Genomic DNA, 263,573 nt, shown 5'->3' with positions numbered 1-263,573 from the left:
TTCCTGCTTTTGGCCCCAGGTGATGAGGGCTTCGAAAACCATAGGCATGGACTGTTCATACAAGGTCTGGCTCTTGTTCAGGTCGAGTCCACAGCTTCTAGCTGAGCAGATACCTAAAGAACTGAGGACTACTTGGTCCCTGAATTCCAATTTGTAGTTCACACCTCTGCCCCCAGTAGCCTCAGGTATATCTATGGCTGGCAAGCAGTTTTAAAAAGTTTGCTACTTGGGTAAGGTCTACCATTTTTTCTTCTAAGCTTCCCCCTCCCCTTTCCAATTCTTTCCTTGAGAGTTTTTATTTCATTTTAAATTTCTTTGTTCATTTCTTTTAGGTATTCTTGTAATCCTTGTGGAAAGTCCATTTCTTTGTCATTCGCACCTCACTGTCCCGTTGTGACAGTGTTACTTTCTTCTTTTTGAAGATTTGAAATGATTTGGGATACTGGTCAGTCTTGTCTTTGATTTACTCATCTCTCCAGCTTTAGTTCCTGTACTGGGTTTTTGGGCTAGGGTTCATACATTCTTGGCACACAGTAGATACTTAAATGCTTGTTGACTTTTTGGAACCTTAGGACATAGAACCTTGCAGGTTATACATTTCTTTGGTTGTCTCTGATCATGGTCAAAGGCTACTCTGACAGTGCTGGCTACTTTCCTATTACTCTTGGTCTTCTGGCTAAACTTCTTTTATAGTTCTGTAGTGGAAGAGGTCTATGCTTCAGTTTCTCACTGGATTTCTTGGTCATTATTGGGTCTGGTGTGAACTTCAGGCTTTTGTTGGAGTAGGAATGCAGTAGCTAAGCAGCCAACTCAGCGAGAGTAGTAATAAATAGTAAGAATGACAAGGATGACAGGGTAACTCAAGTGATATCAAGTGATAAATACACCCAAGGGCACTGAGCCAGGGCCAGGAATGGCAACTAAGATGAGTCCTATCTTTCACTTCTCATTGTGATGAGATGGACAGAAAGGGGGAAAAATTAACACCAAGAGCAGAAGTAAGGAAGCATTTTCTTTTGGAGAAAACTTTGGAATTAGTTCTATGCTTTGATATAAAGAATAATTTCCCTGTGTGGGTCTTTTTAGTAATGCAGAAGCCAAATATTCCCTATGGACTCTGGGACATGGAATGAAAAGTGCATTCTGAGAAGACAGAGACTTTCAGTGGTGGGAAAACAATCAAGGTCTTAGAGTGGTCCAAGTCTAACAACTAAACAAACATGAATTTTTGCTTAAAAAGTCAGACATGCTGAGCAATTTGCTGGCTGTGGGTCACTAGACTATTACCATTCTCTCAATGAAAGCATCCTTTGTGGAGCAGACGAGCAATGGGCAACACCCTGCAAACATGGTGCAGACACAGAAATGGCAAACATTCTGCAAATTGGATATAGTTACTATTTTTTATATAATTAATTTTTTTTAGCTTTCACGTTCACTTCCATAAGATTCTGAGTTTTGTATTTTCTCCTCCGCTCTCTCTTCCTCCCTCCCCAAGATGGCATGCAATCTGATATAGACTCTCCTTATACATTCATATTAAACCTATTTTCACATTAGTCATGATGTAAAAGAAGAATTAGAAATAATGGGAGGAACCACGAGGAAGAAGAAATCAAACAAAACGACAAAAGAAAAGGAGAGCAAATAGTCTGCTTCCATCTGCATTCAGACTCCGTAATTCTCTCTCTGGATGTGGATGGCATTTTCCATCATGAGTCTTTTGGAGTCGTCTTAGATCCTTGCATTGCTAAGACGAGCTAAGTCTATCAAAGCTGGTCCTTGCACAATGTGGCTGTTACTCTATACAATGTTCTCTTGGTTTTGCTCAATTCACTCTTCATCAGTTCATGCAAGTCTTTCCAGGTTTTTCTGAAGTCCATCTGCTCCTCATTTCTTATAGCACAATAGCATTCCATTACATTCATATACCACAACTTGTTCAGCCATTCCCCAATTGATGGACATCCCCTCAATTTCCAATTCTTTGCCACCACAAAAAGAGCTGCTATAAATATATATATATATATATATACATACATATATATATTTTGGAGAAGGGAAGGCAGGGCAATTGGGGTTAAGCGACTTGCCCAAGGTCACACAGCTAATAAGTGTGTCAAATGTCTGTGGTCAAATTTGAACTCAAGTCCTCCTGACTCCAGGGCCTCCTAGCTGTCCCAAGCTGCCATAAATATTTTTGTACCTGTGATTCCTTTTCCCTTTTTTTTATGATTTCTTTGGGATACAGACCTAGAAGTGGTATTGCTGGGTCAAAGGGTATGCACAATTTTATAGCCCTTTGTGCATAGTTCCAAATTACTCTCCAGAATGGTGGGATCAGTTCACAACTCCACCAACAATGCATTAGTGTTCCAATTTTCCCACATCTTCTCCAATATTTATCGTTTTCCTGTTTTGTAATGTTAGCCAATTTGATAGGTATGATGTGGTACCTTAGAATTGTTTTGATTTGCATTTCTCTAGTCCATAGTATTTTAGAGCACTTTTAAAAATATGACTATAGATAGCTTTAATTTCTTCCTCTGAAAACCACCTGTTCATATCCTTTGACCATTTGCATATAGTTACTACTGAGATCAGGAGAAGGGAGCCATCTAAAATCACTGAAGCCCTACAGCTGAGCTCAGGGTCCACTTACTTTTGAGCCTTGTTGAGCATTAGGGCTATGCAGACACCTTATGGTAGTGAGAGTTCACCATATCTAGGTGCCTTCAGAACCACCACTCTGGCCATCTCTCTGCCATGCTTCTGTGTTCTGCTCTCTACCTTTAACCTTGGTACTTCAATACTTCTTGTGACCCTGGGTTCCTGGCTGGGGAGAGATCATATTATCTAGGTGACCCCCGACCCATCACAGCTGCATTGTAGTCTTCTTGTAATACCTTCCTCCTTCCTGCCTTCTCTCTCTCTTCTTCTTCCTCCTCCTCTTTTTCTTCCTCCTCCTCCTTCTCCTTCTTCTCCTCTTTCTACTTCTCAGTTCACCTAGACCAGGTCTAGTTCCAATAAAGTTTAAGAATCACAACTTCCCAACTATAGAACCAAAATGGCTTATCTTGTAAAATAAGCAGTGGGTCAAATGGCTGTGCCTTTGATTAGTTGTATCAGCCATGCATAATTTGGCTGAAGCAGCTCCTGATTATGTAGAACTGAAGGCCTGAAAAATACCATTACGCATTATCTCATTTGATCCTCACAATTCTGTGAGGTGCATATTTCCTTTAAATCCATTTAATACAGGAGAAAATAAATTGAGAGAGACTAAGTGGTTTTGCTTCTTAGGGTCACAGAGAAAGTTGTTTGAGGCAGGGTTTGAAAACAGGCCTTCTTGACTTAGGTTGGGCTTAGAATCAGGAAGATTCATCTTCATGAGTTCAAATCTGCCTCAGACACTTACTAGCTGTGTGACCCTGGGAAAGTCCCTTAACCTTGTTTGCCTCAGTTCCTCATTTGTAAAATGGGCTGGAAAAGGAAACTGCAAAGCTGTCTGTTGGCCAAGAAAACCCCAAATGGAATCACAAAGAATTGGGCATGACTAGACAACCACCACAACAATTTCTTGACTTAAGTAATTTGTTTTTTTATGGACATTGTCTCTTATAGTATAACCTCAAATAAAAGGTTACTACGCAAACAGCGATATAGATGACAATAATTCATCTATGAAAACATAAGGGGAGTAACAAACTCTTAAACAGCAATTTTTTCCAAATTTATTAATTTATTTTTAGTTTTCAACATTCACTTCCGTAAGCTTTAAATTTTCTCCTCCTCTCTCCCCTAAACAGTAATTTTTTTAAAATTTTTAAAATTTTTTTATTTTTATTTTTTTCCCTAAACAGTAATTTTTAAAAAATGTCTGCACCTTAACATATAACTTAAAAGGGGAGGGCAGTGGCATTTACTTCTTATTCAGGGTGATGGGAGGATGGCATAGTAAAGGGTTTGGACTTGGTACAGAATAAATATGCATCTCATTTTGCTGGCTGTCTTTTATTTATTTATTTTTTTGAGGGGGGAAGGCAGGGCAATTGGGGTTAAGTGACTTGCCCAAGGTCACACAGCTAGTAAGTGTGTCAAGTGTCTGAGGCTGCATTTGAACTCAGGTCTTCCTGACTCACTGTGCCACCTAGCTGCCCCTTGCTGGCTGTCTATTTTTTTTTTTTGAGGAAAGATAAAACTTTATTCAATAATCAAGATCTCCTTCACATTCATTGCCTCTTACTGACAAGATTTCTAATATTCCTGCCAAATCCTACTTACCTCAAGTAACAGTCATTGTTAGGCACAAAGTTTTCAGATTTCACTTAATGTCAATTTTTACAAAACTGAGTTTACTGCTATAAGCAGTTACTACAACTAAAAGATCTGTGGAATAGTTTTCACCTATTAATTTACGGCAAGTCATCTTTTACTTAAATAAAAGATTAGAAATATTTTTGGTTTTAATATAAATTTCCATCTGAGAATAAATGGCCTGGCACTATATATGTTTAAGTAATATCACTGAAAGTACTGGCACAATTATTGCAAAAAATAAGGAGGTTTATTAGAATGTTCATATGGGATTCTACATTATTACAGATTTCTTTGGTACAGTATACTTACTGTAGTTGCAATCACATCATTTCTTGTTAGCTGTAGCTAAATGCAGCTTCATTTCACCCACTCTAATTGCCAGGATTTAAAATTTCAGCAGTTGTTAATTCTGTGTACGATATAATGTAGCACAATAATCACTATAACAGACCAATGACAACCAATGCAGATTTTCACTAGAAAATGATATAAAAAATAAGCTTATATGAAGATTTTCTTATCTTTATAAATCAGTATTAGTAGTACCTAATTTTGAAACTTGTAAAAAAAATTTTTAAAGTTAAAAGAGATGAATTGTATGGGTAAGGGGAGACAACTGTAGAAAATTAGTTAAATCCAATGTTTGAATTCCTAACAGTCTATATACTATATTAACAATGAAGCAGCTTCAAAAAAGGGGAGGAAACAGCTTGAAACAAATGGAAAGGAAATGGATACCACTTTAAGGGACTAAGAACTGATTTTCAATCAATAAGCTATTACAAATGTTTATATAACAAAAAGGTTCCAATATAAACTAACAGTAACCCTTATTTTTATATCCAAAGGGCTAGGAAAACCTTGACTTTATAAACAAGACAAAATTCCTAAGACAAGTTATAAAAACATTTCTGCTTCTTTAGTCCAAGAAGCAATAACCATTCAAACAATTTTGTAAAAAGGCAAAGTATTCATCAAATAGAAACAACCACTCATTAAGTATATAGATACAACACAATCTTAGAGAACCTTTAAAAAATACAAACATTTATTGTTCCTGGGCAGTAGTCACTTTTTCAAAGTGAAATATACTGACTAGTTAGTTATTTTACTTAGTCAAAATTTAAAAGATCCCAAATGAGTTGGCAGCTTAAGAAACTGTAAACAATCTGGCTACTTTTTAAGAAAACTGTTTAAACAGGGAGTGGGGAGAGAGGGAAGAAGTGTAGGAAAAAACCTCAAAATCAGGTTCCTATATTGGAACTCTTGTACCCAAAGCTTCAACTTGAATATGTCTTTGGCTAAGGTTTAAGCCACCACTAGAAAGGCTGGGAGGGAGGGTCAGCCTTCTTGGTACTGCCCCTATTACTTTGGGAATGGCTGATACAAAGTTAGCTTTCTGATCAAGAACATCTCAAAGCTTGAGGAAAAAAGAAGAAATGCTTTTTCACCCATCCAGCCACAATGGTGGAATCTCAGCTGTCATCTCCTCATTATAACCCCACCCCCACCCCCCATGAGACTTTCAGAATTAAGAGGATCCTTGCCCGGTAAAACTTGAAAGCTCTCTGTGTGACCCCCAAGCATGACCGTCATTATAAGCCCGCCACCAGAGGAGGCCCCCTCCCCCGGGTCACTGGCGCAAGGCCCGTCGCTCAAAGGCGCCGGGAATGGGGGAGGGGGTGGGGGACGCGGGTTTTTCTCAAGGTTCGGGAAGTGCGCCGGAGTGGGAAGGTCGGAGGTGACGGGTCGGAGGATACAGGTCCAGGCCTGCCAGGATGACCAGCGCGTCCCTCCGAATGGAGCGGAACAACCAGAATTCCCAGAAACGCCGAGCGCAGGACCACGGCGCCTGCGCAGAACTCTGAAGACTCTGTAGCCGGGTCGGGAGGTCCTGGCGCTCGTCTCTATGATCAGCGGGGTCCGCTCTCAGGAGCTGAACCCAGGGGAGGCTCGGCCGGGGTTGGAGCTGCGGCTGCGCGGGGCGCTCACCCAGCTGTAGAGCGCAGAGCCATCCCATCTCAGTGCCTTCAGCACTACTAACTGGGCTAGAGGCTTGTGTTAAAGTTTCCAGCTGTCCGTGGAGCTTGGGAAAAGAGTTAGAGCTGGAAGGGACCCTAGAGGCCATCTAGTTCAGCCCCCTCATTTAAAAAAAAATTAAGTTTTTTTTTCCCAACGGACAAAAATCTGTTTTATTTCCTTCCCCCTCCCCATTGGAATAAAAGAAAAATAAATATGCAAAAAATATTAGTGCATCAATTTCCAATGTCCAAAAAATGTCTCATTCTGCAACCTGAGTCCCTTATATTTCTTTCAGGTGAGTACCATGCTTTATCATCGGTCCTCTGGAGGTTAGTCATTGTCCAACTCCCTCATTTTAAAGATCAGGAAACTGAGGCTGAGATAAGGTGAAATGGGCTTGCCCAGGTCACAGAGATGAGTCTGTGCCTGAACCTCGTTGCAAAATCAGGTCCTCTGACTTAGGCACAATTTTCTTTCTACTACAAATTATCCCCTGGGGAAGTATAGATTAGGCTCATTTTACATGCAGTGGTGGTGGAGTTCATTGGGAAGCCTCTGATCAGCTGACTTCCTGCCCCTGGAAATTCATGAAATGTCATTAGATGGGGGAAGTAACATAGACAATGAGGTGTTGAAGTATAATAAAGTGGAAAGGTAAGGTTACACTACATGTGAAATTCTCAGATCAAAAATTCCAGTCAGCCACTAAATAACCAAAGATAGGCCTTTAAAAAGTAGGCCACTGACTCTAGAAAGCAGTTGAGTTGAGGCGAGAGACAGCTTTGAAAACTTACATGACTTTATGAATGAAGAAGAGAGATAGCCTTGGAAGTAAGGAATTGAGCTAAAGAGAGGAACGACCAGAAAGCCCATCTGAATGACCAACATGGATGCTGCACCAAGGAGCAACATGAAGATACTATGAAAAGGGACATTGGGTCTATGGTGCCAGAGCTCCGAGTGGCCTTGGACACATTTCCAAAACGCATTCTTTCCTACTAACATCTTCTAAGTGTATGTTCATCCTTTCCTATAATGTGGTGTGTGTTTGTGAGAGAGCATACACCAGGTTTATAGAACGTTTTGTAACTATCCTGCCATCCATGCCTCTCAGTATGCTTTTGCTTTAAACTAATTATGTCTACTGACTGACTATTAAAGATAAGCATAGCAATGGAGGCTTTTGAGCTATAGGTTAGAGAGAGTGGGTTCATAGAGTACCTTGAACCTGGGAGTAGTTTTGTGTTTGGATGAATGGGAGCTGAGAGGATGACAGTTCCATAGATAGAAAAACAGAAATAAGAAGTTGGGAGGGGATAGCTTTTTTGGAGAAGATGGTGAATTTGGGACAAATTGAGTTTTAGATGTCAGTAGGACATATGATAAGAGATGCAAAAGGGAGATTAAGGATGAAAATACAGATATGGGAGTCAGTTTGGTGGAGGTAATACTTGAATCCATGGGAAACATGAATTCACTCATGGAGAGTATATAGAGAAAAAATTTGTGTATGTATGTGTATGTGACGGACCTCTTTGGCCTTCTGGTGAAGCCTATGGACCCCTTCTCAGAATGTTTCTAAATGCATAAAAGATACAAAATTAGAAAGGAAAATAATATTGAAATAGTTATCAAAATGTTTTTAAAAAAAGGTTCATGGACCCCAGGTTAAGAACCCTGGTACAGAAAATGAAGGCCCAGGACAGACTTGTGGAACAACCACTCTTAGGAAGTAGAAGCATACCTTCCTTCTAAAAAGCAAGCAAGCAGCATCATGGGGAGAAAATATCTAGGAAGAGGGGGTGATTAACAGGGCTGATGCTACAAAAAAGTTGATGAGAAGGCTTGAGAAAAATGCTATTGAATTTATTAATTAAGGAGTGATCTTGGAAAGAAGTTTCTGTAGAGTGGATGGATAAGGCAGTGGATGAGGTGTTAAAGATAGACTATGATTAGAGAAGGGCATTTCAGAGTTCAAAATCTTGAAGGTGGAATAGTCTTGGTGGATAGTGAGGTCTAATGTAGTTGGAAGTGGAGATGGAGGTGGTGCGAGTTGATGAGCTGAGAGGCCAGCATTTTAGGGCTGCCAACATGAATGTGAAGTCACCCAGGCTAAAGGAGTAGTTGAGGTGGAGAAGATGACTGTGAATCAGGTACCGCCCTCATTGAGAGAGGATGAAGAGACTTGAAGATTGTTAGAATACAGATACGGATAAGGAATAATGATGAAAAGGAAGAACCACAAAGTAGAAGGTGCCGAGTGATGATGGCAAAGGTAAGGCTTGTACCCTGGACTAAGGTGCTGAAAAGCAAGTGTGCACTTTTCTATGTGAGGGATGGGTATGAGAAGTGTCGATTAACTGTTGATGTCTTCTCTAGAAAGCCGTATTTCTGTCCATGCCAGAAAATGAGAGGAAGAGATCTTGAGTGGAGAATTCCTTAGAACAGGGGTTCCAGGTTCTAGCCCAGGGAAGGGGAGGGCAGAAGGGAATGGTAAGATGGAAGGCTGCTCTGGATATGGATGAATGAGAAAGGATAGCAAGAGGCAGCAGTTTTTGACTGGGCATTGACAGCTTTGAATCACGGGGGTTAGAGGATCAGGAGGTAAGACTTTGTTGGCCAGAAGGAACAGAAAGTCTGTAGAGGCTTGTGGCCACACTGGCCTCTAGGTTCTGATTACATTGTTAGTGTGAAGGAAACTTTGCTGTTGCTGTTTTCTAGCTGATTGTAGAAGGCTTCTGACAGCTAGGGAGGGGCCGAAGGGAAGGAGGCTTCAACTGATGGCAGCCAAGCCGCTGGTTCTTGGTGGTGGCACAGGTTCAGGCTTCATATAAAGCTTGTCTATACAACAGCTTGATTAAGGTCAGGCTCCCCTGGCCTATGTACACACAGAAAAAGAGGATGAAGAATGATGTGGAACTGGATGAGGGATGGAGAGGAGGAAGTGGGAAGCAGGAGACAGGACCCAAGATTGGGACCTGACAGAAGGAAGGATTATTTGGAGACAGGTTTCCAGATGTGTGTAGCTGAGACAAGGCCCCAACCTTTGTTTTCACTTCTTTCACTGATGACATGACAGATCAGGCTGGAAAGAGTAAGACCATGTAGAGTATTTTTATTTTAAAATCAATTACAATAAGTTACAACATTTAGTAAAAAGCAGGAGGGTTTCTGGCCGTAGCTGAGGAGGCAGAAGTAAGAAGCCAAGGACACCAAGGGGTGGCATCCCTCTCTGGGGAAAGACCATGGAGGGCCCTACACTGAAGACTTTTTTTCCTGCCTTCCAAAACTTTCTCACATGGGTACCTTTTGTAGTGGGCTAAACCAGAGCACAGCCTTTTCCCTCCCTCCCTCCCTCTCCATGCCTGGCTCTGGAGGAAGGGGAACAGAAGTTCCGTGGTCTGTCCCCTTCCTTCCAGGTGAGGGAGAGCACCAAGTCTTAGCCAGTCACTGAAGAGCTTAGGAGGAGCCTGTGTAAGCTGGAACGACACAGCCCCTGCTCAGAACCCATTTCAGCTCTCTGCAGAACTTCCTTCTCCCCTAGAGGGGCCTACAGGGCAGGGATTCCTTTTGTAGTAGGCTTAGCTCCCAGCAGCCCCAGAGAAGCAACCTCTTTGGATGTTGTTCTGGAAGCTGCTGAAGCATGTTGTCTCTGGGCGTCCATACCACATATTGGGAGGGACTCTCCTTTCAGGGCATGTTATTAGGTAGGCACTGAACAGTGATTCACTTTTAAGCAAACGTAAATGACTAAAATAAGATATACCAAGAAAGATCTGGTGCTTTTAAAAATGTTAATAGTGAAAGAAATGAAATGGATAATAATGAAAGCAGCAGTAATTATGTCCCCCAGTCTGGAGGCCTGCTTTAAAAAATTTCCTTTCCACCTTCCCTCCAGGCTTCAACCTCAGTGAGCTCTGCCCTCCCTACAGAGCAACCTGAAGGGATCGATGATTTTAGCACCTAACTCACATATGAAGGGTTAAAACCAAAACCTATCTCCTGGCAAAAGGCTAAGTGATAGTACAACCAGAGCTGTACCTGTAGGTCACTGAAACCAGGAACTGCAGACTGAGGCAGTAACCTGTAGCATAGGGACAAATGGGAGTCTGCCTTCAGAGGCCAGTGCCCTGTAGGAATTTCCATAGTGTGGTGGCTTAGAGGCAGGTGGCCAAGGGAGGGGACAGTTTCCTACTAAGCTTCATCCTCTGTGCAAAATCACCCAGGAACCTGTGAAGGCAGGGTATAGAGAGGGCAGCTGCACCCCAAACGAACACTGCTTTAATAATAACTCCTGAAAATTATACAAGCAGGGGCAGACATGCATAATTTGCTGTGTGGTTCTCTGAGCCTTGGGCAACAGGAGTTTCTGATAGCAGTAAAGATTACAGCAGTTTTACTTCTCCATGCCCCAAATAATTTTGGTCAGAGAAGTAAGGTGTCTATATTGATTAGCCACTTGGGAAAAGCCCTCCCTTTTCAATTATGCCTGTCACTGATGTGGTAGAGAATTCTGGGCTTGTTTGTTAAAATAAGAAAAGATTCTCCCACCTTGCTCCACAATGGTCCAATTCTCACCCATTTACCTTCTAAAACCTTACTGTTCGCTCACGTGAGGGTCAGCCTGAAATGGAGGAAAGTTCATAGTCACTGGATGAGCTAAACTGCCTTTCCACCTTCTTCTGATCCTTGATCTTCAGGCCAATATCCACCTTTTTTTCAAAGAAGTTCACCAGTGCAGTCTCTGTAAGTATGGAAGCCAAGATCTGCTCAAAGGATATGGACCAATCAGTATCAATGGTGCTGCCATACCTGGAGGCAGGACTGCCTGCTTCACCCCCCACCAGCACGGTATCATCAGCAATGTCTTCACACTGCAGGGAGCTGGTGCTCACCATGGAATAGGAAGACATAGACATGTCGTCTTTGGTTTCATCATCGGACAACAGCTGGGAGGGAGAGCCTTGCCCTTCTCCTCGCCCTTCCTCACTTACAAGCTGGTTTTCCCGCAGTGTCTTTCCAGACTGTGTGTCTCCCCCAGCTTTATGTTCTGGGTCCACGGGGGAATGCTGCTCCCCAGCTGAGCTCTGTCTGTGTTCTGATGGGAGAGACTCTTCCTCACTTGTCAAGTCCTGCTCATTGCCCTCTGGCTTTTTGTGGGGCCGGCTGGAGAATTTCTTGCCCACTTCTCCAATGCGGAGAAGGAGGCTGGCCACAGTGGCGATGGCATGATACAGCTCCTGTTCTACTGGGTCCTCGCTGAACATATTATAAAGGGTCTTGCACAATTCAATAAACTGTTCCTTTTATGCAGGGGAAGATAAAAGAAGAGACCCTGGGTCAGAGAATGAAACAGCAACAAGCTCAATGCTGTCACTTTGGTAAACCTTAAAGTATCAGAAAGGTGTGAGCTATCATTAGTATTAGAATTACATAGCCTTGCCAAGTTAAGTAAGGACAGAGAACTCAGTAAAGGTAATATGTATTTTTTTTGGACTGGACCTGTTATTTAATTGCTATAGAGAACTCCTACTGAGTAAATTCCTTATGCCAATGCAGACTGTTGTCTGCTCTGCGAATTGGGACCTTAAGAAAATTATCTGGGACCACCGAGGGGTAAAGTGACTTGCTCAGGGTTATAGGAACCCAGGTCTTCCTCCTTCTGAGGTCAGCTTTCCATCTATTATGCCACATTATCTCTCTGTAGAAAATGGAAAATGCTGTTCTTAATTATAGGATGACCACAATAATGTAAACAATCCTGAAAGACTTCAGCACTCTGATCAATGCACTGACCAGCTGTGACTTCAGAGCACCGATGAGGACAAGGAAACCTCTCATCAGAGATCTGGGTGGATTGCAGGTGTGGAACAAGGCTCGCGTTGTCACTGTCAGATGTGCCCATATTTTGCTCTGCTTTTTTGTTACATGGGAGGTCATGGGGGGCACTATCTATGACAGGAGCATGGGGACTAGGGAGTGTGGAGTTCCTGGGAAGTGACAGTGATCTAAAAATTAAAGAGCATCAAACAAACATTAAAAAAAAGAGAATATTGCTCTTTAAAGATATGGACATCAAAGTATGTGTGCCCTATCTATCAAAGCAGGCAACCAAGGCAACCACACTGGTGGAAAAAACCCACTTAGCTGGTCCTGGCTGCCAACATCACTCACTCTTGGGATCTCAGCAGAGCCATCAGAGAGAGAGGGTAGGAGAAAAGAGACGCCTGCTGTGGTATCATTAGCATACTGTATGAATACCGGTATTTCAGATTCTGGATCTCTGTTACTTAAGAAGGAAACCTTAAAACCTTTCTGTAGTGCAGAGGGCTAATGCTTGTGGCTGTTTTTGTGTCTTAGGATTGATTTGAGCAGTAAGACTCATGATGACTCCACATTAGGAAACATGTGATTGTTGTTGGTCTGGCCCAAGAGGGTGAAAATGATGCCTCCCTGGCAGGCATTTCAAGCTGTCTAGCCTGGTTCTATGCCAAAACTGTCCTGTAACAGCCGGGCTGGAACAGGGGGTAGAATGGCAGCTTAGGAGGGTCTTAAAAGGCAGGAGAACAAAAAGAAACATTCCCATGCCCTCAGAGAAACCTTTCACTTTCATTCCTTCCATTTCCAACACCTGCTAGCCAAGAGTAATCCATACCACGGTGTAAGTGTCATGATAAAGTCACAGGAATGCAATAACCCCTTAGGAAGACCCCAGGCAATCAGGGCCATTATTTAATTGGCACCAGAAGAGCCTTAAAAGCTATAAACAGAAGAAGGGGATAGCCTGCCTTCTGCTTCCCCAAGAGGTATCCACTTAGCAAAGGCAGTAAAATTTTGTTTGGGGTGGGAGGGAGAGGAGAGGAAAGAGAAGAGTGGGTACACAGGTTGTTGTACTTGAGGGTTCCACATTTAAAACTATACCATAACATATTCCTAAGGAATAAGTGAAAAGTATACCCTGGAATAATTAGTATTAGAAAGGAATGTGACTTAGAAGGCCAGAGTTACGTCTGGAACACAGTATGGAACACTCAATCTAGTGGCAGGGAGGCCAGAAGACCTCAGTTTGGAAAAGGTATGGGAGGAAAACCACATGGCTCGATAGGGGCATGGTGAGTTACTAAATGTTAGGACATTTAATCTCATCTGGCATTTTCCCAAGAACTTCAGAGGCTTTTCACTATAGGATGGTAGGGTTAGATAAGGCTATTTAGTCTGACCAGGCCAGCTAGTACAAGCCCCTCATTTCACCGAGCAAGGAACTGAGCCCATGAAGATCATGGTAACCTCAGACCTCCAAAGAGACAACTACCGTCCTTCTTAATCAAAAAGCCTGTCTTAAACGTGTACTCTGTCTCTTCTACTTCTTCTTTGACTTTCATACCTGGCTCATTTTGGGAAGATCCTTAATAGTTTCTTTCTTGGACTCTTTCTCACTGGCCCACATCTGAAGGTAGTACCTGTAGTCTGGGGAGTTGGCCCCCTTCTCTTCTGCAAAGAAAGGAAAAAACAGACAAGCCAGAGCTTCCATAGGATACAAAAATTACTTCCATGGTAAACTGAAGGAACTCTAAAAATTATCATAGGCTGGAAGCTAAGCAAGGTCCATTTAACAGGGAGAGGCCTATACGTCAGGACTCAAAAAGGTCTAGTACTTTCCACGTGTCTTTCAATTGTGTCTTTTTTTCACTTATTACTGGGAGGACAATAGGGTACAAGGAAAGGTGAGAGTGTGTGTGAGAGTGTGTGCATGAGAGGGAAATGTACCTATCACACTGGTATTAATAGGTCATATGTGACAATATTCTACATTACCTCTTTTATCTTTGAAGTCTCCACTTCCACTTCCTTCTTTTTCTTCAGGAGATGCAGCTTCTAAGCAACCAGAAAGAAGACAGTCACAGAATATATTTCTACCATTAAGATAGAAAATGAGAAATCTGAAATTTATTTTAGAAAATTATTTCTGGAAAATTTATTTTCAGAAAAACTTATTTTTGAAAATTATTTGAAAGTTTAGTTCAGTATTCTTCTTGCAGAACTGGACCCATTTTGTTAACTCTGTATTTCCCCTACTTCACCCTTTGTAATTTCCATTGTATCCCTACCTCTCCTTGCCACCATCTTTCTTCTTTTGTCCTTATGCCCAACCTTAGGAAGAACTCCCGAAGCTCAGGGAAAATATTACTTCTGCAAAAGGTTCTCAGGAGAAAGAAAATCATGCTATACTTGCATATGTGAAGGACCAAAGAGGCCATGGGATGACATGGTCTCAGGCGGGAAATGGGCTTCCTAGGAAAACCAACGCTCTGTTGGTAAGGCTGAAGCTCAAGGAAATTTCACCTGCCAATTCAACCTGCATGAATATCCTGACTGATACAGCTACACAGCAATAAAGGCTTGTTGAATGGCTGGCAGTGCAGCCAAAATACTGGACTCAGAGTCCAAGCACCTGAGTGTCCACCTCAGTTCTACTTACTAGCTATGTGACCACTGGCAAGTCATCCGACTTCTTTATAAAACGTGGGGGTAGACAAGATGATCTCTAAGGTCCCTTCCAGCTTCAGCCTCCTTCTAGTCTATGGCTTAGCACATGTGTCTGGTATTAAAGTTTCAGGTTTCTGAGGCAATTTATTTCCTTAAGTCTGTGCCAGGAGCAGACTGTGGCTAGCAAAAGCTAACTCTGAGAACTAGTACTAAACTGGATAAATGCAGGCCAACCAAATATTCTACCCCTGTTGACTTGGCTAAGACAGTGGTACAGGAAGGGAGAGCAAGTAGTGGGCTTCTCTTCTCCCTCTACTAGTTGAAAATGATGTGAAAAAGACTGCTCTAGTCTGTCTACTTAGGATGGCCTTTCAAACTCAAAATTCATATTTAAGCAAATCATTCAAATCAGGTGTGTCCCAATGTCATGCAAGCTGCCTTGTTATTTTACCAGTCAATCTGTGTGGCTGCTGGCTGCCATAAATAACAATCTTAAGTATCCCTAGCAGCTAGCACAGCAGAATACAGTAGGTGCTAATAAATGCTTGTTGAACTGAAGTAAAGAGTGTTTTACCATTTCCAATTATTCCACCCCATTTCCCTATGAGACCACATCATTATATCCACTTTGCAGATGGGAAAATTAGGGTGTTAAAGGTTACTTTCTATTGCCTTTGGCAATAAAGTGTGTATTAAGAGTTTATAGCTCCTCACTTCTGAATCCAGCTTAATCTCACTAGGCCACATTTCCTCTCTCACCATGCATCAGAAAGGCTCAAGCACCAAGAACATTACATGCTAGATAGATGGGCCATGGAAAACTCTGATGTGATAAACCTACAGGAAAGACTGACAATGATAATGTTTCTTTAGGGATTTGTGTTCTTAGCACGAGGAGGCAGCACTCTGCCTGGGACTGACCTGGAGTCTCACAGTGCAGGAAGAGATCCAGGTCTGAGACAAAAGGAGATACTGAAGCGTCCAGGAGGGAAGAGAGGGGATGGAAGGAAGAAGAAAAATTCAGGGAATACACAGAGACACCGAAGAATCCGAAGTTAAGAAAACAGGAATAGAAATGCCAATGAGCTTCTTATGCAAACCACTGAAGCAGGAAAGGCCGGTTTTGCCTACAGTGCATCTTTCTGGAGTCTCCTGACAACATATGGGCATGTGCCCTGGCAAGTAGCTCCTCCTAGTGGGGAGGCTTGTTTTCATAGGAAAGTTCCTTATTCCCCAGGGAGGGGGACAATGCAGGTAGCAGCAGCACCCAAGGCCTGACAGGCTGATGGGGAGCCTTGCCTCCCTCTGAGGGATAGAACTGATGAAAACATCTCACATGCCACTCAGAGCCCAACTAAGGCCCGTGACTTGGCCCTTTTCTGCTTTCCTTACCTTCCGCTGAGAGGTCTTCTGGGAAGTAGTGTGCCGCCTCCAGAGCTGACTCCGCTTCCTCTGTGCTCAGGGCTGGGCAGAAAGAGCAAGACAAGGGGGGAAGGAGAGAGGGAAGAATGGAGCAGTCACCTCAGCACTCCTGTTTCTATGGTTATCATGGTCATTTTCAACACCATCAATTAAGAAACTGAACTGAGAAAACACATCCTGGCATGGTCTTCTAGCAGCTTACAAGAGGAGAGGAAAGGCTGAGCTCCTCCCTTATCTTCCTCATGACAAGGAGAAGACCACTGTGGCTAGTCTTGAACCACCTCAAAACAAAAGAACCAATGAACAAAGAGGTGGCCTTTCTCCTTGCCAGGGAAGTCCTTACCTACTTGTGCCTTGGATCCCATCCCCTCCTTTCTCCTCTGGAAGCCTGTCATATTCATCTTCTGACTTCCTGCTATAATCTGCAACTTTTGCTATGCTTCCTTTCCCTGCTGTGTGTATCCTTCCTCTTGGAGCCAAATTCCTAGAAAAAAGCTGTCTATGTTTGTTGCCTCCAATTCCTCATCTTCCACTTCTCACGTGCTCCCCACCTGCTTCTGAGCCTGATGCTTGACCGTACCTATTCTCTCTGAGGTCGCCAATGATCTCCCAACTGCCAAACCCTGTGGCCTTTTTACTGTCCTCATTCTTCTGAACTTCTCTGTACCTTATGACCCTGCTTACCCACCTGATCTCCTGCAGCCTAATTATGACTCTACCCCCTTTGCTTTCATGCCGCTGCTCTCCCTTGATCCTCTTGTCTGACCACACCTTCTCCATCTCTTTTGCAGGATCATCCCCATATTCCACACCCTAAGAATGGGTGCTTCCTGAGGCTCTGCCCGGGGTACTCCAGTCTGTGTGATCTCATCAGCTTTCAGGGGTCAATTATTATTGTTATGCAGATAACTCCCAAGTGTACATATCTAATCCTACTACCTTATTGCCTGTCTGATACCTCTACCTGAATGTCCTACTGACAGAACTTGCAATCTTTCCCTTACACCTACCTCTCCTAGCTTCTCTGACTCTTTGGCAGACAACGCTATTCTTCCACTTGCCCAGGATCCCGACCTTGGGATCTTCCTTGACTCTCCTCCCCCACAGAACCAATAGGCTGCCATGTCTTACTGACTCTCCCTCCACAAGGAGCACCAGGCTCCTCTTCTCCACTTCCCACAGCATCTTCTTCAGGCCCTCATCATAGCAAGCCTGCATTACTGCTACAGGCTCCTAATGAACTTCCCTGCCTCCAGCGTTTCCCCTTTGTCAAGGACAGGGCTGGCTATACCACTGCCCTCCCCAAGATCCTCCAGCAGCTCTGTAGTGGCTCTAGAATAAAACACAAACCGCCTAGCTTCACATATACAGACCTTTACCTTCCAGCTCTAGGCCACCTTTGTATTATTTGTATAATTTGTATAATTTGATTATTTCTCACATACTCAGTTTCCTAGACTCATAATCAATGTCTGCTAAACTGTATCATTAAATTGAAGTTATGCACAATTCTGTAAGGTAGGCAATGCAAGTATTATCACCCGAATCTTACAGTTCAGGCATCTGAGGCTCAGCGAGGGGAAGTGACTCATTTAGGGTTACAGAGCTAATGAATGACAGAACCGGGAGTGGCTTCCAAGTCTTCTTACTACAAATCCAGGCTCTTTTCAGTATACCATGTTGCCTTATGATGTATTACATTGCAACAAGGTTGTCAGAGTCACGGTGGACAGGAAGGGATTTAAGACTGGTGTCATCAACATTCTAAGTGGTGACAAACAGCTATGCAGTCCCCTCCCTTTTAAATTTATGTTTAAATAAACTGGGGAGTGTATGTATTAGCTCGCTTAAGAAGAACCTGAAGGTAGTCTGAGCCAGCTGAAAAGGTTTGTGGTGGCTGTAGGAGGAAGCACTGGGGGTACAGACTGACTGCCCAGCACAGGGACAGTCTCATCCAGATGGACTCTACAGTGAATGCGACATTCAAAGAGTGGCCTGAGACCTAGGACAGCAAAAAGCACACCCTTTCACAGAACCTCACCTGGCCTACAAGACAGCCAAAGTACTTCAACACAAAACTCACTTCTCCCTCGAAGCTAGTCTGTCTTCACTGTCATTTCACAATTCACTGCCTCAAAGATGGGGGATGCCCTGGGCCCTCCAGACCATGGAGACTTTCTTCCCTGCCTGGGATCTTATGAGGCTGCTGAATAGAGCTAAATGAATTCTTGTCTAGGAAGAAAGTTGCTTTGTGCCTCCTCCTCTTGCACCAATGTGAAACAGATCTGAAGGCCCTTTTCTTTACTGTATTTTTTTTTTGAGGGGGGAAGGCAGGGCAATTGGGGTTAAGTGACTTGCCCATGGTCACACAACTAGTAAGTGTGTCAAGCGTCTGAGGTCACATTTGAACTCAGGTCCTCCTGACTCCAGGGCCAATGCTCTACTCACTGCACCACATAGCTGCCCCGTTTTCTTTACATTCCAACGTTCTAGCCACCTTGCAATTACAGGCTCTCGAAACATTCAGTAGGGCCTCAAGCAGAGAGCTACAAGGCACTTAGAAAAAACTTAGCATGGGCTCTCATAGCAGGGGCCTCCATTTGGGTAGAAGTAAGCACGGAGTTCTCCTACCTGGAGGAAGATGTAGCTTGTAAAGAACCTTAAGCTTCTCTGTTAGGTCTCCATGATACATTCCACCTATTTAGAAAAGGAAGGTGATGTTATCCCGATTAATTGAGAGACATCATCAGGCAGAATTCAGAAAAGCACAATAGGGTGCAGCCATCATTTCAAGGAAGCGTGTCTGGTGGCAGGATTCTCTATCCTGCCTTGTCCTCTACCAGCTCCCGTGAGATTTAGCTGGCCAGCCCAGGGCACTCTGGGCTTCTTGAGAGACTAGTAACTATTCAAGTACAAGGTGGCAGCCTCATTAGCATTATTCCCACACTCTCTCACTGGGGCCTGAACGAAGAACCTTGGTGGAACGTGCAGAACCAGTGGAGAACCTAGTTTCCATTCCTAGCAATTGTTACTAACTCACCACTCTCTTTTCTACGCTTCATTTTCAACCATGTAACAAGAAATTTAGACAAAATAAGGATTCTTACCAGCTCTGTGATTTATTACATATTAACAGATCTGGGAGAGCAAGTAAGCCCTAAAGACACTTACTCATCCCCGTCACAAACTCCTTGAAGTTGATGAGAGAGTCCTTGTTTTCATCCAGAAGTCTGAACATCCGTCCGGCCAGCACTGGAGTGTGAGAGCCACAGGCCCAGGGGGTCAGGCCGACAAAGAGTTCCCTGAACTGGTTCCCATCGATTCTGTACTGCTCCAGATAGGGGAGGCTCTGGTCCCTGCGAATGGCTGCCATGCGGTTATTTCCCCAGTAACAGCTCATCAGGTATTTGGCCTACGAGTAGAAGGAGGGGTTTACTGAACTGAAATCTTTGTACTGCTTCAGAGCACAGACTCTTAACCTTTTTTGTACCATGGGCCCCTCTGGCAGTCTGCTGAAACTTACGGACCCATTCTTGAAAAGTTTTTAAAAACATAAAATAAAATACATACATTACAAAGAAAACCAATTATGCTGAAATATAGTTATCAAAATGTGTATTAAAAAAACCCCAAGTTCATGGACCCCAGGACCCCTGGGGATCTAGGGACAAAAACAAATATCTGAGCTAAATGTCATCCTTGTTTACCCCTATATTGTCTTAGTATAGTCACTTTTGTCTGGCTGTAGGCAGACAGTTAAAGGAAAGCAGTGGGAATAGGGAGGTAGGAGAAGAGAGCTAAGGAATTACTAAGGTTCATCAAATTTAGGCTCATGTATAACATGAAGTGAACTAAAGTAGAAAGATGTGCAGTAAATGGACAGCTGGCCAGGGCACCTGATGACCAGCAGGAATCCTCTAAGAGAATCTTTCCTTTTGCAGAAGGCCTCTCAGCTGCTCTACTTTGTGAAAGTAGATTTGATGAAGAAAACCAGGAAAATTCACTTTCAGAGTCCACAAGGATGGAATATGCAATGTCCATTCCAGAATCCTACCTTAAACACCATGTAAAGTTCTTCTAACTCTTCCATGGAAAAGCCAATGTCACTAGATATAGCTCGGACCTTGAGGTAAAGAGGAGAATGAATTTATTGAGCTTAAAGTGGGCAGAATCATATGGTTCTAAAATGGTAAAAATGAAAACCTTTTAGAAAATACAAGACATTTTCATCCCCAGATGCGGGTATAACGTAAGAGGGATGTGTCTGTGTGTGTGTAGGAAAGACAGATGTGGATTAATACCTGGGTAGGAAATCTAAGTATATGGCAGAGCCAAATGAAACAGACATCTCCAACGGACTTTCACATCAAAGTATGGTAAATGAAACGAAAATGGCTAGAAGCTTCTTGTATCCCTCTTCAAAAAGGGGAGGTTGGGTCCCCAAAGCTAACAAAGCAATATGTTTTAAATCAGAATTTCCTAATTCTTTCTATGTTACCTCCAAGAATGAAAAAATGTTGAGACACGAATGACTGACTACTCACAGAGTAACCCCTCACCACAGCACGTACAGAAAACAGGTAGTGGTCTCCTCTACTGCTCTCAAGCCCAAAGAAGGATGACAGCAGTATCAAAGACTACAAGTGCTCGTCACAGTTCCTTCAGAAGGCAGGCCTGTACCTGCTCACCCCAACAGAGTGGTAGAAACCAAACTCAAGTTTACTGCTCTGTGAAGAGGCACAGTTGTTTCTGGCCTCAGTCTGGCAACTGAGGTCATTTGGAAATGCCAATAATTGGCCCAGCTTATTAGCCATCCGGTTGTGAACTAATCAGAGCTAAATCATCAGTGGTGATTCCAGTGATCAGCAGTTCCCTCTACCTGAGCAGAGAACACTCTAGGAAAATTCTAGAAAGGCAGAATTCCTAAAAACAACATCAGCAAAGGTGAAAACTTCTGCATGAAATCTGAGGTTCCACATACCACACTCCTTTTTGCTGTGTCCTCCAAGGACTGGATGACTTTCAGTCTTTGCTTAAACCGCATTTGTTCAATGTCATCTCCTCTTAAACTGCTATATTTCTAGAAAAGGAAAAAAAGTCAATTAAATACCTCCAGATAAAAGCATGTCAGGACCCGTATGCCAACATCCAAGTCAGTTAATCAGGGTGCATGTACAACTGCTAAATAAAGTCAAACCTAGAGTGATTCCTGACCTCATAAGATGTTTTCAAGAGTTCAAAAATATCGATTTCGGGAGGAGGCTCATCCCCACTGGTAAGTAAGGCGTGTAGGTGTGGGATAGGGGGAGAAACACTTTGCTTATTCACCACATTATCCAGGTATCTGTGATTAAGAAGGAGGAAAACATTTATCAGTTTAGAAAACAGTGAGTGAGAATAAGAAGTAGGCAAAATCAAATAGAAAAAGCTCCTTTGGGGGCCTGTCTTTGGCTACTCACTTATTTTTCATATATGCTCATGAAACGTACGCGTTCAAGGAGACTACTGGGAGCCCTTCACTGGGTTGGAGACATCTTCCTTCTGAGTCAGAGAATTCCAATGCTTCATGATACTCTTAGAAATTTAAGATGCAACAAATAGTCTGTAACTCTAGTTTAGCTCCATTTGCCCTAAAAGGAAATCCCTTAGTCTGATTTCCTTGTTCAACCTTTTGGCTCAAGGAACCCTGGCTGCTTTGTCTCTGTGATGACAAAGGTAGGGATGATATACACAACTTGGACAGAGGCCACCTATCTGCACTCAACTTGGAAGCAAACAGCAATCCAGAAGTAAATTGCCACTTCTGGCAAGGCCAGCAAGGACTTAACAAGGCCTTAGCAAGACTCAAGACTTGGTTGCTGGGAGACGGTGACACACACTACTGGACGCAGCTGGAAGGCGTCATGCAACTGTGCCAAGTCCACTACAAACTTACGTCATTTAATCTTAACCATGCCCTCCCTGCAGCAAAGCCATCTTTTTACTCTACCAAGTGTTCACTCTGCTCTCAAAAGTAGCTGTCCCAAACCCTCTGTTCTCCCCTCAAACCTCACACTTGAGGCCTGGCCTCATACTTTTATTGTGAAAGAAGCCATTTGCCACCAGTGCCCTCTTCTTTCACTGACTCTATACCCTTGATACAATCATCTATTCTCTTCTCCTTCTTCCAACCCCTGATAAAGAGGAGGCCCATTTCCTTGCCAAGATCAGTACCTTTACACATCCTTTGAATCTCCTCTTTTCCTTCCTTCACCAGCCGACTGCCCCCACAATCTTTCTTTGCCCCACTCTTCAACCTTTCCCGATCTGCTTTTTTTCCTGTCATTTACAAACATACCCAAGTCCCTTCTTTAAAGAAAAAAAAAACACAAACAACTCACTTGGCCCCTCCATCCTCTTAGGCTCTGTTCATTGCCAAAGAGCTGGAAAAAGCTATCAATACTCCTTGCTTCTACTTCCTTTCCTCCCACCCACTTTTTTTTAACTCATTCCAGCCTGGCTTTCAACATCAGTGCTCAATTGACACCACTCTTTCCAGAGTTACCAAGGATTTCTTGATTGTTAAATCTAATGGAATCTTCTCAATCCTCATCCTACTCGACCTCTTTGTGGCATCTGACACTACTGGCTCTCTTCTCCTGGAAAGCATTTCCTTCCTGGGTCGTCATGATGCTGCTCTCTTTCCCCCTCCTCTCTGCTGCCAAGGTGGTTTTCCAAAAGCACAAGTCTAACCAGGTCACCTTTGCCCCCTCTATAAATTCCAGTGTCAAATATAAAGTCCTCTTGCGGCTTTTAAATCTCTTTATAACCTAGCTTCCTTCTACCTTTCCAGCCCTGCCTCCCTGCTGTTCCTCACATATATTCCATCCCCTCACTTGATGCCTTTTCCTTGGCCATGCCTGGAATATTCTCCCTCCTCACCTCCATCTCCTGGCTTCCTTCAAGCCTCAACTCAAATCTCACCTTCAGCAAGAGTCCTTTAACAGTCCTGCTCTTACTGCCCCAGCTGCTAGTGTCTTCCTTCGGGGCTCACTTTCTACTTACACTTATACCTCACACATACAATTTTTGTGCATGTTGTCTCTCCCATTAGAACATGAGACTCTTGAGGGGAGGGATTATCTTTTTGCCTTTCTTGGTATTCCCACTGTATAGTGCAGTGAATGGCACAAATTAAATGCTTGTTGACTGACCTGTCTGCTTATTTTCAGGTTCCTTTGCTGAAGGAAATCATCCTTCACATCCTGCCCCCTTACTATGGTTGTAGCCCAAGGATCTACCGTGGGACTTCTCTTCTTTCGCTATATACTCCTGGTTACCTCACCAGCTCTCATGGATTTAATACTAATACCATTTCTATAGATCTATATATCCAAGGAAATTTGAGGTTTCACATACCATATTCCTTTTCACTCCAAGGACTGGATGACTTTTAGTCTTTGCTAATTTCTCTCCTGAGCCCTAATAGATATTTCAACTGGATGTCTCATAGGCACCTCAAACTCATCATGTCTAAAACATGACTTGTTATCTTTCCTCTAAATTCATCCCTTTTCCAAACTATCCCATTACTCTCAAGGCAGTACCATCCTTCCATTCACCCAGGGTAACCACCTCATTGTCACACTTAACTCTTCACTCTCCCTTACTCCATATATCTCCCCTCACCCAGGTGCTGTTTCACTGAGGAGCTGGAGAGTCAAGCTGGAATAGTATCTAGATGAAGAAGAGTGGCTGGTGCTCCCTCCTGCCCCTCCTCTCTACTTCCTACTGCTGCCACCTAATATACCAGGTAGTCAAGGTTCTCCACAAACTGATGCTACCCATGTCTGATCATTTCCCCTGTACATGATATGTGCCGTCCCAACTAGATTACTCTCTGCCCCATCTCCCCAATAGGCCTTACCTTCTCCCATTTTTGGCCTTTGCTCTTGCTATTCCTCATGCTTGGAATGTCCTCCATCTCCCTCTGCAACCTTTAACTCCCTGTCCATCCAGGAAACCTTCCCTGGTTCCCCCACCAGTAATGACCTTCCCCTTTTGACCTCACATAGCATTTTATCTACACTTCCCTTATTATGTGATACTAAGTATTTGTTATTTACTTTTTGGTCTTTACCCCTCCCGTCAGCTACACAAAGGCAGGGACTGTGCCTTGCCTAAACCCTGCATCCTCCTTACTGCCTGGTTTGTGTTCTGCACAGTAGATACTTAATCAATGTTTGCTGAACGAATGACTGAGGCTGGACAAGGCTATGTTACCCTAAAAGATACTCCTCTTGCCCAATGGTTTGCTCTCATAATAGCAGCCTACTTGGGCAAGTGTGGGGCCTAAGGAGTATCAGAAAACAACTTAAAGAACCATAAAGTGTTACAGATGAAAGAGCTGTCAGAGATCATCTAGTCCACCCCACTTAATTTTGTCCTGCCATCAAGCAGTTATCATAGTATCATTATTTAGAAGGATCAATGAACAAAACATATCAACCTACTGGCCATGTCTGAAAATGTGCATTCTCTGCACGCCTATGAGGAGGGCAGCATGCTTCATAAGACTGATGGGCTAGTCAAATGATAGGGGAACCGTGAATCACCTGCCCAGAACTGTCATGGCTTCACCTTCGTCACTGCAATTCAACAGCTGCTCCATGTTGGCATCCAGGATGGCCAAGGAGACCTGCAAAATGAGCTTGATCCCCTCGTAGAAGAAACAGTCGACGATGACCACGGCGCTTTCAAAAGGCATGACGCTGAGGAAGAGAGTAAGAAACCAGGAGAGGGAGATGGTGGAAATAACCCCTAGGTCCTGCATCTTCTCCGAGAGCTGGGGCAAGAATTCCCTTGTGAGCTCTTCAAAGATGCCTTGGTCCACAAGCGCACCTGAAGGGGAAGAAGAGGAAGCTTTCGGTGAGCCAGGGTATCCTTCATCTTCTCTGTGACCTGGGTTACGGCTGTTCTTACCCTGGCACAGATTTTTAGCCAAATCATTTATAACTTATTATAATGGAATAAAAGCCCACTAGTTTGGGGCCCCTTTACTACAATCCCTGATTGACAGTAACAGAAAAATGGCTTCCTTCCTTGCCCATACTCTTTTCTTTCTTTGGTACAAACACTCATCTTCTCCTAAAACTCTAAAAGAGAAAAGAAGATAACAATTCAGTCCCTAGTGGCACCTGGGCGGTGCAGTGGCTAGAGCACCGGGCCTGGAGTCCAAAGTTCACACCTGGTCTCAGACACTAGCTGTGTGACCCTGAGCAAGTCACTTCACTTCTGCTTGCCTCAGTTTCCTCATCTTTGAACACCTGCCTTCCAGGGTCATTTTCGGAATGTCCAATGTAAGAATTCAGTTTTTAGGCTGGTGGAAACTTAGACCTCATTAGTCCCTAGTTCTAAAAAGTGGAGTTTGTATGTGACCACTTTCATCAACAGCTGCTTACATGAGGGGCTAACTAAGGGTACTCTGTGTCTATCCGGAATTCTGTTAGGTACTTTGGAGGGGGATTCCATCACTAGTGTCTTCCTTTGATGCCTCACTGTAGTACGGAGGACACCCTGGGTTTTCAGGGGCTCGGCTAGCGGATTTAAGCTCGGGCAGGATCTATTACCCGGGAAAGGCTTCGAGGATGGGTGTGATGACAAACTGTCTGTCACCCAAGGACCAGCTGAGTTAAGTTCCGAGACCGGCCACAGGGTGATGAATTGTTCCACCACAGAAACTCCTGAAGGCTAAGTCCGAGAGGAGTGTGATCTATAGGGGGAACTCCAACGCCGGTGAAATCAGAGCTCTTTAAAGCACTATAATATGGATGGAGGGATTGCTACAATGGGCACCCTGACATCTGTATGAGGTTTCTGTGGTTTTCAGCATTCTTCTTCTTCTAGGAGCCCACGAGAAAAGCAGGGCAGAGATTAATGTCCCCGTTCGATGGATAAAGATACTGAAGCTCAAAGAGGTGAATAATTTGTGGATGAATAGCTGGCCAGAAAGTTTCAGAAGCAGAATTAGAATTCAGATCTAAATCCTTTGGCTCTTATTATTCATAACATGTTGTCTCTCAAAGTAAACCTCTTTTGTCCCAATAATGTCTTTCCTTTTAAGATACTTGTGCTTTCCTTCTTGTTCAGTAACAAGATAGCTTGACTCCCCGAGTCTCAGGGACAGTTTTGGGCCAACTCACCTACCACCCTGGTGTTGTAGTAGTCGGGCAGCATCCTCTCACAGAGCGCCACCAGCAGCCAGAAAGCCTCTTCCTCATTGCCGTACAGAAGCAGCACGGACGTCACAATGTTCATAGCCTGTGAACCATCCGGCCATGACAGACGCGAGAAGGCACAGAAAACAAACAACATTGGAAACTGGGAGCTCCTATTTCAAGCCACTGGCTGTATCAGTCCATCCTCAGCAGGGAAAGCAAGGCCACTCTGCCCCAAGACCTGGCTCAGGATTGAATACACAACGGGCCCTTCATGTTTGTGGAAGCAAATGAGAAACCTCCATTTACTATTTACTATGACTAAAGACACTCAGTCCAAACCAGAAACGTGTGAAAGATAAAACTCTAATATGAGGGACAAGAGCAATCACTAGAATTTGTTTTTCTATTCCTTCTCTGTATTGGGACACACCCAATCCTGTCTAAATCTTGTCGGGGGCTGCCTGCTTCCACGAACTTTGGCACTAACTACATAGATGCCCTGGAGTCTTTCTAGGTCTAGCCATCCCTGCTGTCAAACTGGTGGTGTCTAACCTGGCAGTACCCAATTGTTGGGTTTCGGAAAGCATATGCAGTTAGCACTCTCCGGAGGGCAGCGATACCCATTGCGTTCTGGAAGGCTGGATGTTCAGGCATGGAACGGTGCAGATCTCTCTCAATTTCCTCGGCGGCAAGACTTTGCTTGCCCATGGATTTCTCCACTAGCTCAGCATAGTATCCAGGGTGGGTCACCATCTCATTCCAGGCTCCTGCAGTAGAATACACACAGCACTCGCTGACATTCTCAGAAGAGTTTATGCCTAGGGGTTCAATAAAACTCTAGGCTGGAGAGTTTACAGAAAATAAGAGATTGGGGGATCAATTTCAAGTAAAGGCAAAGTTCCATTTCACTCTGTAGCATCTACTTTATTAGGTTCCAGACCTCCAAGAGCTACTAAGACTTAAGCAATAAAGAGCAGTGAGGAATGCAGGCCCACCACATGAACCTGGTGTACGAGGCGGCCTTCTCCCTAATCCATTTCACATTCCAGTGGAGTTACCTTGTAGCAGAAAGCAGATGTTCTGCCTTAAAGGACTCCCTGAGAGGAAGGGAACTCCAGTGGTGTGGCAGTGGTGAGAGAGCAGCTCACCTGAGAACAGGAGCCAGAGTTCTCCACGGAGGCTCTCAGGGATCCCCTTTAAGACCAGCTCCCGGGTCTTTGCTGTACGATACATGCACATGCCACGTCCATACTCAAAGAAGTGAATATTCCAAGATTCTTCTTTCATCTTCTCCTTTGCCTTAGAAAAAAGAGTGTTGTTTGTAATTGTGAACTCCAGACAGCTTATGTAAACATGCCAGGCCAAAGCTATATACACAGAAAACCTCTTTCATCGCTAAATAAATCACCCATGAAACACTGACCATCTCTCTCAAATTGCAAAACCCTTATAGTCAAAAAATATAAGTGCTTAGCAAGCTGAAAGGAGACATTGACTTCAACTCCTTATGACTTATGGCGAATTAATGAGAAGTACAATAGCCCTGAGACTGTCTCTTTCTGTTATATCATGTCCACTGAAATAAACTGGTTTCCATTTATTTCCCAGAGACTTTTTCTTCACACCTCCAACCAGAGGACAATTCTGCCTAATTTTCAGTCTCTGGTTTGGGTGGGTACATCAGGGCCTTGTGGGTTTTGGTAGAGAAATGCTAGTGGCACAGGGGGGAAGGAGCCCACACATGTGCCTGTGCCCAGTGATATTATTGGCTTCTTCCTCTCTTGAGAATCCAACATTCATTCAAACTTTGGATCTCTTAATCATAATAGAGAAAGTCTTACCCCCTTGGGTCCAAGAAACTCTGTGGATGAGTTTTTCTGAAAAAGTTTGAGAAGTCCATGAGAAGCAGTTGGAGCCTCCTCCAAGAAGGAGGTGAGTTGACTGCTGAGGGTGGAGGATGGGCTAGCAAGCAGATCACTGCTCTCCTGAGGAAAAGAAAAAGCAGGTTAAAATGGTTTCCCAATTTATCTGTTAGCCTGATTGCATTGGCTAGTCAAAGACTTCATTCTCCAAGGGCCAGACACTGATAGTGTACCCTTCACTTTTTAAATCTTATTTTTTTATTCTAAAATCAAACATAAATTAAAAAGGCATTTCTGTATACACAGAATCAAAAAAGAAGGTTCTCTATGCAACTACTGATCTATTTCATACTGCTTGTTATTTTTTAAAAAACATAATAAATTCTACATATTACTTTCTTATGAACATCCTTTTCTTTGTACTTAATATTTTTTTTAAAAATGAAATTTTATTTTAAGATTCTCATTTTTTTCCTCTCCCTTCCTCCCATTTAAGAAAGCAAGAAAAACAAAACCTCTGTTACAAAATGTAGAGTCAAGCAAAACAAATTCCTGCTTTGATCATCCTCGACCCTTAAAAACTGTCTCAATTTATAGCCCACTGGCTCTCTGTCAGGAGGTGAGTAGCATGTTCCATCTTGAGTACTCTGGCTTTGTGGTTGGTCATTGTATTTATCAGAGTTCTCAAATTTTTCCAAGTTGTCTTGTCTTTACACTATAGCTATTGTATAACTTGTTCTCCTGGTTCTGCTCACTTCACTTTGCATCAGTTCATACAAGTCTTCCCAGGTTTCTCTGAAACCAATTTTAATAATGTTTTAATAGCCTTTTTTGGGGATCTTACTTTTGTTAACATTCCATTCCTCAACTCCCCCTCATGCCAAATGAAAGAAATAAAGAAAAACAATCTCACAACAAATTAGGGTAGTCATGTTTATAGGGGCCATATTTTAAAAATATAAATCTTTCTGAGCCACGTGTCCATCACCTGTTAGGAGATGGATAACATTTCACCACATGTCCTCCAGAGATATAGGTTGGTCACTGCTTTGATTAGAGGTCTTAATTCTTTCAAAGTTGTTTTTCTTCACAATGTTGTCTTCTTTATATAAACTGTTCTTCTGTTTCTGCTCATTTCACTCTGCCTCAATTCATAGTAGCCACAATACTCTGAAATTGTCTCTTTTGTCATTTCTTCTGGTGCAATAGTATTCCATTCCACTCATATATTGTTCAGCCATTCCCCAAATGCCTATCTTTTTAACAGGCAATCTAATGCATTTCCACAGATTCTAGTTTCTTTTCTTTTTTCTCCTTGTAATCTTCCCTTCCAGATCGTGAAGTTTGTTCTGCTTTCAGCTATCTGCTCCTTGATATTATCTTACCTCTTAACATCTCCTTCTTGTCCCCCCTCATTTCCCTTTTAGTTTTATGTGTTTCTGTACCAAACTCTTTGTGTGTCTGTAATATGTGTTCAATCCTTCTTTGCCTGTTTCAGATAAAAGTGAGGTTTATATGACAGCCACTCTCCCACCCCTTCCTCCATATTTGCACATTTTTGTTAAGTACAGCTATGAAAAATAACAAGTTCCATCTACTTTTCTCCTTTTCACACTAGTGTATTCTTCTTTTTCACTTGATGTGTAGAAAATATCATGAACAAAAGAGAAATAGTAGAGTCAGAAGAGTATCCTGGACTGAGAGCACAAAGTACATATTGAAGATTATGGAAGATAAAGTTGGAATGAGGCCCCTTGATGGAGGTACCTTCAATGCCTTTGAATGATTTAGAATTTGACAAACAGGTGAGGAGTGGAGAACCATTTTTTGACTAAGGGCCAGCGATCTTCAGAAAAAAAAAATGAAGGCCCCATACAGTTTAAAAAGCAACTTATCTAAGGTATGATTTTTAAGGAGAGAAAAAAGTGAAAAGTTCAACTTTCCTGCTTCTTAAATTAAGAACAGTGAAAATAAGAACTTTATTCAATAACTATGAAAAATTTCTTTTAATACATGTCAAATGTTCCTTCCATCTCACCTCCCCTGGTGTTGGATCCGTGACTCCAGCCTTCTCTCTGCTGCCAGCACGTGGCTTCTTAGCTGATGTTTTCTGAAGGAAATCGGAGATTCTCTGGACCAAAAAATCCCGGTCCTTCAGATTGGCAAACAAGAAGGTCATTTTACTTTTGGTGCTAATAGACAGTGGGCTTGGTAACACGCTGGAGCTGTCAGCTTTTTCAACCACTGTCACCTGCAAAAAAAGAGGCATTTGTTCCATGATTCTCCCTTGAGCTACGACAGAAGCCAAACATACCCAAGAACTGACTATTAAAGACACATGTACGTGATCAGGAGTTTCCGAGTCTCCCCTTTTCTCAAAATAGATTAAACTTGGAAGCTGTCTTCTTGCATGAAATTTCCCCTGAGAAGCAAGTCCATGTTGAAGACTATATCTCAGAGGCAACCAAGGTGTGGCCCCATCGATGTTTCCACACCTGAAGACAGGAAACTAGATGGGTTCTTATTCCATTTGACTGTTCCCCATGCCTGGAATGTTCTCCATCTTTATTTCTGTCTCTTAGAATCCCTGGCCTCCTTTAAGACTAAGTGTCAAGTGCAACCTTCTACAGGAGGCCTTGCCTTGTTCCCTCAGCAGCTAATTCCTTCCCTTTTGAGCTAATTTTCTATATATTCAGTGTTTATTTTGGTTATCTCTACACATTTTTGTTTTCCTCAACAGAAGACAAGTTGCTTGAGGGTAGGGACTTTTCTTTCTCTTTTCTATTTCTAGCACATAGCACAATGCCTGGCACATGGACAGTGCTTAATAAATGCTTTTAATTCATGTTGAGGCTTGCAGAAACCAGTCTCATTTATTTATATTTGCAAAAGAATCAAAAGATTCCCATGTCTAACTAGTGCATGTTTTAAACAAAATTTATCTTTTTTCTGCTATAAACTGGAATAAAAGTCAAGTCTTATTGCCATTATTTATGAATAGTTACTGGGGTAGATAAGTGGCACAGTGGATAGAGTGCCAGGCCTGGAGACAGAAAGACCTGAGTCCAAATCTGGCTACAGACACTAGCTGTGTGACTCTGGGCAAGTCACTTAACCCTGTTTGCCTCAGTTTCCTCATCTGGAAGATGAGCTGGAGAAGGAAAGGTCAAACCGCTCCAGTATCTTTGTCAATAAAACCGCCCAAAGGGGTCACAAAGTCAGACACAACTGAAACAACTAAACAAGAAATGAATAGTTACTACAATATTTTGCATTTAAGTAGTAACTTGTAGTCAAAGCTCTCCAGGGGCTTCCTATACAATTAATGACTTGCAAGTCTTGTTGGGCCCTTGAAGTTACTATCCCAAATCTTGCTCTAAAACTCTCAATTACTGTGATGTCTTGAAACAGAGCCCAGGACCAGAGGATTAGTTGGTGTGTCTCTTTTTTATGGTCTAATCTCTCAGACACAGAACAGTTGTTCTTGTCCTTCACAATGGGTCCTCCTGAAAGTCATGGAATTATCATCCAACAGGAAAAGAAAGTCCTTGATACACGGTGAACTGCTGAAACCCATGAAATGATCTGATCCCCTGACCCAAGTGATGCTCCCTGGGGCGTATTCCACACAGTATGACTAACAGCAAACATCGTATGGCAATTAAAAGACTATCTCCTGTCATTTCCAAAAAAAGACCTTTACAAGTTCTTCCCACCCAACATGTTTTCTTCTTCCATTGCCCTACATGAACCTCCAAATGCCACCTAGAACTATAAAGGCCAGATAGATTTAACTACATTTGATAGATGAGACAGAAAGAAGTCAAGTAAGGGCCAAAGTAGTTAGTCAGAAAGAGAACTCAAGTCTCTCAACTCCTAAACAAATGCTCTTTCCACCATCTTGGCTACCACCATAATAATGTGATTGCTGACCTTGAATATTAATACTCAAACTGAAATAATTCTTCACCTCTCTCAGTGGTATTATGAGATAACAAGCCTCTTCTTCTTTACTGGCAAAGCAAATATAATTGTTGGAGATGAACATCTGGCCAGGGATATGCATCTTATTGAATGGGGTCCATAAGGTACAGTCAGTGTGTCCGTCCAGCCGTTCATCCTTTGGCAACCGGAAAGTTGCCCGGTAGCATTCATTTTTGGCCCTGGCATCCAGATCTCTGAAAGCAGAAGAGAGAAACCAAAGTACATGGGCCAAGTGTTAGCAATGATGTTATGTTCAGTTTAAGTAGTATCACCTAGTAGGAGCTATACTGTATCCATCTGCAGCAGGGGGCAACATGAACTGCCATTTGTCTGATTGGGACAAATACAATTCATATGTATAAGTGAGAAGACTGGAACTTTAATCTCTTATTCGGGTTAAAAAGTAACTTTAAAAAATTATTTTTTTTAGGAGACCCATTTTCCTTGGGAATAAAGAGTGAAAGGAAGGGGGAACCCTACTCCTAATTAAGATAATTGGCACATATCTCCTGCCTTCCTTATAGTGTTCGAATTTTGGACACTTCTCTTGGCAGATCAATATGGATGGATAGTCCTGCATCCCGAAGGCTAGCTCTTTTCTGGAATTTGGAAGGTTCAAACTTTGACAAGCCCTATTATAATCATGAAGTCTAAAATCAGAGATCTTCAGTGAGTTGTGACCCAAAGGTCCATGGTTTAGATCTATACACATCATCATATTCCAAACTGCAACAGGAGCACTCTCAGATCTGTAGCTCAATGTGGGAAAAGGACTAGAGAGGGTGGCAAAACCTGAGCTTCTGTGGAGCTCTGCTTCAGGGCTGAGTGGTCCTGATCGGTGAATTAGTAAATGCAAACTCACCTAACCCACCATATCTTGCTGGCCTCAAACCATGCATTTCATTCCATGTGGCCAACCCTTGTACATCTTGTCCCATTTGCCTGACGCACCCACACATACTGATCCTTCTTCCCCTCTACCTTTCCACTTCTTGCTCTAGAACAGTAATTAAATCAATTTTATGGCTAGAAAGAGCCATAAACAGACTGCTTTATGGATCTGCTTGTTATCCCTGTAATTCCCCAGATCAAAGTTCCCATCCCTGACCACCATTCCTTAATATGTGTTGTGTTCCTCATTACCATATGAGGTCCTTGAAGGCAGGGACTGGCTCACTTTTGTATTTGTATCCCAGTGCCTAGCAAAATGCGTGGCACATGGTAGGTAATCAATAGATGCTTTTACTTTTTTTCTTTCTTTCTTTTTTTTGAGGGAACACACTGACAAGGCAAGGAATTGGGGTTAAATGATTTGCCCAAGGTCACACAGCTAGTAGGTGTGAAGTGTCTGAGGCTGGATTTGAACTCAGGTCCTCCTGACTCCAGGGCCTGTGCTCTATTCACTGAGCCACCTAGTTGCCCCAATAAATGCTTTTTCATTCATTCATCCAGAACAATACAGGAAGAGTCCCACACACAACTATAAATTGGATTAGGACAATGACTGCGCTGAGCCTCCAAGCCTCCAATTGCTTTGCATCATTTATCTGTTTCTCTTAAGTGAAAAGAGACATACCTTTTTAAGGCTGAGATGTTTTTAAGAGGCCTAACAGGCTTGGGGAGGGACTTGTCCTCCAGGAAGCCTTCATTGTCCAGCAGTTGCCGCATGGCAATATTGGCCAATTGCTCCATAAGCTTGAAGGTCTCATTGATGTTGAGGAACATGGAGAAGTACAGCTCCTTGTCCCTGGTGTTAACTTTGATGCACTCAGGGAATAGCAGGGTGGCATTCTTCTCCAACTCAGTTACATCCACCCACTGGACCACCAAGGTTACTGAGAACCACCAAACAAAGAAACACCAATTCAAACAGCTTTGAGAGACAAAGTAAAAAAATCAACAGAAGAAATAAGTGACAGTGTGACTCAAGAATGGCTCACAATATGGAGTCACTGAATGTGAACTGAAGCCCTGGCAAGGGAAGAACTCAAAATCCCTACTCCGTGGTGTGTGGCTTCTTTGGGCTAGATCAGGCTCCTGGACCATAAAAGCTTACCTTCTTTGCCCAAAAGGAAGGAGTAGAAACAAAGGTGGTTGACAGTCAGGTACAGCCATCCCTGCCTGGGCACTCGTCCTTTCCAGTAGCTGCAGGAATAGTAATTGACCAGCTTCTCTACTTCGGGCATTCCAAACTGTTTTCGCATCTTTAGTTCTGCCTCTTTGAATTTTCCTGGATCCTCATCTCCTTGAGGCTGCAGATTCTTATTTTCTTCAGCAATGATGCCCTGGAGTGGAGAACAGAGAATGGAGATGAGGACTCCTATGTAAGATGAATAAGGAAAAAGGCAAGAGGAACCATTTAGGTTCCTAAAACAATAAAGGAATTAAGAAAGGAAATTTAATTTAGAATTTATGATTAAGAAACGTTAAGTGCAATGATCTGCCAACAGGAAGGATGCTCATTGACCAAATGAAAGAATTAGATAGAGGATGTTAGCAAAACCAAAGTGACACTAATAATTCAAGCTAAAGTCAATCCAGAGCTAATAGCCTCCCAGGTTGCTTGGAAGCCCAGAACACACATCCTTTTTATTGCTACTAATGATACCAGGATCACCCTGCTGTCTCCTTCACTGCTCCCTAGCTCCATTTTTAATAAAGAAAGGCAGAAGGGATAACCTATTAGGAGGATCCTAATCCTGTCTCCTGATCTTTTTCCATCCCTTAAGGTGAGTGTTCCACAAAGTGCGGTCTTTAGCCCTCTTCTCTTTCTACAGCCCCTCCCTTAGTGATCTTATCAATTTCCACGGCTATTAATTATGTAGATGATTCTAAAATCTTTATCTCCAGCCCCACACTTAGACTGTCTATAGGGCCTATCCATCCGGATGTCCTGTTAGTAGGTCAAAATGGACATGTTTAAAATCAAGCCAGCAATCTTTTCTTCTAAAGTGGCTTTCCCTCATGATTTCACTATTTCTGACTATGGTAACATCATTCATCCAAGCTACTATGTTTTCAAAACTTTGGAGTAATATCTTTGACTCTTCCCTCTAGTCACTATCCACTTAGTTGCCAAATCCTGTTGACTTCATCTCTAGAAAATGTCTCTTTTTTCTTCTCTGTTTCCACTGTTACCAATCCCAAACTGAGCTTCATTATCACCTGCCTGGATTATCACAATATTCTCTTGGCTGGTCTCTTCACCTCCACTCCTCCCCCCACCCCCAATTCTACTACCAGAATCACCTTCCTCATGCACAGTCTAGCCATGTCACTGCTCAAAAATCTTCTGTGTCTCTAGCATCCACCAAATTTCTTTGCATTAAATTCAAGGGCCTCTATAATTTGGCAAAGCCTAAGCTCTCCTATTCCCTGCTGTGTATTCTATTTTTGAGCCAAATTAAACTATTCTACACCCCTTGAACAGCAATTTCTTTACCCTTTGCTCATGCTGCTCCCTATGCCTGAAATGTCCTCTTCTTCTTTTTCGTACCTACTGAATTCTTGGATATTCTTTAAAGCCACAATCAAATGCCACATTCTACCAGGAAAATTTCCCTGAGTGGTCAGCAATGAAAATTTCCTCCTGACGGTCACAAAGCATTTCAGTACCTCTCTAATGTGCTTATGTACTATTGTGTATTGCAATTATTTATGTATGTCCCATCTTCCACCAGGTTTAAGTTCCATGAGAGCAGGAGCTCTCTTATATTTAAACTCTGAATCTCCTCATAGCTCCCAGAATAGCTTTCTGTAGACAGAAAGAGCTTAAATGTTTATTGATTTTGTGAGTGAACTGATCAAGTCATGCACTGCTGCCCTGGGGCCTTCTCTAGGCACTCAGCCACAAGGAAGATAGTTGGATATAACCTGACTTCTCTAGGAGAAGGAAGCTAAGAAAACTAGTGTGCCTCACTAAGAATTATGGGCTAGTGGTTTCATTTTACATTGATCCAACAAAGCTGGACCCTAAAAAATAAAAATTCTGTCAAGCAAAAGTGATATTTGTTACTTTAAGAAGTTGGTTCTAAAATATGAAAATTGGGAGCCTGCTACCATACTAGGGTAGCTAATGAAGAATCTTGAGCAACTTGAGACAGAACACTTTTTTACACACCTTGAGCTTCAAAGGTTGGGGAATAGAGGAAGAAGAAGCTGGATGAATAGAATCTGATGGCTCTCCCTAGCCCTGAGTTACAAGTGATACCACTAGATCCATCTGCTGCTCTGAGCCTCTCCAGATCCAGGGCTTCCCCACCTACCTGTCCCTATTGCAGCTGTTGTTTGAACTTACTCAATGTATAATAGTTTAAAAAAGTATTGTGTTCAAATGAATAGTCATTTGTTATAATTAGGTAAACTATGCAGATTTCAGTCATCTTTTTTCTACCTAAATATGGCTGAAGTGAATAAAACATGCAGTAATTCAATGGGAAACTAGAAATGAGAAGGATGGTAAATTTCACTAGGTTTCCTTAATAACCAAAAGTTGTTTGCCCAGAAAAAAACAGTCAAAAGTATCCACATTCCACATCCAGTATCCTGAGAAGGTTAAAAATAAAGGAGATCAGATAAACAGAACTAAGAAGGATGTCACATGGAAGCAGATTTCAATTAACTAAAAAGAAGAAATTTCTAATGACCAAGATGTCCAACAATGAAATGGCTGTCTTAAGAGACAGTAAGCTCCCCAGGACTGGGGTTTGCCACTAAAGTTATATGACTCGCTGTCACAGAAGTGGCAGAGTAGGTGGGTGGAGGTCTGCAAGCACACAATGATGCTAAGCAAGTGTTCCTTACGTGTATCTTGCCCTTGACAAAGGTAGTGATATCTTCTTCATTCTCAAAGATGGACAACGTCTGTAGCAAGTTAGTTTCCAGCCATTCCCAATGTTTTGTTATCTCCTTACGGGAAGAACCTAGGTGGTTTGGGGAAGTAAAAAAAGAAAAAAAAACCCATCAACACATCAATCTTTTAAGCTCATTTGAAGAGGAAAATTAGGAACCATTTCCCATTCCAAAAATTAAGGCAGAAGTCTCTGTACATACAAGTGATAAGAAGCCTTAGGAAATACACATTAAACTGAGGACAGTTAAAAGGTAAAATGTAATGCTCATAGGGCTGTGGAAAAATAAGCACACTCTTATTCTGCTAGTGAAGTTATGAAATGATACAATCTTTTTGGAAAACAAAATGGCATTATACAATAAGAACTACCAAGTTCTCTGATTTAGTGATTCCACTATAAGGGCTATGTCCTAAAGATGCCATTGACAGGGGAAAAAAATGCTTCTGTACATAAATATCCATAGCAATAATCATAAGAACAAAAACAAAAAAAAACCCATGTCAGATGATTGGGAAACTGCCATACTACAGTATATAACAAATTCTATTTAATTAGAAGAACACTTATTAAGCACCCACTATGTACAAGGTACCTGAGGACACCACTAAAATTGTTCCTTTCATCAAGGAGTTTGTGTTCTGTTGGAGGATACCATATGACAAAAACAGTAGCTGATATTTTAATATACAAAACTGAGAAGGCAGATTGGAGCGTTTGTGAAGGGCCTTCAATGTCAGGCTAGAGTTTTTGTTTTAACTGGACCCAATAGGGAGTCACTAGGGATTTTTGAGCAGGGGAATGACAGAGTCAGATCTGAGTCTCAAGAAAATTATTTTGGCAGCTGTTTGCAGGACGGATTGGAGAAGGGAGAGAATGGAAAAGGGGAGACCAATGGGGAGATTACTGACATAATCTAGAGGTGATGATGACTTGAACTAGGGATATGGCCATGTGTGTAGAGAGAAGGAGATGAACTTGAGCGATACTATGAAAGGGAAAAGGCAAGTTTAGCGTCATCTGAATAGAGATGATAATTGAGCCCAGAGGAATGACCAAGAAAGATAACAAGATAGTCCAGGACAGAGACATGAGGAAATACACATTTAAAGGATGGGAGCTGAACAATGAATTGCTAAAGGTAACTGAAAAGGAGGTCAGATAGGTGGGAGAGAAGTCAAGGGGGAAAGTATTTGGTAGGAAGAAAGAGAAGACAATTTGAGAGGACAGCAGTATCAAATGAAGGTGTCCCCCCACCTTTTTTTTTTGGGCAGGGCAATTGGGGTTAAGTGACTTGCCCAAGGTCACACAGCTAGTACATGTGTCAAGTATCTGAGGCCAGATTTGAACTCAGGTCCTCCTGACTCCAGGGCCGATGCTCTACTCACTGTGCCACTTAGCTGCTCACCCCCCCACCTTTTTAAACAACACAGGACACCTTAGTATATCTGTAGACAACAGGGAAGGATCCAGTGGAAAGGAAGAAACTGAAGAAGAGATCAAGGGCACAAGTAGAGGAGTCAATCTGGAAAATAAGGAGTGGGAAAAAAGGAGGAGAGGGTGAAGATGTAGGGGGCTTTTGATGTACAGGGTAAGGGAGAAGAGGGAAGTTATGACGGAATGGCCAATTTTTCTCCATAAAGTGAAGTCATGTATAGAAGCTGGGGGGAAGGAAGGACCATGGGGGATTTGAAAAGATTTGGAGCAGCTGCTGCAATGACAAGGAAAGTCAATCAGGGAAGAATAGAAGGTGTGCCTTACAGGTGTGAGAGCTCAGTGGAGACTAGACATTATGAGTTTAGAGAGGACTCAAATGGCTACTGAGTGCTGCTTTCCAGCAGCCTTTAGCAGCACTGGAATGGAAGCAGGGAAGGTGGGGCTCCCAGGATTGACAACTAGCTGGTATGAATGATGGCAAGAAAAGTGTGCAAGAGATTCAAGGACAGAGGATGGTTCATGGTTTAACTGGTCAACTTTAAGACCAAGACTTTGCAAAGAAAGTGAGATCAAAGCAGCAGTGACGACCTAGGAGAAAAGAGGACGCAAGGACTATAAATCACAGCCGAACTGGTCAGAATAGAGTAAAAGATGTCAACAGGTATATGTTTGATAAGAAGAGAAGATGAGCTACACAAGAATTGACAGGGGGATGATGTCCTGAGGTTACTCAGGAGACAATATGCAAGGCCTCCAGCAAATTGGGTGAAGAACATAGGGGAAAACAGGAACAAGAGTTGAACAGGATGGGCAAGCAAATATATATTGTGATCTGCATAGTTGGGAAAGCATCCAAATTGAGGAGGTCACATATCTATTTGAGTGCAAGAAAAACCATTAATGATAAGACAGTCTTCAGCAGAAAGAGGATCTAGATTATATGTGAATTACACTCTCCTAGAATTACTACCTGGATTTTTTGTTTCTAGACATTTCACCTGGAACTGCCAGCTCAACAGCAGGTTGGACCTGGTTTGGCCCAGCCCCTACCATCTCCTCTGGATCAGAGGGTTTTGATCTAACTTTGATCTGCCTTAATGCAGATGAGTTTGGCTGGCATTGCTTCCAGGATACTTGGTTTCTATTTCCACTCCCCAGTTTTCACCTAAGCTTTAAGGAACACTGTAAGTGCTAACAGACCGAGCCTTATTTTAACACCTCCCTTTTTGCCTTGCCTCAGGACTTCTGCCCTATCCCTGATTCTCTGCCAGACCAAGCGAGTCCCAGAGAGACTTGGGCCAGTGTTGGAAGTCAGAAAGAGGGTGTGTGTGTGTGTGTGTGTGTGTGTGTGTGTGTGTGTGTGTGTGTTGGGAGGTTGGTTTCGTCACTGTGATTGGGAAAGATATATCCCTGGCATATCAAGTCAGAACTCAGAAAGTCTTCTCCCAAAGGAACTTATATATTGTGGGTTCTAGAGGACAATTAACATAGTGGACATTCTGGGTAAAGAGGCTTTTGTGGACTGAATTGGAAACCTAACCACCACATTACATCTGTTTCTATAGGTGAAAAAAACTTCTTGAGTTACAAACACCCAACTGATAGACAGACTTCTGGGATACTGTGGAGGTTTCTGATCCAAATGTCTTACTGTAGATGAGCTTGGCTTCCAGGGTACTTATTTCCTAAGGAACATTGTACCAAGACCCCCTTTCTGGACCTTGGGGTAAAGTCCAGTGCTAGTCTCTTTTTTTGGACCCTTCTTTGCCAAAAGGGCCAGAGCCCTGATTCCGTACCTTGGGCTTTGAAGCTTAGGCTGTTACTCAGCTAACGCTAAAGAAACCATGATGCTTCACAGTTATACATGACTCTATCAGATGTAAGCCCTGGCATGCTATGCCTAAACCACAGGTTCTCTACCTCATTTCCCATGAAAGGCTTGGGGTTACTCCCTATGAGAGGGCAAAAGAAAAATGTAAGGAACAGCAGTGAAGAAAGGAAGTGGTTAGAACAAGAACTCTAAAAATACCAAAGCCCACTTCTCCTGGACAGCATCAAAATCTCAAGGAGGTTACTGAACCTGATGGCTCTGGGTGCCTGCATTTGCTGAGACTGGAAGACAGTCACATGTTCTGGGGTACATTCTTGCTAGGAGAAGCTCAAAATGTCTGAAATTCTTGTTGAGAGCAGCCCTGGGTTCAACTTCCCTGATAAAGGATGTCACTGTCCCTCCATTTTTTTGGCGCCTGGACTTGAGAAAATTGGCACGTAAATGTTCAGGTCCCTCTCTGAGCTATGCCCGATGCAAGTTTTGATGAGGTGAGAAAAGCAGAAGCACGAGGACCTACCACAGGCAACGGCCCAGTAGATCTGAGAGTCCTGGGTCTGGTGAAGGATTCGATAAGGGGCAACTCTGGCACTGGAATCCAAGACAACATCCAGTGTTCCCACGAGAAGACCTGGGAAATGAAGCAGAGAGAAATGTGACTGGGGATTTAATTGGTCAATGTCCCTGCTCCAGCTACATCAAATGCTGCTACAGATGGCCTGATTTCATGGGCTGAAAGAACAGGAAGGATCAAATGAGATAACATGTACTAAGGCACTCTGTGAACTACAAACTGCTGTACAAATATACATTAATTACTACCTGTCCCGTGGCCCAGGTAATCAGGACAAATAGCCGTCATTTTCTATTTCAAAGTCTCAAAGGAGGGCCATTCTTCTTTAGCTTCTTTCAGGTTTCATTTCAATGTAACTGAACCCCTGGAGCCAGGAAAATCTTCCTTTTGTAGAAAATGGTAAGGTCCTCCTGGACCCTTCCAACCTTTTCGGTCTTTTTACACTTTACTCCCCTCCACACCCTCTACGATCTACACTGGCCTCCTTGCTCTTCCACACATACAACACCCCATCTCCCAACTCTACGTCTTCTCTAGCTACCCCTAGGTCTGCAATGCCCTTGCTCCTCACCTCTGTCTCCTGGTTTCCCTTAAGACTCGGCTCAAATCCCACCTTCTGCAGGAGGCTTTTCCTGGTTGCCCCTGCTGCTAGTTCCTTCCCTCTGAGATTCCCTTCCATTTATACTATCTATATCTGGTAAGTATGTAGCTACTTGCATGTTGTCTCCCTAACAGAATGTGAACTCTCTGAGGGCAGGGGCTGTGTTTTTGCCCCATTTTTGTATCTTCATTTAGCACAGTGCCTGACACATTGTAAGTGTTTGACTTAGGTACAGCTCAAATGACTGACATCCACTGTTTCTCATTCTGTACAACTCTCACTTATATTTAGAGACATAAGGCACCTTCTAGCCCTTTCTAAATGACTCCTATTCCTCTAAACTTTTTTCCCAAATACCAAAAAAATTCCCAAATCAACCCTTCTGACATCAAAATCACTTTCCAATTATTCTGTGTACCCTCGTTTTTTTTTTTCTTGGAGGGGGGAAAGCAAGGCAATTGGGGTTGACTTGCCCAAGGTCACACAGCTAGTACATGTGTCAAGTGTCTGAGGCCACATTCGAACTTGGGTCCTCTTGACTCCAGGGCTGGTGCTCTACTCAATACACCACCTAGCTTGCCCCTCCCTACAACCACTTTATCCCTTCTATCACTATAGACCTTTCCCTTGTACTGAAGTACAAGACAAACAAAACAAGTCAACATATTGCTGATATTTGATGATAAATACTTTATTTCCCAGTTACAGTCCATTTCTCTGCTGAGAAGAAGGAAGCATGCTTCCCTGTAAGAAGACCAATATTTCTTTTTGTTATATTTCTGTACTTATCTATTTAAAATTTGGTGACTTCATAAAGGTACAAGTAGCCAGTTTTTCCCAACCATGCTTCAAACACAAATTAGCGTAGTGATAATTTATTATTCTAGCACTTACCTAGGACCTGAGTTTGGGTTTCTACAGAAATTAATTTTCTAGATTACCAAGTCTTATTCCTTTAATTGTCCAAACTTGCTTTACTTTAAACATTATGGATAGAAATGTTCTAAAATGCAGGAAATATATCCTTGCTTTCTTAAACAGAGAATATTGAGCACAACCTTTGAAGAGTACACAATGATTTATGTATAATTTTGCATAAAAATTAGTCCTTTCTCAATGACTAAGGGTTATCATCATGAATGCCAATGACTATGCTGTAACTGTAATGAAATCATTCCCCCGAGGACTACTGAAGTGTATGGAGCTTTCTGCTATGCCAAATGGCTTTGGACTGTGTTGAGCTGTCTTTTTCTGTCTCTTCCTGGCTATCAGCTATCTCTTCTCACTGTTACATATCACCACAGTCTTTGTGCTCCCACTAGCTACTATTCTCACACCATGTAAGCATTCATTCACTACTTTAAGAGCCTAGTGCACTGAGAGTACTCTGTTGGGTATGGGACACAGTTTAGATAAAATATACCTCTGCCTTCATAGCCTAGTATGGGGAAAAGGCACAGGCAACTGTAATATGTAATATGATCTAAATTCATCAAAGAGCTGAAAAACAAAATACCACGAGGTGTTAAAAGGTCATTATGAACAAAGAAGGAAGACTTCTGGGAGGAATCAGGCTTTCAATAAAGGTCATGCAGGAATATGATGACAAGAGCGCATCCAGGATAAAGATATTGGAGGAGGAAGGCCAGATGGTTCATCTGAGTGAGGCACAAAGTACATGATGCTGATCTGAAGGTCTTTGCTTATTTCTGGCTGGGGGTATATTTCATATATTTGAGAATTCTAGATGTCTGACCTCTGGAAAAGTGGGAGTGTTAAATGTACTGTGTTTCTCACTATATAACCACTTTATAGAGTCATAACCTCTTCTCTCTAGTCTTCATTTGTTATATCTATAATTGACTAGTCTTCCCTTTTCCTGTAATACTGGCATGGAAGCATGTACTGCTTACACAACCAGGATGAATAATGAATCCTGTGAAGTGGTCGTATTATTTGAATGTGAATGTTCAAAGTTATAATTATATATAAAATATGGTCACTGGTTCCAGCCCAATGGAAATATACAATGAAAATTTCAATGTGACCACTTCATTGGACTTAATATTCATAGTGACTGGGACCTAGCTGTATTACCTTAACTTCTAAAGGCTCCCAAAGCACTTCTGAGATACCCATCAGCATTCACTTCATTATTTAATTCTCTAACAAATCATTTCTTAGGCACTTGTGTATTAGGGAAAGTTTAGCTAAGACCTAGTTGTATGAGAGGACAAATTGTTAAAAACTGTACAAGAGAGATTGAAGCAAAGAGCTATGTGAGATTCAAGGTCATCACCAACAACTAACTGGATGAGTAGAGATGATTGGAGCACTTTCCCACTCTCTCTCCACCTCCAATGTACCCCAATGTACAGGGCACTGGAAAAAGCGGTTCAACAAAACTCAATCCCTTTAGCCTGGAACTAGAAATTCACTGGTCTAACATTCCAACCAACTGATTTTGAACCAAAAGTTTAGCAGGAGCTAAAGTCAAACAAATCGGTAGAGAGAATTTCAGGGAGTGGAATGCAATTAGCTGGTCTGAAATCTGCCTAGGTTCTGGAGCTAACACTTCAATATTTCCAGGGACTAGCCCCGAATTTTCACAAAGTTCAAGTTCCTCCCCTGATTCTCATTACCAGGCTAAGCCTTCGGGGCGGATGGTACTGGCGGATACCCTTGACATCAGCTGACTAAGAGGAAGAGACAGAAAACTATAAAAAATTTCCATCGGGAATGTACCTGGGGCATCACATAGCCCAGGAACCTCCGCTCCTCTCTAGATCCAGGGGGCACCCAGCCTTTTTATGGGGGGAGGGTTATAGCCACAAAACCGGAAACAAACAGGGGGGTCTGGTTGTATCCCAGGACCAGGAGGGGAGAGGAAATCCTGGGTCACAGTGGTATCAAAGGCAGAGCTCGGGGAGAGGAGTCTGGAGGCCTCGGTTTGGGGCTGTCTGCGGCCAGGACCTGCTTGCGCTAAGTGCCCTCTCCGGGGCTCAGTTTCCCCATCAGTACAACCAGCAGGATGCACACACAGCACGATCTCTAAGCAAGTTTGCAGCCCTCGATTCTGCCGGGGCGGTATGGGGAGTACAGCGAGGGCAGCCCCCCTTTTCCGAAGGATCCAGGGACCCCGCACCAGCCTCACCCCCTCCAGCTGCCCCAGCGGGTCGCCAGATGTTGCCGGGCCCCGCCCCCTCCCAGCACCCCTCCAGGCCTCTGGTCCTCGCCCCTCCCCCCATCCCTGGAGGCCCCCTGACCCCTCCTCGGCCGGTGCGTCCCCGGCCCAGGGCGTCCCCGGCCCAGGGCTTCCCCTTCCGCCGCCCAGCTGCCCCGGCCCTCACCCGTGAGGCCGCCGCCCTTGCCGTGGCCGCGGCGCCGCTGCAGCAGGAAGAAGGGGTTGGCGCGCTCCGTCACCCACAGCGCATTCGCCACCAGCACCTCCTCCGGGCTCAGCCACATCCTGCCAGCCCGGAGCCCCACGGGCTCCCCGAAGCAGCAGGAGCCGTCGGGCTCGGGCCGGGCCCAGCTCCCCAAGAAAGCGGAAGCGGAGCGGGAGGGAGCACAGGAAAGAGCGCGGGAGCGAGCGCGACGGAGAGCGAGCGAGAGTGCGAGCGAGCGAGCGAGGGCGAGCGCAGCAGAGCGGAGCCCGGCGGGGAGGGCCACCGGAGCCCGGGGCCCAGCGCCCGCACAGCGCCCCCTGGCGGCCCCCCGAGGCGCCCCAGCCCCAGCGAGCCGGGCCGGCCCCGCAGCCCGGACCCCGCAGCCCGGGCCTCGCTAACTGTGCCAGCTCTTCCCTCCCGCCCGCCCCCGGGCTCTCCCCCACTCCCCTTTCTCCCCTTCCCTTCCCCTCCTTCTTCCTCCATCCCCTCTTACCTCTTCTCTTCCCCCGTCCCTGTGCCCCTTCTCTTCTTTCCCCTCCCTCCCTTCTCTTCTTCCTTCTCCCCTCCCCCTTTAACCCCTTCCCCCGCTTCGCCTCCCCCTCCCTTGTCTCCCCTTTTCCCTCCTTTCTCTTTTCTCTCCTTCTTTCCACGTTCTACCTTTCCCCAGTTCCTCCCCCTTCCCCCTTCTCTGGCTCCTGTTCTCCTCCCTCCTCTTTCCCCTCCTTCTCTTCTCTTTTTCCTTCTTCCCTTCCCCTCCCTTCTTTTCCCCTTCCCCTCCTCCTTTACCCCCTCCCCCGCTTCCCCTCTCCCTTCCTTGTCTCCCCTCTTCCCTCCATTCTCCTTCCTCTTCTCTCTCCTTTCTACATTCCACCTTTCCCCAGCTCCTCCCCCTTCACCCTTCTCTGGCTCCTGTTCTCCCTCCTCTTTCCCCTCCTTCCATTCTTCTCTCTTTCCCCTCCCTCCTTTTCCCCCTTCCCCTCTCCCTCCCTTGTCTCCCCTCCTTTCTCCTTCCTCTTCTCTCTCCTTTCCACATTCTACCTTTTCCCAGCTCCTCCCCGTTCCCCCTCCTTTGTCTCCTATCCTCCCTCCCTTTCCTCCCTCTTCCCTCACCAGGTCAGGGAACAGTGAGTGCATAGACAGCTTGTGCTCCCAGATAGATGTGTCTGAGGGGGGTGAGATCTTGGGGTCCTTCCCTGGGCTCTGAGCTTTGCCTTCCACAATGAAATTCCACTGGATTCAACACACATTTATTAAGCACCTACTGTGTACAGGGTGCTATGCTTTATCTGTGAATGCAGGGATGAAAAATAGCACTTCCCAAGAAATTTACAGCCTATTAGGAGCCTTCGTGTTGTATAGACAAATGTGTATGATGGGGGAAAAGAGAGATCAGACAACATGCTCTAGGAAAGCTGAAATGAGAGGAGATCACTTTTAGCTGGAAGGAGATCAGGGAAGATTTCTTTGAAGAAAATTGACCTCAGCAGGGTCTTGAAGAAAGAGGATCTCAACTATACCTTGCATATAGGAGGTGGTTGATGAACTGTTTGTTGAATTAAAGAGTTTGTAAGGAGAGGGTGAGTTCTAGGAATGCATAAAAGTAGCCTACCTTTCCAGGGTTATTATATCATTCCACTTCTTCCACTTGAGGCCTTATTGTTCCTTATTTACAACATTTCATCTCCTGTTGTTCGATTAAGCTAAGTTAGGTTCAGATTTGGATTCGCATTGGCAAAAAGGCACACTCCCCACAGAATATAGTTTTTGTTGAAAGACGGGAAATACTCTAACAAACACAGTTAACACAACAAAGACAAAGACACAGATGACATAGATTCATCACCTCCTGGGGGAACTCCAGCACTTGATCCTCTCAAAGCTGAGGGGATCCTGATTTACATAGCTCAGCTTGATCAAGGCCCCAGAAAGGAAGGTGGTTCCCAGGCGAAGTGTCCTTCCCGTGGATGAGATCCCAATGTAAGTGCCCCACGTGGTGACTTTTATAAGGAGCTGAACAAAGAAAGTTTTTCCCGCCAGAGAGGGGAGACTGCTTACTGTCCTGGATGTTCTCCCCCAGAGAGGGTAGCCACTCCCCTTGGGAGGGGAAGATCCTGTCAGTCATTTTGCTTTTTGAGAACTGGCTAGGTCCTCAAAAAGCATCTTCAGAAATATTTCCTCTCCTTTGTTCGAGAGTGTATTCAATTTTTTGTTTAGGCCTATCAGTCAGAGAGGAATGTCTGAGAGGTGCAGTCTCAGAGAGGGGCTTCTCAGTCTCCTAGTTGGAAAGGAATGTCTGATTCTTTATTGCAAGCCATAGAGTTTAAAGATCTTGCAGGAGCTGGGGGATGGGAGAACCGGGCCTATAGGTAATATGGAGGATCTTTTATAATGATTTGTCATTCATTCGGCCCTAAGGTCTGACATATTTTAAGTGTAGGCTGTGAAAACTTCAGGTATCATTTTGGTATACATTTGTTTCATTCGACAGAGCATGTAACAATTACATAGACACAAAATTACAGGTACTACAACGAAGACTTGACTAAATGTGAGGCCTCTAGTAATTTGCCGGTAACTATATGAGTTGGTATTCGATGTTCCTTGAACGCTCTTTGATTATTTCTCAATAGTTGCTTAAGCTCTAAAGAGGAAATGGGTAGAAGGTAAAGACAAAGGTTAGGGTACCCAAGAAAGAGTTACATCATCTACTTGGTCTGGAGAAAAGTAAAAATCATCTTTCTTTTTATACAGTCCTGGCTGTCATCTGATTGACTAGAATTCAGGCACATACCATTGGCTCTGGTCTTAGCAACTCCCCTTAGGGCTCCAAGTCTCTCTCAAACTAGCGAACTAGTTTGCTAACTAGCCTGGGGCCTCACATCTAATTAGTAAAAGGGTGTGGGCCTGTCTCTAATCAGACTTCCCTTTGTTGGCCCCACCTGAAGCCTATTCAATGGGGGGGACTGGGCGGGTGGGAGATCTTTCACTTACTAATTGGCTTCACAACATTTCCAAATGGATATTCCATAGGCAGGGATGTACTGGCAAATGTTTAACAACTGACTCTCTCAAAAAAATGTATGTACAACGCACCTTTAAGTTTAATCAGCATTATCAATATTTTCTCCATCACTTTCTTTTAAAAAAATTTTTTCTGCTTAATAAAATTTTATTTTTTCCAATTACATGTAAAGATAGTTTTCAACATTCACTTTTATAAGATTTTGAGTTCCAAGTTTTTTTCTCCCTCCCTCCCCTTCCCCAAGATGGCAAGCAATCTGATACAGGTTATACATGTACAATCATATTAAATATATTTCCACCTTAGTCATGTTGTGAAAGAAGAATCAGAACAAAAGGGAAAAACCACAAGAGAGAAAAAAAAGAGAAAAAATAGTATGCTTAGATTTTTATTCAGATGCCATAGTTCTTTCTCTGGATGTGGATAGCATTTTCCATCATGAATCTTTTGGAATTGTCTTAGATCATTTTATTACTAAGAATAGCTAAGTCCATCAAAGTTGTTCATCGCACAATGTTGCTGATAGTGTGTACAGCGTTCTCCTGGTTCTGCTCACTTCGCTCAGCATCAGTTCACATAAGTCTTTCCAGGTTTTTCTGAAATCTGTCTGCTCATTATTTCTTATAGCACAATAGTATTCCATTACATTCATATACCACAACTTGTTCAGTCATTCCCCAGTTGATGGACATCCTCTCCATTTCTAATTCTTTGCCACCACAAAAAGAGCTGCTATAAATATTTTTGTACGTGTGGGTCATTTTCTGTTTTTTATGATCTCTTTGGGATATAGACCTAATAGTGGCATTGCTTCTCCGTCACTTTCTTAAGTCTAGGCAATCAATAAAACAACAATTTAAGTCCTGATTTGTAGCATTTGCCAATTTTTGAGGTATAAATGTTCACACTGAAAATTTAACAATTGGCTCTGGCAAACTGGTTTAAGCTGGCTCCCTACCATAAGCACCTCAAACTCAAGATGTCTAAAATAGAACTAGACACCCAGGTTTGCAACCTCAGAATCAACTTGAACAGGTTGCTTCCCACTGTATCTAAACAAGTGCCAAAGCTTGTTGATTTTGCCTTCAAGACATCTCTCAAATTCGTAGTCTTCTTTCCATTTGTATGGTAACCCCATAGATCAATCTGTCCTCACCTCTCACCCAGATTGTTTGATAGCCTCCTTATGGTCCCCCTGACCTCCAGTCTCTGCCCTTTTATATCTTTCCTCCACACACAACTACCTCAGGGACTGGTCTGACCATGTCCTTCTTCTGTTCAAGAATTTTAGTGGCTCCTTATTGCTGCTGTGGTAAACTATATTTGGTATTTAAAGTCCTTCACAATCTGACTTCAGGGTGATTTCATATAATTTTCCCCTCAGGCACTCTGTGTGCTGGACAGATTGGCCTCCTGACTGTCCTCAGCACATGGCATTCCATCCTCTGGCCTCAGTGCCTTCCCTCAGGCCTTTCCCCCATGCCTGGAATGCTGCTCTTCCTCCTTACCTCGACCCCTTGGAATCTCTAAATTACCCTAGGATTTAGCTCAAGTGCCACTTCTTACAAGAGGCTTTTCCTGATTCTTCCCCCCATTACTTTATTTTGCATGTACATGTCAGTGTACATGCTATTTCCCTCCAGTAGAACATAAGCCTCTCAAAGGCAAAGATACATTTCATTTTTGTCTTTGTATTCTTGGTGCTTAGCACAGTGCCTGGTGCCTAGCTATCATTTAACAAATGACTGTGGAATTGAACATTATAAATTAGTTTGGTAATTGGCCAAATGGCAGCTCTCTACCCTTGATAAGTTCAAGCCCACTCACCTGCAGTACCAGTCTTGGGTTTGTGGATGGCCCAGGATGGCTATCATTGTTTTCAGGATATCTAGAGAAATTCTGTGTTGAGTATTGGGCAGGAAAAGGGCAGCCTTTGGATTCAGCTCTCCTCTTACGTGGGCACAACTCCTCCTCCAATCAGAAAATACTTGGTTGAATTCCTTAGTCCTTTGGTGGGTACAAACATAGTTTTCTCCTCATTAAACCCATCCTTTTCTGAGCTATTTAATTCAGTTCTTACAGTCTATTTACAGTGGACAAACAGATTTTCTTGGAACCCACTTGACTGACTCTTCATGCTGTTTTTCCTCTTTGTCTCTAGGGGGTTCAGTTAATTCCTTAATGATAAGAATAGGTGGTTGTGTCGTATTATCTTTTCAGGACCCTAGATGATCCCTAGGGCTATTTTGCGAATGGGCAACTCTTTCGATCTTTCAACTACTTAGTCCAATGGGCAACTCTTTCGATCTTTCAACCACTTAGTATAAGAGAGTCGTCTAGTTATTAGATATCTTGTATTTCTGTATTAAGAATTTTGAAATAAAGAAACTATCATTGTTCTTATTACAGAAGGTTTCACTTTAAAATAAACATAGCATTAGATATGATTGGCTTAAAAAAGTCCCAAATCCAAACCAACCTTCCAAAACCATTAAATGATGATACAAGGTCATACTTGAACTTGAAGGAAACTAGGTATTCTGAGAGTTGGAGGTGAGGATGGGATGTGTTTCAGGCATGGAAGACAGACAACATGAGGAGAGGAGGGATGGAGACAGAATATTGTGTCTGAGTAAGAAGACCAGTTTGGTTGGATTGTTGAGTGCACGAAAGACTACAGAGTATCTCCCAAGATTCTGTCCTAGGCCCTCTTCTTTTTCCGCTCAATACTATTTAACTTGGTGATTCCATCAGTTCCTATGGATTCAATTATCTTCTCTATGCTGATGATTCCCAGATGTATACATCCAGCCCTTGTTTCTCTTCTGAGCTATAGTCATACAATACCAACTGTCTTTTGGACATCTTGAACTCGACATCCTATAGGCATCTTAATTTTAATGCATTCAAAACAGAATTTATTAGCTCTCCTTCTATACAGTCTTTTCTCTCCAATGTCCCTGTTGTTGTTTTGGGCATTGCTAGTCACCAGGCTTACAACCTTGGTATGTCATCCTTGACTTCTGACATTTCCTTATCAAAAGAGCCAATCAGTTATTAAATCTTGTTTTTTTTTGGTGTTTTGTTTTTAAAATTCCACACCTCTAACCTAGACTATTGCAATAGTTTTTTTTTTTATTGTTCTCCATGCCTCAAGTATCTCTTCACTTCAGTCTGCTGCCAGTGATTTTCCCAAAGTTCAGGTCTGACTATGCCACCCCTCTATTCCATAAGCTTCAGTGGCTCCCTATTATCTCCAGGATCAAATATAAAATCCCTCTCTTTGTAATTTAAAGCTCTTTATAACTGATCCCCTTCTGGCCTTCCCAACCTTTTTACACTTTAGTCCAAAAACATACTCTATGATCCATCTACATTGGCTTTGCTGTTCCTAGAAGACAGCACATCATCTTTCCTCAATATGCCTTTTGCACTGGCTGGGGCAGTCCTCCATACCAGGAGGGCCCTCTCTCTTCACTTCTGCCTCTTAGTTTCACTAGCTTCCTTCAAGTCTCAGCTCAAATCCCACGTTCTGCAAGAGTCTTTTCTCAATCTCTTTCCCCTCAGCACCTTCCCCTCTGAGATTAACTTCCATCTACTTTGCATATATCTTTTTATGTACCTAGTTATTTACTTGTCTCCCCTGTTAGAATGGGAGCTCCTTGAGGGCAGGGACTGTGTTTTTGCCTTTCTTCACATCCCTGGCACTTCGTCCAGTACCTGGCACATAGAAAGCATTTAATAAATACTTGTTGATTGACTGACTAAAAGGATTGGAAAGGTAGGTTAGGACCAGCTTGTGAAAAGTTTTGAATGCTGTGATAGGTAATTACTAGAGTTGATTTAGTAGGAGTGATGTGGTCAGATCTATGCTCAAGGTTGTTGTTTGTCCTTTGTTCTTGAAGAGGACTATGACATCAGGGAGGTGATGTCATGACACGCAAGTGAATTGGATTTAAGTGAGGCAGGGCTATGCAAAGTCACCAGCCTCACTTTCTTCTCCTGAGCTCTCTGGTTCCAGGCCGACAGGAGATGGCCCCCTGTGCTTAAGGGTGGTACTTTGGCAACAGTGGAAGGAGAGATTGCTGTGGGGAGAGACTTGAGGCACGGAGACCAATGAGGAAGCCATCATTACAGTCCAGGCAAGAGATGATGAGGGCCTAAATTGGGGGGCAGCTGTGTGAGGAGAAATAAAGGAATCTGTTTAAGAGAAGTTGTAGAGGAAGGAAACAGGTATTTATCAAGTGCCTACTATGTGCCAGGGAAATATATTTTATCTGATCCTTATAAGCAACTTTGGGAGGTAGGTACTATTATTATCTCTATTTTGCAGTTGAGGAAACTGAGGTAAACAGAAGTCAAGTGACTTGTCCAGGGTCATATCTTCAGTAAGGATCTGAGGTCATATTTGAACTCAGATCTTCCTGTCTCCAGGCCCAGTGCTACATACGCTGTGCTACCTTTCTGTTTCTAGAGATAGAGGGAGAGATAGAAACAGCAAGATTTGTCAGCTGATTAAAGGTGTTGGGTGAGGAAGAGCAAGGGGAATCCAGGTTCATAACCCTGAATTTGCCAATCTGTGTGATTGGAAGAATGGTGGTGTTCTCTCCAGAAACAAGGAAACTTGGAAAAGGGATTGGTTAGTGGATAAAGATGTGTTTTGTTTTTGTCATTTTGAATTTGAGAGGCTTATAGGACATCCAATTCAAAATGTCCAATAGGTAGTTAGAGATGAGGGAATGGAGCTCGGGAGAGAGACTAAATTGCAGACCACGGAGGGATTGATGTCGACATCTCAGAGTCAACCAAATAGAGGCAATATTTAAACCCATGGGAGCTGATGAGATCATTGAGTGAAAAAGTAGAGAGAGAGAAGAGGGTACTGGATTGAGTGCTGGAGTACACCCAAGTTAGGGGGTGGCATATGGATGATGAGAGAGTAAAGGAACCAGAGAAGGCATGGTTAGACAGGTAGGAGAACCAAGAGAGAGCAGTGTCTCAGAAACTCAGAGAAAGTCTTCAGGAGAAGAGATTAGTCGAGAGTGACAAATACTGCAGAAAAGTCAAGAAGGATGAGGATGGAGAAAAGACTGGAATTTGACAATGAGAAGAGCATTGGTAAAGTTGGAGATTAAGTTTCAGTTGGGTGATAGGGTCAGAAGCCAGACTGCAGAGGTTTGAGATGTGAGTGAGAAGAGAGGCAGTGAAGGCAATGAGTATGGGGGTGGTAGAATAAGATTCCATTTAATTGATAATATTGTAAATTGGCTAGCATGTGGGAATTTGTTTTGCCAGACTATGTAGTTATGTGTTCAGTTTTGTTTTATGTTATTTTAAAAAATTTTCTCAATATGGGAGGGAGTAGGAGAGAGATTAAAATTTTAGAATGCTTTGTTAACTAAAAAATTAAAATAAATAATTATGAATTATATGGGCTGTTTCTAGTGCTTTGCTATTACAAGTAAAGCCACTATGAATATTATTATACACATGGGTAATTATCTCTCCTCTTATTAATAAGATACTTAGGGTGCTGTTTCAGATGTGGGATGACTGGGGTCAAAGGGCATGATCTGCTTTTTTTTTAAAAACTCATCCGATATTGTCCTATTGTTTTCTGTGTTTTATTTTTAGCGGCAAAGTGTTATGTTTTTTACATTCATTTTAAAATTTTGAGTTCCAAATTCTTTCTGTCCCTCATTCCCTTCTCCCATTTATTGAGAAGACAAACAATATGATACTCATTATACATGTGAAGTCATGCAAGACATTTCCATATTATCCATGTTGTAAAAAAAAGCAGCAAGGAAATAAAGTGAAAAAAAAAACCCAATATGCTTAAGTCAATACTCAGAGTTCATCAATTCTTTCTGTAGGATAGGACTTTTCATGATGTATCCTTTGGAGCTGTTTGAGATCATTGTAGCAAAGTCTTTTCACATTTGATCATCGTTGCAATATTGCTGTTACTATGTATAATGTTTTGCTTACTTCATTTTGCATCAGTTCATGTAAGTCTTCTCAAGTTTTTCTGAAACCATCCTGCTTGTCATTTCTTATTGCATAATAGCAATTCCATCACAATCATATACCACAACTTGTTCAGCCATTCTCCAATTGATGGGCAGCCTCTCAATTTCCAATTCTTTGCTACCACAAAAAAGATACATATTTTTACACATATGAATTTTTCCCTTCCTTTTGATCTTTTTAGGATATAGACCTAGTAGTAGTATTGCTGAGTCAAAAGGCATGTACAGTTTTATATATAAAACTTTGAGTACATATATATGTATACGTATACATTTATACACATATACATATACATATACATACATGCACATCTATATATATAGGCTTTGAGTACAGCTCCAAATTGTTCTCCAGAATGGTCAGACCAGTTCACAACTCCACCAACAGCGCTTTAGTGTCTCTGCTATTCCACATCCCCTCCAGCATTTGTCATTTTCCTTTTCTGTCATGTTAGTTAATCTGATAGTAGTGAGGTGGTACCTCAGAGTTGTTTTAATTTGTATTTCTCTATTAGTGATGGAGACCATTTTTTATATGACTGTTGATAATTTTAATTTCTTCTTCTGAAAACTGCCTGTTCATGTTTCTTGACTATTTGTCAGTTGGGAAAAGGATATTATTTCTATAAACTTAGCTCAGTTCCCTATGTATTTGAGAAATGAAGCCTTTATCAGAGAAACTTGCTGTAATTCTCTCCTTCTCCTCCCCCTCCATTTTCTGCTTTCTTTTTAATTTTGACTGCATTGATTTTGTTTGTACAAACCTTTTTATTTCATGTAATTGAAACGATCCATTTTACCTTCCCTGATCCTCTCTGTCTTTTTTTGTTCAGTCATTTTTCAGTCATATCCAACTTTTTGTGACTCCATTTGGGATTTTCTTGGCAAAAATACCGGAGTGGGTTGCTATTTCCTTCTCCAGCTCATTTTACAGATGAGGGACTGAGGCAAACAGGGGTAAGTGACTTGCCTAGGGTCACGTAGCTAGTAAGCATCTGAGGAGCTGAGGACTAGAGGATTTCAATTTGAGTTCTTACTTGTGTGGTCTTGGACAAAGTGCTCTGGACTTAACTCTCCACATTTTTAAAGCAATGAGGTGGGTGAGCTCCAAGATCCCTACCAGCTCTAAATACTATGATTTGATGACCAGTTAGTAACTTTGTGTCAATTTCTTATAGATTTTGAGAATCTACTTTTTAGTATAAATATTAGTTACATTTTCTCAATCTTTTCTATCTTTTTATTCTCCATGCGTTACTTTTTGTTATGCAAAAACCTTTTATCATTCTTTTCTCCACAACTGAGGTAAATAGTCATAAATCAAAGATAGAGAGCTGGGAGGGACCTATGAGATATCTATTTTTAGCCTGCCATCTTCCGATGAGGAAACAGGCCCAGAGACTTGCCCAAACTCATGTTGCTAGTGTCAGGGGTGAGGTTTTAACCCAGGTCCTCTGACTTTCTTATCTTTCTTGATCATTGTCTTCTTCCCAACTTTTGCCCTTATACTAGGGCACATCTACATTCACATTGATGCTTCTTTTGATTCCCTAACCTCTCAATTCCTCAGCCTCCTTAAATCCCATCATCTGCTCCTTGACTCTACCTTAGCCACACAGAGGAATGGTCATATAACGGATCTCACAGATGTGCCACTTCCTTAAAATTAGAGACTTTGCCAATCCTCTATCTGATTGTAATTTCCCTCTGCCTCACTCTTTCTAAACCTATCCTTCACCCTCATATGGATGTCTAATCCCTCCAGTCTCTCAGTACTTTCTCAGGCTGTTAGCGCTGCTCTGACTTCACTTTCCTTCCTTTCCCATTTCAACCCTATAGTTATCCATTTCAACTCTACACCACCCTCTGCTTTCAGATCTCTAGCTCTCTTGGCATCGCTTGCCAAACCTTGGCCCTGGATTGCTTCCTCAATCCACCTTCTCTACTTCTACTCACAGTCTGCTGCATAGAGCTTGAGGATTCAATACAATTATGGTGATTGGGCACATTATAAACTCCTGTTGTCCGCTTGTGAAAGGGTACTTACTGCAGCCAGGCAGTCCTTTAATCGTCCTGAAATGATTCCTTAGCTTATGTTTCAAAGAAGCTCTTACAAACCTTCCCTCTTCAAGCCTCCCCACTTCCCTCTCCCCTTTTACTCAGCTGAGGACTTTGCCTCTTCCTTTACTGAGAAAACTGAGGTCTCAAAGAGATCAAAGATGACAAGGACCTGAGAGAGGGAGAGGAGTAGCAGACCTGATCTCCCACCTGGCCTCCAGGGTCTATGAACTGCCTTGGTTTATTTTATCTCTTTTCCTACCTATTCTTTCCTACATGCACATCGGGAGATGAAGCCTTTGTAGCAGCTTTTTGAAGGTCAGAAGAGCCATCAGAACCTGGAATGGGTGACAGAGACCATTGCATCCAGTGGCCTTGAGGAGCAGTCCACTGACTTATCAGCTAACACACTGAGCCCTGGAAGGAGCCACTATAGCTGAGCAAGGAAGTGACTCATCCACTGCCAATGCCGTGTTCCAAAGTGAACTTGGTGGGGAGTTTTCCAAGTGAGAAAAGGATCCCAGAACCAGGAGCTGTGGGGTACCCTTCAGCACCATGTGCTCTCTACACATTTGTCTCACTAGTAAGATACTTTAAATCTGACCCCACAAACCAGCTTAACTCTGATTTAGGGGATTAAAAAATAATCTGTACCTTTCTGTACCTTTTCAATAAATACAACTTTTTAAATGCTAATGGATACCAGCTGGTCTGTTGATATGGGGAAGATGACAGTGGATGGAGGCTCATGAGCAACAATAATAAAAACCCCAACTCTTTAAGGTCACCCCTAGACAGGGGTGGGGAACCTGTGGCCTCGAGGCCACATGTGGCCCTTTAGGTCTGCAAGTACCTACCTTTGACTGAATCCAAACTTCACAGAACAAATCCCCTGAATAAAAGGATTTGTCTGGTAAAATTTGGACTCAGTTGCACCCAAGGACCTAGAAGGTCACATGTGGCCTCAAGGCCTAGAACCTTGAAGGGAGAAATAATCAACTGCCCTCTGGGGACCCAACCTTCTAGGGAGAGTAGAGGTTAGAGGTCTAAGCCCACTGGAGGCTGCCACACACAGGAATCTGCCTGACCCGGAGAATAGGACAAAGACCCAGACTATACATCTGGGCCCAACCTTGTGCAGCTAAATAACTGACTTGGGGGCTCTTGTACTCTGAATTTCCACATCCCTTTGAGGAATTAGTGTCAGAACATAGAAATTCAGTATTCTCACCCTTTTCTCCCCTTGATCTTTCTTGATTCCTTTTCTCTCACCCCTAGTATTTTTTTGTCTGCAAATCGTGCAGCACCCTGCCCCGCCCCCCTCCACTGCGGTAAATGGAAGCCACTTCAATCGAGGAATGTTGATATGGTCCGCTTTGATGGTGAGAGGCAAACTATGCTGTTTTCTCCCTTAGGAGGCAGCAGCAGCAGTCAAGCCCTCTGTCTTGCCACAGCAGCTTCCCACCTGTTTGTTTCTCCTCTAAGTCAGACCAGGTGGCAGCCAGACCGGTTTCCCATGCCTGGAATGCTGGCCAGGGCTTACGTGTGGGCTTAGAGTCTTGTGATGGGGGGGGGGGCGGAAAGAAGCTTGCTTAAGGAAAGAATCTCTTTCCAAGCCACTCACATTTATTTCCTAACCCTCCCTTTGAGCTGCAGTTTACAAATTGACTTCAGGGTCCCCTGGCTAGAGATTAACTTTGCTGTGTCTCTTATTTGTACATTTGTAACTTCTTTATGAGCGAGCCCTGCCCTGCCTAGTCTATGCCACCTTCTCTCTCCCATTAGTCCAAAGGCGTGTCTGTCCTTTCAGTCTAGACCTCCAGTGGCACACTGCGGCTGACTTTTACCTACACCCTCGCTTGCTGTATTTCAGTGATTGCCCTTGTTTTCTGAGCAGAGTCTCTTTGAGGGCTCAACTTCTTATTGCTTGTCTATAAGTTCAAATGCATAGCCCATCCTCTTCCAAGTTCCACCCTTCCTTCTCCTTCTCCCTTTACATTCACATTCTTGGGTTATAGTGCCAAGAGCTGACCCACGTGTGGAGGAAATGACACCTATGTTTTCCAAGACTCTCACCAACCCATATGCTGAGAGCATGGTATCTTTAGCTTCATGGTAACCTGGTCAGTGTTGTAAACTCTTCTCCCATCTCCAGTCTCTCATTCACAAAATTCACTTAACTCCAGGCAAGCTTTGGCTTTCTTCTTCTTTCTCCTCCTCCTCCTCTTCCTCCTCCTCCTCCTCCTCCTCTTCCTCATCCTCCTTTTCCTCCTCCTTCTCCTCTTCCTCCTCCTCTTCTGGATTTGAGATTTCGTTGGTATAGGTAAATTCCCAGGAGGGAACTCCCTTTCCCAATGAAGCTCTGCAAATGCTCTTAGGGAGTTCCTTGGGGGCACTGAGAGGTTAAGTGAGAGATCCTAGATTGAGAGCTAGAAGGGACCTCAGAGAGAATTGAGGCCACTGTCCTCCTTTAACATATGAGCCTGAGGCCCAGGGACGTTAAGTGACTTGCCCAAGGACTCAGGGAGTGGGGTCCGAACACTGGTCCTCTGACTCCAGGCTGGTGCTTTCCCCACCATACTGCAGTCTCCACTACAGATAGTATTGGTGTAGAGATGATTATTGAATCCGGGTCCATGGGGTCAAGAAGAATCGAACACAACTGAACACTACTTTGGGTCAGCTAAGTGGTGCAGTGGATAAAGTGCCAGGCCTGGAGACAGGAAGACCTGAGTTCAAACCTGGCCTCAAATACTTATTAGCTGTGTGACCCTGAGCAAGTCATTTAACTGTTTGCCTCAGTTTCCTTACCTGTAAAATGATCTGGAGAAGGAAATGGCAAACCACTCTAGGATCTTTGCCAAGAAAATCCAAAATGGGGCCATGAAGAATTGAAAATGACTGAAATGACTGATCAACAACAAAAGAAGAACGCTCTCATCCGTCCACAGTTGCATTTGTTTTATATTGGCGTATAAAGGTCTGGGGTAGCTACTCAGGGTGCAATCTCTGAATGTGCCACCAGATGGCACTCCGAACCTAGGCTAGTCTGGAGCTCGTCCTCTACACAGGCAGTAGCAGGACCGGTAGGTCAATTCCTTTGAGCAGGCGTGGACAGGACCTACCTTTGGCTCCTCGGGGATTCAGGCTGGGTTGGTACAGCGACGGTCCGCAGCTTGAATAGGGAGCAGATTGTTAAATTTTCAGTGTGAGCACGTGGTAAGTCAGCAAATGCTACAAATTAGGGCTTGACTGTTTTGACGAAAGCGGTGCAGAAAATGTTCATAATGCAGATTAAATTTAGAAGGGGACCCCCCCCGCCCCCTAGCCAAGTCGTTCATCATTTACCAGCACCTTCCTGTTACGCCCACGGAAACGAATTCGTTCGTGGTATTAATCTATACTTCTTTGTCTCCATCCTATTCCGCATTTTTAGTGATCTGAAAGGATTATTAGCTCATATGTAGACTACAGTACATTTGCTGAATGAAAAGGAAGTCTAGGATTAAGACTAAGGGTTTCTATCTTTAGCTCCTCTCACCTCTCTTCTCCTGGTTTTCAAATGCTCTTAAAATTATCCATATTATTTTATTTTTAAAATACATTTTTATTTAGTTAAATATTACTCAATTACATTTAAAATAATTTTAGCGTTTGTAAAATTTTGAGTTCCAAATTCTTTCCCTGCCTCCTGCCCCTCCCCATCCTTGCGAAGGCAAGCAATTTGATATGATTATACTTGTGAAGCCATGCGCATCTTTTCTGAAAGACATTCCCTAGCACTCGCTCTCAGAGTGTCTCGGGGAAAAGAGAGCTCCCTGCTTCTGGCTGGCGAGCTAAACAGAAACCCTCCAGTCCCAAGCTTCAGTGGGTTAGTCACCGGGGGTGCTGACGTCAGGGACGATATCTGACATTTTCTCTCAGAGGGTAGTGCTGGTGCCTGGGCAGGAGTGGCTCCCATCAGACTGAAAGGACCACATCATTGCTCCCAGTTCAAGTGAAACCCCCCTGGAGTTTGAGTCCTCTTCAGTCTCTGGCATCATCCTCTTGGTTGAAGCATAGAGTGATGTCATTTTGGAGAACGAAGGACAGCCACCAACCAACCAAAGCATGGAGATTTTCATCTGTGTACACGCGATGTTCTCTTGCTCAGTGCACTTTAAGTTCCTTAAGGTCATAGACTATTTCGTTTTCATCTTCCTGTCTACAGTGCCTGGTATAGAGTAGGTGCTTAATTAACGTGTGCTGAGTTGTATTCTTTCACTGATAAATTCAAGAAAGCAGGCTGACTCTACTTTTTGTCCCCTTGTCCCAGCTTGAGGACACAAAGAAGAGGATGAGGATAGAGACAATTACTGAACCAACCCCAAATTGTTTGCTTTTAGGTTTGGAACTCAGAGGCCCATTCAATCTCAGGACTGGGAGGTTGCCAAATTCTCTTTCTTCCTCACTCCCCAGTTACTTCTTCTCTCTCTCCTTCACTGAATTATTTTCATTCTTCTCCCCCTAAACTATGCTTAGGCTTTCTTCTCTCTCTGCCCTGTCTGCTTCCAAGATCTCATGCACTTCAACTATCACCTGTGGGCAGATGACTTCCAGATCCATAATCCTAGCTACAACCTCCAGTTCTTTTCTTCCAACTCCCTGCCACTCATCTTGCACATAGTTGGGGCTTAATAAATGTTGGTTAAGCTCTAAGAATTCTACCTTCAGGTCCCACTGGGAACTCCAACTAAACACGTTGAAAATTGAGCTTCTCATCCCTCAAGACTCAGCCTTCCTCTCCATTTTCCTGTCTCTGTCAATAAGAACAACACATCAAAAATTATATTGATGAATTGTAATTCATCAGTCATTCAAACCTCGAGCATACTGTCTATTAAATCCCCTGAAATGTGCTATCCCTGAAAACAACATGCAAGAGTAACCATGACTAATGATATAGGCAATCATATTTTATTAGATTTCCAGCTGTTACAAGAAAGGATGGGTGTCAAAGAAATCATAAAAAAGGGGAAAGGTCCTACATGTTCAAAAGTATTTGTAGCAGCTCTTTCTGTGATGGCAAAGAACTGGAAACTGAGGGGATGGTCATTAATTGGGGAATAGCTGAACAAGTTGTGGTACATGATTGTGATGGAATGCTATTGTGTTACAAGAAATGAGGAACAGGTTGATTTCAGAAAAACCTGGAAAGACATACATGAACTGATGCAAAGGGAAATGAGCAGAACCAGAAGACCATTGTACCTAGTAATTAGCAACATTATACAATGATCAACTATGACTGATTTAATTCTTCTCAGTAACAATGATCCAAGACAATTTGAAAAAAATCATGATGGCAAATGCTATCCACATCCAAAGAACTGTTGCAGTCTGAATACACATTCAAGCATACTATTTTCACTTTATTTTTTGTACTTTTTTCCTTTTACAAATTGTAATTATTTTGCAAATTGTTTCTTTTTTCACAACGTTTCTAGTATGGAAGTAGGTTTTACATGATTACACATATATGACCTATATCAAATTACCATTTTAGGATAGGGAGGAGGGGAGAAAATTTGGAACTCAAAATTTTATAAAAAATGAATGTTAAAGTTGTTTTTTACATTTAATGGAAAAATAAAACACTATTAAAAAAAGAAAGGATGAGTGTGTGCTTCATCAGCTCATACCAATGTTGTCTAGTGGACAGTCTGGTCCATTGGAGAGGGTGATAAATTTGACTTGAATCCTTGATTTGCCGCCTGGGTGAACTTGGCTAAAAGCTTCTCTCTAAGCCTCAGTTTTCTTATCTGTAAAATGAGGGAGTTGGACTAGATGATCTTTTGAAGCACCTTTCAGCTTTAAGTCTGTAATCCTATATTTTAAAATCTGTTTTGTTGCTATTTATTTTCAGACTTGTAATCATTGTGTGTATATATCTTGGACAGACACAAATGGACAGTGTACTGGGCCCAGAATTAAACAGAGAGATTAGGACTGGGCTGTCTTTGGGAAACTGCTAGAGCTTTTAGTGACTCTAAGCTTCTCCCTGAAATAAAAGTCCATGTTTCTAATAGCAATATTTCTTTCAGGGGAGAGGCAAGAGAATAAAGAGCTATCCTTGGAGCCAGGAAGAGCTGGGTTCAAGTTCATTCTCTGTGACACCTTCTGTGTGACCCTGGGCAAGTCACTTAACATCTCTGTGCCCCAGTTAACTCTGTAAGATTAAAAGTTGCAAAGAGGGTGCTGACTTGGATTGGTAGAGGGGGTTTCCTCATTTGGGAGTTTCCTCTGTCAAGGCCCTATCACAGTGTAACAGGGGTTGATTGATCAATTGAGTGTCCCCGGTAAACTTCCCTAAAGGATAACAAGGAGATGAGGGGCAAGTGCCCATGGACATGCCACTGTTGCTCCATGCTAAATACTGGTGTGGCCCTTCATGGTAGTCATTTCATTTTTCTTCATACATCTAAGGGTGGCATGTAGGGTTTTTTCTTTTTTCTTTTTTCATTTTATTGCACCCTGCTTCATTGCATTTCACGGATATTACATTTTTTCTTTACAAATTGAAGGTTTGTGGCAACCCTGCATTGAGCAAGTCTAGCTTGTTCCATCTTTCTAACAGCAGGGGCTCACATCATATCTCTGTGGCACATTTTGGTAATTCTCACAATGTTTCAAACTTTTTCATTATTATCATATCTGTTATGGTGATCTGTGACCAGTGATCTTTGATGTTACTATCATAATTGTTTTGGGGCATGGGGTTTTTTTCAATGCAATTCTAGACTATTTCTATTCATGAGCTGCTAAAGACAAAAGGATAATGTCTTGGTTTTTTGTTTTAAATGACCTGCAAGAAGATGTTTCAGGTCTTCCTATGGAAGAACAATTTAGGAGATTACAGGAAGAAAGAACGTGTAAAGTTTGTATGGACAAAGAAGTTTCTACTGTATTTATTCCTTATGGTCATCTGGTAGTATGCAAAGAATGTGCTCCTTTTCTAAGAAAATGCCTTATTTGCAGGGGTAGAATCAAAGGTACAGTTCATACATTTCTTTCATGAAAAGAACCCATACATCCAAATTTGCATGGAACAGACTTCAAAATGGTCAGTCATGAGCCACTGAAGCCTTTTGGAAGAAAGGAAAGTGTTGTAAGGCTTTTTAGTAGCAAATTAATGTACAATTCTGCCTTGGTATCAGTTACTTGATTTTCTTAAAGTACATGGTGCTCGTATACTATAATCATGATTCTTTGAAAGTTTGTGTGTATATGTTTGTGCGCATGTTTTGTGTTGGAAGAACAGGATATGATACTATGTGCTGGAAAGTATAAAGATAGCTTATAGGCATGCTGCTATTATGCAGCATTTTTGCATTCTTGAACTTGGTTATTTTACTGGAAGCTTTGAATACTATGTAAGTGGGAACAGATGTGGGAACCAGGAGCCCCAAAATTTGTCATAACTATGGTGCCACTTCTTTTGGAATGCTTTTTACAATTTTCTTGTAAAATAGAGACTGTCTGAGGTGATTAGCTGAGGTGAAAAATTTCCCTAATAGGAGGAGCAGATTAATAGCATAATATCTAAAAGATAGACTTAATGTAAATGTTTTGACTCAGTTGAATCTATATATATACACGTATATGTATATATGTGTGTGTATATATGGATGTACATATGTATATATATAAAATATATTCAGTGTGACGGTTTCCTGTCTTTAAAGAGATTTCAGACAACATCTCATTTTTCTCAAAACTTCTAAAAATGAATATCTGAATTTAGGCCAGCTAAGATTAGAAAGTAGCTTTTTGCATTATAATAATATGATTTACAAAAGGGTTTCTTTAGTGATCTGTAGTGTATGTAACGTGATTCTATTTCAGGAGCGTAGCTATTGTATGTGTTCGTTGTAAAAAACTAAATAATGCTGCTATGGTGGAATGATAATACCACATTCTTTATAAGCTAAATTATATTTGTTTTGTGAAACTTAAGTAATAATGTCTCTTTTTATAATGTGTGTCTATTGTAATTATTTGCTTTCTGTATTCTTTGTACTGTTCATAGCTTTAATAAATGTTTGCATATGATGCCGTGTGGTGTGAAGATATCTACAACTATCTGGTTGCCATCTTTGTGTTTTCCCCAGTGCCTTGCACATCGAAGTCACTCAATAAATTTTTGTTAATTAAAGAATGAACAAAGACAATGAGAAAAAAATAAATGACACGCAAAATATGTTTATTCATCAACCAAAAACCCCCAAACATCTATTGCACCTTGATTCATCATGTAAATTGGCAATTTTAAAAGAGTAGGAATAAATACCTTTGTGGCACACCACCTGTGTGACCTTGAGAGAGTCACTTAAGGGCCCTTGGCTTCGGCTTCCTCAGCTGTAAATTGAGAAACTTGAAGTAGACGTCCTCTGAAATCCTTTCTAACTCTAGGTTTATGATTGCTATGATCTATGATGGTATGTTCTCCCCCAAGAAGCTGGAATTTCAACATTTTTTCCTGATATTCTTGAGGTTTTCCTTATGTTAGGAATAACAAGGTGCCACAGAGGTTCATCTGTGCAGGGGCATACCTTACACGCTTTACGTGAATTAACAAACTGTGCATAAGAAAATGAAAACGGTTCTGTGAATGATAGAAAGTATCCTTCAGATGCAAGGCAGCCTTTGGGCTCCTGTACTAATTAGGTTTGTCTTTATCCTTTGTGGCCTTACAATTATTAAACAGCATAACCCTGAGGTTTGTTTTGTAAGGAGTTAGGGGGATATCCAGATCCATTCACTGGCAAAGTGGGAACTCCTGGGTGCAAACTACCTGCCCAGACTCCGGCTGTTTTTAACTCCCAATGTTCGTTGCTTGGGTCACTGAAAAGCTCAATGACTTAACTCTTGGTCCCCAGCCGTGCTAAAGGCAGCATTTGAACTCCAGCCTTCTTCCTGACTCAGAATGTTTCCCTGTCTCTGTCATCTGTGCCGCCACTCAGACCCAAAGTTAAGGGAAAGAAAATAAATGTTGCTGGAAAAAGGCATTCTAGGTAGTCATTTGGCTTCAGGGCAAATACAAACTCTGTTTCCTTAATGTTTGCCAAGGAGAGGCAGTGGTATAAGGGGGTAGAGTCAGTGGTGGAATTCAAATGAATTAAGACCCGGAGAACCCCAGCCGAGGCGCTGCCCCTGCCGCTGACATGGAAGGTGCAGGTCCCGCCCCCACTAACAACTGATTCGGGGAACTAAATCTAAAATTGGGTACCCATTCTACCAAAAAGGTGTGAACCGACTGAATCCCACCACTGGTCAGTGTGAGTCTTGGAGACAGTAAGCTCTGAGTTCAAATCCCACTTTTGAAGCTATGTGACCCCTGGTCAAGTAATTTAAACCTCCTAGCGTCCCAGGCAACTGTAAGACTGTGAGTGGCAGAAAAGGTGCCAGTCCACATGGGTAGAGGAAGCTTTCTTACCAGGATTTCAGTATAATAATGAAATCAAGGTCTGGACCCCTCAAAAAATAATAAAAAATTCTTAACATTAGTCAGTTAGTTAGATGTGCAGTATGTTTCACAGTGCCTGCTCTCCACATTGTGATGTTACTTGTTCTTATGGTATCCCGTCTTGGCTCATGGCTAGCCTGGAGGTTTTCTATTTTTCTGCGTTAACAGTTGTATTACCTCCTCTCAGCGACCTTCCGTTTGACCAAAGGGAGGTCAGAGGCCTTTTGGACCATCCTGGAGCACCAGGAGGGGAAATTCTGAGATGGAAAGTGAGGAAGGAAGACTAGGAATTGCAGTGCCTTCGGTTTTCCCTGCATTCGCTGTACACTTCTGGCCGGCTGAGGATGTCATAGCAATTTCTGGCTTCATAATTTAAATTTTCTTATTTATCTATGCTCTGGTGACGCTGAACTTGTTGACAAGAAGGGAAACATTCCTTAAAACACTATAGAAATGTGAGCCATTTTGATTAAATTCCTTGAGGACAAAAAGTCACTCCAGTGATGCTGGTGGGTTTGTATGCCACCTCTTACACTTATTACCTGTGTGACCTTGTACAAGTCTTTTAACCTCCTGGAGCCTCAGTTCCTTCATCTGTAAAAGGCGGGGCATTAGATTAGCTGGCATCTGAGGTCACAAAATCATAGATCTAGAACTAGAAAGGACCTCAGAGGTCATCTAGTCCACCATCTCACCATTTTGTAGATAAGGAACCTGAGGTAAAATTGATTAAACAGCTTTGCCTATGGGGTCATACAGGAAGTAAGGATTTGAACCTGGGTCCTCTGACCTCAACCCAGAGCTCTTTTCTACCGTACAATCCCTTTTCAATCAGGGCATTTTGGAGTCTAGCACTTTTAGCTTTGGGTTGCCTGTTTTCTCTCCTCAATCTTTCATCTTAAGATAAAAGAAACTCAGCATGCTACTTCAGTTTGGCATTCTTGGTTGTCTGATCTTTTATTGTTTTGTCATCCTTTGGAACTTTGTTCTCACTAACCGGGTCTGCTGGCTCTTTCAAAAAAAGTCCAGGTCCCTGCCTAGTACAACCCACATCTCCTTTTTCTGTGGAAGAACTGTACTCCTGGGAAGCAAGGACCCTTTGGCCCCTGGCATCTTTTTCAGAGGATTTTTAAGATCTGAAGTTTGTATCCGCCTGAAGATGAATAGCTCTGACCGTGTTCTTCGGGGCTTCCGACGTTTCCTCCTGCTTTTGCCCTTTCTTACTCTTCTAGACAAGTACCAGTTTGGTGTGGTTCTTTCTTTGAAACCCCAGTGATAACTGAGTATCCTCAGGCTGTCAAAAAGGTATGCAGCTGCCTTTTTGAAGCAAGAAATTAATAACAGTGATAACTGCATTTTGTATGGCACTCTAAGATTTGCAAAATACTTTACATACATTATTTCATTTGATTCTTACAACAATTCTTTAGGTCAATCTCTGTTTTATGATTGAGTAAATTGAGGCTCGGAGAATTTAAATGTCTTACCAAGGTTCATACTGCTAGGAAGTGACTCAGGAAGAATTTGAACTAAGCCCTTCCTGACTTGAAGGCCCATCATCTATTCACTACCACCCCACCCCACCTCCACCCCCACCCTGGCCACTGCCTCTCTGTATTTTCCTGTCCAGGTGGATAGAAGGTCAGCTTTGGAGTCAAGACCTACCTCAGAAATATGCTAGTTGTGTGCTGGTAGAAAATAAACTTAATTTCTGAGTGTCTCTGGCAACAACTTGAGACTGCAGAGGTGGAGGATATTTCCAGACCGGGAGTTCCTAAAATAAGTGGAACCATAGGCCCAGATTCCACCTTCCACCCCTCCAATCTCCTGATCCAAATAATAACTGGTATCCTTTGCTGTTTAATTGAGGTACAATTATGTCTGAAAAGCTGAATAGCCCGGCTTGGGAATACAAATGCAGATGGTAATGTTCATTTGTAGTTGGCCTATTTCCTCAAGGATTGTAATAATGATAAGTAGCATATATAAAGCACCCTAAGGTTTGCAAAGTACTTTACAAATATTGTATTTGATCCTCACAACTGCTGGTATCATCTACGTATTATGGCTGGGGAAACTGAGGCAGGCAGAAGTTAAATGACGGGTTATACAACTAGTAAATGTCTGAGGCCAGATTTGAATTCAGGTTTTCCTAATTCCAGGTCCAATGCTCTATCTGTTGAGTCACCTAGCTATGAGGACTAAGGCCTGGAGAAACTTCTGCTTGTGTCTCAGCAGGGCTCTGTATCTACTTGTCATTCAAACTTTGACAGGTTGAGGGACCCTTCCATCACTTCTATAAACATCAGGTTGGATGGGCACCAAGAGGGAGGGAGAAGAGAGGAGGTCTGAGCCAACACTCCCCCATCCCTCCTCTCCTCATTGTCCCAGCCCAGGGAGCAGGTTGGCCCCACTAGCAGCAGGAGTTAAGGGATTTGCCACAACTGCTTCCTCCTCCGTGGGGTTCACCTAATGATCCACAGCCAGGTTAAAGATGGAATGGATTTCCAGCTATGCCCACTTTCATATGGAACCCTTAAGTCATCTGGTTCAACCCCTTGCTTTACAGATGAGGAAAATGAGGCTCAAAGGGGTTGAATGACTTGTCCAAGGTTACACAGGTAGTAAGAGGAAGAACCACTTCCTTTAACTTAAAAAAACAAAATGTTCTTTCCATCATACCAAGTTCCCTCCTCTAACATATATACACACATATATATGTATATCCATATATGTACATTTATATGTATATAAGTATATGTGTGTATGTGTATATATATATTATATACACACACATACACACACACACACCCTCTTACCAAATGCATTCCTGGGCAGGGAACCCTGAGCAGCTAGGTGGTGCAGGGCAGCTTGGTGGTGCCAGAGTGCACAGAGCACTGGGCCTTGGGTCAGGAAGATTTACCTTCTTGCGTTCGAATCTGGCTTCAGACACTTACTAGCTGTGTGACCTGGGCAAGTCCCTTAACCCTGTTTGCCTCAGTTTCCTCATCTGTTAAATGAGCTGGAGAAAGAAATAGCAACGCCCCCCCAGTATCTTTGCCAAGACAACCCCAAATGGGACCCAAAGAGTTCAGTTTTCCAGAATGAACAACAGGGAACCATGTCTCATCTGAACTGAAGGAAAATTAGAATTTTTCACATCAGAACCAGGGAACATGGGAGAAGAGGCCAGAGACATCTAGCAGGGTGGTAGCTGCTGAGAGTAATTAGGCAGCCAACTAGGCAGAGGCCAATATGATTATGCCCATCTGACAGATGGGGGTCAGTCATGGAGTTTAAGTAGGCCAGTAGCTTGTCTGAGCCACAGAAATGGAAAATTCAGGATCATAAACAGAGCCACGAGTTTAGCATACATTCTGTCTCCCTTCTTTCTTGCTCAGGTCTATAAGACGCACTGTCTCTGTATTAGGTCAGGAGGGTATGTCTATTCCTTTGCCTTTGGGACTCTCCATCTGGGTCAAACTCAGGTTTTGATGAGCATGAAATCCAGAGGAAACCAGAAGTGGACAGGAAAGCAGAGGGTAAAGGAGCACAGAGACAGGCTGATGGATCTTGGGAGGAAGAAGGGGTGGTATTTTGGGCTAAGGGTGGTGGTGGGGTGGGAGAGAATCATGGGAAGAATGACTTAAATGAATAGGGTAGAGACTAGTGAGAGGCCTCTCTCGATAGTACATTCAGATCTATGATTTCATTGGGGTAGGGAACTTCCAGAGAGGAATTTCCCTCTACTGGTGCAGATTGGCACCTCCTTTGTAACAGAGAACATGTGAGTTGTCTGAGGCACTGAAGAGTTACATAGCTGGCACACACACACACTCGTATCAGAGTTGGGACTCAAACTCTAGCTTTTCTGACTCCAAGGGTGGCTCTTTATCCACTACACTGCCTCTTGACTGGAGTTAAAGAAATCGACAAACATCTGCCCTTTTCCTTACTGGGGAGGAAAGAGCCTTGGCCTTAGCATCAGAAGACTTGAGACCAAATCTCAGTTCTACCAGGTGCTCAAAATCTTGCTAAGTCACTTCTGTCTGAGCCTGCTTCATTGGCCGTAAGGTGGAGGTGGTGATTCCTGACTGGCCCATCTCCCATGGCCCCTGTGAAGAAAGTTTGGCAGGCATAAATCTATTTTTAGTATGGAAGATCTAAAGTGATCAGCTCCGGGGGTCCTCCTAACTTCTGAGACACTTCAGTAGAAAAGATTCAAGATCAGGAACAGTCACCCAGATGATCTGACAAAGGCTCTCACTCCATCTCTAGGCTGCAGATCCCAGAGTATTTTTTTAAGAGCTCCAGAGCAGGATGGAAATAGCCAAGGACTCGAGTACAGAGATACCAGTCCCCTGGGCTGTGTCAGTCGGTGCATTCTGCAAACGGGCTAACCCCCTTACTTCTCCCCTCACACCCCTGTGTGAAACACTGGACATAATCAGGCACCAGTAGGTTTTCAGTAGGTTTTTATTGAAATGTATTACATTAGCAAACCCAAACCCACGGGTATACACCTGTCGGCATATACCACAGAATGTCACTACTGTATTATACTGACATCAAAACATGTGCACCGAGTTTTGCTGCTGTCAAACTATGTTTCCCAAGGGCTCCCACAACTTCCTTGCAGGTGCCATCTCGATACAAGGCAATGCCCTTCTCATTTTATCCAGCTGTCAACCTTATGTTTTTTAGTATAGGACACCTATTGTTCCTGTCTCCATCTATTCTAGAGTAAATACGGCTTCAAATGCATAGAATCTTGACTCTCATCTCTTACGACAAAGTCGACATGCTGCTTTCCATGTTGAGGATTATTGGAAAGATCCCTCTCCTCTTCCCAAGAGTTTCCTGTGCTATTGTAGAAAAATATTCTTTGTCTCTCACCTTCTTAGACTTTGTGCATAGTTATTGGTGACCTAGAGCAGCAGGTCTTTTCTGACCCAAAGCTCCAATAGGTGGATTTAGTATTTCACATAAATCCTGATGGCCAGGGGCTCATCATGGCATGACCTTGGGGCACTTTAGATGTGAGCTCATCCTAATGAATTTGTGGTTACAATTTTCAAGGTTGTCAGTGGGGAATTTTTTTTTCTACTCTGGGCAATAGATCTTTTTACCTCTTTATATGACTAATAGTTTACTTTTTGGAGTCATTTTTCCCCTATTCTGTCTCTTCCTCCTCCCCCTCCCCACCTTTAGCTAGGGCAGTGACCACTCTATGCTGAAGAGAGGGTGATGTTCTGAGACTCAGCCTAACCAACATTTGTGCAGGATAGCCCTATTCCCTGAAAATCACATCCCTACCCCTAAAGAACATCTTAGAAGCCAGAGAGTTGAAGTTACCACCAAAACTTGCCAGTGCTGGATGGCCAGACCGAGGCCCTGTCTCACCTACTTTTTCTAGCCCGACAGCCCACGATACAGCCCTTCAGCCTCATCTACCCCACACCAAAGGCAGAGCTGTGGCACTGGATCATGATGGTGCATAAATCTTGGGTGTGTAGTCATTTGCTTGTGTCCAGGCTATAAAAAGATGCTTGCTTAGTAGAAAGGATTCTGCCATTTAGGGGTCTACCTGGTGTCATTCGATTGTTTGTGGTGCCTCTTGGGCCGAGTTGTTCAGCCACTGGTAATGTCCTGGTGGGGCACATGCTGACTTCCTCTAGGCCTAAATCAAAGTCAGAGGAAGGAGGTGGCCAGCGCAGAAAGCAGGGAAAGCAGAAAGAGCTCTTGCATCCTGTTAATTATGTAAAAATAGCTCTTGAGAATTCACTAAAACTGTCTCTGGCTCCCAAGCAGCTGATTTAGAAAGAATGCTGGGGTTTAGAAAAGATGATCATAAAAGTCTTTAGGAGCTGGTGAATGGCCTTGCTGAGCTTGAGACAAAGCTAATTAAGTCCCACCAAGGTCATTGATCCTTCCCTTCCTGACACACACACTCTTGCCTAGCAAGCAAAGTGGTGCATTGATCAGGGATGTGTCAGTTTGTACCATGCCAGCATTACTGATCTGAGAGCACAGAAAGCCATGTCCATCAGGAAACTGTGGCCTGGAGAATTCGGATCAAATGGAACGTTTTCTTCTCTCTCTGCAAAGGTCCTGGCCCTGCCTGTTTTAAGCATTTCCTAATATTATTCCTGGATACAGAATGAAAAGGGTGTGGGGGGGACTGATTATGAAAGCAAAGCACCCACAAAAGATCGCTCACAGCTCATTTGTACAATCTGCCCCTCGTGCTATGCTAGGGCCAGAGGAAGAGACCTTTGGTTTTTCTCAGAGATTCATATATTCATGCTTTAAATTTATCCCTGTGTTGGGTTAAGAGTGGAGAGAAGCGTGAGGACCTGAGCCATACAGGATGGATTCACAAATCAGGTTGGTAACAACTTGGAATAATCAAGCTCAATGCTATTCAATGCTATAAGGGCTTACTGGATGAAAAGCAATACCTTCAATCAATCCCAGATCACAGAATGAGGATTGGTGTTCCCAAAGGAGATAGGCAGGAAGGGGCACCCAGTGTCTGGGAGCAGAAGGTGAGACAAAGTCTGGGATATACACAGATTAGGAGACAGTATACAAGGCCAATGTCAGAGTGGTGGAAATTCCACATAGAAAGTGCACATGGTTAACAAAAGACCTGCTGGCAGAGCCAGCTGGTTTTCTCTACTGAAGAACTAGATGCCACTGTAGGTGCCTGTAACTACCTGAAGGAAAACGGTGCTCCTTTCTGAACCTCTTGAGAAACATGAGGATGTGCAGAGGGTGCCATGTCAAGGATTTATTGCCGCCTCAGGAAAGTATGATTCCCCAAAGGGCAATGTCTAGGTCAGACTAGAGAAAGATGGCTTTCTTGAATTGACCTGTGCGTCTACCTCCCCTTTTCCAGAGCATCTCATCAACCTCTTCCTAATACAAGGATGGCTGACCTCACATGGCGGGGAATGTAGGTAAGGCTGAGGGAGTTAAGTGACATGCCACATGGCAAGTTAATGGCAAAGACATGGGGACAGAACCCAAGATTACTGAGTAAGTTACGTATCCATGCACAAAGACTGGAGAATTTGGTGGACTTCACTTTCCTCTCTCCTTTCTGCTGTTTCACAAGTCAGGAAAAGACAATTCCACTACCCAAACGCTGAGACAGAGCTTCCTTTTCTCTCTCCCCAACCCATTTTGTTTTGGTCTGTATTCTATTGCCACTTTGCCCACAACGCCCACTGGAACCTTCTCGGTTCTCTCCAGAGGCAGTACGTGTAGTGGCAAACACCCTGGACTCGAAGTCAGGGGATACTGGTTCAAATCCCAGATTGGACACTCACTGCCATCTGGCCTTGGGCAAATCATTTTTTTTTTCTGCCCCTGGGGATAAAAACACTTGTAGTACTTCCCTTAGAGGAGAAAAGTGCTTTGAAAATCTAAAAGCACTCTCTGTCATCGCGTAATTTATCATTACTTGTTATACAGGAAATTAGTCCTAACCCCACTCATATTAATTCAACATTCAACAAGCATTTATTAAGCATTTACTATTTGCAGTAGGCTATGCAATCAACAAACGTCACAGGGATGTTTATGGTCTAAGAAGCAGTTTCCAGCCTCTCTTTCACAGACTTTCTCATGGCTGTGTACCTGACCTGACTTGTTCAAGAGCTAGTTGATTTTAAGATACTGAGTAAATACAAAAGAAGGGGGAAAACAACTTCATTCTCAAGGCAGCTGAAGTCCATGTCATCAGAAAGTGGAAGGCCTTTGTCTTTTTTTTTTTAATTAAAGCCAACCTCCTCTGAGGAAGAACCCTGGCATTTACTAGTTGTGTGACCCTGGGCAAGTCACTTAACTTCTTTTAGCCTCGTTTTCTCATCTGCAAAACAGGGACAGTAATATTTGTAGTAACCACCTCACGGACTTTGAGTTTCAAATGGCATATACATATATGTATGCATATATATGTGTATATATGTATGCACATACATATGCCTTTTGTAATCTTTAAAACACCACCCACCAGTTATTATTATTAGAATTTGTATTTAGCATGTGTTTTCTCTAAGGATTGAGTGGGCTTTGAGTTCAATCATTCACACATCTTAATAATATCTGGCCCTGTGGGGCTTCAAATACCGTCACTGGATTTCTAGGGAAGGATGCTACCATTTTCAAAGGCTTAGGTTTCTCTCCCTAACAGACAGAGGTTGCTTTGGAGAATTCCTGCAGAGATAGTAAGCACATCTACTGGTCTATGCATTATATTTTCTCTAAAACAGACAACAGGGAGATTCTTGTTAGCATTTTTATAAAGGAGGAACAAGAAGCTCAGAGAGGCTAAGTGTCTGCCTAATGTCATGCAGAGAGTAAGTAGTAGAGCTTGGATTTTGTACTTCTTACTCCAAGTTCAGGACTTTTCCCCCAATACCATGCATGCTGCACTTTGGGGATGAAATATATATATACGCAAGTAGCTCATGGGGACCAGTTAGTCAGTTGTGCTGGAAAGAACCTATTATTAGGGTCAAGAGCCTGGGTTTAAGTCTAGGCTCAAACATTCTCTGGCTCTGTGACCCTAGGCAAATCACTTTACTCCTGAGATTGTTTCCTCATCTAGACAATGGCATAACCATACTTAAAACTACTTATCTTACAGGATTGTTGTGAAGAAAGTGCTTTATAAACTTTAAAGTACTATAGAATGTGAATTATTTCTATGTTTGGGTCATGGTCTAATATCTGTAAGCATATAATGGAAGGGCTTAATCTTTGTATTATTTTGGAGGAGATGGAATTCCCGTCTTTACCTGTTTTGAATTTATTTGCTTTCCATGTGGCTTAGGGAGAAAGGAAGTTGTCAGTGATTAAGAATGCTGTGGCACTCACAAGATTAAATAAATCACTAGGTTTCTCGATTGGCCAAAAATGGGTCTGGGATTGCAAACTGGACCGATGAATCTGATTTAGGGAATCCTAAATCAAATGCAGTCACTGCAGTTAGTTGTAAATGATCTGGCCTTGGAATCAACAGAAGGCTGAGGGAGAACAGCAAGACCCATCCCCAGACCATGGGACCTCCCTGCTTCTCTGCATTAGAAATAGCTGCCTGGAGAACAGAGATGTCTAGTGATAAGATTCATGTAGGACCACCAATAAATACTGATTACAGTCAATGTAACATCTCAAATGTAAGAAGACCATACAAACAGGACAGAATTAAATTCTTATAAAGCAGATGGGAAACAGCTAATTGAAAACAGCCAATTCTTCCCTTCAAAAGAATGAAGTTGGTCATACTTGTCAATGCATTTGGTTGACAATCCCACCAACATATTCAGATGATTGCATTTTGTGGTTAACATAATTCAAAAAGAATAAAAGCAACAGTAGCTTGTTTCTCTCTTAAGAAGTTCCTGAGGGAATGAATTTTCTAATTTGGGAAGAAAAAGCTAACTCCACTAACACCACTGGGAGCCTTATAAATATAGCAGGCAGCCTTGGGATTTGCAAAAATAGTGTTTGCTGACAAGAAACATATCCTCTTTATCTGTGGAATGTCCTATCCCTTTAACCAATTTCTTGATTCAGCTGTTGAATCCCTCTGTAACTGTTCAAAGTACCCAGGAGCTGTACCAGGTGGTACAGAAACAGAGAAAGGGCATCAGAAAGGGCTCCAAGGTAGCTTCTTCCTCAGGAAGCTACTGAGACTCAGCAACTCATTTACTGGCTCCCCTGATAAGCACCTGTTGCATGGCTTAATCCCAATATATTATGCCCATTGGGCCATAGTACTGGAGCCACTGAACACCAGAGGAGGAAGCAGCTTTGCAGTTAGCCCTGGCTCAGGGGATACTACAGTTCAGAATACTTTAATACTTAAAGGGAGTGGCAATTTCATCAGGGTGGGTAACCCATCCCTCTCCACCAATGCTGTCTGAAACCTATTTACACATTAATAGAGAGGGTCTTCATGGATGGCTGAGGCTGAAAAAAAAATCATTACCTGGTGGCCGACTATCTGATGATGAGGCACACTTGGATCCTGACTGTCCCTGGGAAAATGGGGTCCAGAGAATGTGGTAAAAATGAGGGATTACTGGAGTTAGTCTATTTCTTAAAAAGCTTCCCCTCCACCACCCTCATTTGAATTCCTTTCCTTTCTCCAAGCACGACTAATTTTCTTGAAGGAAATTCTTAAATAAGATGGATGCATTTTCTGTTGATAGCCACTCTGCTGGTGATACAAGAGCCAATTTGGTAACACTGCAGAACCAGAGAAGAGTCCTAGATGGGCAAATCCAACTCCTGGAGAGGAAACCATGCCCAGCTCTGCTCTACTCACAGTAATCTGTTCCACAGGGAGTGGTGATGAGGCATCCAGTCCAGTGATGTGAATGGCAATTGAGTTTTCCCTGGGCAAGAGTTCCTTTAGTCCAAGGAATTTCTTGAAGTCAAGAATAACACCTTTTAGTTACATGTATTCATTGTTGACTTTTTCAGGTCCATCTCTTGAATGAAGAATTTAATATCTCTTAATGCGTCTGCATAGAAAGATGGCCACCATTTTCACAAAACTGAGGCTCAGTTGGAAATTAGAGGTTAGTCTAAATAGCTCTCCTGAAAGAGCTCCCTAGGTACTGCATAGCCAACAATTACTGAGAAACTGAATGAATAGCTGTCTTCCCTGCCCAGGAAGGACCCAGGAAAAGTGAAACTGAATGGCTGGTCTCCCTCACCCCCTCCCTATAACTGAGCTAGGCTTGTTGTTGCCTTTGCTCTGAAACTGGCCACCCACAAGGTCAAGCTTCTCTTGCCAAAACCGTGTTTCATTTAAAACTCAGTTTATCAAAAATATTTCTACAGTATAAGGGCTGTAATAAAAAGAAAGGGAGAAAACCAAACAAAAAACATCAGACCACACCTAGCTCAGTAAAGGTAAAAAACAAACAAACCCTGAAGCTGTTAATTCCTTAAAAGTCTGCCCTGCTCCAGCCTCAAACTGTGGAGAGGAGATACAGAATTGGGTCAGGGAAGGCTCTTTTACTAAAGAGCATCACTTCACTTCACCAAGGGTTTTGGTTGAAACAGAGGGTTTCATTAGTGTTTAAGTCACAGCCTCAACATATTATATAGAGTAGGACACATGCTAGAAATGACTGGTTGCATATGGAAAAACAGCAAGTACCCCTCTTCAATTTATGCTCTACAGATCCCATAAAAGTATCTCAGGCAGAGGAGTCCTTTCTTTGGGTTCCTTGTTAGAACTAAGTCAAGATGTACAGATATTCAAATTTTCATTCACATAATGATACAAAAGCATTTGTAACTTCCCATACAGTAATTTGATTAAAATGGAGAAGCAGATTAAACTATTATAGCAAAAGGTGCATAGATATGTAGGGTTGATTCGCTCATCAAAGGATGCTGGCAGTTATGTGTCAAATACACACATACATATCTTTCTTGCCTCTAACCTTACTGTTTTTGCTTCAAAAGAGCATTTCCTTTTTCTCCTGCTGGACAAAAAGACAAGATGCCTCCTTTCTATATGTCTACATGTAAGCTTCCCTGTTCATCCTCCTTTGCTGTCTTCATTCTCATTATTAGGACTGGCAGGAGGGAGACTGTTGTTATACCAAACCAGACCAGGGAGTGGTATTCATTTGGTGTCACACCAGAGAATGGGATGGTTTAACTCCACAGTGAAAAGAATCAGCTAACCATCGCTCATCCTGCATGAGATTTGAGTACTCAGGAACCAACCAAAAAGAACAGGGATGTTTGCCCCATCTCCCTTAGAATGTGGGCTGGCAGGCACAGCTGGAGTGACATTCCAGTGACTGTAAAAGTGACTTCATGCTCAAAAATGGAAGTTGGAAAATGGACATGTGGATGACTCTATTCTTCCTTGCTGGCACCCACTGCCACCACCCATCATAGATGGTCAGTCACGTGGCAAGGACAAAGGTACATGCCCTTTCCTTAGTCCTTTCAGAAAGAGGCCTCATCCCAGAGAGAGAGAATGGAGGGAGATCTGGGCAGCAGCTCATGATCCTCTTAACTGAAAAAAAAACATCACCTGGTAGACTTGGGCACACAATGGAACTCGATCACAAGGACTATTAGAAAGGCAAACTCCACTCACACAGAGCAGTACATGCTTATTAAAAAAAAAAAAGACATCTTCAGTACACAATGAACCCTGGGGAGCCAGGGCTAAGCTTCTTGTATCCAGATGTAGCTCACTCCTCTTGTGAGATTGGACGACCTTGGAAGGGCAATGTGCGATGGTGCATTGTTGCAGGGTAGTCCCATCTTGGGGGAACTTTGGATTTTAGCCTGGAAACCCAACCCCCACGTGGGAAGTGCAGCAGCTCCTCCTCCAGGACAAGACACCAACAGAAGAATATAAAGGAAGAATGATCAGAAACCAACAAAAGAGTGACCCCAAATATCAAGCTTTCTTCAGGTTTTGTTGTCATCATACATGTCCAAGGAAGGCTCAATCATGGAGAATTCGCTCTCGTAAACCAAGCTTCGAGGGGACAGAGAGTTCCGATGAAAGAAGTGCCCACCTAAAAAGTAAACAAAAGCAGAGCACAAAGACTTGATCAGGAATTAGGCATAAATGTCACAAGGTCAGGGGGGAGAAAGAGAAATATTTTCTGCTGAACCATTATGTTAGTTCAAATATCCATTTCAGTTGCTTTTCACATGGGGACAACACAGAACCTATCTACACCAATACAGTATAAGCACACCTGATACACTTATGACAGGCACACAAAGCCTGTCTGCTAACGCACAGAAGGACTGCTGGAGGAGAGAGTGATTACATTGACTGAATCACAGATCCTTGAAGTAAATGACATGCTAAAATCAGTAAGTCAGGGGGTGACCATTCAACTTTACAAAAAGATTTACCCTTACATCCCTTTAAACAGCAAGCTTGTCTAGTGTCTTTAACACAAGTCAACTCATAAATAAGGTTCACTCACACACCTTTTCTGGAATACGCAGATGATGTAAAGTGTAACACATATATTTTTGTTTCACCAAGTAGCAATTCTCAACATACTTCAAAGGAGACATTGGGACTAACATAGTATCTGTTGTTCTAACAACTGGGTGAGTGGGAACACCAACATTGGCTCTTTTTATCATTATTATTTTTTTTAAAGACTAGGTGTCTCTATCTTGCCAAGGCTGGAAGTGTAGAGCTACTCAAGGGCCCAATCCCATCAGTGACTGGCATGGGAGTCTTGACCCGCTCTGTTTCTGACCTGGGCTGGTCTGCCTCTCATTGGGCAACCCAGTGGTCTGCTGCTTTGGAGGCTCAATTGGGGGCTGCTGAACTTAGTGCAGACACCTGATCAGCAGCACCCACCAAGCTAAGAACTCCTACACTCAAAGAGATCTGCCAGCATCAGCCTCCCTGGTAGCTGGCATTCACAGGAGTGTGTCGTTACTCTAGCTCATCATTGCTTCTAGCACCAGTTTTGTTCTGTATTTTCTGTTCTTCAGGTTACTGAATGAGTTTATGCAGAACTGAGAAGAAGCTCTTCAACTGAGTTTAAAGTCATGGTGCCTCTCTTTTAGTTCTATCAGAATTATCCCTGTGCATGAACCATTTTTTCTCCTAGCCTAGACTGGGAGACTGCATACTATGACCCCAAACATGGTCTCAAGACACTTGCCCTTTTATTAAAAAATATAGTTTCCATTGGCGATATCAAGGGGAAAATGACATTTCCATGCATATATTACTTAGTATATTTAGTACTGAATGTGATGAAGAATTAAATGCTTAACAATGACTCCTTCAACCTTTAAAAGTCTACAAAGGTAGATTGTCTTTTTCCAATCATGACAGAAACATCAAACTGTTTTAGCCCTTTGAGACGTCTAGTTTGAGGGATGTGCAATCTCATCAGGGTGGGCAGTCACTTCACCGATGCATATAACATCATTCTGTGCATTTCCTGTTCATATATTTCTATAAATTTTCCACCAAAGGACCACTCAATGTGCTGAAGGTCTTCCTCTGATTCTTGTATTATTTTATTGATACCAGTATAGTAGTCAGGCTGTCATTTTTCACTTTCGCCCTTCTACCTCCTTTTCTGGCCATACACAGCCTTCATAACATCATCTAACATTATTTCTCATGTGCAAGTCATTTTTGTTAACGTCTGAGAGGTCATCAGACAAAAATCTGGAGTAAATCCGAACATATCACGTATAGCTTTTGGAGCTGGCTCCAAGTATAAGGTACATCTTGGCTATGTCTACTAAGGCACTTACACCCCAAGGTAGAGTGGTAAGCTCCTATAGGATTCACTACCAGTTGTAAATACTAGTTGGTGAGGACCAAAGCTAGGATCGACATACATCTCTCAAGACTTTTATTTATTTTGGCATGCTCAACTTCTGAAAGTCTAACCATGAAGATTTAGTAACCCTTACTGTAATCTTCTAATTGGGCACAGTTCATGTGTATGAGAAGAAAATCATTTCCTTCTATTTCTCCAGGATGGAGCAAGTAGATAAAAAGAGGTTTTATCAGGAAGCGCAGACTATTTTTAGGTCCAAGAAAATGCTGGAATGAGTACAGATCAAACTGAAGATTTCATGCTTGGTTTATCTTTAGTAACTTAAGCTTTATAGAACTGTAAAATCTGGAACTTACAATAAAAATCATGAGGTTAGTAAGGCCGCAAGTATACAATGTGCAAGTATGATTAAGTCACCAGATTATATGCCATATAGTGCTTCAATACATTGGCTATTTTGAGAATTTAGCATCTTCACAAAAGCAATGGGCCATTTTAAACTTTTAATCATTTAGATGCAGGGGTCCTGATAGACAATCTATAAATGGTATTTATTACAAATTTGGGACAATGAAACCACTAGTTGTACATATCATTTTCTTACTTCAGACTCTCAGATGAAAAGAAAATGGCTACCATAGTTGATAATGCAAACTGTAAGCAAGACTGAAGTTCGCATCCAATGGGAGAACAGTTCCCATCCAGAATCTGTCATAGCATTGCTATGCATTTATCCAACCTAAAACATGAGGAATTAACATCCAAAAACAGCTCAAGGACTTTATGAAGATCCTACATATCCTACCCTTTACTCTTTGCTGAAGAAAGCAAGAAAACTGAAAAGAACGTCATCTACCTCATCTTCTCTTCAGATATTTTCCTGGAGATTTTCTATTTTGGCACCTTAGGTATATTCCTGATAACCAAAACCTACAATGAAATAGGGTAGCTTATAAAGGACACAAGGATTTTCGGAGGTTTGAGTCAACTGAAATCAACTGGCTGAAGAAAACTTTCACATTTCCCCAATCCCTAACTAAACACAAGGGGTCTGTTCCGTTTAAAAGTCCCTTCCTTTGTGGGAATCTTGTTCGTATTTGACATGAGGGTCTTTCCCCCATTATTGCTTTGACTGAAGTCGTAGACTCTCCTGCACTTTCAAAATGCCATGTGTCTTTTGGTGCTCTTGGAGTCCATCTAAGCCCACATGAGGTGCACAGTTATATCTGCTTAGGTATAACGTGGTTTGGGTCCAACGTTCTAGGGACTTGGCCTGAAACATGGCAGCTAAAATAACTGACATTTGAAAATCAACGTTCTCCTCTTAAACAGAGGCCTAGTTTGGGCCTTTTTTTGTGAAGCCCTGTGGTTAGGGGGCGATTTAGGCCCCATCTAGGGGTGGTGGTGATGGTAGCACTATCTTGCAGGTATTTAACTTGTTGATTGGCTGCACAGCCAAATATTTTATGATTGGCCAAACAAACACATATTTTATTCTCCTGGTCAACTTTCAGAGCATGACTTCCTACGGGTGCCTTTCTTTTTTCTTTTTGCTGAGACTGAAAGGTTCAGTTCTTGATCCTTATCCACCAAAGTTCAGAACAAGCTGAAGCTGGCAAAAATAACAGTAACTCACATTTCTATGTGATTTAAGGTTTACAAAGTGTTTTTCTTACAATTCTGTGAAGTAGGGTAGGACACTCTCATTTTAGATGAAGAAATGCCTACAGATCAAAAAAAAAATTTAAAAGGATTGGTTAAAAGAATTTGTCATGTCTGGTCTGAAATGAAGCCTTGGGGGGAAGATAACATGATTGCTAACAACCTGAAGGGTTGTCATTTAGAAAAAGGATTGTAGATTTAGAGACCTTTGAGGTCATTTAGTCCAACCTCCATCTTTTTAAACATGAGGCCTAGAGAGTTTAAGTAACTTGTCCAAAATTACATAGGTATTAAGTGGCTCACCCAGATTTGAACCCAGGTCCTCTGCCTCCAAATCCAGCAATCTTTCTATTCTACTACTGGAGATGGTTTTGTTTAGCTCTGGTGGGGAGTTCTAGAAGCCATGGCATAAACTGCAGAGGGGAAGATGTCAAGTTGGTAGGGAAAATCTTCCCAAAAATTATAGCTGTTTAAAAGTGGAAAGGCCTTAAGACATGGCAGATCTGCCATCTGCTCAAGACTTCAACTGAAAGGCGCATGCCTACTTGTTATGGATGCTGTAGGGCAGACGTGTCAAACTCAGCTAGAAATGGGCCCCCACTCCATTCACGAGGATCCCTGCAGCCACATATTCACTTAGTTTTAAATGTAATGCTATGTTTTGTTGTATTTTTATTTGTTAAATATTTCCCAATTGCATTTTAATTGCATGTTTGCCGCCTCTGCTCTAGAGGTATTCCTGTCCAGCTGGACTGGATGACCTCAGAGTTGATGATCTGGGCCCTAGAAGAGCCACGCATTTTTAGCTGCATACAAGCTAAGAAATCATTACTGTATTTTCTTAATGTGATTTTAAACCTCTATGTTCACAATCTCATTACCAGGCTATCAAACCCATTAGTGTAAGGCCCATATCCTAATTATTTTTGTAACTCCACCATCACTTGGCATAGTACTCTGCCCTGATAAGTGAATTCATTTGTTAGAGAAATGACACTTCATCCTCTCCTGATTCACTTTAATTATCTGAAGCTACTGGTTGGGATAAAATGAACTTTTTCCTCCTGTAAACCCTGTATGAATAACATTACAATTTCTCAGCATAGGCACACCATGCAAGAGCACTCTTTCCTGGGAAAGACTATTCATTTTTAAAACACTGCACTTTGCAAGCATCTAGTCTTAAAATGTGCTAGGTGAAAGTCTCTACAAGCTGAGCCTTCAGATCAGAAACAATTTCATTGTGTTAAACTGATGTTTAATTCTCTCACTTAAAAATGTTAATAATTATTGAACCTCACACATTTTGGTTCTAATTATAAGGCTGCCTTCTCAACTGATGGCATCTCATCTGTTCTGAATTAAGCAACAGTATTTGGATGTAGATTTTGGCTGCTGTCCGGAATTCCCATGGTGCCAATTCCAAAAATCTATCTCCATTACATTTTAAAAATTAGATTCTATCTCCCAAAAAGTTTTCTTGGCTACCTGAAAATTAGAATAAGCAAAAACTAAAAGCTTGATAACACATTAAAAAAAACCAAGAAGCAGCTGTGGTGTACTGGAAAGAGCACTAGGTTTGGAGTCCAAGTACCTGGAGACACATGGATTTAGGAGCTTGTAGGGACTTTGGAGGTCATCTAGTGCAGAGGTGTCAAACTCACTGGGAATGGGGGGGGAAGGTCTCTAAAGTGTCAGGTACAGATTAAAATGCAATTGGAAGATGTTTAACAAAATAAATATTCAATATAACAGAGAGTGTTAATTTGTGGTTTTCTAAGTTGATATGCTGCTATAGGGATGTTTCTATTGGAGTTTGACACCATTAATCTAGTTCATCTCCATTTCACAGATGGAATAAGTGAGGCCCAGAGCGGTTGTGACTTGTACAAAAACCACATAGTAAGTGGCAATGCTGGGATCTGAACTCTGGTTCCTGGATTCCAAAACCAGCATTATTTGTGTAACCTTGGGAAAGATCCTTCATTTTCCCATTCAAAGTCACAAATAACAGGTTCAATTACTGTAGCCAATTCTGTAGCCATGAAGTAGGTAAAGTAATCCCATATTAATAAGACTTATGTCTTACATCTACAGCACTGAAGTTTTATGCTCAGACCTGAAGACAGGCCAACCATATTTAAAGGCTAACTTGTTTACCTCTTATCCTCTGCTCAGATTCTAAAATTCAGGCACAAATACTTGAAATACTGTGAAAAGGGAAATGTTAATCTTTCTCTGGTGATATCACTAAATATCATTGTTATTTTTATCAATAAGTTACCTTACTGAGATTTGGTTTTATAACTTATAATGAAAAGAAAACACTTCAGTTCTCCAGATGGTGGTGTAGGAGGGAACAGTAAAGGGAATAACACCTTGGCTTTCCATGGAAGTAAAACCAGGTGTAGGAAGAAGTCAGTTTGCTACTGACAATACTTCAGAGGACAAAGCGATAGTGCCAATTTTCTGTGGTGATGGATGCAAATGGAAGAACTCTTGATTCCATTCGTATTATACAGTCAAATGAATTCAAGATGGTCCATCAGCATTTTCCTGGTTGGCATGTAATAAGAACTACTAAGCCCCATCACTGACTGTATTGATTTCCACACAAGTATGTAATTCAATAGAATAGAAGGGAAGGCTGAATGACCACTTGTTGTGGATGCTTTAGAAGGAAATTTTAGGGAGGTCAGGTTGGGCTAGATGGCCTCCAAAATGTTTTCCAACTGAGGTTCTATGAAACTGGGAATATTTCAACTCTTTTAATCACCAAGAAGTTTCCCCAATGTTGCATCTATTGGTATGAGAATGGATACAAAATGGTTCCACATCAGACATGGTAAAACCTTCATTTTCTTGAATAGTGAAACTGCAGAAACAAGTATGACAAAACATTGTACACAGCTGGAAATTTCTGTTACAGAGTCACCATTTCTTTGAGTCATACTTAGGACAAGGTAAAAGTGAAAGGGCACTAAATGGCGGTGTAGATGGTCTCCTAAGATGGTAATATATGCATTCTTTCACAGACAAACTGAATTAGTAATGTAATTTTTGACACTGCAATATCTCAAAAAAGGTGAGTAAAAGAACATCCAACAGCAGGAGTTTTATTTTATTATTTATTTTAATACAAAGCTTTGGCATTAGCAATTTTATGAAAAAATAAAATGTACTAAAAATAAATGCTTGTGTGGCATGTTTGGTAAATGATGCGCATAAAAATAGATTCTCTCTCCAAAGCTGTCAGAAACCACTTCTTCCTTCAAAACCATTCTGCTCTGTGGGACGAAAGGAGAGAGGGACAGAAGACAAGGATTAGTCAAAGAGTGGCTAACAACAATTAAAATAACAGAAATTGCCCAAGCTAAAAGTGAGAAAAGAATTAATGCTAAGAGGTGTGTGTGTGTGTTTTTCTGGTACTACCTGATAATACCATTAACTGCCAGCATTTCTTAGCAAATGATTACCTCTGGGTCTGAAGCCCAGTTCTTTAGTAGCTTTAATATACTTCAAAGATTTCCTCAGGGATTATGAATATGATTATGAATTTTATAAATATAGCAACATTTCCCATAACTTAGAATATACTTTCCTGCACAGAATATGTTTTGTTCCATGTTCCCATCATTTATACTATATGTCCTGAGATGAACACTTGCTGATCAAGAACAGTGGGTTAAGATTTGAATGGTTTGAGTGGCAAACAAATTTCTAGACATACAAAGTTCCCCTATAACTATTCCACAGCCAGAGCTCAGTGTAGAGTTTAAAACACCCTTAGAAAAGCTTCCCAAGCTGATGCTCATGCTAATGTTGAAAAGGCAAGGGGATGACGGAAGTCAGTCCACGATAACCACTTGGCACAAGCACTTGCTATGTGTTTCATTACTGTTCACGTTTTAAAGCCCAGTTCTAATTTCATCACTTTCCTATTAACAACCCTTCCCTGGCAAATCGCTGACTACAGGACAATGTCTAAGCCCCTCGACCTGGCATTTAAGGTTTACTGTACTCTGACCCTAAAACATGTCCTCAGACTCATCTCCCAATCCTCCCCTACACACTCTGGGGTCCAACCAAACTGGTGCTCTCTGAACATGTCTTGGGCTTCGGCTCACATGTTATTTCTTTTGTCTGGAATGCCCTATCACCATGAATATCCTATCCAGCCTTCAAGGCCATGAATGTGATCTCTCTGATTCCTCTGAACCGTCTTTAACACTTTGTACCTCTCTTAAAGCATTCAACAAATTTTGACTTTTACTATTAGTTATTTGAATACTTGTCTTAACCCCTCTACTAAGTTCTTAAAGTGAAAGGATGGTTTCATTTATCTTTGTATAATAACATAGTACTTAGCACAGGGCCTGGCAGAGTAATATGTTGAAATTTAACAAAAATAAAACCTTAATTCATTAATTCCTCCATTTATGCTTTGCCATGATTTATGCTACTCCTCTCCTTTCTGAGAAGGATGATGAAGAAAAATGCCAAAGAGGGCGATGTTTTCTGTCTGACTAAATGTTAGTATTTGAATACTTTTTAAAGTAAGGATGGAAATTTGTAAACTTCCTCCATTACGATACTGCTTTAAAATGAAAAATGAGTAATGTAGCTATAACGTTTAAGGTGTTTCGGAACAGTCTGTTATAGTTTGGGTGGCCAAGGAAGGACAACTACTATTTGATTATTGAACAATATTACCCTTTACTCCCATCTTGTTATCACGTACACAGAAGAAGGGATTCTCTTTCGCTGAATGATTTCAAAGTGCTTGAAAAGTGATCACATGGTTTTTATGGGCCATAAAAGAAGCTGAGTGTTTTAAAAGGATTATATTCTATAAACTTTTCTACATGTAGAGAAGGTTCTATATGTAAAAGAGGCAGTCAATTCCTGACCTTACCTCCTCCACATCTGAGCCTGTGTTGGGAGAGTTATCAAGTCAACCTTAGGATGCCTGAATCATTATGATGAGGCTTTTAATATCACCCAATATGTTCACAGTATTCCATACTCTTTAAAGTGCTTTTACATATATGATCTTCTCTGTGGGCAAGTGAGCAGAGGGAAATGATTATCCATTTGCTTCTCCATGACTAGAAGAGAGAAGGTCATACTGTTTTTGTGTTTATGCACGTGTGTGTAATCACAGAATCTTCAAATTGGAATGGATATTGGAGGTCTAATCTTCTCCCCCTTCCTATTTACACAGAAGGAAATTTTTCCTTTTTGGTCCAGACCTGTGTACTCACAGGTGTGGAAACTTCCCATTGATGCACTCTGGCTGCTCTTCTATAGCTTCTATTCTTCTGACTTGCCCAGGGTCACACAGACAATCTGTGTCAGGGGTGGGACTTGACTTTTTTTTTTTTTTTGCAAGGGGGAATGCACGGCAATTGGGGTTAAGTGACTTGCCCAAGGTCACACAGCTAAGTAAGTGTGTCAAGTGTCTGAGGCTGGATTTGAACTCAGGTCCTCCTGACTTCAGGGCCAGTGCTCTACACCTAGTTGTCCTGGGACTTGACTTTAAGGCTGGTCCTTGGATTCACTATGGTAGGGTGCCTCTCATGAGGCAATCAGTCTCACATAAAGAGGATTAATAATTAAAGTATTTATTTTTAAAAAAATCTCTATTTTCTAAGAGGAACCAAAAGAACATGAGGGCTGATAAGCTTGGAGTGTTCAGTGGACAGCATGCTGGATTTGGAATGAGAAGATCTGAATTCAAATCCTGACTCTTAGTTTTGGGACACTGAGCAAATCATTTAACCAGTTTCCTCCTCTTTCAGCTGGAGACAACAACAGCAGCTGCCTCTGTGGGTCGCCGCAAGGGCCAAATGAGGTAATACATGTAAAACATCCTGCAGATTTTAGAGCACAATACAAATGCAGCCATTACTACTTATCAAGCATTGTGATCATTAAATCCTGAAGCCAGGGGAAAACACCCCTAACAACTGTCTTTGGAGATGGAATGCTTAATCTTTCCTTCTGGAGTCCTGATTTCTAATAATCATGTGTATTTACCTTATATTCCTGTGCTTGAATCCTATCATTAAGCTACCTCGGTTAAGTATGTCACTACCAAGGCCAATAGTTTCAAAATCAGAGGAAGATTTCTGACATAGGTGGTCAATAAAATGAACACGTTTGGCAGCTAGGTGAAAGCTGTATATGATTTTTATTTTATTAAATGAATTGCTAATGTCATTTCTAACCAGGTGCTTAATAATGGGGATCTAAATATTGAATTTGTAACAGAGGGTTCTATTTCTCCACCCAAATAGTTGATAAAAATGTTGAATTGGACAGGGAAAGATGAAGGTAGAGCCCCACCTCCAGGGTGATACTGATACTTTCTGTGTTCAGTCCTTTAACCAGTTACAAAGAACCAAGCTGTCCTCCTCACTTTGACCACTAACTCTGTAACCATGAACAAGACACCTAATCTAAGTTTTAGTTTCTTCATCTGTAAAATTGGGATAACAATACCAGTAGTACCTAGGCTTACAAGGTTGTTGTGAGGCTCAAAAAGAGATGTTGTATGCAAAAGTCTTTGCAAACCTTCAAGTGCTGTATAAAAGTCAGCCATTATTACTGTCACTGACCTCACGATGCTCTAATAATTCTGTCAAACACTCTGCTGAAATCAAGGTACACTGTTTGTTAAATGTTTTCCCCAAGCTACTGGTCTGATAGTGCTACTGAAAAAGGAAAATGAATTCTATTCTCTTCTATGGTAAAGTATTTTAATTTCTGATGATCTAAGAGGAACCCAGACAGCACTTAAGATAATTTCTATTGCTGGGCATTAAACAAGATAAAAAGGGAAACACAATGGGCATTATTTGTTCTTACAAAAGAATACATTTGAATGCATATAAACTTTTCCTGGAACTAAACTTAAGTTTGCCAGGGGGGTTCTGATATAGAGACATTAGATAACATACCAGAGAAGGTCTTTGATGAGTTTTATAAAAGATAGTAACACTGCTCAAATGTTTGATTCTCATAGTAACTCAATGAAGTTGTTTATGTGTATGTTTATGTAAGATGCTACCCCTTTACAACTTGCCACACAGGCTTTGCTGGTTGTAGCAGTTGAAAAAATCTGATGGCAAAACCTCTGGTGTGTCCATTTTAAATGAGCTGGTCTTTGAGTAACAAAGCTTATAACTAGACCTGCATGAAAAGCTTTCAAAACTTGACAGAATTTGGACTGTCCTGTCATAGATGTTGAGAATCATAATAATCAACATTACAGTTTGCAAAGCGCTTTATATAATCTCATTTGAGAACCCAGGGTCATCTATCCCATAACAGTCCAGCTAAGTAGGCCCTTTGTGGAGACTGGTTTCTAATCATTTAATTCAAAACGTAAATTGATCTGGGAGGATTTATAAAAATGAACAGCTACTATATCTGTTAGACTGACACTTATATATCAACAAATGTGCAGACAGTCCTTTACTTCTCAGGGCAAAGACAGTATGCTTTGGATACCAGACATGGGGTAGGCACTGTTTTCATGCTGTTATTTTAAGTCTAGACAGAATCCTTACTCAAACAAAAGACTAGTCTATTTTAGCATGTGTAGGCAGAAGGGGTACCTGAAAGTAAACCGAAAGCTTTACTTAGGAAAAAGGCTCAAATCCTTACGTACTTGTACAATTATGTGGTTAAGATCTGGGAGTTCTGTACCACACAATGGTAAAGAGATAACCTTAGTTTGAAGGATGTTTTAAAAAGCAAGTGTTCCTGACTTGTAACTTGCCTTATCTATAAGAAACCTTCAGTATGGCTACTGTGAAATGTCTGATTTTAACTAAAATGACATCTTGTGGAGCCTGCCCAGCTTATGTGTTAGTTTCATATGTAATTCAAAATAAACAAATTAATTGAGTTGCTGGATCTTATTTAAGATAGTCTGCTTAAATGTCGGAAGATCCCTACCAAATAGCAATTTCGGTTTTGACATAACTAAAGACAATTTTCCTTCTAAACGTTACAGAGAGCCACCAAGTTCAACTGCTTAAGCCTATTTTTAGTCGAAAGAATAAAACCAGGTCAATGAGTAGAGAGGAGGAGGCTTATCTTCCTGATTGCTAAAGCAGGATGACATTCTCAAATCTAATTAATCTACTTAGCTGTTTGAATGTAAACAATGAAGGGGGATTAGGGCACAGCTAACTAAAATTCAGAGAAATTAGTTTTTATCCTAATCAATATGGGGCAAATGCTGTGCAATGCCCAAAGTGGCTTTCATTTATAAATGAGTCACATGGATGTTGATAATAGTTTATATAGCATACCACTAATCACACCAAATAAAATAAAAATAGCCTCTTGTTACTGGGGAAGACAGCTCTTGGAAAATCATAGTATCTCAGAACTGGAAGAAACTTAAAAGAAATTCTAATTTGACTTCCCACCCAACACACACACACACACACACACACACACACACACACACACATTTACAACACCTCTGACAGTTTCTACTTAAGTCCAAGACACTTAGCCCTATAAAGTTTGCACCAGCTGTTACAGATGTGATTGCATCTGAGCCCCACAACCACCCTGTGAAGTAGGTTGTTCTATAGGTATTATTCCCATTTTAGAGACCCCCAGCTCTGAGGGGGGACCTTTGCCTTATCTTGCTGGGGCTTGCCTCCATTCCACCCCTGATTCCATCCCTGAGATCCCCGACTCTAATAGAAGTAAACCTTTGTCTTATTTTGCCAAGACACAGGCCTCCATTCCCCTTGGAGCAGTCTGCCTGCCATGCCCCATATGTTACCCTTCTGCCTTGTTCCCTACTAGCCACCTTCTAGATCCTTTTTGTGGGCTATCTTCCCCATTAGAATGTAAGCTCCTCGAGGACAGAGGTTGTCTTGCTTGCCTGCTTATACCCAGTACTTATACATGGCAACTGGCGCAGAGCACGTACTAAATGATTGTTCAATCTATCTAAATTTAGGGGTGGAAGAGAACTTACTGATCATCTAGTCCAAAGTTATAGGATTATTTATAGGATATTATAAGGATAAGGATCAACAAGGTCAAAGACAGCAAGTGGCAGAGCAGCAATCCTAACTCGGATCTTTTAACTGCAAATCCAGCACTCCTTCTCCTATCTCACAAACTGTTCTCAGTTCTATACTCCAGAGGTAAATAAAATGTGCATAATCCCTCCCTCATGCTGATGAGGGACCTTTAAGTATTTCAAGATTATCTTGTGCTCCCTTAGTCATGTTCATCTCCTGGTTTCCCTAGTGTCCTTCAAGTCTCAGCTAAAACTCCACTTTGGACAAGAATTCTTTCCTGACTCCCCTAATGGCAGTGCCTTCCCTCTGTTGAAGATCTCCAATCTATCCTGTACACAGCCTACTCATATACAGCTGTTTGCACGTTCCCATTACTATCAGACTGTGAGCTCCTTGACAGGAGGGATTTTCTGCCTTTGTGTCCCCAGCACTTAAGCACACAGTGCCTGGCATGTACTAGGCACTTAATATATGCTTGTTGCCTCAACTTCTCTAGGCAACACATCTTTAATTCCCTCGCCTATTCCTCAAGTGACATTAATCAAAGACCCACCTCCCCGCCCCCATAACCACTGCAGAGGCATTCTGTCATTTCCTTGCTTGTCTTCTAGTAATGCAATACACGAAAAGCATTAGTTATTTTTTGGCTGCTGCATCATCACATTGTTGGCTCACAATAAGGTTGTGGTCAACAAAAACCATTAGGTCTTAACCTCATTAATTGTCATACCAAGTCTCCTGAATTACTGACTTATGAACTATACTCATCACAGTTTTATTAGATATGGTGCCACTGGCATCATTTTGAAAATGGTGCTTGTGTTATGAAAACCTGTTTTCTCAATCTTAAAAAAAATCATCCATAATTTTCTTGTCACCCAAAAATGTAAACCAGAAGAACACAAACTGAACAGTCATTACTTACTCGTTAGCTTTCAAGCTAGCAGTGGCTCTGATGATCATGTAGCAGAGAGTGAAGGCGCTGAGGAGGCCAAAACTGGCAATAATAAACCATTCTTCTGTTGACAAAGGAAAGGGAGGCAATCACTCGAGGGAGAAGGCTTATGTCAAATCGATGTCAATATTTCTCTCAAATGCCATTGGTGGAGGCAACGCAGGTGTAAGCCATGACTGGCACAAAGAAGTGTAGCAGAAGGAAGTTTGCCAGAGAGTTACTAATTGGAAGAAGTTGTGGTGAGAAACACAAGGGGAAAAGGAAAGCAAGGCCCAGCCATTTCTGTCTGCCAACACCCCGAAGTTTGTGAGAAGGATGTAGTCACCAAACAGTGTGAAGTGAGAAATGTAAAAAGAGATTTTTTTTGTTAATTACAACTAAGTCAAAGTGTCCAGCCAAGTTTCCGACTTTTCCCCTTCTTCGGTGTGAAAACTCCACGCAGTCACCCCCACTCAGAGAAGCCTTTAGCTGCAGAGAAGAACAATTCCCACGAGCGTGGTCCATGGAGACTCCAGGAAGTCTGTAGCCTGAACTTTCCTTAGTTTTCATGATGACAATATGACAATCTCTATCATTTTCCCCTCCTTATGCACACATTCACACTATTGAACAAAACCAACATAACATGTTGGTGTTTCATCAAAAGCAGTTGTCATTCATCCTGATTATTTTGGTGAAGATTTTTTTTTGTTATAGGAAGCAGAAACTGATAAGGCAGATAGCCTGAAAGACAGCATGTAAATATTAAAAAAAAATGAAAACCACCCGTATATGACCACAGAGTTGTCCAGACAACCAAGGTGTGAGAAGGATTTTCTTTAAGCCATTTAACATTTTTCTTGATCTTGTGAAATTTTGCATTTTATTGAAATGACATTCTAATATTCCTATACAGCAGAACCTCACTATACATCTAGAGGATAGCAGAGGAGAGCCAGTCCAAATCAGTAAAAAGTTTCAAGCATGACATTCTCTTAAAGAAATAATGCTTTATTATGTTTAAGGACATACATTATTGGGCCTGGGTTGAAAAGATGTTGCTTGGTATATGGCTCCTTGGAGCCTCCTGTTCTAATGAATGGAAAGTAAATGGAAAATTGGGATAAGAATATCAATTGTTTGTAGGTATAAGTTGGTTCTATGGTATTGAATGACATTCATAACTTTTTTGGTTAAACAATTTAAACATTCTCTCAAAATTTTTGTTTATGTTATTAAACTGCTTAATAGACTCCACAGAAAGGAAAATGACGGCTTAGCTCTTGTTGTAATTTGTTTGAAGCCAATATGATATGTATTCCAAATCAGTAAAGTGAATTAATAAAGTTTTGGTGAATTGCTAATTCCAATTTTTTCACTAGTTAATTTTGAAACTAGGAAAAGCTAACCTGATAGTCTTAAAAATGAAACAGTAGTATTTAATAACACCAAGGAAATTAAGAACTTTTTAAATGACTTTTGCATATGTAAAACATATAGTTTTTAAGAGTTTGATTCTGTTTAAGTTACTAGATTCTGAATGAACTATACTCATTTGTGGGGCACAAGTGTACTAAAAAATCAGCCCAGATAAAGCAAATTTGCAGCTGTATCTTAATATGTTTGTTTGATGGCAGCACCACACTGAACCATGAGCATATTTCATCCCTATCCTGCAGAGAATGATTTCATGAAAAAGCACTGCCTACAAAGCCACAGACTTTTGGATAAACCTTTGTCTTCTTTATTGCTGTTGGACCAGTGGCATAAAAAATCTAGACTTAAAAAAACCCTGCATATGATAATATAAGAAACTTAAAAAAACCCCAATCCAATAAGCTAGTAGTTTGTGATAAAAACTAAGTCCTGCTCCTGTACTTTGTGATGGATGAATAAAGGATGCATCAATATTTGGTAATGATACTACAAAATGATAGTGGTAGTAAAAAAAACCCTGGAACTAGGTTTTTAGTAAGAATTTATAGTGAGACATGTTACTAAATCAAATGCACATGCCTTATGGATCTGGATAGTTTAATAAAAAAAGGCTTTGCTTTATTCCTACAAAAGCAATGCTTTCTCATCACATACTATGCTGACAGACCAAAAGGAGCAACACTTCTGATTGAAAAAAGTGCACTCAACATACAGGGGCATATTATGAAATATGCAGAGGGAAGTAAAAGTTGTTCACAAAAATGATGTGTAAGGAGTGGGGTAGGAAAGTGGCTGCCTAGAGACATGGATAAGTTTTTTGTGATGTCAAAACCAAATGCTTTGCTATTCTCTGAAAATCTGCTTGTGGCTGTGACCACCTTGCTAACATTTAGGAAACTGAGAAACTGCACTCAGCTCTGCTTAGCTGCCTAGCAGACTGCCCTTCCTTTTTCTCTTGAGAGGGTCTTTTACAGAGCTGGATCAAAGAGTTCATTGCTAAGGGACTTGTACCACTTTAAATCTTCCCATTTGGAGACTTCAACATCAAGTCGAAAAGAAAGAAAGGAAGGAAAATAAATTAGCATAAAAATATCAAAGCAAGAAACAACAAAGACTTTGCTAACAATTCCCAAAGATACTGAGAACTCATATCACATAAGTTCAAAGTCTAGATTCAAATCTTTACTGCTGGGTCTTCTTTAAAATTCATTTTTGGAAATCTGAGGTACCAATGCTAATATTTATATTATGATAGTTATAGACTGTACCTGAAAAAAGGGAGGCTGGTGATATCCTGAAGTCATTTTTAGTTTTAATAATGTTTTTCACAATTTCTTTTTGAGAAATTATGATTTCAAAACCTCAACTATTCATATATATGTAGAACTTTATAGCTTCTAAAGCACTCACAATACACATTAACTCATTTGACCCTCACAACAGCCCTGTGAGGTAGGAAGACAAGGTATCAATCTTTCCACTGATAGGTAAGGAAACTGAGGTTCAGAAAAGTGAGTTGCCCAAGGTTGACATGTGGTAGAGCTGGGACCTGCCTTCAGGCCTTTTCACTAAGTCTATCATTATTTCCTCTACATCATTCACTCTTCCTCATATTCATAAACCAATGATTGTTAGGGACAACTAAGACTCCTACAGTCAACACTGCCACAATTAATTTTTGTATAGACTCAAAACTCATTCCCCATAGATTCACGTGAGTCTTAAAATAACTTGTTATGCAAAGCATATACAGATGATCTGTTTCAACAAAAGCATCTAAAAATTCCTCAAGAGGTGGAAGACACAGAGATATGTACTCAAGAACCCCCATGGATACCTGAATTGTCTTGCAGGGCTGTGCTATGTTAAGCTGAGGTTCCTGAACAGTGAAGGAAAAGCACTCAGCACTTTAAGTGAAAGATTACCACTTACTTGTTACTGCAATGTTGATTTCTCCTGTTCGAGGAGTGAGCTCCCCATCCTGAGGAAGTTGAGACATCCCCGAAGTGCGCAGTGGCTCAAGGCCAAGGGAGCTGTCACTGGCAAGGTCACCAAGTGCTGATCTTCGATTAGCAGCTTGGCTTCTGGTAAGCCTTTCCATGTCAAAAGCTACATTATCAGTACATGGCAAATTTGGCTGAAAAATATTTTCAGATTAAAAATTACATATATTTATTCTTATGAATATGAATAAAATAATAAGATTAAAAATAAATCTTAAACAGGGTTTTAGAGAATCAGTTTCTAAGTTATCTCGTGGGAAAAATATTCTCCCACCAACTTTTTTTCATGTTTTCCTCATTCTTTTCCCTAAGAGAGCTTTCAAAATAATGAATTCTTTTAAAAGACCTAAAAAATTTCAATGAAGGCACATTACTACAAAGTAACATCATTATGCACTGCAGTACTGATAAAATTAGTTATTATACCTTTATAAGATGGTTACAGACTTTTTTGGGGAACAGAACTAGAGTTCTGACCCAGATAAAAAGAAGCTAGAGTCTTCATTACACAGCTGAAACCTGATGTGAATTATGCTAATTTGGCTAAATCATTTAGTTTGGTAGTGAATAATAAAGTGTTATTTAAACTATTCAAAATCATTATATTATTTCTTTAATAATGTAGATTTAAAGCAATGATTCATTTAGGATGTTTAGACAGACAACCGTCCAAAACAAAAATCATAATGTGAAAAAGAATTCTGAGTGAGAAAAAGCCAAGGGAGTGGAGTGGGAAGATGCTGAGCTTGGAGTCAGGCGAGACCTGGGGGCGAATCCTTCCCTTGATGCTAATGAACTGTGTGAACGTGCTTTCTGAGCATCAGTTTCTTAATCTTTAGAACAGGGATAGCAACGCCTGCAGAAGCTGCCTTACAGGGTTGTTGTGAGGATCAAATGCACTAATATATGTGTAAAGTGCCTTCCAAACCATAAAGCGCTATGTAAATGGACTGTTATCATTATCACTGTTGTTTCCTACTGAGCTCGTAGTCCAGGAAATTTCTGAAGTAAATTTTACAAAAACTGTCTACTCCATCTGGTACCCATGCAATTGATTTTTTTAGACCCAATCTTATCATTTTACATTAATCTCTATTAATTTTCATCTTATTGGATTTAGCCTATCATGCAAATAATCTAAAAATATCTTTCTAGATCTGTCATTTGATGTGTTAGGAATCCCCTATCAAGCTGCCTATCATCTGAAAGCTTAGCAGGTATTTCAACTATATATTTATCCAGATCACTGATTAATAGGTTGAATAGAGGTGGGTCGAGAATAGATAGATTCCTGGAGCATTTCACTAAAGATCTCCACTGACTTCAATCCATCAATTACGATTTTTGGCAGAGTCAACTGATCTAATTCTATTTTCAGTTTACATCTTTCCATTTTACCCACAAGAATACCATGCCATCCTGTCAGATCTCACGGAAATCTAGGAATCCTATGTCTAAGATATTCACCTAAATCTAGTAATCTTGCCAAGAAAGGGAATGAGGTTCAGTTGGGCATGACATGTATTTAATGAACTCAAGCTAGTTCTTAATGATTTTCAATTCCTTTCCGAGTACTCACAAACTATTCTTCAATAATACATTTTAGAATTTTGGGAGGAATTACAGTTAAATCACCAGCCCCTGGTTTGAAGAATCCATTTCATCATTTAAAAAACAGTACACTTTTAAAGTATTGTGACAATTTTAAAAAGATCATCTCTAGTGGCTCAACAATCATACATCCACAAGTTTTCACTTCTCTGAGGTATGCTTTATCTGATTCTGATGACCTAAGTGCACTGAGGTCAACCAGGTACTTTCAATTCCTTGTTAACATTTTTATTTTATATGCTCCATTGCCTTTTCTCCCTCATTTGTGGTCATCTTCCATAGTCATCCTAATTTTCTTTTTGCTTTTCTTTCTACCCCCTCCCCCCCATAGAGCCCTTTTTGTTGTCCTTAATATTCATTGCAAATCTTAACTTCTTCTGGGCTTTGGCATTCTTAATATTTGTAGAAAACTATGCTACTGGTTAATAAATCCTTAGTTTTCTGTCCATGCATTCATTTTCTATACACACTTTTCAGAACTGTACTGGTTGATCAGTTCTTGCTGTAGTCACACATATCTCTTAGGCAACTCACCATTTTCTTCCTCAGATCCATCTGTTTGTTTCATCAGAATTTTGTTCTTAAGAATATCCCTCTTGAGCCAATTTTGACAGAATTTTAGGACACAGGATCCTATCTGAACTCTCTGAAATTGCCACTTCCTGGCCATCCCCAAGCCACACTGCCTGCTTCCACCAGAATTCATACCTGTGCCCTTGGAACCCTGGGCTCTGGTAAGCTTTCATCTCATCTTATCAGGTCTCGGGTCTATTGCTCTGCTTCCTGGCATCTTGCTGCCAGGAAGTCTCTTAATCTCCAGCTTCCTCCCCTTTCAGACTGGTCAGGACCCTGGGCACTGATTGGTAAGCTTTTACTTTATCTTACTGGGTCTTGGGCCTATTATATCACTTCTTGGTTATCTCCAAGCCATGATGCCCACCCCCTTCATTTTTGCTTTCCAACTCTTGTTCTTCTATATGTGTTCTCTTCATCATTAGAATATAAGCTCCTTAAGGGCAGAAATTATCTTGCTTTCTTTGTATCCCCAACACTCAGCATAGTTACCTAATAACTATGTATTCACATATCCTTCTACAACCTAGGTGAAAGCCAGATGCTTGGCATTCCCCTCTTTATTTATCATGAATGTTAAGATGGTGTAGTTGCTTCCTTGTGAATTTTTCATTATTTCTCTTCTGGAAATCAGTAAATTTGTTGGTCAGAATAGTGGTTTTCCAAGTCATGTCTTCTTTAAAAAATAAATTGATAAGAATTTATAGACAATTCAATTTTTTTTTAAAAAGCAAAATGAGATTTTCGACAGAAGATTAGTGGCAGGTTCTTGCTGCTACTATCATGCCTCCTTATTTGTGATGTTCCCTGAACTCATCCCTGTTCTCCTTCTGGTCAGGTGGCCTGAGGTATACTTTTACTGCAATGTTGGTTCTATTTCTCCCCCCACTTATATTTATGCAAATGTTTCCCATGGTCCTTTTCCTTTTTTAGTTTATGAATTTTCTTGCAAGAGTCTGTCTTCTTGACATACGATACTATTCTATTATTGCTTTCATTTAATTACGTTTCCTTTAAATAAAGTACTCCCTTTGATTGCCAGATTTTACTGATGAAATCATACCCTACCAAGGTTCAGCGATACCTGTGAGAATGAATTTCAGCTCCTTTTACTAAGATTTCTAGTTCAATCACCTAAACTCTGTGTACAGACACTTGAGGCCATGAGTATTTTTACTGTCCCATTTCTTGGATATTGCCTTCTCAATTACTACACCTTCCCATACCTGCTGAAACAGTTCTTTGTCTCTTTAACATTTCCCTTGCAGCAACCCTGTCTGTTTATAGGACTGTGGGTTCTGCTAAGAAGGTTCATGCATAAGTAATTTAATATCAGAATTCTCTACATAATGCTTTTAAATACAATTGTGCAGGTTTGTCACAATTTCTACGTACCAAAACCTTTTTCTTTTACTCCTCAAGTTACTGATAAAATGTTCACCAGCTTAGGGCTAAGCTCTCCACCAGAGACTTTCTTCCAAGGTTATGTCAAACCATTAATAGCTGCTTTTTGTGTCCACTTATTCCACCTAACCATATTGTCTAGGTCACATCACTTCATCATGTTCATGAGAAAAGCACAACAGACTTCGAAGAATGCTTTGCTAAAAATCTAGATAAACTGTATTTACAGCATTTTTCAAATAATGGGTTACCTGTACCTAAAATCTGTCTTCCCATTTTATTTACTGCTTTATGTCTATATGCTGACTGTGGTCTAACTCAGCATACAAAAATGTTTCCTGTGTTACAAACAAGAAAATCCTGTTTGACTTGTTCTATACTTAAGAAAAATAAATTTATTGCTCTGTACAAACTTGAAAAGCCTGCACAACTGGCCAATGGATTTCCACAGATGTTACAAGAGATGGATTCCTACCCGACAAACAAGACTGAGCAGCTGGAGGAAATAAATACTGAATAACCTGACTGTTAACATGAGAAAAGTCTTGCTTGTACCACAATAATCTGATAGTAAAAAAAAAAAATCAGGCTAGTCTGGCACGACTGTTAACGCTGGCTTCTTGTAATCAGCTCGTCCTCATCTGGATGTTCACTATCCCTTTAATGAAATATACTAGGATCCTCTCAAGAATCAGAGTTAAACTAGCTCTCTAATGGTTTGTAGATTTCATTTTCTCTTCATTGAGACATTGTTTTTTTCCAATCCTCTGGCACCACTACTATCCACAGCTCTCCAAGATGTTTCAAAGCTCATATCACAGCTTAGCAATCATGTCTGCCAAAGCTTGCAGTAACCCTACTGTAGTTCATTGGATACAAGACAGGTGAATTCATCAAGGGCTGCTAGTGGCTCTCTTAATATTTCCATATTTCAGTCATTTAACTATTATTACCCATTTTTGTCCTTTCCAGTCCAACCATCATTTTCCTTGAAAACAAGCAAAGTTGTTTTCTCTCCATCTGTTGTCATCATTCCATCCCAAGCAGCAATTCTACCTCTTCTTTGATCCTTTTCCCCCTAGTTACCCTCCCCTGCCAATTTTGTTATTCCTATCTTTCCTTGCCAGTCTCGAGTCATTCTGAGCAATGGCACTCCAGACACCATTCTTTCAGAACCATGTCATACTTCTATCTTCAACCTGCCTTTGCTTTCATCTTCTGTACCTATATTTTTCAACCCACAGTGGTGTATGAATTAATTGGGAGAAAGTAAAATAACTAAATTTACTTATATTTGGCACTGCATTCACAAGACTTTAACACACACTCTTTAATTCTTTATCATGAAATCACACTTACAACACTGGGGATAGTAAGCATATTTTTGATGAATAGTTCATTTTCCCAAGTCTAGCCTTGATTAAATCCCACAGATATCCAAAGTGGTTTAAATCCCTGGCCACTAAAGCACGTTTATCTCCATCTCTTACATACATTTCTTAACCTTTCATGACATGTCATGGTGCAAGGCTGTGTTGCTGCATTCTATCTCCATTTGGGAATTTCTAAAATAATCCTGCTTCTCAGTATATCATTATATTTAACTGGAAACAGTACTTATAGACCCACTGGAAGCAAAAAAAAAATTCCCAAAGGAATTTTTGGGTGGATGTTATACAGTATGATGAAAATGACCAGCTCTTAAAGATTCACCTAGATTTCTTATGACAGCAATTTGTCATAAGAGCCTTGAATTTTAAAAAAAGTAAATTTTATCAGTAAAAATGACCTTTTTCCCAAACTTCAGGACTCTCATCTTTGTATTGTCTTATCTAGGACCAACATTTTTTTTCTTCAGAGTAATGGTTGCAGCTGTTTTACGAGTCTTCTTTGTTGTTTTTCCAACTTCAATAAGCCTATGTGACATTGAAAAGGAATCAGTAACAACCGCTCCAATTGCTATGTCCTCCCAAAGATTTTTGCTTGTATTCTGAGGTTTAATTTTTTTACAGCAATAGTTTGTCATTTATTGGCTCCGTTTTTCATTTTTGACCATACTTTCCTTTAAAATGTTTGAGTAAAAATGACGGGCTTGAATGATCCTTGAAACACTTGACTTCCTCATACCAACAGCCATTGCAATACCTCTAACAACCAATGAAGTGTGCTCTTTAAAAAGCTACAACTTCTGCAAGTTTCCTTGGAATAATATCCAATCTTTAAAATCAAAGAGTTGGAGTAGCTAGGTGGTACAGTGAATAGAGCACTGGCACTGGAGTCAGGAGGACATGAGTTAAAATCCAGCCTCAGATATTATTAGCTGTGTGACCCTGGGCAAGACACTAACCTGGATTACCTCCAAAAAAAAAAATTAAAGAGTTAAAATCAGGAAATCAGTGGCACAAAATCCAGCACTTAACTGAAAGTAGGAAAATCATCTCAATCTTGTTTCACTTGGTCAGGGACAAATGTCCTATGACAACCTGGTATCAGTAGAAGCAAATATGCATGACTGTTGCTTTTACAAAATGAAACCGTATCAAAATTACTGCTTGTGCCAAGTAATTTGCATACCATTGTAAGTTGTTGATGAGTTCCCTGTACATCCACATTGGTGTCTGAGATAACTCCCCCTTTCTGTTCTCATCAGAATTGCTTTTCTTCTTGTCTTCAGAATTTCGTAGTTGAAAGCTTCCTATTCATACTCTTGGATTGGTTTCTCCTATAGAATTTTAGTCCACAGGATTCCATTTATTACCTCTGTGAACCTGTTAAAATCTTCTCTTTCCAAATCTAGATTATATATTAGACTATTCTTGGCTTTCCTCTCTTCTTGCACAAATTCTAAGGTGCAGTGGTTACTTGCTTCTATGGCTCCCATCATTATACCAATAGCCAGTTCATCTTGAATAAAAGCTCCCCTTCTTGGTTACTCTGACTTTTGAAGGATGAAATTATCAAGAAGTCAAATCAGGCTGCAATGATTTTTGTAGGGATACTTTGAACAGATGTCTGCATAACTGAAGTCCCCTACCATTACTCTATTATTCTCCTGTGCTAGGTTTGTCACGCTCCTCAACTTTATCTATTTCCCTTTTCAGTCTGAGTGGTCTATAGCAGTGAAGTCAAACTCAAAAAAAAAAAAAAAGGATCCCTGTGGGCTGTGACTTTGATACCTCTGGTCTATAGTATACACTGACGACAATATCACTTCTGTTTCTGATTCTATTGATATTTAAACAAGGATTTTCCCCTATTCCCCCAAGGCTCCTGCTTTGGTTCCTAGATTTTCTCATATGAGTACATCTTCTTAACATACAATGCTACTATACCCATACCCCAACTTTAACAGGTTTCTTTTGAATGAAGTGTATATATGTACATACACACATACACAGACACACATGTGTATGTATAGACATATATCGATAATATATGTCTATACATATGTATATATATATCAACTCAGCACCATGTTTCAGTCATAGATTTCATCCCATCAAATCTCAAGTGATGCCTTCTTACTTAAAGTTCATCTTGCTTATTACCCATTCTTTGGAAAACACTCACCAAAACTTGTATCTTTGTTCCAGTTTTACTTTTTTCTTGATGTCAGATTTAAGAAAGTCACATTTCCCCATTCTATATTTCAGGCATTCCCACCCTTTTTTTCTTCAAATGGACATAATAGTATCAATGCCCTTCTGTGAGTATCATGAGATCAACAAGAGTTTTAAGCTCCTTGGAAGAAAAGTGCTATGCAAATCTAATTGTGCAGTTATGAGATAAACATGCTATTTTCCATTCTTTGATGGATCAAGATCTTCAAAAACTTAGGGATATTAAATGAATTTATCAAGTAACTCTGGAGTTTCCTGGTATGCTATTTATCTTGTTTCCAAAAAATATCATAACTACTGTATTTAAATTGAGTTAATGCATGTGGAGAACTTTTAAAGTACTACACAAATATAAATTACTATGTTAAATATAGAAAAGACTCTGAATACAAGAATCCATTAAGAAACATACCATAATTCCCAAAGCCTTCAAAATGTTCAGTTTGCACATAGGACAAGTACAATGTTCACTAAGCCAGGGGTCCACACAGGACTTGTGAAAAACATGCCTGTTAAATAAAAAAGAATCTTATTACAGCAATCATATAGAATTAAACATTGATAACCAGAAATCAAATAATTAAATATACAGTTAACTTTTTTGTTCCTTTTTGGAGCAAGAGGCAAGTCTCAAGAATAGCAGCGTTAGGGGTTTACTAAAGAAAAATTCTGAAGAATATCTTTGGGTCAGGACAAAGTCCTATAGTTCCTCCTTGTAGAAAAGGGGCCCACAATCTCCACCACTACTAGAATCAACTGTTGACTAATGCTGATGAGGCAGGCCCACTAGCTAGCTGAAGCAGCAAGTCACCAGAGGTGAGGGATGGGAAGCAGCTAGCATGTGCCAGATTGTTCAAATCACTGCAACCACCACCTGCCTTCTCTCAGTCCTTGCTGGATATAGCCCAAGGCACCAAGGCCTAGGGGATAAAAGGGCCTGGCAAACTACTACTACTTACTGCTTCAAGCCCAGCCCCAGCAGCCATCATGAGGAGATCCATCTACCAGTACCAACTACTGACACTTTTGGAACAGAGAAGCCAGTCTAGATGAAGTGGCAAGGAATTTTGAGGGAGAGACAGGAGGTGCTACATGCCAGGCAGGTCAAATCACCTTGACTATCACTTCTCAGACACTGATGTAGACAGCCCAAGGCCCTGAGCCCAATAGCCCCTGCAATTGTAATGCCCAACAAACCAATGACCCTGTTTCCAGTTTAGCTCTTGAAGGCATTATCAAGGGGAACAAACCTTACAGAGAAAGGGTTCAACCTCCGTGCTCCCAATACCACCAACCACTGAACTGCCACGGATGGGCAGGTGAGCCCAAGAGCCCTAGGAGCAGTAGCGCCACAGACTACCAGCTCTGCTTCCAGTCTGGACCCCAAAGCCATAGTCAAAGGAAGTAACTCTTGTGAGGCTACAACCTGGTAACTTCCTCTGCAGGTGCTGCACCTCCCATTTTCTTAGTAGCCATAGCTACTGAAGAGCCAGAAAAGCAAGTTCTCATCACCAAAGTTCTTGCCACTGGCAAGTGATTCAACATCAGAAGCTGATAGCTTTATTAATGGACATAACATTAGGGAAGATAAATTATCATCTACTTTGCTGCTGCACCCTAATGACCATGGGGCCTCACCATTTGATCTGCAGTTAAAACATCCAATATGTGTTACCTTCTCTAATTGGAATGTGAGCTCCATGACAGGAGCGACCATCTTGCTTTTCTATCTGTATTCCCAGAGCTTAGCAAAAATACTCTGTACATACTAAGCGCTTGATGCTTTTCCATTTATAGTCTTAAGATAATTGAAAAGAAAATGTATTCTGAACTTAAACACCAAAAAGAACATTTCCATATGCAAAACAAAAGACAAAAAGAGAATCTGATATGAAATCATCAATCTCCACTTCATAAAGCTTGCTTTTAAAAATACATATAGGATAAATTCTTCACATTAATTTCAAAACTGTCCTGCTTGTCTGTGATTCCTCTTGAACTTCCTTTTATTGTCTTTTATGCATTGAAAAAATGTGATGATGGTTTTCTTCCTGGCATCGCCACTGCTAACCTTTCTTCCCTGGCCCTACCCTACCTTTAAAAAACAAGAGAAAAAAGAAGAAAAAGCCCTCATAACAAATAAACACGGTAAAACAAAATGAATCCCCACAGTACCATGACTAAAAATGTACATCTTTTTCTGCACCTTGTGTCCATCATCTCTTTGTCAGGAGGTAAGCAGTGCATGTCATCATAGATACTCTGCAGACACTGCCAATCACTGTATTGTTTTCCTATACTATGTTGTTCTTGTATAAATTGTTCTTCTGGTTTTGCTCGCTTCCTTGTGCATCTGTTCACATTACTCATGATTCCCTGAAATTGTCTTTTATCATTTCTTATGGCACAATAATATTCTATTACATTCACATACCACAATTTGTTTAGGCATTCCCTGTCTAAGAGGAATCTGAAACACTCCTTTAGACTCTAGTTCTTTGCAATATATTTTTTTCTTTTTACTGCTTTTAATCCCTTTCCTTCAAAATCAGGAAGTCTGTTTTACTTGTGACTATTCCTTCCCTAATATTATCCTTCCTCCCTTTCCTCCTTTCCCATCCCTTTTGTTTCCCCACTGAACTTGATGTAATTTTATGCCAAACTATTTATGAATGAGTGCTCAATCCTTTGTTGCCTGTTTCAGATAAAAGTGCTTACTCCCCTTATCCCTTCACTGTTTTGTACATTCCTCTTTCTCTCCCTCTCTCCAATTTTGAGAAATAACATGCTTTTCCTTCTTTTCACACCCCCAAATTCCTTTCTTTACTCTCTCTCTTCCCCAAACCCTCAGGACAGAATTTATCCAACCCTAAGACCTTAATTTTTGTTATTTGATTTTATCAATACCCTTTGAAAACATTCAGGTTCTGAAGAGACACTTAATTCTTTTTTTTTCCAGTTTCCAAGTAATTTTATTCAGAATTTTGTGGTTTCTTTCCTGAATCAATAAATACTATACAAAACAACGTAAAATGACTACTTTCTCTCTCCTGCTCCCTTTACCTGGGTGGGGGAGGGGGGAAGAGGAGACAAGCCAACCCAATGAGTTATTTCAGCCTCATAGTGGTGGGGGGCAGACCCCCCCCAAATTTTGTCCATGGACAGGGATGGGGGTAGAGTGGCCAGTCATGGCCTCTCAACTACCTTTTGGTGGGGCAGGCGGTATTTGGCTGCTGGGAATGGAGGACAGACTGGCTTGAAACAGTGAGGGGTTGGATTAGTGTTCTGGAGTAGGGGAAGAAGTTGGGGGAGGTAACGGCACCAAGGGCATAAATCTGCCCCAAAGAAAAGGGTGTCTAAGGTTCACAGTTCCTTTTGCCTCAAAAACTGACATTTATTCAAAGTCAAAAAAAAAAAAAAGGAAAAAATGACAAAGGTGTCCATCCCTTGTTCCCTGCTCCCAGCCAGCTCCCTATCCCCCCATCCCAGAGAGCAGGGCCCTGGGTTAAATCAGGTGGGGAAGCCTCTCAGATGAGGTCAGCCACATTGAGAGGCATCTCCTCAATGGAGGTATTATAGAAGGTCTCGATGTCTCGAAGAATCCTCTTGTCTTCCTGTCACCATGTTGATGGCCATGCCTTTACGGCCGAAGCACCCACCACGGCCAATTCTATGAATATAATTCTCCCGGTTGGTGGGAAGGTCATAATTAATAACCAAGGACACTTGCTGAACATCAATGCCTCTAGCCAATAGGTCAGTGGTAATAAGCACCCAACTGGAACCTGAGTGAAACTCCCTCATGATTACATCACGTTCTTTTTGGTCCATATCTCCGTGCATTGCAGAGACAGTAAAGTCATGGGCATGCATTTTCTCAGTGAGCCAATCCACCTTTCGGCAGGTATTGATGAAGATAGCCGCTTGGGTAACAGCGTTTCATACAGATCACACAAGGTATCTAGCTTCTACTCCTCTCGCTCCACATTATTTGTAAAACTGACGAACGCCTTCCAATGTCAACTCCTCCTTCTTGACTAGAATCCTGATGGGATCCCTCATAAACTTCTTGGTCACTTTTAGCACATATGAGGACATGGTGGCTGACAAGAGCACCACCTGAGTGTTGCCCCTGGGTTTCTGGAATATGTCATAGATCTGGTCCTTAAAACCACAACTCAACATTTCATCTGCTCCATCCAGAACAAACATCTTGATGTATTTAGGAGATAAGTATCGCTGGTTAAGCATGTCAAAGACACGGCCTGGGGTGCCAACAATGATGTGGGGAGCTTCCATCTGCAACTTCTGAACCTCAGCCCTAACATTTGTTCCTCCAATGCAGGCACGGCACGAGGCACCCATGTAGTCTCCCAGGGCCATCACCACCTCTTGGATCTGCTGAGCTAGCTCTCTAGTGGGTGACAAAACCAAGGCCTGTGTGGCCTTTAAGTCCAGCTCAATCTGTTGCGAAATGGAAATGGCAAAGGTAGCAGTCTTCCCGGTCCCAGACTCGGCTTGAGGAATCACATCATAACCCTTGATACAAGGAAAAATTGCACATTGCTGAATAGCAGATGGCTTCTCAAAACCACAGGCATATATACCATGAAGAAGAGATTCTGAGAGGTTCATATCATCAAAGCTATCCACAATCTCACTCCAGTGACTCTCGACGACACCATCAGGGTCCATTCCATCAGGGCCATTGTCTCTGGATCGGGAATCCTGACTTGCAGACATAATCCTGGGAACTAGGCTACCCAATGGTTCTTAAATTATTTTGCCTTCATTTGTTTTCCAGGTCTGTTGTTTTTGATATTAGATAGTAGAGTTGAGTAGATTTGATACTGGATAAAGGAGTAACGATTATTACATATATTTGTTACGAGGGTTTTGTTTTTCTTTATCAATGGCGGAGGGAAGTGGGATAAAGAGAAGGTGGATTTTTAATTTTAAAAAAGGAGTCCTAATAGGTTGGCATATAATCAGAAAGAAGTTGCTAATGGTGTGACTCAAAGATCTATCCTTGGCCCTGTACCATTCAACATTTTGGTTAATTACTCAGATGAAGCCATAAAGGCATACTTGTCAAATATTCAGATGACACAAAATTGGGAGGGGTAGCCAACAGAATGGATGACAGAATCAGGGTCCAAAAAGACTTCAACAACCCAGAATGCTAGGTTATAGCAAATAAAATGAAATTTAGGCAGGATAAATTTAAAGTTCTATACTTGGGTTAAAAAAAATTAGTGTTATAATTGTTAGGTGGGGGAAATATAGTTAATGAATAGTTCCTGTGAAATCGATCTTTTTAGTAGATCATAAACTCTACATGGCTCATTTATATGACATGGCAGCCAAAGAAGCTAATGACATACCAGGCTGCATCCAGAGAAGCAGAGTCAAGGGAGGTTAATTGTTTCATTATACTTTGTCCTGGTTAGGCTACATCTGGAGGGCTATGTTTGTTCTGGGAACCACATTTTAGGGCAACCTGAAGCTTCTCCAGCTAAGGGAAAGCTGAGATAGACTGGAAATGTTAAATGAGGATTGGTTAAAGGAACTGGGGACATTCGGCCTAGAAAAGAGATGACTTGGGAAGACTTGAACGGTTGTCATATAAAAGAGGGATTATACTTGTTCTTGACCCCAGAAGGAAGAACTATGAATAATGGGTGAAAATTAAAACTTTAGATTTCATGTAAGGAAAAGCATTCTAACAATTAAAACTATCTAAAAGTAAAATGGGCTGACTTAGGGGAGAAATCCTCCATTGCTGGAGGTCTTCAAGCAGAGGTTAGACGATGATTTGTTGGAAGTGATGTAGAAGGGATCTTGATCAGATGTGGGTTGGACTAGATGGCCTTTTAGGTTTTTTCTAACACTTAGCTACTATATATAACACTAAAAGTTTATCCTCGAGGCCCAGGTGGCATGATTCTAATACCTTTTCTATTTGGCATCCCTTCAAACACCTGAAGTTAGTTTTCATGTCCTTCTAAGTCTTTTCTTCTCCAGGATGTTTATCCTGGAGAAGTTCCTTCAACCTATTCTCTTACAGTATGGTTTATGTCATATTAATCCCTTTGAAAAAAGACTAACTTACACAGAACTTTAAGATTTACAAAACATCTTCTATCTTCTGAATCACAAACACTTTATTCTCTGATGTAAACTATAATATTCACCAACCTCCAAACCTATCCCATATTTTCCCACTTCTCCATCTTTTCATTTCTACTTGTGGACACATTATTCATCTTTCAAGACCTAGCTCCAAGCTACTTTCTCTAGGAAATCTCTGATCTCAGCTGAAAGTAATTTTTCAGTCATGAACTCCCAACATTTTGTATCCTTCTTAGGCACTTCTAATTTTATCATATTTATCTGTTTACGTATTTTGTCATGTAAACCTCCTTGAGGAAAACAGACTTGGTTTTACCTAAACTTTGAATTAAGTCCATGAACATTTTGAAGATCATAGATAGGATCACAGACTTGGAGCTGGAAGGTATCTCAGAACACATTTAGCTTCACTCCTCTCTTTTTACAGATGAGGAAGTAGAGGCCCAGAAAGTTAAGCGACTTGCTCAAGGCATTGTACTACACTGTCTTCCTTAAATGTCATAGTAGGCACTTAAAATTTTTTTGTACAAATGCACCAATTAGATCCTTAAAGGTGAGACAAAACATCCACTCTAAAAAGAACCTTTCAAAATGAAAACAGGAAATTGAATCTTGGCATTGCCACTAACTGGTTATGATCCTAGGCAAAACATTTCGCCTCTCTACGAACCATCTGTAAAAAGGGGTTGGGGGCAGGGGGCTGGACTAAATAAATGGTGTTAAAGATCCCTTTCAGCCTTAACATTTCATAGTCTACAATCTCAAAAGTATTTTTAATTGGAAAACAAAACTGACTTCCACAACAGGTCAAGCAAGGGCTTACTTGCAGGGCAGAATTCGGACGATATCGTTTTGCTTGTAGCTCTCTATGCATACAGCACAATGATCAAAGTCTGGGTCAGTTTCCTGAAACAAGCAGCACAAAAGCAAGAAATAAGGTGCTGAGATTACATTAGCAATGAAGGAGACACTGTTATGAGCAGACAGGATTCTCTAGTGGCTATAAAGTGTGCAAGCTGGTTATGAAATAAGATGCTATAAAAAAGATTAAAATCACAATCACCATTCCTTCACCATCATTTTTTTTCTAAATAATTTTTTCCGTTTATTGGCTCCACTTCCTTAAACAATCTCAACTCCTTTAACCCTTGTCTGGCTTCTGCTTCCATCATAGTAATGAAACTACTCTCTAGATCACTAATACCAAATTAACATCAAATCTACTGAATTTTTCTCCGTCTTCACCTTCAACAACGCCACTACAGAATCTGATACTATTAACCTTCCTACTAAACCCCGACTTTGGCTGCACTTTCTCGGGGCTTCTAACTTGCTGACTGTTTTTCCTTCTATTTACTTGGCCAGTATCTCCTCCCATTCCTGCCCTATAGATGTAGGTGTTTTCCAAAGTCTTGATCTAGGACTTCTTTTCACTCTCTCTCATTTCTATGGCATCAATGGTTACTTTTCTGTGAATAACTCCCATATCAATATCTCCAGTCCTGACCACATTCCCAAATTAAGATTTACAACTACTTAGTAGATGCATTCTCTTGGATTTCCTACCAGCATTTACTCTACTTATCTAAAACTAAACACTAGACCATTAACTGACTTTTCCACAAATTAATTTCTCTAATGGAAATGTCTATTTATATCATGGCACCATGATTCTCTTGGTCAACCAGGTTTGAAATAATCTTTGATCTTTCTTTCTCCTTTATGCCTCTTTTCAACCATTAAACCAAGCCTGTCAATGCTTTCCCTTTCCCATCTCTTGAATTCCTTCCTTCCTACTGATTCCTCCCAACAGCACTTTAAATCATCCTCACCTCATGCTTGGGATGGGACCAAGAAAAGAGGCAGAGAGGGCCTGACTCTCTCCCTCATAAAATACAGCCTGGCTGACTGGACACAAATCTGTCTGTTCTAATCTTCCATTCAGTATGGGTTCTTGTTCTGCCAAACATGATTGCCTCGGGGAGCAGTAAAAGATGGCACATATTTGTGGAGAGACAGACGGAGAGAAATACTGATGGTGGAAGATCACATCGTCTCAGAGTTGAAAGAGACACTCTCTACCCCCATTTCTATCTCTTGCTCTGGGCACAGCTATCAAATCAATAAAGCCAGTGATTCTGGAAAGGGTGTATCAATCAGCTACCTTATGGATCAACTCACCATCTCTGTGACTTCTCATTCCAAAATTCCCTTACTTGGCCTTCACACTCCCTTTTATGCGTTGTCTCTCCCTATTAGAATATAAACTCCTAGTATACTGTACACAGTAATAGAGATGTTGTGATGATAATCAATTGAGAAAGGACTAGCTACTCTGATCAATACAATGATCCATGACCATTCAATACATATGACCATACAATTCAAAGGACTCATGATGAAAAATGCTGTCCATCTCTCAAAAGAAAAGTGATGAACTCTGAGTGCAAATTGAAGCATATTTTTTAACTTGACTTTTCTTACACTATTTATTCACCCATTTATTTATCTGTCCATTGATTTATGTATTCATTGCAGTGCGACTAATGTGGAAATATGTTTTGCATGACTTCATATGTATAATGGGCAGTGTATTTTTTGCCTATTCAATGGGTGGTGGATGGGTGAAGGGAGGGAGAATTTGGATCTGAAAGTAAAAATTAAACTAAAGAAAAATAATATAAACTCCTTGAAGGCAGGAACTGTTCCATTTTTATATGTGTATTCCCAGCACCTGGCACAGTGCCTAGCATATAGTGCTTAATAAAAGCTTTTATTTTTTTTCACTTGCTAATGTCCCCCCTCGGACTTTTCTTTTTCAGGATAAACATCCCTAGATCTTTCAACAAATATTACATGCTAGCATTTGATATGTTCTCTGGTCCTCTCACCATCTTAGTTTCCCTTCTTCTGGATCTACTTCATTTTGTCAATATTTTTCCTAAAATGTAGCACCCAGAATTGAACTTCAGGTATGGTCTGAACAGGAGAGGTTACAGCTGACTGAATCACCTCAGACAATGACAGTAATCTGTACATAGCAGGTATTTAAGAAATTCTTGTTCAATTTGAATATGAGACAAAATGTTTTCCAGAGAGAGGCAGATACAAAGTATAATTATTTGACTAGTAATACTGAAAACTACAGGAACATAGATTCATAGATTTAGAGCTGAAGAGATCTCTTAAATCCTTTAACCTCAATCCTCTCACTTTATTAATTTTTTTTCGAATAACAAGGCATTTATTTATTTCTCCCTCCCACCTCCTATTGTTTTACTGGAAAAACAAAATAAAACCCTTGTAACAAATATGCATAGTTAGGTAAAACATTCCAGCCCTGGCCAACTCCAAAAACAAGTCTCATTCTACATCTTGAGTCTAATAAAGACCAACCCCCCCCCTCCAAAAAATAATAAAGCAAAAAGAGTATGCTGTCAAGAGGTGGGTAGCACAGATCCTCTCTGGAACTATAGTTGACCATAGCACTGATCAGAGTTAAGTTTTTCACAGTCTGACTTGACAAAGTTGTTGTTATGGAAATTATCCTCTTAGTTCACTGGGTTATACAAGTTTTTAAAAATTTAATTATATTTATTTTCTTTTCCTCCCACTTCCTTCCCCCTAAATAAGCCACACCCCCCTCCTATCTCATAGAAATATACAGTCAAATGAATCCAATCCACTCATTGGCCATGTCAAAACATGTATGGTCTTTGAATCCATCATCTCTCTCTCAGGAAGTGGGTACTGTATTTCAACTCTGTAATTGTTGTTTGTTATGGCATTGATCAGAATTCTAAAGTTTTTTTTAAAAATTATGTTACTGTCATTGTACAAATTGTTCTCTTGTTTCTGCTCACTTCACTCTGCATTTGTTCAAACAGATCTTCTCAGTTTCCTCTGAAATTGCCCATTATTAATTTCTTACAGAATAATAATATTCTCCATTACATTTATATGCTATAGTTTGTTTAACCATTTTCTAGTGGGTAGACACCCCCCTTGATTTCCAGTTTTTTGCTACATAAAAAGATCAGACACTAAATTTGTACACATGGGCCCTTTACCTGTTTCTTTTATATTCTGGGAGTATAGGCCTATGAGTAGTATAGTTGGGTCAAAGAGTTTAGTGACTTTTGGGGCATAGTTTCAGAATAAATGGAACAATTCACAACTCCATCAACAGTGCCTCAGTGTTCATGTTTTCCCACAGCCTCTCCAATGTTTATTGTTTTCTTTTTAAAATTTAAAGTTAATTTTTTTCTCAATTACGTGTAAAATTTTGAGTTTCAAATTTTCTCCCTCTCTCCACTGGCTTCCCTCTCCTTGAGAAGGCAAGCAATTTATACAGACTATATACATGTAGTCATGTAAAACATTTCCATATTAGCCATGCTGCAAAAGAAAACAAAGACCAAACCCCCATCCCCCCCAAGAATAATAAAGCAAAAAAAATATGCTTCAATTTGTATTCATATGCCATCAGTTCTTTCTCTGGAGGTGGACAACATTTTTCATCCTAACTCCTTCGGAACTGTTTTGGATCATTGAATTGCTGAGAATAGCTAAGTCATTCACAGCTGATCATCATACAATATTGCTATTACTGTGTACAATGTTCTCCTGGTTCTGCTCATTTCACCTTCCATCAGTTCATATAAGTTTTCCAGGTTTTTCTGAAAGCATCCTGCTCATCATTTCTTATAGCACAATAGTATTCCATCACAATCATATACCACAACTTGTTCATCCATTCCGCTATAATGTTTATATAATGTGAGTTGAACCTCAGATTTGCTTCAATTTGCATAATTTCTTTAAAGACAAAGAAACTCAGGTCCAGGCAGGTTAAGTGGCTTGCCCAAGGTCACAAAGAGGCAGAATTTACATTCAAATCCTCTGACTCAAGAGCCAGTGTGTATTCCAGTATACTGTGCCACCTTCTTGTGGAGCCCTATTGAGGCAGTCCTTGAGGATCAATTGTCCAATTCATAGTTTACAGGAACATGGAAACTGAGGTCCAGAGGAGTAAAGGGACTCACCCAAAGCCACAGAGACAGAAAGTGCCAGAGCCATGATTGGAAGTAATAAAATGTTATCAATTGGAATTAGAGGGGAATACAGTATGAATTAATCTGAATTATAGAATATGAGTTGCAAGAAATGAAGTTTTTTTTTAACTTTCAAATTCATATAGTAAAGTGAAAGCAATCAGAAATTCTTGGGGGAGAACATACTTTAATGAATGGATGAGGATGAACTGTCTACACGTAATGGGCACCTTTGGAGTATCTGGAAATAATTTTCCCTACTAAGATAGGAGATACCTATTTCAAGTTTGAGTATAGTGTCCCTTTAGAAGATATTTCTTTCAAATTGAGGCAAGGTTGCGACTTCAAATCAACCCAGTCTGAATCATTCAATTTAATAAAGGATTTTATTAAATGTTTTTTATTTGTCACTGGGTACTGGGGATACAAAGATTCCAAATAAAAAAATGCTATATTCTTATTAGCTTTCACTCATAGAAGCTACAACAAGTTATTATGACAAGTTTTGTTTATTAAGTCATGTTTTTGTTTCGATTAAACTTAAGTAAAATTATAAAATGAAGAAAATTTGGAATACATACAAATACAAAATTTAGAATAAAAATGGCACATTTGTTTATAAATTTCAATGTTCCAAGATCTTTTACACACACACACACACACACACACACACACACTCACTCACTCACTCTGTAACAAGGTAAATCTGCAATTTACTTAAGAATTTTGGTATAAATTAACATTAAGAACAATTTCTAGTAGAGGAAAAGGAAGTATAAGGTATAACATATCATAGTACTAACAGTATAGGATAAGTATTTCTATATTTCAAAATATTTCTTTTTCATATGTAGTATGCCTGTACTTCAAATATGTTAAGCCAAATTAAAGAGGAGTACAAGTGGCTTTTTTTAGGTGGAAAAATTAAAATAGTCAAATAAACAGTTCATTAAAATAGAAATTAATGGCATATTTTAAACTTCAGGTTAACAAGTTAAAATATTCTCTAAGATTCAAGACCTCTTCTTTCAGGAATGTTTCCACTGTATCTTTTTGTACTGAATTCCCTCAGCATAATTATATGATATACACTAAATGTTTATTTATATGCTACCTTAAAATGGACCTCTAGTTTTCTCATGCACGATGACTATAAAATAATGAGCACTTTTTTCACCATATTAAGTGCATAGCGGATAGCACTGGGTTTGGAGTCAAGACTACCTGGGTTCAAATCCCATCTCTTATGCTTACTGGTGTGTAGCCATGGGCAAGTCATTTAACTTTGCTGAGCCTCAGCTGCTTCATCTATACAATCTAGAGAGTGGTATAATATATGATTTATTTCTTCCTTCACAAGATGGTTGCAAGGGTAAACGATTATGCATGTAAAACATTTTATAAATAAAGCACGATATAGTATTAGATGTTATTATGATCATCTATCTAGAGAATAAGTTTCTCAAGAACATGATGCCTACCAGATGATGGATATATATATATATATATATATGTATATTTAGGCTAAAAGATCACTGAACTGCAGTTTCTAACTGAAATTCCAGACAAAACGACCCTTTTCTGAAATTCAACTAGGCTGCCTCATGGAAATCACTCTGTGATAATGAATTTTTTATTTTAAATATTTGTGGATAAAATGGATACTTGATTATAACAAGTCCCACTGCTCTTTGGGACCAGCCTACTGCAGAAGAGCATCAAGATGCAGCTGCCTTGTGGGACTACCTTATTTTTTACAATGTCATCATCTACAAAAATACGCTTTTACAATGAAATGCTTCATTGTAGCAAGGGCCTTCTAGCTTTCTATCTGCCCCCTCCACCCCACTGCCACCTCTGCCCTAGGACCTAAACTCATCCTTCTCATTTCTATTTCCAGAAATTCTTTGACCTTCCACCCCTTTCTAGACTTCTGGAATACAACATGATATAGAAGAAAAGTGCTAGATCTGAGAATCGGATGATTTGACTGAATCCTGGCTCTGCTTTGACTCTGGGCCTCAGTTCCTCATCTCCATAATTAGGGGGTTGGACTAGATGACCCCTTTCAGGTCTAAATCTGTGATAAAGTTAGATATGTTTGATTCCCTATATCAACAAAGGAATGCTTTTTGTTAACAGTGAATATATACTTGGGCCAGATCAAGTCAACAGTTTTTAGGGGCATTAGAAGCTAATGTATTACTGTGGCACATTTAATTGGGATTATAGGTAGTTTCTACATTTTTTTGGTAGTGGAATTTAGCCTTTGCAACTATAACTTTGATACTGTTCTTTGAAGTTTCCGGCTTTACATGCTATGTGGAAGAGTGAAGAGCTCTGAAGGGCCTTCAGTTGTCTATATACCCCCCTGGGCTTACGTGAGCAAACTAAGAACTTGATTCACAGAAGTGAACCTGTAAGGAAACCCAACCTTAGGCTTTACTACCAAGCCCAGACCTGAAGAACGTCTAAGCAGTTCCCTCCTTTCAATGGTAGGGAAGAAGATCATAACATAAACTCTGACATGGTTTGAAGCAGTCAGGAAGAGAATTAAGTTTTCCCATCTGCCCAACAATTCTACCATTATAATTATTTTAAAAAGAATATCAAACTTTAGCAGAAGGAAAGCTAACTCTACTTGGAAAAAAAAAAGGAATCAGAGCAGGCTAAGGCCATTTCAATGATACTAATGGCAGCTAGGTGGTGCAGTGGAGTCAAGAAGACTCATCTTCATGTGTTCAAATCTGGCCTTAGACAATTCTCAGCTGTTTGGGCAAGTCGCTTAACCCTGTTTGTTTTAGTTTCCTCATCTGTAAAATGAGTTGGAGAAGGAAATGGCAAACCGCTCCAGTATCTTTATTAAGAAAAACCCTAATCGGGTCATGAAGAGTCAGACATGACTGAGAAACGACTGAATAGTAACAACAAAACGGCAACAGAATTTATCCTTTGGGAGAGCTAGAGACTTCTACAGAAAGTTTCTGAATGACACAATGGAGTCAGGGCTTGAAAGGGATATTTGTAGAGCACCGGCCCTGGAGTTAGGAGGACTTGAGTTCAAATGTTGCCTCAGATACTTGACATACTTACTAGCTGTGTGACCTTGGGCAAGTCACTTAACCAATTGCCCTCCCTTCCCCCCTCAAAAAACAAAACAAAACATATAGCAAATCAAATTAAAACCATAACAGAAGTATTTTTATACACCAAAACAAAATCAATTTTCATTTATTATTTGACATTGTAAAATTCCTTCATATCATACCTTATCACCCTTCTTTACTGTTCTCGTCGTCAATTTGCTGATGGCTTTCTTGGCTGCATCTCCAAGGCGACGCTATAAAAATTGAAAAGAAAAAGCAGGTATTAAAATATCAAGGCTTCAAAAATTTTTTCTTTTAAATAATTTAATTTGTTCAGGTACTAATATCCTGCCTTATTTTCTCTGCCACATCATTCAGGTCTTGGAGTAGAAGATTCCTAAAAGGGTTCCAAATTTAGAAATGGGCAGCAGCCAGATTGTAGGAGCCAGCTGAAGACAGACAGCAACTGTGGCAGAACAGATCACTTGTCCAGCACTGCTGTGACATTAGACGTTCCAAAGAAGTCAAAATTTCAATGGCATTATTAAGAGAATCAAGTGTCAAAGAGTTACCGCTGCATATAGGTCTGTCTGGATTTTTTTTTTTGGATTCAAAATACCATGCCATGTAATATACTTTTTTTGATATTACAAGAACTACTAACACCATCATAAACTCCATGAATTTTATTTACTTTCACGCAAAATGGTGACACTAATCATTATTACATAAATAAACCTTGTTTTAGTAAAATGAAATTCCTAACACTCAGATTCTTTCTCACTGGAAACTACCTCCACTCTCTGATTTCTAAAAACTGTATAAGCCCTTTCTCTAATAACATTTTTTTGAGCTCCCAAGATGCAGTGAGCACATCAATCATTCTCATCTGAACAATCACACTTGTTTCACTTTTCTGTAGTACTGTCCTCCCCTGGGTTCCTTTCCAATTTTTCTAATCTTTTTTTTTGTCAGTTTCTTATGACCTTACACATTGGATATTGTCCAGGAGCCTTTATACCAATCCTTCTGAAAGAGATCATCTACTCTTAGGGGTTTAACTATGTTTATGTAGATAATCTCTCTAACCTGAAATTTACTTTCTAATTTGAAAATACTATCAAATGGACATTCTACTATAAAGGGAGGCCATGGTCCTCCCTTATCTACATTTCTGCTATACTCCTATCCTCCCAAAGAATCCATTTTTTCCTTCTTCTGATTTTGAGCTAAATTTATTACTCACAGATCACTGTCTCCTGCCTTCTTCTGCCATTCCATATCACTCCAGGGAACCTTCCCTGAACAATTCAGAGCCACATGATTCTATTTTACCTAACCTACTCTATTTCGTTATATATAACAATTATTTATCTTCTAAGTATTTATTCCACTCAATCTATTTCTACTCTAATAAAAATAGCTAGCACTTATATATTGCTTCAACGTTTGCAAAGTACTTTACAAATATTGCCTTATTTATTTCTCACAACAACCCTGGTAGATAGATGTTATCTTCATTTTACAAATGGAGAAACTGAGGCAAAGAGAGGTTAAATGACTTACACAGGATCACACAACTAGTGTCTAAAGCTGGATTTGAATTCTGGTTTTCCTGACTCTAGGTCCAGTGCTCTATTATTCCACTTATCTATATTGCCTTTGTGCTAGAAAACATGAGCTTCTCAATTGCCTAGATCACAGGTACACAACTATATAAAGAATATTAACTAGGCTTTCACAGAATTGGATAAATTCGAAAAAGAGAAATATAGACAAAGTATCCTAGGAATAGCTGATGAGGACCAGAACACTTTCAGCCAAGGGGATTAGAAAAGGTAGCATCTATGTCAAGTGTTGATGGAAGATAAGGAATTTTTAAGGAAGCAATTACGTTCCAAGCACTGGGAGACATATTGTGGAAATACATGCATGCCAGTGATGACATGTCTAGTTTGGGGAATAGCTAGTAGGATATAGTTTGATTGAAATAGATTAGATGAGAGAACATAATGAATAAAAGTGTAGATGTAGGTTGATGCTAAGTCTAGCACTTCAGACCAGGGTGGAAAACCTGCGGCTTGAGGCCACATGTGGCCCTCTAGGTCCTCGAGTGCAGCCCTTTGACTGAATCCAAACTTCATAGAACAAAGGGCCTCACTCAAATAAGGACTAATAAATAGAGTAATAAATTTAGGATCTTAAATAAGAAGCTTTTATTTTATTCATGAGGTAATTGAGAGACAGTGAAGCTATTTGAGCATGGGAAGGACATGGTGCCTTAGGAAAGTAATTTTGGAAGCTATGTCAATGATGGTTTGGAGAGAGACTGAAGGGACACCAATGAGGAGGCTATGATAATAATGTGGGTGAGAGGTTATGAAAGCCTGAAATACAATAGTTATCAACTGGAGTAGAAAGATAGGGATGGATACATGGGGATGTCATGAAGGCAGACTCTCAAGGGCTTACAAAGTGACTGGCTATGGGGGGATGAGAGAGGGAAGAATCAAAGGTAAAACTTAAGATTTAGACCTGATGGAGGTACTATCAACAATAAATGCGGAGTATTACGCTGTTGGCAAAGTACGCAAGCTATGCAGGTGGAGCTGCGGGAACAGAGTTTAGAGGGATGAGGGATTTTACATACACACACATGCACACACACACTTGCATGTGTATGCACGAATACACATACATATACACATACACATACTCACACACATACACACCCCTCAGAGTCACCTTGTAGAGATGATAATGGAACTTAACGAAAGAAGATTACCAAAGTGTAGAGGGAAGAGGACAGGGCCCTGAGGGACATACATTTTTAAAGGGAGGATATATAGATGGTGACCTTGGAACATGCCAGCTCCTGACCAGCATATGAGACTCCCTGGAACACACTTTCTCCTGTTCAGGCCTGCCATGAAGTAGGCTTCCTGAGGCCCCCCAAAACACAGACACATTGGCTTTCATGAGGTTGGAACCTTGAATCTTCTAATACCTGCCTTTGGTGAAATTCTCCTTATCTACTGATATTCTGCCTAGAATTAACTCGTAATAGTTATCATACTCTTATCCCTCCTTCCCCATCCCGTGATAATAACCCCTAACTGCCAAAGAATCCTACTCCCTAACTTTTGCTATCTGTTCTTTCATTCCTATCCACCACAACCCTTGACAATGTTCTGCTCCAGATGTGCTCACCCCCTGTACTGTGTCCTCAAGAATGCCTGCTCAATAAGTAAACTTCCTCTTATGTTGAACCCCATTCTTGGTCCTTCCATCTTCTGTCACTCACTAATACCTGGCTCCCTCTCCCTCTGGAGGATACTGCATCTCTAGCAAGCCTTTCCAGTAAGGGATGTACTTTCTCTCCCGGCCTTGAACTCATTGATTATGGTTGGGGAGTCAGGATACTCCTTGCTCATTATTGTACTTCCGCACACTTCTACCACTATTGTTCAGTAATCTCTTCCATGAGGTTCACGCTATGCAAATTTATCTTCCAGTCCAGATGCTGGTGGTCATTAACAACAGACAACAAACACCCTCTCCATAACCCCCCCTGCCCCCAGAAATTCTTCCCTCTTTATCTCAATTCTTGCCATAATATTAGGGTCTTCAACAGACATAGGGAGGTTCCTTCGAATATCCTAACTTCCCAGTTCCTCAATCTACTCAACTCCTATAACCTCCATTCCACTTCTACTCCACACAAGGATAGTCACACCCTTGATCCTACCATCACCCCAAAGTGTTCCACTTCTATATTTAAGAACTTCAAAATTCCTTTATGTCATCACAGTCTTTTACCATTCCATCTTTTTGTGCTGGGCCACTAAACCTGTTCTTCATATTCACTATGACCTTCAATCTCTTTACCTCTCAATACTTTCCCAGACCTCCCTGTACTAGATACATTCTTCTCTTCAACCTTGATATCAACACCAGTTTAACTCTACAGTATGTTCTACTCTTGAATTCCTTACCCATATTCTTGCCAAACCTTAACCCTGAATTATTCCCATTATCCACATCCTTTGCTCCTATTTACATATTGCTGAATGAAGTTACAAAACCACACTGACTGGGTCGGTAGATCTTTGCAAGATTTATGCTATCTAATCTCAACTGGGCCATCAGTGGTAAAAGGAAATGCTTCAATTTCTTCTTAACCAATTCTCCATCTCATTCACTGAAGCATCTGTTTCAAACCTTCTCTACTTGAGCCTTTCACAGCACTCCTCCCCCAGGCTTCTCAATAGAGGACCAAGTTTCATATTTTACCCTTCCCCCCAAATTAGGATGGCATAGACAAGATCCAAGAACTCTCTCTTCTACCTTTCTCCTTATCTCATATTCCTTTGGCCCAATCCCCTACTCATTCCTCCTTCATTCCAGTCTCTGATGAGGAAGTGGCCCTAGTCCCTGTCAATGCTAACCTCTCTGCATGCATCCTTATGAACTTCTTCTATCTTTTCTAGCAGACTGCCCCCACTCTTTCTCTAATCTTCAATCTCTCCTTATCTATTGGCTTTTTCCTTAAGGACTATAAAGATGCTCACGTCTCCTTTCTTAAAAACTAGATTCTACCATTTCCACTAGCTACCAATCCATATCTTTCTTTGCCTTCTCTGTTCAACTCCTTGAAAGAGAACCCTTGGGGCCTTCTCTTCCTCTTCTCTCACTCTATGCTAAGTCCTCTGCAATCTGGCTTCCAAATCCATTATTTAACTGAAGCTGTTCTCTCCAAAATTTCCAAAGATCTCTTAATCACCAAATCTAATATATTTCTCAACTTTCATTCTTTTTTACCTTGCATTTGGCACTGTAGGTAAACTTCTTTCCTGGATAATCTCTCTCCTTTCTGGGTTCTCATGACACCATTTTCTCTTGGTTTGACTCTTTTACAGTCTCCTTTGCTGTCATGCCTGATAGCTATGGGTGTCTTCCAAATTTCTGTCCTGAGCAATATTTGCTGTGTATATTATCTTACTTGGTGATCTTACTTTCCATGGCTTCAGCTACCATTTCTAAGAAGAAGACTGTTAGATCTGTATATTAAGTCTTAGTCTCTCTTCTCAGCTCTAGTACACAAGTACTTAGTGAAGATTTTGCACATGATGTCCCACAGGCAGCTCAAACTCAATGTGTGCAAAACAGAACTCTTTATTCTCCTCCCCCCTCACCAAACCTATCCCTCTTTCAAAATTCCTTATTACTGTCAACAGCATCACTATCTTCTCAATCACCGAGTTTTGCAACTTTGGCATCATCCTCAACTTTTATTCTCACTCTGCAAATCCAATCAGTTGTCAAATCTTGTCATCTTTACCTTTATAACATGTCTCATTTATGTCCCCTTTTCTACGCTCATACAGCTACCACCATAACTCACATTCTCATCAACTGTTGCTTTGACTTGGTATTAATTTTCTAATTGGCTTTCCCTCTGCAAGTCTCTCCCTACTCCAATACACCCTCCACCTATGTGCTAAAGTGATTTTTTTCTAAGCACAGGTCTGATCATGTTACCCCTCTACTCAAACTCTTGTGGCTTCATGTTACTTCTAGGGTCAAATGTAAATTCTTCTGTTTGTCATTTAAAGCTCTTTACAACCTGGTCTCTTCCTATTTTTCTGATCTTCTTACATATCACCTCTTCTTTCTATAATACTGTACAGTTTGGCCGTGTTGGCCTATTTGCTTGCTGCTCCTTATATGAAACATACCATTCTCCTGTCTGTGTTTTTGCCTTGGCTGTCACTCATTCCTAGAATATCCTTTTCACCACTGTCTCTTAGAATTTTCTAACTTCCTTTAAGAATTACCTCAAATATTACCTTCTGCAGATCTCTCTTGGTTCCCTTAGCTGCTAATCTCTTTCCCTCTAAGATTACTTTCCATCTATACTGAATGTATCCTGGATGTTTCTATTTAATATACATGGTGCTTCCCCTGTTAGAATGAAAGCTTCTGGAAGGCAGGGATTGTTTTTGTTTCCTTTGTATTTCTAGTGAGTAGTATAATACTTGGCTCTTAGTAAGCTCTTAATAAATGCATGTGGATTGACTGAACTAGCAAAAAAATCTCTGAAAACCTGAAGAATGGTTAGGAAGGTAGGAGAACCAAGAAAGAGAACACTGTCACAGAAATCAAGGGAAGAAGCATATCCAGGAGGAGGAGGTAGTTAAGCGAGTTGAATCTATAAAAAGGACAAGGATGAAGGCAGAAAAATTATTGGCAACATTTCAGAGAGCAATGTCGGTAGAGTAGCAGAATCAGGTTAGTTAGTTTTGGTGGAAGTGAATGGCAGTGCTGGAAAAAGACTTTCTAAGCAGACATGGCAGCAGTGAAGGAGCTAGTTAATAGGAAGAGAATGAAGATAAGAAGGAGAGAGGGAAAGATCAATGGGGCAAGCTCCTGAATGAGACAGGAAGGGATGGGATCAAGGACATAAGGAGAGAAGTTAGCCTTGGAAAAAGAAAGGGTTACCTCATCCTGAGACAAAAGCACAGAAGAAAAGGACAGGTAAATGTCTTGAAACTGGAAGACCATGAAAACCTCTTTTTTCAGTAAAGAAGGAAACAAAGTCATCTGATGAGTAGGGAGGCTAAGGAAGATACTAGAGGTCTGAAGAGAAGTACTGGATTCCCCAGTTCTTCTGGGGAATGTGATAGAGACAAATAAGATGACTGTCATCTAGCAGTAAGAGTCCAGTGTGGATAGCTGCAATGGCAAGCAAAATGGGACTTTTTGTTGTCTTTTGTTTTGGAATGCTTCTCAGCACTAAGGCAATCTTTGATTGAGTCTTGCCTTTGTTTGTAGGAATGCCCACAACCTTTTGCTAGTTAGGTCATGAGGGGTGTGAAACCCTCGAGAGATGTGAGGCTCTCTGACCCTGAAGAAGGATATATAATCTCTGAGATTAGCATTTTGTTTGGGGCACACTCACTGAAAGAGTATTGGCGAGGAGACTCTGGGTAAGTCGTTGAAGCAGCCCCCACCTCGGCTATAAAAACCCAGATGTTGGTGCTTTTCTCTCTGGTAACTGTTTCAGTATTGCTTGGACAGACAACTAGAAGCCTGTCTGCTGATTTGTGTTTATTTGCTCTATTTATATAATATTTGCTTGTAATTTCTGTTTGCATTTGAAGTCTGAACTTCAGCGGTGCTGGCTTTCCCCCGTGAACTACGTGAATGGTATATGTATGTTTAATTAAAGTGAGATTGTTAACCCTTTAAAGTTGCTTTCCTTAGAAAAGCAGATCAAAGAACCTGTGCTAGCAGCCTTCCTGTGTGCTTTTGTTGTTGGTCTTTCACCCCAACAACAGCTGCTAGCAACACTGTAGTTACAAAAGCCAACATGAATTTTTAGTGGACCCAACTGGCATGATACCACGATTTCCTCTAGCAGCTTCATTCAGCTACTTGGGAGTGAGTGGAGAAGACGGAAGGTGTGAGAAACCCAGGACTGAAGACTGGTAGAGAGTAAACTGAAGAAGGATAAGAAGACAAGGAAATCAAGGTTAGACAACAGTGACTTGTTAAAATGGTAAAGACTAAAAGGAAGAAAGTGAGGCCAGAACAGAGGTGATGGAATGGGAGAACAGGTGAGAATTAGGGGATTATGAGGACAAAGAACAGGTTTAAAAGGAAGGCAGAAAGTAGGTTCAAAAGTTTTAGGTGACAATGAGGTTAAGGTATGACCATTCCTTTGAGTGGCTGAATGGAGATGGAGGTCTTGGGGGCTGATAGGTGAAGTTGGAGGCCAGGGTGTTTGAAGGGTCATCAACATGAATACTTTAGTTAAAACATTCTATATGTGATTGACTGATGTTGTAGGATAGAGAATATTTAATATGCATTACTGTAGGAAGGAATGTTGATTTTAGCAGTCAGAAAATATTAAACTTAACAAAGCTGCACTATCAATAAAGATTATCTTATGTTAGCTATAAAAACTAAATTTATTTTTAAATAGGAAGAAAAACACTTAGATTACTCCAAATGCTTACTGCAGTAGTAACAATTTGTTTTAAACTAATTTAGAATGGCTATTTACCAGATGGTTCATAGGAGAGAGAGAGAAAGGTCGTTGCGAATGGAACAGACATTGTGTTAGCAGCTCAGAAACAGAATGTGTGTGTGTGCATGTGTGTATGTATGGGAGTGTGTGTATACACATATAATTAGGTATGTAGGAAGTAGTTTTTCTCCTTTTTAAACAACTAGTGATGTGCTATGCAGGTGATCTTCTTACATGAACTTTGACATTTCCCCTCCTTCTAGTGTGTCTGTATCTTAATTTATTTTGTATCTACTTTTACATGAACATGTCTTCTCTGATATAATGGGAGGGAAGGAGCTTTCCCATTTTAGTCTTTGTACTGCATTGCTAGTAACCCGCATATTGCCTATCACATAGGATCATAGTTCAGAGCTGGGAAGGTCTCAGAGACTGACAAAAGCCCTCATTTTACAGATGAATAAACTGAGACCTAGGAAGGTTAACTGACTAGTAGGCCCAAGGTCATAAAGACAGTAACTGCCAGTGGCAGAATTTGACCTCCAGTCCTCTGATTCCGAGTCAGGGTTCTTTGTCAGGAAGATCTAAGTTCAAGTCTGACCTCAGATATTATTACCTGGGTGGCCCTGGGAAAGTCATTTAACCTGTTTGCTTCAGTTTCCTCAACAATAAAATGAGGAGAATACATACCTCGTAGGGTTGAGGTAGGGAATCAAATAAGATAACTATAAAGTGCTTAGCACAGTGCCTGGCACATAGTAAGCGCTGTGAGTATTAGTTTATTAATCTTATCATCATTATTATTACGATGGTACTAATAAATGCTTATTGATTGCTCTTTGACATTTTTCTTAATGTGCAGCTCACTTTGTACCTAATAGTTATCTACAAAATATTTATTTGAAAGAATGAACTGCAATTGATAGTACTGTAGACCCTTGTTTACTCACTAAGAATTTATTTAGCACCTACTTTCTGCAGACTATCATTTTAGAGGCTAATGAAGAGGACAAAAAAAGAAAATAAAACCTCTTTGCTTGGGTAGCTCACAGTGGAATTTTAGAGATAAGACATATATATGGACATCAAATAACCAGATAAGAATTATAGAAGGACCAGAATTTAAGAATACCGGGAAGGATCAAATTGTGTCAATTGATATAATGGATTCTTTTTATCCATAAGGCAAAGAAATAGAGGTAGGATGAAATTTATTTCAAAGTAAAATTATAATATATAATATAGATTAATATGTAACACATTACATATTAAATATATTAACTAGAATTAACAATATACTAATATATGATATATAAAATCATAATATCTGTAATTATTTGTACTTAGAGTACATTTGCACAGATAGGAGAAATAATACAAATTATAAAAACTTTTTTTTGTATCAGTTGATGCACCTGATTCTCCTAGTGTTATAAAGCAACATAGAAGCAGGTAAAATACTTTATGACGAATGTAAACTCAATGACTTTCAAACAGCTAAAAATCTACACATCCCCAAGTAACAAAACCAAATATACTTTTTCATGCCAAAAGTAAAAATCAAACTGAATATATAAATGTAGGAGAGGAATCTTTGGGTGGGGTAAATTATTCTTATCAGTCAATCAACAAATGTTTTGATACTACCTATTATATATGAGGGGCAACTAAGTGGTAGGTGGTGCAACGGATGGGCCTGGGGTCAGGAAGACCTATCTTTGTGAGTTCAAATCTAGTTTCAGACTATTATTAGCTGTGCAACCCTGGCCAAGTCATTTAACCCTGTTTCTCTTAGTTTCCTCAACTGTAAAATGAGCTGGAGAAGGAAATGGCAAATCACTCCAGTATCTTTGTTAAGGAAACCCCAAATAAGATCACGAAGAGTCAGATATGATTGAAATATGACTAAACAGGAAACAGCCTGTGCAAACATAAAGTCAGGAAAACATGGGTTATGCTAAAGGAGGATAGTGATTATCTCAGTTTGGTTAGACACGGGCAACATGAAGGGGAGCGGTGTTGGGTGCTAAGGCTGGAAAGGGAAGATGGGGAGAGCCTTAAGTGTAAGACAAAGGAGTGTGGATTTTATTCTATGAGCAATAAGGAGTCACTGAAAGTCTGAAAAGGGAAGCATGTTTTTAGGAGGATTAATCAGGCAGTTTTGAAGAATGGAGACTGAAAACAAGAACTTAAGAAATATTAGTTGAATGGAACTGAACCCAGTATTATCTAATTGCCTCACACAAGAAAGAAGCCAAAATTTCCAGGGGTTTTCAAGGGATGATTAGCTATATGCTTTCCATTTGGAATTTCCCCTAATGAGAATAAGAAAATGTTTTCTTCCTACCCTCTGATATAAAAAGCCCGTTTTCAAAGGAATTCTCCCCATTTCTTCACATAAGAAAAACTGATTCTATTTCAGTGAGTTGCAGGCTCATTTCTAAATTCTCTGAATACCACACACACACACACACACACGCACACACCCCCCTGTGTGTCATGTCCTAGCCTTACCAAATATGCTTGAAAGTTCTGTTTAAGTATATTTGAAAAATATTTATTCAAAACCAGGATTTAAAAATCACTTTCGTTAATGGGGAAATTAAAAGTGCAGGCTTTGATACTGCCTCAACAACAGAGAAGAGATTTATTTCTCTATACCAAGGGATGCTTTGGGATTCTTTAGGAAGGAAGATACCAAAAACAAATCATAAATAATTCACAAATAAGTAGAAAAAAATGAAAATTTTTAGAAAACTGAAACAAATTTCTATAAAAATACACATACTATTCATCTTTATATCTAAAATTAGGAAAACAAATTACTTAGAGACATTCAATTTTACTTCAGCCACTATCTGATCTATGATAAATTTCGAAATCTTTATCACAAAGCTTTCCAATGTTCCTATAAGAACAGCAGAACATTCAACCTGAACAATGAACTAAATCACCAAAATCTGTTATTTCTACTCTCCTTCTATCACATACAAAATGCTTTCCATTCTCAACTGGGCTGCAGTACCTTTATGTGTTTTTCTTGACTCTCTTCCCCCCGAATTTCATTTTGCAGTAGATTTGGTATTAAAAAAATCTCTTCACAATGACATTTTGTCAGGGGAAGTCTAGCTTTGAACTCACTTCTCCCACTGCTAACAGTCCTGGCTTCTCCTTTACAATACCCAAGTGTATTAAACAGAGTCTAGCTGCTGCCACTTTCTCATTAAACTTTGATAAGCTAAGCTTTTTAAACCACATAAAAATTTCATCATCTTTCTTCTGACCTTTGGAAAAACTAAAGGAGGGGAAAAGGTCATAAAATTACTTTGCAGCAGAGTGGTAGGGCTTTCAAACGAATCTACAATTGGTTGCAAAGCAAATACCCTAAAATAAATTCTGTACTTTTGTGGCCTGCACCAGATGGCAATTATATTTAATCCTTCATCATCCACAGGCACCACACTGAGTGCTAATTAAAGTACTATCACAGAATGACAGACTCCTGGGACAAACCATGAAGTTTTTCCAAAGCTCCTTGGGATTGACTGCATCCCACTCACTGTTTTGGGCTTCTACTGTTAAGACAAAATTTCCACCTCTGCTCCTAGTAAATTTACTTTCAGGGAATGATTCTATGGAATTAAAGCTCCCCACTCTTCTTCGTAGAATTAGAATTAAGTTACCCAAATTCTCCATCCCAAGCTGATGGGAGTCAGGAGCAAAGTATACGCAGTATAGTAAAACACAACCCCCTCCATGCCTCAGTAGATAGTCATAATGGGAACTTTCATGGCCAAAAAGGTTTATCACCTGGTAACCAGTCTAGTAAGGAGAGTCTCTGAACCTAGCTGTGTTTGGATGACAGACACACACCAATCCATCACTGAGACAATATTTTTAAGACTTTCATATTTGGTAGACCCTGTTAGATCTTGTGCTCCATTGGAATAGCCTCTTGAGAACTCAGGGTTATCTCCATGTCATGATGAGGCATCACAAAAGAACTTTTAGTAGTACCTAAAAATAAATCCAAGAGAGTCTAAGGTCTTTAACTTTTCTAACCAAAAGAAAAAGCACCTCCCCCAACCTACTTCTAATGAGTATTTATCTATTGTAAAGAAAAAAAAACAAAATACACATTTTTTATAGATAAATGATTAAAATGGGCATTAAAAATAGTTTCTGATTTCTGTGACAAATTTAGGATATATTTTAATCTGCCATAACCAATGAAGTATCTAGGAACAAAGCACTGCCTGCTTGGGTATCTTTTTATCCATTTACTATACCTATCTTGTGAAATGCAGTTCATTTTGACTAGCCTTTATTTCTAAGCTGACTGCCAAGATTATGGAATACTATGGGAGAACATATCTTTCTATTTAATGTTAAGTGTCACTTTTTGGGCAGATTGATGAAGCTACTCAGAATACAAGTTCAAATCTAACCACCACATGAGAGCTTAGACATGGCTATTTAGACTTGATTTTGGCTGGGATCTATATTAAAACTTATCTTTATGCTGTCTGTTAGTTTCCCCAAAAAATCTCTTCATGACTACACCCCCACAATAATTCTCATATCCACCTCCTTTTATACGCTTGCACTGCTACCACCCTAATTTAGGCTTTCATCACTTTTTAAGTGAATTGGTATAAGAGCCTATTTGGTTTCCCTGACTCTAGTCTTTCCCCTCTCCAAACCATGTTGCTAAAATACATGGGTCAGACAATACATACCATGTTCAAAACCTTAAGTGACACTATTACACCAATGGGTAAGACACAGATGTCTTTGCTTGGTATGTAAAAAGCCCTATATAATCTGGATTCAATTCACCTTCCTAATTTTATTTTACAGTATCACTTCTAGCCTCAGTCTTTACCCCTGAGACTTCCCAGAGAACCCTGCATCAGCTCTGCATCCAGGTCACCTGCTTAGGGCCTTTATTTTTGCTCCAGGGTGATCTAGTGGCCATCCCAGGATCACACCTACCTCAAATTGCCAGTTCCTACCTCCTGTCTGTACTCTCCCAGGCTGTATCTGTCTGCTCTGAGTTGGGCCTCCCAGGACATCATATCATGACTTGCCCTGAGTTTAGATATCAAAGAAGGGCCTTGAAAAGTAATCACCTGCCTCTTTTAACAGACCCTTCACCAACCACTGATTACTCTGTCAGGATTCATTCCTTTGTGGTTAGAATACTTCTATCATACTCTCTCCATCCCAGTGATTCTGACCCCTCTGGTTATCTCTGTATAAACCTTGTTCCCCATCCCCTATTGCCTCTTCTCTTACTCCCATTCCCATCAACCCAACCCTCCAAATATCTCTTACCAGATCTACCCATCTGTTTCACCGTGCTCTCTGGAATGCCTGCGCTATAGTTAACAAATTTGCCTTCATCTTAAATTCTACAAGGTTATTATTGCACAAATTTTCCTGGTTCTGCTCTCCTGACTCTGAAGCATCAATTCACTAAAGTCTTCCCAGGTTTATCTGAATCCATTCCTTTTGTCATTTTTATGGCACAGTAGCATTCTATTATATTCATATACCATAATTTATTCAGATATTCCCCAAATGATAGGTACACCTTTAATTTCCAGTTCCATGCTACTTCAAAAAGCTGCAATAAATAATTTTGTACAGATAGGTCTTTTTCTTCTTTCTTTAAGCAGTTTGGCACACAAGCCTAGTTAGTAAAGGTGCTGCTTGGTCGAATGGTACTCAGTTTGGTGACATTGAGGACACAGTTCCACAATGTTTTCAGGAGTAGATACAATTCACAGCTCTACCAGAAGGGCATCAATGTGCCTGTTTTCCCGTAGCCCCTCCAATATTTATCATTTTCCCTTTTTGTCAACTTTGCCAAACTGACGGATGTGAGGTGGGACTTCAGAGTTGCTTTAATGTGCATTTCTCTACAGTGATTTGGAGCATTTTTTTCATGTGGTGATTGATATTATCTTTGAGAACTGCCTCTTCACATCCTTTCACCACACATCAAATGGGAAATGGTTCTTACTCTTTAAAATGGAATCAACTTCTTACAGATCTTGGTAATGAGACATTTATCAGAGAAATCTACATCAAAAGACTTTTTCCTAGTTAACTATTTCTCTTCTAATAGTAACTGTATTGATTTTTCCTAGACTCTATGTTTAAAGGAATGATTAAAGGTTTCTGAAAATTTAAAAAGGAAAAGTGCGTGAGGGAATAACTGCAAACAAAAGAAACTACCTGATCCTGACTGAGGGAGGGGGGAGCAAGAAAAGAACAATAATCTAAGTGACTATGCATAATTTGGGGAACAGCTGAACTGCGATATGTGAATATAATGGAATATTACTATACTCTAAAAAAAATGACAGAAGCCTGAGAATTCTAGGTACTATAAACTGATAAAGTAAAGTGAGCAGAACAAGGAGAACAACTTGTATAAGCACAATAATATTGTCAAATTTTTTTGAGCGAATTAAGAATTCTGGTCAATGCAATGACTAACCATGTCTCCAAAGGACTCATGATGAAACATGCTACTCATTTCATGACAGAAGGGTGATGGACTCGAAGAATGAGACATACTTTTTTGGACAGGTTTACTTATGGATTTCTTGACCATTCATATTTTTTACAAGGGCTTTTTTTGCTCTAGGTTTTTTAATTGGAGGTAGGGGAGGTTACCAATAGTGATGTTCCCATGCCCTCCCCCCAAAAAAGAACCACTGAAATATTTTTTAAAAAATGCAAAGAAGACAACAAAAGGAAGTTCAGAAGGAAGCAAAGACCAGCAGCACAGTTTTGAAAGTAATGTGTGGAAATAACATACAATATGAAACAAACAATATGAAAAAGATATTCATAGTTTCACCTACAATCCTTTTTTTGTGTTATGCTATATATATGGCAATGCTCTTTTTTTGGTGTTTAAATTCAGAATTGAAAATAATATAAAATTTAAAAGGGAAGTAGAGAGCCAGGGTTAAGCTTGGACAGGTTATTCCAGACTTAACCAATTTTTTCCCCCTTTTTTTGGACACAGTTATTAGACTGGAGAATGAATGAAAAAACATTAAATGCTTACCATGTGCTAAAATGCTTATCACATGGTAAGTACTGGTGACACAAATACAAAAGCAAACAAAGTCCTTTTCTTCAAAGAGCTTACATTCTAAGGGGGAGAAGGAGAAATCACACATAGTGGAATGGGACAGAAGGAAGAGGGGCATTTTGGTCCACAAAGTTATAGGGAAAAGTGAAAGGGGCTCTGGGGTAAGTAGCCTGACACACTCCATCCAGGAAAAATGGGAGAGGTGATTTGATCATATTGTAGTTCATGGTTCCAGAACTGCAGGGGATGGGGCATGGTTTGGGGGCACTTCCTCTATAAAGCCCTTGGGGTCCAAGAGTGAGAAGGAAAAACAGTGAGGCACAGCTGAGAGTTTCCTCACACAGCATCCAAGAAGAGACAGTTATTCACCACTGATGATGCAAGGCAGAAGTTCCTGAAGGGCACATTATTTCTGGAAGTACATGGGTTCCAGGGGCTTTCACTTACACCCCAGGCTTAATTACTATTATTAGAGAGCATGAGAAAAAAGAAACATTTAAGTTTGTACGGCATTTTAAGCTTTCACATCCATTACTTCAGTTGATCTGACTCTCAAAAGAGTTTTATGAGGCAGACAGGGAATGGATGTTATCCTCATTTCGTAGATGAGGAAAACTGAGGCTCAGAGATATTAAGTAAGTTTCTCTGGGCTTTTGATTAGTAAAAAGCAGAGCCAATAGTAGAACCTAAGCCTTATGAGGTTTTATCAAGTTGTCTTTCCATCGTATTAAGCTTACTCTTCAACTAATAGCATGGGAGCTGCCTGAATCTAAATGATGTAACAAATTAGACAAAAACAGCCTTATTTTCTTAAGGGTCATAACAGTTTGGATTCTTAAAGCAGTTTAGCTCTCGCTGGCCTTAGAAAGGGAAAGAAATCAGTTTGGGGGCTCATAATCAATAACTTTTACTATAACTGTTATCAATGTGACTTCTGAACATACCACTCTACTAAAATTGTTTGCTGAAAGGTTACCAATATTCTATTGCTAAATCTGATTCAGTTTTATCAGGCCTTCGCCCTTCCTGACTTGTCTACTGCTTCTGGCACTGCTGAGTACCTCTTCTTTCTAGATATTCTCTGGCTTCCCTGACACTATTCTTTCTTGGTTCTCTTCTTTCCTGTCTATACCCTCTGTTACATCTGGTCAATTTCAATTTTTAAAGGGGTTAATTTCTTCAGTATTTTTTTGTACCTCTTTTACCTTTGGGCCAATTCTGATTTTTAAGGAATTATTTTCTTCAGTATTTTTGTACTACTTTTACCAGGTTGTAATTTTCTTTTCATAATTTTCTTGCAAAGCTGTCATTTGTTTTCCCAATTTATCCCTCTATTATTCTTGATTTTAAAAAAGCATTTATTTTGCTTTTTTTTTAAAAAAAAAAAAAAAAAACAACAACCTCTTCAACACTTCCAGGAATTCTTCTTGGGCTTGTGTCCAATCTACATTTTTCTTCGAGGTTTTGTCTGTAGATGTTTTTAAGTCATTGTCTTTGTCCATGTGTCTTAAGCTTCCTTGTCTCCACAGTAACTGTCTTTTATGGTCATTTTCCCCCTCATTTTTCTAGTCTACTTATCGGCTTCTGACTTTACACTATGTTGGAATCTGCTCACCTCTGGGGACAGAGGGGAGGTTTCTGGTCTGAGGTTCTTTTATGTCCTTTTGCTGCTTTTACAACTTAGTCTGGCAGCCTGTAAGTTTCTGGTGCTTCCAAAGTGGTATGATCCTGAGAGAGGTCTGTTCACGGCTCTCCTGATCCGCACTCTGTAAATTCCTGACCTTGTCTGGGTCTTTTGGATGGTGTATTATTGAGTTTCCATAGGCTGCTACTGAACTACTGGTTCCCCCTCGGTTTTGGTTTCCTGTCCCAGTTTATTCCACTGCACGTTTATGTGTTGGGTTAAGGTTAGAACTGAGTCCCCACTCTGCTCTTGGGCTCAGAGCCACACAATTATGTTTCTGTGACTCATACCTTGCTCCTTAAATAGACAAGGCCCCTGCTCCCTTGCAACTACAACCATTCCTCTCTGTCCTAGAACTGGATAGTGGGTGACAGAGTGACAGTTGACACCCATTCCTGCTCCCAATGCTAGTACAGGGGTCCTTTAGGATCTCTTTCTGTCCATGTGTTCAGCCATGGTGATGGGCTGCTTCCACCACAGCCTTCTGTTACTACCATGTGCTGCTGTTCTGCTACTCTGTGCTCCTGGCCAAACCCCATCACCCTAGTGTTTATAGAACTGTCTGTATTCCTGGGCTGGAAAAATAACTCACTGTGACTTTCTTCCTGGCTTTTCTTAATCAGAATTTGATTTGATACATTTTTAGGTTGTTCTGCAAAGGGTGTGTTGGGAGAGCTCAGCAAAAATGGTGGCTTCCACTTAGCTCTCTTGACTCCACCGGTCCCTCTTACCTGTCTGACTGATCCTTCCATTGGATCATCATTCAAGTCCCATTCCTTAACTCTGGGTGTTCCCCAAAACTCTGTCCTCTGCCCTAGTCTCTTCTATTGGTGATATCAGCAATTCCCATGGGTTCGATTACTCTTATATATGAATACCAAGTTTATATATCCAGCCCTAATCTTATTTCTGAACCTCAGCTTTACAACTCCAACAAGCCTGTCGAATATCTCCAAATATCTCAAACCCTCATCTCAAATATCTCGAATATGTCTAAAAACAGAATTCATCTTTCCCTCTAAACCAATTCATCCTCCAAACTTTCCTATTTCTATTGAGGACACCGTCATCCTGTCAAATCACTCAAATTTGTAACCTCAAAGTCATCTTTGACTCTACTCTTCTCCTCTCCCATTCTAAGCCTTGTTGATTCTACCTCTATGGCACCTTACATGTTCCCTTCTTCCATTCAGTCATGAACCCAAGTCTGGTCCTGCCTGGACTACTGCAACATCCTCCTGACAGGTCTCCCTGTTTCAAAGTCTATTCTTTATCTGAAGCTATCCTCCACAAAACTGTCAAAACAAGTGTCCTAAATCAAAGGTCCACTGATGTTATTCCTCCGATCAAAAACCTTGAGGATCTCCTTGCCTACAAGACAAAATGCAGATGCCTCAATCTGTTATGTAAAAACCCTCTACAATCTGGTTCCAAGCCACCCATCCAGGATGAAGTCACATCACTCCCTTTTCCACATTCAATGCTTCAATCAAACTGTCCTTCTTAGTATTCCCTCCAGAGGTGGGGAACCTGCAGCCTCAAGGCCACATGTGGCCTTTTAAGTCCTTGGGTGGGGCTTTTTGACTGAGTCCAAGTTTTACAGAACAAATCCTTTTATTAAGGGGATTTGTTCTATGAAGTTTGGATTCAGTCAAAGGGCTGCACTTGAGGACCTAGACTCCACCTCTGCTACCTGGACTCAACAGTCTCATCTCTACCTTCTTACCATTGCAAAGGATGTCTCTGCCCAACACTCCCTCTTCCCCAGATACTCCTTCATGATGCCACAAAGCCTCTTCTGATCTCTCCAGTTGTTAGTGTCTGATTCACTCCCACCTCACCTTAGCTTTTTAGAGGCTTGCTCAAATAACATCTTCCTGAGGCCTTTCCTGATCCTCTCAGGTACTAGTGCTCCTCCTTCCTCCACTTAAAAATTACCTTGTAATTGACTTCATATATGCTTATTTGTATAGATGTTTTCTCCCCAGTAAAATATAAGCTCCTGGAGGGCAGGTACTGTTTTTTTTTTTTTTGTCTTTGTATCCTCAGTACCTAACAGTGCCTGGCACATAGTAAGCATGCAATAAATGATTACTGCTTGATTTCTCCTGAAATTATCTTATATTTAATTTTCTGTCTGCATTTGTATTCTCCGATAGGACACAAGTACTTGTCAGGAAGATTATTTTTATTTGTTTTTGAATCTCCCGCATTTTGCACATAGAAATTACTTGATACATGTTTGTTAAATTTAATTGTTGATATAGTAGTAAGATCTGGAGTCCAAAGACCTGGGTTCAAGTCCTGCCTCTAGCCCTTACTGGTGGTATGAATTCCTGTAAGTTATTCTTAACTTCATGCTTGATATGTTTGTTAAATTTAATTGTTGATATAGTAGTAAGATCTGAAGTCCAAAGACCTGGGTTCAAGTCCTGACTAGCCCTTACTGGTGGTATAAATTTCTGTAAGTTATTCTTAACTTCATTTCCCTTGTCTGTACAATGAAGGAGTTAGACTAGATTATTTCTGAGCCTTTCCAGCTCTAATATTCTATAAAATTTGATCTTTTTTTTTCATTATAAGGCTAAAAGGTAGCCAACAAAGAAAGGAGAAGCAGCAAGTGCTTTGCATGACCCAACCTTAAATCAATGAAAATTTGCCATGTTTTAATTTAGTAATTACTTGAAGGTCAAATCATCATGTCTAGACTTAATATGGAGCTAGATAAGACTATGAGGTTAATTTTTATAATGAATCCGTAAATTATTTTTAATGATAAATTCTAAGAGCTGTTGATCTATTAACATCCTTGTAGATTCAGAACTCAAGACTAATGCAAGTTATTTAATAGGAATCTTAATAGGTTAAACTTATAGAGTACTTTAAGGTTTACAAAATGCTTTGATGTCAAGGAAATTATACCCTGCAAATAAATATAACCTGGGTGGCTTGTTTCTTTGAAATTTCAGCTTCATATTAAAATTAACACTGTTACTGTATCATAAGGACCAGCCTTGGATTCTGAAAGGAAGATATGAGATGTATACTGGCTGTGTGACCATGGAGAGGTCACGTAAACTCTCAGTGCCTCTTCAGACTATAGAAGGGTTAAAAAAAATCTTTATGATGTGTCCATCAATTAAGGACTGGCTAAACAAACTACAGTAAGTGAATGTAATGGAATATTACTGTGCTGTAAGAAATAATGAATGTGATAAACACAGAGAAATATGAAAAGATCTACATGAACTGATGCGGAGTGAAATAGATAAACTAGGGAAAAATATCACAGTGACTACAACAATGTAAATGGAAAGGACAACAACTACAAAACAATAAAAAAAGAATGCTGCAAAATTATGAAGAAGAAGCTTGGTGACAAGGAAGAAGTAGGAGAAGACAACTCCCTTCATGTTTTTACAAAGGGGTGTCCATGGCTGTGGAACACTGCATATAATGTCAGATTTTTTTCAATGTATTAATAGGTTTTACTGAAATTTTTCTTTTCCTTAAAAAAAATTCTTTGTAATAAGGGATGACGCTCTTGGAGGAGGAAAAAGGCAGGATACAAGGGGAAAATCAAAGCATCTTAAAAACAAAAGACAGCAATAAAAACCTATTTTAAAAATAAAATAAATGCTTGATTTTAAAAAATCTTCATCAGTTGAGAAAGTCTCTATACCATGAATTCCCCATAATGATAAAACCCAGATAAATAACCAGATTAACAGGTATTTCTCTAGGCACAAAGGTATTTTCTGTTGACCTCTGAATGGATTTATATAAGGCTGTATCTCCTTAATAAGGAGGGCAAATTTATTTATCAGTTCGCAGCAACAAATGTTTTTCTTTCCAAATTAATTTCTAGTGTAGCGTGATCAACCGATTAATGATCAATTTCAACACCAATACCCAATACTAAGTGAGAAATGCTTGTTGTGTTTGGTATAAACTACTTCCTTCATATACATTAGCATTTATTTTCCAATCTTTAGTTGATTGAATTTCATGAGAATTGATAAACCAACCTCAACATAAATTTACATAAATTATAACATATAATAGTTCAGCTGAGGAATGGTAAAAAATTAAGTCAGAGCACTTTTCTAAATGTGTTAATCCTATTTGTTTGTCTGGCTAGCTAGCTACCTCTGCACTAAATCCTGCTTCCACACATTTCTATGGCATAAAGGGACCCTGGGTTCTTAAGGGCTGTACCAATGAAACGCAAACTCTGAAAGGTCCTATCAAGTTGGAAAAGCTTTGAAGGTATGCTCAATGATGCACTATGTCTAATCTGTGGAGGAACCTAAGTGCAATGAGGCTCATTATCAAAATACTGGCTACCAAGTAATGAATTTTTGGTTACAACAACTCAGAAAGACGGATTAATGTATTCAGGAGTTGCAATCTGCACTGGTGGAGGGAATCTGCACACTGATGAATTCATGGAACTCAAAGTACTAAAGTGAAGATAAGTTATACTTAAGAATCAAATTATTATTTTCATCCAGAAATTAATCAGTGACTATTATACTTTCTAATTTGTTGAAATATTTCTTTTTAAGTATCAGCATCCTTTAAAAATAGGTAGATTCTGAATTTTTTTCAGTTACAGATGCAGAACAATTGGAGCCCAGTTTTAAGTTTAAAAACAGAAGTAAAAAAATTTAGTATTCTTTGTAAAATAACATGTTTACATGGAATACTGCTCTTAAGCATTAATCTTGTACAGAACTGGCAGCTCACCTGGTTCCTGTCCCGGGCATTTGTGTACCTGATCTTCTGTATGAAGTAAAATATCAGCCATGCTGAAGAAATAATCATCAAAACAATAAAGGATATTGACACGAAGACTAGAGAACCACGGCTGAAGTTCTTTGCTGGTATACGAGTCCCAACAGCTATTGTCATTTGTACAGAGATGTTCTTCTCCAGATAACTCAAAATGTCCTTACCCCTCAATTCTGTAATCATCACAGCAACAATATCTCCAGTTCCTGCAATATAAAAAGATGTGTCACTGAGCTGACATCTAGATGCAACATCAAGTTATAAAATAAACAAGAGGAATTTAAATTACTCGGCCATTTGCTGTCACCCTTTATAGTTTAACATTCAAAAGAACTGAAACTGTGATTAGTGTATTCTACTATCAAGAGGCAGTTTTATATTTGCTACCAAAGAGAGTAACTGAAGGGAAAGACAGGAAGAGTATTTAGAAACCCCTGAGAGTAATTAAGTCCATGGCAGGTATAGAGCACTGAACTCATCAAGGAAACTCTTGTCAACTGGACTCTGGAGCCAAACTGTCCTGGACCACTAGAATCATGGCCCAGTTTTAGGAGAAATAATACTCCAGGCTAGAATCACAGTATCAGAGTGGGAAGGGACCTCAGAGGTCATTTAGTACAATCCAAACTCAACTAGGCATCTCCTCTAAATTATCTTCAACAAGCAGCAATGAATCTTCCACTCAAGACCTACAGCAATGGGGAAGCTACTGTTTACTGAAGCAGCCCATTCTACTTTCAGACAGCTCTAACTGCTAGGAAGTATTGCCTTATATTCAGTTGAAATCTAATTATCTGTAACTCATATTTACTGGTCTTAGTTCTGCTCTCTTAGACCAAACAATAGTCTAGACACCAGGGGTTCTTAATCTGAAGTCTATGAACTTAAAAAAGATAGCTGCATCTCAGTATAATTAGTCTCCTTCATAATCCTATGTATTTTATTTTATGTATTTAAAAAGAATATAAAAAGAATATCCTGAGAATAGGTCCATAGGCTTCACCAGATGGCCAAAGAGCCTCTGGTCAAGAACTTCTACAAAAGTCTCCAAGATACCCCAAATACTCATTTTAATTTTAAATTAATTTTACTTTTTCAATTAATTAAAAATTTGTCTTCCTTCTTTTCCCCTCCTCTAACTGAAAAAGAAAAACAAAACTCTTATAACAAATATGTATAGTCAAAAGGAAATACACTAATGTATACTTTCTTGTCTTCCTTGTATTTCTTCTTTCCCCTCTTCAATCCCTAAGAACATAATCCACCCCTCAAGACTGCCTTTTTAAAATTTACTCCCTCAATACATTTAGATTTTGAAGGGATACTTGATTCTTCTCTTATTAGAATGTTAGTGTAACATCATCAAACAGCTCCTTCTGATTATTCAAATGAATTTACCAGTCTAGGTTTTCCTTGATTCTTATATTTGCATTTCACTTCCTACTCAGTTCTGGTCCTTTCAACAGAAATTCTGGAAAAGTCCTCTATTCCATTAAAGATCCATTTGCCCCTAAATAGAATTATACTCAGAGCAACGTATGGAGGGGGTGTAAAGTGTAAGGTGACTAGAAAAGGAAGAAAAGGTCAGTTATGAGGAGCTCCCATGCCAAAGAACCTTTTAATTGATCTTGGAGGTAACAGGGAACTACTGGAGATTATAGAGTAGTGAAGTGAAATGGTAAGACTTGTGCTTTAGAAAAAATCACTCTGGCAGCTATATGGAGGATGAAGTGAAGGCAGGGAAAACTAATTAGAAGGTTTTTTTTCAATAGTACAGGTAATGGATGATGAAGGAATAAATGAGAGAGATGGTTATGTGAATGGAGAGGATATATGTAGAAAATATTATGAAAGCAGAGACAATAAAATGGATATGGGGGGTGAATTAGAGTGAGGAATCAAATATGACTCTCAAATTGCAGAACTTGGTAACTAGAAAGACAGCATTGTCCTTGACAGAAATAGGGAAATTCTAAAGAGGGGAGGTCTAAGGGAAAAGATACTGAGTTCTTTTTTGGACATGTTGAGTCTGAGATGCCTATGGGACACCCAGTTCAAAATGTCGGAAAGACACAAATTGATATGACATTGTAGCTGAGGAGAGAAACTAGAGCTAGATGATCTGGAAATCATCTGCACTGAAGTGATAAATGAATCCAGAGGAGCTGATAAAATCAGTAAGTGAAATAAAATAGAGCAAGAAGAGAAGAAGAGCCAGAAGAGAGCCTTGGAGGATACTCTTGGTTAGTTGGAATAACATGGATGAGAACTCACAAAGGAGACGATGAAGGAGCAGTCAGACAAAAAGAAGGAGAACCAGCATAGAGCAGTGTAATGAAAACCTAGAGAAGAGGGAAATCAATAGTGTAAAATGCTGTAGCAAATTAAAAAAGGATAAGGATTGAGAAAAAGCCATTGGATTTGGCAATTAAGAGATCATTGGTTACTTTGAAGAGGTGGTTTCAGCTGAATGATGAAGTCAGAAGCCAAACTGCATCGGGTTTAAAAGGTAATGAGAGCAAAGGTAGAGTCACTGAGCAGAGAAAGCTTTCTCAAAGAATTCAGCCACAAAGGGAAGGAGAGATATGACAAGAGTTGACAGGGATATCTCAGACTGAGTGAGGGTCTTGTAAGGATGTAGCTATTGATTATAGTTAATAACACAATTAAAAAATAGTTAAGCCACGTTGTCTTCTCTCTGTTGTACAACTTTCCATGTTTGATTCATCACAAGCAGAAGTCCTCTTTCCTTTTGGTTCTATCATAGTCTATTAAAAGCCCTTCATGTTCTGAGCAGTCAGCATGTAAAATTCAGCCCATTCTGGTCTTTAGTATTCTTGATATTATGATTACAGGATTGTGCCACTTTATCATGTTTATTCTTTTTTTTTTTGCAGGGGGGAAGGCAGGGCAACTAGAGTTAAGTGACCTGCCCAAGGTCACACAGCTAGTAAATGTGTCAAATGTCTGAGGCCAAATTTGAACTCAGGTACTCCTGACTCCAGGGCTGATGCTCTACTCACTGTGCCACCTAGCTGCCACTCTCATGTTTATTCTTAAATTAACTGTTATTTTCTTAAAAGATCTTTTTATCCATCTAAATTTGTCTATGATACAACTAGTGTTCCCTTTTCTTGTCCCTCTTTCTTTGGGCTGTAAGAATTTTGTTCTTGATAACTTTCTGTTCCTCTCCAGCAAAGTGCTCCCTGTTTTGGGCCATGAAGCCTACCCTTTTTCTATAGAACTGATCTAGGGTTAAAAGGTACATCAAAGGTAATTAGTACACCTCCCCTCCCATTTTACAAATGGGGAAACTGAGACCCCGAAAGCACTGAAATCTCTGAAAGTCACTCTCAAAATCTAGTAAGGACCTCCAGTAAGGATCAGTAAGAAAGTCCGGTGAGTCTATTCTTGAAACCTCTTCATTATCATGAAATGCCAAGCAAGCTTCTCAATATCCCACTAAGCATAATGACAGAAGCAACAAACAGAAACACAGAAAAGTAAAGATAATCACCTGACCACAGGGAGGGACTGAAATGGCAGCAGCTCCCTAGGGAGCCAAGGGCAGTGTCTCATAGCCCTGGAGCTAAATCTGGCATGTGGGGCACTTCTCTACACTTTCATGCCTGAATCTCCTCCTACTTCTCTGCTGTATCACTTTAGGGCATGGGGCAGGGACAAAAGATTCTTGTTTCTTTTCACACCCCATTCTACCCCACTTCTTGTGCACAGTTCATCAGATTCATTTGCACCAGTAATGGGACTGGCCCAGAGAGAAGAACTAGTATTTAACCTCAGGGAGAGTACGAAAGAATCAATAGTTTAAAAAATATAAAGTTTTTGTCACTAGTTATTATAGTTGAAAGTTGATTAAGATAGATTATACTTCTATAAATAAGAAAATGGTAAAAAAAAACCTATTGATTAAAATAATCACGAATCATTTGTCAAAAGAAAAAGATGTACAGAATGGTTCAGGAGACAAAACCTATCAATATATTGCTTATGGGTATTATAAAATACAGAAATCTGCAATTAAACTTAAGAGTTTGGAATAAATTATATCATGCTTCAACTGCAAATTTAAAAAAAAAGCAAGGGTGGCAGCAATGATATCCAATAAAATGGAATTCAAGGCAGAAAATTTTAATGAGAAAACAAAGGCGTTTCATAATGGTAAAAAGAAAAATACATAATATGTAACAATTTACAGGCATGAAACAATTCAATATTTAAATTTATATATGAAAAATTAATAGCATTTAACAAGAAAAAAACAAATATAATAGCCAGGGATTTCAACACTCTATCAAATGTGAAAAAATACACAAAATGATTAATAAAGAAGTCAGAGAACTGAACGGCTTACTTAAAAAGTTAGATAGATATACAGAAAAAATAAAATGGGAGAGCAGGGAACATAGATTCTTTTCAAGTATACATGGAAGGCCCACAAAGATGATCAATACAAGACCATGGAGAAGCCCTACATGAATTCAAAAAAGAGAAATATTTACACTGTATTTTTAGACCTTAATACAAATGCAACAAAATGACCAAGAAAGAAATTTATAAAACTCTATGGAAACTGAAAAACAACTGAATAATGACTGAATTTTTAAAATGAGAAAAATAACAGAATATTTAAAAGACAACAGCAATACCATATATCTCAAAGCTCATAGGATGCAGCCAATGTTCTTAGAGACAAGTTTATATTGCTAAATGCCTAGAAACAGAAAACTATATATTAAGTTTATACTGACAGCCTTGAAAAAGGAAACAAAGCAATTCAAAGGAAAGTAAATAGATTATGAAGGAAAGATTAGAAAGAAATGTAATGGAGGAGGAAAGAACAAGAAAATGCAGAATTTTTTTTAAGAACAACCAAACTGACAAGCTATTAGCAAATTTAATTTTTCAAAAGGAAAGAAAAAATTAAGTTGACAAAATTATAAATGAAAAGGGAGAAAAATAGAACAGAATCAAGAATATTAGGGAAATTTATATGCATGTATATATATATATTTTAACAAGATATAGAATTTCAATGAAATAGATGACTATTTAGAAAAACATAAACTGCCCAAACTGACACAAAAGGAAATTAAAATTTTAACCAGACCAATCTATGAGGAAGAATAAGATATTCAAATAGATCTGTGATCTTACTGATTTAGGAATTCCCTTCAATGATGAATGAATGAAAAAGCATTTATTAAGTGTGCCAAATACTATGCTAAACTCTAGAAACACAAATACAAAAACAAGACAGCTCTGGCTCTCATGAGCCCACATTCTTTTTTTTTGTTTTGTTTTTGGCAGGGCAGTTGGGGTTAAGTGACTTGCCCAAGGTCACACAGCTAGTACATATGTCAAGTGTCTGAGGCTGGGTTTGAACTCGGGTCCTCCTGACTCCAGGGCCAGTGCTCTACTCACTGCACCACCTAGCTGCCCCATGAGCCCACATTCTAATAGGGAGAAATAATAGCTACAGGAGATTTAGCTGTAAATCAAATGGAAATGCCCAATAATTATTTTTTTTACTTTTAAAATTAATTAAGTTTTAGTTTTTAACATTCACTTCCATAAAATTTTGAGTTTTGAATTTTTCCCCACCCTCTCCTCATGGGGTGCAGTCTGATATAGGCTCTACTAATACATTCATATTAAACATATTTTCACATTAGTCATGATGTAAAGAAGAGTTAGAACTAATGGGAGAAACCATGAAAAAGAACAAAACAACAAAAGAAAAGGAGAGCAAATAGTACGCTTCCATCTGCATTCAGACTCCAAAGTTCTTTCTCTGGATGTGGATAGCATTTTCCATTGTTAGTTTTTTGGAGTTGTTTTAGATCCTTGCATTGCTGAGAAGGGCTAAGTCTGTCAAGGTCAGTCATTGCACAATGTGGCTGTGATTATGTACAATGTTCTCTGGATTCTGCTAATTTCACTCTGCATTAGTGCATATAAGTCTTTCCAGGTTTTTCTGAAGTCTGCCTGCTCATCATTTTTTTTAAAAACAATTTATTTATTTTTAATTTTCAACATTCACTTCCACAAGTTTTAAATTTTCTCCCACTCCATTCCCTCCCCCTCCCCAAGACAGCAAGCAATCCAATATAGGCTCTTTATGTACATTCCTATTAAACATATTTTAACATTAGTCATGTTGAATAGAAAAATTAGAACAAATTAGAGGAACCATGAGAAAGAAAAACATAAAACAAAACAAAATAGTCTGCTTCCATCTGCATTCAGACTCTATATTTCTTTTTCTGGATGTGAATGGCATTTTCCATCATAAGTCCTTTGGAACTGTTTCAGGTCCTTGCATTGCTGAGAAGAGTTAAGTCTATCAAAGTCGGTCATCACGCACTGTGGCTGTTACTGTGTAGAATGTTCTCTTGGTTTTGCTCAATTCACTCTTCATCAGTTCACATAGTCTTTCCAGGTTTTTCTGAAGTCTTCCTGTTCATCATTTCTCATAACAAAATAGTATTCCGTTACATTCACATACCACAACTTGTTTAGCCATTCCCCAACTGATGGACATGCCCTCAATTTCCAATTCTTTGCCACCACAAAAAGAGCTGCTATAAATATTTTTGTACATGTGGGTCCTTTTCCCGTTTTTATGATCTCTTTGGGATACAGAAAGGGTATGCGCAATTTTATAGCCCTTTGGGCGTAGTTCCAAATTGCTCTTCAGAATGGTTGGATCAATTCACAACCCCACCAACAATGCATTAGTATTCCAATTTTCCCACATGCAATCCAACATTTACCATTTTCCTGTTTTGTCATGTTAGCCAATCTGATAGGTGATGTGGTATCTCAGAGTAATTTTGATTTGTATTTCTCTAACCAACAGTGATTTAGAGCATTTTTCATATGATTATAGATATGTTTAATTTCTTCCTCTTAAAACTGCCTGTTCATATCCTTTGACCATTTATCAATTGGGGAATGACTTGTATTCCTATAAATTTGACTCAGTTCTCTATATATTTGAGTAATGAAGCCTTTATCAGAGACGCTGGCTGTAAAAATTGTTTCCCGGCTTTCTGCTTCTCTTCTAATCTTGGTTGCATTGGCTTTGTTTGTGCAAAAACTTTTCAATTTAATGTAATCGAAATCATCCACTTTGCATTTCATAATGTTCTCTATCTCTTGTTTGGTCATAAATTCTTCCCTTTTCCATAGATCTGACAAGTAAACTATTCCTTGCTTTCCTAGTTTGCTTAAGGTATCAGTATTTATATCTAAATCATGTATCCATTTTGACTTTATCTCTGTATAGGGTATAAGATGGTGATCTATGGCTAGTTTCTGCCATACTATTTTCCAGTTTTCCCAACAGTTTTTGTTAAATAGTGAGCTCTTATGCCAGAAGCGGCAGTCTTTGGGTTTATCAAATAGTAGACTGCTATAGTCATTGGCCTAAGCTATTCCACAGTTGTTAGTTGTGTGCCTAAGCTATTCCACAGATCCACCTCTCTGTTTCTTAGCCAGTACCAAGTATTGATGATTGCTGCTTTACAATACAATTTAAGATCTGGTACAGCTAGACCACCTTCCCTTGCATTTCTTTCCATTAACTCTCTTGATATTCTGGACCTTTTGTTTTTCTAGATGAATTTTGTTATTGTTTCTTCTAGCTCTACAAATAATTGCTGGTAGTTTGATTGGTATGCCACTGAATAAGTAATTTAATTTAGGTAGAATTGTCATTTTTATTATATTAGCTCAACCTTACCCATGAGCAACTGATATTTTTCCAGTTGTTTAGATCTGACTTTATTTGTGTGAAAAGTGAAGGCCACTTATTATTAGGTTGCTGCAGCAAAACGGAAGATCACATATCTCGTTAGTGTCACACTTCTACTGATAAATACATCAGATTCTGATGTTGAGTCATTCAACAGTGCCAAGGACTGATACAGTTTGCAAACAACTCCCTGTGAGTCTTGTCCGTGTCTTCCCATAAGTTTGCTATACAGCAGTCCACTCAGTGTGCCTTCAGAAAAAGCCTTCAGGCTTTTCTTGCTTTTTCTCTGACATCAAAATGATGTCAGTGTGACTGTCCATCAGGCATTGCCTACTCTCGTCTTGTGACATGCCCATCTTCTCTTCTTATTATACCTTTCCTTGATGGAATTTTTTACTTCTATTCTTCAAAATTCTTCATTGGTTACATGTTGTAACCCACTCACACACATACCTTGGGTCACTTTATTACCCTCTGAATACTATTAAGTTTTAATTCTTTACAGACTGTTGTATTCTCTATTGTATTCTTTTTCTCAAAGAAAATACAAAATGGTCCTCAGTCATGTTGCAGCCTTCTTCTGCAGTGAAGATGGTGGAGTGGTGGAAAAGTGAGTTAAGGTGTTAAGAATTACAGTTTTTAGATCGGCTATAAATTTGAACTTGACTATTTTAAGTGTGAGATATTTTTTCAATCACCAATAAGAATGGATATACTATTGGAGGAACAAAATATCATGTTGATTAACAACCTAAATCTTCAAAAAATTATTCCTAAGACACATTTGGCCTAGATGAATTCACAGAAAAATTCTTTCAAACTTTACAAGCACAAATAATTGCTATTATAAGTTATTCATAAATAAGACAGATTATTCCCCAGCACTTTTTAAGAAATATGTAAGTTTGGTTAATTTTAAAACCAAATAATATTACACTGAAAATTATGAACTATTTTCCCTAATGAACATAGATACAAAAACACTAATAACAAATATTAGCCAAAGGAATACAGCAAACATTAGGAAATTTATCAATTATGACCAAGCAGGGCTTAAGGCAATCAAAGCTAGATCAACATTGGAACTGCCAATATTTAAAAAGGAAAAAACACCCTAACAACTTAAGACAAACAAAAAAACACCCCTTTAAAAATTGCATATGATTTATATCGATAAATGTTGAAAAAGCCTTTTAGCAAAATGTGAATATTAATGATGAAAAATTATAGTTATCAAGAGATTTTTTCTTCGACACATAAAAGATAAATCTCTTTTAAGCCAAGAGCCACCATAACATGCAATGGAAAATACTAAAAGTGTTCTCACTAAAAGCAGGTACAAAGCAAAGCTGCTCATTCTCACTTTTTTGTTTGACATAGTATTAGAAATTTTCCATAGTACGCCAAGAAAAAGATATTCAGGAGATTAACATATGAAGCAAAAGGTTAAAAATATCATTACCTGCAAATAACATGACGATTTTTCTAGAAATTCAATTAGCTCAACCAAAATATTAAAGGAGAAAATAGATGAGTTCAGCAAGTTGTAGTATACATGATTAAACCATAAAATCAAGCACATTCTTATTTACTTTTAATTAAGATTAAGACAACAGTATAAAAAAGTTCTTTTTTACAATAACAATAGAAACTATCAAATATTTGGAAATTAACTTCCCCAGGAACATACAGAACCTGTTTAAGGACGACTATAAAACTATAATGACCAAAATAAAAGAGGACATAGTTAAATGGAGAGATATTCATTATTCATGGATAGGTAAGATTAACAGTAAAAATTATAATATTCCCCAAATTAATTTGCATAAATATGTCTCCATATAATAAGTATCCATCATTTGGCAAGATTTTACAAACAGGTCATATTCTAAAGTAGTACTGATTTCAACACCTATTCCTCCTCCCTTCTTCGTAAGCAAATTAAATGATGGAGTGTGGGGAAGGGAATGAGTCAAAGTGCAACCAAAGCTCAAAAAAGTGATGAGGGAGGCTGTGTCATCAGGAGAGAGCCAGGTCTCAATGAAGAGTCCGAAAATGTAAAGAAGGTGAAAGGAAAAAATTTAAGATGAAACTAAGTTTGTTACCTATGGAGGAAGCATTATAAAAAACACAATGGAAGGGGTGGGCAGCTTTAGAGTGGGATGTTGAGAGAGCTGAGTTGAGGAGGATGAGGATAAAGGAGCATGGAGAACAGGGTTCGATTAATGACACCAGGGGTTCAGAATCACTGGCATAGGGAGGGTATGACTGGGTGGGAGGTTGTTAAATAATGAGGGAGTTTGGTCTGGTAGCTTACCAAAATTCCAATTAGCTAAAAAAAAAATCTTTGTGGCAAGTTTTTCTGATAAGGTCTCAATTGCAAAATATTTAAGGAAATCATTCAAATTTATAAGAACAAAAGCCACTTTTGAATTGATAAATAGCTTAAGGATATGAAGAGGCAGTTTGAAGAAACACATATTCTCTATGGTCATATGAAAAAAAATGCTCCAAATCGTTATTAACTAGAGAAATATAAATTAAAGCAATTCTGAGAGACTTTCTCACATCCATGGAAAAGATGACATAAAAGGAGAATGATAAGTTTTGGAGGACTGTGGAGAAATAGGCGCACTGATGAACTCTTGGTAGACCTGTGAATGGGTATAACCATTAAATTATATACGAAAGTTTCTAAACAGTGCATGTCCTTTGAATCAAACACACCGCTGCTAGACCTAAAAGAGATCATAGAAAGGAAAATGTCCTGTATGTACAAAAGTACTTATAGCAGATCTCTTTGTGGGGTAAAAAAAAAACTGGAAACTAATAGGATGCCCAACAATTGAGGAATAGCTGAATATGCTGTAACATACAAATGTGATAGAGTACTACTGTGCTGTAAGAAATAAGAAAAAGACATGGAAAGATTTATGTCAACTGATTTGGAGTGAAGTGAACAGAAATAGGACAATTTATATAATAACATCAATATTATGAAAATTAATAACTTTAAGGACTTTTATAAACCAATAAAAAGTGAAATGAGTAGAAGCAGGAGAACAATTTATATAATGACAATAAAATTGTTAAAAACAACTTTGAAAGCTATAAGAATTATGATCAATATGAAAACCATTGATAATTTCAGAGGACTGATGATGAAACATGCCATTAAGTGAAGGATCTAAAGCGCATACACACACACACACACACACATTTGTGTATACTCACTGGGAAAATGCATTTTGCTTGAGAATGCCTATTTGTTAAATGAATTTTTTTTCTTCTTTCTTTTTCAGTGGGGGGGGGAAGGAGAAAAACAGATTTCTGTTTATTAAAAAAGAGAGGTGGGGGTGCTATAGATGTGGAATGTGGCATGAACTTTTAGAGAGGTCACTATAAGATTTGTTTTACTATCTATCTTGATTTATTACAAGAAACCTCTTATGAAGCAGGAATAATCTGTTAATGTATATAACTTGTACTTAATCCCAAAATACATCAATAAAACCAAAAGTTAAAAAAACCACTAAACTTCATCAGAGAGATGAAAACTAAAACAATTCTGAGATAATACTATATCCCAACAAATAAGCAAAAATAATCAAAAGCAGGGAAACTCAAAGCTGGTAGGATTATGGAAGAACAGGTATTTATTCATTATTGGTAGAAACGTAAACTTGTAGAATCTTTTTCAAGAGTAATTCTGTAGTACATAGCAAAAATTATAAAAAAATTATACTGATTAACCCCATAATTAATCTTGGGAAACACACCTCAAAAGTGTTTGTTATCTTTCTGATTTTGGTATCTTTTCAGAAATTTTTATAGCAAAAATACATGTAACTCAAACTGGAAACAACTTAAAAGTACAATAACAGAATGGTTAAATAAATTGAGGTATGATACCTCAATGTAGCAAAGTATTAAAATGCAACTAGAACTGAAAAAGCCTGTAAAATACAAAGGAGAACCAGAAGACTGGCATACACACTAACCACAACCATATAGGTGAGAGAGTGAATGAGGAAAAAAAATACAAAGACATCTGATGAGGATTTAGAGTGACTGAAAAATTAGGACACTTTTAATGCTGCAATTAATCAATCTATGTCAATAGTTACTAAGCAAGTTTAGTTGGTTATATTGAGGTTCAACATTGAGATTTTAATAAACATTTAATTTAAAATAAAAGGCATCTCTATCTCTTTTAGGATAGAGAGTCAGCTTTATAGCCAGGAAGACCTAGATTCTGGTCCTGTCTCTGAAAGATACTGTCCATTTAAATCCTGGGCAAGTAATATAACCCTCAGTGTCTCTAAGCAACTCTCTAAGACTGTAGAGCAGGAGTCAAATGAGCTGGTATAGGGAAGTTTCCTTACTGGAAGTTACCTATGTCAGTGAACCTACAGGCCTGATTTATTATTTTTTAACCCAAGGCATTAGTCAACATTATGCTATACATATTTTTTCCCTCATCTGTCCTTAATTCTAAGATGGTGTGGCCACTTCTCCACTGGACTCAGATGAATTATACTCTGGGTAACTAGTTTTTCCTTATTGGTTAGAATCAGGTCCAAAATGCAACTTTCCTCCAACTTTTAAAGAATAAAATTTGAACAAGTTAATTTATTACCTGTTGTGCTGTCTAAATCCTTTGTGATCTAGCTTCTGACCTCATCATAACAAATTTCTCCACAGTTATTAAGAAGCTCTTAATTGCCAAATCTAATAATCTTTTTCTCAATCTTTATCCTACTTGACTTCTCTGCAGCATTTGACACTGGTGACTAACCTCTCCCCACTGGGTTTTCATGACACTGCTTTTAGTTTTCCTCCCATATATCTGATCGGTCAAAGTTTCCCTAAGTGGATTATCATCATCCATGTCACACCCACTAACTATGGGTGCACCCCAAGGCTCTGTGTGGAGTTCTCTTTTCTTTTCTATAATCTCTCATTTGATGACCTTACTAGTTTCCACTGAATCATTTATCGTCTTTACACAGATGACTCCCAGATGAATATGAATATGAATAAAGAATCATTTATTTGGGGTTTACTATGTGCTAACTGCTGTGCTAAATAATGGAGGTACAAATAGAAAAGTACGACAGTCTCTGCTTTCAAGCAGCTCACATTCCAAGTGGAAATGGCAATATGTATGCGGTAGTGTCATGGAAGATGGAAAGGACTAATGGTTTTTGGGGTTCACTGTCAGACTGGGTGGATGGCAATACCTGAGGTCCTGAGAGCACAACATCAGGGCAAATAAGGTCTAGTGGTCTATCATCTTTACTGCAAGGACTGCAATTAATGATTCCTTCCTTATCTAAGCAATGTAAGGGGCCAGTATCCCCAACACAAAACTGCTGGGAATTGGGTAGCACTCCAGAAGGCTGGAATGAAGCACAATCTCTTGGTTATCTTTTCTAAGGATAGGATAAGGGGAAGAGGTCATCATCCAGCCAGGAGGGGATGTACAGAACCTGACGGAAACTGGACAGAGGGAACTGGAGTGGGAAAGGGACAGGGTTTTCTGGGATCTTCTCTCGCTGGGCTCCTAGATATCCACTGGGATATGAGTAGCAGGTGGTGAACTGAAGGCATAGAAGGGGGTCTTAGCTACCTGATGTACTTACCCCTAAGTGTCTCTTCTGAACCTTAGTTCTGAACCACTAGCTTCCTATTAGATATTTTTAACTGGATGACCTGCAGGCATCTCAAACTATCTTTAAACCCTGTCCCCCCTTCCTCAAACCCAACTCTCTTCTGAACTTTCCTATTTCTGTCAAGGGTACCACAACCCTCTAGTCACCCAGATTCACAATCTTGGTTTCATCTTTGATACCTCATTTTCACTTACCTCACAAATCCAATCAATTGCCAAACCATATTGTTTCTATTGACACAAAATTTCACAATCATCCCCTTCTCTACACTTTAACACAGCCCCACTACTTGAGTTCAGGCCCTCATAATCTCTTACCTGGGCTATTCCAATACACTTTTGATTGGTCTCTTTGCCTCAAAAGTCTTTCCCCACTCAACGTTATTCTCTATACAACTGCCAAAGTGATTTTCCTAAAACTGACAATATCATCCTCCCACTCAACATGACTCCAATGTTTCTTTATTACTTCTAGGATTAAACAAACTTTTATCTGTCCTGTTTCTAACCCTTCAGTCTTATGCATTACTTCCCTTCCCACATTCTATGATCTAGCCATACTGATCTGGAACTTATTGTTTCTCACAACACTCCATCTCCTTTTCCATGTCTTTGTACTGGCTGACCCTTATGCCCCAAAATGTTCTCTCTTCTCTTCCATGTCTTAGAATTCCTCCCGTCCTTCAAGTCTCACTGCAAGGGGTGACTATCTTTTTGCATGGAGTCATCCAAGGTTACCTTGTGTCTGTTTTTATGTATATTGTATGTACATAGTATATACGAATACATATACACACACAGATGTAAACATTGTCTCTTCCAGTCAACAGAATAAACATTCCTTCAGAGCAAGTATTTTTTTTTTGTCTTACCTCTCTACTAAATCAATCAACAAGCACTGGGACTGGGAATGCAGATTCAAAAAATGAAGTAATTAACTCCAAGACAACTTTTCCTTTATGACCACTCACAAAAATATTATTTTAAAATCCATTTAACTCATCATTTTATAATGTTCTAGTAGGATACTGCCCCTTTAGGAATGAGAGAATTTTAACTCTGTATGGTTCAGTCTGTAACTTCAAGAAAGAGGAAAAGAATCAGGGATCATGTGGGTACAACAGAGTGCATCTGGACTTCCACAGATTACAATTATAAGACTTTTCAGTACTATTAACTACACTGGTAAAAGAAAGTAAAACGGTCTGTTTCACAGTGATTCACCTTAGAAAATAATACCTATATAGGTTATTTCTTAGTTCTGAGGAAAAGGGGGAAATATATGGTAATTGGGCCTTGTGAGGGGCTACACTAACAGCCACATAAGGAAAATATGATTTTAGTGAAGACTGGAAATAGTTGTTACCTTTTATGGCTCTGAGCTCTATTTTAGAGCAGAAAATTTGAACATGTTACCTCAGGGAATGAAATACTTAGAAACATTACAAAGTCAAACTCTATGTGCATTATTAAAACCACCATGATCCACCATATTTGAGTAGCTACAAAGTAATTTTTTCAATTCTAACAGTAAAATATGACAGTTCTGAAATTAAAACTTCTTTGATAATTTTGGTAATAAATAAGGTTAAATAGGATCATATTGGATTGCTCCTTAGTAAGGATGTTTTATTGGCACTCACCAAAATAAAAAGTTCATTGGCTCAACAGAGCAAACATGGCCAATAATTTTTTTGTTTCTAATTCTTCTTTAAAGTGATGTTTAACCACTGCTAAAAACCCTTTGAGGCATAGGGCAAAGGTAATATTTTTAAATATTTAAAGACTATCATACGCAAGAGCAAGAGGTCATTCTGTTTAGCTTCAGAGGGCATAATTAGGAACAATAATGGGGAGTAGCAGAAGAAGTAAAAGGTTGCCAGATTTTGGCTAAATATAAACTAGAGTTCCATCTAGCTCTAAATCTATGAGCCAATGAATTTTTTTAGAGCTATCCAAAAGTAGAATGGGATGCTATATAATGAACTCCCTAAAAAAGACATGTTTAAATAGGGGCCATAAAACCATCCATCAAGGATGGGTTGAGGAAGGTATTTTGTATTCTGCGTTCAGCCTTGGTGAGACTCATAGAAAAAGGTGTTCAGTTATAGGTAACACATTTTAGGAAGAATATAAGCAAGCTGGAGAGGGGTCAGAAAAGGACAAAGATGACACCGAGAAGACTCAAACGATGCCTGATGATGACTGGTTGAAAGAACTGGGAATACATATTATTCAGAAAAAAAATACTAGGTAAATGTTGTAGAGGGAGATTCCTACTCAATATAAGAAAAAAATTCTAATTGAATGAGATGGTAAGCTCATCATTGGAGGTCTTCAAGCAGAGGGCAGATGATCACTTCTTAGGAATGGTCTAGAAATAAATACTGTTCAGGTAATTCTTGGTCTAGGTGATCTTCCAACTAGGTCCCATGGAATTTTGTGATTCTTTGATTACAGTAGCAATCATATCAATTTTAAAATCATCTGCAAATAGGAGCATGTGGAAAAATGTCATTGTAAATACAGAATCCTTCTGTTTGGACTCTGCATGAGAGCTTCTGAGATACTGGCAAACCCCTTAGTTGAGCATATGTCTTCCTGTTTTATGACTTGTTTAGTGTTATTTCTCTGCAGGTTGTCTCCCTAATCACACCTGTCACAGACTTTGGTATTATTTGAACATATTTGTGGTTCTTTTTAAGGAGTCTTTGAAGCCACATTTTGTCCTAGGTCGAAAAATCTTTTAAAATCCACAAACAATAGACAAAATGAGATGTTATATTTTTCGTACCTTTTAGCCAGTTAATCAAAATACTCCTTTTAAAAGTTTTCTCTATTTTTTTTTGGTGGTGGCTGTAGTGATGGGAAAGAGAAGGAATAGGTAAAAACAGTTTTTCCATTCTGTGGGAATATTCTCTCCCCTTTAAAACATCTTGAAAATTGATCTCAAAGTAACTTTTAAAGTATTTCCTCCAGAACAGTCTTCTGTAATTTGTTCAGGTCCAGCTACTTTTCCTGGGTTCATCTTCTTCACTGCCATAGACAGTTAGCAGATGGTATACATACCACTGAAAGTCTGAGTCCAAGTATGATGGCTCCATTACTGTTACCAATAAGAAATAGAGAAATGCTAGCATAGCTATTTCTTTTTTAAATTCAATTTTATATTTGGCAAGAAAAACAAAACTCATTACAAATATGTATAGTTATAGAAAACAAATTTCCACATTAACTCTACCCCCCCCCCAAAAAAAGAAAGAAAAAGAGGAAAATATGCATTAACCTGCACTCTGAGTCCATCTGCTCTTTGTTGAGAAGGGGATGGAATGTTTCATCATGAGTCCTTTGGAACTGTGGTTGGCCACTGATTGGATCAATCAGAGTTATTAAGTCAAAGGTGATTATCTTTACACTACTGCTGTTACTATATAAATTATTTTCCTGGTTCTGCTCACTTTAATCTGCATCAGTTCATATAAGCCTTTTTACATTTTTCTGAAACCAGTCCCCTCACCATTTCTTACAGCACAATAGTATTATATCACCTTCATATAATATAATTTGTTTAACCATTCCCCAATTGATGGGCTTCTGCTTCAGTTCCCAATTCTTTGGCATATCTATTTTAAGTCTGTCTGGTGTCCTCCTTCAGGTTTCATCTATAAATGATCTCAGACTAATCTAGTTAGATGTCATGCTAAGTTTCCTACATTGTGTTTCCCTCAAATGTTCTTTGCTGCTCTGTAAAGGTTATATTTCATCATCACCATCAACATCATCATTATCATCATCTGTTTGCAAATGAAAGCTCTAAAAAGGACAATTAAGGGCTTAAAACAGAAAGTATAAAAACTCACCCAAGAAACAGTGTCCCTGAAAATTAAAATGGGTCTAAGAAAACTTAATGACTCCATGAGCCAATAAGAAATATTAAAACAAAGTCAAACGACTGAAAAAAGGAGGAAAATGTAAGGTAGGTCATATAAAAAAACAAATAATCTACAAAACAGATCAAGGAAAATAATTTAAGAATCATTGGACTATCTGAAAGTCATGACCAAGAAAAGAGGTTGGACATCATATTTCAAGAAATCATAAAAGAAAATGGACACATTTATTAAACCAGAGGCCAAAGTGAAAACAGTAAGAATCTACCAATCACTTCAGGAAATAAATCCCCAAATGAAAACTTCCCAGATATATCACCGACGAAATCCAGAGCACTTAGGTCGGAGACTTCAATAAGCCAGAAATAAAGAATTCAAGTAACAAAGAGGGAAAATCATGATCACATATGATTTAGCAGTTACCACTTTAAAGGGAGTAGAGACCTTGGAACACAGCATTCCAAAAGGCAAAAGACATATAGACTTATAACCAATAATAACTTACCCAGTAAAACTGAATATAATCTTACAGGAGGGAAAACAGAACTTTAATGAAATCAAGGACTTCCAATTATTCCTTAGGAAAAGATTGGAACTGAGTAGAAACTTTTAAATACAAGGAAGTCAAGAGAAACATAAAAAGGTAAATTTAAGTGAGCAACTGGAAGGAACAAAACAAAGATAAGTGTTTGTATTCTAGTATGAGGAAATAAAACAAATGTCCCTTCAGAATCCTAATGGAATAAGGATTATTGAAAGAATTACATACTTAAGTGCCTAAGAATCACTGTACTGTTTTGATGACCTTAAAAGAAGAAAAGGGAGGGAAAAAGGAATACACTAAGAAGAAGGGGAGGACTGAGGTATACAGATAACTGAGGTATACAAGTACATAACTATACAAACAAGGAGGAAGATGTGGGAACAGGTGACAATTAAACCTGACTTACATCTGAACTGATCAAAGGAAAGTAGAATACCCACACAAAGTTGGGTAGAGAAATACATAAAACTCAGCAGGCAAATAGGAGTGATTATGGAGGGGGAAGGGGAAATAAGAAGGAAGGCATATTTAGGAAGGAATTAATCAAAAGCAAAACAAACTCTAGCCCCTAAGGGTGGATTATGAAGAGGTGTTTAAAAGGAAAGAAAGAAATGTATTTATGTGTTTAAACTCTGGGCAGGTAAAGAGCTGGGAAGCAAAAACAGATTGCATCTCTTCTCTTACCTCTCCCTTTGTAAGGAGGGGTCAGGGAGCAAAGAGCATAAAAAGAAGGGAAAAGAATAGGATGGAGGGAAAAACATGATGAACAAGAAGAAGAATTGACTGAGTGGGGTAAACTCACTCATAAAACAAAAGGGTAGCAGAACAGATTAGAAAGCAGAATCCAATAATATATTATTTATAAAAAAATACACTTTACACATTAAAAAGTTCACACAGTTAAATTAAGTGGCTAAAGTAAAATCTTCAGCTGAACTAAAAAAAAAGGGCCAGTAGAAGCAATTAGAAATCAGCAAAAATAAACTCAATTAAAAGAGCCAGACAGGGAAATTATATTGAGAAATTATATGCTAAAAGGTACCATAGAAAATTAGTATCAATACTTAACATATTCACCAATAGCACAGCATCTAAATAATCAAAGAAAAACCTAAATTATAGGGAGAAATTGACAGCAGAACTATGATAGTAGGGGATCTCAATCTAGCCCTTTCATACTTAGGCTGCTCTGACAACAACAAAAACCAGAATTTAGAAACTTCAACAGAATTTTAGAAAAGTTACATATCATAGACCTTGCACAGTTATTGAACAAACATTTCTCAAGCATTTACTACATCCTAGGTACTGTGTAAATGTATTATAACTATCATCTTATTTGAATGAATGACAGCAGAATGAAATACACATATTTCTTAATTGTACTTAGCACCTTTACAAAAACTGACCATGTATGAAGACAAAAAAACATCCTTATAAATGCACAAAAACAAGGATGAAAAGACCTTTATCAAAAAAAGTTTCATAAAGATTTCCCCCCAGTTAGCTGTTTTCCTTCCTAATTTTAAATGTGGTTTTATTCGAGCAAAACCTTTTTAATTTTTAAAATTGCCCATTTTATGTTTTGTGATTCTCTATTCCTTGTTTGGTCATGATATCCCCTTCTATTCATAGCTATGAATGGTACTTCCTTGCTTTTTAAAGATGTGATCCTTTACAACTAAGTAATGTACCAGTTTGGAGCTTATCTTGGTATGTGGTGTGAATGATGATCTATCCGGGGGTTGGAGAACCTGCGGCCTCGAGGCCACATGTGGCCTTCTAAGGTCCTTGGGTGTGGCCACATTTTACAGAACATTTAGGGTTAGAATCAGAGGCGCATTTAGGGTTAGAGTGATGACCTAGAAAACCACAGGTGGCCTTGAGGCTGAAGGTTCCCCACCCCTGGACCTAATTTCTGCCAGACTACTTTCTAATTTTTCCAGCAGATTTGTTGAAAATTGAGACATTACCCTGGGAGTTGGCATCTTAGGGTTTAAACTATATGGCACTAAACTAAAAATAAAATTTATTTTTCTATACGTTATATAATCTGATTTATTTTTAAAATCAATACCAAATAGCTTTGACTGTTACTGCCTTGTGGAATTGTTTGGGATCTGGTACTATTATGCTCCTTTCCTTCACACTTTTCTTATGGTATTTCCTTTGAGATCCTTGATCTTTTGTTCCTCCAGATGAATTCTGTCACTTTTTTCTAACTCTACAAAGTAATGCCTTGGCAATTTGATTGACAGCTGCTTAGGTGGCCCAGTGGATAGAGTACCAGGCCTGCAGTCCAGAAGACTCATCTTCCTGAGTTCAAATCCAGCCTCATTTAACTAGCTGTGTGACAATGAGCAAGTCACTTAACTCTGCTGGTCTCAGTTTCCTCAATTGTAAAATGAGCTGAAGAGAGAAATGGCAAACCATTCTTCTATCCTTGCCAAGAAAACCCCAAACAGGGTCATGAAGACTTGGATATGACTGAAAAATGACTAAAACAACAACAAATTTGATCAATAAGGCACTGAATAAGTAAATTACTTTAGATACTTAGGTTTCTTTTATTGGCATGGCTTATTCATGTGACATTAATGTTTCTCTAATTACCGAGATCTGTTTCTATATGGAGAATTTTATAATTTTTTTTCAAGTAATTTCTATGTGTTTCTTGGTAGATAGGTTCCCAAATAGTCCATTCTGCAGTTATTTTGAATGGAATTTCACTTTTAACTATTCCTGCTATGTTTTGCTGGTAATAGAAAGAACCGATGATGATTTATGTGGTTTTTAAAAAATACCCTATAACCTTGCTGAAGTTGTTTCTATTAATCTCTTGTTAATTTTTTTGAGTTCTCTATATAAACCATTATGTTATTTTTGCTTTATCCTTGATCTTACTAAAAAAGCCTCTAGTTTATTATCTACTGCATATAATGTTGGCTCTTGGTTTTTGATAGGTTCTACCTACCCAGATTAAGGACAGGTCATTTATTCCTAAATTTTCTAATTTTTAAAAAACAGAAATGGATGTTGGATTTTGTTTAAAAGCTCCTTCATCAAAAAATTGATAACACGATTTTTATTATTGACATGGCCTATATGTCTACAGTTTTCCTTAGAGTAAACCAACTCTACATGCCTGATATATGGTTGAGGTCTGTAGGTATAAAGAGAGTATCTGTATCACAGAAAAGGTTTGAAAAGCTCTCTTCTTTCCAGTGTTCGCAGTTTACGTAATACTGGAATTAATATTTCCTTAAATGTTTGATAGAATTCATATATAAATCTATGTGGTCCTGGTCTTCCAACTCCCCACTGGAGTTTATGGCTTTTTTTTTTCTGATACTGAATTATTTAAATAATGAATTTCTTGTTCTGCTAGACTTACAAATTTTGAATGTCCTGAAATGATACGAGTATTGTTTTTCCTGACTTCTGTTTTCTTTCCCTCTGTGTAGGTGGGAATACTAACATTATTAATCCTAAACAGTAAACTCCAATGTGAGTCTTGCTGGCAAATGAAATTCCACTGTCTGCTTAGATGAAAACAGTTCAGAGTGCTTCTGGGACCAGACTGAAAAAATTCCTAATGATTTTGCCACTGCAATTAATACTCATTTAAACACCTTAGGGATTGATGCTTGCAACCTAACTACTTGCATGCTATGACAAAATTAATCCAATGTACTGACAAACAAATAGAGACTGAGCAATAAATAAATTCTCAATTCTGGGAGTTTTTTTAGCAGGCTTCTCATGTTTCTAGCAAAGCTACCAGGAGGGGTCATTAACTACAAAGGGAATGGGGATTTCTGGCAACTCCCTGATTTGAGACAATAGATGTGAAGTTACTACACTGATTATTTAATAACCATCTCAGTACTTATTATTTCAAATGAGTGCTGTCCCTTTTAAGAGAATATTCTTGGGGGAATTAATTTAATAATGCTGCTATTACTTAAACCAATTTTAACACCCCCTGGGGGCACAGCGGATAGTGTGTTGGACTTGGAATCATGAAGATTCAAGTTTGAGTGCTTTCTTAGACATTTACTAACCACAGTAAGTTAATTAATGTCCCTGAGCCTCAATTTCCTAATCTGTAAAGTGGGGATAACAACAGTACCTATCTCATATGATTACTGTGTCAAATGAGATAACATGTGAAGCATTTTGTAAATTGTAAAGAGTTATATAATTGCTAGCTATTTTTAACTACCTGGAAAGTCTGGCCACAAATTCCTTCAATATCCCTCAGTGGTGGAAAAATCTTCATTTAAAAAAAATAGTCAAAATGCATTTTTTAGCCAAGTGTGATGAATATGTTGGGTGAGCAACATGGACCCTTTTGGGTTGGGTTGAAGAAGAAATGTGACTATAAATAAAAATGATTCTCCTTCTGGCAGAAATTTCCATACACGAATTCCAAAAACATTTTTGGCAATGGCAGCAATATACTTTGCTGATTTTTGTTGTTGTTCAATCGTGTCTGACTCTTTGTGACCCCATTTGGGGTTTTCTTGGCAAAGATACTGGAGTGGTTTGCCATTTCCTTCTCCAGCTCATTTTATACATGAGGAAACTGAGACAAACAGTTAAATGACTTGCCCAGGGTCACAAAGCTAGGAAGTGTTTGTCGGCAAATTTGAACTTGAGTCTTCCTGATTCTAGACCTGGTACTCTATCCACTACACCACCTAGCTGTCCATACCTTGCTAATAACATCCCTATAATATGAGGCTCAGGATCGGACAGTATGTTACATGAATTTGCAAGGACACTAACTGTGTTCTCATAGTTGCCTCTGAAGCCTCATCAATAAATAGATCCCAAATATCTTTGGGAGTTTAACCAATAATAATAAATGAAGTACTACTTCCTGTATGCGCAAAGATTCACCTCTCCCCTGCCCCCTGCTTTTTAAGACTTGAGGGAAATATTAAAAAGGGAAGGCTGTATTGGCTACTTTTAATCTGACATTTTTCCTTACAGGCTTAGACAGAGTATTAAGGCTGACTTATTCCATATGTAAAAAAAAAATCCCTAACACTCTGCATCTATCAGATATAACGAAAACAATTTGAACTGAAGTTTTGGGTTTTATCTTTATCCAGGCCTCCGTGACACTCCTAAACCTCTCTAGCTGCATCCTTTCCACTTGGGCTATCTCCTCCAGTTCCTTCCCACAAGAAAATTGTCCTCAGAACTCTCTTGGGTCAGCTCTGGCTTTACCTTACTAAGTTTTAGGCCTCCACAGCTCTCCTTGGACATTCAAACCAATCCACTTCATGTGTTTCCTGAAGCCCTCCCTGCCATGTTGCACCACCCCCCATGCCAGCCTTTATATATTGTTTCCCTCCATTAGGACATAAGGTCTTTGAGGGCGAGGACTGTTTAACCTTTTTTTTTTTTTTTTGGTATCTACCATGCTTAGAGTAGTGCTTGGCATATAAATAAGAATGTAGTAAATGCTCGCTCTCTCTCCTTCCCATTCTTCTTATAAAATTTCATGTTCTTAGGGACAGTCTATCATTCATGATTACTACTAAGATTCTGTTATTGAACAAGTAAGCAACCTTCAGCTTCATGTCACCTACAAATGTGAGAATCAGAGAAACAGAAAATATTGAAGCTGAAAGGAATGTTACAGATAGTCCAAAGACATTATTTTGCAGGTGAAGTAAATGAAGCCCAAAGAGTTGAGATTTTACAAGTAAATAACAGAACTGGGACTTGAACCAAGGTTTTCTGATTCTCAAGCTTTTTTTTTTTTAAACTATAACTTGCCAGCTATGCATCTGCCACACCACTAAGTAAGGTTCAAGTGACGTGATACCACCTGGAGCTTCAGGCAGAACATACCTAAAACTTTACTTACCGTTTGGTTCTAGAGCTTTGGCACATTATCATAGCATAGTAATGTTATGAATAAATATCAGATTCTGTTCGTTTAAGAAATGAAGAAATTTTTTTTTGAAAGTCAGAAACAAGGATGTAGGGAACTATGGGGATGGAATATCGCACATAGTGGCAGAGAAGGCTGGGGTTTTGGTTTTGCTGCACTGTTTTCTTTCTCCTCTCTTTTTAACTTATTTCAAGGAATGACTTGCTAGATAGAGGAAGGAAAAGATATATTTTTAAATGAAGGTGATGTAAAAAGACAAGTTATCTCTAAAAAATAAAAAAGAATAAAATGAAATGAACAATAAGCGTATCATTCTAGTATCCATTTTCTTAACATACTCATTTTAAGAAAATGGGACAAAGGTAATTACTAATTAGCAGAGAAAAAGTAATTATCTTTTCATATATTTTGCAATCCTTTCATTTTTGGTAGCTTATAAAAAGCTAAGAACCCCTTTGTGTAATGTCATTTCCCCCTCCTTCAAAAACAAAACAAAGCATCTATAGCAGGTTCTCTATCTGGGGAACTTGGTAAGGAAGTTGATTTATTCTCTTAAATGAGACAAAAGGATACTAAGAGGCACTAATGTATTGGGACACCAGCATACAGAATTAGACATTACATTATTGTGGACTACATGTATTTTATTGTATATTTCTCTAAAGTATGTATTTCGTTTTCTTCTTTTTTAAAAAATAAATGATGAAAATATCTATAGATTCTATAGGACTAAGATACAGAAAGAACTGCAAAGAAATTTTAATTTTTGCTAAAATTTTGCCACAATTTCTTCCAAATGGGGAAGTTTGTACAATCTAAGAGAAGAAACCTTTTATTTGAGGCAAATATACATTACTTTCAACTCTCTAAGAGCCAGAACAAAACACATTACCCTGTAGTTTCCCCTTTCCCTTCCCCACAAGAAGACATTAAAAATAATTTATTCTGCTAAGCTAAGGCAACATGCAAAACCACGGAATGAGTTGCCTTCCTGTCAATGATGTCACTGAGACTGTCAGGAAAGATGTCCTTTGCTCAACCAAAGGACATTAGTAAGGAAGAGAATCTAGCTTTTAAATCAGTGTTAATGGAAGAGGGCTATATGTGAAAATTCTTATGTAAGAAATGTATATGAATTTTTAAATGTAAAACAGTGAATTATTTTAATGTTAATTTTTTTCAAACTACAAAGCAATCAACCAGCTCTACGAGTGAGGTAACAGTTGTTTCCACTTCATACGCTGATGGAATACAAAATAAATGTGTGATTTTTTTGGGCCCTATTGTTTTCTGGAAGCGTCACAGTAGCATTTTGATAACCTCAAGGTAGCACCTATGGAGCTTTCCAGGTTGGGTAACATGTTTTGAGGTGACTGAGGCTTCTCTGATTCTGGATTAAATCCTTGAGGTGATCTCAAAGGCTTCCAAGTACCATTTTCTATGTAATCTATCTGCAATAAGTCAATGTAATTCTCAATAAGATAACATGAGGATCCACTTTGTGACAAGTCAGCACAGATCCTCTTCTCGTCTCCTCTAAAATCTTTCATGTTAAGGTGTAAATGTCAGTGGAAAACCAATGTGATGATCTATGAATTCACTATCCAATGCAACTTCAGGAATACAAAGTTGTTTCTCCTTTCTTAGGTTCCTCTATTTTGTAAACTTACTTGATTCACTAAAGTTGAAGTGATATTTAATATGGTTTGGGAATTCGCATTTCAAACAGCTATTTCCAAGGTGTTCACCAAAGCATTTTCAATTATTACCTCAATCACTGGATGCCTTTAAGTAAAGGGCAGAGGGATGACCCTCCTATTGGGGATACTGTAGATTGTTTTCTTCTGACTCAGATTCTGTGACTCAATATCAAACATGGTCACCTTTAGGGGTCCAGCTCAAGTTCTACCTCCTCAATGAAGCCTTCTCTGATAATTTCAATGCAGACGAGTCAAATCCCCAGCCCACAAAACTCAAGTGTGGCCCACACCAGATTAAAATGCAACTGAGAAATATTTAACAAAATAAAAATGAAATAAAATATGCAACCTGAAGTTATCCTAACACGACTGCTCTAAGGTACAGCTCAAGTTTTAGGATTCTGTACTTATCCAATTCACAAGAAGTCCTCGCTTCCCCATTGTCTTATGCAGAGGCTCCCAAATTTATATAGCTTACTGCCCCCTTTTCAAGAAAAAAAATTACTCAGTGTCCTCCTGGAAATCTTTCTTTAACCCTTTAGCAGTTTCTTTTTTGAAATTTTCATCATTTAAAAAAATATAAAAACATTTTTAAAAATGTTGCATCTTAAATTTAATAATTCATGGTAAATTTGTGGGTTTTTCCTGCATTGAAATTTTGATGATACAATATTGTGTCATATAACCATATAGTATCATATTGTAAACAAGTCATTACAAGCACATATTCCTGATGATGCATGCTAGACTTCCTGACAATGCACAACACATTTGCCTGACAACACTTACTTGTTAAGACCTGTTGCCAAACTTGACCACTGATCAGTTATAACTTGCATTTTGTGTGTTTATTTGGAAAATAATGTAATCACTATGACTTTAACTCTGTTACACAACAGATGAAACATATATGAAGTTTTTCAAAATTTTCTTCTCTTCTTTCCTTATTCTTCCACTGCCCCCTTATTTTTATTCAACACCCCCCCCCAACTGCACCCAAGGCTACTACTACCTCCCATCCCAATTGTCCTAGTGCCCCCCCCCAGGGGGCAGTACTGCCCACTTTAGGAATCTATGTACAGTAGCACCCAGTTAAGCACTAATTTTTCTCCATTAATTTCATGTGTTACTTTTGCCTCTCCAGCACCTAGAATATAAGCAGAGGACATGGATGTTATTCTTCTTGTATAGCCTACGTAGTGCCTATCAAAAGCACTAGGTACTAGCACATAGTAGTTAATCCCTAAAAGGGAATTACTAAATGTATTTCTGAATTAAGCACAAGTAATTGTCCATTATGTGCTAAGTATAGGCCAGTTGCTGGGGATACAAATACAAAAGAGCCCTTACCTTCAAGTTTATATACTAATGGGGGATACTATGCACAGACAGAGAACTGGGGTATAGGGAAGGGAGTTTAAAGACAGGAAATACAGAGATTGTGAGTAGAACCATAGGGTAGTCAACTGCCACCCTTTATAGTAGCATTGATTCAATTACTATTTCTAAAACAAGCATAAGAAGCAGTAAGAGAAAAGTTAGGGAGGAATCATGACAGAAAGGCAAATGGCAAGACTGGTAGGTCCTGGTTTCCTGAGGGATGGTTGGATGTGATGTGAAACATAAACATGAGTCTAGCTAGATATGATGGGCAAGGGAGTTTTCATTCACTCACTCACCAACTGGACAACTCAGCTAAGTACATGAACATTCAGGGAAGCACTTGGCCTGTGGAAGTCTGGGTATGGAGGGTTTCTGTTCCTGGTGTGGGAGGGAAATAGTAGCTGGGCAGTAGGCCACTCTGGTGGATGGCTAAGAGGGATGTGGGAGGATGTGGAGCACAGTCTGAAATCAATTTAGCTTGTCTGGCACTAAATACTTTTGAAATAAAGAAAGAGGGCAAAAAAGAGGGCTGAGGGAAGAAGGACAACAAAACAGCTAGCTATAAATAATAAACACAAGGATCTTGTTGGCAATACCTGAAGGAATTGATTTAATGGTTAAGACAATATGCAAGACTGACATCTCTCAGTATCAAAAAACACTAGTCATTCAAATAACTTACAGGCTAATGATAAAAACAAATGAGGATATGTGTTGCTTATTAACAAGAACCCAAGGAATGAGCAAATTGTTTTTAGTTTATACATGGGTCTTCATTACTGCTGCTACTTCTCTCTAGTCTCTAAAAATAAGTATGTAAAATTATAGGAAACAATCAAGATTTTCTGACTGACTTTTCTATCTTCTCTTAATTCATGCCTTGGACAATTCATCTGTCACATTCTCAAAAACAAAAAGACATTTCATGCCATGGAATAAAGTTCTGCATTTTAGTTTTCTCTCAATACTTTCAGGAACATTATCTACATTACTAAAATGAAGCAGGCATATCTCATACAATTTTTTTTAAAATCATAGATCTCAAAGCAGTGTGAGAATTAAGTTGAAGAACAATTTTGATTCAAACTCTCACATGAAAAGTGCCACTTGTAAATTTAAAGGGGGTTAAAGATTCACAAGGTGGTATAATTTGGAATTAAAGCAGATGGACACTTTTTTGTGATCATCATCAACAAACTAAACAAACCATTAAGATAAGACACCATTTAGTATGAGAAATCTAAAATGTTGATATTTATGTTTTAGCAAATAACTGCCTCAAAATCTGAATATCTGATTAAAGTCAATTCCTTTAATGTTATTAACCTTCCAGTTTAAGATTTCTCTAAAGATAACACTGAATTTTGTGGTGAATTATCTGAGGACTAGCCTCGCTCAGTTCAGCGAGGTTCATCAGCAGAAGGTTGGCCTGCATTTATATTCTGGCACAATAATGGAAACCATTTTCTATAGTAGAAGAAATTACAATCTATATACCACATAGCTGAAAAAAATCTTTTTGAAGTACTTTAAGTAGTGGAAAAAGCACTAGATCAGAATCAAAGGATATAAGTTAAAAACCAATATTTGCTATTTGACTATGGACAAGTCACTTAATTGTTTGGGCCTCAGTTTCCTCAACTGTAAAATAAGACTCAGACTAAATGACATCTGAGGTCTTCTAACTTTAAATTCTATAAAACTCTGCAAGTATGAGATAAAAAAATCACCAGAAAATCAGTTCTAACAGTGATCTTAGTGAAGAACCACTTTTTTTTCCCCCACACTGGCAGCTCACCAAATCCAGTAATCACTAAATATCCTAGGCAGTGATTCTACAATAGGAAAAAATAAACAATGCATGCTATATGGAAAGACTAAGAACCTCAGCCAACTTGAGAATTTAGAATTTAAACGCCTTAAAATTTATAACATTTCCAGTTTTTAGGATCTAAATAAAGGAATTCCTACAAAAAAGAAAACATATATGCTACGTGGTGACCAAATAATAACTACAACTAAATATGCATTTATAAATAGAGGATTATGTTCAAAATTCACAAATGCTGTACCTTCAACTATGGTAAGGTGTCAACAAGAATGGTAAGAGAATGATTTGGAGAGGAGGGAGAGAGAGAAAACCTTTGAAGGGAAAAACACTTCCATTTTTATTTACCTTGGTGAGTCATGGTGACTGTCTCTTCATTAGATTTATTGTTATAGATGACTACAGCAACAGCATTGTGGAAAGCTGCCCGTGATATTTTCTCTTTAAATGTACAGTTTCCTCTCTGCAGCAAAGCAATCCATTGTTTGATGTCAGGTGGGACATGGAAACGTGTTTGAGGATCACAGCCCAGATGATCTGCAACTTAAAAAACAAAAAACAAAAGATATTTCAAAGATTTGGTCAAAGTTTAGAAACAAAATGGAGTGAATCATTTTCTGGCCAAAGTGACTACTCAGCATATAATTTTCTGAAAATCTTCTGAGTGTTATATACGCCAAAAGTTAAATAGGTTTCTTGCTTTTAAAACATTCTTAGATTTTTATGTAATACTCAAAGACCTCCATATGCTACCAGGATAGTGAATCTGTGCTTGAGGAATCTTACTCACTGACATTTTCAACTCATTCAAATGATGATGCAATGCCACACTGGAAAACACACACACACCCCACATTAAAATGTTTCACATGCATGGGAATCAGCACGTAGTTCGCTCATACTGGGAAATACTGCTTTCTTAAGTAGTAAGATATAATTTTTGTGAAGTTAGGACAAAAAGCACATGATTAATTAAATTCATAAACTTTTAATATGAAATATATTTGTAATACTTAAAAATGATCACTTCTTTCTGTAAAATGCTCTCATATTTACCACTTGAATCTTTTATTGACATCAATAAATAACAGATATAATGAAGTTCAGGCTCTTTCAAATTCTTTGCATAGTATAATATGGTCAAAATTATCCAAGGCAGTACATAAGACAGTTTTGTGTAAATCATTATCTTTACAGTGAAAGGTTAAGACAGTGAAAAATGAATTATTCAGCATTGCCTATGGTTTAGGATTCATCTTTCTAAATGAAAGGTTTTGATACATAACTGAAGCCAAACACAGGCTTTATAATCCTTTTCCTGCCAAGCAAACTGAAGATTTTTCCTCCAGAAATTCAATCTTAGTCAAACTAAAGAAAAGCAGAAGATTATATTAAGATTATATCAGTTGACCTGTTGGGGTCAAGGTAGTTTTTAAAAATGTGATCATTTTAAAACAGACTATACTAAATCTTGGGGGAAAAAACTTGAAGCTGGGTTATTTTGCTGAAATGTGTGTGTGTGTGTGTGTGTGTGTGTGTGTGTGTGTGTGTGTATTCTCTACTACAATCTCATGTGTTATTTTTATTATGTGACCATTTTTGAGCAATATTATCTTAGAATTATGATCTTATCTTGTTCTACGAGGGAAGAAATGAAGAACTGATTTCTATGACTGTTTGTAATTGGGCTTTTAAAAATTAAACTTGAATAAATTCTTGATTTCATTGGTGTAAAACACTGATGCAGATCCCAACCCTCTCCATGTCTTCTCATACTGTTATTCTCATCTATGACTTTCTATAAACAGTCTACAGAGGACCTATTCAAATTTCTTGAGACCATCCTTTCACAAATTATTTTAATAATGTGGCATCAGGTTGTCCACCTATGTCTCTCATCACCACAGAACCAGCCTACCTCTTTTTCTATTCAAAAATATCCTTGAGATGCCTTAAATACCACTTTGATTCAAAGAGTTATTAAATACTTACTATGGGTAGGGTGATAAACATTATCTTAGAGCACATGCCTGTCTTCAAGGAACTTACAATCTAACTGGAAGTAGGGAGGGGACAAAAGCAATATAGCAGAGGGGATAGAATGCTGGACTTGGAGTCATGAATAACTGAGTTGAAAACCTGTCTCGGTTTGTTATCTGGGAGCACAGGCAAATAAGTCACAGTCTCTCAAACTCAGTTTCTTCCTCTGTACAATAGGAATAATACCTTTAACATTTAGCTTACAGAGTTGCAATGAGGCTCAAGTGTAAAGTGCTTTGTGTTAAAACACTATATAAATGCCAGCTATATTTAAATACACTGGGAAACTGGCCACTTGGTGATGAATTCTTTGCCCATGGGATTCATGAAACAACTCTATTATTATTATTACAGAAATAAGTACTTAATACAGTGAAGCATACAAATTGGTACAAGAAATATGAGGGATAAACAATATTTTCAAGAGAGTATGACTAGATGATATGCTAAGGGAGAGGGGGTAGCTAAGGAAAGGTGTGTGGAAATTGTATCTTGTTCTGGTTCTCCTGAATACCACTCCCAACCCCTAGTTAGTACAATAAGTGAGTCTATAAGTATTCAGTATGAGGCAACAACACTAGGAAATAAGAATACAAAGGGGAACACAGAAGTCACTTACAAACTGTCTATAAATTAAGAAAGCCTAGAAGCCATTTTCAACTGCCTCATAAATTAGCTGAGGCCACATCCTGAGACTATGTGCTAAAACAGAGGAAGTCAGCTAGGCCCCAATGTGATGGCCTCTTAGTTCCACTAATTGCCCTCAGTCTGTAAGTTGCAGACAAGCTCTAGACATGTGCAGCAAAACCTTATGTAAACAAGAGAACCCTAAGGTAGTGCTGATAACTTTGAGATGATGTAGACATATTAATAAACTAAGCCTAAGATGGCATGGATAAGAATTAGTGTCTCCTTTACCATCAGAATCCTTTAAAATTGGCACCTCAAACTCATGTCCCTCTGTGCCCACAGCACTCCTTTTTTTTTTTTGAAGGGGGTAAGGCAGGGCAATTGGGGTTAAGTGACTTGTCCAAGGTCACACAGCTAGTAAGTGTGTCAAATGTTTGAGGCCAAATTTGAACTCAGGTCCTCCTGACTCCAGGGCCAGGGCTCTATTCACTGTGCCACCTAGCTGCCCCCCTCCCTCCAGCACTCTTCCACCTGCTACAGGTCCATGCTGCCCAGGTGCTCTTCACTCTGTGCTGCGGTTATCTAAGTGACTCTCTCTGCCTCTTTCCTTCCTGTTGTCTTCTCCCCCCAGCCCCAAACCCCTCTCTACCACCCCATCCTCCATCCCCTACCCGATGCCTTTGGCCTCTGTATTCTCTATGCCTTATTAAAGTGTTACTGAATTACTCCCCTGCTTGCTACTACCATGGTTTTTCCTGGTGAGTGTTCAAAGAACTGAATGTGTTTACCCAAATCCAACGAGACTCCTTTGGTGTTCACTTCCTACATAGCTCATAAACATGGGGGCCCCCAGGCTGAAAGTATCTGTTCATAGCCACCCCTATTACAAGCATGGTGTATTGGTAATTAAGGTAGGACTTTTTTTTTTTTTTTACTGTTTTCTCTTTTAGAAATGCTGAAGTAATCTAATGCCTTTGGTTAAGCCTTACTAGGTACAAAGTCGCAGGCCCACACCCTTTCGCTAACTAGATGCTAAACCCCAGGCCCACAAACTTTTGCTAATAAGGTGTGAATCCTTTGGGTCCTGAACAGAGTATAAAAGCTCAAAGGTTAGCATTCTGTCTGGGGCTCTCACTCTCGGAGGAGTGTTGATGTGGAGACTCTGGATATCTGTAGTTAAGAGCCCTCCAGCTTGTGAACCCAAATGTTGATGCTTTCCTGGTAACTATTGAATTGTGATCTGGTCTGTTTATATTGTGTATGTTTGTAATTTGTTTGTATTTGCTCTGAAGCTCAGGGTGCTGGCTTTTCCTCCTGACCTAACTGAATGATATTTGTATGTTGCATTAAAGTAAGACTGTTAACCCCTTAACATTACTTTCCTTAGTAAAGCAGATCAAAAGAACCTGTGCTGGCAGCTCTTGTTGCTGGTCTTACTGGGTCTTACACCCCACAACAGCTGCTAGCCGAACTGCTGTTACACATGGCATTGTGACTCCATTGTTAGAAAGTAAGGATTTACAGAGAATCTCATGTCCTGCTTCCCCAGGAAAAGACCCCCTCATTGTTGGATTGTAATAAGCCAATCATTCAAAAGGAAAGAATTCTAACAGGTAGAAATGTCAAAGGAATGTTTTAGGCAATGAGGAATCAGGTGACCTGTGCAAAGATTAGCAAAGTGCCAGATTAGATTGGTGAACAATTAGCTGTCAAGTTTGGTTAGAACATTTATGTGAAGAAAAGCACCATGAAATGTGACTGGAAAGGTAGTGCCAGGGTACAGAGTTCGTATTTTTATCCTTTAAATCAGGGCTGTCCAAAATATGACCCGGGGTGGCCCGCAGTGCAATTTTGTGCGGCCCGCCTATGGGTTTTAATTTTCACGAGCGAAAAAATAAAATAATAATTTGCATGGAATGCATATTAGATTTTTTAATTCCATCCCTAATAAATACTCTTGTTGATGTTAATTTTCTTTGGTGTTTTTAAGCAGTATTACGGATGGAACATATCGCACAGAATTTTCAATCAATCTATGGGATGCATTCTGTCTGTATGATGCAGACTAGTCAGTATGCACCTACCTTTATACTGTTGTGTTGTGGCTTTGTTGTTTTGTGTTTGCTTTCTTGCTTTGTGCCTTCGGTATTGATGACGTGCGTTCCTCTACTTTCTATTAGTGTACTGTATTTTTTATTCTGGGTGCAACCCTCAAATAATTATTTTTATTTTAATGCAGCCCTAAGATAACCTAAGGTTGGACAGCCCTGCTTTAGATCAACCGGTCACTCTCAAAGTAGGGTCTGAGGACCCTGGAAGTCTCCCAGACCTTTACAGGGAGTCTGTGAGGCAAAAACTATTTTCATAATAATATTAGGACATTTTAATTTCTAATACAGTATATACCAATAGATTTAAACCATATAAACAAAAGCTCTTTGGGAGGCCCTCAAAAATTTCTAGGAGTATAAAGGGCTCTTGAGATCGAAAAGACTGAGAACTGTTGATCTAAATAATAGACATCAATGTTTGTTTGACATGGTCAGACCTAACTATCAAGACAGATAAGAAAATACAGAATCTAATGGCAAGGAGATGAACTACTATGAAATAGTCTAGATGAGGGGAAAGGATTCAAGTCAACAAGCATTTATTAAATTCGTACTATTTGCCAGACACAGTGCTAATCACTGAGAATATAAAGAAAGGCCAAAAAATCCCCCAAACCAAAACCAAACCAGTTCCTGCCCTCAAGGAAATAATTAACAAATAGAAGGAACTAGAATTAAGAGGGATTAGGAAAAGCTTTCTGTAGAAGGTGAGATTTTTAGCTGGGATTTGTAGGAAGCCAGGAGACTACTATGAAGAGGGAAAGCATTCTAGGCATGAAAAATAGCTAGTGAAAATGCAGTCAGGACACGGTAGGTCTTGTTCAAGCGAAAGCAAGGAGGCCAACACTGCTGGATTAAAGACTATATGTGGTGTGTGGAGGTGGGGGGGGAGGTGGTGGTGGTGGTATAAGGTATAAGAAGCCTGAAACAGCAGGGAGCAGGTAATTAAAGGCTCTGAATGCCAAACAGAGAATTTTATATTTGATCCTTGAAGTAATGGGGAAATATGGGAGTTTATTGAATGGGGAGGTAAAATGGCTAGATCTATGCTTTAGGAAGATCAATTTGACAGCTGAGTGAAGGATGGATATATTGTAATGCGGAGAGACTTGAGGTAGGGAGACCAATCAGAAGGCTACTGTTATAGTCCAGTAATGAGGGAATGAGTCTATATCAGAGTAGCAGCAGTGTCAAAAGAGAGAAGGGGGCATATATAAGAGGGGTCACCAAGGCAGAATTGATGGGCCTTGGCAACCACTTGGTTATGGGAGGTAAGAGAAGATGAAGAGTCCAGGACAACCCTGAGCCTGAGAGTCTGTGTGACTGGGAGGATGATAATACCCTTGACGGGTTAGAAAAAGGAAGGGCTTCAGGAAAAAGATAACAAGTTCAGTCTGGGATATACTGTGTTTGAGAGGTCCAATACACAGTATTTGGAGGAGATGAGGCCTGGACAAATAGATGTGAGAATCATCTACATAGTGATGATAAGAGAATCCATGAAGATTGATGAGATGAGAAGAGGACACCCAGGACTGTGCCCTGGGGAACAAAGATCCAGCAAAGAAAATTGGGAATGAGCAGTTAGAGAGGGAGCAGAAGCAAGAGAGAGCAGTGTCATAAAAACCTAGAGAAAACAGAGTTATCAAGGAGAAGAGACTGATGAACAGTGCCACTGGCAACAGGGAGGTCAGGAATATGAAGACTTAGAAAAGACCAGTAGATTTGACAATTAAGTAATCACTGGTAATCTTGAGAAGACAGCATTTTCAACTGAATAATGAGGCTATAAGCCAGATTTCAGAAACTTAAGAGTGAGAGGAAAAGAAGTAGAGGCACTTATTATAGATAGCCTTCTCAAGTAATTTAGCCATAAAAGAGAGAATATGGGATGACAGCTAGCAGGAATGAACAAAGCAAGTGAGGGTTTTTGAGGATGTGAGAAACATGGGAGTATTTATAGGCAGTAGGGAAACAGCCAGTAAACAGGGAGAGACTGAATGAGTAGGGAAAATAAAGGGAGGAAACCTGCTGGAGAAGAGGGATGGAATGGGGTCACCCCTGCATGTAGAGAGTTTCCAAGAAGAGCCACTTCTTCATGTGAGATAAAGATGAAGGAGGAGATTGTGATGGAAGGCATCTGGGTGATATGAGTAGAGGATGGTAGAAGAAGGAACCTGCGATGAATGTTCTCAATTTTTTTTTAGTGAAATATTAGTCAAGGTTCTCAGCTAAGATGGTGGGGGGGAGGAGATTTTTTAGGAGGAATAAAAAGGTTTAGAAGAGCCACTGTGATGAACAGGATAATGAATCAATTAGGGAGGTATAAAAGGATTACTTTATAGCACTGAGGGCCCAGCTGACACGATGTAACATCAATCTGGTCCAGCAACACATAAATAGGAGCAAAGACAGTGAATGGTAGGAGTAATCCTAGGCTATGACTTGACAGGGCAAGATCACTGATAAGATAGGGAGTCAGACTTAAGAGAAAAGTATAGAGTTGAACTAATTCACCAAGTAGTCAAGATTGAGAAGAGAGAAGAGTGTAGCTAGTACAGAAGTGATTGCCTGGGAAAGAACTGTGGAGGTGGAGGGACTGGAAGTCAAGTGAGGATGATGAACAAGTTAGAGGTTTGCAAGGCAGAGGGAGAAGTGGAGTGATAACAGATTGTGATCAGATAAGGACATTTCAGAGTCCATAAACATGCAAGTAGAATACCTTCAGGTGGCGGTGCTGTCAAGGGTACGGCCATCTCTGTCTGGAACCGAGGTGGGATAAGGGGTAAACCACGGAAAATGAATAAATTGAAGAGGGCTTGAATTAGGATAGAGGTAGTGTGAGTAGACAAGACAGCACGGAAGAAAGTCAATCAGAAAGGAATAGCATTTCCATGAATCACTGAGGGCTCAGGTGAAGTTACATAGTATAGAATGGGGGTTGAGAGTGGAGTCAAGATGGCAGAATGAGAGGTAGCAATTTTTCCTTAAGTTCTTCACAACCTCCTCCACAATAACCTAAAAAATGTGCTAAACCAAATTTGGACTGGGAAAGCCAAGAAAAAGTCACAGTGAATCATTTTTTCAGCCCAAGGCAGCATAACAGGATAGACAGGCCTAAGGGCTGGCTAGGAATATAGAATAGCAGTGCAGCAGCAGGTAAAAGCAGCAGTGGGCTGTGGTGAGAGGAGCAGGAGCAGCCCACACATACGGACAATAAGGGATAGAAAGAGATCCCAGGGGACCCCTTTACTACCACTGGGAACATGAATTAATGCCATCTAGCAGCTCTGTTTCCCATTACCCAGTTCCAGGTCATGGTTCCAGGGTGGGGAGGGACAGTCATGGTTTCTAGGAAGCATGGGCAAGGAACAATCTCCAGAAACACAGCTGTGTGGCTCTGAGCCCAAGAGCAGAGTGGGGACTCAGTTCTAACCTTAACCCCACACATAAACCCGCCTGCAGTGGAATAAACCAGGGCAGGAGACCAGAACCAAGAGGGAGCCAGAAATTCAGTTGCTCTGAATCTGCAGAACATCCCAACTATAATTGAGTCCAGCAGTAGTCTAGGAAACTCAACCACACATAAGCCAAAAGATTCAATCTGGGTCAAGAATTTGCAGAGTACATACCAGGAGGGTAGTGAACTGATCTCTTCATGGATCACATCACTTTGGAAACACCAAAAACTCACAGGTGCCTAGAGTGAGTTGTGAAAGCAGCAAAAGGGCATTTAAAAAAGCTGAGGCCAGATATCTCCCCTCACCCCAGAGGAGAACAGAGCCTACCACAACTTAAAATTGAAAGTCAATAAAAAGATTGGAAAAATGAACAAACAAAAAGAATTTAATCATGAAAAGCTAGAATGGTGACAGAAAAGTGTTAAGATACAAACATAGAAGAAATGACTTGAAAGTATCTTCACACAGAGCTTCAAAGAAAAATGCAGATTGGTCAGAAGCACAAGAATTCCTGTAAGAGTTTAAAAAGATCAAAAAAAAGATTTTAAAAATCAAATAAGAGCAGTAGAGGATAATTTGGAAAAAGAAATGAGAGCTCTGTAAGAATATTATGAAAAGAAAATTAAGAGCTTGGTAAAATATACTGAGAAAAAATAATTCCTTAAAAATCAGAATTGGACAAATGGAAAAACAGATTATAAAACCTAACTTACGAAAATATCTCCTTAAAAATTAGAATTTGCCAAGTGAACGCTAATAACTCCATGAGTTATCAAGAAACAATTAAAAAAACGAAAGAATGAAAAAATAGAAGAATGTGAAATGTCTTATAGAAAAACAACTGACCTGGAAAATATATTGTGGACAGATAATTTAAGAATCACTGGACTACTTGAGAGCCATGAACAAAAAAGGGCCTAGACATCATATTTCAAGACATAATAAAAGGTATCCTAGAACCAGACATCCTAGGACCAGAGGGTAAAGAAGAAATTAAAAGAATCTGCCAGTCATTTCCTGAAATTCCAAAATGAAACCTTCCAGAAATATTATAGCCAAAATAGAACTCTTAGGTCAAGAAAAAAACACTGCAAGCATCTAGAAAGAAAGAATTAAAATATTGTTAAGCCACAGTCAGGATCACAAAAGATTTAGTAGTCACCGCTATAAAGGAGCAGAGGGTAAGCCTTCTGGATGATTTTCTGGGTAGAGAAGGAGCTAGGATTATAACCAAGAATAACTTACTCAGCAAAACTGAATATCATCCTGTGGGTGAGGGGGTGGATAAGGGAACATGGTCATTTAATGAAACAGAGGTCTTTCAAAAACTTCTGATGAAAAGACCAAAGCTGAATAGAAAATCTGACATTCAAACACAAGACTCAAGTGTAAAAAGTCAAACAAGAGTAAGAAATCATAAGGGATTAAACAAGTTTATATTAGAATGACACATGTAACCCTTCAGAATTTTATAACTAGGGATGTTAAAAGGAGTCTACTTAGAAGGAATGAGTATATCTATTATATTGGGATGATCTCAAAAGAAGAATGGAAGGGTGAGAAAGAAGGATGCAATGGGAGAGGGAGGAAGGGAAAGGAAGAATGGGTAAATTATTTCACATAAATGGGGCAAAAAAGAATTTAATGGAGGGAGAATGGGGGCAGGCAGCACTTGAACCTCACTTTCTCTTGAATTGGTTAGAGGATGGAAGAATATATATATGCACATAAATATACATATATATGTGTGTATATATATGTATATGTGTGTGTATACACACACACACACACACACACACACACACATATAGAGAGAAAGACACACACACACACTCAGCTGGATATAAAAATCTATCTTACCCAACAGAGAAGTAGGAACGACAAGAATTAAAGTGTTGGGGGGGGGGAGGGAGGAAAAACAGGAAAGATCGATTAAGGGGACCAGTAGTCAAAAGCAAAACAGCATTTTGAGAAAGAATGGGGGAGGAAGACAGAGAGAAAGAGACAGAGAGATAAACAGAAGAAAACAGAAGGAAATACACAGTTAATAATCATAATTATGAATATAAACGGGATGAACTCACCCATAAAATGGAAAAGGATAGTAGAACAGATTAGAATCTGAAATTTAACATGTTGTTTACATAAAACACTTGAAACAGAAACATATATGCAGAGTTAAAGTAAGGAGCTAGAGCAGAATCTATCATGCTTCAGCTGAATTAAGGCAGGGTAGTAACCAGGATCTTAGACAAAACTAAGAGATAATCAGGAAAACTACATTTTGCTAAAAGGTACCACAGACAATTAATGAATGTATTAACATTAATACTGAATATTTATGTACCAAATGGCATAACATCTAAATTCCTGGATTAAATGAGTTATAGGAGGAAACAGACAGTAAAACTTTTAACAGCGGAGGAACCTCAATTTACTCCTCCCAGACCTAGATAAATCTAACTATAAGATAATCAAGAACGTTAAGGAGATGAATAGAATTATTTTTTAAATTGGAGTTGTTTTTACTACAAGATTAGAAACAGAAGCTATACACACAGGTTTCTCAAACAGTCTTTCTATTTTGGACATTCAGTGACATGCATTCCAGACACACACATGCCAGTCAGCTGACAAGCTAACAATTAAACGTGAAGTTTAAAAACAAAGTGTTCAAACACACATACACGTGCAAACCAAAAGGCTGGTTAAACAATATGTAGTTTACAAAGAGTAAACTATATTTTGTGGCATACAGGATTCTCATTCTTCTAAGAAGTCTAACTATAATTCTGTTCACATAATTTATTTACAAAAGGCTATCATCTTTGACTATTTTATTCATACCAGGACACTAAAGCTTGGATGACATGAGGGCAGTATTCTGATCTACATATACACATGAATAACCATATTAGACATTAGCTGCTTAGTGCTCGTCTAACAGGAGTCCTTTAAAAAGTACAGTACTCAGAGAGCAATGTGAATTAATTTCCTTTTGAATACTCATACAGCAATAAAAAAAACAGCATACATATTAATAAAATCATGTTCAAAGAATTATCAAGGTGATTGTCTAATAAAACCAGTTAAACTGTCTTAAAGTTATTACCCCTCTTCCCTCACATCCTCCCCATCCCCCCACCCTGGCAAACCTCTTTGGGCCTTTATGTTATCAGAAATAGTAACAATTTAGATTCATTCTAGAAAAAGTCTGACTTCTGATCAAACTTACATCTACAAAACTACTGTCATCCACAACAGTAACTAACAAAAGCAAAGACTCAGTCCAGCTAAAGTGGATCATCTGTTGGCTGCTCTTGTATTTGGCTTTTTAAAAAGGAAAAAAAATGAAGCTTTGAAATTCTAAAATTGACACTAAGTATAAACATTTGTGGCTACGGTCACTAGACTCCTTGTATATGATTAACATCACATTACATTGTAAGTGGAGTCATTCTGATCTTTTTAAATGAGCATGCTAGAGTAGCTGTATTGGGAAATGTCAAAAGAAGCAAAATCTACACACTAAAGACAAAGTGACAGGAGTAATTAGAAAATAAAATACCAGCTAATACAAATGACAACTGGATTCAATTTGCCCTTTGTCTTTAGCTTGTATTGTTGCTGAGTGTCCAATATCTTAAGTCTGTAATTCACTTTACTATTCACAACCCTAGAGATGAATAACCATTATATATCCTTTAACCTGTAAGCATTCTCTGGGTCCTCCACTTACCTTTCAGGAAGTCATCTCCTTTACAATCACAACACTCAATGACAATTTCTATAGCAAGTGGATTGTGAAATACACAAGTTTAGAAGCTGATTTTGCCTCTTGACAGAATAGCCTAGCTTTGCCTCATTGTTGACGAAGGACATGAGCCCATGTAGGTCTCAATGAGAAAAGGACACTCATAGACCAGCACACCACTGGCTCAACCCGGTAAAGGGAATTCCTTCTGGGCCTTCTTGATGGCTTGAATTAATAGAGCCTTGAAGCTTTCCAATTGGCAAAGAGGTGCAATCTTTTCATTAGCATCTGCCATTGGATGCTCTATAAAAGTGGCATATGGCAGGTCTGTGGACCAGGGATTCCATCTGTTTATGAAGAAGGGATAGTTTTGATTATCCCACTGAATTCAAATCCCCAAACCTTCTCACTTATTCAGTGATTTAGGAGCAAATTCAAACTCTCCATAAGATATAGCATCAACTTCATTTAGAGATATTCTAATCATCTGCTGGCGTTGTGAATTAATGAAGTCACATTTAGAGATCAGCAGGGATTAGTCTGTGATGAGATCTAGCCATTTATTTTCACTGTTCCAATGATCAACCTCTGTCAAGAGCCCTATGCCCTGCACCTCTGCATCCTCTGTGGGCAGGAGAACTAAACTGATCTCCTCTACAGCCTGTTCAGTGGTTCCAGCCACAGTGTATGGGGTTGTGCATATTGAGGGGTTAGAGCATCTGACACAATATTGTTCTGTCCCCAACCCCTGATTGAGCCCTGTGCCCGCTGCTGCCACACCCATGCCCCTGTGGATTGGGACCAGCATCGTGGGGCTCATGCCTATTGAGTTCACTGAACTCTGTAGCTACAGCATAGCTGGCCTCACTGCTGCCCCCTGATGCTGGCCCAGGCCTGGGGCTGGCTGTGTTGATGAAGAGAATTTTAGAAAAGTTAGACATGATAGACCTCTGAAGAATAATGAATGAAAATAGAAAGGAGTGTATTTATCATCTGTGCACACAAAAATTGATTGTATTGTGGCATTAAAAACCTCACAAATATGCAAAAAAGCAGAAATAGTAAATGTATCTTTTTTAACATAATGCAGTAAAATTACATTTGAAAAAGGGTCTTTGAAGCATAGATTAAAAGTCAATTGGCAACTAATCTAATTCTAAAGAATGAGTAGGTCAAAAAACAAATCATAGAAACAATCAATAATTTCATTAAAGACTGACATCAATGAAAGAGCAAACCAAAATGTGTAGAATTTATCTATAGCAGTATTTAGGGGAAAATTGTATCTCTAAATGCTTACATAAAAAAGAGAGAAAAAAATAGATCAATAAATTGGGTGTGCAACTAAAAGAAACTAGAAAAACAAATTAAAACACCTCAAACACCAACATAGAAATCAAAGGAGAGATTAATAAAACTGAAATTTAAAAAGCCACTGAACTAATAGATAAAACTAGGAATTTTTTGAGATAGACAATGATTTAATTGGTTAATTTGATATAAAAAAGAAAATCAAATGAACAGTATCAAAAATTAAAAGGGCAAATTCACAACCAATGAAAATGAAATAAAAGCAATCACTAGGAGCTATTTTGCTTAGCTATATGCCAATGAAACTAATAATCTAAATGAAGTAGATGAACATCTACAAAAATATAAATTGCCCAGATTAACAGAACAGGAAATAAAATACTTAATCTTATCTTTGAAAAATAAATTGAGCAAGCCATAATAAATGAGCTCACTAAAAAACAAACAAAAAAAGGATGAGATGGATATACAAGCAAATTCTACCAAATATTTAAAGAACAATTAATTCCACTATATATGTGCTTGAAAAAAATAGGTAAAGAAGGAGTCCTACCAAATTCCTTCTATGACACAAATATGATCTTGATACCTAACTAGGGAGAGTAAAAACAGAGAAAAAAAACTACAGACAAAATTTCCCTAATGAATATTGATGCAAAAATTTTAAATAAAACATTATGAAGGAGATTACAACAAAGTATCAAAAAAGATCATATACTATGATCAGGCTATCTTTATACCAGGAATGCATGGCTGGTTCAATATTAGGAAAACAATAAGCATAACTGACCACATAAGTAACAAAAAATCATGATTACTTCAATTATTGCAGAAAAAGCTTTTTACAAAATGCAACACCCTTTCCTGTTAAAAAACACTAAAAAGCATAGGAATAAATGGAGCTTTTTTTTCCAAGGGGGAAGGCAGGGCAATTGGGGTTACGTGACTTGCCCAAGGTCACACAGCTAGTAAAATGTGTCAAGTGTCTGAAGTCAGATTTGAACTCAGGTACTCCTGACTCTAGGGCCGGTGCTCTACTCACTGTGCCACCTAGCTGCCCTGAAATGGAGCTTTTCTTAAAATAATAAGTAATATCTATCTAAAACCAAGAACAAGCATTATCTATAATGAGGATAAACTAGAAGCCTTTTCAAATAGGATCAAGGGTGAAGCAAGGATGTCTATTATAATCACTATTATTCATATTCAATATTGTACTAGAAATGCTAGCTATAGCAATTAGGCAAGAAAAAGTAATCAAAGGAATAAGCATAGTCAATAATAAAACTATCACTTCTTGCAGATTATACTATGATGGTTTACTAAGAGAACTCTAGAGATTCAACTAAAATACCAGTCAAAACAATTAACAATGTTAGAAAAGCTGTAGGATATAAAATAAACCCACACAAATTATCTGCATTTCTAATAACTACCAACAAAACCCAGCAGAAAGATAGAAAGAGAAGTTACATTTAAAATAACTATAGACAGTACAAAATACTCGGAAGTCTACCTGCAAAGAGATACACAGGAACTATGTGAACACAATTATAAAACATTCTTCACACAAATATAGACCTAAATAATTGGAAATATTAATTGATCATGAGTGGGCCAAGCCAATATAATACACATAACAATACTACCTAAATTAAATTACTTATTCAGTGCTATACCAAACTACCAAAGAACTACTTTATAGAGCTAATAAAATAAAAACAAAATTCATCTGGAAGAACAAAAAGTCAAGAATATTAAAGGAATGCATTAAAAAAGGAAAGGAAGCTCAAAAGTAGATTATAAAATTATAATCATCAAAACAATTTGATGCTGGATAAAAAACAGTGGTTGATCAATAGAACCGATTGGGTACACAACACACAGATGCAAATGAACACAGTAATCTAGTGTTTGATAAACCCAAAGATCCCAGCTGTTGGGGACAAAATGATTATTGACAAAAACTGTTGAAGAAACTAGAAAGTAGACTGCCAAACCAATATCTTATATCCTCTACCAAGATAAGCTCAAAATGGGTACGTGATTTAGACATAAAGGGCGATATAAGCAAATTGGTGGAACATGGAAGAAATTTATGTGTCAAAACTATGTAGAGAAGGGTTCATGACCAAATAACAAATAAGAAGATTCACTGGAAGTAAACTTGATAATTTTGGTTACAGAAAATTAAAAAGGTTTTGCACAAACAAAACCATTGTGGCTAGAATTAGAAGAAAGGCAGGAAAATGGGAAAATATTTACAGTAAATTTACAGTAAATTTCTATATAGAGAACAGAGCAACTATATAGCGAACAGGGCTAAATGTACAAAAATAGGAACTATTCTCCAAATGATAATGGTCAAAGAATATGAGCAGGTAGTTTTCAGAGTGAGAAATCAAAGCTCTCAATAGTAAAAATGAAAAAAAATGCTCTAAATCACTAATTAGAGAAATGCAAACGAAAATAACTCTGAGGTACCACTTCTCACACTTCGGATTGGCTTAGATGACAGAAAAGGAAAATGATAAATACTGGAGGGGATGTGGGAAAATAGGTACACTAATGCACTGTTGGTGGAGCTGTGAACTAGTCTAACTATTTTGTAAGGCAATTTGGAACTATGCCCAAAAAGCTACTATATTTTGCCCAGCAATACCACTACTAAGTCTATACCCTAAAGAGATCAAAAAAAAAAGGAAAAGGATCTGTATGTACAAAAATATTTATAGCAGCTCTTTTTATGGTAGCAAAGAATTGGAAACTGAGGGGATGCCTATCAGCTGGGGAATGATTGAACAAATAATGGCATGTGAACGTGATGGAATACTATTGTGTTATAAGAAGTGACAAGGGGGATGGTTTCAGAAAAAACCCAGGAAAACTTATATGCACTGATACAAAGTGAAGTGAGCAGAACTGGGAGAATAATTTACACAGTAACAGTAATATTGTAAAGACATAGATATGTTGTAAAGATATATTATAAAGATATTGCGAGAGACTTAGTAATTCTAATCAACACAATGACCTACCACAATTCCAATGGACTCATAATAAAAAATGCTATTTACTTCCAGATAGAGAACTGATGGACTCAGTGCAGACTGAAGCATTATTTTCCCCATCTCCCATCTTCCTCTCCCTCTCTTCTTTTTCTCCCTCCCCCAATTTATAGCAGCTCTTTTTGTGGTGACAAAGAATTGGAAATTGAGGCGATGCCCATTAATTGGGGAATGGTTGAACAAGTCATGGTATATGAATGTAATGGAATACTATTGTACTGTAAGAAATGATTAGCTGGCAGACTTCAGAAAAACCTGGAAAGACTTATATGAATTGATGCTGAGTGAAATGAGCAGAACGAGGAGAATACTGCACGTAGCAACAGCCACATTGTATGATGACTGACTTTGATAGGCTTAGCATCATCAAAACTTCAGTGCAGGGAAAAAACCCCACAAATTTTACAATAAATTATTAAATTTAAGATGAATTTTTAAAAAAAATTCTGTATTTTTTGAAATGATGCAAATTTAAAAAACCCAAAAACTATTAAATGGTTAAAGAAAGCAGATTTCCAGAGGGGCTCTGAGTAATTTTCTTTTGAAAAGGGGGTGGTAGGTCAAATAAGTTTGGGAACCTCTGGTCTAGTACAATTCCTTTGTGGTAAAGATGAAGAAACTGAGGTCTAGGGAAGGGAGATGATTTGCAAAAGTCCTAAGCTAGAGGACAAAGAATCAGAAGTCTTGGATTCTAATTTAAGCTGTCCCAATTTATTTACTAGCCACATGACTCCAGGCAAATCTTTTTTACCCTTTCAGCCTTCATTTCTTCACCTGGAAGATAAGAATAATACCTGCTCTGGCAAATTCACTGAGTTAGGAAAATCAAATGAAATAATAGATGACCAAGCACTCACTCTTGAAAGAAGGATAATTACTTTTACTGGGTGTGGGAGCCCTCTAGATGGATATAGTGGCTCATGAAAGCTTCCTCAGACAAAGACAGTACCCAATTTTAAAATCTTCAATCAACAATTACAAATGCCTTGTTGATTCTACTTCCTAAATAACTTTGTCATCTATCCCATTTTCTTTATTATCTATCTTAGAAGTATCAAACTCTGGGCCTCAGATTAAAATGTCATTGGGAAATGTTTAACAAAATAATTAAAAATACAATACAACAGAGATAATGGTAATTTATGGTTTTCTAAGTCAATATTTCCACACATACATTCTCCCTCCTTCCCCCTGCCAATCCATTTCTGTTTGAGCTTGACACCACTGATCAGAGATCAGTATGGGGTAGATCACACCACACACCACACTAGTTCAATCAGGACTTCCATCTCCTCCTTCCATCTTCCATGCTTCTCTCCCTATATCATCCAATTGGTCCCTGCTTTAACATTTTCCCTTTCCAAAAGTTCATCTTCCACACTGTTGCAAGCCATTGATATTTGTAAAGCACAAGTCTGACCATATCACTCCCCTGTTCAACAGGCTTCAGCTCTTTTATCCTCTAGGATAAAATAGAAACTTCTGTTCAGCACTTAAGATCCTTCACAATTTGGCTCCCACCCATCCTTCTTGGTTATACATTCTCCCTCACCAGCCCCATACACCTACTCTATTCTTGAGCCCAGGAACTGGTTTATTTGCTCTTCTCCCCTTACAACATTCCGTCTCTCATCTCTGGGCAAAGGAACAGGCAGCTAGTTCCTCGTGCTTGCCATGTTCTTCCATATTACTTCTACCTCCTGGAATCTCTAGATCCCTTCTAGGCTCAGCTCAAATACCATCTTTTTCATGAAACCTTTCCAGATTCCCCCAACTGTTAGGTATCCCTCTCAATTATTTTGTATTTCTTTTGACTAGTTCCTTCATTTACTTATCTGTGAACATGCTGTATGATCCCAATAGAATATAAGTTCCTTGAAGAGAGGCATGGTTTTACTGTTGTACCATATTTCCAACACCTACCTAGCAAAGTGCCTGGCACTTTAGTAAATACCTAATAAATATTTGCTGATTGAATGGACTGAATTTATTAAGCACCTATGCTATATTAGGTGCTGGACATACAAAGATAAAGAAAATTAAGATAGTCCTTGACCTTAAAATTTGTCACAACTGACTGAAATTTGACTTAAGTCCACCTTTTAAAAACAAATACTTCATGGAATGACCATCAGTCACTTTCAGATGGGAAATCATTTTAATTAGTCTAACAGACACCACACTTAGCAGGTCCAATATATAGTCTTTTCAGAAATCATAACTGATCTTTTAGGCAATTTGATTTTGATATACATTCAATCATCTTTGGTGTTTTCAGTTATAAGTAGCTTTTATTGGGGGTGGGGGATAAGGGTCTAATAATTACTCTAAGGATGATCTTAGGGAAGGATAGCCATTTTCAGTCTGCAAGGCTGAGGTATTATCTTAGAGCTGGAGTTGGGGTGGGACAGGTCCATTCAGTTTTTGAAAAACTGTTGAATTTATAGCATACTAAGAGATTACAGATGGCTATACTTCAAAGAAAACTATACGTAAGTAAAAAAAAAGTCACAATAAACCATATTTCATGTAAATAAATGTTTCTTCTACACAGCAAAGGAAACAAATCTTCCAAAATAGGAATTGCATTTTCATTTACAGTATGTAATAGTTAATAAATGTAGGGACAGGTCTGATACATGCTTTAAAAAGTCAATTTTCTATAAACCTGAAAAAAAGATAGGTAAACTCTAATATTAATTCAATTCTCAATTAGAAAACATTAAATATTGAAATGTGAATTGAGTAATTAGTCTTCCAAAAAGAAAAAAAAAGACAACTACAAGCCCCACAAAATTCTAAGTAGTAGAAAAAACTACTAACACTTGCACTCAGATTTACATAGCCAATTACTAATTATTTACAGTGCTGGAAACTGTTTCACAAGGCCTGTACAGATATTATAAAGCTGTAGTGATGACCAATTCCCTACACTTATTAACTACTATATACTAAAAATACGAATGCAACCCCTCTTTTGGAAGATTTTCCCTCTTGCTTCCACCACATCTAATTGATTGTCAAGCTTTGTCAACTCTACCTCCAAATAATCCCTCCTGTCCCTACCTTTCTCCCTATTTTCATAGCTACCATCCTAGATCTCCCTCCTTCAAATCCCTGTCACCTTTCACCTGGAACATTTTAATAACCTCCTCAAAAGTCTCTCAGCTTCTGGCTTCTTCCTTCTTCATTCAGTTCTCCACACGGTTTCCAAAACAATCCTCACCTGAATGTCATTTCTCTGCTCAAAACTCTTCAGTGACTCACTGTTGCCTTTAGCATGAAATATAGACTCCACAACCTAACACATGAGGCCCTCCATAATCTTGCTTCATTCCACTTTTCCAACCTAATTTAACATTACTCACCTTTACACACTCTATATTCCAGCCAAACTAGATGACTAGCTTTTTTCCCAACATGACCTTCTACCTCCTACCCTCTGTGAATTCACGCAAGCTTTCTTCTGTGTTTGGGAACAACCTCTCATCTTTAATAATCCTCCAGTGAGGCTTGACTGCAAGAAACTTTCCTTGAGATGACCCCTTGTTGGTACTTTCTCCTTCCTCAAATTACTTTGCATTTATTTATCCTCATACATAAACACCATACATAGCACCCTAATGGAATTTAAGTTAACTTGAGGGTAGGAACTTTCTTGTTTGTGTCTTTCTATTCATGGTAGCTAGGCAAAATATCTTGCACATAGTAGGCATTTAACAAATATTTGTTAAATGAAATTAAATGAAATTTATATATCAAATTTGGAAAGAAAGGAATAGTATGAAGAGGCTTATTTCAAAATTACGCTCAAATCTACTGATCTGCTCAGAAAACAATGCATATGGCAGAAAAATAATTTCCCTTGGAAAAATCCTTATCTAAATGAAAGCATACCCATACCAAAATTATATATTTCAAAGCATCTACTGTTTATTTTCAAATACAAAGTATACAGAAAAACCTTCTTAGTATCTTTATTAGCATTAGAAATTGTTTTAAAAGGCACTCAAGAGAAACAAGCTCTTATAGCAAATCACTACCCTTTCTTATTCAATGTTTCACCAAGAAGAGAAGGCTACAATATCATCTGTACACCTACAGTGCTGAACATCTCAGTGTACAATGCAAGGACCATAGGCAATTGTACAGTGTCAGCAGGTTTCAGCATCGATAGTTGTCCATTATCATCTGTCATATATACTTTGGTACTGTACATCACAAATGGATTCTGATTGTTTTTCACATGCTTAGAACTCAAATTTATCAGCTGGATATTCTCCATGACATAATGAAAAGCAACTTAAGAATGATTTTAAATGATGGCTAATACAAATCATTTTTCATGAAGAGACGATCAAAAATAATTTCTATCATAACTGATATTTTATATACTTTGTAGAAGAGACTTTTAAAATGCTTTAGGATAATAGTTTAATACAAGAAAAGACATTAATCAGGAAAAGTGAAAATTCCATGCAAGGTCTGTTTTATACATTAGAAATTCTTCAGCATAAACGGGTTAATTATGTACAACTATTCCTCAACAGTGGAAATGCAATCCTGAGTATAAAAGAGATTATTAAAGTCAGATTTGCTTATCACCTATGCTTTTACAGGTATAGAATTGTATAAGCACATGAAAAAATTATTGGGGCATGGGGGATTTTTACTGGCCATAATCCCTGCAGATTTATAGCAGCAGACTTGGGAAACACTTCACCTCTTATTGTATTTCTATGTAAAACAGACAGATCTTCTAGCACTGCTCTTACTAGACAATTTGGTTTGGTTATTTTTCTGCCCCAGTAGAACTCAGTCCCCTGTGTAAAGGGTATTAAATTTGTAGTGGGAGGAGAGAGGCTAAAATTCTTAACTCTGATCAATACAATGACCTGTGCCACAATTCCAGAGGATCCATGATGAAACATGCCACCAACTTCCTGAGAGAGATGATGACCTCAAGGTGAAGAACAAATTATATATTTTTTGACATAGCCAATGTGAGAATTAGTTTTGCTGGACTATGCTTATTTTTTTAATAAGGGTTCTGCTTTGTTTTTTTTTTGGAGGGGTGTTGGAAGGAACAGAAAATAGATTTCCGTTAAGCAAAAAAAAAAAAAAAAAAAAAAAAGCTAAATAAACAAAAATTTCACAAATGAAACCTAACGATAGGGCAAACAAAACAAAGTCTACAATCTTAAACCCAAGGAGCCAGGCCACTACAAAGCTGACAACTTTAACACGACATCTACTATATTTTGCAACCCTAACATAAACTTATGAACTTCAATCTTCCTTCTCATTTACATTCAGAATTTATCATCATATTAACTTGAAAAGACAAGTCTAAAGCACTGTGAGAAGCACTCCCTGTGGTCAGCACTGTGGACCCTCCCATCCAGCTCTTCAGGCTTCTTAGTTGCCCTTAAACTTAATATAACCCATCTACAGCTGAGGAGAAGGAAGTAATGTATTAGGGAGAGGAAGGTGGCAACCACAGCTTTGGCCTAGCCTATGGAACACTCAGAAAATACCCTGCCCAGATGTGCTCAGATCTTTCTTTGAGCCTTTGCACAGGACAACTTATAACCCTAATTTGAGTCTCAATCTAAGGCTAGGAAACAAAGATATGCTATCATAACATGCTGACCTTTAGAAAATCTTTTTTTTTCCCTTTCCTTGAAAGCTGAGAAAGTAATTTTAGGCCTGGATTTCGGGGTTGGCTCTGAAGACTACAAATAAATTTGTCCACTCTACCCTAGTCCACTTGGCACTCATTTTCTCAAAAGTATTCCAATAACCAATTGGTTTTCTTTTCTTTTTTTTTTGCCAATTGATTTTTTTTTTACTGGTTGCCAAAAAAGGGGGAGATTGTGTGATGACAAATCTTATAGGGTATTTCAGGACCCTACACACTAACACTGCTAGTGGAACTGTGAATTAATATAGTCATTTTGGAAAGCAATTTGGAACTGTGCCCTCAAAGACACTAGTACATACCGTTTGACACAGCTATATACCCTTACTAAATCTATGCCTCAAAGAGACCAAAGAAGGAGGAAAAGGACCCATATGTCAAAAAATATTTATAGTAATCCTTTTTGTAGTGGCAAAGTACTGGAAATTAAGGGGGTACCTAGTAACTGGGGAATGGCTGAAAATTTATGGTCCCTGAATGTAATGGAATATTATTGTTCCATAAAAAGTGATGAAAGGGAAGGTTTTGGAGACCCCTGGATATATCTGTCTGAAGAGATGCACAGTTAAGTAAGCAAAACCAGATAAATAGAGATTAAGATGTAAGAGATTAAGAATTCTGATTGATGCAAAGATCAACTATCCAAATGATGAACCATGTGCCTGCTTTCTGACAGAAAAGGGATGGGATTCAAGATTCAGAATAAGACAGACATTTTTAGACAGAGACAATGTGGGAATCAGATCTATTTTACTATGTATATTTGCTAAAAAGGGTTTTCTTTTTCTTTTCAATCGAGGGGGGAGATGGTAAGGAGAGAAAATAGATCTTTAAAATGGAAAATAAAGTTTAAAAAAGGGATCTAATGCACCTTGTTCTGCATTCTCTAATGCACATAGCTATAATACGGAAATACTACGTATTTGAGTTTGTCTTATCCCCTGCTAAGACTCTAAGTATAAGGATGCAAGTCTTACCTAAAATTTATACCTCCTCCCTCACCTACCACAGTGCCTGGCACACAACAAGCTGTTAATAAATGCTTCTTGAATGATAGAAAGGAGAACAAAGAAAACTGCAAAGTTTCTGAAGTTGTCACAGAAGCAACTAATCAACAAACAAGCATTCAAGCACTTATGAATCATGTTAACAATGTGCCTGGAGAGTGTGCTAGTAACTGGGGATACAAAGACAAAATTAAAACAATACTTGCCCTCAAGGAGTTTATATTCTATCAAGGGAGACAATATGTATATACAAAATATATACAGTAGGTATATAAAGTATATACAAAATAAACACAAGGTAAATTTTGGGAGGAGTAGGTAGTCTACTTGGAGATCAGCAAAGTCTTCGTGAAGAAGGTGGAACTTGAACAGAATTCTGAAGTAAAGAAAAGATTCTACAAGGTGAAGCTGAGGTAGGAGCACATTCTAGGCACTGGGGACAGCTAGGTCAAAGTCACAGAGACAAAAGGTATAATATCCTTTACAAGGATAGCAAGTAGGCAAGATTGGCTGGAACATAAGATTGTATGAAGGAAAGTAATGTATAATAAACCCTGAAAGGTAGACTACAGAGATTGTGAAGGTCAGTCAGTCAATCAGTCAATAAGCATTAAGTAAATAACTACAAGGCATCAGGCACTGTGCCAAGCACTGGGGATACAAAGAAAGGTAAAAGACAGTCCCTGCTCTCAAAGAGCTCACATTCTAACAGGTGAATCAGTAAGCAAATAACTATGTACAAACAAGCCATATATAGGATTAACTGAAAATAATAACAGAGGGAAGGCTCTAGAATCAAGAGGGATTGGAAAGATGGAGAGAATTCCAGGCATGACGGACAGCCATTGAACATGGCCTGGAGCCAAGCAAGAGATGGAATGTCTCCTTTAAGGAGCAACAAGGGGGCCAACATCACTGGATCTAAAGTGAGGGGGGAGGATGTAAGTGTAACAAGACTAAAAAGATATGTGTGGAGGGGAAGGTGAGAGGGCTTTGAATGTCAAACAGAGGATTTCGTATTTGATCCTGGAGGTGATAGGAAGCCACTGAAATTTACTGAGTGGAAGGGGGTGACACAGTCACACTTGCCCTTAAAACATCACCTTGGCAGATGAAAGATAGACTGGCATGAAAAGACCCTTGTGGCAGGCAGGCTATCCAACGAGGTATTGCAATAGTCCAGGAGTAAGATAATGAGGGCCCAAATTAGAGTAGTGGCCAGTGTCAGTGGAGAGAGGGGGATGTGTTTGAGACATAGTGCAAAGGTGAAATGGATAGGCTTTGGCAACAGATTGGATAGGGGGAAGGAGTTGAGAATGATGCTTTTGCTGAGAGTCTGGGGGACCAGAAGGATGTTAGTGCCATCAAGAGTAACAGGGAAGTTTGGAAGGGTAGGGGAAGGTTTCAGGGGAAAGAATGTATTCAGTTTTGGACCTGCAGAGTTTAAAATGCCTACTGGGTATACAATTTAAGATGTCTAACAGGCAGCGGGAGATGTGAGACTGGAGGTCAGCAGAGAGGTTAGGGTTGGATCAGAATATTTGAGAATTACCAGCATAGAGATGATAGTTGAATCCACAGAAGCTGATGAGATCACCAAGTGAAAAAGTATAAAGCAGGAAGAGAAGAGGGCCCAGGACAGAACCCTATGGGACATCCACAGTTGGCAGGCATGGCCTGGAAGATACAGCAAAGACGACTGAGAGGGGGAGGTCAGAAAGGAAGGAGAACCAGCAGAGACTAGTGTCTTGAAAACCTAGAGAGAGAAGAAAATATCAAGGAAAAGAGCATGACCGACAATGTCAAAGGCTGCAGAGAGGTCAAGATGGATAAGGATTGAGATAAGGTTACTGGCAATTAAGAGAACACAGGTAATTTTGGAGACAGCAGTTTCAGTTGAATGATGAGGTCCAAAGGGAGGTCTCTGCATTTTATCCTAGAGGCAATGGGAAGCCTCTAGAGTTTTTGTTTTTGAGCAAGGGAGTGACGTAGACCTATGACTTAGAAATATCACTCACTTTGGAAGCTGTGTGAAAGAGAGACTACGGAGGGGATAAATTTGAGATAAGGCGACCAATTAGGTATAGGTAAGTTAGAATAAAGGCCTAAACTAGGGTGGTGTGTGAACAGAGAAGTTGATGGATGCAAGAGATGTGGCGAAAGCTGAACATATAAGAAGGGCAATGATTGGCTGATGAAAGGGCAGGGGCTGAGGGAGAATGTAGAGTTGAGAGTGCCTGAGGTTACGAGTCTGGGTTACTGGAAAGATAATGTGATTCTAGACAGAAACAGGGAAGTCAGGAAGACAGACTGGTTTTGGGAATGAGATAATTAAATAGAAAGCAGTTATTCCTAGTATCTGTGCACTAACTCCATACCCAGAATTGTATAATTTTAGAGCTGAAAGGGACCTTAGAAATCACCTAGTCCAACTCCTTCATTTTATACGTGATGGTACTTGCATTTCTATTCATTGTAGAAGCACAAATTTTATCGGAGGTGTAGGGGAAAGAACACTGATCCGGAAGTTGGGTGACTTGGGGCCTAGTTTTGCTCTGCCACTAACTGCTGTGTGACCAGAGGCAATTCACTTCAATAAATATTTAAGTGACTTAAGTGCAAAGCACTTTGTTGGTGAGATACAAAACTTCTTAGCCTTCCTGGTCCTCAATAAAAAAATAAAACTAAATTAAATTGAATTACTATGATTCTAAATTGTACAATTATGTTCTATTTAACATGTCACATCAGCCCTAATATTCACACCTCATCAATACCCTCTGCCCCTGGTACTCTGACTTGAGGGAGGTCCAGAAGAGCTCCTCTCACAGTGTCTACATAAAGAGGGTGCCCAGGCTAGCCATCTCTTCATTTCCTTGCCAGCTATGTGTACTCTTTGGATTCTCTGTCATGTCCCTGGGGCTATTTGTATCCCTATCAATTCGCACAATGCCTGGCACTTTTGATTAATGTTTATTGACAGACTCCTGATAGGTTTCCTTGCAGTTTGCCTCTTCTTTCTCTAATCCACACCTCACACAGCTGCCAAACTGGTATTTCTAAAGCCCAGATCTGACTATTAAACTCCCTTGGTCAAGAAGTTCCAGTAACTCCCCATTGTCTTTAAGATAAAATATAAATTCCTTAGTTTAACCATTAAAGTTCTTCATAATCTGGATCCAAACTAACTTTTTCAAGCTGAGTTCATATTACATGAATTCTTTTCTCCAGCCAAACCGGCCAATTTGCTGTTCTCCATTCATGACATTGTATCTCGCATCTCTGTGTCTTTGCAGAGACCATGCCCCATTGATGGAATGCAATCCATCCACACCTCTCTGTCTCCTAGAATCCCTAGCTTTCCCCAAATGGGGTCATAAAGAGCCAGACACAACTGAAATGACTGAACAACAAAGTTATTGAATGGTCACTGCCTCAGACAAACTGAGGCTTGAAAAGACCTTCATTTAGAAAGGCCAAAGTCATCTACTACATGCCAGACCATTTCCAGTCCTCTTGACTTTTGTCTTGCCACTCTGGACTTTGATGACACTGGGAGAGAGTGAGCTGAGAACTCTGAGCAGCTTTGCCTCACTTAAATCTAATTCCTAAGCAAGTTAAGACATCACCCTTGTGATGTCATTGGTCTTCTTCCAGAAAACAAAGAACTAAGGGCAGGACATACAACAATTTCAGGCTGCCTCAAATTTTGAAATTCATTAATTACGATTAATAATGGTTAAATACACAAACTTTTCCTTATTTTTTTTTCTTTCGAATTTTGTTAGCTATGAATTGCTGGTTAAGGAGATATCTTGCCATCATATTTGTTTTCAGAACAGCAGGATAAAAGACTATAGTACATTTTACATTTTAGGAAAGTTCATAGCTTTAGCCTTACAATCACAAACAGTTCCTGAATCACAAACATCTGCACTCAGTCTGCCCTCCTCACAGCCTCCATCCTGGCTCCAAGGGAAAAAAAAAACTTTGTAGCTTTTTTTCTGTGGGTTAGGAAACAAAGGAAAAGAAGTGGCAGTGAAAAGTAGAGGTCAATTACAATGTCTGCCCCCCCCCCCCCCCCCCCCCGGAGAAAAGAATCCAAGAAAGATGATTTACCTGTGATTTCGCCTCAAAATAGACTTCTCCTGGCTGAATTTATTCCAATTCATTTAGTTATAGTCTTTGAACCCACCATTTTAATGAGGCAATATATTGGGAATGGTATTTAAGAGTCTGAGAACCTGTATTTGAATCTTGGTTCTGGTATTTACTATCACCTGGTTCTACTATTTACTTGTGTGACCCCAAAGAAATCAAAACCTTTCTGGGCCTCTGTTTCTTCATTTGTTTGTAAAACAGGGTGGGCAGAGAAGGGTAGAGTGAGTTGGACTGAATTATCTGAAAGGCCCCTTCTAACTGTATATAATACTTGAAGTTAATAGGTATCCTCTTATAAAACCAGAATTAAAGAACAAGCGCTCATTCACTCATGGTTGTAAGATTGTAAGATTTCTTTCCTCCTGAGATTGGCTATATCAAGGAAACGAAAGCTCCAGCCACAGCACCTACCCCTTTTTCCACCATATAACCTAAAACTGGACTGGAGCCACTCCACTTTAAATCTGTAGTTTTGCTTGGTCTGAACTCCACCCAACAAGAAGTCCTTCCCAGGATAAACTGACCACCAAAAATCTCATCATTGTGTTTTATTCAGCCTTGGATACACTCAACACCTTCCCAAGTCCCTCAGCCTCTTTCCCTTCCCACTCACTCTCACTGCACCCCCACTCCCCACTGGAGGTCTGGAGGGTGGAGCACTCAACTGCACCCAAAACTTCCCTTTAGAGAGAGAGCAGAATCTGGACCTTCCATCTGCAGCTCTATAAGTTACAAGATGCTCTTGGGCCAGGTGTGCCCTACTACTTTCTAGCATTCTTTTGTGTGTTGTCTTCCTGCATCAGATTGTAAGTTCCTAGAGGGCAGCAACCGTTCATATCTCCAGTACAGTGCTTGGCACATAGGATGTACTTAATGTTACTGAATTAAATTGAATTGAGCCCCAGCTCAAAATTTTGGGGCATTGGAAGACTACTAGTCAGACCTTCAGGTTATTATTACCACTGAGTGTAGGTGGCACTTACTGTGCCCTCCATCACCATCAAAATCTATTTTTGGGGGGGGACTAGGAAAAGGAGGCCATTCTTTGCCTCAGTCAAACAGAGTTGTTAAAGACCTTAGCTTAAAATGGCCAAGGTCTCCCACTGCATCAAGGGCCATCTCCAGGAGCCCTGATCTATATCTTGCCACTGGGCCCAGACAGCTCTGGAGGAGAAAGTGAGGCTAGTGACTTTGCACAGCCCTCCCCTGAATTAAATCCAATTCACCTGCAAGTCATGGCATCACCTTCCTGATGTCAGGGTCCTCTTCAAAAACAAAGGACAAACAATGACAAACGACCATGTTCCAGGAGTTAACACTTCAAAGAGTATGATGGAGAGGGAGAGAAGAATAAAGTGGCTGCCCCAATAGAGGATCATTCCAAAGTAGTGGCCTCCCAACTTCCCCTATTATCAACCTATCACCCTCTATTTGAATCCATTGGTACATCTTCTGTCCTATAGCAGCTAGGGCAGCTAGGTGGCACACACCTAGAGTAAGGAAGACTTATCTCCCTGAGTTCAAATCTGGTCTCAGATATTTACTAGCTATGTGACCCTGGGCAAATCACTTATCCCTGTTTGCCTCAGTTTCCTCATCTGTAAAATGAGCTGGAGAAGGAAATGACAAACCACTCCAGCATCTTTGCCAAGAAAACCCCAAAAGGGGTCACAAAGAATCAGACATGACTGGAATGACTGAACAACTGTCCTATAGCTAGCAGACTCCCATGGTCTGGTTCCCTTAGTTCCCGTGATTCAGAGTCCCATCTGGCAAGGCAAAAACATCTTTTCCCCGCTACCTTTACCTCTACCCTGTCCAACTTAGCCCTTCTCTTCCTATTCCTGCTTAGTCCTTATCCTCCTGTGAAACACCTTTATCTTAACAAAATTCTCTTCATCCTAGAACTTTGCCGTTCAAACTCTCTTCATCAGCTTGTGGAAACCTGACTTTCTCTGAAAGATATTTCAATCCTGACCACCATCCGCAGTGCCAGCTGCTTGTTCTCTCATGCCGGGACATAGTGGTCCAGAAAGAGTTGTTCGACCCCTTTCTCTCCAATGCTGCTTCTATCCCCTTTCTCTGCTGCTATCACTCAGCAACATCTTTTTCTTTGAGGGTCTCTATCAGGCTGTCAAGGTTCCTGTTGTGGTCATCTATCTACTGGGTTTCTTAAAAAGTTTGGGACCTGGCTCATGATCCTCTTCACAGAAGCAGCTCTCTCAAATATATATAAACCCTATATTAAGGGGTTTCAACATTCACACTGAGGTCCCCTAAAACACTGTAGTTCATCAGCTTCAACATCAGATACTGCATTTTCACTTTATATCAGTCATCCACATGGGCAGCCACACCTTAGATTTCATCAGTCTGCAAAATAACTTTTGATCACAAGATACTGAAAGAAAATCCTCTGGTCACAACTTCTTGTCCTTCCACCTTAACTTCTGCCTCACTCCTAGTAAGTTTTAGCAGGACCTTCTCTATCTTCATTCCTTCTTGTTCCCAGAGTGTACTTCTTTCCTCCTCTGAAGTCTTTTGTTTTCATACATCGACTAGGCACTATATTCTACTAATGTGTCTTGTTCCCTTTCTTTTTTACTATTCATACTCTGCCAACCCTCAATCTTGGACCATTGACACCAGCCCTTCTACACTGCATTAGAGAAAATCACAAAACTGTACCAACTGCATTCATTACAAATTCATGTTAGCTAACTTCAACTGGGGTCTTACTAATATACAGAAATCCTTTCACTTTTTTCTCAATAATTCTCTATCATGATCTGTGCACTTACTTCCAAATATTCTCAAGGCAACAAAGCCACTGCTTCCCTTATTAAAAAAGAACTCTTCTTTCACTTTACTGAAAAATCATGGTCATTCATTTTTAAGTTCATCTCTCCTGCTCCCCAATTCAAAACCTCTGAAGAGGTGACACTTCTTGTCAAGGTAACCACCCTTTTTCGACCTTCATCACCTATAATCCTGCTCTGGTCTGTCTCTCCATCATTTAAAAAAAAAACCCCAAACTTCATTCTCTCAAGTTAGCCTACAGCCTCTAGAGCCTTCTGCCCTTTCACTGTTAAACTCCCAGAAAGTCCATGCTCTTAGTGTTTTTTCTTAACATCCAGTCACTTCCTATAATCCATTGTAACCTGGTTTCAACCCCATCACAGCTTACCAAAGACATCTTGACAGCTAAGTGCGACAGCCTCTTTTTATTCCTCATCTTTTTTTTTTTTTTAATCTCCCTTCTGCTTTTAATACTAACACACCTTCCTTCTGGATATTCTCTTCTCCCTTGGCTTCCCCAGCACACTACTCTCTCTTAGGTTCTTCAACCCTTTTGATGGCCCTTCCCAAATATCCTTTACTGTATAATCATCTACCTCCCATTCCATAGCAGGAGTAACCCCTAAGATTCTGTCTTGGCATCTTTCTCACCACTCTTTCCCATCCACTAGCACGGGTTCAATTACTTCTATACAGATGACTCCCAAAGCTATATATCCTAATCCCTCTCCTGAATGCCCGTCTCGTATCTTGAACTGCTGGGCATCACTACATGAGTGTTCTGTTCACATCTCAAATGATATTTCCAAAACTGAATTCATTTATCATCTTCCCTGCTAAATCCAGCATGCCTCCAAAATTTCCGTATTTCTATTGAGACCACCACCACCACCATCTTTCCTGCCATTCAGGTTATTACCTTGGAGTCACTCTTTCTTCTTTCTCATTCTCCATATTCAATCAGTCTCCAAATCTTGTATAATCTATCTCCATAACACTTCTTCTACCCCTGCTCTTCTCTCTATTCACTGGATCACCTTCTATTTCAGGGCCTTATGTCCCCTCATCTGGAACTTCCATAATGTTGTAATGTCTACCTGCCTCATACAGCTGCCCAAATAATCTTCCTAAGGTACAGGTCTGACCACATCACACCCCCTGCTCAAAATCCTTCAACGGTTCACTGCTGGCTCTAACATAAAACAAAAACTCATTCCAGAACTTATGACTCTCCACAATCTGGCTCAAACTACCCTTCTCAGCACTATTTCACATAACTTCCTCCCTTCATGCATTTTATGTTCCAGTCAAACTAGAATAGCTCTTTCCAAACTGGACATTCCTTCTCCTGCCTTCATGAATTTGCACAAGCTGTGCACTATCCCTAGAATAAATGAAGAAGTATTTATTAAATGCTTACTGTGTTTCAAGTACTGTGCACTGCTTCCTTACCTCAGTCTTTCAGAATTCTTATCTTCCTTCAAGGTTCAGCTCAGGTGCCATTTCCTCCTAAAAGCCGTTTTCTGAGCCTTCAGCTGTGAGTGCTTTCTTCTTTCTCAAATAATCTTGTGTTATATAGGTACAGATTGTATTTACCCAGCAAAATGTAAATGACAGCAGTTCTATCTTATTTGTGTCTTTGTACCCCCAGTGTATAGCACACAGATGTCACTTAATATGTTAGTTGAATTGAACTAAATTGACTGGGAAGAGGCGAGGAAGATGATTTGTGGGTATATTGCACTTAAAGAGGCATACTAGAAGGGCAGCACAATGACACCGGGTATTGAGGGCAGAAAGGAAGGAGGTAGCTGAGGAAATTTATTTGCTAATTTAAATTTTTTTTCCTAAAATGGCGTCTGTACTGAGAAGAAGGGGAAAAAAGCTTCCTGTTCTCAGGACTCAGTTTATTATTATTGATAATAGGCTTCGGTTTTGTTATGGGTTGAACTCTGAAAATAGCCTAGGATCCTAACCAACTTTGAAAAAGAATGTACAATGACTGTAATTTTACCTAGTTGTATTTATCTGTGTCATATTAACAATATCCCATTTTTATTTCTACTACAAAAACAGCATAAATATACAATCTACTTATGGTTGGCTAGAAGTGTTATACAAGTAACTCCTGACATATTACATACATACACACAGATATATGTATATACATGTCCATCTATTCATCCATCTACAAACAGTCAGCTGAGAATGGCTGGTTGTCACAAAAATGTCTTTTCCCTGCCTCCTTCCCTAACACTTGAAACTTCTTGCAAAAGAGGCAATTTTAGGTTTGATGTGAGGAAAAACTTCTGGATAATTAGAACTCTCAAAAATGAAATAAGCTGTGTGGGGAGGTAGTGGGCTCCCCCTCTTTAAAAGTCTTTCAGCAATGGCCAGATGGCCGCAAATTCTGTATATCTGTTGTGGGGAAGATATTTGAGTATGGGCTGGACTAGATAGCCTCTGAGATTCCTTCCAACTGTTTCTGTGATTCTGTGAAAATAAAATCCTCCCATCCCTTATAAAATGTCATCTATATACATCAAATTAAGAAACCAAATCTACCTCCCAGAACTGGCAACTGTGGAGAAATTTCCTCTAAAGATCAACATTAGAATTTTAAACTATTATTAAACTGTTACTCGGCCCCCTAGATTGTCTACTTCATTTTAAGACAATGAAAATGAAATTTAAAAAAAATACACTTTTCAGTATCTTTAAGTAGAGGTTGGGTTAGATCATTACTTTTCAAAAGTGTGTATGTACTTCATAACCCATACTTTGCAATTTAATTTTCCTAGAAAAACTCTCTTAGTAATCTATTTCTAATATTTGGTTCACACAATAGGATATTAACTTTTTCCTAAATATTTTATTCCCTCAGTCACCTCCTTAATAAAATGAGAAAGCTGTGCTGGATGTATGATTCTATGGATTATTCACTCAGCCTGGATGACAGTCAAACATCAGGATAAGGCCAAAAGGCTTGAATAGCAAGCACTACGTACAATACAATTACTCAAAATACCTTTTAAGGGTGGGGGCTGGTAGGCATGCCTGGCATCACAAGACATGGCTAAAGAACTCCTGCCAGATAATTCTCTATTTCATCAAACTGAATCTTTAAGAGGGCTGTAGGAGCCAAAAGCAATTCTGAAAATGTCAAACACCACCCACCCCTCAAGCATTTATAAAGAATGGGAGGGTAAGAAATGGCTAACGTCATGGTCCAATTTAGCAGAGCATTAAGCCCCTTATTTCAGACCTGCTGCGTCTGAAATGTGGTTAAGAGCCCATCCATCATGACAGTTTTCCTCCTCTCTCCAAAGACCTCCTTTGTCTTCTCGGTCCCTGCCTGCACACAGGCAGCTCTCACAGTCCTGGCAGCACTTGAGCTTGGAAAGCAGCCACAGAACTGAAACCGAGCCCTAACTTTGACTCCTTACAAATACTGCAGATTTACAGAATCCTAGAATATCACAGCTGGAAAGGGAAATTTAGAGATCATCCAATCCAACCTTCTCATTTTGAACAGTTATTACCCCAAGGAGGGCAATAACTTGCCCAAGGTCACTCAGCTGATACCGAGCAGACCTTGGTACTCGAACTCAGGTCTTCTAACTCCAAGCACAGAGCTCTTTTCACTCTATCCCATCCCACCAAGTGAGAGGGCCTAGCTGTCGTTTTAAGCGCTCCGTGGGACTTTGGGCCAGGTGTCCACTTCGACAGCGCAAGGGGTTGACGTCTGCTGCTCGGCCAGTGCCTTCTGCCCGAGCACACCTGCAAGCCCCAGACGTGATGAAGCGCCCGGGCCAAGGCAATCACTATTTATTAGGCTCCCACTGAATGCCAGGCACCTGTGCCAGGCGCTGGGGTGGGGGGGGGTGGAGAGGAAAGGAGGGAGACCCGGCCTCTGCCCCATTTACCTCCATGCAGCGGCAAGGGGGCCAAAACCTGGCCCCTGACCTCCACCTTGGGGGAGTCGAGGCCGTAGCGACCGCGGTCGATGCGGAAGGTCCAGGGGCCGCCCCGGCCGGGCTCGTGCACGGTCACGTTGATGAGCGCCGTGTAGTACTCTTGGCTCGCGATGTCCGCCCCAGCCGCGCACAGGCACCAGTGCAGCACGGCCAGGAGGACCAGGCCAGGCCGCCGGCCCCCCCTCCAGCGGCTGGCCATGCTCCGGGGGCTTGGGACGGGGTCAGGGATGAGGCCCGGGCTCGAGCCGGGACTGAGGAACCGCTCGGAGAGGCCGCGCCGCGGGCAGGCCGGGGCGAGTCAGTGCGGCCCGCGGGGCCCGCAAGCAGCTCGGAGCCTCGGTCGGCGGGCCGGGCAGGGCAGGCGGCAGCAGCGGACGGGCGGCCGCTTCTCAGCGCGGCTGCTGCCGGCCCATTCCCCCGCCCCGTCGGTCAGGGTGGGGAGGGCGCGCCGGGGCGGCCCGCTTCCCCCGCAGCACCCCGGACACGGATCGGCGACAGGTCCATGGAGCCCAGGCGGGCGACGAATCCGCGGGGCCGCTGTGGCGGTGGCTCCTCCCTCCGCGCTCCGCCTCGCTCAGTCCCCCTGCCCCTGGGCGGCGCGGCGGCGACTCTGGCAGACCGCTCCGCTCCAGCCCCAGCCCCAGCCCCAGCCCAGCACCTCCGCGCGGTTTGGCTCCGCCCCAGTCGGGAAGGCGGGACCCGCCTGGGAGCAGAGGGGAGGGGCGGGGAAGGGCGGGGTGCTTCTGGGGGCGGGGCGGTAGCACCTCCCCTCGGGATTCTTTGGAGGAAAGCGAGGGCGGGGGAGAGTGAAGAGCGGGGACTAAGGCGCGGCCTGCGCAGCTGACCCGACGACTGAAGCGCCTCGAGGACCGGCCCGAGGCGGCTCCTGAAAGGAAACAGGGAGAGCAGGACTCAGGGGAGGGGGAGGGGGGAAGGGGGGGTGGAGCTCGAGACGAGCCTCCCCGCCCGCAAGGGCAGACAGCTGGCGCGCAGGCGCAGTGGCCTAGAACTACCCTAGCCTAAAGCCACGAGGAATCGTGTGAAAGGAGCGGTTCTTGGGCGGGGGCAGGGATCGGAGAAAAGCGCCCTAACTTGGAGCTATCGTCTGCTGGTGCTCAAAGCTGCATCGGGACCTGATGGAAGGGAAGAGAAGGGGCGGAGAGACTAGGATATGAGGTGGGAGGTGAAGAGGATCAGCAATTCTCATTATAAAGTAATATAATGCATATCGAGTTTGAAGCCTGAGGCTCCGCGTTCAAGGTTTTGTTCAGGTGCTTACTAGTCTTAACCTTGGCCAAGTGGATGAATCTCTGGGCTTCAGTTTACCTATTTGTAAAATAAGGACATTGATGTAGAGGTGATGGGGTGGGGGGCTTTCCAACTATAAATTCTATGGTTTTCCCACTGTGGAGTGGCCCCTCACTAGTTACCAACTTCAGTTAGGGAAGCGCTCCACTCTCACCATCAACCCCACCCCACCCCCGTTCTAGGGCAGATTGGATGGATTTCTTGCCCCACACAGGCATTCTGCCAACCCAGCTTATCTCACTGAAGTGAAAAACGTGTATTCAATTCAACCAACCAAATATGGCTTATCCTACTTTTCCATGGTCTTTGCCAATGTTGGTGTTAAGGTCCAGTAAAAGTTGAATTGAAACATTTGCTGTTAATGTTGACTAGAGATTTAAAAAGTCGAAGATGGGGAAGATTATTCAATTCCCCTCAAAAGGACTTGGGGGTTTTAATCCCAAAGCTCAGTGGAATTCAAAATAACCCTGCTCCCAAATAAGCTAATACAATCCTAGACTTCCTTTTTTAAAAGAGTCAGTCGGCAGCTTTTAGTGCTAACGGGTACCAGCTACTGTACTAAGAGCTGTGTATACAAAAAGCCGGAGAAACAATCTCCACCTTCAAGTTCCCATTTTAATGGAGGAGATAACGTATCAATAACTAGGTCCATTCAAGATACATAGAGAGTAGAGAGGAGAAGGTATCAGCAGCTTGGAACACCTGAAAAGGTCTGCTGCAGAAGGTGGGATTTGACCCTTCTGCAGTACCGTGTTCAGTTTTGGGTGCCATCTTTTAAGAGAAGCCTTGACAAACCCGAGCCTCATATAGAGGACAGGAAGCAGGATTCACGCTTCTATCCCGTTTCCTTTTTCCTCAACTTTTATTTAGTATTTTATTTTCCCACAGTTACATGTAAAAATTATTTTTAACATTAGTTTTTAAAACTTTGCGTTCCAAATTCTCTCCTTTTCCCCCCATTGAGAAGGCAAGCAATTCTACATAGGTTATACATGTATAATCATGCAAAACATATCCATAATAATGGCTATTTCTTTCTAGAGAATATACATACATGGATAACTTAATCAGCCTTGGAAAAATCCCATCATAGCACCCAGAAAGACAATAGTATCGAAGAGAGGGAAGGCCTTGGAGTCTGGAAGACCTAGGTTAAGTCCTGTCTCTGACACATATTAATTAGCTATATGACCATGGGCAAGTCACTAAACTACTTACTATTCCTGGCAACTAGATAAGTTACAGATGAATTGCTGATTTTCGTTGGTGGAGGGAGTTCCCACTCTTCTGAGTGTAGGGAATGTTTTGCTTTTCTGTTTATATCCTTGGCACTGAGCATAGTGCTTTGCACATAGAAAGCATGTAATAAATATTTTTCACGTCTTCATTCAGAGTCAGATGAAATCACAGGTCAAATGAAACTCACGGAGGGTGGTTTAGAAATAAAAGTTTCCTGCTACCAGTGTCCTTAAAGGAGAGACACTGACTGGATGGTCACTTGTTGAGAATATGATAGATATTTGGATATTGGATGGGATAACCTCTTCCAGTTCTTAAGGTTATGAAGAGTCTAGAAGCTTGACATTTGAAGAAGATCTAAAAGAACTGGGAAGGTTTAACTTGGGAAAAAAAAAGAATTTAGATATTATAGCTGTCTTCAAATATTTGAAGGAATACCATGTAGAAGAGAGAATAGATTTATTCTGGGTGACTCTGGGGGCAATACCTGGACAAAAAGAGACAACATAAAGGAATCTGTGTAAAGTGCTAAAAGTTGGAGGGATGTGAAAGGCATAAAAGCAAAGTCTTGTACTTGGGTCCAAGAATTTTAGAAGGCATAGTACTTTGGTGAATTCTACTTCCTTTTCTAGAAGGGGTGAAAGGACAATTTAACTCTAGGAGCATTTGTCAGGTGCCTACTATAAAGATAAAGAATAAAAGTTCCTGCTTTCAAGGAACTTAGGGTCTACCAAGGGGATGTGTCTACACAAATAATTACAATAATACAAGGAGGTATGTCTACATAAATAATTATAGCAATACAAGGTAAAGTGTGACAGGAACAAAAGAGACAGCCAAAGTGCTTTAGGAAAATTTCAGCTAAAGAGTCAGGAAGTGCTTCACTGAGGCAGAAAATTGGGCTGAGGTTAGATACTGAGGTCATACTGAGTATAGATCAGAATGCTTGTCCTCCCATCAGCACCAAAGCAAGCACTCTCTCTGTGTCTCTCTCTGTCTCTCTCTTTTGCTTTTTGGGGAACACATAAACAAGCCCCTTCTCTAGGTATAAGGGTGATAATGGTAACCAGAGGTTCTAAAAAAAATTAACAATTGACTTGACCAATGAGAATAACTTAAGAACTACTTTTTATCTTAGAACTGGAGGAGAAAACCAGGGAACAGAGTAGTGAGATGCCCAAGGTCATACAGGCAGTAGTGAGTGGTAGAGCCAGGCTTCAAATCCAGGTCTACTGACTCCCTAGATCAGCTCTTTCCATCACATTGTAATCCTATCTCTATGCCATCTCCTTTGGCTGCTTCAGTTGGCAAGGTGAGCACTGGCTAGATCTGGAAAGCTTTTCAGTTTCTTTCTGATATGCTATGTGTCTAAATTAGCTGCTGGCCATTGCAATACATTGAAGGGGCCCTGAGTGAAGCCCCGCTATCCAAGAGCATATGAAAGCTCCAGAGCAGTATGTCTGCTAGTTGGCTGTCATTGAAAGAACAAGACTGCTCATTTTGTCTGTAGTATGATCTAAGCTGTAAGTGACCTGGAGAGGGCCCTCAAAAAGAGGTATGTGGAGTCACATGAGGTATTTAAAAAAATTGTTTTGGAGTATTTGTTTTTAAAAGTTGTCTAGCAACATGAAGTAAGTGCTTACAAGTCTAAGATGTCAGACATTCCAGTAGGGTGTGTGTCTTAGGTTTCTGGGTGGGGCCAAGGTAAATTAGATAGGGATAAATTATAAGGGAGGTTCATCAGAAGAGTTCTCTAACTGGATGAAATTCCAGGAGAGTGAGCCTTTTCTTAGCACTTTTGAAAGCACCTCTTTTGGATTATGGACATGCCCATTGGCACATGAGAAGAAAAACACAGTTCCTGGCTAGATCTAGGAGACTGAGGTTGCCCCAAGTAAAAATGGCTAGTTGGAAGCCTTCCCTTGACTCTTTATGGAGACCAGTGACTAGAGCTGCCCCCAAGATGATTTGTTGTTCAGGGCTCTGGGGAGGATGGTCAGAAGAATTATCTTGCTGTGGTGGCCTGTAAAAGACAACTGACAGACTGCAATAATTCCTTTTTTGCTCTTTCTCTCTTACTTTCAGTTTAAGAGAAGCCTGTGCATGTACCTACCTTCCCACTACCAGGAGCTGTTAATGGATGGAAAATAGACTTTTCTGGCCCAAAAGATGGCAGCAACCAGGGCAATTGTGAGAATCCTGCAGATGCACATACCAGAGGCAGACCTATGTTTGCTTAGACAGCTTGAAAAGGGAATATATGTGTTCCTTAACCCCAACTTCATGCATAAAGGGAGAAGGATCTTGATTTTCTAATCATTACATTATGCCAGAATTTAGCTTCCTAGCCAGAGAAGGTAGCTTTCTTGGACAGCACCTCTGTTTCAAGAGGAGCTCCGAGTTAGAGAGTTCCTGAATAGCGTGCATGTTGGAAAGAGAACTGTTCCAGTGGTCCCTCCAGTTGGAGGATCAACAAAGGACCACAGTCACAACATGGGGAGGCAAGGGATCGAACCTTTCCTTCCCCCTGGTTCTCATTAGTCTAGTGTAAGTTACTATATAACTCTATGATTACTATAGTGAGTTATTATGTAACTTTATAACTATATTATTACTGTGGTGAGTCATTATATAGTTACTATAGTTACATGTGGTATAGGGTATAGGAGTAAAGGAGCCTGTCTAACAGCCCTAAAATCTGTTTGCCTTCTGATGGAGTCTGAATCACACAGTAGCACTATGAATTTGGGAGACACTGGTGGTTTACAATCCTGTGGAAGAGAGGGATTTCATCAGAACATCAAGGTGTTACCCTGCTCACAACCACATTTTAAATTCCCTTCTTAGGGAAATTTATAGACTACTTTGTGATCTTTACATATTGTGTCATCCTGAGTCCTTTGTGTCTTTTTTATTCTCTGTGGGGTAAAATAAAAAGTGGTCTCTTTCTGATATGCATTTGTTACCCAGAGAGAGGGTGTGTGTGTGTGTGTGTGTGTGTGTGTGTGTGTATGTGTTTGTGTATGTGTATGTGTAGTAAGGACTCTGTTACATTTCTGGAAACCTAGACATAAGCTTTATTTTTTGGAGATCTTCCTGAATAAAACAAAACAGATTTGTGTGATCTTAGAGCTGGGGAGAGGAAGGGAGAGCACTAAGCTGCATATTCTATAAGGAAGAATTACCTTCCAATAATTAGAGCAATTTAAAAATGTAATGGGTTGCATTTTAAGATTCTGAGCACAAGATCGCTAGAAGTTCTTGGGAATAGATGATGTTATACAAAGGATACCTGCATTGGATGAGAGGTTAGACTAGATTGACCTCTAAATACTTTCCAACTCGCTGTCCTTTGATTCTATGAAGACAGTTTCAGAAGGAAAACTTATAAGGGGAATGAATGTGAAGCAGATGACTGAGTTAATCACCAGGAGATACACAAATTTTGACAGAACTCTGACCCATATACTGTGCTAATTGTTAGATGGGAGATAGGGAACTGAAAGCTAGGGTATACTCCAAAACAGAAGTACTAATTTGTTCCATTGGAATTTCCCAGAGCAGATGGGATCCCCTGAAGCCTTAAAAATGGTCTTTTGGCACCCATTATCTCTCTGTAAGGATCGCTTCACCCAACAACGCCTGGAGGAAAAGCTGACAGTCATCCTCTATCAGCTGCAGAGTGAAACAGTGGAAGAGGCCTGGGAGAAGTGAAAAAATAACTTATGTAATTGAAATCACAAGAAAAAGTTAAGAAGAAGGGAATATAATTACCTGAATTGGAGTCTGGCCAGAATACCTGTCTTGTCTGCATCTTATTTAGGACTAGTATAAGTGTTCCAAGAAACTAGGTCCTTTCTTCAGAGGAACCCAAAATAAAGCAGAGGGACTATTTTTCAGATTGCTAAAAAATTGAAAATACAAATTAAAGTATTAATTTTCTTAAAACAAAACAGAACAGAAAGCTAATGGTTGTAATGGTAAATATGTTGTTATAAAAATAATACTGTAGAGAATATATTCTTTGATGATTTAACAACAAGCTCTGGGAAAATGCCACTTAAATTGTTAATATTTGGTATCCTAGTTTCTGGGACTTCTGCTATTATTTGTAATGTCTCATACCCACCCTCCCCGTTCTGTGACCGCCACCCAGGCCCAGGCCATTATCACAGAATTTTAAAGTTGGAAGAGGCTTTAGTGTCTATCTAGTACAACCATACTCAGAATGCCTCCTTGCTATCTGACAAGCAGTCATTCAACTTCTGCTCAAAGATGTTGGGAAGTATTATTTGCTAACCCCTAATATCAAGCCTAAATTTGTTTCTTGAAACTTCTACCCCCACTGTGCTCTATTACTTCTCCTCTGGGCCAAACAGAACAGCTCTAATCCTTATCCTACATGACAGCCCTTCAAATACTTGAACAAAATTCTGTTTGTTTCCTTTCCTCCCCTTCTTAGTCTTCCCTTTTCCAAGCTAAACATTCTTAATTTCTTCAACCCATCCTTAAATGAGTTGGAAACAAGGCCCTTCATCATAGTGGTTGCCCTCTTCTGGATGCCTTTCTCCTTGTCAATGTCCTTCCTAATCTTTGACACAGAGAACTGAACAGTGGGTTTGTTCCAGAAGGGTTGTGAGGGACTACCACTACCTTATTTCTGGAAGAAATGCTTCTAAATACATCACAAGTTCACATTAGTTTTTTGGTGGGCCATATCACACTATTGGCTCCTGTTGAACTTCCAGTCCACTAAGACTTCCTGGTCTTTTTCAGATGAACTACTGTCTAACCTTTTCTTCTTTATCTTGTACTTGTGTAGTTGATTTTTTTTAAAAAATACAATACAAGATTGTACAGTTATTTCTATTGAATATCATCATCCTAGATTCAGGCCAAATGCTCTGACCTGCCAAGATCTTTTGGGATCCTGACTCTACTATCCAGTTTATTACCTATCTCTCCTAGATTTGTATCATCTGAAAATTTGATAAGCATTCCATCTTTTTCTTTAAGTCATTGATAAAAATGTTAATCATCACAAGGCCAAGCACAGACTCCTGGTGCACTCTATTGGAGGCCTGCCAAGTTGACATTGAACTATTAATCAGTACTCTTTGAGTCTGGCTATTCAACAAATTCTAAATCCATCTAATCGTATTATCATCTAATACAGGTTACTTTATCTTTTCTACAAAAATAATATGGGATATTTTATCAAATGCTTTGCTAAAATCTAGGTAAACAATTTCTACAGTATTCATTCTATCAGTTGAGTAACTGTCCAAAAAAAAAAGGAACTAAGGTTACCTGGACATGACCTGTTCATGATGAAGCTGTGCTCCTTTCTGATCACCACTTCCTTTTAGATATTTGCTAACCATCTCTTCAACGAACCATTATAGAATTTTCCCAGGATTTGAAGTCAAACTTATTAGTCTATAATTTATAGACTCATTTCTTTCTTTTTAAAAAACAAGACATCTGACCCCCTCCTGTCCTTCAGTACTTTTCCTGTTCTGTGACCATGCAAACATTACTGATAGTATCTCAGCAGTAACATCTTGCCAGTTTTTTTTGTATCTGAGGATATACTTCCTCTTGGCCTAGTGGCTCAAATTTGCCAAGAGCAAATAGATATTCTCTTACAATCTCCTTGCTTATCAACTCTTTGTTGGCTGTTTTGGTCCTATCATTGGCAGTAAAGACCCTTTGTGAGACTGCTTATATTTTGCATTCACTTCTGACCTGCATTCATCTGAACATATTGCATAGCAGTTATCATGGAAAAATAGCCAAGTCTAGATCTTCTGGAATTGGCCTTAGGTCTCTGTTTGTGGTGTAATCCTTTGAGAAATACCCTGGTAAATAAATCTCTCTCAAAGCAGCTGGTACTGGACTTTGGAACTCAGGAGCTCTTGAGCTCAGGATTATTCACGAGGTAACCTCTAAGGCTTGAAATGTTTATTTTTTTCTAGTTCTGACATGTACTCAGAAAACAGAAAAGTAGAGAAAAGCTATCAGAACTCCAAGATCAAGGGACTTCATTATTAGGCTCACTGGGGCAAATATATTCTGTGCCAATATGTGTTTCTGCTAAAGTTCATTGTTGATAGGGATGAGGGGATGGGAAGAAAAACTCCCTCTAGCTCCTTTGCTGGACATCCAAGGGAGATGAAGCCCTAGAAAAGAGTCTTAAGGCCAGGACTATTTCCACAAGTCACTTGTAGGCCATGAAGTATGGAGTTCCCACCCCCCTAACAAGAGTCCGTACCACCTAGCTCATATATAAATCAACTTCAACCCAAGCCCAGTAACTGGGAACCAATCAAATATTTCCTGTGTCTCTTTCATGCCCATCCCTAGCTATGTGGAGTTACTCCCTTCTGGCAAAGGTCAGTCCCCTGGAATCTCTCACATAGATTGAGAGAATTCAAATTGATTAGACTCTCCTGAGTCTAATCACCCCATTATACTTCTGGACAGAAAAAAAATAAATAAGAATTGAACAGCTCTATCCTCTCTGCTTTGTCAGTTCCCATCCATCTCAAGTTGCACTTCTTTCCGTCTTTCTTTATCCTTCCCTTTTCCCCCAATATAGTCAAGCAAACAAAGAAACAAACAAAAAGCACCCTTTTGTTATCTTCAGTTTTCTTAAGCAGCCTCAGTACATTCTGAACTTTAGCAATTATTCTGGGCCAGGCCTAGCTTGGGTCAGATCAGTGATTCAGGTTTGGGATTAGAATGTAGTGAGATACTGGACTGTAAAATGTAATAAAAACAACTTTATTTAAAATGAGGTTAAAAAGGATACAGTTTGTAAAATTTCAAAAGGAAACTAATTCAGGTAAAATGCTACCCTGCCTTTACCTCCATAATTACCTTTGAAATCAGTAATGCCAGGTTAGAAGGGTATTCCCAGAGGACAATGGAAATTCCTCAAAACTTCAGACACCAACTCCTTATAGGATGGATCTCTTCTGCCTCTAGTATCGAGGAAGCCAAATCAATGTTTATCCCATAAATGACCTCCTTGCCTTCTTAAAAACAAACCATCCTAATCTACATAGAACAAGTGCTACTGAAATGCTAATTATAATGACAAGAAAAAAAATGAAGGGATAAGCATAGGCAAAGAGGAAACAAAATTATCTCTTTTTCCAAATGATATGATGATTTATTTAGGGAACCCCAGAAAGTTAAATAAAAAATTAAATGAAACAACTAATGTCATCAGAATTGCAGGATATGAAGTAAACCCACATAAGTCATCAGCATTTCTATATGTTACCAACAAAATCCAGCAGGAAGAAATGGAGAAATTCCATTTAAAATAGCTTCAGAAAGTACAAAATAAGTGGGAGTTTACTTGTCAAGGCCCACACAGGAACTAGATGAATACAATTACAAACCAGTCTTTTTTTATAATTAGGATTTTTTATTTTTAGTTTACAACCCTCAGTTCCACATAATTTTGAGTTCCAGATTTTCTTCCCCCCCTCCCCCTCCTTCCCCAAGACGGCATGGAATTCGACATATCTTCTACATATAACTTTGCATTGAACTTATTTACACAATAGTCAAGTTGTAAAGAAGAATTATGACCAATGGAATGGATCGGGAGAAAGAAGAAACAAAACCCCCACCAAAAAAAAAACAAAAACAAACAAAAGAAAAAAAAGCGAAAACAAAAAAAGGAGAGCAAACAGTGTGCCTCAATCTGCATTCATACTTCATGGTTCTTTCTCTGGATGTAGATAGCTCTCTCCATCATGAGTCCTTTGGAGTTGTCCTTGCATCTTGCATTGCTGAGGAGAGCAAAGTCTATTAGGGTTGGTCATCACAGAATCCATATATCTGTGGTTGTGTATAATGTTCTCCTGTTTCTGCTCCTCTCAGCATTATATCATGTAGGTTTTCCATGTTATTAGGAAGTCTGTAACATCCCCATTTCTTATCACACAATAGTATTCTATTACCTTCATATACCACAACTCGTTTAGCCATTCCCCAATTGATGGGCATCCCCTTGATTTCCAATTCTTTGCTACTATAAAAAGAGCTGCTATAAATATTTTTGTACATATGGGTCCTTTTCCCACTTGTGTGATCTTTTTGGGATACAACCCTAGAAGTGGTATTGCTGGGTCAAAGGGTATGAACATTTTTATAGCCCTTTGGGCATAGTTCCAAATTGCCCTCCAGAATGGCTGGATAACTTCACAACTCCACCAGCAATGTAACAGTGTTCCAATTTTCCCACATCCTCTCCAGAATTTATCATTTTCCTGTTTTGTTATTTTAGCCAATCTGACAGAAGAGATGTGGTACCTAAGAGTTGTTTTAATTTGCATTTCTCTAATCAGTAGTGATTTCGAGCATTTTTTCATATGACTATAGATATTTTTAATTTCTTCCTCTGAAAACTGCCTGTTCATATCCTTTGACCATTTCTCAATTGGGGAATGACTTGCATTCCTATAAATTTGAGTCAGTTCCCTGTATATTTTAGAGATGAGGCCTTTATCAGAGACACTGGTTGTGAAGATTTTCTCCCAATTTTCTGCTTCCCTCCTAATCTTTGTTGCATTGGCTTTTTTTGTGCAAAAACATTTCAATTTAACATAATCAAAATTATCCATTTTGCATTTTGTAATGCTCTCTATTTCTTGTTGTGTCATGAATTCTTTGCTTTTCCATAAATCTGATAGGTAAACTATTCCTTGCTTTCCCAAATTGCTTATCATATTAGCCTTTATTCCTAAATCATGAACCCATTTTGACTTTATTTTGGTATATGATGTAAGATATTGGTCTATACTTAGTTTCTGCCCTACCATTTTCCACTTTTCCTAGCAGTTTTTGTGAAATAGTGAATTCTTAGCCCAGAAGCTGAAATCTTTGGATTTATCAAAGAGTAGATTGCTATAGTTGGTGGGTACTGCATCTTGTGTACCTATCCTATTCCACTGATCCATGGCTCTGTTTCTTAGCCAGTACCAGGTAGTTTTGATGACTGCTGCTTTATAGTACAGTTTAAACTTTGTTGAGGAGTAGAAGGGGAAAGGGAGAAATAAAAGCATAAACAGGGGGGAAATAGGATGGAGAAAAAGGCACAGATAGTAATCATAACTGTGAATGTGAATGGAATGAATTCTCCTATAAAACAGAAATGGATAGCAGAATGGATTAAAAACTATAATCCTACAATATGCTGTTTACACGAAACACATTTGAAACGGGGGCTACACACAGGGTGAAGGTAAAAGGCTGGAGTAGAATATATCGTGTTTCAGCTAAAGTAAAAAAAGCAGGGGTAGCAATCCTAATCTCAGACAAAGCAAAAGTAAAGATAGATCTAATTAAAAGAGATAAGGAAGGACACTACATCCTGCTAAAAGGCACCATAAACAATGAAGCAATATCGTTGTTTAACATACATACCCCAAGTGGTATGGCATGCAGATTCTTAGAGGAGAGGTTAAGGGAGTTACAGGAAGAAATAAACAGCAAAACCATAATAATGGTAGACTTCAACCTCACCCTCCCTGAACTTGATAAATCTAACCTCAAAATAAACAAGAAAGAAGTTAAGGAGGTGAACAGAATTTTAGAAAAGGCAGATATGATAGACTTCTGGAGAAAACTGAAAGGGGATAAAAAGGAATATACTTTTTCTCAGCAGTATATGGCACATATTAAAAAACTGACCATGTACTAGGGCATAAAAACCTCACAATCTAGTGCAGAAAGACAGAGGTAGTCAAAGCAACCTTTTCAGATCATGATGTAATAAAAATTATTTGTAATAAAGAACCAGGGAAAAATGAGCTAAAAATTAATTGGAAACTAAATAATCTAATTCTAAAGAATGAGTGGGCCAAAGAACAAATCATAGAAACAATAACTTCATTCAAGAGAATGACAATAATGAGACAACATACCAAAACTTATGGGATGCAGCAAAAGCAGTTCTTAGGGGAAGTTTTATATCTCTAAATGCTTTCATGAATAAAATAGAGAAAAAGGAGATCAATGAATTGGGTATGCAACTGAAAAAGCTAGAAAAAGAACAAATTGAAAATCCCCAATTAAATACCAAATTAGAAATACTGAAAATCAAAGGAGAGATTAATAAAATTGAAATCAAGAAAACCATTGAATTAATAAATAAAACCAAGAGCTGGTTTTATGAAAAAAAAAACAATAAAATTGATAAACCTTTGGTCAATTTGATTAAAAAAAAGAAAGAAGAAAATCAAATTACCAGTATCAAAAATGAAAAGGGTGAATTCACCTCCAATGAGAGGAAATTAAAACAATAATTAGGAATTATTTTGCTCAATTGTATGCCCATAAGTTTGACAACCTTAGGGATATGAATGAATATCTACAAAAATATAAATTGCCCAGATTAACAGAAGAGGAAGTAAAATTCCTAAATAACCCCATCACAGAAAAAGAAATTGAGCAAGTCATCAATGAACTCCCTAGTTAAAAATCTCCAGGGCCAGATGGTTTTACATGTGAATTTTATCAAACATTTAAAGAACAATTAATTCCTATACTTTTTAGAGTATTTGGGAAAATAGGTGAAGGAGTCCTACCAAATTCTTTTTATGACACAGATATTGTACTAATACCCAAACCAGGAAGAGTCAAAACAGAGAAAGAAAATTATAGACCAATTTCCCTAATGAATATTGATGCAAAAATTTTAAATAAAATATTAGCAAAAAGATTGCAGCAACTTATCATGAGAACAATACACTACGACCAGGTAGGATTTATTCCAGGAATGCAAGGCTGGTTCAATATTAGGAAAACTATCAACGTAATTGATCATATCAACAACAAAACTAGCAGAAACCATATGATCATCTCAATAGATGCAGAAAAAGCCTTTGACAAAATACAACACCCATTCCTATTAGAAACACTAGAAAGCATAGGAATAAATGGAGCCTTCCTTAAAATTGTAAATAGCGTCTACCTAAAACCATCAGCAAGCATTATTTGTAATGGGGATAAGCTAGATGCATTCCCAATAAAATCAGGGGTGAAACAAGGATGTCCATTATCACCCCTACTATTTAATTTGGTACTAGAAACATTAGTTGTAGCAATAAGAGAAGAAAAAGAAATTGAAGGAATTAGAATAGGCAAAGAAGAAACTAAATTATCACTTTTTGCAGATGATATGATGATATACTTAGAGAATCCTAGAGAATCAAGTAAAAAACTACTTGAAATAATAAACAACTTTAGCAAAGTTGCAGGATATAAAATAAACCCACATAAATCCTCAGCATCCCTATACATTGCTAAGAAAGCCCAACAGCAAGAGATAGAAAGAGAAATTCCATTTAAAGTTACTGTAGACACTATAAAATATTTGGTAGTCTATCTGCCAAGACAAGCCCAGGGCTTATATGAGCATAATTATGAAACACTTTTCATGTGAATAAAGTCAGATCTAAATAAATGCAAAAATATCAGCTGTTCATGGTTAGGCAGAGCTAATATAATAAAAATGACAATTTTACTTTAATTTGTTTATTCAGTGCCATACCAATTGAACTACCAAAAAATTATTTTACAGAGCTCGGTAAAATAATAACAAAATTCATCTGGAAGAACAAGAGGTCTAGAATATCTAGGGTATTAATGAAAAGAAATGCTAGGGAAGGTGATCTAGCCATACCAGATATTAAACGGTATTATAAAGCAGCAGTCATCAAACTACGCTTTATACAAATAAAGACAGATCTAAATAACTGGAGAAATATTCATTGCTTATGGGCAGATCAAGCCAATATAATAAAAAGGACAATGTATGTAAATTAATTTACTTAGTCAATGTCATACCAATCAAACTATGAAAGGATCTCTTTGAAAAAATAATAAAATTCATTCAGAGAAGCAAAAGTCATAAATCTAAAGAGACATGGGGGCAGCTAGGTGGTGCAGTGAGTAGAGCACTGGCCCTGGAGTCAGGAGGACCTGTGATCAAATGTGACCTCAGATACTTGATGCACTTACTAGCTGTGTGACCTTGGGCAAGTCACTTAACCCCAATTGCCCTGCCTTTCCCCCTCCAAAAAGAAAGCAATAATAAAGGGAAATGAAGAAAAGGTGGGAAGGAAGAGGTCCTAGAAGTGTCAGGTTTTTTTTTTTTAAGTTCGAAAGATCATTTATTAAAGTAGGAAGTGTTTCTGGTGTTTGGGGTAGAAAAATGAGATTGAAAGTGCCTGGTACCTCTCTTGAGGCAGCCATTAAAACCATAGCTCAACTGAGATTCTAAAGATTAGATAAGTGGGAGTCCCCCCTCCAAAGCCCTCAGCACCTCGAGGGGAGAGTGTGGTCAGCACCAGCCCTCCTCCTCCTGGGCCCACAACCCAAGGAACAACAGAAGGTTAGTGTGGACTGGCTGCCCAGCCCCTCACGTCATGATGCTCAGGCTGGGTTTGGCCTCCTGCAAGGCCTTCAGTTCATTGCCCACCTCCTTTGTCCAGTAAATGTCAAACAAGACCAATTGATACAAGGTGCAGCTGGGCTGCTTGAGGCTGGCCACCAGCTGCCTGATGCCCATGTCACCCATCCTGTTGTTGCTGAGGTCCAGCTCCTTCAGGGTATGGTTGGTGAGGAGGATGGAAGCCAGTGTCTCACAGCAGTCATCAGAGAGTTCACAATCACCCAGCCACAGACTCTAGACTGGGCAGTAGGGGTGCATAAGCCCATTGCTCATTTGCTTGATGCCCGCATCTTCCAGCATGTTGGTGCTCAGCTGCAGCTCCTTCGGGGGTTGATTCTTCTCCAGGATAGTGCAGAAGTTGGTGCAGCTGGCCACTGTGAAGGCACACATCCTCAGCTACAGCTCCTCCAGCTGGCAGCCTGGGTCTAGCAGCGCCTGGTACAGCAGCTTAGGCCCCTTCGTCAGCCAGCTGGTTGCAGATCAGACTCAGCTTTGTCAAGCAGGGTTTGCTCTTGAGGACCTGGGCAAGGGCCCTGCAGCCCACAGCTGTGATATCACACTCCCAAAGCCACAAGGTCTTCAGGTTGCAGGTTGGGCTCAGGATCCCCTGGCACAGCTGTTTCCACCCTGCATCTCCAATCTTGTTTTCTCCCAGGCACAGCTCCTGCATGGATTCTTTGGTTTGCAAGATGGTGCCAAGGTCCTTGCAATTGGCAGAGGTGACTCTGCAGCTCTTTAGCTTCAAGACCTTTAGCTCACAGTGGGGGCCATCAGTCCTTGGCAGAGAAGAGCCACACCCACCTCCCCCAGCTCATTGTTGTTCAGGGTCGGCTCCTGGAGGGAGCCCTTGGTCTTGAGCACTGCCTATAGAGCTTCACAACTGGCTGTGGTGAACTCACAGTATTCCAGCTCCAGCCTCTGCAGGCTGCATCTGGGGTCCATCAGGCCTTCACACAGCAGCTTCATGTCTTCATCACCCAGGTGGTTGTCACTTAGCTGAAGATCTACCACAGTGGACTTTGCCGGGATCAGTTCACAGTTGGTGCATGTAATGTTGCAATTCTGAAGACTGAGTTTCTGTATCTTGCAGGTGGAATTCTGTAGGTCCTTCAGTACCAACTGGGCCTCCACATCTTCCAGCTCATTATTGGTCAGGTTGAGTTCTGTCAAGGATGAGTTGGCCTGCAGTACAGAGCTGATGCTGGCACACATGTCATTTATGAGGCCACAGTCATTGAGCCTGATGACACCATGCTATTGCATAGATGGAAGGAGCTCTGTGTAGCGGGTACTGCTCAGATTCTCACACTGAATCTCCAGGCTCATGGTAGGCAAGAGAATGGCACCTGTGCCTTGTTCCTTCCTCCCTCTCTCCCTCTGGTCCAGGCCAGGCTGGGCCAAGCGTCCTGCGGCAGTGGCAGCAGCGACACAGCATCAAGTGTCAGATTTCAGACTATATTACGAAGCAGTAGTCATAAAAACAACTTGGAAAGAGCGTAATCAGTGGAATAGATTATATACATAATATATAGAAGCAAATGAGCATAGTAGCCTTGTTTAGTCATGTCTGACTCTCTGTGACTCCATTTGGGGGTTTCTTGGCAAAGATTCAGGAATGTTTGCTATTTCTTCCTCCAGATCATTTTACAGATGAGGAAACTGTTCCAGACAGGGTTAAGTGTCTTACCCTGGATCCCACAGTTAGTAAGTGTCTGAGCACAGATTTGAACTCAGGTCCTCCTGACTCCAGGCCTAGCACTCTATCCACTGCACCACCTAGCTTCCCCAGCACAGTAGCCTAGTGTTTGGCAAGCCCAAAGATCCTAACTGTGGGGTACGAACTTACTATTTGTCAGGAACTGTTGGAAAAACTGGAAATCAATCTGTCAGAAACTAGGTATAGACCAACTTTTCATATTACATACCAAAATAAACTCCAAATGGCTATGTATCTTTAGACATAAATGGTGGTACCATAGACACGTTAGAGAAGCAAAAACAAATTACTTTTCAGATCTTTGGATAAGGGAAGAGTTCATGACCAAACAAGGAATAGAGATGGTTGCAGAAGCTAAAAATGGAAAGTTTAGATTACATAAAATTAAAAAGTTTTTGCATATATAAAACCAGTGCAGCTAAAATTAGAAAGGAAGCAGATAACTGGAAAAAAAATCTTTGCTATCAGTTTCTAAGATATATAGGAAATGGATTAAAATTTAAATGAATAAGAGCCATTCCCCAATTGATAAATGGTCAAAGGAGATGAAATCAGTTTTCAGAGGAATAAATCAAAGCTATTAATAGCCACATTTTTAAATAAAATTCCCTAAACCATTAGTAATTAGAGAAATGAACATTAAAACAACTCTGAAGTTCTACCTTACACTCATCAGATTGGCAAAATTGATGAGAAAAGGAAAATGACAAATGCTAGAGGGACTGTGGGAAAACAAACACATTAATGTACTCTTGGTAGAGATTTGAGCTGCTGCAGCTATTCTGGAAAACAATTCGGAATTATGCCCCAGAAGTTATTAAAGTGCATATATCTGAGGTAACTGGGTGGTACAGTGGATAGAATGCTGGGCCTGGAGTCAGGAAGACCTGAGTTCAAATCCAGCCATAGATACTTTCTAGCTGTGTAACCTTGGGCAAATCATTTAACCTCTGCCTTAGTTTCCTCAATGGTAAAATGAAGCTTATAATAGCACAACTCAGGAGGATCAAATGAGATATTTGTGAAGTCCTTGCCCAGTGACTGGCACGTAGTAGCACATGGTCTAGCATATGATGAAGTAGAGTGGACACTTAATAAATGCTTGTTCACCCTTAACTTTGACTCAACCATACTAAACTTATACCCCAAAGAGATAAAAGAAAGAGGAAAAGGATCCATATGTACAAAATTTTTATAAGTATTCTTTTTGCAGTGGCAAATAATGGGAAATCGAGGGGCTGTTTGTCAACTGGAGAATGAACAAGTTATTAAGTGAGAAGAACTAGGAGAACAAGTCATACAATAACAACATTTGACAACAAAGGAACTTGTAATGTTAATGGAATAGGCGTATATGACCACATGTATTCAATCACAGCTGTGATACATCCTGAGTCACATAGAGCCCATGGGGGAAGGAGCTTGCCTAAGGAGGAGCTTGCTTAGGGGGAGGCTTGCTTGTAGGAAGGCTTTCACACCTTTTGGTACTAAGCTAATTAGGCACTGAGTCATGAGGGTTGTGATGCCTTCTGGCTCTGAGCCTATTAGCCAAAAGTGTATATATATTCTGAGGTGAGATTTTGCTTTGGGGGCTTGCTTATGAGAAGGACGGCTGTTTGTTAAAAGCCCCCTGACTACTCAGATGTTTGTGCTCCCCTGATCTGGTGGTGTATGTAGGTGTTATATTACTTTGTTCAGACGGTTGAAGCCCTGTCTGTTGAATCTCTGTGCTAATTTCTCTGCTTATATTTTCTGCTTGTATTTTTACCACGTTCAGGGTGCTGACGTTTCCCCTGAACTAGTGAATAATTTATATATGTTTGATTAAAGTAAGATTGTTGACCCCCTTAAAGTTGCCTTTCCTTTAAGAAAAGATCAAAGAACCCGTGGTAGCGGGCCATCCTGCGTGTGCCAGGGTCCTTGCTGTCACAGAACTGAAAGAACTTAGGGTCAACACAATGACCAACCATTACTCCAGAGGACTCATGATGAAATGTGCTACCCACTTCCTGATAGAGAGGTGAGAAACTCAGAATACAGATTGAGACATATTTTTTTTGTACATGGCCCATGCAGGAATTTGTTTTGTTTGACTATACATATTTGTAATAGAAATTTTAGTTTTCTTTCTTCCTCAAAAAGTGTGGGTGGGTGGGGGGAGTGGGAAGGAGAAAGGGTGGATTTTCATTGATTAGAAAAAATAAAGTTTAATTTTTAAAAGGAGATGCTATTTTCTACTATATCTCATTTCCTGGTGGCACAGTCCCCAAATTTTTCTAAGGAACTTTCCAACACTAAATTAATATTAAATCAATCCTAGCATAAGTTGCACTGAATGAGGAGCTTAATATGTATAGTAAAACATAAAATGCACAGTCTTCTGAAAAGCACAATGCATACAGTGGAGGTGATATGAAGGCAAGTTCAGAGCAGTCTTCCTAATGTAAAAACAAGCATTCTGATCAGGAGAAACACCAGGAACATCTGATCCACATTTCCAACACTGATATCAAACCCCATCATGAGTGAGTATTTGGTAGCAAGATAGCTAACTGGTCATAAGCCCCTTGCATGCAACCTGGGGGCTTAAGCTGATAAGGGGACTTAGCCTCTATCTTCACCAACTCAATTTTTCCTGGCCCATCAGCTTAAACTCCTTGGGAGTTCCATCATTGGGATGATACACAATTTTTTGCCGCTCTAGAGGCCTTTACTGAGAGGCTGCCCAGTTCTTGAGAGACTGGATGAAAATTCCCCTTCACTTTCATCTAGGAACTCAGGATTACCACCAAGTTAGCTAAGGCATCCCCTTTCTTCCAGGTGAATTCTCTAGATTTTCCCATCCCTCCTGGGCTTTCTTCCCCCATTGAATTCTAGTTCATGGGATCCTAAATATCATTCCTCTGAACCCTTTGAACTCTGTCTCCCCAGATTTGGGGCATATCAAAGTATACCCAGCTTTCCCCTCCTCTATCATAAACTCTAGAAGGGAGTGATCATTTCCCCCACACAGTTCTCATCATCGCCACCCTAACAACAATTTTCTCTCTATTCGTGAGAATTAGATCTAAAATATAATTTCCCTTGTTGGTGCTTCCATATTTTGAAGGATGATAATATTAAACCAAATCAATGCTATCTCTGCTTCTGGTGGGGTGGAAGGGAGAGAAAGAAAGGAAGAGAGAGAAAGGGGGGAGAGAGAGAGAGAGAGAGAGAGAGAGAGAGAGAGAGAGAGAGAGAGAGAGAGAGAGAGAGAGAGAGAGATGATTGAAGTCTCATAAAGCTCCTCTGTCATGCCTCTGTGCTAGGCTTATGATCTATTTCCCAAACTCATCTATTTCTTCTTTATTCCATAGGGTCTGTAATATATCCTGATGAAGAAAGAAAACACTTCTGTTTCTTCTTTTATTGATCTTTGCTGAAATACTCTCTACCATGCTTCTTAGTTCTTTGCATGAATGTATTCTTAATATATAACATTATTCCACTCACCCCCTTTTATCTCTCCTGTTTCTTTTGAATAAAGTTTAACCTATCCAGAGCCACAGTCTAAATCATGAATTTTATACCACTAAGTCTCAGTGAAACCAATGAGGTCATATATTTTTTTTTGCTTTACTATCTGTAGTTCTTCTTTCTTGTTGACTAAACTTTGTGACATTTGAGGCAATAGATTTTCCCACTGGTTCTTGGATTTTGTTTCATGTGAACTTGGCGTCTCATGGTGACTACTCTCTGTGGTATCTAGCTTGGGGGACATAAGTAGTTTTATTTGTTGTCCATCCTTTTTTATTTTAAACATCTTTTAGTTAGATTTCCGAGATATCTGCTAAATATATTCTGACTAGCCTTTGTTAGGTGTACTCCATCCCTGGCTAGGAATAAAACCCTATATTTTAAGCTGCTGTCCAGAAACTCAAATCCCATTTTCAGGTATCATCTTCTTAGCTTGATGTTCACTTAGGAAATACATTTTTTTTCTTCTGTATCCTTTGCCTTCAGTGGGAAGCAATGAGGAAAACACAACCTGTGCCCCTGTGCTCTTCAGTTTCTTGCCCAAAACTTTATATTTGCAAATATTTTTTGGGTTCCTTCTGGCAGTAACATATGTACCGATGTGAATTACCAGAAGTGGGTAGTGGTTATCCCAGTTCAATTAGACTAGTTGAACTATTACAGTAGTTTCTTAACCTGCCTTCTTATCCCTAGACTTTCTTCCCTAAAGCTTTTTTTGCACATTAACTTTGATTAAAAAGTAATGAACTAGAATTTGGGGCTGATTGGAGCTCATAAGGACCTTAGAATTCCTCTGCTCCAAGACCTTCATATTTCAGATGGTAAAGTTGATTTTCCCAAGCTCAGATCACTAATAAGTACTTACTAGTGGAAGTGGCAATTGGAGTCTTTTGATTTCAGATCTAGTGTTCCTTTCTAGGAAAGAATAAGATATGTGCCAAGCACTAAGCACTTTACAGATATTATTTCATTTTATCCTTACAATAACACTGCAAGGTAGGTTATCCCTGTCTCATGGTTACAGAAATTGACACAGATAGAGGTTAATGCTCAGGGTCACACAGCAAGTAAGTGCCTGAGGCAGGATTTGAACTCAGGTCTTCCTGACTGCAGGCCCAGCACACTATTCACTGTGCCACCTAGCTGCCTATGCAAGGCTGTCCTCTCCTTAACTCCTAAAGCAATGATTGTGTCATCCATTTGTCACTTAATGCTGTGGTTCCCAGCTCAAACCATAAATTGAGATGAAAAGATAAAGAAATTTCTCTGTTTGGGGTAGCAAAGGAGAGCCTCCTGTACGTCAGGGGATGGGGAGCAAGAAAGAAGGAGGGGGTCAGTTTTTTTTTTTAGTTTTAAGATGGATTTTTGATAGGATGAGTTCTGTGAATGCTTAAGAAGTTTTGCATTTGTGGAAAGGACCAGAATTTCAGAAGCACTGATTTAGCGACTTAAAAAAATTTGAATACATATGTCTTCTGCATACTGTTTTGTGTGTGTGTGTGTGTGTGTGTGTGTGTGTGTGTGTGTGTGCATGCACGAGTATCTGGGCAATAGTTAGTTCTCAACAGCTGTTGGTTGTTCTGTGGCTGATTATGTCCTTAGTCATTACTACGTATGAAATTATTATAGAAAGAAAATGTATTCTGTACAAATCCATCTTGTTTCTTTGATCTGAATGACTGAAGATGCCTAAAGAACGTGCTGCTTGTTACTTTTAAAGTCCTCAGAGAGGCCAAAAGGTAAAAAGCTAGCATGAAGTACCAGGAAACATTTAAAAATGATAGTGAAACATTTCACTTTCACGTAATTTAAAAAATCTTTTGCATTTGAAATATTATTTGAAGGATTTTACTCATAACTTTAACAAACTAGTCCTGCTGAACCTGTAGGAGAGGATCTTGTATTACAAGAGCAATTATAAACCATTCATTTCCTTGTATAACTTCTCCTTGTCTGGATTTTTTTTCTCTTTGCATTTTCCTGACCTCTCTGGGGTTACAGAGCAACAGGAAGTGTTGCAAGGAGTTGCCCAGGGGATGTTATAGTAAAAATCAATTTCCTGGGTTCATTCCAATGTCACACTATGAAGGGGACGTTGCAAAAGAGAGTAGCCCTGAGAAGGCGCCAGAGGTCAGAGGACACCAGAGGAGGGGTGCCTGAGAAGCTTGGGAGATCTATAGGAGGAGATGCTGATTTGGCACTTGAAAATGAGCCAGCCCTTCAGTAAACAGCTTGCGAAATATACAGCCACAGCTTTGCATATGTGTCATTGCAACTCCTGCCAGATGGGAGGCAAAAATAATGAACTGAGACAGTTTACCTTGCGCCCTTATTTTGAAAGCCAAAATGCCAGGGGATGCAACCTTCTACCAATATGACTAGGGAGTATGCCTGGGAAGCACCAACCACAGAGGACTGCACAGCAGAGTTGAAATTTCAGGCCTCGCCGGAAGATAGTAAATTTTAAAGCTGATTCTGTTAATTTTGTTTCTCCTATACTTAAGATCCAGTTTAATTCACATGTGAATGAATAATTCTTTTGAGTCAAGCTACTTGGGGAATTGATTGAAATCCTTTGGGAATAGGAGCAAGAGCCAAACTAGTTTTAATTTATGATGAGATGAAATCATGCCCTTAGGTAAAAGCTATAGATGGAAACTAGGGTAAAGTAACTACAGGGAGCTGTGGTCTAAACATGTCCCGGTGGTAAAAATTGCTGAGGACTGGGCACCCAGGAACTTCTCATGGGCGCAGAGCAGAAGTGAGCTGGAGCAGTTCAGTCATGGAGCTAGAAGCTTATGTAGATATTGTATGCCAAGCAGCTTTTCCAGTCCCGTCCTTTAGAAAATACGTGAAACCCAGGTCCTGCCTGTGTCAAAGTGAAACACGGTATCACAGCCATCCTGCTTTCATCGAAAGGGATGTGCAATAACCTCTTCGTAGGCCAAAGGGATGCCATATTTGCATTCAAATACAATCTCATTGGATGGGCAAATGATAACTACGAAGGTTTATATAACACTTAAAAATTTATAGATGGTCTTGCATGTATGTTATTTCATTTGATCTTGACAATAGATACAATAAGGCATGTAGGTACTATTGCTGCTGTTCTACAAGTGAGGAAACTGAGGCTCAGAGGTTGTGACTTGGCCATGGTTACAAAAATATGCCATGTCAGAGGCAAGGACAACTGCTGGCATAATATTCCTAAAGTACAGGTACGACCGTGTCACTGCCCAGCTCAAGAAGTTCCAGTGGCTTCTTACCACCTCTAGGATCAAATATGAACTCCTCTGTTTGGCATTTAAAGCCCTTCGCAACTTGCCTCCAACTCACCTTTCTGGCCTTACCATGTAGACATTACTCCCCATTCATGCCCTTTTATGTTCCTTTTTTTAATGAGGTGGTACCTCAGAATTACTTTAATATGCATTTTTCTAATCAATAGCAATTTAGAGCATTTTTTTCATGTCACTATAGATAACTTTGATTTCTTCTTCAGAAAACTGTTTGTTCGTATCATTTAAAATTTTTTAAAATATAAATTTGTTTATTTTAAACTTTAATGTAAAATGAGAAAAAAATAACATTGCCGTATACACAGCAGACCATAGGAGAGGATTCAATAAAAAACAATATATTTCCATTTCAAGAAAACCTATATAATAAATACTATATATTGTTTTCAAAGCTGCCCTGCTTTTCTTTGCCCCCTTGTTGGTTTTTTTTTGTTCTCTGCCATGTGCTTTCTACTTTTTTCCCCTCTTTTTTTTCCCTTCTTTCCCCCAAAAAGGCTACAATTAAGTACGGAGATACACACACACACACACGCACACGCGCACGCACATATATCCATGTGTGTGTGTATATATATATATATATATATATCATAATTATTCCTTTTTATCTCTCTCTACACAGTTTTATTTTTCTAGAATCACCCCATCGTACTCAGCTCGGCCCAAGCCTTTCTTTCAAGCTACCCAGATATAAATGACAGTTATAAAAGAACTGATAATATTTTCACATCTAAGAAGTAAACAATTTGACCTTATGGAGTCTCTCATTTTAGGTCTTTAGTGTTTGCCTTATATTTCTCCTGGATGTATATGTCAGATTTTCCCTTAAGTTCTGGGGCTTTTATCACAAAAACCTGAAATCAGGAGGGCTGGAGATAGGTTCCTTTCACTTAAGAGGAGTGCTGAGGTGGAAGATCATCCAAGATGAAGCCGACAGAGTCCACTGGGTACAGGTTGCTTAAGACTGGCTCAAGGGAAAGAGATGAAAAACAGCCTGTTTTTCTTTTGGGTGGTGTAGGTCAGATCTCTACGGAAAGAAGACAGGCAGGAATTCAGGATAGGTGCTTTGTCTAGTGTAAGATAGATAACACTAGCAGTATGATGGCTGCTAGCACAGATTTACTCTTGATCTGGTCAGACAGGAAGACAGCTTCAAAGGGGCTAATAATCTCACTTTATTCTAGTCTAGTCCTCTCACAAGGGTTCCTGAAAATGAGAGCACCAACTCCTACAGTATTCGCTAATCACCCTTCTTGCAGGGGCTGGCAAGAAGAGGGGCAACTATCTCTATGTCTTGATGGGGTCAGTCAAGACAGGCACAGTTTGTGCATTCCCTTAAATCCCCTCAAGCCTTGATGGGGGTAGGTTGAGGCAAACACAGATTCCTCCCATGCCTTGATGGGGACCGATCAAGGCACACACAGCATTCCAACTTGTGCATTCAACCCTAAGGGTTCCCTACTCTCTGACTAGTGCCCATCTGTTTTAAAGGGCAACAAAGAAGGCATATTACCAGCAATAGCCTCACAAGTTAATATCGCCTCATCCCATGTCTCACTGCGCTTTTGCAGTAGATATTTATAATTTAAGCATGAATGTTTATATTATTTATCATCATATAATGCTGTGCAAACGTGGTAGAGATGTTTTGAACCATGATCGTGAGAACTCCTATCTCACACCTGGAAACAAGAGATTGTTATGGCCATGGATCCTGGGAACTAAACTATAGCAAATAACAAAAATCCACCTTACACACACTAAAATCTACTTTACTTACACTAAAATCCACCTTACTTACAGTCTAGGAATAAAGAAAATGCAATTGACTGGAGGTTCCCTTGTGCCATTCTTAGAGGGGATAGGGGACGGCTGCAACTTTTTAATTATGATAAAAGGTATTCTTTCCATTTGTCAAAAAGACTTTGATAGAATCAATGAATGACAAAGAAAGAAGCAAGCATTTATTAAGCACCTACTATATGCATGCCAGGCACTGTGCATATTATATATATATATATGTATGTATATATGTGTATACATACATACGTACACATACACACACACATATGTAAAATTTGATCCTCAAAGTAACCCTGGAATGTAGGTACTATTAGTATTCCTATTTTACAGTTAAGGAAACTGAGGCAAATAGAGGTGAATCGACTTGCCCAGGGTCATACAGCTAGTAAGTGTCTGACACTAGATTTTAACTCAGGTCTTCTTAACTTCAGGTCCAGGTTCTATCCCTTGCACTACCTAGCTGACTTTAAGATATTGTGACGTGCCTACAAATATTTACTAAGATGCTGGGATATACCTCGTCTGTCCAGGTATTATCATTTATTTCTACGAGAGTTCCTAATGTTAGCAGGATATTGGGCTTTCTGATATATGGGTCTGACCTAGGGTTCTAATTTCTGTACTGCCAGATGGTACAATACTTTAGCAAGGGAATTGGGGAAATCATAGAGGATGACTCCGTTGTGAGTGTTACCACTTACTTTTAGTTTCAGGTTATTATTTCTTCTATTTCTGGTTAGAGCACTTATTCCTCCTCTGCTCCTCTTCCCCCTATAGGAGTCCTTTCATCTCCTTTCAATTTCCCTCAAAATAATGAAGCATTATGAGTAAAGCACTCCACTGGACTCAGGTTACAGATGGACATAGTCCCCACCTCAGGGAGCACACGTACATAGGACATCTAAGTAGAGGGGGCTATATACATATATATGACATATTGCACATATGTATATAGCCCCTCTATTTAGATTACATATGTACCCACATATATCTATATACATATACATACACACACACACAAATACCTCAAATACAAGTTAGGATGAGATGTGTCTAGGAGAAAAACAGAAAGAAAGAGGAGAAATCGCAAAACGTTAATGTTAGAAGGGATCTCAGAGGTCGTCTAGTCCTTGCTTAAAGACCTCTGCTTGGGGGAATTTATGAGTCCATTCTACTTTCGGAGAGTTCCAATTATGAGTTTTTTCTTACACCAAGTCTAAATTTGCTCCTTTGAAAGTGTCACTATCCCTCCTAGTTCTGCTATCTGCTTACAGCTAGATCAAGTCTAGTCCTTCTTTCACGTGACAGGCATTCAAATTCTTGACATAGAGTTGAGGAGTTGAGGGGCAATTTGCAACTCACAGGCCAGATCCCCTAGAGATGGCTATCCTGGGTTTAAGGTGCTCTTTAGGCTATATACGCTCAAAATTATAGCTCATAAGCTCTCAGTAATGTGTTTTTTTGTGGTCATCCAGAGGACGCAGTTCAAAATAAAGAAATGGCAGTCTTAATTAAGGAAAGGAGTGACTAAACATTCCTCCTATAGATGTGGCAGCACATTCTTCCATAAATGAACCATCATTGTGGGAAAAGTAGACACACGTAGGAAACATGTAAGGAGAGGTCAAGCCTCTGGCGCTGCAGGACTACTGATTTCATCTAAAGACATTATCATGCTGCTCCCACTGGGCTGGCTCCCTTCTGAGCCTCCTGCTTGATTCTCTCCTGTTCTGTTGCTCTCTGGATGTATAGTCTCTGCTTGACTCTACTCTGCTTGAGGCTATATGAATGACCACTTTTTCCAAAACTTCATAAATAAGCTTGGTCACTTGCCGCATGGGTCTGACACTTTAACTAGGATTTCCCGAGTCATGATGGCCTGAGGGTGACAATCAGCATCCACAGATCTACTGGCACATCCTCATAATCTAAATGTGTGGATAATTTTGGAGGGCTATCTGTCTCCTATGAGTGCCTTCTCTTCCACAGAGGCCTTAAAAACTTGACTAGGTCGGAAAGGAGCTGCCTGTGAGTCCAGCCTGCCCCAACTGCCTGAAGAGAAGTGTTCCTAAGGCCAGAATATATTTGGTTAAGTTCTCTGACTCTAGTGTTTCCCAAAACCCAGTCCCATCCATTAGAACCATAACTAAGCTGTTCTCTAGCTCTGACATTCTCTCTGCTATAGGTGAACAGGTTCTTCTTTTCAACATCTGACTAGGGAATGTCCGTTGCTGCTTTCACCTGTTCACCAAGAAGTTTGATTGACTCCCTTTTAGGCATTAGATGATTCATAGCTCTTAGGTCTAGAGCTGGAAAGGACCTCTGAGGCCATCCAGTCCACCTCCACCATTATTTTACATTTGAAGAAATTGAGACCCTGCAAGGCTTGCCCAAGTTGATAGAAGCCCCCACTCTCTAGGATCTTAGAGGACTTCTCTGCCTCTTGTCTTATATACTCTTGTTCATTGATTTTTGATTTATAGAATGTGGGAGGGAACCTCCATGAAGAAGCAGCATTACAGAGGGTCAGAACACCAGAATTATAGAGGTAGCAGGTTTGGGGATTATAGGGAGAGTTGAACTACCAGGGTCCCTTTAGCAAAGTCACAGAAGACCTTTGGCTAGGTTGTCCGAAACTAGCCCTGGATCTGAAAGAGGTGAGAAGAAGGGGGTGACAGAGATGGGGGTGGGTTGGGATTTGTAGCTGAAGGGAAGCAGTCAGTATGAGAAGCTACTGCCTTGTAGGCCCAAGAGTAGGTTCTGGTTTGGGCAGCTTACCTGTAAGTGAACCCCTGGAGTACAAGTCACGTTGGGCTTGTTGGAGCAGAAGGTGGGAATTGCTCCCTGATGCCAACTCAGAAGGCTGTAGTTGGGTTGGAAAGAAAAATCATACTAACTTAACAAATAGAGTTTAAGGACTCACCATATACAAAGCCCTTAAGTAATTCAATTCAACTAAATAAGCATTTATTAAACATCTACCACGTGCCTGTATGCTAGGGATATAATGAGGAAAATGAAAGTCCCTGCCCTCGAGGAACTTACATTCTATGGGCTGGGGGAAGGGGGTTTTGGGGGTAGGGATGGGATAAGGGACAACTGGGAAGAAGGGGATAGGGAATTCATATGTATATGGATATGTAAAAGCAAAATAATTTTTGGTTGGGGCAGGGAAAGCTAACAACTGTGGGAATTATGAAAAGCTTCTTATTGATGGCAGCATTTGAACTGAGACATAAAAGCCTTTAGAGGTTCAGGAGGCAGATACGAGGAGGGAGAGCACACCAGGCTTGGGAACATCTGCGTAAAGGTTTTAAGCGGATAGATGCAATGTCATGTGTGGGAAATGGCAATTGGTCCTGTTTTGCTGGAGTATCCATTTTGTAAAGGAGAGTAATATGAAATATCTATAGAAATAGATAGGAATCAGATGGTTAAGGACTTTAAATGCTAAACAGAGGAATTTGTATTTGATCTTAGAGGCAATAGGGAACCACTGGAGCTTCTTTAAAAAAATACATTTTAGTTTTTCAGTCAATGAAAATGAGTTCTCTTTTCCTCCCACCTCTTCCCATGTTGAAAATGAAAGGGGAAAAACACAGTAATCCTGTTAGAAGTATGTATAGTCAAGCAAAACAAATTCTGGCATGGGCCATGTCCAAAAAAATATGTCTCAATCCGTATTCCGAGTTCATTCCTCTATCAGGAAGCGGGTAGCATATTTCATTGTGAGTCTTAGGAGTTGTGGTTGGTCATTGTGCTGATCGGAGTTCTTAAGTCTCAAAGTTGTTTGTTTTTACAATGTTGTTAATGCATGAATTATTCTCCTGATTCTACTAACTTTACTATGCAGGAGTTCATGCAGATCTTCCCAGTTTTCTCTGAAACAATCCTCTTCAGCATTTCTTATAGCACAGTGGTATTCCATCACATTCAAATATCATAACTTGTTTGGCCATTCCCTAATTAAGGGTCAACCCCTCAATTTCCAATTCTTGGCCACTCTAAAAAGAGCTGCTACAAATATTTTTTGTACATCTTTAATTAGAGTTTGTTTTGCTTGGGACTAATTCCTTCCTTGATACTTTTCTTTTTTTTTCCAGTCATTTTTCAGTCATATCTGACTCTTTGTGACCCCATTTAGGATTTTCTTGGCAAAGATACTGGAGTGATTTGCCATTTCCTTCTCCAATATTTGACAGATGAGGAAACTGAGGGAAACAGGGTTAAGTGACTTGCTCAGGGTCACGCAGTTAGGAAGTATCTGAGGCCAGATTTGAACTTAGGAAGATGAGTCTTCCTGACTGAAAGCCTGGTACTCTATCCATTGTGCTACATAGCTGCCCACCTTAATCTACTGTAATATTAATTAAGGTGGGACTATTTTTTTTACTGTTTTAGAATGATAAATTAATTGTCTTTGATTGAGTCTTACTAGATGCTAAACCCCAGGCCCATGCCCTTTTACTAATTTGGTGTGAAGCCTCAGGCTGGTTAGCAAACTAGTTTGCTAGTTTGAGAGAGGCAGGAAGTTCCCAGGGCCCTAAGGGGAGTTGCTAAGACCAGAGCCAATGGTATGTACCTAAGTTCTGGTCGATCAGATGATGTTCTAGTCGATCGGAGGATGTCTAAGGACTGTATAAAAAGAGAAAACAGGCTTGAGGCTCTCACTCCTGGAGGAGTGTTGATGTGGAGACTCTGGGCAGCTGCTCTAAGAGCCTCCCAGCTCGTGAACCCAAATGTTGATGCTTTCCTTGTAACTATGAATTGTGATTTGGTTTGTTTGTATTGTATATGCTTGTAACTTGTTTGTATTTGCTCTGAAGTTCAGGTTATTGGCTTTTCCTCCTGAACTAAGTGAGTATATTTGTACGTTGGATTAAAGGAAGATTGTTAACCCCTTAATATTGCTTTTCTTGGTAAAGCAGATCAAAGAACTTGTGCTGGCAGCTTTCTTGTTGTTGTGCTTATGTTGGTCTTACCCCACAACAGCTGCTAGCCAAAATTATTGCTACAGACCTGCCCTCCCTCTTATTCCCTTCTCTTACTTTTCCCCTTTTCATCCTGTTTCTCTGTTAAGCAAAATGTATTTTAGTATTCAGCTTTTTGTGTGTGCATTCTTCCCTCTTTTTACCAGTTCAGATGAAAGTGAGGTTCAAGTGATACTCCCCCAACTGCTTCCTCCTTTTTTGTATACACTTTTACTTGTACACTCCAATTATGTGAAATAATTTTCCCCATCCTTCTTCTTTTTCCTTCCCACTCCCCCAAAGTATTCTTCTTCTGGTCACTTCCCATGCTTCTTTTAAGATAAGCGAAACATAATAGAACCATTTCTAGGCACTCTGTTTAATTAAATTCCCTTTATGACCCCTGATGATGATAGGGTTCTGAGGGGACACATGAATCATCTCCCAATATTAGAATTTAAATATTTTATCACCTTTTTTTGTTTGCTTATGTTTACCTTTTTATGTTTCTCTTGATTCCTGCATTTCCACTTTAAGGTTTCTAGGAAGCTCTGGCCTTTTCTTTAGGAATGCTTGGGAATCCTCTGTTTCAATAAAGGTCTATTTTTTCTTTTATAGGACTATGCTAATTAATTTCTGGTAAGTTATTCTTCAAGCCGTCTGCTCCTTTATTATATGTACTAAATCTTGTGTGATCCTGATTGTGGTTCCTCATACTTGAATTATCTCCTTCTGACTGTGCGGTATTTTTCTTTGACCTTAAAGATCTGGATTTTGGTATTATGTTCCTGGGAATTTTCATTTTAGGGTTTCTTTCTGGAAATGGCCAGTGGATTCTTTCTATTTTCAGTTTCATTTTGGCCTCTGGTTCTAATACAGTTTTCTTTTATGATTTCTTGAAATGTCTATGCTCTTTTTTTGGTCGTGGCCTTCAGGTAGCTCAATGATTCTTAAGTTGTCTTTCCTTAGTCTATTTCATAGGTCAGTTGTTTTTCCTATGAGATACCTGACATTTTATCCATTTCCCCCAGCTTTTTTACTTTGTTTTAATATCTCTTGTTGTCTCATGGAATCATTAACTTTTATTTGGTCAATCATAATTTCTCAGGAGTTTCTTACTTCGGAAAGATTTTGTACTTTTTGCACTCAGCTCTTAATTCCCTTTTGAATTTTCTCTTCCATGGCATTCATTTCTTTTCTAATTTTCCTCTATAGTCCTCTCAATTTATTAAAATATTTTAAATAAAAAAACCTCTTGTTTCACCCCTTCCATGAATTCTAATTCAGTTTGTGCCAATGGTGTGTGTGTGTGTGTGTGTGTGTGCACGCGCGTGCGTGCGTGTGCACATGTGTGTCTTGAGGCTTCATTTATAGATATTTGAAGTAATTCTCTTTCCTGGTTTGTATCTTGAGTATCCTTGTCAGCATAATAGCTCCTTATGGTGAGATTCTTTTTTTTGTTTATTCTTTCATCCTGTTTCCTAACTTTAGACTTTTTTTTTGTTAGGCTGGCCTCTATGCACTTCAGGAAAGAATGTCTGGGCTGACCTTATGTCCTCCTTGCTACTGCTTTCTTGGAGATATTGAGTATTGTGTTATTCCAGGAAGGGACCTGTAAGCTTCCAGTGCTCCCAAAGTAGTATGATCTAGTGTAAAGTCTGATCAATGTCCTCCTGGTTTGAGTCCTGTAAGTTTTTGTCCTGGGTTGGGTCTGAGCAACACACCTATGAACCTTCCCTGTTTGGAGTTCCAGTAGTCTGCTGCTTAACTCAGCTACTATCAGCCAGCTAGACAGCTGTTCTGGTTCAGAGAGGCTGAACTGAGCCCTCTTTAGTCTGGAATTCCTATTTTTAGTTATTCCTCTGTAGGCTTCCAACTGGGCTGGAGCTGGAAACAAGACTCTGATCTGCTTTTGGGGTCAGAGATACGCAGCTGTAGCTTCCTTTTGAGGTTGCTCCTGGCTCAGGACATAGCTTAGTGTCTCATATTAGTCTCCTACTATCTCATACACCTTACCCTGGACTGCTACCCCTAGGCACAGATCTCCTCAGTCTGTCCTGTATCTGTGACCCAGAACTGAAATGTGAGCCACAAAATTGTCAGTTTCTACCTATTTCCACACTTTGTAAGAACTGGAAGGGCTTGGTGTTGGACTTGGAATTGCTCTAGTGCATAGCCTTTCTCTGGGCTATAATAATACTCTGTATGGTTGTTCCTAGCTAGATATCCAGTGTCCACAGATCTCTCTGCCTATCTATGTAAACCTGGGCTGGAAAATGACTTGTGATTTTTTCCCTTGGATTTCCCTTTTGGGACTTGATCTGTTACATTTTCTAGATCTGTTTGGAGGAATGTGGGGTTGTCATGATCAGACCTGTGCTTTATTTATTCATGTATCATATCATATCAATTACATTTATATAAACAAGCAAAACAGGTGCATTCATTGGCCATATCCAAAAATGTGTATCTTAGTTTGCACCTCAGTCATATAGTAGGTAGCATGCTTTTTCGTCACAGACTATGCTTTAGGAACATCTGTTTGGCAACTGTGAGGAAAATGGTTTAGAGAAAGCATATAGGAGACCATTTAGGAGTACTGCAATAATCACTAATGAAGAAACGTTTCCTGTGTTCAAAATGTCTACAATCTAGTAGGGAAATAAGACATGTATAGAAATGACAATAATATAAACTAGAAAATTAATCAGTATACAGAGCTAGTCCAGACCAAGTGCCATGAGACTTCCGAGGAAGGAAAGATTACTTCTAACTTGGGTATATTAATAAAGGATTCATGAAGAAATTGGTATGTGAGCTTACTTTGAAGGATGGAGTTAATTTCAATAGACTGGAAGTTCTTAACCTGGGGCCCATGAATTTCTTTTTGGTAAAATTTTTTATTTTTAATTTTTTATTTCAACTTTAAAAAGAAAAAAAATTGACACGTACAAAGCAGACCATAAGAGATGATTCAGTATGAAACAATAAATTTCCATTTTAAGAAAACCTATATAATAAATACTACATTGTTTTCAAACCTGCCCAGCTTTTCTTTGCTTCCTTGTTGGTTTTCTTTTGTTCTCTGCTGTGCACTTTCTACTTTATTTTTTCCACTCCTACCCCTCACCACCCTAAAGAAGGCTACAATTAAGCATGGAGTTACATACACATACATACATAGATATTTATAAACACAGACATATATACACATATACACACTATGCTTACTTCCTCCTATCATCTGTATCTGAAGGTGGGTAAGCATCTTACTTCATGAGTCCAAGTCTTTCCATGTTTTTCTAAGTTAACCATGCTTACTTCCTCCTATCATCTGTATCTGAAGGTGGGTAAGCATCTTACTTCATGAGTCCAAGTCTTTCCATGTTTTTCTAAGTTAACCAGCTCATTTCCTATACCACAGCAATATTCCAGCCCAATCACATCTTCTCTGAGAGATTGTTTATGAAAATTCCTCGCCTCCCCATTTTCTGCATTCCTTCTATTCTTGGCTGCATTGGTTTTATTTATACAAGAAAATTTTAATTTAAAATAATCAGAATTATCCTTTTTACACTTTAACAATGTTTCCACCTCATAAAATAGTTAAAGGTCTAATACTTCTGAATCTGCTTCCTTTACATCTTTTTTCTTGGTTTCTTTGAAGTTCCTGACCTTTTGCTCTTTGAAATGAACATTGTTATTATTTTTGCTAACTCAGTAAGATAATTTTTTAGAAATAAATAGATTAGTTTGGTAATTGTCATTTAAAAAATTAAATTAGCTTTACCTCTCCATAAGCAATAAATATTACTTCAATTATTTAGACCCGAGTTTATTTATATAAAAAGTGTTTTATGTTTATGCTCATATAGTTCCTGTGTCTGTTTTGGCAGGTATATGCTCTGTTATTTTATACTGCCTAGGTATTTTAAATGGTCTAAAGCTATATTGAATAACATTGCTTATACACAGGGTAGTTTCTCTATTTTTCACTTTTGATTAAATCTATTTTAACAAGTTCCAAAACATTCCCTTAATACTTTCTAAGCCCCAAGTAGGGGAGGAGAAGGATATCTATCAAATGAGATGGTGCCCACAATAAAGGAAGGGCCCATGCAGTGTGTGGGCCAGGGCTTGGGCTTTTCAATGGCAAGTTGGTCTAGCAACAACTGTAGTAGCCTCAGCTACATCAAAATCAATGTCACTCTTAGGCAACAACTGTACCAACCTTGCCATACTGTATGGCGTTTTGGCTCATTTTCTTACAAAATTCTCTATCTTTCCATGAAAAGGTCTAGGGTATGATTGAAACATTTATGCACTCTAGAAAATTATTATTAATAACAAGCACTTTCACTCTCATTGGTTCTATCCCTACCCAGATTGTACTGGAAAAAGTAGCTCCTTTCCCTGTTGGATTTAGCTTCTATCAGTTATGCTTTGTATATTCGTAGTAAGAGAAACTCACATTAGACGACCATCTAGTTTTTGTTTGTTTTTTGACATTGGGTCTCCAGTGGTCATTCACAGGCCCAACTCCACTACTGATCAGCATTGGAATCTTGACTTGTGCCAATTTGCTCCTCCTTAGGCAGCCACATCCACCCCAGGGGCTTATCATATTGGTACAGGACTTAATACAAGACGTCTGATCAGCTTAGTGAACTGTGGCTCAGAACTCCAGAGCTCAAGTAATCCATCAACTTCAGCCTCCTTAGTAGTAGGGATTACAGGCATACACTACTATACTCAGCCAATCGTCTAGTATTTTTTGTTTGTTTAACATTAGCTTCAAATAGCATAGAAATTAGAATAATCAATTAAAAGAATAAAACTGGCAAATGTTAGCTGCTTTGGCTGCAGCCAAGAAGGGAAAAATAGGTGCTTTTGTAACCTCCTTCTTCCCACCAAACTGGATGGGAAGGCACGGACAGGTAATGGAATTAGGCTTCTCCACTCCAGTACTGAAGTCTCAACAAACTCAGTCCACCCAGTCTGCTCTCAGTTTCCCGCTCCCACTGTAGTCCATCTGAATCTCACCCACCTCTGGACACTTCCTCTGTCCCAGTCACAATCTCCATTGTCCTCCTTTCTACCTGCCAGCCATCATCCGACTCTCTATTCTAATGGCCCAGACTGCAGTCCCAGAAGCAGGTACGTGCTGGTAAATGTTTATCATTTCTTCCCACCAAAAAAAGTACACTAAACACACTTTTGAGTTTAATCTGTGCAATTAACATTTTCCGTATCACTTGTTTTTTTGTGGGGAGGGGGAAGAGGGGAGGGAAGGCAGGACAATTGGGGTTAAGTGACTTGCCCAAGGTCACACAGCTAGTAAGTGTGTCAAGTGACTGAGATCGGATTTGAACTCAGGTCGTCCTGACTCCAGGGCTGGTGCTCTACTCACTGCCCCCCTCCCCTATCACTTTTTTAAATCTAGACAATCAACAAAACAATAAATAAAGTCCTTATTGGTGGAGTTAGCTAACTTCTGAGGTATAAATGTTCACACTGAAAATTTAACAAGCAGTTTTGAGGAGCCAGCTCAAGCTGCTTCTAGCATACCCCTTCCCAGAAGGCTCTCTGTCCTGATTGTCTGTGGGTCTCACATGGTGCCTTGGGTTTTATACTCTTGGGAGGGCCCTCACCTTCTCTGCAGAAATTCTGTCACAGTAAAAGAAAAAAAACACACCACAGTAACTTGAACAACTCTGGGTAATCCCAGACATTTGTGACCTACTAAGTTTCCATGGTAAGTTCTCTAAGTCCAGATTGATTTTCCTAAAGCACAGGACTAGCCATGTCACTCCACTGGGTCTTCCCTTCCCCTACACCCTGCCTCAACTCGATAAACTCCAGTGGCCTCCTCTAACCTTCAGGACCAAATAGAAAATCTTCTGTCTGGCATTTAGGGCCCTTCACAATGTGGCCTCTTCCTACCTTTGCAGTTTTCTTATACCTTAACTCTCCTTCACACACTGTATGATCTAGTGACACTGGATATATTTCCATGTTTTTCTAAGTTAACCAGCTCATTTCCTATACCACAGCAATATTCCAGCCCAATCACATCTTCTCTGAGAGATTGTTTATGAAAATTAATAATTACAAGGAATAAAATGGATCCTCCCATCCTGGGATATTCATCTCTTCCTCTGGAATTGTTCTGCTTCTAAATAGAGATCTTATACCTAGCGATCCCATCCTCGTCGCCAAATGTAATAGGAGGGCAGAGTTTATAATCTCAAAGAGGATCATAAACATGTCTGAAACGTTCGGAACCGCCGGATATAAGAAACTCTCAAAGTAGAAGGCAGAAGAATCAAAACATTTATTTAGGCTCCACAGTAACCAACCCATGAACCAGCAACCCCATTTTGATATATTGATCAAAAGCTTCCAGGCCCAATAAGTACGCCTTGAAAGAGTAACCAGGAGGCTACAGAGAAGCATGATTGCGTAAAGCAAAATCATGTTTCCCCCTCTATGGTAATAAGATTACCCACTGGACTGAAGTCTTTGTTCAGCTTCCTCCCGTAGGTCAGCTCTGCTACTGGCAGCTCCTGCTTCAGCTGTGTCTGTGGCTGTGGCTGTAACTGACGTAACTGTCGTAACTGCCTCTGTAACTGCCTCTGGCTCCAACTGTCGCTGTAACTGTCGCTGTAACTGTCGCTGGCTCCAACCGGAAAAGGAAAAGAGGATCTTCAAGCTGTCCTCTCCCCTCTTATAGAGTTTTTGACATCATCAAGCACCGCCTGAACGACCAGGGCCGATTGGTTCTTGACTTGGCCCCTCCCCCTAGTGTAGCCGTTAACACCTCCCCTCAGCCAGCCCCATGACTCATCACACAGGAAGTTGTCTGCTTCCTGGAATGCTCTTTGGGCCTCCTGCCCCGGAAGAGCAAGCCACAGTGTCCAGAGGCTCAATGAGGTAAGCTGAGTCATTCAAAGAAAACAAAGGCCATTCTGGCTACACTCCACCCCTTGTTATAGGATACATAATCTAATCAGCCATGTATCCTAGAACATACATTGTGATCCAATTACAAAGGAAACTAAAACATATCATTCATTATAAAGCAAAACATATCATTTGGTGACATTCCTAAATATTGGTTTACGATTCAAATGTGATCCACCCCTAGGTCCCAGCAAGATAATCTCTTCAATCAATCATCCCCAAAATAATTATTAATAATTCAAATGTCCACCCCTAAATCCTTGTATCCATTACATAGGATCAATAATATCATAACAATAAAACAACACAGCAAGGATAACACAAAATAAGTAAACAGAACACTATCATCATTTCCACCCCCCTTGAACGATTGGGGCTCAAAATCTTGGGGTGAGGGGTGAAGGTCTCATTTTCCATAGCTTCTTCATGCTGAAATTGGATGTAGAGATGGCCCTGCCCCCAAAAAGTCCCATTCCAGAAGTCATTTCTTTAACAAGCTGGCAGGAATTCCAAGAATGCTACATGCTTAGGCAGTCACCGGAAAGTGCAGGGTGCTTAAGCCTGAAGGAAACAAAACTAGCAACAAGGTTAGCCAAAACAAAGGACAAAAAGAATAGACAAGTATGGACTATAATTCTTCAAATAAAATCATCTCAAGTTTGGTTGAGATTTCAGTTATGCAAAGATCCAACATCAGAGCCAAACTCAGGTGGGAAATGTTTCTTTTCAAAAGGAACATAATGAGGAAGCCAAGAGGATCCCACCCTAGATAGAGACTAAGATTGTCCTCCCAGCCTTTCCCCAAATGTACAAGTTTTCATCCGTTAATCACACAAGGTCACCTTCAGTCTGAGTGGCTTGTGGGCTTGCAGGAGCAGTTCTTATTTCCCTATTTCTCCTGTTATCAAGGCCTTTATCTCTGTACATTCTATATAATTCATTGGTTGGAATTCCATCTATCATTTCAAAACCTACCCCTGCTCTCAATAAAGCAGTAAACATTTCTTTCCTTGTTACTCTCCTTTGGCGCCAAGTTTGCTGGTTATTCACTCTTCTCTCTCGAGGAGATCTATCCCTTCCCCAGTCACCTAAGTCATATAACTGTAAAATCTTATTTATCACTGTTGTAAGACGGCTCCCTACTTCTCCAAGTAATAAATTCAAAATTAGTTGTTTATAAGCAGGGGGAGCTGTCCTAATTATTAAATTCCTATGAGGCAGTCCCATTGGATCATTGTAATATTTGTCTGCAGTTCCTATCATAATGGCAGTCTTCATTACCTCCTCCTTTAGTCTCATGATACAATCTCTAAGTGAATACCAGGGTCTGTGCTCAGTGGGCCACATAGAATCAGTAGCATATCTCTTATTGCATCCCACAGCGGCTAATGCCAACAGAGTAGTCCTGCTATCACCATCTCCTTGCTGATGATGTTCCCTAAAAGCTTGTTGAACTAGAGGATCATGGCTGATACCTATGAATCTCATGCAGTCTGTCCCATCTACTGATATTCCACTGGCCCCTTGATCACTGAGTCTTACCATCCAAGATATCAATGGTTCTCCTATTCTTTGGCTGAATCTACTCAAAATATCTGTGACCTCTTGCGGTGAGAAATCTTCCTGAATTTCCCTTGTAACTGAATCTTCACCTCGGGTTTCTGTCTTCCTCCTTTGTATGGGTCGAGCCCTTGTCTGATCATTTAACCATCTTCTATTCTCTGTGTAAGGCACATCCTGAACCCCAGTAGTGTTTTGTGCCTCAGCCCCTAACATTGTCTCATTCTCTCCCCACTCACTTCCTCTGCCACCATGGCTAGGACGAAGCAGGCAGTCAGGCTCTTTCTGGGCTGGGTTGAAATGCACTCTGGGCTTTTTTGGTCTCCTGTTGCTCTTAGCCACATTAATAGAAAAGTTCTCATTTGAGTCAGTTTGGTCTTCTGCTATCTGAGATTCCCCTTCTTCCTGTGGGGTAGGAGTGCCCCTATGTCTTTCACTTAATCTCAATCTTTCGTGTACTAGCCGGTAGGCTGATAACACTATCCAGCTTTGCCTAGATAGTGATGCCCCTGACTGAATCCCAACTTCTCGTAAACACTTTTCCAAATCCCTAGGATCTCCTCTCCGTAGCCTTGGTTCCCAGTTTTCACAGGGTCCAGCTTTTTTAGCCAATTCTTTTGCTAGGGAGGAATAAAATGGATCCTCCCATCCTGGGATATTCATCTCTTCCTCTGGAATTGTTCTGCTTCTAAATAGAGATCTTATACCTAGCGATCCCATCCTCATCGCCAAATGTAATAGGAGGGCAGAGTTTATAATCTCAAAGAGGATCATAAACATGTCTGAAACGTTCGGAACCGCCGGATATAAGAAACTCTCAAAGTAGAAGGCAGAAGAATCAAAACATTTATTTAGGCTCCACAGTAACCAACCCATGAACCAGCAACCCCATTTTGATATATTGATCAAAAGCTTCCAGGCCCAATAAGTACGCCTTGAAAGAGTAACCAGGAGGCTACAGAGAAGCATGATTGCGTAAAGCAAAATCATGTTTCCCCCTCTATGGTAATAAGATTACCCACTGGACTGAAGTCTTTGTTCAGCTTCCTCCCGTAGGTCAGCTCTGCTACTGGCAGCTCCTGCTTCAGCTGTGTCTGTGGCTGTGGCTGTAACTGACGTAACTGTCGTAACTGCCTCTGTAACTGCCTCTGGCTCCAACTGTCGCTGTAACTGTCGCTGTAACTGTCGCTGGCTCCAACCGGAAAAGGAAAAGAGGATCTTCAAGCTGTCCTCTCCCCTCTTATAGAGTTTTTGACATCATCAAGCACCGCCTGAACGACCAGGGCCGATTGGTTCTTGACTTGGCCCCTCCCCCTAGTGTAGCCGTTAACACCTCCCCTCAGCCAGCCCCATGACTCATCACACAGGAAGTTGTCTGCTTCCTGGAATGCTCTTTGGGCCTCCTGCCCCGGAAGAGCAAGCCACAGTGTCCAGAGGCTCAATGAGGTAAGCTGAGTCATTCAAAGAAAACAAAGGCCATTCTGGCTACACCTTCCTGCTGGTCCTTGAACACACTTCCCCTCTGGAGTCTGACCCTGTGCCAGACTGTCCCCCAGATCTCAAATACTCTCCCTTCTTATGTCTACCTTCTGGCTTCCTATAAGACTCAGATCAATTCCTATCTTCTGTAGGAGATCTTTTCCAGTCCTTGCCACTGATAGAGACTTTCCTCTGATACTACCTTTCGTTTAACCCTATATATCTTAGAAATACTTAATTATTTCTCATATTAAAATGTGAAATTCTTGAGGGTCAGAAATCATATTCTTTGCTTTCCTTGATGTCTTCAGCACTTTGCAAAGTGCCTGGCACATACTAAATGCTTAAAAAATGTTTGGTGGCTGACTGATTGACTCTAGGGAAGAGGTGATCTGCAGAGACAAGGGCTATAATTCATCTGCATTCTGAAGAGCCTAATGCTGTTGGGAAACAAAGGAGTCTGGTGTGAGGACAGTGCTCATCAAGGCCCTAATTCTTTTGTCCTCAGAGTTATTCTCCTAAACCAGCTGCCTCAGCTGGCAATTGGTGCCACCCCGAGGCTCAGCTTTGTGAATGGCCCATCTAACCTTTTATGGATTTGAGTTTTTATAAGAGAGGGTAGCCCTTCCATGAAGTACAGTGGATCGCTTGTGATCAGCGACCCTTCTATATCATTGACTAGAGACATTTGAATACCAAAGGGGTTGGGACATTGGTGGGCTTCAGAAATGAGGGTATTTAAGCACTGGTGTGCTAATGACCAGGCAGCTGCGGTTACCTGATGCAAGCGATTAGTTTTTGATTTCCCATCTTGTAAGAAATCAGTAATTGTTCCTACCCAGAGACCTTTGACAGTAATGGAGTCACTTAACACAGGTGGAGCCCTGCCAGAAATATCTAAGAGTCATGAAAGTATGTGACTGAAACTCAGGAGAGGGATCAGCACAGCAAAGAGATTTGGGAGTCATATGTATAGTGATGATAGTTGAAGTTATGAGATCAGCTGAGCTTTCCATGGGAGAGAATGCTTTGCATATTTTAGGCATTTAATAAATGTGCTTTGAATTGTAATTAAAAAGAAGAAGGTCATCAGCCTTAAGAGACACCCTCATCCAGGGGGCAGGAGAAGGAAGAGGAACCTCAAAGGAAATAGAGAAGTGGTTAGAAAACACATGATTATGTTATTGCATACAGGAAAAGCCTTTAACAAAGTTCGAAACCCATTTAAGCTAACAGCCCTGCAAAGCACAGATCATAGAAAGGCCATTTTTTTAATATAATAAAAATTATGCCTAAAATCAAAGGTTAGCATTAGCCACAATGGAGAAACACTAGATACCCCAGTAAAAACAAAAATAAAGATGATCCCTTTCCCCACTGTTATTTGCTATAGTTCTAGAAATGCTAGCAAAACAATAAGACAAAATAAGGAAATTAAAGGTGTGGACAAAACAGAGATAAAAACTGTACTTATTTGCCACTGATATGATAGTTTACTTAGAAAATCCTAGAAAATCAGTAAAGAAACTAGCTGAGACAATGGCTTTAGTAAAGAAGCAGGATAGAAAATGAGCCTCACAAAAATCAATAGTATTTCTATGTAGCAACAGCAAAATCCAAAAGAAAATAATAGAAAGAGAAATGTTTAGAGAGGTTTGAGATGAACCAGGAGAGAAAATTTTTACAGAAGCCAAAGGAGGAGAGTTATCTGGGAAGAACTGTCATGTGTTTTGGAGAAGTCAGCTAGGAAGAGGACAAAGAAAAAGTCTTTATATCTAATGATTAGGAAGTCATTGGTGGCCACTGAGATAATAATATCAGCAGAATGTTGGGAATGGAAGTCAGACTGGCTGAAGAGTGTGTGGTGAGGAAGTGGAGGTAAGTAAAGTCTGTCCTTTAGAGAAGTAGAGCTCAGTGGGGAAGGAAGGGAGAGAGATGGCTGGTCAGCTTAAGAGTAATAGGGTTAAGAGAAGGGGTTACTTTTAGGCTATTTCTACCCTTCCAGTTACTAGTGCCCCCTGAAATGTCTTTGTATTTGCCTTCCATATATTTCGTATTTGACATTGCAGGGCTTACCAAAGAGATTTATGGTCACTCAAAGGATTTTAGCCTCTCATTCATTCTGTAAAGACCAAATGGATGAAGAATATCCATCACCCAGATTTCAACACGTATCTGAAGAGACTCTCTAGTGCTTGTCCAACAGTATGTGTATCTGGACAGATAATACACATAGAAAATGAGCTGGGCCTGGACTTGAAAAGGAGATTGAGGCTGGAAAATTGCAAAGCACTTTTATTGACCCGAAATTTTCCATAACATCTAGGGTCCATCTTTTCAATGCAAACATTTTGCTAGTGTTGATGAATGATAGCAAGACCTTGAATGCCATCTCTGAAAAACTAAAAATGAACATTACACAGACAGGCAATGCAAAGGCACACGATGGGTGCTTGCAAGCTACAACATATAACCAATGAGGAACTCCAAAGAAGAAGAGGAGTAAATGATGTCATCTAAGAATCATATGATAGAAAGATGGGCTGGTCATGTAGCAAGGCCAGAGTGCTTTACTGCCACTCTCAGGATGTAAGGGGAAAATGAAGAAAACTTCTGTGTGTTGGGTGAACCCCCTGTGGTAAACTTTGGGTTAGACATGAGTGAGAGTCACACAGGATGAATAGGCATGGTTGGGTCATAATCTGCATATGGGAAGGAACTCCCAAATGAATGAAATAACAGATTCATTTGAATACTTGTTGTTTCCCTCCCCAAAGAATGTAAGCTCCTCGAGGGCAAGAACTTTATTGTTTTTGTCTTTACATCCCCAGCACCTACTAGTCGGTGTTTGGTCAATGCTTTTTGATTGGTTAAAAGATCGATATTGTAGACTGAAGCTTCAGAGGCTGGAGACTCTTCAGCCAATGTGGTCTGAAGGCCTTACTCTAGCTCTGGCCTTATTATCAGGGTTGTACCTGGGGATCCAAGATGCTTTGAGGTAGCTATAATCAGAGAGCTGACTGGGAAGTGGGGAGCTTAAAACAGAGCCATGGTGAGGATTGAGGGGACTTGCCATTTGCTTACTCCTTTTCCTGCTGCTGCTGCTGCTGCTGCTGCTACTACTACTACTACCACTACTACCACCACCACTTATAAAACATGTTAAGGTTTGTAAAGAGCTTTACAAATGTTATTTTATCCTTACAACAATCCTAGGAGGAAGGTGCTATTTTTTAATTGATAATGAAACTGAGAAAGACAGAAATTAAGTGACTTGCCCAAGGTCTCATAGCTAGTAAATGTCTCAGATCAGATTTGAACTCAGTTGTCTTGACCCAGGTCCAGCTCTCTCTATCCACTGTGTCACTAACCTTCCTCTACTACAATAGAAGTTATGACTAGAGGGCTGGAGTATGAGGTAGATCATTTCTAACTTGGGTTATAGGTATTAATGTAAATGTTTTGTCCTCCTAACAAATTATAAATTTCTTATGGGTAGAGATTATTATTTATATTTTTCTATATCCTTTATTATTATTGTTAACCAACAATAACAAATATGAACATTTCCTTGTTCAAAAAACAGAAGAAGAGACATATGTAATGGTGAATCTCTATTATATAGCTAAAAATATATTTAATTCAACACTGTAGTACCAACACTGCCCTGATTGTCTGTGTCCATGTCTGAATTTTCCTCTGTTCTCTTCTCTGTGGTTTTTGATATTTCAATATTTAATATTTTAAAAATGAGGGGACTATTTCAGATGATATCTGAGGTGCCTTCCATTTTACACTTCTAATATTCTAGAATCGGATTTATTTGGTCATCTACTTAAGTTTCATTAAACTAATGCTCTATTTTATAATTTGGCTTGAATACACGAATTTGTTAAATATCATTTAAATGAAAAAAAAGTTCCATTAATATTCTTCTCTCTATTTTTGTACCTCCGTCTTTGGCCACCACTCCTCCTTGCTGTTCTCCCCTCCCAAAAAACAAAAGCCCTCTCTTGTAACAAATAAGTGTAGTTAAGTAAAATTAGTTTACACATTGACCATGTCTGAAAATGTACATTTATAGACTAACTCCTGTTTTTCAAGAGGTGGGGGGAAACATACTTCTTCACCAGTCTTCTGGAGTCATGATTGGTTATTGCATTGATCAGAGTTTTTCAATCTTTCAAAGTTGTCTCTTTTACATTATTGGGGTTGTAATGGGCCTAGTCAATGAGGGCCAAGTACTTCGAGCATTTGAAATATGTTTTGCCTGCTGCCGATCCATAGTGAGACAAAACTTATCCAGGGGATCCATTAATTAGGTACTGCAGCCAATCATCAAATCAACATGCAGAGATAGTCATCTGTAGATTTTATGTATGTGTGTATATCTGTATGAAAAGTCAGAGAGCCCAAAGCATCAGCTTCAGTAACCTGATATAGAATGTGAATACTTAAGCAGCATAAAAAATGGAATTTTATAGATGTCTGGAAACAGTAACAGAAGGCAGCAGATAAGCACACTTGCCAGCCGGTCAAAACAGGAGCTATGCCTTCTTTCCCAGACTTGATTCTGCAGGTGTTATGACCTTCAAGCTTCCAGTGGTAGCAAGAAGTCTGAACCTCTACTGAGTATGATCAATCCTTTTCATATTCAGTAGAGCTCAAATAGTGGTAGCAAGAAGTCTGAACCAGAGTTTCTTTCCTATCATCATCTTTCTTTTATCATAGTGAACGCAAGATGCCTGAGCCAGAAATTCTCTTGCCACAATAGGGAGGCTTGGTGAGCCTGTTTTTGGAACTATGCAATGGAGGGGACCTTTCTCTTACTGCTTCAGAACAGGCTTCAGAACAGACTATTTCCTGTTGGTTTACTGACTTGGTCTGTCTCTGCCTCTGTCTTTCTTTGTCTCTGTTTCTCTGCCTCTGCTTCTATCTCTGTCTCTGTGTCTCTGTCTCCTCTTTCTCTATTTTAGTAGGGCAAGAATTGTTCTAAGTCTCCTGGTAAGGTGAGGGGGCCAGGGTCCTGCCTCTCACCTAGCTGCTGTGTGTCAGTGAATATATGGTATCTCTGTGTCTTCTGTCTTGATTATGCATTATTCTTTCCTGATTTTGGTTGATTGAGTAGTAGAGATAGAATGGAACTGGGCTAAAACTCTAAATTTTGAAGGGCCAAAAGAGCCATCAAAATCCCTGTGGTTGGAGACAGTAGCATCAATTACTGAGGAACCATCTGTTTGATCTAACACAGCGGTGAACTGAGCCAGCAGTTGAGACAGTGTATCCTGTAAGCAAGGCGGCAGCTCAATAATTGGCTATGCCACACCCAGAAGAAGGGAGCTTGGAGGTAGAATGTTTTATAGCCACCACTTTGAGTGTGACCCCATCCTCCTCAGAGACCAAGGTAGTAGAGGTCAGTTCCCATTTTGGGAGGTGGTTATGCTTTGGTCCTTGCTATGCTTTCTCAGTAAATATCCCTTTGTAAGAACTACCTCATGTTAATTGGTTAAATTATATTGGGTGTTAACTGATGATTGGTATTAGAGGAACATATGGGATTGGGGCTCATGAGCAATAGTATCAGACAACTCCAATCCTTCAGGGTTACCTAGGGGAGAAGCAGCTAAATCCTGGGGAATGTGAACTACTATTGCTAGTTGAGGGGGGAGGAATAAGCATTTATTGAGCAAGCTTCCTGTGTGCTAAGCACTTTACGTATTACTTCATCTGATAGTCACAGCTCTGTGAAGTAGGTATATACTATTAGTATCTCCACTTTGCAGTTGAGGGAACTGAGGCAGAGGTTAAGTGGCTGGCCCAGATGAAGTGATTTGTCACACAGCTGGTAAGTGTCTGAGCTCAGATTTGAACTTAGGTCATCCTGATTCCAGGCTCAGCTTTCTCTCTATTGTGCCATCTAGCTGCCTCTGGGAGCTGGGAGAAGTGCCTCGGTGCTTGGTATAATGCTTGGCACATAGCAAGTATTTAGTCAATTCTCTTTTGATTCATTAATTAATTAATTAATTCATTCACTCAAAGGGAACTGATAGCCGTGGAACCCCAAGGAGTGCCAAGTCTGAGGCCAAACAAGGGAGAGGATCAGTCAGTGGATGATGAGAGGTGGGTGGGGTGGAGTACCTACTCTTTCTGCATGTCATCATCTGGGACCAAGCTCCTTTCTAGGCTCATTCTGGCTCTGTTTCAGATTTTTGTTGTTTGTTGACAAGTCATTTTTTTTTCAGTCACATCCAGCTTTTTGTGACCCTGTCTGGAGTTTTCTTGGCAAAGGTACTGGAGCCATTTCTTTCTCCAGCTCATTTTACAGATGAGGAAACTGAGGCAAACAGGGATAAATGACTTGCCCAGAGTCTGAGGTCACATTTAGGCTCAAGTCTTCCTGACTCCAGGCCTGGCGCTCTATCCACTGCACCACCTAGTGGCCTATTCTGTTTCAGAACACTCATCTTAGAATCAGAAGACCAAGTTTCCTCTGCTGTGTACTGAGTGACCACCAGCAAATCATTCAAACCCTGTGGGCCTTAGGTTCCCTATTTATAAACTGGAAATAACATTACTTGTACTAATTACTTTAGCTATGTTGTGGGGAAAGCTTTTTGCCAAGCTTACTCAAGTGAGTTCACTTGAGGGGAATTAGACCATAACGTTCCCTAACGGCTCTGCTGTGGATAAACTGCCCAGAAAATCAAGCGGGACCTTCACTTGAGGGAAACAGACTACAACTTCCATAATATTAGTGGAGGTTTTGGGTTTTGTAACCCTTCAGATTTCTCTGCCTACTCAAGGCTGTGCAGAGCCATGCAGAGACCTGACGTGCCGTAGACCCAAGGCAGTGGGGATAGGTAGAGAATGGGCGGAACTGATCAGATCGGATTTGAGTTTAAGGGGACAGGCCATACTGTGATCTACAGACATGGTGAGATAAAGTGGAACCAACTCCAGCATTTCCAGTCTGTCATGTAGTACTCTGCTATATCGTATGTATGCGTATATATGTATGTATATACATGCATATGTATATATGTGTGTATTTATTTGTTTTTTAGCCATAGGGACAATATAATGGCTCCTAAGGTCTACATGGTTCCCTTCTACTTGGCTTTAGGGAGTTTAGGTGAAAAGTTATAGGTTCAATCATAATTGTTCTAAGCCTCCAGTTAGGGAAATTCCTAACACTTAGGCAGAGGTTAGGTTCTTGAGTCAATCAAGAAGTGACCTTACTTAACAAAGGTAATTACTATTAAGTGGGAGGGATAATGATAGAGCCTCACCCTTAAATTTATTTCATTTGAGTGGTTGCCTAGGATATCTTAGCAGGTTCCAAACTCACTAAGTCCCTTTCCTTATTCTTCCTTCCCTTCTATTGATTGGGAGGAGATGGGGGAAGAAATAAATAAAAATGGAACAGGAATAGATCTTCCTAGTGGTTTTTCTGCAGCTTGCTATTTGAAAGCTCCTGACAGTTTTGTTTTGCTATGTTAACATTGCACAGTTACTTTACTGTGTTCCAGTAAATCACATAGTCCTTAAGAAAATAATAAATTGTCAATCTTTATCAATCGTTAGTTATGAATGAGAAGAGGAGATTCCAAATGTGAGAAAGGGGAGCACAGAGATAAATTGATTTTTCCTGTTTTGGGCAGTTTAATGCAAATTCCAGGTCACACCTGTGGCTCTATATAGAATCCAGAGCTTGGTGATGGTGGTGGTGGTGGTAGGGGAAAAGAGGGAGATCCATATCTTATTTGTATGTAGTTATAGTGCCATCTCGTGAGCATCGAGAAGACTGCAGCATGGGGAAAAACAGTTTGTCTACTGATTGTCCCTGACATTGTCAACTGGGCTGGTGGCCCAAGAACAGATCCAACTGGTGGACAAAATATTAATTACTTGGTATTCCATACATGGTGTGCAAAAAAACCAAGAGAATGAGCTAGTTGTGGATGGGTATAATTTGGAAGCACCACTGTGTAAAATATATACTTAATAGTCATATGACCCTTGGCAAGTAACTTAACTTCTTTGTTGCGATCTCAGGTAACTTGCTCAGATTTATCTCCTAAGCCGGTGGGCCTCAAAGTTTTTGGTCTCAAGGCCCCTTTATACTCTTAAAAATTATTGGTTTTGGTTATATTTATCAATATTTGCTGTGTTAGAAATGAAAACATCTTAATATTATGATAAAAATGGTTTTGACTTTGAGGACCCCCCCCAGAAAAAGTCTTGGGACTCCTAGGGGTTCCAGGAATCATATTATAAGAAATGCTATAGGAAGCCATAGATTAATCTCTATAGATGGAGGGCATTCTCATACGGGAAGTTTCCGAATTAATAACACCGTCAATCCTTTTCATATTCAGTAGAGCTTTATACTGGGATTAAAAAAAATCACACTGAAGTGCAAGATAAAGGAGCAGTGGATAACAGTAATTCATTTGAAAAAGATTAAGGGGGTATATCAACATCATTTTATGGTAGCTGAGACAACTAGAGTTCTTAGGTGGCATTGAGTGGCAGAGTATCTAGGAATAAAGAGATAATGGTCCCAGTAGACTCTTCCCTGGTAAGACTGACTGTATCTGGAGTTCTGTGTTCTGCGCTGGCTACCACATTTTAGGATAGATCCTGATAAATTTGAAGAGTTTCCAGAAAAAAATGCAACTAGTATATTTATATATTATCCAGTTCATTCCATGTTAAGATCAGCCAGACTTGGGAGGCAGCTGTCTAGGTATTTTGGGAGCTGTCATGTGGAAGAAGGTTTCTACTTGTGCTTGGCTACAGAGGGTAGAGCAAGGAACAAGGGGTGATACTTGAATAGAGGTAAGTTTAGGCTTGATTTATGTAAAAAAACCACATAAAACGTTTACATAATTGAGCTGTCTAATGTTTGAATAGGTTGCCTTAGGAGGTAGTACACTCTTCTTCACTTAAGGGTTTCAAACAAAAGTTGTATGAATATTTGATGGGTATGCTATGGAGATGTCTATTGGACTATCTGGCCCCTGAGGTCCCTCCTAACTAAGAAATTCAGTCATTCTGAGTTTGGACATAGCCAAGAGAACATTCTGGATCTGCTAAACAGGTTTGACCAGCCTAAGATGGTAGTAAAAAGTATAGAAGAAGTTTGAGACCTGTGCCTGGATTCAGAGGGTAATTGGCACAGCTTAATGGGCTTTTGCCTCCAGGCAGCAAAATCTGAAGTGGGGAAGCGTGATTTCTCCCAGTGGCAATTGCTGTTCACAAACTGTCTCAAAATCCTCTATTGTCCTGAACTACCTTGAAGAACAGCCACATTTCCATCCCAAGGATTTCTTACTCGAGCCGCCATGTGGCAGGACTGTCTCTTGTAGAGTCACAAGGCTGTAGCCCACTTTAATTGGGCCTGCTTTCACCCTCCTGTGACCTCTTGGGGGGTAGGGCCCTTTCCTGATATAACTACTCCTTTGATAATGCAAGCCCCCTGACCCTACCCTCCCATCCACTCCTTATGCATTTTGCATGTATCTTTTTGTTTACATGTTGTCTCCTTTAGAATGTAAGCTATCTGAGGGTGGGGATAATTTTTTTCTTTTCCTTGTATCCTCACTATAGTACCTGGCACATAGGAAGCACTTAATTCTTGCTTATTGACTGATAAGTCTAACAGTGACTGACACTCTTTCCTCCTTCCCCTTCTCCCCAACTGGATTTGCCCAGGTGAGAGCATTTCTGTTTATAATTCTTACCAATGTGCACAAAGGAAGTGCTGCCAACTGGAGCTCTTTACCTGGAGAGGGTTTTGTTTTTATTTTTATATCTCCAGTGTCTAGTGTAGTATATGATACCGTAGGTGCTTAATGTTGGCTGAATTGATGCCTTCAGACTTCCAGCCAAGATGGCTGCCTAAACAGAGGCAGAATGCCCAATTCTCCAATGAGAAACTGTACCAACTTCTTCCAGCCCAGAACTGCACAGACAGGAGCCAAGAGGCAGTAAAGGGGACCACTGACAACGCCAGCCTAGCACGGACAAACAAGCCTCTCAGTGTGATTGGAGATGGACCAGAGATATGTGTAGCCTGCAAGGCTCTGTGATCAGAGTCAGTAAGAGCAAAGAACTAACCCAAAGTGATCAGGAAGCTATAGGGTGGTCAGAAATTCCCAGGCTTGTCAGAAACCCACAACAGGGACCTTGGAAACCTCAAGGAGTGTCAGTAACAAGTACAGTGTGACTAGTGCTTAGACTGGGACAGCCTAGGTGCCCAGGGCTCTGAGGTTCCTAGGACTCTACGGAGTTCCCATAGCGGAGCATGAAGATGAAGTGCTATGAATCTCACAATTCAGAAGGATCTTTGATCTAGCCCTAGATAGCTTAGAAGAGAAGGTGGTAAGCCTTGACCGAGTGAGACACTCCCTGAAAACTAAAAGAGACTAATCAGAAATCAACATTTCATTCTATGAGATAACAAGAAATATTAGAAGAAAAGCAAAAGATTGAGGAAAAAAAGGAGAATATAAGCTAGCTGATACCAAAACTAAGGGATCTGGAAAACATATCAAGGCTGGATTATTTAAGAGTCATTGGTTAGGTGTGGTGATATAGTTGTATAATCCCTGCTACTGGAGGAAGCTAAGGTTAGTGGATCTTTTGAGCTCAGGAGTTCTGAACTGCATTAGAGCTAAAACCAATTGGGAATCCACACTGAATCTGGTACCAATATGGTGAGCCCCTGAGAGGGGGGAGGGAAGAGAGGGGGAAGGGAGATGAGGTTGCCTAGGGAGGGGTGTATAGGTCCAGGTTGGAGACAGAGTAGGTCAATGCGTTTGTGCTGATCACCAATAGGATCAGGTCTGTGACTGGTCGCTGTAGCTTGGGCAAGATAGAGAGACTCAGTCTCAAAAAAAATCATTGGACTCCCTGAAAACCATGATCAAAAAGAAAAAAGTGTGGACACTAAATTTCAAGAAATCATAAATAAAAACTGCTTAAATCTATTAGGACCAGAAGGCAAAATAAAGAATATACCAATTATCTACAAAAAGGAACCCCCAAAGGAAAAGTCCTAGGAATGTTATAGCCAAAATCCAGTGTTCCAACCAACATCAAAGGAAAAAAATAGTGCAAGCATGCAGAAAGAAACACTTCAAGTTCCAAGGAACCACAGTCAGGATCACACAAGTTCTGGCAGCTTCTACTGTAATGAGAGGCAGTCTTGGAAAATATTTCAGAAGGTAAAAGAGGTAGGCTTACAGTTAAGAATAACTTACCTTGTAAAGCTGAGTAGAATTCTATAGGAGAAAAATTGGATTTTTAATGGAATAGAGGATTTCTAAGGATTTCTGATGAAAAGACCAGAGCTGAGTAGGAACTTGGAAATATAAAAACAGGAGTTAAGATACACTTAGGTTAATTCAAGCAATTGGAAAGAGCTGTTTGAAGATATAGTAGTGCTAACATTTTAAAGGAGAAGGAGAAACAAATGTCATTTCAGAATCTTATTGCCTTCAAAGTGTATGGAATGAGTTGTGTAAGAAAAACCAGAGGGCCTGTGGATAGATTGCTTCTGAACTGAAGGTTTGAAGAGGGAAAATAGAAGGGAGGGCAAAAGGAATACACTAGTGTAGAAAGGAAGAGGAGATGAAATTCGCTGTTTCTTGTAATTGAGGTATGTGAGAAGACACATATACAAACATGGAGGAAGGAGAAAGGGAAGTAGCCATTAGAGGAACCTCACTCCTAACTAAAATGCACAAAAGAGATTGAACACACACATACACACACACACACACACACACACACACACACAATGCATCAAACTTAGGAAAAAAACTGAGTTGGGGAGGTGGGTAAAGGAAGGACGATACCAGGGTGAGAACAGCATTAAACAAAGAAAACTTCCTGACCCAAAAGAAGGATTAAAAGAAGTAAAAAAGAAAAGTAAAGAATTAGACTATAAGAGGATGCCCAACAATTGGGGAAGAGCTGAGCAAATCATGATATATGAATATAATTCAATATTATTGTGCCATATGATAAAAGAGATAATTTTGGAAAATTTTGGGTAGTCTGAACTGATGCAGAGTAAAATAAGCAGAACCAGTAGAAAAATTTATATAAAGCAAATAACAATGTAAAAAAAAAGAACTTTGAAAGACTTAAGAACTCCATTCAATGTGAAATGGACCATGCTTCTAGAGCACCTATAACGAAGCATTGTACCCACTCACCCCCTCTCATTTACTAATTTTTTTTTGGGCAGGGCAATTGGGGTTAAGTGACTTGCCCAAGGTCACACAGCTAGTACATGTGTCAAGTGTCTGAGGCCGGATTTGAACTCAGATCCTCCTGACTCCAGGGCCGGTGCTGTACTCACTGTGCCACCTAGCTGCCCCTCATTTACTATTTTTAATTGAAGGAAAGAGGGTTAAACAATGATTAAAAAATAAGAACCATTGAAATGCTTTTTAAAATACTTTTTAAAAAACACACATAAGAGAAAAGAAGGAAAATCAGAAGGAAGCATAGACAAGCAAGATAGTTTTGAAAGTAATATGGAGAATTTATTATACACTTTTTAAAAAATGCAAGTGGCATGAAATGGTCATCCATGGTTTCATATACAATCCTCTTTTTTATTATGCTATGTGTATGGAAATGCTCTTTTAGGAGTTCTAAGTTCAGAATACAAAAATAAAACTATAAAAAAAAAAGCAGGGTAAAATCCATGTCATGATGAGGTATCAGAAGCAGATTTCAGTAGAGGTAGATATAGGATAGGGTAGGGAATAGTGACTGAACTTATAATCTTACTGGTATAGAGAATTTCTGAATGAGGAAAATCACTTTATCAATGCAGTTTTGTACCTTCTCTTCAATTCGTAGTCTTGGACAGAGAGACAATGGATTCAAGGTGCAGAATAAGACACATTTTTGGAGCCAGCAAATGGGGGGCGCACAAAGCGGGGAGGTTGGAGGGAAAGGGAAGGCTAGCAATAGGGTTACCAAAAAAGAAAGAAAAGGGGTTCACTGAAGCATTTAAAAAATGCACAGACAAGATGGACAGCTTTGAAAGTTACATGTTGAATTTATTATATCCTTAAAAGGAAAACCAAGTTGTACATAATAGAGTCATGATTTCATCTACAATCTTCTTTTTCTGTTCTACTTTGTATATGAAAATGTTCTTTGTATTTGGTGTTTATTAAATTCAGAATTTAAAAAAAAGAATTTATATCTCCACCTGGATATCATGCTGGCTTCTTAGATTTGAGGTGAACAAAATCAAAGTTAGTATCTCCCTCCCCAAAACAGCTCCTGCTCCTGATTTAATAAATGCTTCTTGTGGTTGAAGTTATCGCTAGATAGAGAAGTTTTAGAAGCTTGGTCCAAAGAACTGGGAGTGTTTAGCCTGGAAAAGAGACAACCTGGGCATACACACACAGTAGTTGTTTTAAAGTATCTGAAGGTCTATATCATGTGGAAACTGATTTTTAGACCTGTTCTGCTTGACCTCAGAGACTTGAATTAGGAACAATGACTGTAAAAAGACAGATTTAGATCTGATGAAAGCAAAACCTTCCTTAACAAAAAGAGCTATACAGAAGTAGAATGGTCAGCCTCTGGAAGGTAGTGAGTTCACCTCGATTTAGCCTTCAAGCAAAGACTTAATGACTGCTTACCAGGTTGGCTGTAGAAGGAATTATTGCTTGAGAATGGGTTGGACTAGATGGCTTCCAAAAACGTTAAATTTTCTAAACTGGCAATGGCTACAGATCAGGGTAGATTTATTGTATTGTTGATTGTGTAGACTTGAGAAAGTGATGGAGAAAATATTAATTAAAATGAATCATAAACTATCAAATATGAAATTAATGTTAAATCAATAAAAGGTACATCTTTTTAAAAAAATTATCCCAGAGAGCTGGTTGTTAAACATTTACTAGCACAACTCTGCTTTAACTCTGCTATTCTGTGATTCTATGATAACTTTTCAAATATCTTTTGTATTATTCCTCTTCATTCAACATTCCAGTCAAACTGGCCCAGCAGCTGTTCCCCAAACTCGACATACCATCTTCTCACCTCTGCGTCTTTGCCTAGGTTGTTTGTCCCTTGTGTCTGAAATTTTCCCTCTCCTCCCCTTTCCCTCTTAGCATCTCTAGTTTCCTTCAGAGTCCAGCTCAGATACCACCTTGTATTCAAAGCCTTTCCTAATCACCGTGGTTGTTACGGTTCTTTCCTCCAATTATCTTATATTTACTTATCTCTGCACATGTTGTGTTCTCCTATGGGGTGGGGAACCCGAGGCCTTGAGGCCACATGTGGGCCTCTAAGTCCTTTTGTGTGGCCTTTTGACTGAATACAAACTTCATAGAACACATCGTGTCTGATTCTTCCTGATCCCATTTAGAGTTTCCTTGTCAAGATACTGGAGTGGTTTGCCATTTTCTTCTCCAGCTCATCTTATAGAAGAGGAAAGTGAAGCAAACAGGGTTAAGTGACTTGCTCAGGGTCCCAAAGCTAGTAAGTGTCTGAGGCCAGATTTGAACTTGGGAAAAGGGGTCTTCCTGATTCCAGTCCTGGTGCTCTGTGCACTATGGCATCACCTAGCTGCTGTAGGAGTCACTAATGATGGAAAAGGCTATAAGTGAATAAATTGAACCATCTCCATTTAGAGAGTCAGCACAGCTAGGTCCTGGCTCTCTAGGGCTGTGTCAGGAAGACCTATGTTCAGATCTTGTCTCTGCTACTTGTTCAGTGGGTGACCCTGGGCAAGTTGCAAGCCTTTCTGAGCCTCAGTCTACACCTCCGTAAAACGGTTATCCCTTCCAGAGTCGCTGTGCCGTTCAAACGAGTTATATAGAAAGTAACTCATAAATTATAAAGTGCTATCTAAATGTCAACTCTTGTTTTAATTGTTCTTTCAGAAAGCTCCAGGCTCCTTTGGCCTCTGTCTTCTTGAGACCAGGCCATGGATGACCACTGGGGTCAGAGTGCCCTCGGGGGGAACCTTCTGAGAAAAGCATCCTGATCCCTGAGAAATCCCTGGTTATTTTTATTGTTTTTACAATTGTCTCAAGGTTGCTCAGAACTTCTAGAAAGACTCTGGAAACACAATCAACTTCAGATCACTTTAATTTTTAAAAACAAATATATGGGTTGTGACTTTGTGATGCAGTGGGACATAGAGGGCAGGCCTGGGAGACTAGCTACATGAGGTGATGGGGGTTTGAATTTCTCCTATAAGATGAGAGAAAGAAGACAAGAAGAAATGAATCACCAAAGGTGGTTTTAAATAGATTTGGAAGCAAACAAAAAGTTACCAGTTTGTGTTTTAGTCACCAGAAACTAATAGAAATGTTACCAAAAAAAAAAAAAAGCATAAGAACTTAGATATGGAAAAGGGGCAGGGGTTAGCTATTGGGCACTAGAAGCAATGTTAATTAAAAAAAACATAAGTCAAAAATACATTCCATATAACATCATGGGGAAAGAGTGAGGGAGAATGATGGCAGATAAATCATATTTGGAGGGGTAAGGCTCTTCCTAGGATCAAGGATTTAGAGCTTCTCTTGTCCTTTCAGCCTAACTAAACCCTAGTTCTTAGCTTCTGACAACACAGTTTGGGTGGCACTTCTTTCATGAAGCCTTCCCAGACTATCCTAACCACTACTGAGCTCCCCTTCTCTGAACTCAAACAATTACAGTCTACCAGATACTGTCCAATCCCCTCATTTTGCGAATGAGGAACCCAGAGAGGTTGAGCGACTTGCCTAAATCCACACAGGTAGTAAGTGACAGAACCAGGATTTATACTCAGATCCTGTACTCCAGATATAGCATCCTTCCCACTGTGTTATGCTGCATCTCATTCCGCAAAGCGCAGCTATGTGCTTTGCTCCACGAGAGTAAATATGAACAGCAAAAGTCACTGGAAAGTCATTCGGACCATGGCACAATAAGTGGATTTGGAGTCTGGAGTCCTGGGTTCAAAATCTGGATCTGTCACTACTGCCTGGGTCAAACCTGAGCCTCAGTTTCCTCTTCTGCTCACCCTCTAGTTCTTAATTTATGGTTCTATGTCCTATATTGGTCTTCAAGGATTACATAGTCTAGTTAGAGAGACAAATCATCCATGAAACAATAGCAAAGAATGGAGATATATGAATATACATGTATATACTCATATACACACATATAGATATAGATATAGATATAGATATGTAATTAAGTTCCATATTGTATGATATAGCTCAGAGTTCCCAGACTTATTTGGCCTACTGCCCCCTTTAAAAAAATTACTCAGTGGCTCCCTGGAAATCTACTTTCTTTAACCCTTTAACATTTTTTTTTTAAATTTGCATCATCTCAAAAGACATAAAATGTTTTTTTTTTAAATGACATACCTTAAATTTAATAATTTATTATAAATTTTTCCTGTGTTGAAATTTTGATGATGCAATATTACTTCATGTGACCATATAGTATCATATTATAAACAAATCATTACACACACCTATTCCTGCCTATACATGCAGGACTTCCAGACAATGTGCAACATACTCGCCTGCCCAACACTTGCTTGTTAAGACCTGTCAGTGGACTTGACCACTGATCAGCTATAACTCGTATTTTGTGTGTTTATTTGGAAAATAATATAATTACTACCTTTAACTCTGTCACACAACAGATGCTCTTCTTTTCTCTTTTTTCCTTATGTTTCTACAGCCCCTTTATTTTTATTCCACACCCTCCAATTGTACCCACTATCACCCTCCTGGGTCAGTTTAGAGCCCTCTAGGGGGAGATATCACTCACTTTGGGAACCTCTGGTAGACTGTAATTGTTTGAGTTCAGAGAAGGGGAGCTCAGTAGTGGTTAGGATAGTCTGGGAAGGCTTCATGAAAGAAGTGCCACCCAAACTGTGTTGTCAGAAGCTAAGAACTAGGGTTTAGTTAGGCTGAAAGGACAAGAGAAGGCATTCCCGAGGAGGATAATCTGAATAAGGGAAAAGAAATGAGTTTCATATTTCATAGCTGACATTTTAAAAAGTATAGCAATAGTGTATTTTTTGTTATTGTTGTTGTTTTTCAGGTGGTGGAATCCAGCAGTTGAGTTTGGCTAAGCTGTTGTGAAGTTTTAATTTCATTTATATTGGAAACAGGGTGGGAACCTCCTCGCTTATTAAGTCACACAAAACCAAAATCCAAAGCAAGGGAAGTTGGTTGAACTTTTTTGAACTTGCTGCAAGATCTGAGCTTTAAACAAACATCAAACAGCCTCTTATCTTATTGAGCCTATACCAGGCCCAACACTGGGTGGGTTTGATCATCATCAAACAGGCATTGAATGCCTTTGATTCATTTGATGGAATGCCCTTCCTCCCCATCTCTGCCTCTTGGAATCCCTAGTCTCTTTCCTTCAAAGCTCAACTGCAGTCAGCAATCACCTTTTGGCATTAAGACTGCTGGATTCTCCCAGGCTCCCAGGACCTCCCCTTCCCCCACCTCCTCCAAATGACTTTGTATTTATTTTATATATCCTTACATAGGTAATCCCATCTCTCCTGATAAAACTGAAGGTCTTTGAGGGTAAGGACTGTGTACCCTCAGAACCTAGCATAGTGAACCTAGCCCTGATTAAATCAAAGGGCTGCATTTGAGGACCTCATGGCTGCAGGTTCCCCACCCCTGGACTCTAGTTCATATTGTTCTGTCATTTTAGACTCTTTGTGACCTCATTTGGGATGAAGTGGTTGACTAGTGGTCACTAGTGAGTGACCAGAGCTCAGATTCGAACTCTGGTTTCTGACTCCAAGCAAAAGGCTCTATCCAGTCTCCACCTAGCTTCCTTAGGGAGTCAATGACAGAAAGATCCTGGGACAAATTCTTTAATTATTTGGGAGGATGTGAAGTGGCATTCTAGCTTTATAGATAGAAGTAAGACCTGAAAGTATACCCTGAGAGAGACTGTCAGACACAGCCCAACAGACCTCTCTCCTTAGGCTCACAAGTACAATGTGGGTGAGACTAGGGCAGTCAGAGCCCTAGATTTGGAGTCAGAAGGGCTATGTTTGAAAGCCCATGTCTGCTGGGCACTCACTGCCTGGATGACCTTGGGCACTTCTCCCCCTTCTGAGAATCAGTTTCCTCTACTATAAAATAAGGTGTTGTTTAGTTGTGTCCGACTCTCCATGACCCCATTTGGGGTTTTCTTGGCAGAGATGCTGGAGTGGTTTGCCATTCCCTTCTCCAGTTCATTTTTCAGATGAAGAAATTGAGGCAAATAGGGTTAAATGACTTCCCCAGGGTCACACAGCTAGTATGTGTCTGAGGTCACATTTGAACTCAGGAAGAGGAGTCTTTCTCTTTCCAGCTTAGTGCTCTGTGCACTATGGCACCACCTAGCTGCCTATAAAATAAGTAGTTTAGATAAAATGATAATAAGCTCATAGGTTAGCACTGGAAAGCATTATAGAGTTTGCCGAGTCCTACTCCTGCATTTTATGTATGAGGAAACTGAGATCCAGAGTGCTTTGAGTTTTTGCAAAGTGCCTATCTCACTTGATCTTCACAACAACTCTGTGAGACAGGTGCTATTATTACGTCCATTTTAGAGATGAGGAAACAGGTGTAGAGATGGTAAATGACTTACCCAGAGTCACATAACTAGTGGCTGGGGTGAGAGATGAACCTAGGTCTTCCTAACTCCAAATTTAACACTCTTTCCACATTTTCCCACATGGTTTCTAAGGAGGATCTTTCAACCTTGAAATTCCACAATACAGTAAAGTATAATATGTGCATCATAAGAATAACCCCCTCCTAATACCTTGCTTTCATGCCAATAGTGTGTGGGTGATCCTGAATTCTAGAAAGTTCACCAGGGGAACTCGAGCTCTAGAGGGTCCAACCAACCTGGACAGGTTTTGAGGATAGGCTTGGTCATGGACAGGCTGGCTTAGAAACTCACCCCCCATTGGCTCCCGAAGGGATGAATTTTTTTTCTTAGCTACAGCAATTCTCAAAGACCCTCACTAAGTCGCAGAGGACTTGCCATAGGTATTGGTGGACTCCACCCAATGAAGTCATAGGTTCTTAAAGAATGACACCAATACTTCTTTCCCATTAAGTTTTCTTGAATTCTGTCAACTGTGTGGTCATTTTTCCATCTTGGCCTCTACTCAGGGTTATGTTTTTATTTCCAATTACTCTGATGCAAAAGTCCCAAAGGAGGTTGTAGAGAAGATGGGGAAGCATGAGACTTGGTGGTAGGAAGACCCAAATTAAATGAGTTCATCTAGTTCCATGGTTTCTGGCTTAATAGTCTGAGAATCTCATGGGCATTCAAGCTGAAAATTCTTAAATAGCACCATAAGCAGTAAATAATTGCCCAATTATGTTACTATAAACAAATATTTATAGCCAAATGAGGTCTTCTTAGATCATTTCTTTGAATTCTTATGGGATATCTCACATAAAATAGTCATAATTATTTTATAATAATTTTTATATTGTTTTCACAACTACAGGTAGAATAAAATTTACATTCTATGATTATATAATATAACAAATATATTATGATATAAAATATACATCTAATAATTACATAACAAATTTTTATTTGGAGCTTTTGGGGTGGCAAAAGTTATCATAGTAGTTATTATAAGCACTTAATGAATAACTCTAAAGGATTATTATGAGTGGCATATTAAATGACCTCAGGGTTCACAATACATTTTTTATTCTTATTGGTGAGAGGAGTTAGAGGAACCAAAAAACTTTGGTAACCAATGCCTTAGTTCAATTTAATGGTGGAGCTAGATGAGTTTTTAGGTCCTTCCCAGCTCTTCAGTTCTGTGATTTATCTGATCATGCTTGCTCAGGGGATGGTCTCATAGATACTTTACTTCTGCTCGCCCTACGGTTTTTAAGAATTCTTCAACCAATCAGTTACTACGAGTCAACTACATGCAAGGCAAGGCACTTAAGACCCCTGTGGGACTTAAACAAGGTTGTATCTAAACAGTATAATTTCTCTAGGTGACCAGCATCTTCTCAATTAGCCATTCACAGGCAAGACAACCTCTACTCCTGGGCCCACTGATCTCTAGAAGACAAGAATTTGTCTGTTGTATAGTGGCAAGGTAGTTGCCCTTCTAATTAGAACCCGACTCCAGAATAGTATGGCACAATGGAAAGAGTTAAATGTGAAGGCACTGGACAGGAGGCAGCAAAGTGATTTGGTGGCTAGAGGTTCCAGTTAAAGTAAGAAAGCTGGGTTCAAATCCTCCCTCAGACAATTACTAGCTATGACAGCAAGAAGTCTCTTCCTCTTTCAGGCTTAATTTCCTCAATCTGTGAAATGAGGAAAATAGCATGTACTTCACAGAGTTGTTGTCAGGATCAAAAAAGATACCATATATAAAATACTTTGCAGACTTCAAAGCACTAAGTAAATATTACTATTTTTGTTTGAATCCTAGACTTTGCTACTTGTTACCTATGAAACTTTAGCACTTAACATATCAGGGCCTTGTTTTAATCATTTGGAAAATGAAGGGATTGGATCTGCTGGCCTCTGAGATCCTTTCTAACTCTAGATCTATGATACCATGAACATATCTGAGCCTCTGTTTTCTCATCTGTAAAATGAGGGAGTTGGCTTCGATGGTCTCTGAGCTAGCTCTACTTCTGTGATCTTGTGGCTTCTTCCAGTTGTACCTGTTACCTAAGGACAGAGCGTTCCCTCTAAGGAGGAACACTGTTTTTTTTGGCAGGCTGCAAACACACAGCCCGACCTACAAAGCTGCAGACTCTGTCCTGCCACCTCTGGAACTGAAGGAGGACTTGAGGCAACAGATGCCTATCCTTACAGGTCGCACCATGTTCAGAATCTGCTCTCTTTTAAACCCTAACTGCCTTGTGTGAGCCCTTCACCGAAAATTCACCAACTTCAGGAGGCAGTTGAGACAAAAAGGGCAGGTTTCACTAGTTCTCTTAACTGCAGGAATACTATCACCTTTCTGAAGAACTTCACAGTTTCCCCTCCGTGTACATAACACTTTGCATTGCTTCTGGCACCTCGCAGGTCTCAGTGATGCTTGCTTGTTTCTGCTACTGTCAGTATCTGTGATGATACTAATAGGCAATACAGAGGCCCTCCTGTCACTGAGGTTCTTCTCATCTTGTCGTGGAGGTGACCCTGAGCTCCCCGAGATAGTGATAACATAGGCCAGCACACTTTGTAGGGGACATACCAAGGTAGAAAGGTTTTAGGTATGGGTATGGCTTACTGTGGCTGTTTTCTGAGGACCTGCCTAGCTTAAGTTTGTATTTTAAAATTTTAATTAAATTTTTTAAAATTCTGAACTTAGACATAAAAGAGAACATTTCTATACACACAGAAGAGCACACATCTATGTGAAACCATGGAACCTAGCTAAGTTTGGAGAGTCTTATCAACAAAAAAATAACCTGACTTTTTTGTTTGTTTGTTTCTTAACCACAGAAGTTGACAAAGACATCTGAGGTCTGTGTCAGGGGAATGAGGGCCAGCCTGCACTGACAGAATCGGGCCTTGAAGTCTCAAAGCCTGTGGTCTCCTTCATGACCTCCTAGTGCCTTGGGCCTAGGTTGGATGAATACTCAGAAACCAAGGAAAGCAGGGTCTCCTCCAACAAACCTGGGCCTTCTGCCTGCCCAGACCTAGCACTCAGCCTCCCATCTTCCTCCCCAATATGGCCAGCTTCCCTCTCAGAGATGGACCTGAGGGCTCTTCTGTGAGGGTGGGGTTGAAGCAAATTATTTTCTCTCTGGGAAATCATAGCCATAGAATCAAGAGCCTTGGGCTAGAAGTTCTTTGGCTCTCTAATGGGCCTTGTGGACCCATTAATTGTTCTCCTGGAGGCTTTTCCTTACGACCTCTGACCTCAGCTCCCTGATCCAGGACAAGACTGATGCATCACAGGTACAATCATACCCAGTAATCCTGGCCAGCCCAACCACACCTTGGGTATCCTGCTCCAGGAAAGGTGCCCAGGACAGGGCAACCTCTCTTTTGCAAACCTAACAGCACCTTTCTTCTACTAGATATGTCATAAAATTTACTTTACCTGGTAAATCAATCTGAAAAAAAATTGGCACCTGGGTTGGCCTCACATCCATTGTAAAACCTGGGAATTCTTATTTAAAAGTTAAGTTTGAGTGCCTTAATTTCTTTGCTGCAGAATCATAGAATTTCAGAGTTGGAAGGGTCCTCAAAAGCATCTATTCAAACCGTTATGTGAACAAAAATGCCTTCCAGGTATACAGGTTAAGGGGTCGTCCAGCCTTTGCTTGAGGAACTTCAGTGATATGGAGCCTACTGCCTCCTAAGGCAGCTGCAG

General features: G+C 39.8%; 2 protein-coding genes and 3 pseudogenes across 8 annotated transcripts; all 5 read right to left on the bottom strand.

Moving 5' to 3' along the window:
* Window positions 1–9,436: 9,436 nt before the first annotated feature.
* TBC1D9B (TBC1 domain family member 9B) lies at window positions 9,437–45,198 on the bottom strand. 5 transcript variants are annotated; one of them, XM_036749159.1, is made up of 22 exons: window positions 44,937–45,198; window positions 40,932–41,042; window positions 37,100–37,218; window positions 34,353–34,581; window positions 33,873–34,131; window positions 32,283–32,490; window positions 30,351–30,563; window positions 28,292–28,435; window positions 27,599–27,749; window positions 27,003–27,217; window positions 26,433–26,550; window positions 24,846–25,131; window positions 21,466–21,595; window positions 21,233–21,331; window positions 20,306–20,374; window positions 19,423–19,663; window positions 18,883–18,948; window positions 16,222–16,293; window positions 15,751–15,801; window positions 14,158–14,217; window positions 13,727–13,833; window positions 9,437–11,645 (listed from the first exon to the last, which is right to left on the bottom strand). In XM_036749159.1, the coding sequence occupies exons 1-22, from the start codon at window positions 45,052–45,054 to the stop codon at window positions 10,962–10,964; spliced, it is 3,750 nt and encodes a 1,249-aa protein (XP_036605054.1). In that variant the 5' UTR covers window positions 45,055–45,198; the 3' UTR covers window positions 9,437–10,961. The 5 variants fall into 5 exon arrangements, with proteins under 5 accessions (XP_036605054.1, XP_036605053.1, XP_036605056.1 ...); XM_036749158.1 differs by having other exon boundaries at window positions 9,441–11,645; window positions 13,727–13,866; window positions 44,937–45,150; XM_036749161.1 differs by lacking the exon at window positions 15,751–15,801 and having other exon boundaries at window positions 9,441–11,645; window positions 44,937–45,162.
* Window positions 45,199–76,830: 31,632 nt separating this feature from the next.
* On the bottom strand, window positions 76,831–201,423 carry RNF130 (ring finger protein 130). Of its 3 annotated transcripts, none has more exons than XM_036751449.1 (9): window positions 200,804–201,420; window positions 167,183–167,377; window positions 138,083–138,333; window positions 116,683–116,754; window positions 109,184–109,266; window positions 102,641–102,737; window positions 94,950–95,154; window positions 91,572–91,665; window positions 76,831–78,167 (listed from the first exon to the last, which is right to left on the bottom strand). In XM_036751449.1, the coding sequence occupies exons 1-9, from the start codon at window positions 201,051–201,053 to the stop codon at window positions 78,095–78,097; spliced, it is 1,320 nt and encodes a 439-aa protein (XP_036607344.1). In that variant the 5' UTR covers window positions 201,054–201,420; the 3' UTR covers window positions 76,831–78,094. The 3 variants fall into 3 exon arrangements, with proteins under 3 accessions (XP_036607344.1, XP_036607345.1, XP_036607343.1); XM_036751448.1 differs by lacking the exon at window positions 76,831–78,167 and adding an exon at window positions 84,724–84,874 and having other exon boundaries at window positions 200,804–201,413; XM_036751450.1 differs by lacking the exon at window positions 91,572–91,665 and having other exon boundaries at window positions 200,804–201,423.
* LOC118843696 lies at window positions 105,686–106,971 on the bottom strand (annotated as a pseudogene).
* Window positions 178,895–179,686, bottom strand: LOC118843697 (annotated as a pseudogene).
* Window positions 201,424–215,843: 14,420 nt separating the features above from the next.
* LOC118841248 lies at window positions 215,844–217,202 on the bottom strand (annotated as a pseudogene).
* Between the last annotated feature and the right edge of the window lie 46,371 nt (window positions 217,203–263,573).

Source organism: Trichosurus vulpecula, chromosome 3 (genome assembly GCF_011100635.1).
Source record: "Trichosurus vulpecula isolate mTriVul1 chromosome 3, mTriVul1.pri, whole genome shotgun sequence".
Classification (NCBI taxonomy): Eukaryota; Metazoa; Chordata; class Mammalia; order Diprotodontia; family Phalangeridae; genus Trichosurus; species Trichosurus vulpecula.
Note: the sequence above shows the minus strand (reverse complement) of the source record. Positions and strands in the feature narration are given on the sequence as shown.

Excerpts from the sequence above, each read along its gene's own strand:
- TBC1D9B (XM_036749158.1), bottom strand. The coding sequence starts at position 45,054 with ATGTGGCTGAGCCCGGAGGAGGTGCTGGTGGCGAATGCGCTGTGGGTG. Across the intron at positions 28,436-30,350 it reads CGGATCCAACACCAGGGGAG|GAGAGCAGTGATCTGCTTGC; the intron begins GTGAGATGGAAG and ends TCTTTTCCTCAG. Across the intron at positions 27,218-27,598 it reads ACTCTGGCTCCTGTTCTCAG|GAGCCTGGAATGAGATGGTG; the intron begins GTGAGCTGCTCT and ends ATTCTACTGCAG.
- RNF130 (XM_036751449.1), bottom strand. The coding sequence starts at position 201,053 with ATGGCCAGCCGCTGGAGGGGGGGCCGGCGGCCTGGCCTGGTCCTCCTG. Across the intron at positions 116,755-138,082 it reads ATGCCCGGGACAGGAACCAG|CGTCGCCTTGGAGATGCAGC; the intron begins GTGAGCTGCCAG and ends CAATTTTTATAG. Across the intron at positions 95,155-102,640 it reads TGAAGGCTTTGGGAATTATG|CCAAATTTGCCATGTACTGA; the intron begins GTATGTTTCTTA and ends AATATTTTTCAG.